General features: G+C 38.8%; 5 protein-coding genes across 6 annotated transcripts; 2 read left to right on the top strand and 3 right to left on the bottom strand.

Annotated features, from left to right (window-relative positions):
- Positions 1-16,435: 16,435 nt before the first annotated feature.
- FGFBP3 (fibroblast growth factor binding protein 3) lies at positions 16,436-16,951 on the bottom strand. The gene has a single exon (XM_086616953.1). It carries the CDS (start codon positions 16,949-16,951, stop codon positions 16,436-16,438), a length of 516 nt encoding a protein of 171 aa, XP_086473079.1.
- A 19,285-nt stretch (positions 16,952-36,236) lies between these two features.
- Positions 36,237-37,610, bottom strand: LOC104370420 (D(1)-like dopamine receptor). The gene has a single exon (XM_009983356.2). It carries the CDS (start codon positions 37,608-37,610, stop codon positions 36,237-36,239), a length of 1,374 nt encoding a protein of 457 aa, XP_009981658.2.
- Positions 37,611-57,029: 19,419 nt separating this feature from the next.
- Positions 57,030-104,858, top strand: TBC1D12 (TBC1 domain family member 12). Its single transcript, XM_086616481.1, has 14 exons — positions 57,030-57,859; positions 75,682-75,805; positions 83,571-83,627; positions 90,955-91,070; positions 93,075-93,157; positions 94,826-94,943; positions 95,284-95,390; positions 96,042-96,122; positions 98,937-99,031; positions 99,786-99,857; positions 101,778-101,906; positions 102,225-102,334; positions 104,088-104,346; positions 104,564-104,858. Exons 1-14 carry the CDS (start codon positions 57,030-57,032, stop codon positions 104,630-104,632), a joined length of 2,250 nt encoding a protein of 749 aa, XP_086472607.1. The 3' UTR covers positions 104,633-104,858.
- A 1,812-nt stretch (positions 104,859-106,670) lies between these two features.
- On the top strand, positions 106,671-126,416 carry NOC3L (NOC3 like DNA replication regulator). 2 transcript variants are annotated; one of them, XM_086616561.1, is made up of 23 exons: positions 106,671-106,697; positions 107,674-107,881; positions 108,299-108,422; positions 110,741-110,898; positions 111,004-111,057; positions 111,780-111,910; positions 112,567-112,728; positions 114,415-114,508; positions 114,714-114,889; positions 115,106-115,234; positions 115,703-115,834; positions 116,220-116,300; positions 116,893-116,993; positions 117,456-117,528; positions 117,606-117,669; positions 117,757-117,828; positions 118,581-118,762; positions 118,970-119,098; positions 119,726-119,823; positions 121,735-121,819; positions 123,532-124,307; positions 124,646-124,693; positions 125,816-126,416. In XM_086616561.1, the coding sequence occupies exons 1-21, from the start codon at positions 106,689-106,691 to the stop codon at positions 123,661-123,663; spliced, it is 2,394 nt and encodes a 797-aa protein (XP_086472687.1). In that variant the 5' UTR covers positions 106,671-106,688; the 3' UTR covers positions 123,664-124,307; positions 124,646-124,693; positions 125,816-126,416. The 2 variants fall into 2 exon arrangements, with proteins under 2 accessions (XP_086472687.1, XP_086472686.1); XM_086616560.1 differs by having other exon boundaries at positions 125,812-125,829.
- Positions 126,417-127,852: 1,436 nt separating this feature from the next.
- Positions 127,853-266,421, bottom strand: PLCE1 (phospholipase C epsilon 1). The gene is given in 36 exon segments (XM_086616447.1): positions 127,853-130,565; positions 131,343-131,561; positions 131,726-131,887; positions 132,669-132,878; positions 133,629-133,757; positions 134,933-135,051; positions 135,995-136,256; positions 137,183-137,346; positions 138,146-138,436; positions 139,588-139,719; positions 143,935-144,052; positions 144,731-144,855; positions 145,606-145,647; positions 147,540-147,663; positions 148,646-148,804; positions 148,887-149,003; positions 149,436-149,543; positions 151,364-151,529; positions 151,644-151,705; positions 152,706-152,944; positions 153,879-154,015; positions 154,101-154,223; positions 159,458-159,617; positions 160,007-160,124; positions 161,031-161,213; positions 161,730-162,396; positions 164,044-164,086; positions 167,297-167,301; positions 168,625-168,833; positions 169,541-169,799; positions 171,634-171,779; positions 187,314-187,630; positions 219,548-219,721; positions 219,724-219,795; positions 219,798-219,834; positions 265,219-266,421. Coding segments are annotated over 36 exon segments (6,966 nt in total). The 5' UTR covers positions 266,407-266,421; the 3' UTR covers positions 127,853-130,385.
- Positions 266,422-278,668: the final 12,247 nt, after the last annotated feature.

The raw sequence follows: 278,668 nt of genomic DNA, 5'->3' as shown, positions 1-278,668 counted from the left end.
AGGAAGAGAAAGTTGCAGCCCATTCAAAACGCTGACATTAGACCTGGGAAATAATGTGTGCAAGAAAAAGAAATAGGATTTAAAATCTGAAGGCAGATGTCCTATACAGTAGTTCTTGGAAACATTGGTTTTGACACATTGATTATCAGAGACAAGCTGAAAAACCAGAGTAGATAGCATAGCAGTACAGGAAAGTATGTCACCTGGATTATTATCTGCCTGGATTCTGTCTAATGGTATGATGTATATGGGGAGGTGAGGGTGTGGATTTTAATGCAGCCAGAAAATTCAAAGAAGGAAATGGAGGTCAGATCCATCTCTCCATCTGTAATCTTGATAAAGCCACTACCTTTATTCAGGCACAACTCGAGTATGTTTCAGCTGGAGTCTTAATGGGTGGCAGCGAAGAGGATTACGGTTTCTTACACGATACAACTGCATGTGCGCAATGCTATTGCACAACATGTGTGCAGTGTCACAGCTAGAGGGACACTTACTTGAAGTTTTTAAGTATGGACCGTTAAGAGTTTTCAGAAGATCGTAGTAGTATTTTGTAAACCTTAATATTTGAAATGGATGCAATTGTTTAAGGAGCAAAACAAAATGCACTAGTACCTAAGAATGTATGATTGAGACTTTTATCGTTGGGAAAGCAGCCTCATGTCAGCTGATAATACTGCTTACTGATCTAGGTTGGTGCATGTGGGAAGGAATTAACCTTGAATGGTGAAGCTAATAGAAATAGCCTGAGAAATGGACTTGCCAGTAGTCACTTATTTCTGGGCTAGTGGTGTATGGTTTTATGTTGTCTAGCTACTCTTCAAAAAGGTAACATTTTTCAGCAATATATTTGGAAGTTTATTTCACAACAAGAAATTTATTCAATTTTGTGAGGCAGTGGGCATCATTGATCAATAGATGGGCATAGAAACAGAACTTACTGGCTTGATAAAGAAGTGGGTACATAAATTAAGCAAGTAAGTAGGATTGACATGTACGTAGAACTGAAATTACATGAACAAAGAAAAAATGGGTTTTGTTGCAAAAATGAGTCACAGTAAGTCAATTAGTGTATATAATAATTATGAATCAGGAGGTTATTTTATCTGATAGTTTTTAATTATTGAAGTAGTCAAAGTGGAAGCTGACAGCAGTTACATTAAGTATTGTTTAAATTCCTGATAGAATGAACTACCAAGCAGTCCAAAAGTGTCATCTTTAAATAGATAAATCTGTATTTGATGACCAATGCCTGATAGATAGCGATTCCCTATTTGGAAGTATTTTACTGAAGCATTGCAAACATGCAATAGAGTGGATTTTGGTTGGTATTAAAGGACTTCACTTTGAATAATAAATATTCATTAGAGCACCTGTTTTTATAAAACAAAGTCCAATTTAGGGAAAGAACTAGGAGAACTTAGCAGTAGGTTACTGAAACCAAAAGATTTAAAAATAATTGAAAAACTGCATAAATAAGGGCAGTTTCACAGATAGCATAGTCCCAGTAATAACGAGGCCCCTGAAGCATGTAGTATGGAAGGTGTTATTTAATGCAAGGATTCTAAAACCAAGAATCAGAGAAAAAAAGTAAATCTGACTTCAAAATAAAGAGGCTAATGGTAAGGCTTATTTCAAAAGATGAGGCATGTGAAAATGCACTAGAAGCTGCAAAACAGAGGTTCTAAGAGAAGAAAAAGTTATTCTATTGAGACTAGAGCTCTATGAATGGAGAACAGGTTAATACATTACTAGTAAGAAGCATTTCTAAATTTGCAGAACAGACAGACCTTGAAGAAAAAAATGGGGTTAAAAAAAGAGGAGTTGGAGATATTGACTGAGAATGGTGGCAGATGTGTTAATGGAGAAAATCTGGTCAGTGGTATACCAGAAGATCTGAAATTGCCTCCACAAAATTAGAATGAAAGGCACGACGTGTTTTGATAAGGAGACAAAAATAGAGAAGAGTGCTGCTCTTAACTGTGATGAAGAGTAAGTCAGATTGCTGAATTTCTGACATAAAACCTTTAAAGTGAATCTTCTATCCATCATCCTATTTATATATGCCATGCAAGTATTTTAAATATCTTTAAAAGCCTCTGAGTATTTGTATAATCGGACTCAAAATGAGACAGTGGCAGAATGATGAGCCGGTGCTGGCACATTTCAAGCAATCCTCAATAGTAGCACAGAGTAGACTAGTCCCAGGGGAAAATTCTAATTGGAATAAACCATTATGGATAGGATTGGCCAAAAAAGTAGGGAAACCTGCTCTTTTTTATGTAATAGTGTATTAGACCACATTCCAAAGCACTTCTGAAACATCACTTGCTATTAAAAGTGTGCTTAATCAATTATAATTGAGGAAATCTAGTAAAAAGAACAGATGTTTGTAAAAGATAAGAAAGAAATAACAGTAATTTCAGACCTGGACCAACTAAAAGGAATATTTCACACTCACTGGAAAGATTTGTTCAGGGACATGCTTTAAAATCAGTTTTGCATTGTATTATATATATAAATACCATGTGTCTGCTGTAGGGAAGTAGTCCAGCAGAAATACTGAAATCACGACAGTAATTTACAAGAGAGATGAGAACCTTGTACATGTGGCAACTCTTAATAGCCAAGGACTCGTACAAAATGGTCCGTAAACAAATAGTTACGGATTTAGGTATGCCTGCTTTCTGTCTTCTGAGACTCCCCTCCCCATTCCCAGAAAACGCCAGCTTTTCAGTAAAGGAGTTTAACAAAATGTATGAGTTAAGTATTTCATACATAATGTTTTGGTTGTGTTTATTTTTTTGCAAAGAAGAAAGAGTAATGATGCAATGTTGTACAATTAATAGCTTAAATATTATTAGTTGTGTAATAGGGTGCATTGCTATGTATTACCGAAGTTTTATTGCAATATCAATAAATAACATATTTTCCTTAAAAAAAAAAAAACTTTAAAAACTAATGCTTAATATGTCTCCTTCACTGGACTGATTTTACAGTACAGATTTTGGGGAGTTTGTGGTTCAGTATCTTTAACCTACTTGAAATACTGTTTAAATAGTGGGTTTAGACTCACTGACCTACTAGTTTTAGCATAATGAATTTTCTCGTATCTGTAAACACAATGAAATTGCATATATTTGCCTCATAATTCTGTTATTTTCAGGAAAAGTAATCATAACTATATTTATACAGACCCTGATTTAGCAATACAGGTATTTTAAGGTTGACTGGAACAGTTGGCTTCTCAGACTCGGACACAATTCTTGTATCTAATTCTGGAGGTAAAACGTAGCCAGAATTTCCCAAGTAAATTCATGAAGTGTGTCCTTTAGTTTTAAAACTTACGTTATTCTCGATTCTTCTTTTTTGTAGCATTTTGTCTCTTTTGACCCAGCGGAATTACTTGCTTTATTTGACTGTGGCTACCTAAAAAACCTCTCACTTCATTATCACTAGCTCTCCCTTACACGGAGATCAGAATGGGGTTTGGCATGTGATACCATGGGCAAAAGGCTGTACACACATTTTATTTGCTTCCTGAACGAAGCTTTGCTTATTGGCACCAGGAGGGCCTTGCGAAGGTTCGGGAGACCGGACTGCCTGCCCCTTCTCCCTGAGCGATATTGAGGGGTCCCTGCCACGTTCCCCATCATTGCTGCTGGCGGTGGCTCCCGAGACACGTGCTGTCAGAGGTGTCACTGAACAGCCGTGCAGCCCGCGTTCACCTGAAAGGCTCGGGCTTTCATCCCTGGCCTTTTGCACCTTCTGCCTCGTTAACAGAGCACAGGGATATGCTGGTGTTAAGGACCTCAGCTTCTTGGCTCAGAGCCTGCCCTGCTACAGACTCTGCACCCGACCTGAAGAAGCCCTTAGAAGCCTGTTCTGTGTGCCTGGAGTGTCATGATCTAAAACATTTGAGTGACGCGGATGGCATGTCACAGGAATACACACGTCCTGAATGAACAGAAATTTCCATTAGGATCTCTGTACCTATAGATAGCAGACAGCCCAGTATCATTTTTATTGCTGGAAGTTTGTGTTTCTCGACAGGTGTTTCAGTACAGCATTCTCTATAATTTTGCCTGGTTTCTTTTTTCAGCTGAACTCTGTAATAAGGCAATTTGACCCAGAGTTCTGTGATAGTCGCAATATCCACTGAGAAGCTGAAAGGCATTTCAGTTTAGATAAAAGGGAGGCTTGTCCAGGTAACTTCACACAAAAGTATCTGCCGTGGCGCTTTAATATACACCCTGTGAAAGCAAATTAGATTAATTTGGGTTGATACTAAAGAACCTAAATTGCAACTGATAATTTTAAACTTTGTATTTGAGAAGGATAAATTTAGTGTCTATTTCTAGAGATCTTTGATTTAGAGAACTTTGCTTGCTTTGAAGTAGGCTATTTCTATTCTCAAATTATAGGGGTATGATCACATCATAATAAGAGCTGTTTGCCATTCTAAGTAGTTTCAAGTAAATAAGGAGTATCTGCCTGAGAGAAAAGGAGCTATGTCCAGCTTGTATTTATAGTTTAGGATTCAAGAAATTGAGGAGCCTATACCACAGATTGTTAAGAACAAGATAGATGAATCTGCATACTAACCATGTAAAACGCATGTGAAATCTATAGCTCCGTATGTGGAAAGCAGCACAAGCGAGACCACCAGTTCTGCCAATGAGTCATTCACATTTCCCACTGGTTTCCTCTATTGTAGCAAAATGTGAGAAGCTGCTCTCGGGCCACGCAAACAATGCTCTTTACTGAGGCGTGATCGGGCGGCTATGCCGAGACTGCCAGCCTCAAAGAACTGCTACTGGGTGACATCTGGCAGCCTGGCTTTGCTGCAGATAGATTTATGAGCTGTGAAAGATGGTCAAATTAACATCTTCTGCATTCTTGATAGGATTAGGGTTTCTGGGACATGCAGCCATTTGCATATTGCCCTGACTTACCACATTAGTATTGTGCTCGTGGCTCATTTTAATAGATTTTTGTGGGAGGCTTTCTTCCTTTACATCCTACCATTTTTCAGTCACTGTTGGCAGTGACACAGCTGTGTTGGCTTAACAGACCTGGCAGAAATTGTACTTTTTGCTCTGACTTCTTCCAGTTAGAATCTTAGTGCAAATCAAGAGCAGCAGCAATTGTAATAAGCTCTTTGACTCGGGGAAGGATGCTTTTCACTAGGGCTGAGCTCACGCACGCACACACACACGAAGTTGAATGACTTAACGCAGTTCTATGAGAGCCCACAAAAATTGTCCGTAAGAGTTAAAGAGAGAAGATCTGAGCCCAGCTATCTTTCTACAGCCTCAAGCAATTATTGAAGTTCTTGGAAAGCTTAATTTCATCAATAAAAGGTTAACTAAAAACCCTGTTAGCATTAAATGCCCGTTCCTTTCCCTTCACCCCTCCTCCCAAACACACACAAGACTCAGACCACTTTTTTTTTTTTTTTCTTTTTTCCCATGCTGGTCATCCAGTGTTGGTAAAATACAGCCTGTACTAGATGAGATGGCTTCAGGTTGTTGCACATACGCTGCATGACAATGGCCACACACCGCTTGGCAGCTCCCCAGTGGCCTGGTGCCTGCCCAGGTGGTGGCACAGGACAAAGCCTCTTCCTGGGAGACAGGGAAGGATCTGAGCTGGGGACATGGAGCCCTAGTCAGTGCCAGGGCAAGGCTGACAGCAGAGGTGGAGAGGAGGCTTGTAGGGCCCCTGTGGGCAAAGGAGGAGAGGGCTGGTGGGGCAAGAGCATGGCCAGTGCTGGAAGATGCTGTATGAGAGCACAAGCCACCGAGGGTGGCCATCGTCCCGTCAAGCCCCTAGGGCTCTTAGCCGTCTGGTGTGGGTAGGAGTGATAGTGGAGGATATAATACGCAGCTTTGATGCGCCGTTATAGCTCCATTAAATGCAAGGCCAAGGACCATGTTTAATTCATCTTCCGATCAAGGTAGTAGCAGAGAACCTATTAGCTTGTGTCAGTGAGGCCATGATTTCTCTCATCATAGGAAAAAACACCCCATTCTCTTCAGTGGTCTAACTGGTTGAACTCTGAGTGCTCAACCCCTTTAAACAGCTATCTTTTCTGCCCTCCAGCTTTGTTTTCCAGACAGAAGTAAGCAGCGTAAGTGAGACACGCTGTGGCAGGACGCTGGAAGGGTGGTTTCAGCTGCGCAGGCAGCTGTGCCTGTGGGGCTTGGAAACAACAGCAAGCGGCTGGCCCAAGCCCACAAAATACAACTCGGAGCATTTACAGATAGAAGGCAAACAGAACTGCAGCTAATTCTGTTTAACCACATAGATTTCAAGTTTTCGGTGATCTTTAGAGCCAGAGATCCATGGCCTTTCCATGCTGCTGCTGGGACAGCCTAGCACCCTCTAGGAGCTCCACCAAATGTGCATAGGGAGTTTGGTGGTTACACTGGGTCATCTGAATTCTGCTGTGTAATTCACTGTACATGACATTAAGTGAAACATTGCTGTTGGCTAGTTTGAAATCACCCTTTCTTCAGACCAGATAAAGGGAAACATAAACAAATGGATCGTTGCGGACTCCTAATTGCGTTCAGTTGCAAGGAACAAACAGCTTATGCTGTAGACTTACAGCCTTTTGAAATGAGATTTCAGCAGTCCTGTCACTGGAAAAGCCAGGCTCACCTGCCTTGGGACACTCACTCAGCTCCTGTGCCATCCCTTCCCTGATGCTGATGTGACCATCTGGAAGAACTGACCCACACGAAACCTCCCTTGCCCCAGAATGTTTCAACTCAGACTCATTCCCTGATCTGGTTTGCAATGTGGCTGTGTAAACGCTTGCATTGACATAAAAACATGGGCAATAGTGAAAAAAGCGGCCAAGGCTGCCTCTTGCAGCTGCAAGGCCAGCTTCTGCCGACTGCAGTCGATGGCGTAAGCAATGTTCCCCAGCCTTGGGGTGCCAGTGCAAGGTAACCGGGTTAACTGCACAAAGCATGTGGTGAATGGGATTTCCAAGGTGCATAGAAAAGAGACGGTATCCAACAAATCACTATTTCAAATTTACAAAGAGTACTTATAGGTACTTAGTCCTTACCTAGACTATGTAATAATAAAAAATAAATGAGCTATTCTTCTGCAGGAAATGATGACTTTTCCAGCCTTATCTTTGGAATTCTCTACACTGACTTCCACTCTGATTTAATGTTAGGTGGTGCCTTCTCTATAGAGCCAATTACTTTTGCTGCAAGTGATGAATGATGGAAATATTCTCATTAGCCTCATTCAGGAGTTGGCACCAAACTTCCAACAAGAAGTCTACTCTGCTCTGGCTTCTTAGTTTAAATAACTTGAAAGTATTTAGCATCTCTGAGAGTTCCACCACACCATCAAGCTGTGGGCAGAGGAACTAGAGGGGCAGAAACATACATGATGATCTGAGTCTAATTTCTTAGGGCAGCAAAGAGCATGACGAAGACAATCATCAGCAAGACCATGGCAGGTGAGGACACACATAACAGGCAGAGCAAGCTGTGACAGGTTATATTTTGGTGGCATTGGGTACGTGCTCCTAATTTTGTAATGTTATTTTGCTCTTAAGCCACATTTGCCACATGGGCACATTAAAAGGAAGAAGCCAGCTGCCTCATTTCCCAGAGATTAAAACAGAAGCCTTTATCTCCCTTAGAGCTATAAGAACTTCTTAAACCAAACTATTTTTTTCTTTCCTGGTACTGTTTTCCTACAGGACTAAGGCACCATAAAGTTCCTGGCTCAGAGACGTCCATTGAAACAAACTGTCATGTTACCGCCGCTATTTATTACAGAATAATAAAGCTTTTAAAAGCTACCAGAAGCTATTAAGATGCTGTTGATGTGTACGTGTGTGGCGGAGCCGGGCGCTCGAGGACGTTCATTGGCCCCGCGCTGGGTGGGATGACATCAGGCACCGCTTTCCATAGGGCCTCCAGCTTGCCCCGACGTCTGCTGAGGGCTGCGAGAGAATAGAGCCGAGGGGGGAAAGCCTTCACACTACACCCTCTCAGCTCCAGTGAGAACACAGGCAGCTTCAGCTGGGGATAAAAGAACTTTGAAAAAAAACCCTACACAAACAAAAAAAAAAATTACAAAAAGAGACTTCTTGGAGCTGCTGTTAATGGGAGATGAATCACAAGAGACCATTTCATGGCGAGGGACTTTAGAGAGCAGCATCTCCAAGAGCAGTTAGCTCTCAGCGAGAGTCGTGCTGAAGCCCTTTGCTGTCAGGACAGAGGCATGCATACAAATTTTATACCATTTGTCTTTGAGCAGAGACAAAAGATCAGCTCTAAATCCTCAACATCTTGTCTTGACTAACATGAAATAATACTTTCTTGTGTGGCTGTCTTGTTACTCTTTTCCCGTCAAACGAATACTAGTGATAAATTTATTCATAATTTTGAAAAGTTTTGCTCTTAAAATTAAGAAGAAAACACATAGGATTGAGGCTGTATTTATTCTTGTTAGTGCAAATTATGCTGCTGCTAAGGATGGCAACTTTGGGAAGCACACAGCACTTTTTTTAACTGAAAAGAAGCACAGCTTTAAAAAGTCAGCCACTAAGTTTTCTTCTCCTGCTTTTCACATTTCGCATATTTTCTACTTACAAGTGCAGTCTGAAAAACAAATTACTGCAGGATTTTTTGCCCTTCTTCAACTCCTATAGATATTTTGGGACCTAAGACCTTCACTTACTCACGCAAGAAAATCTGCTGAATCCAGTATTCAGACTAAATAGGGGCTCTATTTTTTAAATAGGGGCTCTATATTTGCAAAATAAAATAATTTAAGATCTTTTTTATTAAATTAATAATGTGTGCCAAAGTAGATAGTACATACTATTTTACAGTTTAGGATTTGGATCTCTTTTATTGGACCAGATTTTTTTTAATGTATTTTCTTTCTTAAATAAATATATTAACTTCAGTACTTTGTGAACATGTAACAAGAAATTATTAATTCTGTCTTCACCATGACCCTTTCATCAATCTTCTTCTCATTTTATGACAGTTTAAATGGAAATAATGTCATGTTAGAGTCTGAAATGAGTTACAACTTAATCCTAAGAAGCCTTATTTTACAAGGAGCAATTATTCCTAGATTTCTTCTGAGAGATCAACATAAAACTTCTCCAGCTGATCCAACAGGGTGTAAAACGGGTGACTGAGTTACATGACACAGGTACTACCGTGGCCACAGTGCTGTGTGTGTCCAGCACTACCCGAGCAGGCAGCAGAGCCCTCTGCCCAGGGCACGTGCTGGCAGCGAGTGGTTCTTAAATGCATGCATCTGTCCAGGATGCAAGGGCCAGCAGCAGAGGCAGAGATCTGAAATATATACATAAAATATAATTTTTATATATAAATATATAATTTATGTAAATAAATGTAAGTTTTTAATTTTTTTTCCTGTCAGTGAAGCATCCATGTGCTTCCTTGCTGTGCTGAGACCCCACAGGCTGACCTTCAGTGTTTGTCCCTGCCGGCTGGGGCTGCGTGGGAGACCAGAGGAGGCCGAGGCTGCTCGGGGCATCTCTCCCATGGGAAGCCTGCAGCAGACACAGCCCTGCGCTCAGGACATATCGCTCTTCAGCCAGTGGGAATGTGGGCTGAGCCCAGGCTGCCTCTCACTGTGCCGCCCCTCTCCCCCCTCGGAGAAACATGCATCATTAACTCATTCTGAGTGCTTGAAATAAATTGGGCAAAATATTTGCCTTCCAAGATGCCAGTGCAGACTGTATACACTTCCCAAAGCATGGCGTATACTGAACAAGGTCAAGCCCTAGAACACTGAATTATTTCTAAAGCTGCAGGTATTTTATATGTGCTTGTACTGAACAGATCCCTTCCAAGTAAGGAAGGAGTGTGAGGGCTGGGAGAGTTAATCTAAACTCAGTAATACTGTACGGTTAAAAGCCTCTTTCATGTAACTGCATTCATGAACTGAGCTTGGAATTCTTAAAAATCCAAGTTACTACAAAGGAAGGGGTTTGGTGTTTGGCAAAATGACAAAGCCTACCGTTCACTCCCCTCTTGTGTTGCTTGGCTTTACAGTGAGCCTCAGACAGGGCTTGCAGCACAAGCAAGAGCCTAGAATATGTTGGAGGCATTTAAAGAGAAATTCCCAAAGATTTCAGGTTCTGTTATCCAAACAGCTCCCACTTGAATGATTGCTTTTTTTTTTTTTTAATGCCTCCGCCTTATTCTTTTTTGGTAATAGCCTGATGGCTTTTGAGTTGCACCACAAATCCCCAAACACATAGCATCCCTTTGTAGGCTCCCCTAGAACAGATTGATCTTAAACTCAGGTAGCAAACATCAATGTCAAACAATCAGATGTAGAAAATTAAATATGCAAACACGGCCGTGTATAGCTAGTAGAGCTGATAGTTGAACTGAGAGTACCTGACCGGATTTCACTTGTTGAAACTGTGAAGTGTTCAGAGAAATTGTGAAGGCATGAATGAGATGGAAATTCAGCTCTCCTCTTCCTACAGCAGTGCAGGAAAGTGGGTTAAATCCCAATTTGTGTCGAACACCTGACAATTAAGCCCAGTTTGTGCTGGACTGTTTTCAGCTTTTGTTATCTCATAGGAAATTGAACTTTCTTGTTCATCCCATGTGACGTTCAGCCTCAAGGAGGTTGGGGACCCAGGCGAAGTGTAAATCCCAGCAGTTCAAAACACTAGCCACATCCCCTTTACCGAAAAACAATTCCTCACATATATCTATAATAACTGAAGGACTCTCCAGCCTAGCTGAGGGCTTGGTTTAACCAGCTTTTGGAATAAGCGAGATTTACACATGTCCTCACATGTTGTGTAGGGCCCCGAGCACTGGTGCTCAGAGGGAGCACTAAGGGCTCCCACAGCGAGATGGGGGGACACGTGGGTGCCAAAGCCCAGGCTTGGGAGTCCCACAGCACCCATCCCTTGGCCAGGGCATCGGGGTTCTGGGGGCAGTCTGTGGGCTGGCTGGGACCAAATACACTGCAATATATAGTACTAAGTACATTTTTGCACTGCTGCACATGTAAACAAAGATATCTTGCTCAGGTATATCTCTCCCTATTCCATCCTCCTGGGTTTTTTTCTAATATTTGGGAATTTTCCCATTTTTTCACATAGAAGTGCCTAGTGCAGAACCCAGGAAAGTGTAATTTCTGCTGTGAACTAGGACAAAAGACCAAACCACTCTCAGAACTGTCCTGGGAGCAGCCAGCTCGGGGCTGGAAGCTGTGTCAGGGCTGTGTCTGCAATTAGTCGGTCCCCATGCCACATCTCCTGGCAACCTCCTCCGGCAGTCCCCCACTTTGTTTCAGGTTTCATGGCTACTGCTGTTTCTGGGCGAAACTCTCTGCAGCTCAGCCATTTCAAAGGTTGTTTTTTTAAATCGACCTCCATAGACTGCTCCTCACAGTGCTGTGCTGCTTGTGCTGGCACCAACCCAGTGGCACTCATGAGTGTCAGCTTTTACTTATCTGCACTGAGAGACCACAACCTGCTGCCCTCCTACGCTGTGTCTAACCCTGCATGTCTTGAAATGTGTTGGGAAGAGGGAGTAGGAGCAGGAGGAGGAGCTGGAGCAGGAGCAAAGCTCAGCGCTGTTTCTGCAGGTCCTGAGTGTGTAACAAATGAAAAGAGAAAGGATATTGCAGAGTTGGTATTCGTAATGTAGGTGTGTGTGACAGTACTTGTGTGCTCTGCGGCAGTAACCAATCCACTGAGGATGTACAACAGCCAGTACCCGCTAAGCCAAAACTGTAAATTTAAAATATGCTTAGGACAACTCAGTAACACTATGGCACCATAAATTGCAAAAGGTATACTATATGTGGCAGTACATTGGCATGCATTAGCTTATATCAGTTTCAGTTTCCCTTTAGAAACCAAGAATAAATGGACGGACAAGAGCTAGTCTCATCCTGACAGGTCAGAGCTCATGTGATGTCTTTTCTTTTGTGGCTACTGGACTTTCCGCTCTCCTCACTTCAGCATAACTCACAGGCATTAAGCTACCTCACAGACATGAAAATGCTTTCAAGTAAGACGTAGCTGTGTCTGTATAAAGCTGCTGTCACTGTGAGTATCACTCCTATGCTGAACCTTTGGAGATTCCTGTTCTTAGTTCAGCTCTGGTCAGATAGTGAAGCAAGATTTGTTTCATTTATTAATTTTGTGATGTCACTTTATAGGAAGGGATTGTTGCAAGCAGCAAGACAGCAACCTCGCAAATTAGAGTAACATCCTGTAATTGTCCCTTCACATCAGAAAGTGGTGAGAGGTTATTAGTTTGCTATTTAATAAGATCAAGGGTTTTCTGTGTGTAAAAAGAGTAATTAAAGCCAGCTGCACTAAAACATACCCAGATTCAGCATCACTGATTCTTCTCCAAAGGAAAATCAAGAAATGGTATTAGCAGCTCTTGAGATTCTGTTGGAACCTCCAGACGCTGAGATATGGTTTGTATGGTCTCCTGAATACATGATGAACTGGGAATTCAAACCAGCTGCCATCTCGAGCAGAAAACAATGCCAGTTGTGTGCAATATGGCACAAAGCTGTTTTTTTTTTAACCCATGAAAACTTCTGAAGAGTTAGAGCTCCCAGAATTCAAAATCCAGAAGCTAAAAAGTCAATTGATTTTTTTTTTTTTTTTTTTTTTTAAGGTAACTCAGGCTTTTCCTTGAAAGATTCACCTAGTATCCTGATGCAATTAGCTGGCAGCACCCTTGTGGTGATAACGCAACCCACAGCTGCATGTGGGGAAGGTGCCCTCTCGTTAATTCTGTCCAGGATCACCTGTCTCTGGGATGGGAGAGCTTATCAGGCCTGCAGGGCATACAGCTAGGGCTTGCTCCTGACAAGCTAGCTATGCTGGCTCTTCTTGCTGAGGACATTGGGTGGCCGGGAGGATCTGAGGAGGGCAGGATGAGATGACAGGAGTCACCTAAACCAGGAATCAGACCTGCTGCAGTGGGAGAGCAGAGGTAAGGCTGGCTGTGGAGTGGATGTGTGGGCAGATTTGGGTGGCTGAACTAAATCTGGAGGGGGGACAAGTATGTGGTGTGGTGGAGCTGTCATAGGGCTGGAAAGGAGCAAATTCTGTTGGAAGTGATGACGTTGGCTACAAAGTCTCCCTGTGTTTGACTGGCTTAGCTGGTGGTGTCAGCTGTCACCTAACCATGAGAGAGGGTGAAAATACTGAGTTAGGAAGCAAAAGCCAGAGCCTTCCCCCTTAAAAACAAATCTGAAGATCTGACTGTGGTTTTCCAGCTTTTGGGATGTGCAATACTCACCATACAACTGAATATTTGTTGCCATGCAGTTCTAGGTGTTGGTGTTATTAACTACTCTATATGCAGCGAATGCAGTCGGTCGGGTGGTTGTGCTTCATTACTTAGTGGTGCTATAGGAAAGACTTTGAGCTCTTTTTGGAGAGTCAGAGAATAATGTAGTGAAACATGAGCAAAGGATCCTACTCTTTCTTCATCCTCTTGGGTAAAACAATGAATTTGTTCAGAGTTCCTAGTTGGGTTTTTAAACACAGAGGGATGTGGGTAATCAGATCTGTTGCCATGATGTTCCACCTTTGCCTCTGATGCTGTGAAATGCAAGCTCTAACGGCACTGCACAAAGCTGCTGTGCTGGTGCCATGGAAGTAAAACAAAGCTGCATATTATTGCAAGATATTGTGCAACGTATGACCAGCAGCCTGCTGCACAGCTCTTTGTATGACACTCATGTGAAGGAAAGTGAGCTGTAATTAAAAAAAAAAAAGTTGTGCCAGTTACATACATTGATGATGAAGCTTTTGCAGAGCGCTGCTGGGGATTATCCACACTACTCGCTGTAAAGGAGCATTGGCACTACAAGCTGGATGCAACAGTCCAGTTCTTCTCGAGAGTCCCTGGGCAGATCCTTATTGCATCTTAATGGCCTCCTCACAGCCATCCTACAGAAAGAGTCTGCAAGTGCTCCCAGTCACAAGAAGGCACTTAGGGCTGTGTAGCACCCTGGCACCCAAATGTGCCGGGTGACAGTAAGGGGGCAGCTGAGGAGGGCTGGTTTGCAGAGTGGGGCATGCTCGTGGCTGCCCTCTTACCAACCCTCACCTGCACTGTGACCGTACTCAGGTGTATCTGTGGCACTTGGTATGTGAACCAGGTCTGGGGGCTGCAAGCAAGGAGTTCAAGTAGAGTACTCCTTTTCTATTAAACATGGGGATTAATGATGCAAAAGAAGGGCTAAAGGACACATTGTGAAAGTACATGTGCACTTACAGAGGTACACAAGCAACAGTTGTTTTGGTGCTTTTTTAGGCTTTTCCCCTTTCACGTGGCTTTCTTTAAACACATTGATTGTAGGTTAGGTGCACTTAGAGGTTGTCTGAAAGGGACACATTTAGGATTGGCAATAAGCAGCAGCTCACATTGCATAACCTTTCAAAGACTCTAGTTCAGCTTTTAAAAAATAATTTCAAAACTAACACTGAATTTGTCCCTGGCAGTATTTCATCAATCTCAAACAACTGTAACTGAACAATTATATTATGAACTTATGTTAAGGAAAGTGAACACTACTTGCTATATTACCAGATTTTGAGCATCGAAGTTGTAAGGACTGTAAATCAAACTATTTCTCTCTTATCTGGATTAAGTTCAACTTAAAATAGTTTAAGTTCTGGTTTAGCTCAGTCACATCATGTCTGTAGGCTGCTGTGCTTACCTGTGAGGCTAAATAACACTTTGTCTTAGTAAGCTTGCCAAGAGCTTAGCTGTGAAATCCAAACTTGCAATATGTTGTTGAAAAGGCAAAATTCTGTAATCCAGCAAGGTAAATAATGCTGCATAAGCATATATATTACATGGCTAAACACTCGCTCACCTGCAATGCTAGAGCTTTGACAGAGATCTGTTTTCCTGAGTCAGAGAGCTGGTCAGGCAGTGGCTGCTAACCTCTAAAATCTAGTGCTGGTTTCTTCTGCTAACCCAGCTGCTTCCCCAAATGATTCTTCAGGTTAAAATATACCTGGTGCTTCCTGATGTGACTGCTCCTTTAAACACTCTTGTTTGAAGGGGACCAGCTTTTGTTTTTGACACTGCTCTATCTGCTTTATTCTTGGCTTATGTGGTTGTTTTACTGCACCTGTCAGGGATTTGGTGTTTAATGACTAGTCCTGTCTTGAGTGAAGGGACCATGACGGGTACTCTGCTGCTGCTGGGATACTGCTCTATGCTCAGTCTGCTGATGTACCAAAGTGTTCTGATTCAGGAAAAAGGTATGAGAAGCAGCCCTCTGAGTGACTGCAGGGGTAATTTTGAGATATCTCTGTGGAACAATTAATTTAATGCCATCTTTACCCAAACCCTTCTCTGCAGTCAAGTATTGTTCTGAATTCTTCACAGGTGACTCCCCAGGAGTTTGTGGGGATTTTTTTATGAATGAAGGGGCTAGATCCTTCTCACATTTTCCTGTGCCTTGCTTTCTGCACAGCTGCAGTGGGGCAGAGAAGCTGTTAGCGTACAGTCAGGTTTGTGCTGTAGAAGACACCATCACTTCTTTTAGGAGTGGGATGTGTCTGCATGAAAGAAATCAGGACTGAGGAAAAACTGAGCTCTTTACCAAAATGCACCACAGAATTGTATGTTTAATATTTCAAAGCCCTCTTCCTCCTTGGTAAAACAGGTTGCCTACTTCAACAGGACGTCCCTCTAAAAGTGACTGTTGCTTTTCTTAGCTCGTTAGCTAGGTGAAACCATGAACCTCCAAAACAATCTGTACCTAGCTGCTTCTGAGTTTCTCAATCTTTTCATAGCTGATTTCTCACCCAACTCTGTTCATGTTGATGCCTGAAGTCAGTCAGTGATACCTGCTCTGCGGAACAGGACCAGACCGGCTTGTTTAGCTTGTGAAATCTTTGTAAGCAAGAATGTTTTTTCTAGGGTTTGCTGTTCAGTGAAGCCTCAGTTCTTCCTTATTTTGGTATAAACATCGGTTTTTCTTGCTGGGCAGATACTCTGAAACTTTAGGTGTTACAGAAATTGATCTGGCGTAAGGCAATAGCTGCCTCTCGGTGTTTGTGTCCTTTGAGAAACTTTAATGTACTAAACCACATCAAGTGCCCCTAGATGCCCTTGTCTCCTCAGTGAGCTGACAGATGTCACGCACGTTGTTCAGTGGTGTAACGGTGCTCCAGGTATCGCAAGGGCTTTGACGAGAAAAGAGGTACGTGAGCTTCTTGTCATAAAATAGTCACCACTTTATTGGAGAGGCAAAGGGGAAAGCTGACAAGGACGAGGGACGGTGAGGGCAGGCGAGGCTGGGAGGGCGGACCGCGGCGGCCGGCCGGGCAGCGCAAGCCCTGGCCCGGGGGACCGGCGTCCGCGCTCCCTCCCGGCGGGCCGGGAGTGGCTCAGCCCTCCCAGAAGCCGACGAAGAAGCTGCACAGCGAGTGCCACCGCTCGGCGCAGTAGGTCTCGGCCGGGTCCTCGGCGGGCTCCGCCGTGGTGGCCGGCGGGGAGGTGCCGGGGCCGGGGGCGGGCAGCTGTCGGAGCTGCGCCTCGGGCGGCGCCCGGCCCGGGCCGCAGAGGCGGGCGCTGAGCGGGCCACCCTGGGCGCACGGGTGCGGCCGCCGCCGCCGCAGCCGGCCCAGGATCTGCCGCCAGTACTGGCGGCTGCGGGCGCCGTACGCGGGGCAGCGCCGCGGCTCCCCGCGGTAGGCGCAGCTCCGCGCCGCCCCGCCGCCCGCCGGCGGCCGGCAGCTCAGCCGCAGCTCGCTGGCCCCCGCCGCCGAGCGCAGCTCCCAGCGGCAGCGGTGCTGCTCCGGCGTGGAGAACCGCCCCGACTGCGCCTCCGCCTCCCGGCCCGCCCCGCCGGCAGCGGCGGCAGCCAGGGCGGCCAGGGCTAGCAGTGCCAGGGGCAGCCTCATCTCGGCGCCACGGGAGCTTCCTCCGGTGCCTCAGCGACGGAGCGTCCCGGCACGGGGCCCGCCGGCCCGCCGCATCCTCCGCGCCCTGCGGAGATACGGACACTGGCGGGCGGATGCCCTCGCTGCCCGCCCCGGCGGGAGCGCAGCCCTCGGGGTCGCGCCAGGCTGAGCCCGATGGGGTTTGTTTCGGCAGCGGGGCGCAGAGCGGGCTTGGCCCTCCAGGGTCGTAACCCCCGGGGCTTTTAGCATGTTTAACCCCCGGCTCTGCTGACGGGCCGCCGGTGGCGGCGGGGCCCCGGGACTACCCCAGCCGCGAAGCCGTAACCCGGGGGCAGCGTGAGCCGAGAGCCCGCACCCACAGCAGCATCAAAGCAGCCAGCGGCCGTCGCTCGGCAGCCAGACCCGGCTCCCGGCAAACCGCTCCTCTAAAGTCCCGTCGTTTCCCTCTGAACCCAGTTTCCTCCTACCGTCCCCCGGTATTTTCCGCTCTGTCTCGAGGGCACTCACGGTGCGCTGTGGTGTGGGTGGAGGTGCCCGGGGACAAGCGTGCGCGGCGGTCTGCGGTCTCCGGCTGCCGGCGGTGGGACCGGGGCCGGGGGTTATCAATGGCCGGGGGCTGCCCCCGCCGACGCCCCTCCCCGGCCCTCCGCCCGCGGGGGGACAGCGCGGGGACACGGCGGGAGCTCTGTGCTCTGACGGCACCGACTTGCGGGAAGTTACCCAAACGCCCCCACCCCTTTTTTGTTCAAGGAACCCGCACGCCGGTACTGCAAAACCATCCCGGGGCTGCAACGCCCGAGGGAGCGGGGTTTGGGCGTCGAGTCGGGCAGCAGCGGCTGTGCGGAGAGCTTCCCTTGCGGGGGGGGGGAGGGCGGAGGGGTGGGGAAGGGGGATTCTGGCGGATGAGAACCGGTTTATTTGTGCGTGTGTTTTTTTTTTTTCTTCTGAAGTTGACGGAGATCACAAAGGGAATCTCATTTCAGAAGTAAAATACCAGCATGGGTTGTTCTGGGACAGTTATTTCTTTTAATGTGGAGGCAGGCTTCTATGTAGAGCAAGGGGGGTATTTTAAAAAGATGCCCGAAGTCTCAAGAGAATGTAGATGTGATCTCTGTGTTACTGCATGTTTGGGGAGATCAGACACCAGTTTCAGGAATCTCTGGTTGGACATAGACTCTCAAAATCCACATATACTTCAGTTTCACGGCTGATGATGTCCTTTGCACATATGTTCCAAACTACTTATCCCTCTGATGCGCTTATGAAGATTGAAGACAACAAGCCCTCGAGTTCCCAGCAGCTCCCCGCTGTCTCTGCAGCAGCAGATCAGCAGAAGAGCGTGTGCCCACTGAGTACCCCAAGCCCAGTGCCACATGGCAGAGACATGCCTCCCCAGGCACCGGCAAGGGAGGTCCAGTCTGAGCTGCCAGAAGCTTTGGGAGAGACTATTGTGGAACTCTCCATATAGCTACACTCATATTCTCCATGTATGTCCATACCCTGTATTTACATTGCTGTGGAGATGTTACCCAGACCATCAAACCGGTATAATGCAGTGGTTGAACTGCAGCCACCTCACCGCGGGCTGGGCTGAGGTGTCCCCAGCCGCGCGTGGGCGACACCTTGTGTCAGCCACCCCCTGGGCTGGAGCACAGCAGCAAGGACGTTGGGAGAGCAGTGCTAGAATGTAAGTGTCTTTGCACACGAGATAAACGTTGTTGTAATGAAGACTGACTAGGACAGTAACATCTGCTCTAGGCTTTCTTCTTGTGTCGTTCCTCCTGTGCAGCGATGACTGTAACAGCCCCCCATGCTTATCACAGGATATCCATGGGAGAGGTGTTTGCAACTGCAGCCGCAGAGGAAGAAGTGAGCCTAGGTGCCTTTGGAGCCATCTGCACCCAGACATTTAGATGTTGGCTTTAACATGTTTATGTTCTAAATTCTCATGTGGGTGAAGATATGGTTCGATCAACATCTTAGGCTAGTCGAAGTGTGGCTCCCTCCCTGTCTTCCCTAGGCCACCCGTTGCTGTCCAAGTCATTGCAAGACACAAGGTCTGGACTAGTTAGAATCATAGAATCATAGAATGGTTAGGGCTAGAAGGGACCTTCAAAGGTCATCTAGTCCAACCCCCCTGCAAGGAACAGGGACATCTCCAACTAGATCAGGTTGCTCAGGGCCTCGTCCAACCTGGCCTTGAACGTCTCCAGGGATGGAGCATCCACCACCTCTCTGGGCAACCTGTTCCAGTGTTCTACAACTCTCATGGTAAAAAATTTTTTCCTAATATCCAACCTGAATCTACCTCCCTCTATTTTAAAACCATTACCCCTTGTCCTATCACAACAGGCCCTCCTGAACAGCCTCTCTCCATCTTTCTTGTAGGCCCCCTTGAGGTACTGGAAGACCGCTATAAGGTCACCCCAGAGCCTCCTCTTCTCCAGGCTGAAGAGCCCCAACTCTTTCAGCCTGTCCTCATAAGAAAGGTGCTCCAGCCCTCTTATCATCTTCGTGGCCCTCCTCTGGACCCTCTCCAACTGTTTCATATCCTTCTTATGTTGGGGACTCCAGAACTGGATGCAATACTCTGGATGAGGTCTCATGAGGGCAGAGTAGAGGGGGAGAATCACCTCCCTCGACCTGCTGGCCACGCTCCTCTTGATGCAGCCCAGGATGCGGTTGGCCTTCTGGGCCGCAAGAGCACATTGCCGGCTCATATTGAGCTTCTCGTCCACCAGCACTCCCAAGTCCTTCTCCTCAGGGCTGCTCTTGTTCCATTCACCACGCAGTCTGTATTTGTACCTGGGATTGCCACAACCCAGATGTAGGACCTTGCATTTGGCCTGGTTGAACTTCATGAGGTTGGTACGGGCCCACCTCTCCAGCCTGTTGAGGTCCCTCCGGATGGCATCCCTCCCTTCCAGCGTGTCAACGGCACCACACAGCTTGGTGTCATTGGCAAACTTGCTGAGGGTGCACTCCATGCCACTGTCCACGTCACCGACAAATATGTTGAAGAGGGCCGGGCCCAACACGGACCCCTGAGGGACGCCACTCGTGACCGGTCTCCACTTGGACATCGAGCTGTTGACCACCACTCTCTGAGTGCGGCCATTGAGCCAATTCCTTATCCACTGAGTGGTCCATCCATCAAACTCATGCCTCTCTAGTTTAGAGAAGAATGTCGTGCGGGACAGTGTCAAAAGCTTTGCACAAGTCCAGGTAGATGATATCCGTCGGTCGACCCTTATCCACCAATGCTGTCACCCCATCATAAAAGGCCACCAAGTTGGTCAGGCACAATCTGCCTTTGGTGAAGCCATGTTGGCTGTCACCCACCACCTCCTTGCTCTCCATGTGCCTTAGCATGGTTCCCAGGAGAATCTGCTCCATGACCTTGCCAGGCACAGAGGTGAGGCTGACCGGTCTGTAGTTGCCCGGGTCCTCCTTGCTCCCCTTTTTAAATATGGGTGTTATGTTCCCTCTCTTCCAGTCTTCCGGACCTCGCCAGACCGCCATGACTTCTCAAATACAATGGCCAGTGGCTTGGCAACTTCATCCGCCAGTTCCTTCAGGACCCGCGGGTGGATCTCATCAGGTCCCATGGACTTGTGCACCTTCAAGTTCCTCAGATGTTCCTGAACCTGCTTTTCAAGTACAGTGGGCGGTGGTTCATCCTCACAGTCTCTGCTAGTTCTTTTCACAGCTTGGGTGGAAAGACAAGAGGCTTTATCATTGAAGACTGAGGCAAAAAAGTCATTGAGTAACTCAGCCTTCTCTATGTCCTGGGTAACCAGAGCACCAGTATCCTTCTGAAGGGGGCCTACATTCTCCTTGGACTTCCTTTTGTCCCCTACATACCTATAGAAGCTTTTCTTATTGCTTTTTATATCCCTTGCCAAATTCAATTCCTTCAGGGCTTTAGCCTTCCTCACCTGATCCCTGGTCACTCGTACAGCTTCTCTGTATTCCTCCCAGGCTATCTGTCTCTGCTTCCACCCTCTATAGGCTATCCTCTTCATTTTCAGTTGGTCCAGGAGCTCCTTGCTCATCCACGCAGGCTTCCTGGTCTTTTTGCCCGACTTGTTCTTCATCAGGATGCACCTCTGCTGAGCTTGGAGGAGGTGCTCCTTGAATGTGGACCAACTTTCCTGGGCCCGTCATCCCTCCAGGGCCGCCTCCCACGGCACTTTGCCCATCAGGTCCTTGAAGAGGCTGAAGTCCGCCTTCTTGAAGTCTAGGGCACAGAGCTTGCTGTATAGTTTCCTTGCTGCCCCGTGGATCTTGAACTCCACCGTGTCGTGGTCACTGCAGCCAAGGCTATCCTTAAGTGTCACATCGCCCACCAGTCCCTCCCTGTTGGTGAGCACAAGGTCAAGCATGGCACCCGTCCTTGTCGGCTCCTCTGTCACCTGCAGGAGGAAGTTGTCATCCACGCATTCCAGGAACCTCCTGGACTGCCTGTGCCCTGCCATATTGTCTCTCCAACAGATTAATACATAGTTGCAGCAACTAGTCCAACATAGTTGCAGCATGAGCTTTGATTTGCCTCCAACGTTGACTCAACTGGGCAGCTGCCTTGATGGGTCAGAGCATGGATGTGATTTGGAGCAGTGGCTCTGGTAAAGCATCCCAAAGGAGTGTCTTAGTTACTACTGGGTACTTGGGGTACCATACTCCTCTAACGTTTCTTCATGAGGCTTTTCTATTTTGGACAAATAATATTCAGTGGGACTCAATGGAAGAAAGAGAGGCTGATATGGACTCGTTTAACTTTCTGTGCAATAAGTCCTAAAAAGGAAAGACTTCTATAGAGGTTGAGAGAATGCTGGAGAAGAGGTGGGATGCAGAGCCATTTGTCCAACTTGGGAGTGCAAGGAGGATTTTCATATAGATCTCCTATTTCCCTGCTGCATTTCATACTTATAGTATGGGGACGTAGCTCTCCCTAGTTGGTTGGTTGGGGCAGGGAAGAAACAACAGGGGAGAGTGTTATGAGAAAGAAATAAAATGACTTGGGCAACAAATCATAGGAGAGGGTTTACAACCAGGAATCTCAAGTGGAAGCTGGTGTCTCCTCTGTCCTAGAGTTACATACTTAACTACCTCTGAAGGACAAGGCTTAGCTGACCGTTTGCTGTGAGTGGCTTCTTCTCAGCATGCTGGATTGTGTAAATACCTTTCATGGGTGCTGAGGGCTTCCCACAGGCTGTAGGAGGATTTTTGGCATCTAACTTAGGGCTGTGGGTACCATGAGGCATCATAAAGAACTGCATTGTGACTTTTAAGACCCTCTGTGGCTCCAGTGAGCACAAGGCACATCATGTGCCTTAGCTTTACTCCACCAAACTTTGGAGTTGCTTTCAGATTAAGTTCTGACCACCTGTAATTGCTATATATTATTACACTGAGATCCTTGTCCATTTTCCACATTCTTGCTATCGTTTATGCAATGTGAAATGGAGTTCTCCGATATGTTTGAGATCACTTTTATAGCAGGTTAAGTGTATCAGGTTTGGAAGGAAATATTACTGTGTGTTTTAATGAACGTTTTGCTGATTTTGGACAGTTTAAATCTCATACAAGTTATTGCTGTTCAGGAACTAAGGAAAGAAAATGAAACAGAATGAAAACTTGTGTACCCCACCCCCCCCATAGTAATTTTATCCTCCTTAATCTTCTTTGCCATATTCTCCTGGTGCCTACATTTACACACACATTTTCCTCCATGATTGTAACTCATCTTTTGCTGTAAAGCAGATGTTAAGTCTTTGATACTCATTACTTCTAGATTAATTTTCCTGCACATGCTTCAATTTTATCTCTTGGTTTTGATGGGGATACATATGGGGGGGAAGACCATTCTTACATTACCAAAATCGCTCTTTGTTCTGCATTTGCTGTTAAAATAATCTAATTAGTCTTTGTTGCTGCTGTAGCTGGGTTTTGACTTCTTTCCCCACCGTCCCTCTCACCTTAGGCTATAAGCTTTATAGTTCTAAAAGTCAGCTGGTTATGGAGCTAGCTTTGAAAATGTCATCAAAGTGTGCACTGTGGCAGAGACACTTGCCTTGTATCTGCAGAGAGCCTGAAAAATCTGTGAGGAGTGAAGGAGCCTGTTCATCTAATTAAATGAAATAGAGTGTGCTTACTACGTGACTCCTGCAAGGAGACTAAACTGGAAGGAATTACAGATGTGCTGGGCTCGACTGCAGTTTGGACTCTAGTTGAGATTCTAACCCAAATTCAAAGTGAACATGAACACTCACAGGAATAGTCTAAAACATGAGGTTCAGCTCAATGCAGAAAAGTGTAAGATACCGGTCCGAAACACCTGCACAAATCCAGGCTGAGGGGGGATGCTGACTAAACACGTTGGCAGAAATGCATATAAGGCTGCAGTGAATCACAAGCTGGATACGAAACATTTTTCATGTGACTGCAAAAAAGGCAGACACATAAGCAAGGCTATCACCTATAAGACACAGAAGTAACGTGTGGGCTGAAGCCAAGCTTTGACTGGAGCATTGTACCCAGTTTTAAGCATTGCTCTTCAAGAAAAACCCAGATCAACTGGATTGATTCTGCAGAAGAGCAATGAGAATATCACAGGCATAGAGAACTTAATTTATGATGAAACAGTTTAAGCAATGGGCTTATTAACTTAAAGGAGTAAAGAACTAAGAGGGTAGATATGGCAAAAATTCAATTATTGCTTAAAGCTGTCTCCTCCTTACGCATTTTTCCATTTTGACTCACATTGAAGACACTGTACCAGGAACTAGGTTAGGACTTGTACTTCAGAGTTTCGAGCTTTGAGAATTCAGTTGAGTTAACCATTTGTTTTTTATGAAAGTTCCAGTCACGATGAAGAATCAAACTTATTCCTCTTATTTTAACCCCTAGGATTGCAGCAATTACAAGAATACTTTTGCTTTACAAGTGGAAAGTAGCCACAGTCTCCAGCCCTGTAATTGTAAGATCCTTTTCAGAGAAGTGGTAGTGTGAAGAACATTGATTCATAAACTTTAATTGTTCTAAACACACAACATGAGCATAGCTGTGTTTAACCTGCTTGATAAGCATCGTCTACAGGGAGATAGACTGATCTTCTGAATTACCTGGTTTTGTTCAGGGCAAGCGAAGTTCTGCATGGTATAAAAGACAAAAACTGATGGCTGAAGAGCCATGCAGAGACAAAATTCTCAAATTGGTCATGAAGTAGAGTAAAAAGTTACTTCACACTGGGAAGGTGCCCAACAGTCCCATTCATCTCTGCCGGACACTTCAGAAGTTCAGTCCCTAAAGGGTATAATATATGTAGCGGATTTACTTGTGGAGATGTCTGCTTCATGTCCAGTTATGCTGGAGGATCTCCTGAATGCAGATGATTATATGGCCCCTCACTCTGAGCTAGAGCACTGCAAGGCAAAGTCAATAAGTGTTTTTCATCATCTTTCCTCTTTCTAGCCTAAGCTGGCAAATAAGTGTGTTAACTGAAAAGAGCTTTGTAAGATTATTTACCAGTTAATATATTATTAGCACCTTTAACCTGCAGATAGCTAAAATTCTGGGGTTTGCATCCTGTTTGAGAGTGTAGAAGGAACAAAGTGAAACAAGAATTTCCTTGCTCACACTTTGCTTTTAAGTCTCTTCTAGATCCTATTTAAGCACTTCTCCAGGGGCAGACAATGCCTTTGTCAGGGTTTTTGGCATGTTTGTGTGCTGGTTCTTTCCTTTATAAAGGAAAAATGAAGTTTATAAAGGAAAATAAAGTTCCAGTGAAGCTCAACCCAGACTTTCATTCAAAAGGTGGCTTTTTGCAAAATGATAGGAGAGTTAAAGAGAACATGTAGTATTGACCAGATATCAGAAGATGGACAAGTCAATTTCTTATGCTGCAGAATCTGTTTAAAATCATCCACATCCCCATTTCCCTGTCGACAGATGCTGCTGCTGCTGAATGCTCTGTTGGAAGCCAGGCCATTGCAGAGTGCTTCAGAATTATCCCAGAATACAATTTCTCCTCAATTCATTTGCTTTAACAAAAAACGTTCCGTGTATGTTTGCACCATCCTTTCTGTCTCACAGCCCCTGCAGGTTTCTTCACAAGCTGGTCTGAGTCATTCGCCTTGTGTTCTCCAATGTTGTTTTTCACATTGGAGTTCAGGAAATCTTAGTGATTTGAGCTTTCAGTAGCAGTTCCATTGCTCCATAGGAACTGCTTTGTTCCTCGCATCATGTGTATACTCCTTTTTTGCTTTGACTTGTATATTCTCAACTCAGGTTGTTGTATTTCTGATTGGAGATACATGCTTAAAACATTAGCATGTAATTTTTCTTATTTAAAATGCCACCTATTAAACGTTTTCTTCTATGATCTGCCTTCCACTGTGAGGATGCTTCTTTTTCAGTCATGTAAAGGTCACTGTGCTTATTCTTTACCTTCATAAGCAAACTTCTGAAGCTTTTTCGTTTGTTTCTCAAATGTTTGTCAAAGAGTCATTGTTGTCTCCTTTCACAGAGAACCCACATGACCACTATTTCCTACCTTCATTCTTCACTCTATAATTAATAGAGTGACCTCAGCATTGACCATGCTCCTTGTTGAGCTTGGTATGGGAGCAGCTAAAACACCCCTATCACTTTAGGCTTTTCTATCAGCTGATCAAAACTTTAAGTCTTGTGAAATGCTTGAATCTTCAGCTTTGCCTTTCCCTTTATTTAAGCTGGTTCAAAATAAATCAGTCTCTGTCCTCTAATAGTGAAGAAAATCACCAAAAGAAGTGATTTACTGTACTACTAAACAGAAGACTTCATTAGAATACCAAAAAAGACCATTTCCTTTCATAGAACTTACAGCTGGTCATCCTACAGTTGATTTAAAGAAGCAGAAAATATATTCCTCTTTGTTGCAACATGCATACAGACCTACACTATGTAATTCAAAAATGCAAGGGTTGTAGAATGAAAATGAGTTGCCTTTTAAATTGATCTTGGACACTCAGACATAGACAGAAGGAGTGGAGTGAGAAAACATTTAATCTGAACTTTTCTAGAACTGTGAAGTGTTAAAATTCCCTCAACAAACGTATCTTGAGACTATTTCTTTGCAGTCTTCCACAATGTGGTGGAGATAACCAACATGCTATGAAAGTCTTATTTCATCATTTAAGTAAGAAGAGTAGCTTTTTTCCTTTTTTACTCTTTAGCTAAATGATGCAGGAGATCAGTTATTAAAATGTTACCAGAGAATGCTTGTATCAAATGGTGTGAGAGCACATATTGATTCAAGAAGCAGCAGGCATAGTGTGAGGATAGCAGACGGCTGGTAATGTAAAACCTGGTACTGCAGCATGAACCCCCTATTTGCCATGTGTGGGAGGAAACGTGTTATACAGATCACTGAGGAAACTCAGAGGGGTGGGATTGCTTCTTATTTTTCTTCTTTTTGTGAAATCTGAGGAAATTTCACATTCTGAAAGTGTACATTGTGAAGGTTTCATTAACAAAATGTAGTTGTAGAGCTCTTCCAAAATGAAACAAAAATTGTTTGACGACTAAGTTGTAAACACAGGATAGTGTTCTTTAAAATAGATTAAATGTCTTGTAGCTTGAGTACAAAACTTCAAAACCATATATTACAATACAAGTCTTCAAAAATAATAATTTCAATTACAAAAGGTATAATCTACCACGTTAAAATTCCAAAAAACCTAAATGGCAAATGTATTAAACATACAACAAACCAACCTGGTAGTCTTAATTTTGTTTAATAAAACATAATAGAAATAGTCTTTTTCCAAGGAAAAACGTAACATGGATAATGCTTTCTGTATTATATCACAATAAACTGATGATCACCTGAAACTGGAGCAAGTTCAGATATCCAACTTGTTCAGACATTCAGTTTATTCGGAGCTTAATTCTTTCACCAAACTGCTAACAAACTGAAGGCCGGAGATCGGTTTTCCATGATATGAGCTGATATGATATGTAGATGACTACAGGGAAGAGTAAATGTTAAGAGATAATTATGAAATCTATGTCATATGTTTTTTTTCCCTCAAAAAAACCCAAACAACTCAATGATTGTATAGAATAGTGTGTTTATTTTTGTTTATACTGTGATTTTTTTTTTTTTACATAAAGATCTGAGGTAGTGGGGAGAACACTGGTGTACTAGAGATTAGCAAACAATGAAGTTGGCCCTGCCCTATAAATTGAAGTGTTTTTTATGGGGCAGAAAGACACAGGCTATACAAGCCCATGGATTCCCTGACCACGTATGATTCATGGCCCTTCTTAATTACAAAATTCAAACTAGTTTGATATTGTGGTTTTTTAAGTACAGTTATAATGTGCATAAGCATCAAATGAAAAACCCCGTAACAAACATCAAGGAAAGACACCTGATTAAAAGCAGAAGTAAGAACCTAATATTAATAAAAGCAGCTGAGCTGCATGTTCTTGCTGGTGTTGGTTTGCCTTGACACTACACAGGCCACCAAGCTTCCAAAAAGGTGTTTTCTGGTTTGATACAATTGTGCATCCTGTTACCAAGCCTTTGCTGCAAGCACAGTTTTTCAAGTCGTTCTTTGAATGGTGTTTTCTTTTGTGCGTTAGAAAATATGGTATTTTATTCTTGTGGTAGAAGATATGGAATAATCGACCCATAAATCTAATAGAAAACACTGCGCTTGTATGTTTTTACCCACTTGCTTTCTTGTTTTTGTTTTCCATTGCTAGCTTTTTGGTCTGGATCCCTAAAAGCCCAGGTGCACTGCAGCTTCTGTGAGTTGCTCTGCCCGTACTCATAGTCCTAACATGTCTGTGAAAGGCCTCTGGTGTGTGTGGAGAACTTCACGTAGGCAGCTGTGAAAAGTTTAGAAGTGATAACAGAATTTATACTCAAAACATAGTTTTCTCTTCACATTCCATAGTTACCTTTCTTCCCAAAGAGCATAATTGCTTTTCCCCATTGCCTTGCTACTCTCAATATGTACCAAGGGATTAGCAAAGCAGGACAGAATTGGACAGCTGATTAAACTGAAGTTCCTTCTCTTATTTCTTAAGTATGATCAAAATCACTCTAAGATTTTTTTTTTTCCCCTCAATTTAGAAAGATAAGTGAATCACAAAACCGAAGAACCTTTCTGTCATGCATGTGATAGTGCTTCACAGAGTTGTGGAGAAACTAGTTAATTCATCCCTTTTGCTCTACAAGAAAAATGAGTATTATTTTGTGGTACACATAGCACAACTGGAAAGCAGGTAGAATACTTGTTCCCACCCCTAAATCGTGAATCTCAAAAACCCAGACATTCTGACAGACGGCCGGACAAGCCTATCCCACTGGAGATGTGGGCTTGCTCTGGCTGTGTTTTGGTGAGGTCCAAAGGAGAAGAATCGCATAAGTGAAGTCCTGCCCTGATGCTCTGCTGCTGTCCCTGTGCTGCAGCCCACCACCCCTTCTGCTATGCGGCGGACTACATTGCTGGGTGACCACCAAGCTTCCAAGCAGGACCTGGGAAAGGTTAAGCCTGGAAAGGATCATTCTTTGGGATCTACATTTGAATCTCTCTAAAGACCTGATGTTTCTGAAAGAAGCCATCCCATTGTGGACTGAGTGCATCCAAATGAAAGCTGCTTGATGGAGACAGGAGACAAGAGGTGTGCAGAGTGTTAATTCTATCGCTGGACAAAGCACCTCATGCATGCGCTTTGCCTGTTTGTGCAATCACTCTACATCCAACACAGTCAGGTGTGTGTCTCTTCTTCTGTTAGAAGATTATAGTCGCTTTCCCCTTTCTACGTCCTGATCTCTCTGGACCTAAAAGATCCCATTAGAAACAGAAAATATTTTTTCCACATCCTGGCTTATTAGGAGACCATAATGATAGGACCCTTAATAATTACCAGGTCAGGTGATAACAGAATCACAGTGACTACCACAGTGTCAGGCAGGGAAGGAACTGCTTGTAGTGTATGGAGGATGCATGGTAGCAGGCAATATAGACCAGTGGGGTTGCATACAAGCAGGCTGAAATTTAGGAAAAAAATCTATTTTGTGGGTACAAGATTGCATGATGTTAGATGCTCAGCTTAAAGGCTATCAAAATCACAATGACTCCTCCTGCCCAGTATATTCAGTTCTTCCAGGTTAACCCCTTAGGGGTGCTGAAATTCTTTGTATTTTCCATTGTAACATGTATTAGTAAACTGAAGTTATTGAAGTCTCTGTTCCTGGAGCAATATGCCATGCAGAGCTCTTTTCCTTTCTTGCCACCCATGATACATTTGCCAAGAGTGATGGGTCTTTGGCCTCTAAAATCCTATACTCTAAGTCAGAATATAATGCTAATGAGGAAAACTGTCTGTTTAATTGAAAATGCACTATAGCTGAGGCTAAGAGACAGTGATGAGCATTTCCAGTATGGAAATGTATGGGTTTTGGTTGGTTTTTTTTGTTTGTTTGTTTTTAAAGTAATACGGAAGTATTAGTGTCAATACTCAGTGGTATTAAACCACATGAATTTTTTTCCCTGTACTGCTGTTCTGCCTTCAAGAACCTTCAAGGTTGTTTCTTTTTTTTTTATTGTATATAGATTTCCTTCATCTTCTGTCACTGTGTTTCCCAGGAATGACTCTTTTGACTGAACTGCAGGGGAGCAGGCATGTTGTAGCAAAATCTAGGGAGAAAAAAATATATTTGCAAGCATGTGACTTGAGGCATTGTTTGAACTCAGCTTATGCCACCTCAAAATTACACATTTCAGCTTTATAAAGTAAGACATTCTAAAAAACAACTGAAGCTCAAGAAGACATTTACAATTTAAATTTTTTGCCTGTCCAGCTTGCTTGTCTCTGAAAGTTAGGCTTAAATTCACAATAATCACATTCTGATTATTCAGAAGGAAAATAAAATGTTGTTTCTATAAAAAAAAAGTAATGCATATTCAGATAAGCAGCTATTGTGCATTATCTGGAAGCAAAAGTCAAAAGTGATGGTAGTAGTGAGTGCAATGACCCGTGGTTCAAACAAAATCAGTTTATTTGAATTGTCAGATATCAGCGTAGCACAAAAGGCGTTACACTTTATGTCTATTCCCTTGTCCCTGGACTAGCCCCAGATGTGCTAAGATGGTGCCTCTGAGGATCATCATAACAACTTTTTACCCTACCTCAGGGAAATCACTTCCACTACAAACACCTTTAAAGCTACTTTATGCTCCTTCAGTAACATAAATTGTCAGCAGTACAGTGAAAATCTAACCCCTTTTTGAAGGAAGCCTGCAGTCAGCTATCGTGTCCCGAAACCACCCTATCGTTCCCAGTAGTAGTTGCTCTATATGTTATGTTTTCTTGTGCCTTGTATTTGCACATTTTATGAAGTCATTTAGGCAGCTGTCTTGAGAGCTAGCTATCTTAATATCTATTAAAATCCAGCTTTAAAAGGTTCTTGAAATTCATCAGTGGTGCAGAACTTTTGTTGCAGCTCCATCAATAAAAATTGCCTTTGTTTTCAAGAAGAGTCTTCCTGTAAGTAAAATGCTGTTAGGCTGGGTGAAAAAGTAGTTTAGGTGGCTGGACTGGCCCTGGGGTGAACACCGGTGGTCAGTGCTAAAGTGCCAGCACCCTGAGGAAGGGACGGGCTTTTGAGAGCACTGGCAAAGTCTTTTCTTTTTTCTAGAGTCCACCTAACCGAGCAGAAGACGTCTTTGACCATTGCTGTGGGTATGAAAGGCTTAATAGTGGTAGTGACTGTACAGAGGGTTTCCAGGTTATGAGAGTGCAGATGTTTTCTCTTTTAAGCTTGAAAGAGCTTTAGACTGAAGGCTGGCAGCACACCAAGGAGGCATCAGTCTGGTGCTACTGTAATTCATGGCTTGGAAGCACAGAGTAATGTACTACAGGATAAGCGTGCTCAGAGTGAAAATTCTGGTTATTAATTATCACTATCATTTAATTTATTGTCACAATGTAGTTTGGCAGAACTAATATTCTGCTATAGTCCAAAACAATGTCGAAGTAACAGTTTGCTGTCTTGAAACTCAGCTCTGTTACATATTGCCCTCCCTTTGTTAACAAACGTGCACCAAGAATGTTTGCTGTGATGCTGCCTCTGGAGACTATTATTACTGATTTAGGCAGTAGTAAACGCTCTGTGGTCTGTGTTATTTTATGAATTTATTTATTTAAACTACTTTGGAAAATTGAGAGTACTTATTGCTTTCATTTATATCTTTTTATTTCCTGAAATCTAAATGGGATGTTAGACTTTTCAGACTGACCATCAAAAAAAAGAGCAAATCTAGCTCTGCGTACATTGTAAAGATCATTATCTCTTGTCAGTTTTTTAGTATGATCTCTAACTGATTTGACTCTATTACCAACAGCAAAAAATGCAACTAGTTTGCACACTTGATTATGTTATCTCCTGTTTGTTACTATCTCACATTGCTGGTTTTTGGGAGGGTTTATTTTGGTTTTTTTTTTTCCCCCTTCAACTAGTCAGAGTCTACAAAGTCTTTCCTCTCATCCTAAAGTAGGTATCTTCACCTGGTCCAGTAAATCACTCTAGACACATTTGCCTGTTTGACCTAGATCTCCATTGACTGTAACAGAAGCTCAGATCACTTACTTGCATGTAGTGAGTTACTTTTCATGCAAAAGTCATCACAGGATTTGAGCCCATGACATAGCGTATATAAACTGCATTCAGCCAGTTCAGATTTTTAAATATGAAAAGCATAAAATGAAGTGATGTGTTCTCACCAAGGGTGGGTGCAAAGATGAACTGAATTAGTTAAAAATATATGAAAATGTTGAACTGCAGAAAACTCTGTGAAAATGATCTTTAAAGAAATAGGGGAACCTAGCAACGGTTTCTGCACATTTTACAAGTGGAAATGTCTTCTCACTACCTGAACTAAAATAAAACTGGCTCAAGATGAAATTCTGCTCCTCTGGTTGATGAAGATAAACGTGCATTTTCCTCAGCAGCTTCATTCATTTTATGCTATGCACATGTAAAGCTCCTGCATACATGTCCACATTCAATTTATTGCTGTCAGTAGTTCCACTGATAGGCAGTTTTCCTATCATGTAGCTGGTACTTAGAAAAACATGAAATGCAGGCATAAGCCCTGGCTTTTCTAAAAGGTCTTGAATGATTAGACAGGTAGGGATTGGTAAAGGATCACAATCCCAGATCAGGATTACCATGTGTTTTTTTTTTTCAAGCCAAATATGCTAGGAAAATTCATTACTCTAATATCTTTGTGCCTTTCTTTGGTGTAAATGCAAATTGGGTCTTGAGAACCAGAAATCTGAGGAGTTATCCATGTCCAGAGGGTGCATCCTGCTGTATGTCCCTTTGCAGTAGGAAAGAGAGAGGATTCAGGAAAGTGAGTTAAATTATAACAATGAGATAAATTAAGTTAAGAGTTATGAGGTGGGAGCCTGTAACCATGGTGACAAAACCACTTAAGTACATCAGAGTGCAGGGGGACGGGACTGATGGTGCTTAACATCCAGAAAGGCACTTCAACCCCCTAGGTGAGAAAAAAACAGTTTATGAAGAATGGAGAATTTTTCACAAGAGAATTTTTACTGAGAAATACTCAACTGATTGAAATATACTTAATATGGCATGCGTAGGTGCTTCATCTGAAATCCAGCATGAGAAGCATGATTTTGGCAAAAGCAAACAACAGATGCTTATAGCAACTGAGTTTTATAACAGATTTCTCTTTTTGCTACCTAGGTTAGCTGTTTCTCACTGAAAGAAAAGTTTTACTGAAACGTTAGAGCATTAGCTTATCATCAGAGGGATAAGAAAAAATGTATACAGTTGAGGTATGATCTTTGCTTCCTTTACATTGATATTTCCATTGAATTAAGCATTTGTTATAGTTACATCGTAACTATAAACTTGTGGATGAGATTTAATATTTTTATGTTTATCATAGCAACTATATGTAATAGTTGCTAAATCAGAACTACTTCATTAATTTTCCATTAGTACGTATATTTGGATGGATTTTCTAAGAGCAGACACAATGTTATTTAGTCTATATTCAGACTCAGCAAAACAAATTACAACAATTTAGCAAGAAATAAAGGGAGGAGAAGGGAAGACTAATTTTGGAAAAATATCTCCTCTGATGCCTAGGAAATACATTTCGCAATATATAAAAGCTAAAATAACTTCATGGCTGGCCTTTTATGAAGTACCCTTCCTGAAAACATCCAAGTGGAGGAGTCCAAAACTTCATATAAATATAAAGCTGAATATCCATATGACTGTACTAGTTTTCACTCTGAGAAGTGGCTGCTCAGCCTTTGGAATACATACAGTATCAATATTTACAGTATACAAATACATACAGTATCAATATTCATGTGTTATCAAATCAGCAATAGCAGAAGATGTAGTATGAAGGGCTGTGTGGTGTCTCTTTCGTGTGAAGCACCTTCAGTAATATGCCATTTAAAATTAGTATAAACAGTTTATAATACACGATTTCTGAAAATTATCGCAGCCTTAAACATTACACTGCATTTACTACAATGGACCTTACAGCTGTGAACTATTGTAACATGTATCATCTGCACATCAGTATGACCATTATCAATAAGGTACAAACAATTACTTCCAGGATCACTTACAAAAAGCAATTTTAAATTGTCCCTTTGAAAAGCTTCAGTAAACACCAGTCTTTTTCTTCAGGTAAATATCCATTTGTTTTCAAGTACAATCTGACCTATTAATGATTATTTAAACTAGAGCCACAAGCACTGATACAAATAGCTTTCTCTGTTCTTAACACAGATTTAGTTCTATAAATCAAAGCTACCATGCATTTCTGATTATTCTTAAGAGAAAACATTATTCAAATATATTCGTTGCCTAATTTCTGCCACCTGCTCTGTCATACACTAAGTTTTTGTCACTGTATTAAGTCCAGACTATTTCCCAGGCAAGACAGCTTCCATAGGCAGGGCAAACCTTGAGAAGGTAAATTCTTCCCTTCCATTAATTAACAGCTTCTATCACTAATAATGAGACTGCACATACATGGCCTTGACTGCCAGAAGACTACCTGCCTGCCCATGAGAAGGAAAATGCGTGTGGGCAGAGAGAATTAACTCCCTGAGGGATGGAGCAGGCTGAAGCTCTGGCAACAGAATCAGAAGTGCAGCAGGTAGCGAGGGAGCCACGCTTCAGGATTGTATCTTATCAGGTGTGTCAGTATATCCCCAGGATGGGTTTTAGTGTGGAGGGGGTGAGATGAGAAGTCTCTTACAGCTCTAAGGTATAATTTTGTTTCTTTGGAGGAGATAAAAGATGATGACACTCTTACAATAAATATTTCTGGTTTATGTAAGAAGGAAGAAATGTAGCAAGGAAAATCCTCTCACAAATTCGTTGACCCTTTAGCATCTGAATCCCTGTACATTTCACAAATGATGACCTAGAAAATAATCAAAGGGAATCAAAACAAAAAACACAGATGTTATCTCTCTTTTAAGGAAATACTTGGTGTATTTCAGGGTTTCTCTCCAGATGAGACACTAGGCATGCTGAAAGATAGTTGTTAAATGCTAAGAAAATTGGGTAATCACTAAGAAGAAGGGAAATACAGCAATGGGGTCCAAAGTTCTTACCTGTATTTTTTTTACCTTCAGGAAAACAGCTAAGGATCATTGCATGCAAAAAAAAAACCAAACCAAAAACACAAACAAAAAACCCACACAAAAAAACCAAAACCCAAACATCTTAAGTTCAATGCTTAAAGAGACGTGTTGTCATAGTGAAGCAAGTCTAGAAAAGATCTCAAGAGATTGTTACACTACACCTCTGCCTCAAGACAGGATTAACAATGCCAATGTCATTTCTGACAGATGTTCAGCAATGTCATCTTAAAGACTTTTACTGAGACAGATGTCATAACCTCCCTAGGCAATCTGCTCCAGTGCTTAATTATCCTTATTCTTAGAAAGTTTTTCCAAAGTCTTGCCTTGGTCTTTCTTACAGTTAAGCCCGCTACCTCTTGTCCTGCTGGTCTTGGGCACAAAAAACAGATTACATTACGGTCACAACCAAATATCCATCAAGGACACACTCCTGAAAAGAGCAGGATAGCAAAACCAATTTTTTTCCCATAAGAATAATGTGATGGGGGAAATGCGTACAGGGACTTCAGAACTACACACAGTTTAAATTCAAGGGGAGCAGGATCACCAGGAGAGTCTGGCTTTTCAGCATGGATCACTGCTCTAAGGATATCAGCTGTGCCATCTAGAAGACTGAATGTCCAAGAAAACTCTTGCAGTGTAAGCATTCTTGATGTCTCTTTCTGGACAGTTGCACCTGGAGATGACGTGGTCACATTTTATTCTGTGGACTAGCTTGCCTTCTGGAAGGATTGGCTGCCTGAACTAGTAGGAAAAAAGATTGCAGCTGCCTCAGCTGATGGCAGCTTAAATCACACTGGAGTTGTAGTGTTAGTTCTCAAACACCATCCTGCTGTTACTTTAGCCTGATACAATACTACACTTTCTACAATTTGAGGATGAGGAAGATCCTAGCTTAGTATCATTAAGCTTGGATTAAGTTTGGCACCTGAAACTGTTTAGAGTCCTGCATAAAAGGGCGTTTACCGTAATTTTCGAGGGTTTTGAGCAGTCTTTTACTCAACGTAAGACAGTGATGTTTTAATAGATTAATTTTTTTTTAAGAGCCTGACACACATTCAGATGTGTACATCCAGACAGGCAGCTTTGAAATAAACACAGGAGTAAAACCAAACAGAAACCTTTAAGACTTGGGCTATGCACATGTATGATGTGAAACCATGAGAGGGGAGAAAAATGGGTTTTAGCAATGAAGCTAAATCTAAGATTAACTTATCTATATAGCATTATATTATAGAGTCTCAAACTACGAGTTGGTTTTATTTTTATCTAATTATCCCACTATTCTTAAAAAAAAAATCACAAGTTTGACTGAAGTGTGGGGGTGAACAAATGCATGGGAAATGTCTACTGACTGTGAAAGAGAGTAAGAGGTGAAGGTGGCTGTAGGAAGTGGTTAATATGTGGTTGCTACATGGTTTTTGGGTGGAATTCACGCTCTTGTCACCTCTCTGGGATAAGAGCAGCAGGTCCCCATCCCTCTAGGATGGGACTTTGCTGGGGGACAGGCATATCTCATGTGCTGGCAGACTGAACTCTCCCCATGGGATGGCTGTGTGTGTGAGAAATGCACACACACTTATCCCTCTGGAACAGGATGATGGGGTCCCTCACATTGACCAAGTCCCATATAGGGAGTAGTAGTTTTCAAGGATAGCTCTGCCTCGCAATCGAATTGCAAAATGTCTGGTACCTGATGACTCTTGGGGCTGCAGCCAGGGGCAGCCTGTGTCTGAGAAGTCACAGGCCTCTTCTCCATAGACACCTCTTCGCTGCTGTCCTCTGCCTGAAGGCTTATGGCATGGGGTATGGGCTGTACCCATGCAGTGACAGCAGTGTGGCGTACTGACAATGAGGCAGCTCCTTCCTTCTGGCAGGTGGTGTCATGATGATAGGAAACTAGCTCATTGCTGAAGTTGACCCTCTCCACAGCAGATCTTGGTGTGCCACAGCAGAAGCACCGGCAGCCCAGCAGGTTGCTGAAAGCCCGCCTGAAGTCTGCGTTGAAAGCATAGATCACTGGATTCACTGAGGAGTTGGCCCAGCCAAACCACACAAAGATATTGAAGGTGGTTTGGCCAACACAGAGTGATTGTCCTTCATGGTCACTCTCCAGCTTGGGCTGGCAGAAAGGCAGCAGACAGTTGAGCAGGAAGAAGGGCAGCCAGCAGCAAACGAAGACTCCCATTATGATAGAGAGGGTCTGGAGCACCTTGGTCTCCTTGCGCAGGGAACTCCGCAAAGAGGAGGTGGGCTCCTTGCCTTGAGCTGGCCACTGCCCCCCTGCTCGCTCAAGAGTGGAGATGCGGCGGATCTGGGCCTGGGCAATGCGGTAGATCCTGGTATAGGTGATGATCATGATGGCCACAGGGATGTAGAAGCTGATAAGGGAGGAGGTGATGGCATAGGTGCGGTTCAGGCTGACCTCACAGCGAGGCGTCCCAGGCAGCCAGGAGCCTGGATATATCATGTCCTTGGCTTTATGCCAGTGTAGCTGCACTGGGACAAAGGAGATGAGGATGGAGAGGGCCCAGGCCACGGCTATCATGGTGCAGGCAAGGCGCCGTGTCATCCTGCGCTCATAACGAAAGGGGCTGGCGATGGCCCAGTACCGGTCCAGGCTGATGATGCAGAGGTGAAGGATGGAGGCGGTGGAGCACATGATGTCAAAGGCCACCCAGGTGTCACAAAAGCGGCCACCGAAGAGCCAGGAGCCACCAGCCACCTCAGTGACCGCCTTCCAGGGCATCACCAGGAGGGCCACGCAGAGGTCTGAGACAGCCAGCGACAGCACGAACCAGTTGGTGACCTTGGCGCGCAGGTGGCGGAAGCGCAGGACGGCCAGGCACACCAGCGCGTTGCCCACCAGCGTGCTCAGCACCAGGGCGCCCAGCAGGCACCCGGTGAGGGCCCGCAGCGCCCGCGGGCCGTCCCCCGCCGCCGCGCTCCCCATCAGGAGCGCTCCCCCGGCCGCGTCGCACCGCCGACCCCGCTCCCCCGGAGGAAGAGCCGGCCTCGGTCCCCCCGGCCGCTCCTGCCGGCGGGACGCCTCCCGAGGGGGCGGCGGGACCCCTGGCAGCCGGCGCCGTCCGCGGCCGCCCGCGGGAGCATCTCTGTCCGCCGCCCCGCCGCCTGCCTCAGTTTCCCCCGCGGCGGCGGGCGGCGGGGCGGGCTGCCTCGGGGCTACTCACCGCGCCGGCGGCGTGCGGCCGCCCGCCTCTCGCCTGGTCGCGGCTCCTTGCGAGGAAGGCACCGTCCCGCTGCGGCGCGGGTGCGGAGCGGGCGGCGGCGGCAGCGCTCCCCGGGCAGCTGGAGAGAGCAGAGGGGCGAGCCCGCGTTCAGAGGGAGCTTGCTGCCGGGTGGGGAACGGCGTGGAAAGTCCCCAGGATCGAGCGACCTTCGTAACTGCACGGAGAGAGTCTTCCCCACAGCATCTCTCTGGGAAGCCTTTCTGCAGTCTTCAGGTTGTACTTGCGTAAGTGTCAGGGACGAGAAGCTGGCGCTTTCCAAGTATCTCCTGCTTTGGGAGACCACGATCAAATTTCAGGTTTCTTAAAGAGCAGGACAGCACTTCGCGTCTGTTTGCATTGAGAAGGCTAGCAAATCTGGGTATTAGAAGCTGTGTTTTCACCAAAACAGTATTTTGCTGTTTATTTTTTGTTTGTTTCGAATTGAAATCCTGTGTAAAGAAACCAAAAGCATAGAAACCTAAGACATCTGTAGTTTGGATTTGTTGCATTTTGGCAGTAGGTTGTTCATGCATTTCCTCAGACACAAGCACCCAAACCCTGCCACTGTATTTTTCAGCCAAAGGTGTTTTCTGATGTATTTCAATAGTCTTCCGTTTGCTGTTATAATTGTATACATATTGTCACGTAAATGTATTGCATATATTTACAGCATACTTTCAATAAAGTATCCTAATGCAAATAGGGTATAGTCCTTTATTTTGGAAGAATTTATACGGTAATCCTGTCACAAGAAAAAAGGGATTGGGATGTGAATAGGAAATATCAACTCGTAATTAATTAACATGACAAACAGGTATTTATTTTTAGATGAGTTGTTTGTTGTTTTCTTTTTGCCTCTTAAATAAAACTACTAATGCCAATACAAATAATTTTCAAGCCAGTAACTATCTGATTTCCATCATACTCTTACCGATATTCTTGGTAATTAGAAGAGAGACAGGAGATTTTAAAAATACATTTTCAAGAGCAAAGCCAGCAGCTTAGCCTGTAAAAATCAGCATATTTAAGATAAACTAGCTGGATTGTACTAGTTCATAACAGATTGTTAACGTTTGGTTATGTTTTTTAAGATTGTAGTTGCTTTGTGCCTTGGAGACCACAGTCTTTGTAATGCAGCCCACTGTGTTATTCCTGCTGTGACACTGAAAATTGGAATGCATTTCTTGTTAATGTGTTTGTCTATAAGACTAACTCATAAATCAAACAATTTATCTAGAATTTTCTCTGATAAAATATATACTTTGTTAAAACAGTAGTAGCTGTCAAAATAGCAGGCTGCAAGATAAAAGCCAGCTCCACACCTCATCTTATTTGGAACCATTTGTAGTTCCATGTACATGGATTTTGCCAACATCTGCAAACCACACTAGGTCTCTGATTTTCATTCCAATACTAAGAACTAAATCTTAGTTTGTAAGAATTATCTACATACTTGCTAATTTGACTCAATACATTTACTCTTATTTAACAATCAATAAAATGACCTTGAAGAAAAGAATGTATTTGTGGAGAATTGTAAATGAGACAGTAGATGGAATTAAGGCAATAGAGCACTGAAAAAAGAAAGAGCAATACTTTTGCATATTCAGCAGATAGTAGTGCTACAGGGCTCTGTAGCCGAAGGTGGCTAGCATTATCTTTATAAAAACAACTGTTTTCAGCATCTCTGTGCATCTCCAGTTCCCAGGGTCTGTTACGCTCTGCAAATATCTCTAGCTCCTTTTAGCCTGCATTATAAAGGGAAGTGTATGTGAGCATGCTGTTTTGTGTGCATATGTTTTTATGCAAGTGCCCTACTTCAAAATTTTGAGGCTCTTGGCTGAAGTCAAATCTGACTGAGAGGCAGATGTCTCAAAAAATTAACTTCCTACAGGTGTAATTAAAGTAGGCTTCTGGGTAGAAGTCAGAACCCCTACTAATACCCTCACCAATAGGAAAGTTGCAGTGCAGACTCAACCTGTATTAAGCACAAGAGAATCCAGAGGGAGGGAGACATTATGAATGCTCTTATCCTAAAGAAAACATCAGCATACACATTCATCTTCTTAGATACCAGAAGATCCAAGTGCAAGATGCAAATGCTTAAGAAACTATACAGTGAGTCAGTGGCAAAGACAGGAATAGAAACACTGGTCTGCTCTTATTCCTATATTGGGCATGGTGGAGTGACGTGTAAGCTTATTGGAGATGGAGGAAAGAGAGGCAGGGGGGAAAACACAATGCTGTGTGAAAATCAGTGTATGCATTGAGTAGAAAATGCTGTAAACTTTGATTTTAAGGCCTGTAGCTGTTTCTTGAATTAATCTTACTGGGGATAGTATAGGAAGGGTCTGAGCAAAATAATGTAAAAAATACTGATGGACTGGATAACATGGTCTCTGGTGACTCCAGAAAATTTGCAAGCTCGTTCCATCTGTGAAAAAATAACTTATCCAGAGAATATATGTAAACATATTGCAATATATATAACATCTGTATGTTGTACATCTTTTAAATGTGGTCACTGTATTCAAAATCTCTCTCCTTCCAAGAAGAGAAAGAAGGAAGCCTGGTCAGGCAGACCTACATAAGAAACCTAAATCAGTTTCCTCCTCCCTCTCCTTTCCTTCTTCTTGTCTTACTTCTCTGTTGTAAAACTATCTCATCCTAGACTCAGTCCTCACACATTTATAGCACATATTATGATTAAGAGAAGATCTGATTCAGAACTTAAAATTAAGCCTTTAATGGTTTACTGTGATTGTATTTGGAGGTCATGCCTCTGTCTAGATCTCTAACGCGCTAGCTGCCTGGATAGCTGAAACAGGTTAAAATTCCATGTTCAACAGGACACGATGTTTCGACCCAAGCCTCAAGGTGCCTCCTGGAAGGGCACAGCAACTCTCATGTCCTGTGCTCTCATGCTGTGGTTTGCTGGGCAGAATGAGCTTCGAGAAGGTGAATGACAGGGTCCACGCCGTGCCTGCAGACTAATGCCAAATCTCACTGACGTTGCAAGATCTCATAAAGACAGTGACTGTAGATTTCAGCCACGTTTATCCAGTGCCAATTATTACTGCTTTGTCAAAAGAATGTAATACCAACAGTGGTTAATTAGATAGTTCATTTAATTTTGAGATCTTATCCAAACGGAGAAGCACTATTATAACCAACTTCATGAAGCAGTATCATTTAATGGAATATGATCGCACTGTGTAAAGGTGTATCGAGGTACTGGTAAAATGGTGCTCTGCATAAGTTAACTGTCTTGCTTGCAGTCTGAAAAAACATTGATAGTATGTGAATTAGACTAAACTGGGTTTTGTAATTACCTTTAGAGCTACTTTTTGTGGCTGATTTTGTATATATTGGAAGAAAATGTCGTGAAAGGCAATAATGTTACACCTGAAACCAATATGATTATCTGTCCAGGAATCTATCTATCCACCTATCTGTCTCTCTATCTCTGTACAGCTATCTGATCTTGTTCACAGAATCATAGAATCATAGAATTGTTAGGGTTAGAAGGGACCTCAAAGATCATCCAGTTCCAACCCTCCTGCCATGGGCAGGGACACCGTCCACAACACCAGGTTGCTCAAAGCCTCATCCAACCTGGCCTTGAACACTTCCAGGGATGGGGCATCTACAACTTCTCTGGGCAACCTGTTCCAGTGCCTCACCCCCCTCAGAGTGAAAAATTTCTTCCTTATATCTAATGTAAATCTACGCTCTTTCAGTTTAAAGCCATTGCCCCTACACATATATGTGTACGTGTGTGTGTGCTTATCATCTTGTCTTTAAATATTGTATGCATGCTTTCAATGCTATGTGAGTTTTGTGAACTTGATCATATACTGAGACTGATAATCTATTTGTATAGTGAATCCAGCATTTACTGTTGAAAATAAATGACCTTTTTATTACAGAGATATGGATTAGCTGTATGATAGAACTGAAAGTCACTGAATAATTCATTGTTTCAAAAACTGTCTAGGCAAGTTAAAGAAAGAATAACTAAATCAACAGGTAAGTATCATAAGCATGCTTAGTCTGTTTGGACTTAACAGAAATAATTTGAATTTGTGATGTTTAATAGAGTCCACTGTAGCTTGTCATTTGAAGTTACTATGGTCCTTAAAGTGATTTCATTAAGAGTTGTTTAGTAAATCAGATCTTTAATTTGGAATACCTTTAAAGTTAAGTAAGGAAGACTAAAAGTGATGTAATTGCTAACTAAATTACTTTTCTGGGAAAAGTGCCTGGCTTCTCTCCCAGATATAATGGCCAGAGACATCAAATTCACTTTTCGGAAAGGCCCTCCAAGCACCCCTATATGATAGCTTATGAATACCAGTCTGTGGGGATGCTGTGATGCTTTCATGTGATCTAATTTGGAAGACGGTCCCTATTTGCAATTGGGATTTCCTGTGTCAGGGTGCCAGGAGAACAACAACTACAGGTAAATGGCTTTTCCACAATGTTTGCTGGTATCAGTGCAATGGGTACTCAGCAGTGAAATGCTACTTCTTGCATGTTTGACCACTAAGTGGCTAAACAGATTTCGGTGAGAATAAAGAGAGGTTTCTTAATTTCTTTCAGCAATCTTTTTATGAAGGATAACATTTAAGGAATTTTAAATGTCAAAGAATGATTGTCATCAGTTCTCCCCTGTTGCTATTTTGACAAAATCAAGACAGTATTTTATACCAGCTCAGCAAGAGATATCTCTTTGCAGAAACTTTGCCAATCAGATCCTTTCATTCCATAATCAATAAGGTGTTTTATTGTAGTGTGGCTGACAAATTGACTAGATGCAGGGTCTCAGCATTATCTGTGTATTTGTTTTACGTAATCTAAACAGAGTGGTTCTGTGTTCTTCTAGTGAGTGGACCATTCAGGATTTGTCTAAATTGAGCTGTAGGTGTGTATTGCAGCATGCTCCAAAATCCTCATCTGGACCAAGAACTTCTTTAGAGCATGTCCTGGTTCCCTTCCTGATGTTGTACCCGAGTTTCCCTCTCATGGACCGCAGCATGCCCAGGGAGTGAAGAGGTTAGCACACTCTGGAGTCTCTCACTGTGGCTGCATCAGGACATATCTAGGCAGTATACACAAGAATATCTGGACCTTAAAGTTCAGAAGTTTTCAGAGTTTCATCAGTGTAGAGATCATAGGTGTTAGTTAGGGACCTGATACTGGCTTCTAGCAGTCACCGAGGCATTTGGTTGAGACTCCACTGAGCTATCCTTTCCAATCCAGTCTTGAATAAATCCCTAATTGGGAGTGCCTGGAGGAGGCGCTGTAGAGTTATAATTTAAATACAGGTGCACAATTTAGGCCCTTCAAGTCTCACAAAAAAGCTGCATATTTTTGCTAACAACCTAACCACTGCATCTATAAGTGCTTTCAGAGTTCTTGGGTATGCCACCTGGACATGATGACTCTTATGATTTTAAAATGATAGGATTGCTCTGATTTATCTTGTAGCTACTCTCCAGTCTGAGAGAATGCCTTATTTTCACTACTAGAAAAGATCAGGTCAAGGGTAGTCATCTTCCCTTCATATTCACCAGTTTAGAACTGAAGTAGACAAGACAACATTGTCCTTCCTCAGACTGCCTAAATATTCTTTGATTATTCCCTTAAACTTCTGGTGATGCAGGAAATGCACAGATCCATTTAGAGCTGTACCAACCCTTCTAATTCCCTTCTTATCCTGTAGTTTACTATTCCTAAGGCTGTTTTCAGTAGTCAGTTTTGGAGCTGGACTCCAGAATTGGAAAGGACTGCACTTTGGCTTAGGTATTGCTGGATATCCATCATTTAGCCACACTGTTTTTTTTGGCAAATTGCTTTCCTTGTGTTCAGAGGTATGCATCTGTTTGAACATCTCCATGGTTTCCTTTATTTATTTATTCCTTTTATTAGTATTGTCATTTTACGGAACTCTACCAATTCACATATAATTAAAGTGGTTAGCATATGACTACTCTAAATGATAGCTACTGTGAATAACAAAAAAGTACAAAATATATTTAAGTAATAAACTGTTTTTTCTAAATAATAGGTGATTGAAAAATTCTTTTAAAAACTATAAAAATGAATATAGGAAGGCTGAAGCAGTATAGGACGTTCAATCAACTGTCATTTGAATTGCAACTTTAATGTGAACAGCATGAAAGAAAACAACTAATTTGAAAGACTTTGCTTTGCAATGCAACATTTCATACCTTTGCATTTAACCCGAGCTATCTTACTTACAATTTATATTTAATCTTTTCTGTTAGCAATAAATATACATAAAGAAATCTAACATTTCCAGACTTTTTCACTTCAAAAAGTCAAACAGATGAGTTCAGTATTGTTCCAAGAAACAAGTGAATACTTATTGCTAAATAGAAAAATCACACTCTCATTTTACCATAGCTAATGATAAAAGGAATCTTTGTCCTTTATTTTAGTCTGCTGGATAAGGCTTAGTTTAAAGGTAAATTCCATGTTTTGAGCATCCTGCTTTGCATGTTTTCAATAGGTCTCCTTTGTCGATGACCCTTTTCTGATCAACTGCAGTAATTCAGCCTGTTCTCCAGAGAAGTTCTGTGCTGATATCACACTGATAAGGTCATCCTATTGTTTTCTTTTATCAAGATATTATTCTTTCCATTACTCTCCAGATCTGGCATAGGTGAGTCTCTTGGGTTTTTCCCATTTGGTGTTCTCATTGGCTCAGCTTTTATCAGCTGTCTCGGCTCGTCCCTCCCCAGCACATTTCTAGTTAGCTTCTTCCACCAAAGAAGCTCAGATCAGAGACCGGGTCTGGCAATTTATCACCCCTGGTCCCCTGGCTGGGACCTTCCTGGGAGGGTGCCAGTGACTGAACACTATTATTTTTCACTCAACATCTTCAAAGGCAAATACCTTTGAGTGGGTACCCTTCCCAACTTGGGCAGGGGTGAAATTCCCAGTGTGACATTTAGGTACAGTCCAAAATCCAGAAGGTAAAAACCAGAAGCTTTAATGCCCAGGCAGCCCTGGGACAGTGTTCCTGACTATTCTGATCTTGAGCACCGCTCAGTGCCACGAAGCACCCCTACAAGGCAAAGCAGCAGACCAGCTGACTAGAGTAATGTTAGGGTTGAGTTGGCTCCTCACACAGCCCATAATTTAGGAGGTAGAAAGATGGTTTTAATGCAATCTTTGCCCTCTTGCACATGAGCTGCGTTTTTGGGTTGCACAGCACAAAAGCCAGCACTTTCTCTATTGAACAAAGCAACGCGTCCAGCTGCTCGGGTATTTTATAAGTGGTTGACTTTTTCCAGAGAGGCAGGGCACAATAAAAAGCTTTTTCATTTTGCTTTTCAAACAGAAATACAGAATACATTACAATGCTACAGTAATCAGTACCTATGTTATTTGAGCCAGTGTTTAATCTAGATTAAGGTAATCAAGATAATAATAAAGCGTAGATGATTTCAAAATGTACCTCCATATACTTTAGGATACCAATGCTTCATTAACTGTCATCACATTTACAAAACAAGTTTCAAAATTCAAATTAAAAAGTGCAATCCATCCTATGTTTCCAATAGAGGGCACACACAGCACTTCGCAGAATGAAGTCTTTGAAATCTGCTTTAACTAACTGATGTGGCAGAACTACTGCCAAATCATGATCAGATTCCTATAGAAATTAATAATTTGAGTAACCTGCTAAGTTGGGAATGTATCTCTGGTTTGCTTCAGAATATGCAAATTTTAATTATTCAGAAAATCAATGTGAGTTTTCCTTACTTTTTTGCCCATCTTTCTACAATGTGTAAATAGTTTTCTGAGAGAAGATGGGCGATATTTTCAAAGGGTAGACTGCAAATGGATTTTCTGTCTATACAGGACAGTGCTCAGCACTCAGCATTAAGAAGTGCAATTTAATCTCTACTCAAAATGATTTGACTTTAAAGAATTTCAAACAGCCACAGCATCGCTTTTTGTTTTGTTTTGTGTTCACTTATTTTAGAGAGTTAGCGAAACAGAGCCTGCCAGCAAGCTGGAAAGCTTTCTAGCACCGAGCAGATGTGTTACCTGATAGCCACTGAATTCAGTGTTTCACAAGGACCATTTCATCTCATCTTGATAATAGTCTGGATGTAGCTGCTATCAGAACTGATTGAACTACACTGTCAGACAACATAGAGATGATGCGCAATTGTTTCTGTCCTGAAGATATGACCATGCCCACATTCCTATCCAACCTGTATTTTAGAATAATCTTTGCATTCCTCTCAAGCACTCGTTTACAGCACAAACTTTCTATTATCTAAATCTGGTTATTAGCCCATCCTGGCAAGCAACAGCAAGCCTAATTTATGCACTTACTGCAAGCTCATGGTTGACTATAACATTTAAAGTAACTGGGCACAGATGTTCAAGGAAACTTAGAGACATGTGGACACAACAGATAAGGTCTCCACAGCCTACACTGGCCATTTTGGAAATTGATTGAGATTCAAGTTCTTGTTCTTTATCTTCAAGGCTTTCCCAAACTTCATGCTGGTAAAGGCCACATAAAGTGTTCACAGTAAAGATCATGGTTAATAACTACTTGGGAACTGTCCCTGGTCAGAAAAAAATCCATCCTGCAGCAGCCACTTGCTTGCAGTCTTTGCCCCAGAAGTTCCAGCACCTCTCACGCCTTGACACCCAGCGCTCCACGTTTCTTCTCCTGCAACAGCTGAGCAAATTTGTGTTCACATACTAAACAAATAAGCAGAAGTCCTTGCCTGTAGTATGCGCTTCTTTCCCTGTGGTTGAACATGACAAATATTAGTTGCACTGGCTATATCTTGATTGCATGACAGATACTTCCCATGAGACACTCCAGCCATTTAGACCGGGGACCAGGTCCCTTTCAGTCTTTCCTTGGCTTTCCATCTGTGGAAACTGTGGCATGGAGAAGCGGAGGCATGATGTATGATTATCTCTTAACATTAAGTCAGGGTAAAATTAGTTATACCCCTGGAACTGAGAAATGAGAAGTGTTCCACGGTCCCACAGTTCAGACATAGCCATTATCTAATAGCTGCGCTTATAGCCATCGCTTATAGCAGTGCTGGACTGGGACACTGCAGTGATGAGCACAGCGTAAAAAACTGTATAGAATAGCCCAGCAACACAAGCTTCTAGTGCTGTCTGGAAAATAGCTCAGGATATGCGTAGGATGCAACACTGCATAACTAGAAGATGGTATTTCTGCATAGTAAATATACGCCTCATTTTTGTTCTCATTTTCCTCATTCCTGTCCATCCATAGTGCCAAATGTTGTGTGTTGTTTTTTATAAATAGACAAACATTTTTTAGTAAACATACTTAACAAATGGCCTTAATAAATAATACACTTGAGAAGTTTCTCCCCTTTTGCCTTGCCTGTGATTAGCCCCAGTCCTACTGGCTCTGCCTGGCTGCAGCATCTCCTAAGGGACTGTCTCCCAGTTTAGCACAGCTTAAACACAGGGCTGTAAATTGAACCTTACCCTTTCCAACCACTCCCTGTTATTCTGTTTGCCCAAGATAAGGGAGACCTGTTTGTTTAAGGATAAACTGTCGTGTACTGCTATTTAGGACCTGGTTCAGCATTCCCAAGCAGCACTTAGTAAACTGAGGCAGGCAAGTCCTGCTTCCAGCTATTTATTTATGTGTCTGCATCACGCAGCTTCATGTACTGTGAAACTAACAGAACTGCTAGGGCTGTAAAGTAACATGGCAAAAAAAATAGTTATTTCTTGTCCATATAATTTTCTCAGTCTGATTCATTGCATTGCCACACAAACAGCTGAGATGGTGTAACAACACGCAGGATTAGGAAGGTGAATGCATGACCAGGAGCTCGGGCAGAGGAAGGAGGTCTGTTCACACCAACATTGTCACTGAAAACTTGTTCACACTTTCTACCATTTGCTGTCATACACCCTGTGACAATTTCTTCAACTTTCTGTGAAAGGTTTGAAAGCTTCTCTGCTAGTCATATCCCAAGAAAATAATTTATCACAAAATTCAATTAAAATATTTAATCTGCAACAGTCCTATGCCAAATTAAGTTCTCACTGAATTCAGGAGGAAAGACTCTTTCAAGTTCCTCTGTTTTTCTTAGTGGACTTCTCCTGCCACTAAATTTAGTGGACAGGATTCCAGAGTGCCCAGGACCTGATGCTCAGTCTCAGCAACATTTTACAATCATGCTGTATATATATACACCTAGCACCTGTAGGTTCAGGGCAGCAGAAAATCACATCAATTAGATTATTCCTAAATATTTAATATGGACTTAGTTTATGAAGCAAAGAGAGTGTGTTTGGAGAATGCAAAGAGAGTCTTGTTCTCATAGCCCCCAATGTCCATTGCAACACTTTTTTTTTATTATTTATTTTAGGAATACAAATCCAATATGACTTGGCAAAAAATTAAAAGGAAAAATCCTAATCCTTTTTTTCCCCTGCTTATATTTTATCAGCCATAGAAATGATTTTATTAGTACCAGTAACATAGTGAGTAAATAGAGCACAAGACTGAGACAGGAATTTGTGATAAGGTTGTAATCACCATGGGAGAGGACTAACAAATCTTTATCAACTACATATTAACTTTATAAAAGTAAACAAAAACTTATAAAACATCCTCATTGCATGCAACAAAAAATGTTAATAGAAGTGCAAAGTAGAGCCCATGCTCTTTGAATGGGCTCAATTGAACGAGCTCCCACAAAAATATTTACTGCTGTAGGCTAAGGACCATGCTGATACTCTGCCTGAAAAAAGGAATAAGTTGAGGCTGAATATAAGTGATTCAAAATGAATCTAATTAGTGGATGAAATAAGTAAAGGAAGAACTGTAGTTGGTCCTAAAAAAACTCCAAATAAACCCAAAAGGATTAGCTGGAGGATAACTAGTCAAAATATTCTCAGGGAAGGGAGAAAAGGGCTCAGATCTCTGCTCCACTACAGTGACTTTCATTTAATCCCAAAAATATGCCTCCACTAATAACAAAGGGTTACTGCCTGAGCAAGTGAGGATCTCAGGTTGAGAAATGTGAGATCCTGTGTTGTCTGTTTACTCTCATCTCTTCCTTTTCTTCCGCTTCATTTGCATCTGCTCTCTGCCAGCTTGCATCTACTCCTTTGGTGGATCCAGAAGGGTGGATTTGAACAAAAAAGAAAGAGAAAACTCGCAGTCTCAGTGAACACAATCTGAGGCTTCTGGCATCCAAATGGACAGAGCCTGTGAATTAGGTAAGTGCCTAATTGATTGGCTGGGTAGAAAGAGGAAAGTAAAAGCCTTTTGGATCACAGCAGAAGCAGATTTTTTTTTTTTTTTCATTTCTCTCTTCTGTTCTATTAAGAACCAATATAATTACATTTCTGTTTTGGATGTGGTAATAAATACTTCTGTTTGTTTTTATCTTGGTTTCAGATAAGGTTGATTTCTAGGTAACTCTCTGTCCCTGTGAATTTACTGACATTTAAACCAGGAATATTGGGATATGTTAGCAGTCTTTAGATTTTCAGCATCTTGATGGTGATACCCACTGGGTAACAGAAGTCTCTACACAGGCATGTGATCTACCAACCTGGCCACATGTGGCAACACAGAGGTTACATGGAAGGAGAGTCTTCCAGTGACTGTCAATAACCTGGAAAGCTGCCTAGCCCCTAGCAGAGCAATGGCAAATACAGCTTACCCCACTGCAGTGCTCAGGGAGGTTTTGGCACTGTTTGAACCACAGCAAGCGTAAGCATATGCAAGAAAGCACCACAGGCTGAATTATCTTAATACAGATATACTGCTTGTTTGATCCAAAAGCGGTGTAGTTTAATTCTAGGACTGCAACACAACTGGGAGTGTGCTAGGGAGAAGCCTGCAGTGTGCAGGAGTCTGCCAAACATCGTGTCTCTGAACATCTTAATTAATTGTTAGTTGTATTCTGTGATGAGATCTTGTCTGGAAGGCTTTGTATTAAAAGGGCAAACTGCTATTAGTGGGGTTCAAAGATGTTCTTGCCAAAGTGGTGTTTCCAAAGAAACGAGAGCCTCTGGAGTGAACTGCCAAAGAGCACAACTATACTGCAAATAGAACATCTGAGGTTCTTCCTATATATTGATTTGTCCAAGCCATTCTGTATTTTAATTACGGAAGTAATGAAACAGCACAGGGGAACAAACAGCTACATATTGGTTATGTGTGCAACTATTAAATGTGTATTTTGGTTATGAGCATTGGTTGGCACAAGAGGTAAACTAGCATCTGTGGCCTTACTAGTTGTTCTTTTGAAAAGGAGAACCTAGTGATGGGGATTAGCTTAATTTTTTACAGTTTGTTGTTTGGTTTTTTTTTTTTTTTTTTTTTTTTTTACCTCTGTAGTGTTGTTTCTCAGCACTTAGAAACAAATTATAAATTGACTTTTTCCTTGTTCGTAATTTCCAGAACAGCAGAGAGTGTCTGATTTGTGAGCTGCAAATGGGAACTGGAGATAAGCACAGGAACTTACATAAGAATATAAGAAAGGTCATTTCCGTCAGACTAAGAGTCTGTTTAGCCCAGTATCCTGCCTCTAAACCAGGGGCCGGGACTCTCTTACCACTGCTGGGAAAATGCCTGAGTGTCCCCGAGAGCACAAGCAGCTGTACAAGCTCCATCTCTGTGGCCTGAACTTTGAAACGATGGATGAGAGTCCCTGGAACCTCTCTGAGCAGTGGCATGCTCTGACTGACAGTCCCTTGCCAGTTCTCTCAGCCAAGCACTTGCCCAGTTTCCCCTTGAACCCTTGTAAATGTTTTGCATCCATAGCATCTAGCCCTAAAACTTCCTGTCTCACTCCTTCCTAGGAGAATGCCCCTTGCTTCTGTAGATAGCGCAGAAGGGCTTGAGACATTGACTTCAAGTGAGCTAACTTGCCCTTTAGAGAAGTTGTCTCTTGTGGACTTGTAAAAATGTTTAGAAACAGAGAGGATGAGTCTGGGCCTTGCACTTGCCATCTCTTGGCCTCTATACTGGGGTTCCCTGAAGTCCCTGCACAGCAGCCATTCTGTAGAAGTAAGTATATCTAACCACTCTGTAGAAAATTAATGACATAGAAGCAGATCACCTGTCTCCTCAAGTCATTTGCTATTCTTTTCCTTGAAGAAACATAAAAAAAGGAGAGAGGAAGGCTGGCTGGAGCTTAGGCCACTATATCTACCATGGTAGATAGCCCTGGCCCAAGCAGTCTTGTGATGATTTTAGAGTCAATAGGAACATTCTCTTTGCTTTTCACCATCAGACCTGTTATGTACTAGACCTGTAAAGAAAATTATTTTTAAAAATTTCAGGCTTAGCACTTTCAGTAGCCCTTCTGATGTTAAAATTTACTGCTTTATTAGGTTTTGTGTGCTGGCACTCAAAATACAAAGCTGCATCATCTTCTTGATGGCAAAGTGCTAGTGATAAGAAAAGACTTAAGTGTTTACTTTCCTTAGATCAGTTTTCTCAAGTCATATCCAATATCACAGCTGGCTCCCATTTGCATGGGGATGTATTAATGCTAGGGCTAGTCCAGAAAATTGCAGATACCTGGTACTGAAGAGGAAAGATGATTCCTGGTTTATGGCAAAGACATGCTCTTGAAGAGACTCTACCAGCATTTGATGAGCAACCTTGGTAAACATAGAGTGTAATTACTAAGAATGTTTATATTAATATTCGTTTGCAGGCTCTGTGATCTAAATTCACTGTGCTAAAAGGATGCTCAAAAGAATTGTACTCACAGCCCTTTTTTTCGTTTTTTTTTTTTTGTGGTAGAAATCAGTCCTGACACACCTTTGAACTTAATTACTAGATACTTTTGATGAAGGTGTTAAACATCTAAGGTTTTAAAAATTTCATACTAGACCTGAGCCCTCATGGAGATGTCAGTTTGCTGGGGAAATCAGATCACTAGATTCTGCATTTCAGCAGCAGGTTCTCATTCCTGAATGAATGCCTTAAGATTTTCTCAGTACTGCCAGTAGCATTGTGTAAGTTTAGTTCTGTGAGGACCACACACCAAAGTATGCAGAGTTCACAACCAAGTGTTTTTAATGCTGCTCACAGTATACCTTGTCATAAATGTTTGCAAGATTAGATCCTTTGCTTGTGTTCACAGCCTCCTTGAGAAAAATTGCCTGTCCTATGTTATTGCAGGATATTCCTTATGCTTTACACTTGGGAGTAAAAAATGGTCTGTATCACTAAAATCCATAACTAGATGGGGAACGCAGATCAAAATGGAAATCAGAGCTAAAACTAATGACCTAGAATTGTGTTAATTATATGAGAGCTGTGTAACATTTCCTAGGTGTTCAGACATTTGAAAGGGCCCAATTATAGACAGGGGCTATTCCCGATGAGAGACAGTATTGAAAGGTCAGCTGTCAAAAGTGGTCAAGGATGCTGACAGGTCTAGTTCTCTGTTGCTGGTGTATTTAACAACCAAGAAGGTTGCCTCTCTAAGGCATCAAGTCTGGGTCACTGAGGCATACCATAAATCTCTGAAACAAGTGGCAGGGTTGCAATTTGTGAAAACCTTAACTAAGGAGTACTGAAAAGCCTGACTTGTTCCTTGATATTTTAATTGTAAACTCTTTGGAACAAAGTCTACACGCGCTATTTATTTGTAAGCCATCTCAGTGAGAACTTGTTTAGCTGAAAGTTCTATGTGCTGCTTGTAATATAAAATAATGAATCCAGTGAAGATTGCTTCCTTTCTCTTCCAGTGACTAACAGTGCGAACAAACTAGCCAGATTCCTCTCACTTAGCTCGTGTTTCATATGTATTCTCTTGCTGCCACCCCAAAACTGGCGTAACACTCAGAGCTGACAGCCTTCTAAGGTAGAAAAGATACTGTTCTCTTCTTTCTCACATCCAAAATGCGTGGAGTATCTTCTCTGTAGCTGAGATATTTTATAAATTGAGCTAGAGGCTTTGTTACTGCAGAAAAGTTTTCAGCAAAAGAACTCAGCTCCGTGTTTGTGTAACGTGACTCGCTCTTTCTTCACAGAATCTTAGTTGGTGAAGTTGCCTCCTTCGTTAAGAGTCACCTTAGAGAGCCAGGAGTACAAACGATCTTATATGCAAATGGCCCTAATCAGTTTGAGGACAACACAAAATCACAATATCACTAATAAGATATTCACAATATTCAAATAAGCAGCTATTTTATTTTCACTAATAAGTTATGCTGTTTCTCATGTAAATACTTCTAAAATATTGGATACTAAAGATCTCACCACCAGACCACCAGATCAGAACTATAGTATAAATAATGCCATTTTTAACAGTATCAGGCAACAGCACAGCTACTATATGGTGTGGTTAGGGTAGAATCCCATGTTGTAATTTCTTCAATGTCAAAATAAAGATAAGAGCTTGCCACTCTGGCCAGTCATTCCTAACCTCCAGCCACAGCTTAACTCTCCTTCACTTGTGATGATTCAGTTGTTTGGGGAACCTTGCCCTAAAGTGAATCAGTGAAATGATGTGGGATTTTTATTTTCTGAACCAGGTGATTTCACAGATCTGCTGTAATGATTGTAACATGGGACTGCACTCTCGCAAGGCTCTAAACATGCTCCTTCACTCCCAGTCCTTTCAGCAACCCTGCTCTTAAAATTCCTGGACTTTATAACTACCTATCTGCTCCTTAGTCCCCACTTCCTCCCTGTGGATTGCTGATAACCTTCTACAGACTCTGGATCGCCTCCTCATCTTTGCTCATCCAAATCAGAATGACCTTCAAACATGAAACTAGCTGCCCAGGGGAGCATGCACTTTTCTGTGAATTACTGCCTTGACTTTCAGATACTCGGCTCAAAGCTGTTTCATTATCAGCTATGTGCAAACTGTATGACACATATTCTTGCTAATCACATCTTCAGTTCTTTAGTTCATTGAAGTATTCCTCAGGATCAAGCATTTCTGGAAAATACAATACAGAGCTTCAAAATACTCATTCGTTTTGGATTTAAAATCCAAAATATTATTTGGAAATCTGTTGGTGTTTGGGGTTTTTTTAAATAAATTAATCTGCCTGTCTAGCAAGTCCTAGAGGTGGAAATCAATGCAAATGCAGTGAACCAAGTGGTTTTATTTTGTGCAAAACAATCTGCTATCCTTTGGAATCCCTGGCATAATTACCTGCTATCCCAGCTGCACTGACTGAAAGAAGTTCACCGTAAGCCACTCTTGCCACAATCTCAGTGCCAGTCTTCATTTTGCTTAGCTTGTTTAACAGCTGGTACTGTTTTACAGGTTCTGCATTAATTAAATTATAGGAGTGTATTCAAGAGCAACACTGTCATACACCATCCCAGGTAAACAGTGAACACTGTTGAAAATAAGCATACTCTATGGATTTCTGAGTGTTTCCGTAAACTTAAAATCCTCGCTAGTAAAGGCAGATATATCTCTTATTTTGTCCTGGTGCAGAATGAGCTCCTGGATAATTTATACTTTACGGATCCACACTGCATTCACCCCTTCCATACTTGCAAGGCATAAAATGCTGCTGTGTTTCCACAACAATTCACTTCATACCACATTATCCAGCGTAACAATGACTACATAGATGTTAAGTGAAATCACTGTTGATCCCTTCTTACAGTGTATGAAGTCACCAATCTAAGATTCGTTTTAGTCACCAAAATTCATTTAAGTAACCAAGATTCATTTTTTTAACTACTTTTGAAGACACAGTATCTACCCTTCCTGTGGCTGCTGACTACTGAAGTATTCTTTGAGATTTACTGCTTGTTGCATCAGTTTGACTAAAATACAACAGAAGTGCAAGGTGGATGGATGAGCCACCTGCCCAGACTCATAGTCTGAAGGAGGATGCATGGCATGTGCTGCACATAAGTTGCATAGTCTCCTTACACAGAGAGCCTCTATAGCACCCAAGATGTATGTTTGCTCAGCAGGCACGGTGATCAGACCCCACGTGTTTGAGATGACCCAGATCACAGTGGAGAACAGAAAACCTACCATCTTAGTTACAGCCAAAAGCTTAATTAAAAAGCTGTAGTTAACCAAAAAGCTTAATTAGTTCATCTTTGCTAATGGTTTGTTTTGACCGAAGTAGCCTACAAAGTGCTCCCACAAGCAGTTCAGCTGGCATATCCAAAGGATAGGTAATCCCAGCAACCTTTACCAGGCATTTTTGCAAGTAGCTGAAGCCAATGGTCCTTTATCTGGGACAGCTGTAGCTGGGTGAGGCGGCATGCCTGCTATCAAGATAGCAGGCAAAAAAACCCACCAAACAAAATCTAATTTCTTTCTTCCCCAGCCTCTGAGATCCTAAGTATTTGCCAGCTTCTCAAGTCAAAAAGGGTAAGATGAGACTTGTTTGTTATCTGTAAAACACCCAGTGTTGCACATCTGACCTGAGAAGTACAGTTACAAGTTGACAACGGAAAAAAAAAATCACAGACCTCAAAAGGCTTTATATTGCAAAAAGTCCTAACAAGAAGTCATAACAGAATGAAATCAATCAACTTTTTATTTGGCTGATGATTCCCAGTTTAAACCTTTATTTCTAAAATGCCCACAGTTTTTAAGAAAAAAATATTAAAAGAGGATGGCCGTTTCTTCCCCATTTCCATGCAACGCGTGAGGCCGTTCCCTCTGGGCATGCTCCACTTGCCCACCTTTAAAAGCAAGGACCTCCACAGTGCTGTAAGACCTCTGAAGGTGGAGTTGCCAAATGGAGAGCTTCTCCGGCCAAGGATTTCCAAGGGAATGGTACTTCCCTTGTTACCAGCTGTGAGTATTTACTGTAGGAATACAAAAGGAGTTTCTCGGGTCGAGGTGCTACCTTTGGTGCTTGCACAGTTTAAGCGTCAGCCTGCTTGACCTTGCGCGGGGCCTTTGTTGCTAGGGCTGTCCGGTGACCTGAAGCCCCTTTGCCCCAGCGCTCGCCTTCGCGCCGCTGCCCCGCCCTCCTCGGCGACGCGCTGGCGCGGCTCTCGGGTGCCTCACGACACCATTAGGGGCCTCATCCCCCTCTCCGCCGCGGCTGAGCGGGTCGGTCCGCTGCCGCCCGCCCCCGCGGGGAAACTGGTGCCGGGTCTCTGTGGGTCCTCCGCCGTCCGCACAGCCCGGGATCGATCTTCCTCCCCGTCCTGCCTCGCCTCCCGTAGGCACACCTTAGCCTGCGGTACTAGGCGTCCCTCGCAACACCCTCGCCGCTGTTAAGCGTCTTTTCATTATTGTTATTCCTTAAAAAAAAAAAAAAAAGGAAAAAGGGTCAGCTGAACGCTCTGCGGGTCCCCTCCGAAAGACCAGGCGTCCTCTGCCTCCGCCGCCGCCCGCCTGCTGCCCTAGGGCTGCGGGGCGGGTGCGGTGCCCCGTGCCGGGCAGGACGCCGGGGATGTCTGCGGGTGCCCGGGGCGGGGCAGGGGAAGGTGACGGCGGGGCGCGTCTGTGCAGTGCGTCTGCTCGGCTGCCGACCCTCGGCGCAGGTGGAAGGGCCGCGCCCGAAGCCCGCGGGGGTGCTGAGGCAGCCGGAGGGTCCTGCAGGCTTGTTCGGTCCCAACACGAGCGGGCAGGCGGCCAGGCCCGCCGCGCTGGCTCAGGCGGTGGGTGCTCGTTCGGCTCTGGGGGCGGGAGGAGGGTGCTGGCTGCCGGACTGTGTTTTTCCGTGGCGGAGGGGGCGCGGCACGTCGGCGGAATGCGGTAGACGCTGAGTGCGGCGAGCCTTTAGCTGGAATACGGTAGCGGGGGCGGAGCGGCCCCTGAGGCACCTCTGTGGCGGGGTAGATCCTGTCTCGTTGGCATCTCTATGGTCCCGGATGCAGTTGCGCTGGGGAGGGCGGGCGCGCTCTTCCGGCCCTGCCCCTCTATGGTGGCTTTCCGGGGGGAAGGGCCGCCACCGGCGCCGCGCGCCTGCGTGAGCCGGGCCCGCCGCCCCCCCGCCGAGGCCGCTGTCCGACGCGGTGCGCGGCGCCGGCTGCTAGCGCTCGCGGCGCCGCCGGTGCGGAGGAACGCGCGCGCCCCGCCCCCCTCGGCCCCCGCCGCGCCGGGGGGGCCGTGCCCCCACCCCGCTGCGCCGCTGGCATCCCCGGGGCTCCGCGGCGGCAAATGGTGGGGCCGGACGATGGCGGAGCTCCGGGCAGCGCAGCCGTGCTTCCCGCGGGCCGGCAGGAGGCGGCGGCGGAGGAGGCGGAGGAAGAGGAGGACGGGGAGCGGGATGGGAGCCGGGGCTTGAGCCGGAGGAGCGGCGGGTCGGGGCAGGAGCGGCTGCTGCAGCGGTACCTGGCGGCACTCGGCCCCGCCGCGGCGGCGGGTGGGAAGCACTGCCCGGAGAAGCCCGCCAACGGGGCCGCCTACGCCGTGGGCCCCCGAGGGAGGATGACCAACGGCGACGTCGGCTTCCTGCTGCTGCCGCCGCCGGAGCAACCGCCTCCGTCACCGCCGCCTCGGGCAGGACGCGATGAGCCGGGGCCGGGGGAGGAGGAAGCGAAACTGCAGAACGGGGGCTTCCTGCCCTGCCCGCCCGGCCCGGGGGGCGGCGGCGTCCCCGCGGGAGCCGCCTTGGAAGAGCCGCTGAGGAGCTGCCGGCTGCGGAGCGAGGCGGAGCGGCGTGAGGGAGCGGCGGCCGGCAGCTCCCCGCCGCCCCTCGATCCTGGGGGCGACGCCGGCAGCCGGGCTCAGGCCGCCCCCGGCGTGCGGACCCCCCGGGGCCGGGCGGAGCCCGCTGCCCTGTTCCCGGCGTCCCTCGGCTTCACGGACGTGAACCTGAACTGCCGCAACACCTACGAGGTGAGCCGCCGCCGCAGCGCCCCGGAGCACCTGCCCCACGGAGGGACGGCGCCCGCGGCCCCGCCGCCGCCGCCGCAGGAGCCGGCGGAGAGGTCCCGGCGGGCGGGCATCGCCGGCGCCGGCAGCAGCTTTGCCGACTTCTTCACCAGGTAAAGAAGCGGGCTGCGGCGGGGCCGGTGCCGGCGCCCGCGGCCTCGAGCCTGGGGCGGGGGGGTGCCCGCGGGGCGCGGGCGGGCTGGGTGCGCTGGGGTGGGGGTCAAGGTGTGCCCGGCCGGTTCGCGGTGGGGCTGCCCGCAGGGCCAGGTCTCGGCGTCAGCAGTGTCTTGCTGCCGGTCAGATGAGCGATTCCAGCCCCCGCGGGATCTTTTGCCGCCAAGTAAATATTGCTACGGCAAGAAAGAGGCTTTGCGTTGGAAGTGGGGAGAAGACGATAAAGATACTTTTGCTGCGACAAACTACGTGGACTTCAAACTGGAATTTGCTTCCTGTGCCTGCCCGAGCATTTGGCTGAGTGAACGCAGTGGTACTGATTAAACTGCTTGGGGAATAAGGTGAAAATTGTTGGTCTTGGAAGTTGCTTCCATGTGATTCTGAGAATCATCATGGAATTTGCAAAGGCTCATAGAGCTTTTGCTACTTGTTGACACAGCAGATATGTTTTACTTACTTATTCCAAAGCGTAGTGCGGAAAGCTTCAAGGACTAGGCTTTGTCCTCAAATTATTTGGGCTTCTGTTAAGTTTCTAGCACAAAGCCAAAAACTTTAGAACGCCCACCTTCATTACCTGGGGGCTCTGTAGTATCACACACTCCTTAGCATACTACACAGGAGATGCGTCTTGACTACAATAGTCTATAGCGTGTTCTCTATTACTTTTCGTATGTTTAAAGAGGGGAGTTTAATTTCCAGATTTCTAACAGTTTTTATTCTCCATAACCCCTGGGTTATCGTTATTTTATGACAGTCACTCTTATAGCACAGAAGGTCTCTGAGTGTTTTGAGAAGACAGAATAAGAGTAAATATATTAACTGAAGAATTGATATGGAAGACGAGAGGTCTGATGTCAAGACAGGATCCCAAATTCAGAAATAGGCTGCTTCTTCCAACCCTCAGGAAATGGCGAAATGTATTCCTGCCTGAGGGTAAGGATAGTGGCAGTTGCAGGGTGAGTTTGATGCCTCCACTTTGTTTCAAGGATGGGTTGAGAGATGTCCTTCTATTCCTACTGCTTTCTCTTAGTGTTCTTCCCTCTCACCCCTTTATGCCCCCTCCCCCAACATTGCCCCAAAATCTTACATAAACTGCGGTATATTGCCTTCCCTTTGCCTCATTACTTGAATGCTTTGACTGGTAACATTGGTACTTGTTGCTTTTTCCTCCAGAACGATAGCTTAATGAAATTTTGGAGTTTTTCTCATAGAAAAGACACAGCTTGGCGTGTGTGTTAGAAGTTGTTGTCCAATATACACTGATGTTTGCTGTTTTCAGTGAAGGCTTGGGTAATACATGGAAAAATTTAATTGCTTGCATCCTGGCAAAAGCTATAGTGCTGGCACATCTGTGGACAAAAAAAGATTTGCCAGAAAGCCAATTTCATAGCCCCTGACTGGCCCAGTTGGCTGTGCCTCTTGTACTTTTGGCCTGGTGAGCAATATTGGCTTCAGAGACTGTACCTTCAGCTCTACTTATACATTCATAAAAGTACCTTAGTTACAGCTGATTTCATTTGAGGAGCCCAAATGAGATCTACTAATAAAAATCACTTTTACTGATTTTTAAAAACCCAAACTTCTCTTGCTTCATAGATTTGTCTCTAGATACAGTGACACTAGAGTTTGTAGTGTCCATTGCTTACAAGAGTGATAATATAACTTTCTTTTCATCATTTTTTTGAGCAGTTAGTTCTTGTCTTCTGAGCTATTTCTGATACATTAGAAGCTTAGACTTCTCACTTTTTTTTTTAAACTGCTCAAATTGAGTCAAAACATTGTGAGTGGATTTTTCTCCAGCTCTTAGAAAGAGAAGTACCTTGGCTCTCAGTAATGAGGACTCAAATTGTTAAAAACTGTCCTGCGATTGAATGTTGGTAGCAGCTATACCTCCCTGTGAAGCTTCTCAGCAGATGGTTGCTTGTATTTTTGAATGAGCACAGAGCCATAAATGATGTTCCTTCCCAAAGTTGAAGTTGTACCCAGTGGCTGTGTTCTATCAAGAGTACTTGCTAAGAGGGAGCAACTCTGCTCCCACAGTGTGGATGAGCAAACGTACTGGATATGTTAAACACAGGTAGTTTGGCAGTCTGGAGCATCTTATATAGGATGTTTTGCACTTGTAATGGTCTTTGTCTAGTTTACAAACTGTCTGAAATTTGTTAGCTCCCATTGTTTTTCCTAATAGTCATGATTATATGGAACTTCTTTTAAAAAGTGGACGTTTCTTGCACTGTGAGAATGCAAGAGGGAAGTCATCCTGCTTTCAGCGTGAAAGCGTCATTGTTGTAATTGCCCAGTCAGACAAACTGTTCTGTCATGGCAGATCTGGGTTAGGAGGCTGCTGTTTCCAGCTGCTCGTTCCTACCTCTTCAGTTATCAGACTGACCTGCTTGGCAGTTCTTTGAAATGATCTGTGTTAATTGTCTGTCTTCATTTCACTGAACTGAAGGAGGAACCGATGAGGTGATGTAGGGGAAAAAGCGAGCAGCTGCCAACAGCAGCATCTTACCTGAGCTCTGCGACAAGAAATTGTCAGTAGTAATTATTCTAAGATCATGGGAAAGTTTACGTTAATGATGAAAGTTTTTTTTTTTGAGGTAAGTATTAGGAGTAATGTTTGGCCCTGGAATCTTAAGTTGTGTTTGTGCCAAATTATTAAGCCTGTCAAATCGATGCTAACAACTTTTGATTGAAAAATAATAGTTTTTACTGTCTTCTTGTTCTACCTCTTTGTTTCCATCAGCATGTGAAGTGGAATGCCTCAAGTAAATCAGAGGTATGTGGAGCAGAGTGCTGTGGCAAGGAAAGTTACATGATTATGGTCACTTGTCTCCACTGTGCTGCTGTTATGGTCAGAGCATTAAGTGGCTTCTTGAAAGTCACCTGTCAGTGCTTCGCACTCCTGTGTATGATTGGTAATACAGTCACACATAGGCACTGTTCTCGTGATTTGGGGTGTTACATAGCAGCTTACAAGCGCAATGCCCTGCTCTTGGGTTATTGGATCACTTTTGGGTAGCCCCAGTGGATTGCTATTGAGTACAAAATGGTTCAGTGAGCAGGAATGTTGCATGGACAGTTGGATTAAAGCCATGATGATTACCTTGATTGCAGTATACTTTATCCTCCAAAGTAGCACATACAGAGCAGAACAGTAAACCAAAAAGGGCAAGCAGCAGCGAGTATTCCAAGGCTGAGATACAGCTATGGCGATACTGAACCTCTTTTAAAGATTAATTATACTTAATAGTTCTTTGTGTATGTACTAGGAATCCTCTCAGCTTCTGTAGATAGTGTTCCTTTCTGAATTGTGTATTTACTAGATAAATTCAGGTATCTGGTAGTTGGCCACATTTCTCATTCCTGGATTCAAAGCTTTCTGTGGACAACAGCAATGATACTTACTTTGTTGTAGTAAAGCACCATTTTCCCAAATATTTGTTTTCCAGAATTCATTTAACACATTTTCCTGATAAAATTGCAAAGAGCTTATTTCTTAACTGCCACTTCTCATAGGTCTTTAGGATTTGTTGTGAGCAATGGGTTTAAGGGGTTGTAAGCATGTATGGTAGTTGGCACACATGCTTATAAAAAACTATCTTTAGTTGCATTCTTCCTCCCTCACCCAGAGTGGTTGTGCTTATTGTCCAGAAGTTTTGAAAAAAATCTTCTCTTGGGGAGATGACAGAAAGTCGAAGGGAGTAAGGGAGTCAATATATGTAGGAGCAAAGAACTGAGGAATCACTGAAGCCCACATTCTTTTCTCGCTCTTTGTAAACACAGTTCTGTGGTTCAGTAAGTAGGTAGTTCTTCAAAAGCTGCTGATCTTGCTCCTACAAATGTCCTTGACAGAGACTGTGGAGGGTTGCAAAGAGGTTTACTTCCCTGAGTATTGTTACTTGTGTACATAGTAATGTCTCTAGATCTGTAGTTTATATTTCAATTTATTACTAAGTAGCACTCGCAGCTTTTTGCGCTGTATAGACATGTACCCAGCCTACAGTTGCATCTTGTGAATGTTTAATACCAGAATCAATGTTTCTCTTTGTATACAGAGCTTTTCTGTTTCATAAATTAGCATGAAACTTTAGGGGATGTACTGTGCATCTATGGGGAAGAAATCCGTTTTGTGCGGTTTTGGTTAAAAATGAGAGTCAAGTGGGGAATGAGTTATCCTAGTTCCAGCATCTTCTAAACCTCTGTTTGTGTAAAGATCAAAGAACAGATTGATGGGGACACTTCACAATGCTTAATTTATATTCCTGTGTTGCCTGTGCCTATATCTTGGTTGGTTCCTGCTGTCATCCTGAAAGACTTGTGTGTTTGGGTTTGATTTTGGGGTTGCTTTTTACCCTGTCCAGATTTATTTTAAAAAAAAGTACAGAGTGCTTCTAACAGGTCAAGAAAATATACTGACAATATGTTGGAAAGATAATTGGAGAGAAGAGCTAAGGGAATACAACAAAGTTTCCTCTCAGAAATTGTGAGAGCACCCTTCCTGTTTCTGTCTTTGTTGGACCTAGGCTTTTTGCTTTCTCTAAGCAATCTTGTAACTTAAGTGAACAAGCGGATCCTTATAATTGATTTGAATTAAAGCTGACTGGGGAAAGTAGGCAAGAGCACCTGGACCCAAATCTGTGACTAACTTCAGACAGTATTCTTTTTACTGAGTTAGAAACATAATTAACTTGGTATAAATAGGAAAAAGCATTCATATTACCAAAATGAAAAGCTTCTCTGTAGATTCTTCATTCACTGTTTGCTAAGAATGACTTATTTTATAAACTTGTGTTGACTTGTTGGCTAGTTTCTGGCTTTCAGTCATATGAATAACAAATATAATGACAACTTAAGTAAATATAATCTCTGGTGTGAAACAAACTGAAGCAAACTTTTAAGACAAATGCTTAGCTTTTTTTTTTTTCTCCAAACTTTTTTAATAACTGTTTACACAGAAAATTTTACCCAAACTATATAAACCTTTTATGCATAAAAAGGTCAAGGAAATACATCTTTACACCTAAAGTTTCTCTCACAAGTGTGGATCGCACTGTAGCAAATTAAATCTATATGACAGCAGTCTTATTTTTATTATTGAACCAGTTCCAAGCAGTTCATGAAAGCGAGCAACTCTTCAAGGTCTATGAACTGAAAATGCCTGTTTGAGAGTTTCACTCCCAGACCTCATGATACCTAGGTTTTATAGAGTTTTGTGTTTCCGGAAGACATTAGCAATGGGTGTTTCTTGTGAAAGAAACGTAGAAAGGTATGAAAGATGCTGTGCATGCATGTTATCGTTTTGGCTAGGATGTCTTGAGTAGCAAATCAAAGTTAAATTTCAGGTGCGCACGCAGAAGAATCGTATGCTGATTGAACTCTGGGTAGCTGTCATATTGCTGTATTGCTCCAACTGCTTTCTGCAGCCTTTTTTTTTTTTCTTCCCCTGAAAAGCTGATTAAATAGATGTAAATTCTAAGACTTTAGAGCCATACATATAATCTTCATCATTTTGAACGTCCCAAAGTATTATTAGCAATTTGTCTTCTCTCCTTGGTAGACAATGTAGTAACCTACATTGATACAGATATTTGAACTGGTAGTCTTATAATCCGAACAGCATTTTTCCTGAAGCATTTCTCCTTAAACTAATGCAGTTTTCAGGGGATTTTATATGTGGCTTTTTTTCTAGCCAAACAGCTGAAATTGCTGTTTAGTGTGCAACAAACTGTTGCAGTTGTAGCTTGTTTTGCTGAGGAGTGTTTTACAGAGGCATTTGAACTTAACCTGAAAGTATCTTATCTCTCACTTCCTTTTGCAGGAGGCTTTTTCATTCCTGGGTCTCTTCTGCTTATTTTGTGTCACAGAATTTCTTACAGACTCAATATATTGAGGCTAGTGTAACAAAGTGAATGGGACCTCTCTTCTGAATAGGCTATGACTAAAAGGAGAATGTTTTACATGGAAAACAACAACCAAAGGAGGTCACTTTAATCACAGCTGGCCTCTAAGAAAATGATAGTTTTATGCTTTTGCTCTTCTGGCTGTTCAATTATTCATTAGGCTATTTTGTCTTGATTGTTTAAGAATAAAAAAAGGAGTTTACGGATTTTGGTCACATTTCGTTCAGATGGATGCAAAAATTGTTTTTCCTCTCTTTGATTTCTGGGAACTGCTTAGATGTTGATGATATAAAGCCTGTCCTTTTTTTAATCCTTTACTGATCTTATTTGTTGTTCAGTTGGGAAGGGACTAGATTTTTCAGACTGGGTAATAGGCATTGCTTTAAGCTTCTCAGACTGCACTGTGCTTCTCAGCCTTTTTATTATGCTTTCTAAGGAAGTAAAGCTTTGACAGTTACTGCCTGATCTAATACTACAGCCTGTTAGCCAGGTTCAGTCAAACTTCTCTGAGGTTGAGAGGACTTGACTGTAAAAATCCTACAGGTTTTTGAATGAAGGCTGAGCATAAGGAGAGCCTGCAAAAGAGACTCTGCTAATTTGACTCTGTATTTGCAGAAACCAGTTAGCTGTGCAAGCCACCTGCAGAGCATATTGCTTCTGGCCTGGCACTGGAGTAGCAGTGTGAGAGGTGGATAGATGTGTAGATGAACATACAACTTCAGTTAGAAAACTAGTTTTGATGGTCATAGATGAGTTTATTCTTCCAGAACTTCTGAGCGCCAAACACTCAGACTGGTGCTCATGTAAATTCCTTTCCTTCCAACTGAAAATAATGCCTATAGCCTGTGGGAGGAGGGTCTTCGCATTTTTAATTCATCCTTCTCCAAGGGACTCCTTTATTAAGAAGAAATCGTGTTCAATTTCCCTTGTTATATTGGGAACTTTTATTTAATGTGCTCTTGGGTAAGTGAGAGTCTCTCAGGTAGTATAATAAAAGCTGCCTTGCTCGTTCACCTTGCAGCAGGGCAGTTCCGTTGATCTAAACAAACTTCCTGAAGGCCAGCTATAGGCAAATAGGTGATTGTCTAGAAGTAAAGGAGAAAAAGCACCAGAGACAGAGAGCAACAGAACATCTATAGCCCTTCTGCCCCTGCTGGAGCCACAGAAACCCAGGCTTGCTGCTGCCTCTGTCTGGTTTTATGTGCTGAGAAAGATGTTATGGGAGAAGGGTGATTGTACTTCACACATCTTACTCATGCTTCAAGAACAGCAGAGTTGTTGATGGCAGCTCCTCTACTTTATGTAGCAGGGGAATCTTGGCCCCGGCCAGTTCTCCGACCCTGCAAAGCTCAGTCCTATCTGTATTGCTTCAGTTGCCTAATGCATTGATTAATGTAGGATCTTGTCTGTCTTGCCTGCTGGGCGATAATGAAGCCATTTGTATGCTGGATGCTGAAATGCTTTAAAAAAACCCAAACAAACCATGAACTACCAAAGGTATTTGAGTGGTTGGTAGCTGTGAAATGGGACGCAGTGGAGATTCCAGAGAACAAAATATCTCTGCTTTGGGTGGCTGAGGGAACTGAGGTTGCTTAGTCTGGAGAAAAGGAGACTGAGGGGAGACCTTATTGCTCTGTACAACTCCTTGAAAGGAGATTGTAGGGAGGTGGGTGTTGGTCTTTTTTTCCCAGGTCACAAGCAATAGGACGAGAGGAAACAGCCTCAAGTTGCGTCGGGAAGTTTAGGTTGGATATTAGGAAAAATTTCTTCACTGAAAGGATTATCGAACATGGGAACAGGCCACCCAGAGAAGTGGTTGAGTCACTGTCCCTGGAGGTATTTGAAAGATATGTAGACATGGTGCTTAGGGATATGGTTTAGTGGGACTTGGCAGTGCTGGGTTTACAATTGGACTCAATGATTTTAAAGATCTTTTCGACCTTAAATGATTCTGTGACTCTAACTTTTTGTTATTGTAAGCTTTAGATGTCTTGCAAGTTGCTTGCTGTTCCTCAGACTGTAGGCAGCTGAGTGGTAGATTGGGGAATTTCTTCCGCGCTTTGTAAAATGCAAAGCCATCAGACAAAGCTGAAAGGAAGCAGGCTTTTGCATATTAATATCAGCTGTCTAATAGATCAAAAATGGATTCTTGTGTTTTGTAGTATTTCTCACTGAAGCAGTGACATAAAATATATTGTGAATTGCTAACCGCAGCAGAAACCTGATACACTGAGTGGTTACAAAAGTGGTACTTTGTAGCGCTACACTATACAATCAAGTAGTTGACAGACACACTGTCTGGGAGCAGAAGGGAAAAATATTAAATGAGGTTTAACGAGACTGGCTGGAGTAGTGAGCATCGTGAACTCTTGGGAGAGTCTTCAAAATAAAACTCTGCCCCATGTTTGAACTTAGAGTTCACAGACTTGTAGGCAGTGTCAAAAGCTGGAAATATTTCTCACCTTTGTCTTGAAAACATCTCTCGTACAGGAACATTTGGACTAAATGTATAGTGACTGCTCTGATAAAGCCGGTGACTTTTGCCTTAACTGGAAGTGAGTTACTACTAGAACAGTTTTAGGTAGTTTGCTTCATTAGGTTGTACTTTTGTAAGATACCTTAGTGAGCTGATTGAAGAATTTGCTGTTGTCAGGAAACAAAGGGAATATCTCTGCCCTGCTTCTGGTATTTATTTGATCCACTGTAAGCTGCTGTAGCTCATTAAGCTGAGGAGTGAAAAATGTAGATGGTTTTCTGTGAGATTAGTGAGTTGAATTGACTTGCAAGGTATAGAGAGTCTCAGAATTGATGCAGCAGAGAGGAGTGTAGGACATAACTGGTGCAAGGAGGAGAAATGGGCTTACCCTTAGTGGAGCTGAAACATTACAGCTTGGCCACTATGTGCATGTGTGGGATGAAGGGGTCTTATTCTTCCAGCATTGTTTTGCTTAGAGTATGTTGCTGGTTAACCAGCTGTGGCTTTTGCTGAAGTAGATACTCCTGGCCATGCAAGAAATAGCAGAACATCTGTAGCCAACTGGTAGAAATTCTCCACTTCTTGCATCTGTGATCTAGGATTTTGGTTAGATTCTGTGGACAAGTGACATTTGGTTATTATTACAGAATATTGACCATAGTGTTTGGTGTAGCGTCAAAATAGCTACTGAACTACCTGATTTAATATGAAGGTGATAGAATAGTTTGGCATAGAGCTCTGTTTTGCTAGTTCACTCTGAGAAGTAAAAGTGAGACCACACTGATCATCTTCCTTTACTCTTTTTGTACTTGAGCATTCTGAAATTTAACCATGTCTGTCACCTTGCATATGTCTGCTTGTTAACATATGTTTTGGAATGCTTGAGCCTGTTTGTGAAGCTGACCTGTGCAACAGCTCTTTGTTAAGAGTATAACGTAGACTGTTAAAATACTCTTTGCCAGGAAGTGTTCTGTACAGTGGTCTGTGATATTGCATTCAACTCTTAAAACCTCCCAAGTGTTTGTGTACCTGTAGTAAAACTCTTTTGCCAGCAGAGTTTGTAAAGCCACTTTAGGACAGGTGTTAACTAGGAGCTTGAGCAATAGGGTTGATCTAATTTAGTCTCTTCAGTGCAGTTCCATAATAGTCCTTCTTCCCCACTACTCAATCCTCAGCAGCTACTCTGTGACAGTTGATTAGATTTCAGGTGTACCTAATTGTAGCTGAGCAGTAATATAGATGGAAATGTCTGTTTCATTTAAAAAAAAAAACAAAACACACAACCAAAACCTGCAAGCTTGGTCTTGCTGAAGATGTGTATTCTCCTGGTAAGATTGGTTTTTTTTTGTTTCCTTATATTATGTTTTGGGAGGAAGGAGGGGAAAACCAAAAACTAGCTTGTAAAAAATCTGCTTGTATAGCACTTAAGACTGTAGTTTTGGAGTAACGTAGATGCAAACATTGAAGTTCCTTTGGAGAAGGTCATTTGCAATACTCTTTGGGTTGTCTTGATGTGGAGGGAAAGAAGATATCTTTGCTAAAAGGTGCTGAAACTAGAAGCATCCTGTAATAGATCTGTGTTTGAGGGTAACAAATTTGAAGAGAAGCTGGTGTCTACCTTCTCCTTATAGCACGGTATTGAAAGATGTGTACTGTAAACTCGGTTGGGTCACCTCTCCAGGGTAGTGCTTGGAAACTTGTGCTCAAAGCAACTGTATAAATGTATTGAATCAAAATAGGCTGATGTTATTCTAAGTTGTTGAAACTAAAAATGTAAAATGTATGATAAATTCTAATTTATTAGTGATTTGTTTTGAATCTCCATGTTAAGAATTTTAAACTAAACCTAGAAACATTTGCATGTTAAGTTGCAAATTAAGGTTGAAATGTGAGAGTAAAGGATGAGTTGAAAAGTATATTTGTAAAGTAGGGGCTGTTTGCTTTTAATGTTTTTATGTTTATGTCACTTTTCCAGCCACAACTAATAATGTGAGAAAACACTTCTGAGCTTGTGAAAGTGAGCAAATAGCTCCAGGACAATGTCATATAATTCAAATCTAAAATAATGGAAACACCCTATCCATTGGTCTAAGAAGTAGTTACTATGTGCATGCTGAACACACATTGTAACATTTTGTTACAATGTTACATTGTGCACTTTTTTATCAATTCTTACAGATGGTGTACTGTACATAAACAGTTTAAAATGTAGAAATGGAATCCTACTTCTGTTGCTCTGCAAGCTTTGTAAGTGGCTAACCAAAAAGGTGTGTGTGTTTTTTCTTGTAATGATGCATTATTTACGCTTAGAGTTGAGTTACATTTGTTTCTGTATGTAAATTATTGAGAAGTCTTATTTGAAGCAAAGGAGCTAATTGTCTATAATCAAGTAATGTTCTTCTGCTGTTACTTCCAAATTGTTGCACATAAGACCTTGAAAGAATGGACAAGATTTGAGTATGAAGAAAAATTCTCTTGTGCTCTTAAGCAGCTTTAGCATGTTTTTACCATGTGTAAAATGCAAATGTGAATGTAATAATTCTTGTTATGTACTTAGTTATAGTAATGAATGAATATGGAATTGCAGGGGTCTTCAGAATTTGTGCAGACTGTTTTGAAAGAATGGTTTTAAGTCAAAATGCTTAATTTTAATGCTATACCAGTAAAAAAGCGTCTGTAAAATACCTGGAACGTACCTCTTCTAATTCCTCACTGATACAACTCTCTGGATAAAGATGGTTAGATACATAAGCGTCTTACCAGTTTGTCTTCCAGCTAATTCAAATTTCAACCATAGACCTCCTAGGAATCTTCTTTGAAGATTAGCTTAGGGATGGAGTAAGAACAGACTGTGTGAATAAGTAGAACTCTCTTCTTTCTGGAGATGTAAAATCAATTGTATTGTAATACATACACGGTTTTTGAAGAGTTTTGTTACTTCATATTCCTTTTACAAGTTCTGAGGTTTTACTGGAATCAGTGGATTTTTAATGTACTTTAGTTATTACATAGAAATACAACTTCCAGAGTTTTCACTGCATTTTTGTAATGATCTTTAAACCAAACAGAAAACCTGGAATTTTTTTTGTCCAACCTGATGCTCATTTCTAGCATTAATTGCATGCTGGATTCTCCCGTCTAAGCCTTTGTAATTCTGGAAGGAAAAGTTATATAGGATAGTGAGGATGTTCTTGACATGATGCTGATTCCTTCCTGTTTGTGTCTTGCTTGCTGGGATTTAACATGAGACGATTGTCTTATGCAGTGTCTAATAACAAGTACTAGGTGCTTAATAAAAAGGAAAATAGAATAAACCTTCTCTTCCCTTGTCAGTTTTTGTGGTTTTCAAAGCTAATTTTCTCAGTGCTTCCCTGTTATCTTAGATCCTGAAAGGTAGAGGCAAAGAAAAGGAATGATTGTTGATTGGAAATGTCAGTAAGTCAGGTTATGTGTGTAAAGTAAAATTCTAAAAAAGTTTTAACAGTAAGGTTTTATTAAAAAAAAGTAATTTTTACTAGTGTAATGTAACTTAAGAGGTCACTTGTTGGAACTATTTTAATTGTAGATTAGTGAGTAAACATTGTGAGCAAGGGCAAAGTTACCTTGCAAGGAAAATAAATTAGAGAACAGTAGTCTAGATTTCAGCATCAGGATTTAAGCACAGTATTCATTCATTTCTAAGAGAACCCTGAATTCTGAATATTTTATTTGGAAAAACTTTTTTCTTTGGTGCCATGCTTCAAGGCTTCAAGTTTTGCAAGGATTACTTTCCAGGGATGCCCACAGCTTTTTGTTGTCTAACATGGTGCAGCATTTTGAATTGGATGTATTTGTATATTAAAGTGAACTGTAGGGAAGCATGTGTGATTGCTTAGGTGTAACAGTTATGATGATCATGTGTTTAATGCTCTGAGACCACATCTTTGTCTCAATAGCTGATACCACTTGATTTTTGCCATTTTTTTGTAGTGCAGGATTAACAGATTGGAGAAAGGTGGGCTCATTTTGGTATGCTTCATACTGATACGCATCTTAAATGGCTCAGTTTTACGATCCAGCCTTCCTCTGCACTTGAAATTTGTATATAGATAACTAAAAACAGCAGAACTGATGAAGCTTGGGCCTGAAAGTGAAGTTCTAATGATTTGATTCTCTAACACCTGTTAAGAAGTAGAGTGATGCTGTGACCTTTCCTTTGATGTGGAGGAGGCAAATCCCTATTAGGACACCTGACTGCTTTGGCTGACCTAATTATCTTTGAGTTTGCTATGCCTTTTAAAAATTTGATTGAAACTAGACTTACTGGCTAAACAGTCGTGATGGCTTTCCAGGCAGTCTCGTTAGAAGCGGAGTAAGCCATGCACACTGGGACTGCCTTTTAGTTTGCCGTCTTGCAACTTAGTTGCATTTCACAGATTTCTAAACTACTATTTTCTTTTTCCCTTCGTGGTTCTAGCACAAGTCATGCTTCTGCTTCTCTACCAGGTTAGAATAGCTGTGCTACCAAATGACTTTAGTCCTGTAGCATACCAAGCTTGGGCTGGCACTTCACAAGTGTTGTTGAATTTATGGATTTAAGGGCTACAGGTTACAGTTCTGTGGAGAGAGTGGAGAGATGAGTCAGGATCTAGATATTGTTTTAAAGCTAAGGACTAAGGGCAGATATAGGCTTGTGAATGCTGTTTACAAGTGTTATTGTTAAGGAATGCTGGACTCAAATGGGAGTTTTAGAGAAAAATGAGAAGTAAATGAAGTGGATTACTTTCAATATCTCAACGCATCAGAGCTCTGGATCACAGAATCACAGAATGTTAGGGATTGGGATCATCAGAGACGATTCTTCTTGCGGTCTCCTTTGAGGCTCAAAGTTAAGATTAGAAGCCCAAGGATGCGTGTTTGAAGTGGGAAGGAAAATGACTTCAGGTTTTGTTGCGATGCACAAAGCAGCGAAATACTCACAGCTTGTTGTTAGTGGCTCACAGTGGAGCTGTAGAAAGGGAAGATCCATATGTGTGATCTTTGAAAGAACTGTAGCAAAGTGACATCTAGCTTGAAACTAGGTTCGAGTTTGACATTTTCAGTCAAACAGAAGACTACCGCAGGACTGCTTGGGCTTGTGGAGAGGTGAATTGATTACACCTAGAGGCAGAGTGCTGGAATTTTAGCTAGCCTGGTGACTTGCCTAGCTGCTGAAGTTCATGGATGCTGCTATTCAAAGCACTTCAGCTTTGAGTGGCTGTTGTGTAGATATGGCAGCCTAGTTTCTAGTCTGGTGTTGAATGAAATTTAAAGTCAAGCTTGAAATAATTGTCTTTGGTATTTTCCGGTAACTTCCTCTAAAACATGGAAATCTGTCATCCTCTTGGGCTGGCAAAAAGCTAGCTCAAAAAGTGGGGAGAAGTTTTGTGTTGATATTTTATGGTGTGAGGGGGAAAGCCAAAATCCCAAAGTAAACAAAAAAAATCCCATTAAAATATCATGTTCCACCAACCCCTTCTGAGATTTAATTCTAACTGCATTTAGACTTCATCAATTTATCTTAAACAACAACAAAGAAGTGATTTGAAAAGCAAAAGCAGAGTGGAAACAAGCAATTGCATTACTAGAACATCACATTAATGCCATCTGTGGAAATGCTTAACAACTTTGAATTACTGTACCATCAATAGGGTGAAACTCTTGCACAGAGCGCCATGGGCACAGGCAGGAATAGTTGAAGCAATGTTGTTAAATAGGAAGAAAACTGCCAATTGTAGCTGTTACTACAACTGTTGTAGTTGTGTGATCATGGGAGCCCATAGGTTTTTATATAGGGTAGTCCAAGCAATGTTCGGAATAGATGTCTTGGTATGTGCCAGTAATGGCTTCTTATTCTATGTCACTTCAGTTACTTTTCAAGCTCTTCAGTGTGCACCTACTGAAACATTTTTGAGTGTCATTTAAGAATGTTAATATGTGTTCAAGTGTGGTTATGTAAAACTAGCAGGGGAAAAAAACTTGAAACTTTTCCACTGGCTTTTTGTAAACTACAGCTTAATTCAATGAACTAATTTAGTACCTCTATCCCACAGGTCTTTTCAACAGAAAGTGTTATTCAGTTCTAAAGTGTTGGCTAATTTTTTTTTTAAGGAATTTCGAAGTTTTCAAATGGATTTTGAGATTCTATACCAAAATGCTATTGACTTTTCAGTCTACCTCAATGGATGACTTTTCCTTGGATTGGTTGAACTCATGAATACTCTAAGCAGCAACAAATATATCAAATCTAGTACACTTCCTGCAGTTCAGTGAATGCAGCTTGTAAGCGTTCACAGATGCTGTTCCTTAACAGGGCTTTTATAAGGCTTTACTGGTGTCAACAACACATCAGATGTGATGCTGTTAGCTGCCAAAACAATGTATTAAAATTGTCTGTCCATCTTCAGCAAAGCTTATTTGTAAACCTCCCATTAATTTCTCCTGGATTAGAATTCCTATTTGAGGTTTATTCTGACATGATATAAAGTTTTATCAGCTTTTTCTTTCACATGAAACGGACTACAATAAATACCTACTCAATAAAAGTAAAATTCTATGTTTTCATTTGTGCATTCATAAAGCAAAACAAGCCTTTGTTTAATTCAGTACATCAAAGAATATTTAAAAAACCCCTCAAGATTCATTATGGTGGGGACTAGGTCTGGAAGGTTTATTTTAATTTTATACTTATTTAAAAAAATTAACAAATCAAGTCTCAGAAAAGTCATGAGCATGCCTAAATCTTTTCTACAGAATTAATTAAAACCTTCTGTGTGTTTACACATTTTTCCTTTTCTAAATCTACCACCTTCCTGGTTAATCATCTAACAGCTTTGGTACAGTGATAGATTGCCATCAGTGTTAAAGGCATCCATCTTTTCAGCTTCCACAAGTGCTAGAAACAATGGAGCTGAACTGCTAGGTAATCCTGGTGATATTCCATAGGATATGCAGAGACCGGATGGTTATTGGTATCCATGAAGCCAGGATGCATGAGCTATTTCGTATTTCAAGAACGGTGTTCCAGAGTGTGTCTTCCTGCATATCTGCTTTTGAGGGAAAAAAATCTCCTCCAATTAAATTCAAATACAATCACTGCAGCAGTTGCCAATTTAAGGGCAAGGCTGTAGTGTAGTATTCAGTGACATATTGGTCTTTAGAATACTTTTTCTTGTTTTCTTGATGATTCTATGAACACCCCTCCTTCCCTCCTAAAGACAGTGTAAAGCTGTTACTCTGTGAATAGCTGTTACTGTTGTGAAATGAGTCTGTTACTTACGTAACCACACTTTTTACATCTTTTTTGTTTTGTGGATGGACCTGTTCACTAATGGTATACAGTCATGAGATTGACTGAGAACAGTGTCTTTTAAAGATGTTGGTATCATGGCTTGGCTTTTTCATCAGCCCTTCCTTCCAGGTTGTGTGTTAGAAACCACTAGTTTGGTGTTCTGGGTGCTTGCTTTGCTTTCACGGGGATAGACTAAGATTTTTTCAAGTTTCCCTGATGAGTTGCAGGATCCATAGATCACAACCAATGCTTACTAGAACACCTTGTATTAATCAAGGTATTATTAATACCAACAGTTTGATTCCATTACTGGCAAGTAACTATTAATACAGTGCAAGCAGTTATTCCCAAACATGCTTACTCAGTTACTGGGTTGGAACAACAGCTGGGAGACCTCCACAGAAGCGCTGGGGTGTACTAATGCAGTAACAGCTTCTGTGTGGGCATTCAAAAACAAGGTCTCAAGGTGCTCTCTTTCATCAGGTGTATATGCAATCCCACACTTCCTGCCTGCCTCCTATAGCAGCTGCTGCTTTCTTGAATGCAGTCTTTTTCCTCTTTTTAGCAAGCTGTTGTTCACAGTAGTGTGTGCTGGTGGCCTTGGGTAGAGCAAGCAGTCTTGGTGTTACGAGTTTCTCCGTTCTCCTGGATTCCCTAGGGCTGTTACTCTTGAGCTTAGTGGTTCCTGGGAGACTTTCACACTTTTGTCAGTATCTGCTTCTTCCTCTCTCCAGCTTGCTGTTTTCTGATTGCTAGGTCTTCAACTATACACAAGTATCTGTAGTCTGTTCACACAGACTTGCACAGAAGGGATTTTTGTGACAGACGTTTGCTTGTTTCTCAAATAAAAAACTTTCTGCGAACTGAAAAGAGAGTTTATATTTGAAAGCTATACAATGCCTTACAAATGCAAACAGTTCCTAATTGTAAAACTATGTTGCATGGTCAGAAACCCTGACAAGTGCTGGAATTTAAGAGCGACTGCGCTTTTCAGGCAGATTGCAGTTTTTGAAGCATGCTACTTCTATCAGGGCAAAGCCGAGAGACTGTTTCTGTCCAGAAATGTGAATGCATTCTCTTTGAGAAGAACATGTATTTTAAAATAGAGCAAATGCTTTAAGTGAAGAGTAAACCTGAGGATCTTTTTCTAGAGGAAGAGTGTGAAAGTAAAGGTTAGCTAGTTAGCACTGTACAAAAATGTCTTCTGATAAAAGTGCTCTATATTCTGTTCACTCAGAGATCAACTTGTAAGCATCCTGAGAAGTAACCTTACAGACTACTTAACTTTTAATCCCTCTGTGTTATTCCTAAATTTCTGGGAAGTAACTTTCCAGTATTCAGAATAAATGCACTTCTTTCTTTCATTTTCAAAGCACTTGTACATAGCATGCTCTGTGAGAGCTTGTGATTGGAGTCAAATAGTACAGCCGTGTATCTAGACAAGTCGTTGCTAATATGATTTTGTGATGGTTGACTTTCTAAGTAATAATAGAGAAATGCAGTTATCTGCCTGTTTGAGTGTAATTGCCTTAGGCACTAGCAAAGGTTATCTGCTAAACTGAAGCTCTGTCCGTGTTGTGAAAGTTGAAGGTGTGAAGATTGCAGAAAATGTTAGTAGAAGTAATAGTTCACCATTTATTTTTTTTTTAAATCTATAAGTTACACAGTGATTTCCAGCTGTTTTCAGTCTCCAAATAGTTTCAGAAGATACACTAAAACAAACCCCAAACAAAAGTCTGAGAGCTGTTGCATACTGCTAACTTACATTTAAATTTAAGAAAGTGTCTGATATTACTAAAAGAGGTTGATATTTCATAAATTAGCTTGGAATTCAGAGGTAAAACTGAGTGTTAAGTACAAATATGTTAGTATCAAAGCGCCTGTAATGAAAGCTGCTTCACTTCAAGTTAATTATTTTAAAGTATAAGAGAAAGCTAAGATAGCACACTGTGCATTTGCTGAGCAGTAAATCTTTCCAGTGGTGGACTTGGTTTAAAGAAATGTAAGTGGGTACAAATATCATTTGTTTATATGCCTATAATAAACAAAAAGAAAACCCTCTTCTCTTTTCAGAAACTTTTTTGCTAAAAGGACAAAGGAACTCAAACCTGCTGTCCAAAGTGCTCCTGGTTGGAAGTTGTTTGGAAAAGTCCCACCCAGGGAAAACCTTCCGAAAGATTCCAAAATTATTCAGCAGGTAAGTAAACGTCACACAACTCTAGGTACAAAACTTTTGAAAATTCATGCATAGGTATCGCAGTTCTCTACTGTTATCTCCACGTTGTTACTATACAACCATAGAGTGCTCTGGGAAGACTCTTTTGGGGCTTTGTCTAAATAATAGTTACTGAGAAGGAGCGTGAGTTTTATAATCATCTAGTACATCCTTCAGTACATCTCAGTGCTTACAAAAAGGTGATACATGTTCAAAAAGTGTTTAAACTGTTTATGTCAAATCATCAGAACTTGTATTAATTTCCCATAAAATTTTTTGCTGTATTTAACATGATATGCTACAATTTTTTTTAATGGTAAAGTGATTGTGAAATACTCTAGACTTCCTTTATGAAGTTCAGTTCTGAGTTACTTTTGCCTGTTTTTTGCAATAAAACCGTAGTCTTACTTGTATGTTCAATTTTTCTTCAAATTAGATATTACTGTAGTAAAATCTATCCTCTGAAAGCATTCTTGGATATTCTAGTGTTACAAAACTGTTTGGTGTTTTGTTTTGTGGGATATTTTTTTTTTTAATCTAACTCATCTTTCCATAGTCGTCCTTGCCTGGAAGACTTACTATATGGGTAACTTGTGAAAAATTGCGTACAATTCTGAAACATGTTTCACTGAATCTTGTTTCACTTAAAAATACCTTAGGTGAGATTAAAAGTTTGTTTCAAAATAGTACTGTAAGTTGAGCTTGTTTTAGAGTCACTGGGGTACTACGGAAAGGTAGTTCTGACTTCCTTCTCCTGATACCAAGTTGCACTTGCATATATCATTCCTATGGAGTCTGTCTTTAATTTGATAAAATAATAATAAAGTACCATAAAGATGAGCAATTGGTAATGTATCATTAACTTCATGTTAACTTGCAATCCTGAAGTTGAAAGATTTGTTGACATAAGAAATGTGAGTGTCCCTTGTGTTGATGAAAACAGTAAGTTGAATCTCGAGAGCTGCTTTCTTTTTGTCTCCTTTCTTAAATTCCGTATAAGCTGATGTGTTTGGCAGGTGCAAAAGCCTGTGAATGAAATGATGTTCAGCGATATTCTAGAAAGAGCTTCATGGTGAAGAGGACCTTTTGGGAGCAACTAAAGTGAAAAATGAGAGGTTCTTTTTGAAGGACTTGTAATGAGACTGGTCATGCAATGAAATGTTGCAGGAAAACAATGAGATTGCAGCAAGTGCTATTTATTTTGAAGTAAACTGGATACTTTTTCAACATTTTCAAATGCAATTTTCCATATTTAAATGATTTCCCCTTTTTTTGAGAAAGGGCAAATGTTCTTTCTTAGTTTACTTGAAGATAAATGCTGTTGGCCTTGTGCTATGAGAATACTGTCGTATAAATCCAGATGTGTCTTCCATCCTGAGAAATGGTGAATGTGCACAATGCTACCAGTCATCTGCTTCCTGATTCCTAGTAATGATGATGTTTGTTCTGGAGACCCAAGTCATAATCTGCAGAAATAGTCTTATTTTCTTATCCTGTTGCCCTTAAGTGACTGTTTATCTTTTCAACTGTGGCGATCTCATTTTTTTAACTTCTCCAAAGTGGCAGAAAAGCAAATATATTAAACCAATATATTGTCTTTAAACACGAGTTGGTCCTAGCCACTGGTCATGTGGCTTGTGTTACAATGGTTGCCAGATTAGGGTCACTGTTGGATTTATATAATCTTGAGTACAAGTGTCAGTAATAGCTAATATTTTTAGCTTCTAATTTACCTAAAGCATGCATGGTCTTTAGATAAAGCATCACGAGCTAAGATATACAGTTATCAAAGGGGGATCCGGATTGGTGGTATATTCTGCACAGAGTTATATCTACAATACCTGACAAAATTTGATTCTTCAGTTGAGAGGTGACCCTAATGCCTCCATATTTAACGTACGTCAAATGTCTTGCATGTGTGTTTAAAATTTACAATATAGCTCCTTGTGCATATGCCTTTGAAGAAAAGCCAATGGTTTCTTTCTGAGAAATGTTCAAATTTGCTAAGCTGGCAATGGGTTAGAATGAATATAGGCACACTTGGTTATTGAAGATCATTGGAAAATAGTATCTTCACTTTTGAATGGCTGACTGAAGCCCCTAGACTAAATTTCTTACTATTACAGGAGATGAGTTAAAAAAATGTGGGCAAGAATGCAGTTATGAGGCCTTTAAGAAGTCGATAGAAATATGATTAAAGCTTAGTATGTTCTGTTCACAAGTCATCCTGTGAACCTGGCAGAATACTTCATATCCTGCATGGAATGTCTCTACAAACTTCCACATTGATTTTTCTAAATTGAAGTCAAGGGATAAAGTGTGATCTGAAATACAAAACCTGCATTTTTTTTTCCCATTTATTTTTTAGCCATTTGTGGTCAGAACAGTGACTATTCACTGTTTACCAGCTTTTGTAAAATGAGCTTCTAGGTGTAAGACTGTGCAGGTAGAATATGCTTAAACTGTAGGCAAGCTGCCTATTAGGGAGTTTATGGTAGTTATTATTAGCTACAAATCTTGCCATTCCTGAACAGCTGTGACATTCTCCATGGTTGAACACAAAATTCTGTGACTTTACTGATGCTGGTAGCCAGCTTTGGGAGGGTGCAAAAAAACCCTCGATTAAGGAAACTCAGTAACAAGTCAGCATCCTTCCAATGAAGGATAAGACCTTAAGAAGCCTTTTGTAGGAAAAATTAGCTCACAACAGAAAAAACTTTACAATTAATAGAAGGAGGAAGTCTTTTGGGTAAGGGTAAAACTTGTATCAAAGCTTTATGGCAATATTGTGAGGCTTAAAAGACTTTCCTATTAGTAAAACAATAAAAAAATAGCATCATTGTAGATTTATGGTCAAAAGAGTGGTAGAGCTCACATACCCAGTTTCCATCATGACTGATGGAAGCCTCCTGTGTTGTCTTTGTTTTGGTAAGGATGATGTAGTAAATGGATAATTACATTTAAATGAATGCTTGTGGCTCCCAGTCACTGTCTATAAACTAGATGTTGCTATATATGCCTCTACAGAGAAGTCAGGTAGTGATTCTAATGTCTTGAGTAACTTCCAAGAAAAGCTGAAAACGTGATTTGGGATACTGTTTCAGACATTTTTCAGACAACGACGCTAGCCAGCTCTGCCTTCAGAGACTGTCTAATGACTATTGCTGTAAATAACTTCTTTGCAAATTTCTTACCATATGTAGAAGAAGATAAATGTTTTTGTGGAGCAGCAGCCTGCAGGGCTTGGCTGGCTGGGGAGGTGGCAGAGTCCCCTGCAGCTGTGCTGCCATCAGCGTGCTTTGGGCAAGATGCTCCTGCTTGAACTGGGTCAGAGGTTGAAAGTTCTTGGCAGCTGCATCTCCCTGCTCGCAGCTGCTGGCACGCTTGACTCTCCTTGGATTTAGAGCTGCCCAAGCAGGATGTGATCGAGGCCAACTCTTTTGCTGGACATCTCCCTCCTCTGGGCTTCCTTCCTTCACTGTTTTTGGAAAAGGGAAAATAGCAGCTCCTCAGGACTGCAAATGTGAAATGCGTTTGATGGTTTTGGGAAGTGTGCCTTTTTCATGCACTGCAGCTAATATAACTGGCTGTTATAAGAAGTATGTGGTCATTAATGATCAGTCTGGTAAATTCTTTTTGGTCTGTACAGAAATCTGCTTTAAATTATACTGCTGAAATATTTTAATACAGAAGCATTTAAACCAGAAACTGACTTGTGGGCTGATGCATAACATTTTGGTGTGTATTGACTGAAATACAAGTTCTGTTTAAAAATGCAAGCTCAATTTCATTTGGTTTGTTCTTATGACTGAAGAAAAGAGCTTTTAATCTATAATCAAAATGATTCTGAATATCAAGTCATTAAGTTTAGTTCTTATTTTTGTTAAGACACTTTTGAATACTTTGTTTAAAAAAGTATGGTGATTTTTTTTCCCTAATATGCCTAAACTAAAGTGAATTTGAAGTTCACATTGCAAGATAAATAAAATATACACCAAATTCATTTTGTCAGCAGTTTTAACAAAGTACTGTCAGTGACAGCATTAAATGGGGGCGTGGGGAGGGGGGAGCTTCTTTTCTATTTAAATGGGATAAACCATGAAAAGCTTGCAGTGATTTAGAAATGATTGCTTATTCAGAAGTGAAGCTATCTTTTCCAAAAGCTGTCACCTTGTGTACAAAATGGAAGGTATTAATTTTAGACAGTCCATTAAATATGAACTCTGATTTCGATGGCTGGGTCACTGTTCTGCAACTAACCTCTGAAAATATTTTTTTTTGGGTGGCTCAGAAATCTTAAAAAACAAACCAAAACCATCGAAATTGTACTTTAGGGCTGAAAAACTCAGTGTCTTCACTTGCATATTTTTCCAATGTTGTTATCTCCAGTCTGAAATCTAATGGAGAAATTGCGTTCACTGAATGGGCAGAACTCTCATGGTCTCCAAGGGACAAGAGTTGTCAGAGGCCTCTCTTCAGAGGAACAGATGTGTTTTGAATCGGTTTTCATACAATGCAGACCTAACTTGCAATATTAACTCTTCCCTTCAATCTTTGTTTTTTCAGTTTAACAGTGCCTGAAGCTTTTAATGCTTAGAAAGTATATACAGCATGTTTGTCAGCAAATCTAAGGACTGAGTATCTGAAAGAAGTAGGTAAATACAATGCTAGATGTGTTTTCACAGGAGTGGTTCTTAAGCAGATAGTTACATAGGCAGAGGTGACGTTTGCTTGTCTTGCACTACTACTGGAGAGAGGAGAAAGCCCAGAATTCTGTCTGTTTAGCAGATGTAGGTAGAAATACATTGGTAATAAGCTACCTTGAAACCAGTACAGGCAATAGATGGGGGTATTGGGTCTTCCAAGGACCATGTAACACTTGAATAACAATTTGTCTACTAGCAGCAGTGAGAAGGCTGTGATGGTTTTCTTTGTAGACACTGTAGTGGTGAAGTTCTCCAGAAATATCTGTCATCTTTTCAGTCACACATGTAGTTAAGTAAAATGGTATGCTAGAGGTAAAACAAAGTGTTATTTTGAAGTCTCTCAAAGACATTCCCTAGCATTTTAGACTTTTGCAATGATTATCTTGTCAGTAAAATGGTCATGAAACTGTTGAGTCTCAGTGAGAGAAACACCTCTCCTTTTGTTTGCATAAAGGATGTAAAATGCAGTTCAGCTCCTAGTACCAGGGCTTACCCAGCTGCTTTGACAAAGAAAACTTGTCAAAAGAGAACTTCTCATGATGTCAGTGCTGTGTTGGTGGCACAAATGTATCTTCAGGGAAGTACTCTACAGTGAGTATGGGACTAATTCTTTGAAAATACCGCAAAGATGTTGACTCTGCTTTTTTAAAAAAAAAAATTCTCCGAGGTCAGCTACGAACAGAATCCTGGCATGTATCAGAAACGGTGTGGCCAGCAGGAGCAGGGAAGTGATTGTCGCCCTATACTCAGCACTGGTGAGGCCACACCTTGAGTACTGTGTCCAGTTTTGGGCCCCTCAGTTCAAGAAGGACATTGAGGTGCTGGAGCGGGTTCAGAGAAGAGCGACAAAACTAGTGAAGGGTTTAGAGAACTTGTCCTATGAGGAGCGGCTGAGGGGGCTGGGACTGTTCAGTCTGGAGAAGAGGAGGCTCAGGGGGGACCTTATCGCTCTCTCTAGTTACCTGAAAGGAAGTCGTGGAGAGATGGGGGTTGGTCTCTTCTCCCACATTATGAATGACAGGACGAGAGGGAATGGCCTCAAGTTACACCAGGGGAAATTTAGGTTAGATATCAGGAAGAATTTCTTTACAGAGAGGGTTATGAAGTATTGGAACAGGCTGCCCAGGGAGGTGGTGGAGTCTCCATCCCTGGAGGTGTTTAAAAACCGTGTGGATTTGGTGTTGAGCAACATGGTTTAGGGACCCTGACAGTGCAGGGTGAATGGTTGGACTCGATGATCTTGAAGGTCTCTTCCAACCAGACGATTCTATGAAGAGTATTGAAGCAAACTTTATCTTCCTAAAGCTTGAAAAAGAAAGCATAAGCATTGTGCTTACTTTAATTTTGGTCCTTGGAAGTTGGTGGGGTTTGGGGAAACAAAGAATATAGAAACAATCTTGAGGTAACAAAAATGATAGAATTTCTTCTACTTTGATTTGATGGGACACTAGATTTTTTTTTTTTTTTTGGTCTTCTGGATCCTCTCTTTGATGGGATGCCTCCCCCTTTATTGAGCCTTTGAATTTCTTTAGCAAAGGATGACACAGATAAAAATGATTGGGTTTTTTTCCTCTTAAGAAGTGAGCTTTTGCAGGTTAAGCAGACATACTGGTGAGCTTGAGGTGCTGTGATAGCAAAATCATTGTCTAGGCAGACTGTGTCAAATTCCAAAAGGATAGGATTTAGCAAAAAGATTCAGGTATTAAAGATGCCATCTTTTAAAGTGTGGTGTGTGTGTTTTTTTAATATAATCCTTATCCTTATGAGCCCTCACATGGGACTTCAGTACTGGAAAGGAGAAAATAGTATGGCAAGGGAAAAGGAAGCCTTTAAAATGCTCTTTATTAGTCTGGGGTATGCATGATACAAGATCACTGCAGATATGTTCAGAAATAATGTTGAAGGCGTGATAAAAAAGCTTATTTTCCTTCTTCCAGATGCTATAATCCAATTCTTAAAAGCAAAGGCTGTGTCATCTTCCCCCCAACCCCACCTTTAAGCTTGGCTTTTCCATTAGAAAACCAGTTTTGATTTTTGAATGGAAACCTGTAGAGCTGTGATTGTACAGGCTTTTGCCCGATTGCCTTGCTCCGGTGTGGTATGAGGGGTTTCAAACTGCTGCTTAGAATCTAACTTCTTATTTAAGTGACTGTTTCAAAGCCTTACAAATGTATCTTGGTTCTCATCAGCTCACCAGTGAGGTTGAGGTGTAGTCCACTTTTGAGCTTTCAATTTAGAAATACTAATTATAACATGGAAGGAGGGAAGGAGGGGGACTTAAAAGCCTCTAAGTCATTCTGCTGTTTAATGACATTTTCTACCCTCTCATAATACATAGAAAAACCCAAACACTTAATGTGGAGGTTCTATTTTGACAGTTACCCTAGCGTTTTGTTTCTTGTCAAAGGCTTATCCAAGTCCAGTTACATTTCTTTTCCTTTTCTCCACAGTGCAAATGATTTTATTGAGTATTCATTTTAAGCTTTAAAGCCAACTAGCTGATAGGTAAAGATCTAGTTGGGTGTGAGATGCCATCTAAGATGAGCTGAAAGAAAGCAAGGTCTTCAAGATTCATTTTCAGAGCAAACAGTTTCTGTTTTCTTGTGCCAGTCTATAGACAATGTTTTGTTCTTCTAACAGCATATCTTCCAAGCTAATGTTTAAATAAGTATAACTTTTATGGGCGATGTGGACTAGGGAGAGACAGTATGTCAGGGAACACAATTTGTCATGCACTTGAAGTGCCGTGGTAAAAGATCTCCCTTCGGGTAAAGGTGCTGATTGTAGAAAATATAAAACTTCAAATAAGACAGAGAAATAGTCCCATAGACATCCGTATGCATCTTGCACAAGGAGGAAGTCTTTGCATGTGTTTTTGTATATTTCGAGGGCTGGAGAAGGAGCAACAGCCATGTCTATGTTTATTCCAACAGTATAAATATTCTACATGTGAATTTAAACTTTGGCTTGCATGTTGCTATATTGTAATGGTCTTTTCCTTCATTTATTCACTAAGGCTTTGCTTCTGTTTTTTTCATTAGGATGACAGTTCTGGCAGTCTTGCGTCAATATCTGCTCTCAGTCTATTAAACACAGGGGTATGAAATTTAATATATATTTTTTCTAGTTGTATTCAATGCCATGCATGGGACTATATAGCACTCATTAAAATAGAACAAACATCACATTTTCACAGTAGCATGAATATTTTATGGCACTAACCATCAACTCATTATATACCATTAGTAAAATAAACAAACAAATAAACCTCACACATGAATCTCACTAACAACTTAGTGATAGAGTATTATTGTTTATATTGCATGTTCTTGAATAGCAGGAAATAGGTAATGCTAGAGCTTGACAGTAATTTACTTTCTGTGTTTGCTGTGCCTCCTTGCTTAATGATAAAAGTTGTTAAAAGGCTTAATTTGTAATATTTTTAACACCTTGTATTAGCTTTGAAAATTGATACCCTAGAATCTTTTTTTTTTCCTGTTACTAAGTCACACAAGCTATTGACAGTTCAGAACTCCAGATGCTTTTAATCACTATTTCCAATACAAAATTGGAAACCTAGAAAAGTGTAGCTATTGAAACTTTTGTCATACACTGTTATGTCTTCTATTTGCTGCGACTGGTATCCTTCTGAAATTGTTCCAATGCACATGCCTGTTACTTTGAAAACTTTATGTGGTCCCATGCTCTATGTTAAACAGGAATAGTGTAAGTTAGCTTTTTAGTTCTGTGGATCTATTACTCTGGCTTTATGAAATAGAGCAGTAATGTAATTGCTAGTTGATATGTGATGCCTGTGGTTCTTGTTACGTGGTCCAGCCGCTCTCAGCTTTTCTTTATTGAGCCCAGAAGCCCCTGGTTCCATCTGTTTTTTGTAAACAACGAAAGATGAAACTTGATGCAACGTGTTAAATATTCAATTAAGAGAAAAAATGAAGTAAATGAACAATTAAAGATGGATGGCATTACTTTGGAAAGTTGACCTAGAAACTTTTCAGTGTCTGTTTGTTTTTTCTCTTGTACTTTGTTCAGATCAGTATTTTTCCCTCCTTCAGCATAGGTTCTTCCTATATCTCCTGCAAGTTAGGAAAGAATGTATTGTTCTCTCTGTCCTGATAGCACCTGGCATTCTTAGTTATGGGAAAATGTCTAGTTTATGACTCTCAGAATTTTTCAGTGACATCTGCTCTTGCTATAGGCACTTCTTTGTTTTTAACCACCTTGTAACCAGTTCTAGCTCAGCAATTTTAACATTTAACCAGGGAGAAAACACATGATGACATAGACGAGAATCCCTATGTATTAGCAGAAATTCTTACACAAATTTTCTGTTAGTTTTATGAAAGTGACATAGATGGTGCCCTCCTAAGCGATTCTATTAATGCTTCCATTCTTGGATGATTGACTCTGCTTGAAATGAAGGGAAATAATCTTTCTGATTATATTTCTAGTTAGCTGTACAACACTGTGAAAATAAGCATATAGATGTTTGTAGAGGCCCATCTGCTCCACAGTTGCATGTGTGTGTTAAAGGGGAGAGAGGTTTAAAACCACTTGCAGAATATATGGCAATTCCCATTGTTTCCTCAACAGAAGTCATGATTGATTGAATAAAACCTTTTTCAGTATCAGGCTTAGAATTTTGGAGGAGTAAAGCATGTTAAAAGAAACTGTAATAGCCAGGGTGCATGCTTTCTTTAGTTGGAGTATTAGTACGCCTTGACATCCACTTTAAATAGAGGCAATCCTTAAGACAGTGAAAGTTAATTCAGTGTTGCCTATCAGGTCACTTTCTTCTCCAGCATACATAAAACATAATTGGATCTGTGGTGCTTAATCTGTGTAATTGGTACTTTCAGGGCTGTGAGGACTTTCACAATCCTTGTAATCCCAGGCTTTTATCACACATTTCCAGGAGTTCAGCTTTTGTTGTTGGATTCTAGATAGAGCAATACTTATTCCATCAAGATGCATGTTAAATTTCATGGTCAATTCCTTTAAAGCTCTGTGGTTTGGGCACTGTAGATGTAAGTTTATCTTCTAAGATTGAATCATTACGTGCATGTTTAGTTAAATACTTTATCCCCACAAGCATACCCTACTTAGAGTTAACTAATGCTTTTGGAATGCTGTGATGCAGCTGGTTTTCCTTCTGTGAGTTAGTTTGCTTAAATGTTGGAAGAAGCAGCTATGGGCCATTACACATATGTTACACAGTGCAATCCAGTACTGTTTAGAGATATCTAAAATGGCTCTGAGCGGTCTGGCTGTCCTGTATGGTCTTCTGAGGAAGAATGAAAGAAGCTTCAGTTTTGTTATGTCTTCCATGTAGATATCAAAAAAGGTACAGGCAGTAAAGACCTGTACAGGTTTATTATTTTTCTTTTGTTTGAAACACCAGGGTTAGGTGTTTTTGTGGTGATTTTTTTGAGGGTGTTTGGTTGTTGTTGTTGTTGTGGTGGTTTTTTTTTCCCCAAGGAGTTACAATTTGGGATATCTTTATCTTCTTAAGCACAAAGGCAGTTTATAAGCAAAAGACTTCCCCCCCCCCCCCCCCCCACCCCGCTTACCTTTTACCTGTCTGTAGGTTAATGGACTTATCTATATTTCAGTAGGAATAAATACTGGAAATACAAGTCTCTTCACATATCAAAGTGCTCTTAAATATATCGTCGCTGTTTTTCATGAAAAACATGCTTTTAGCCTATTAACAGGTTTGTTATTGGCAGTAGATGATAGGATGTGGTTCCAACCTTGATAAGGAGGTAACTCTTCTTTCTTCCTATTAAAGCTGATTTGCTTTTCTTTGTCCTGTTTGGGATTGCGAAATGTTCCATATCTTTTAACAAGTACCAAATATGCTGCAATAAAGAATTTCAAACAACGTTCCCTAAACTACTGAAATGATACATGTTGACAATTCCAAAATTAATTTTTTTTGCATAAGTGGGTCTTTACATAATCTCGAATCTTAGCTGTCAACTGGTCTATCCTTTGGCATATGCCCTGCGTGTTAAGCATCTGACAAGACTTTTGACTTTAAAATTGTATTTTTACCTTGTTATGGAAGAGTATTAGCTCCCATCTTTTGAAGTGAAATTCTACATCAGCTCAAGCTTTCTATCCTGTGCCAAGAATTTCAGTTTCTGCATGAAATGCATAGTTAAGGCTATTGGATTCTCTGCATCGTCATACAAAATATTCTAGGAAAAAAAGGAGATTTTTAGTTGCACAGACTAATGAGTTCCATGCATGTCTGATTGTTCTGGGATCCAATCTTCAAGTAAGCATCTTCCTTTTGGACGTTCTGATACTTTGGAATATACTTAATCTTGTGCAGCTGTGATAGTTTGAGCTTGAAGCAGTTTTGGTCTCTACTTTGACTTTTTCTAATAACGCTCAGTTTTCACTGTCTGTGTATGTGTTCTTTTTTTGCAAAACCCAACTGTTCGTATTGCATACTTACTTCCAGAAACACAGTTGGATAATGAGTTCTGCCTTTTGTGAAAACTGTGTTGAAGATTTTTTTCTACTTTTTTTCTTTCTCTGTTGCTTTGGAAATAGCATATCAGTTCTTAGCATGTACGATAGCCAGAAGCACAAGCACTAGCACAAGCAAAATATGTTGCTTGTAATAAAAAGTTGAGAGTGGCCTCGTTTCCAGTGTTCATCTTGCAGTGCTTTTTATATTTAACTTGCATACAAATTAGGTATGTAGGAATATTGAAAAGATTTGTACTGTTTGAGCTTCCTCATCTCTGACCACTAAATGAACTTGATTTTGTGGCTCCTGTTAAAAAGTACTGAAAAGTGTGAAAGTAAATCAGAACTTTTACCAAGAATATGAGGGAAGATGGCATTGCTACTGTATTGCAGCCTGAATGCTGACCTCCGGGTGCTACCACAGGATGCATCCCTAATTTAAGAACATGCTGGGGTATCCTGAGGTGTAAAGCCTGGCAGGAGTGCCTATAATGTCTCTATGGTTTTAGATGGAATGAAATAATATTAGGCTTAAGAATGTGTAGATTCATTGATACAGTGAATGTTGGTTTTCCGATTTTTCTTGCGCTTGTGTGAATTACAAGAGAACTCTACCAATCCTATATGTCCAGATGTTCAAGATACTTGTTTGAATGTGCCAAATGATGTTGGATGCATATTTTCAATCAAAAATTGTCTTAGGAGTTATCGCTCAGAAGAGGAATATGTTCTAGAAAACTCGTATAGCCATTGTTCTTGTCCAGAAATATTTAGAACTAAGTTGCATTTAAGAACAGTTGGCTAGTAACTTTTAAGTCATTGTGTTTACAAAGAATTAGTTTTTTAGTGTGAATTTATGTATAAATTACAATAGCAAACAGTTGCTCACTCTCTTACAAGGTGTATACTTGGGCTTTTCTTATAGAGGGAAAAGCAAGAGAGTCTCTCCTCTAGTTGAAATAGCAGGCTGTTTGCTATAGGTTTGTGCCTGTCTTTCCAGAGCACTAACAAAACAAGTTATTTGGTACGCTGCCGTGGGGCACTGTATTTTATACAGTCGTTAAAGGGTGGATGGCTGGAAGGATAGCTGAAGATTTTGGGGGGGAAAAGCCCAAACACTTCAAAAGATATTGAGAATGCTTCAAAACCATTCTTTGGCTTTTGTTTTGTGGAGCTGCAGTCATCTTTTCCCAGCAGTTAAATTATTTTTCTTCCAACTCCCACAAACTAGGAAAAGAGAATGGTAAGAAGTCCAGATAACTCCTCAGGACCTGAAAAGCGTAGTGGCATATAATGCATGTAGCGTTAGCACCGTGAACGCACCTGATCTCCTCTGATCTCTGAAGCTAACAGGTTGACCCTGGCTAGTACTTGGATGAGAAACCACTTGGGAATACTGAGTGCTGTAGCCTCTGTCTAGCAAGAGTGGAGTCTCCATCCTTGGTGATGTTAAAAATCTGGCTGGACAAGGCTCTGTGCAACCTTCTGTAGTTAAACTTGCTTTCAGCAGGGAGGCTGGACTAGTTGATCTCCAGAGGTCCCTTCCAACCTCAATGATTGTGTGATAACTTCCTCTTGAGTTGGGGTTAACATGACTTTATTGAGGTTATACTTTTCAGATCATTTAATGTATTATGCCCCATGTGGAAGAACAGAAATTTTGTTAGAGGTCAGTAAAGTGGATAGGGTAAGTAAGCTGTTGAGCAGCAAGATTTAAGCCACCTTAGTGTTGGGCAAATACTTTTTGTCTTTTCTGGAAATCTGAGACTGCATTGTCGTGTTTGTAAGAGGTCTTTTCCTGCTTAACTGTATGAACTTCAACTGTGTACTGAACTTTTAAGCTATACAATAGCTTTAAAGTTGTCAGCTCTGTTTTGATAATGCTGTCAATGAACACTGAATGTGTAAAGCTCCCTGGGAAAGCTAATGTGTAAAAGCAGCTGTGTATTGGGTGTGAGATTCATTTGGGAGCAGTTTCTAGAGAAGATTGTTACATTTTATTGGGAAGATACATGACCTAATTAGAAATTGATTAATTTTTTCATTTTGGTGATTTAAACATAAGATATTTTGGTTAATATGAGACTGAATTTACTTACACAATCATTAAAGCAACAGATGTACAAGAACAAGCTGTCTTTAGATTAAAAAAAGCTTGTACAAGTTAGAGCTCACGTGGCTGTGCTTTAGAGCTGCGTGATCTGTCAAAGCACGTTACTAAAGTACCTTAAACTTGTTCGCTTCAAAAGATGATTTTTCAGCTCTTAGTATTCTATGTTTGAATTCCAGCATGTGGAAGACTTGAGGAGAAACTAGTATTTAGCCTTCATGCCGAAGGAGAGTGTGAACCCATGAGTTAACTTGGTTTGGGAATAAGTTGAAAGTCTTCGCGCAGATAACCTTTTAAGATTTGCTGGATCATAAGAATGGATTTCTCAGTAACTTGGCAGTAAATTTTTATTTACAGAGGCTGAAAAGAGGGTACATGAGATGTGAGGTTTTCGTCTGGCTCTATCTAGCCTTTTTCCCTAAAGACTATCTCATATTTCTGGTTTTTTTTGAGTTCTGTGGAAAAAGGAATGAGATTCTTTCTTCCTCAGAATCTTCTGTGTATTAAAGACTCTTAGAAATATTTCTAAGTAGATTGCATGTTTTAACCTCTGAGAAAGAAGTGATGTGAAACAGACTTGTAATAATAAAAACTGTTATATTGACACTTAGCATAGTGTAGGTAGTTCTGGAACGTGGGTTTGATAGTCTTGTTAAAGGCTTCAGAAAGGTGAGGGGTACTGGATCTTAAGGGTGGCTAGAATCAAAAGGAAAGAAATGGGAAGAGGTGCACTTTCTTGCTTAGTGGTTTTTGTTGTTGGTTGGTTGGGTTTTTTTGGTCACAGATTACTTAAATATACTGCGCACTATTTAGTTTGGGAAGATTATGCAGATTTCCTAACTGTAGTTGATTGATGTGGTTTAACCTGGCCAGCAAGGAAACACCACGCAGCTGCTTGCTCCCTCTCCCCCTCCCCTGGGAATGGGGAAGAGAATTAAAGGGGAAAAGGGAAGGAGACTCATGGGTTGAGAAAAGAACAATTAATTAATGGAAATAAAATAAAATTTAAAGTAATAATGACAAAATATTATGTTTATATATGTTATTATAGTATATAAAAACAAGTGACGCACAGTATAATTGCTCACCACCCCATGACCAATGCGTATCCCATCCCAGCAAGAGATCCCAAACAGATAAGTCTGAACACAACAATCCCAGGCTAGCGAGAGGCTTGAAAAGAGGGAACTCCAAAAGTCTGAGAGCCCTGAAGAGAATTCCCCAACTTCCCTATCAACTCTCATATACCGGGCATGAAGTTGCATGATATGGAATAGTCCATTGGCCAGTTTGGCCCCCAATTCTAGATCTAAGTTCAAATCATAAGGGGAGTTGCCCTTTGTCCCAGCTGTGCTCCCCTCCAGCCTGTTGTGCTCCTGCACACTGGCAAAACACGGGAAGCTGAAAGGTCCTTGATGTCGCAGCACCAACTATAAACATCAGTGTGCTGTCAATAGTCTGCTCATAACAAATCCCATACTAAATATAAAACGCAGAGCTATGAAAAACTGGCTCTGTCCTAGCCGAAACCACGAAACTGATCCTTGGATGCTCAGTAGTAATACTGAACTAGAATAGATCAAAGATTAATTTGATACAAGAAAGTGTTTCTCATTCATCTTTACTTAGCAGACCTGGAAAGCTGCACTGTCTCACTATAAACAATTTCATCTTGTAATGTTAGCTTCTTGCTGTTTTAAATTATTTAATATTATGGTTTTTAAAAATTATTTAAGAAGTGTTAAGTAATATGCTTACTGATTAGAAGTGAGGCTGAAAGTTGAACTTGAATTTTAATCAATAATGTTGTTCAGGAATATGAAGCACGGACAGGAAGAATATATAAACCTCCACCCTCATCAGCAAGACGTAAAAATATTGAATTTGAACCACTTTCAACTACTGCTTTGATTCTGGAGGATCGACCAGCGTAAGTACAATTCTGCTGTGAAATTGATTATGACTGAATTTGTTAGATATGCTTCTGATGAGCTAAACTGCACAAGTCTTACACGAAAGTATCATGGGATTATTCTGTCCCAGATAATAGCTTAACAAATACCTCCAGAAGAATCTTTAAGTATATTGTAGTCTATATGAGGAATGCTTTCTTGCTGTAATGGGCCACCAGTCTGTTATCTACTGTGTATCACAGCTGCCTGTGACAGTGTTGTGGGCATCCTTGATCAGGAAAATTCCTGAAGACTTCTGTGGATTTCCTCTCTGCCATCTCAGTGCGCACTCCCTTCTTCTTCCCGCATTCTGGAAACTTAATTTCCCAGACCAGTTGGGAAGACTTAACAGTGGCAGTTGTCACTTCAGCAGTCCCGGACTTGACTTTCCAGAAGAGGTTTTTTTAAAAAAGAAAAAGTATTAGGTAGGTAACAGCAGGAGTGGGAAGAATTGCCTTTGAAACACAAGAAATACCTTCCTGTCACAAATGCTGAGTGCTGTTTTTGTGTCTGGCAACTACAGTTAAATGCTTTGTTGGTACCAAGATGATCGTGTTCACAGAAACTGTTCCTTGCCCCTGTACCAATTATATTTTCATGACTCCTAAAAACTACAGGTGAAGGCAAGGCAAGAGCAGATAAAGATGCAACAAAAATGGCATTAAGTACAAATAAGAATAGTAATGAAAAATGAGTCATAAATTGGTCAGTATTTTCAGCTATACAGTCTTCAGCAATTTGAAGGAAAGAGGAAGACCAGCTGACTAGGAACACATGCTGTGAGGGAAATAAATGGAGCAAAGCTTTAAAATTGTACCTTGAGAAAGCTTGTGATGGCACTGTTAAATATTTGCTCTAATCAGTTCCAATTAGGAAATGGAAAATAGAACATAGTGTTTCCTTTAATATTCTCTCTAGTCGTATATAAGCTCATTCAGTGCTAAGACAAATGGAGCTACAGTTTATTTTTTTGTAAATGAATTATTTCTTTTGCTGTATGGTGGAGAGTAAGATACGCAGTAACTGGTTTGCTGATGCTTTTTTTGTACTTTCAAAATACTACAATTCACAAACTAACGTAAGTATGTTTTTACAAACGGCACTTCACTTATCTCAAATTGGAGTTCCATCCCAAGTGTGTAATGTGTTGCCACAATCTCATCCTTGAAATATATTCTACTCTCACTTTCATTGGAAATTTATTAATAAAGTGATCTTTTCTGCTTGTATAAGAGGAGATATAAAACTTTTTTGTTGTTTTTTTCATATTAAAATGACAAAACCATCTTCTGTTTATTTTGAACCAAAGTATACTAGAGATTGGGTAAGAGACTGAGACCAAACTCTGTGTTCTGATTTGTTTTGGAATGAGTCTGCTTAGTGAAAAGGAAGTATGTGTTTGGCAATTAGGGGATCACTATGCAGCCAAAAACCAAACAAATTTTAAGCTGGTGACCTTGTAGCACTGCAGCAAGTTCCTTAGTTTTAGCTCTGGCATAAATGGGGATCTATCCTTTCTTCCTTTGGGGTAAACCAAACTTCGTTTGTGGGAGTTTTAAAGGGCTAACTATAATGAATGAAAACCTTTATCTTTTATTGAAAATACGTCATTGTTGATTTGATAAGAACGAACGGAGTATCAATATGCAGGTACATTTAATAATTAAAATAAGCACATGCAGAAATGCTTTGGAATAAATTAACTATATGGAATATCAGTATTTCCCTTTTGTCACTTGGTGCAAACTTCATTTGAGCATCATTCCAGATGTTGAACAAATCTAATAACCCTGCTTTAGGGGAAGCTATAGGACAACAAATAGAAGCAGTAACCATCTGGTAGTTCTCTACTGCTGTTACTGAAGCACTGGTAGTGTAACAACCCCAAAGCTCACCTTAGAGAGAAGCCAAATTAAAACCTGTTTTGAAATGGTTCAGAATGTCATTTGTATGTATTGAATTCAGGAACAACTTGTTTTCAGAAATCTTCCTGCCAAATCAGTGGAGGAGGCTTTACGTCACCGACAGGAATATGATGAGATGGTGGCAGAGGCAAAAAAACGAGGTATGTTAACTGCCAATAATCACTATAATTCTTTTTGACTGTGCAGCAAAAATAATTTCTGACTTTTAGTCTAGTAGATATAGTAAAGAACAACCTTGTTTAATATCTAGGTTGTTCTCTGGTACATATGTGCACACAGTTTAAAACAAAACTCAATTACCAAATTGTTGTCTTATTCCACCACAGTGAATGTGAGTAGGTTCAGAAGTCAGTTTAAACTTTTCTTTAATTTTTAAGCAGAAACTTGGTGATACTTTTCTTTTTTTAAACTACTTGTGTAATATGATCAGCTAGAAACTTTCTGGGTACTCGGACTCTTTTTTCTCAAGCTATATTGCTGCAGTTGCCACTAAGAGCCAAAGAATAATAAAGCTGATGGCTTAAAGGTCTGTTTTTTCAGGAATTTGAGATCAATCCCATTGTGAAGACAGATGAAAACTTAGGGTTTTTTCCAACCAGCTGTACCCGTGTGAACCTTCCTACTCGCACTAGATATGTTTAATTTAAAAATTAAAATTAAATCAGATCTGTAGCATCTGGTACTGTATCAATCTATGAATAGTTGTTGAAAGGACTTCTGTAGTCTTGTGCCTAGTATTCAGGGAATAAGCTATTTTAAGAGTCTATGCCGCGTGTTTTACTTGGGCTGTTGTCAGAGATAGAAGCTTCTGAACTGATTGAGCCTGTGTGGATCTGTGGCAGCTTACTCTGAAAGATGTAATAAGAAATCCAAGGCATTTGACAACTCATTTCACTCTTCTGTTGTGGTGTGCATCTTGTAAGGTGGGATCTGTGGTCCTTGCTCTCTAACTACGTTTTTGGAGGGTCAGCCATGTGTAGTGTTTCAGTATGTGTGCCCTAGTATTAATTTAACTATTGCTAGACACAAAGATTCAGTAAAAACTTAATGAAGCTGGTCAGCTGTATCAGTTTGCCAGGGATGGCAGATTTACTCCCTTGATGTGTCTAACGCACGCATAAATAGAAAACGTCTTGCTGCAGTTTCACAGTGGTTCTTAGTGATGTCAAGATAGCACTGCTCTGTCCTTCTTTTTAGCCTTTTTAATAAGAAGGATCTACAAGTCATCTTTTTTTAACAGAAGGCAGAATAATATTCTCATGTTCAGCATTGTGACTTTGTCTCAGATCTTTAAATCCTTTTCCCAGAAAAGAAAATACATAATCCTTCTAGGTGGAAGTTTTAGTAAAATCTGAGTAATACTAAAATGGATGTAGAATTGCATTTTTTAATAATAATTTTATCTATAAGTATTGCTGATTTATCTATAAGTATATCTATAAATCTAAGTAATAAGCAAGGTTTTGGTAAAATGTGGTGTGAAATTTGTAACAGGAAAAACAGTGCTAGTGATGTGCTTGCTTTTTAGTTATCGTTGTACTGTAGAAGAGAGTGCCAAAAGTTTTCTAGACAGATTTTTGCTTGTTTAAGTTGCTGTGTCTTTGAATAACTTAAAGATAGCTTAAATTAATAAGTTTTCCTGAGAAACGCACCTACAATCAACAGAAATAGTTGTGCATGAGCTAGCTCGTACTGTAATTTACCCTTGTGCTTTCAGACATCATCTAAATAATTAGATAATAGCCGAATTACTTACCTAATAATTTATATACACTAATAAAGATTTATTAACATGTTGCGCTTAACAGAAATTAAAGAAGCACATAAAAGGAAAAAAATAATGAGAGAGCGTTTCAAGCAAGAAGAGAATATTGCTAGTGCTATGGTGATTTGGGTCAATGAAATACTACCTAACTGGGAAGGCATGTAAGTAAAATCCTGTTGTGTAAATGAGGCAAGGGTGGCTGGTTTCTCCTCTGGAAACAGAGGAACCACATACCTTATTTTCCTGTTCTTTTCTGTTTTGTCAAGAAGTCAATTTTTGTTCTGTGATATAATGAGAGGTCATTGCAGAACAACATGAAATGTGCTTTCTGAGAGCTTAAAGGTTTGGGTTTTTTTAATGAGGCTTTGGCATAAGCAGAGATGCTTGAATATTGATTTGGGAAATAGTGTGTTATATTGCTTGTAAGTTGTCCGACAGTTTTAGAAAACAAGATGTGCAATATATGCCATTTTTTTTCTCTTTCCTGCTTCCATATCTTAGGCGTGCTACCCGAAGAGTTCGAGAGCTGTGGTGGCAGGGATTACCCCCAAGTGTACGTGGGAAGGTTTGGAGCCTAGCTGTGGGAAACGAATTAAATATCACTCCTGGTATGCCTTAACAGATCACATTTTGTTGCAAAATTAAGTTGGTTATTTTCAAAGAAAAACTTTAACTTTTGTTAAAAAAAATATAAATCATGGTATATTTGCTTTTTGAAGAACTGTATTTTACAGTCTTAGGAACAGGTGCTTTTTACAATTAGCCATTGTAGCCTGGTAAATTATGGAAACAAGGTTCAAAACTTCCTTAGAAAACCATTTTAGTCTTATATGAGTTAAGGTGGTGCTCCCCCTCAAAAAAATTTTTTTTGTTTTTCAAATTAAGAATTTGTAGCTTTTCTTTCATTAGAGGATGGAAAAAGGAGTTGCTTTATTTCATAACTAATGATTCTGAACTGGAAGTGTTCTAACCCATTCACAAAAATAAAAATCAGAATTATTTAAGACATCCTTTCCCTCTTGTGATTTGCATGTTCACCACAGAAGAAAGCATAATGCAGTGCACACTGTAAAACTGTGTATAGTGGTACTCCAGTGGTTAGTGGTAACCATCTCATAGATTCTCCCCCACCCCCAGTGGTTAAGATGAAACCAAGCAACAGAACCAAAGCCAAGAACACTTAGTGTGTTTTTATTTTGGATGAGTGCTTCTGTTACTTATTTCTTCCTTTTTTTGTTGTTGTTTTTATTTTCTTGCAGAACTTTATGAAATCTTCTTGTCGAGAGCTAAAGAACGATGGAAAAGCTTCAGTGAGACAAGTTCTGAGAATGATATAGAAGGTGAGGTCTCCTGAATGCTAGACAGCCTCTTACTCACTTTTACAAACTCAGAAAGTTTCATAAGTTCAGCTGCAATTGCAGCATTTGGTCATTCCCTACTTAAATAGTTGTTTTCTTATAACAAGTCAGAGAAGGAGGAGCTTAACAGTGTTTAGCTGTATCAATGAAAGATGCATGGAAATATTGCATGTGCTAGTTCACTTTCAAATGAATGTGTTTTCCACTGAATTCCTGAAATACCAGGACTTAAGCTCTCATGAAAATTTCGGATGAAATACAAAATGAAGAAATGGAAAATGAATTACAGTGTGTGCTGTTGCTTAGCTCTGCTTAGGTGGTTCTTATGTTGGTATCCCTTCCACAATTTTGGTAAAGAAAAAAATTATTCTCTATTTTTTAATTGTGGAACTGAAAGGTAAAAGAATATGTAACGTATGACACGTTTCAGATCGCATTTGGGTTTCCTCGGTTGCCTAGAGATGGCCTTTCCTCCATAATCTATTAAGTAGGGATGTTAGCACACTTGTATGGAGAATTATCACTGGCATATTGCTGTCTCCTGTGGCTATTCTCCCTGTTAAAAATAGCATCGATGATGTTTTTAATGGTGGATATATCCTTGTTATAAAGATTAACTCCTTGTGCTCTTAACAGTTGCTTTATAAAATGCTGTCTTGTGTGATACTGTCAGTACCAGCTGCTATGAAATAAGTTTGGTTTTTTTTTTTGAGCTGGTCTCTTTTTTGGGAAAGAAAATGCCACTGTAATGCAAGAAGTATTTTTTTTTTGCTTGTACTTGCCATAGCCTGTCCTGACTAATTGGCGACTCTGACTGTAAATTATTTGGGTGGTCTTTAGGCTACCTCTGTGAATCATCTGAAACTTGTATTAAAAAAATTGTGTGTGTACATGACTGTAAATATGCTTATCCTTGGAAAGCTCGTTTGCAATGCCCCTTGGTATGTAGGGAGGTGGCTTGTTCTTTTGTTGTGGGGGTGTGGGCTAAGTGTAGGGGAAGGCTTAGGTAATTTGTTTATTTTGGAAAGTTAGTAGGTCTGGATGGCAATGAAAGGGGAAAGGGTTCAATTTGATTGTCAGATGTTCTGGGAAATGTAGTAATAAAGGAAAATTTAAAGTAATAAGATTTTAATCTCTGGTTGAAAAGCAAGCCAGCCCAATGTCCTTATTAGTAATATTTGGTAGCAAAGTCTAGAAGATGAATTATTTTAGCCTCATTTAACATTCTCTAGTAGTTCTGAAGGTTTTTCCTGTTCAAATATCTCTAACAATTTATTTTGGCAGATAAAGATTAAAGCATGAAAAGTATCTTTTTGTGTTTGGAAGACAAGACATCCATCAGAAGTTGTTATCTGTCAGATCTGTTCAAAAGAACCCCAGTGGCTCCTCTTTTGTAGTTGAACTGAGTTTCTTGTATAAATCCAGAGTTTCTTGTGCTCTATACTGTAGATTATAATCTTCCTTTGGAGTAATCTAAATGGATACTGTCCCAAATGAAATGATCCAAAATTAACCAGTATAATACTTGTTCATTTTGAAAGAGGAAGGAGAGATTAATCAGCAGTTCTTGAACTTTTTATTTTAGATTATGTGTGTACTTTCTCTGTAATAACTGCCTTCTGTCTCCCAAATTCCCCTAACACAGCCTGCAGCAGTCCCACTCACTCCTAAATGCAACTATCTTAGCTTTAGGAGGACTGGAAGAAAATGCTGCTTTCTAGGCTTCAGCAGAGCAGTTTCTGTTTAGCCAATTCATCGAATTCTGCAGTCTTCCACTTCCCAGACTGCTCTTCACTGTTTAAAGGCCTCTGAAAGAGCCTTTTCCCCAAGTGCCACATGTATTTTTCTCCTCGCTATCACTAGTATTTGCATGATGTCCCTATGTAGAGAATAACTCAAGGGCCAGCTGAATTTCTTCTGGAGGTTCTTGAGTGAATGCTGCCTTCTTTCCTGACATTTGAGGAATGTCACTCCTAAGGATGAAAAAAAAAATAAAAATATCCAAGTCAAATGAGAGCTAGTGAGAGCTCAGAAGTAATGTAACTTCTGCAGATCGTAACTGTGGTCGGTTCTGGAAACCGGTGAAGTTTCTCTGTGTATTTTAGTTACCTTCAGTAAAAGTGGGACATGAGAAAAGCATGACTTCAAAAGTACTATGCTTGATTTAGCAGGTGAAGAAGTGCTGGCTTCTTGTGATAATGATGCAATGCATTTTTTTCTTCTAGTGCACAAGAATATATTTCAGTGCTGCTGGTTGAGATGAGCCACCAAATGAACCGGTTAGGAATGAAAAATTTGAAAAGTGAGATCCTATTGGATCATGTTTAGATCAAGAGCAGTGCTCTCACTCTGTGCTCTTGCACAGACTCAGTAACTTAAGTCACAGTAGAAGATGAGAAAGAAAACAGGGTTTTGAGGACTTGGCTGGGGACAAAGTTCAAATTCTAGTGAAAGCTGGGCCAGTCTGTGCCTGGATAGTGCGTTATACAGAAGTAAAAGGTAACTGTTGGTTTTAAGTCTGAATGGTGTAAGGGTGTATGACTTAGAAAAGAATGAGTAGACAGCTAGTAATTACTGATTGTTTCCCTCACTTTTTGGGGTTGATGGCATATACCAGGTATCAACGGACAGTTTTGGCTCTTGAAGTGTAGTACTGTGGAAGTGCACTCCAGGAATTAGAACTAGGTAACTTTGTTTTCTTTAGATCCTAAAAGTCTTTGTGTGCTTATGGCAGTTTTATTCTGAAGTCTGTGGAATTTATCTATCAGTTTTAATAAGTGTTGGTTTTGCTTGCAGATGCAGCTGCATCTGTTGCTGATCGTGAGGCCAGCCTGGAGCTAATTAAGTTGGATATATCACGCACATTTCCATCCCTGTATATATTCCAGAAGGTGAGATTTTTGTAACTTTGGTTATGACAACTTTAAACTTCTGAATAGTTAAACAAGAAAAGAAACCTAGCTGGCTAAATATGGAATAGTTTTTAGAAATCATTTGTGTAAGACAACCAAAGTAAAATTAGCGCTTTTCTGCACACAACAGCAAATAGTCATCTCTTCCCTCCCTCCTTTTTTAATGACAATAAAGTAGGGACATTTAATGATGGACTATAAGGCTTTTTCTCCTGGAAAAATTACATGTGGTTCTGGTTAATGTTTATGAAATTACATGCAAAAATAAGAATATTCTCACTGCTTCTACAGAAATCTTGATGCCTTTTAGTACATGTTTTCAGGGTTTATGATTTTTATATGGATATAATATATGCATACACATGTATATAAAATAGCATGCACTGTTGTAATACAGTAACTTGTGTTACTAAGAATTACAACATCCACTGTGTCTGAAAAGAAAACAACCACCCTGGATGTGTACCAGGTATCTTTATTTTCCATTATGTGCTGATTTCCACTGAATTACTTCATAGGATTATTGGTCTGTTACTTTCCCTTTAACATCTCAAAAGCATACATGGTAATGCTTAGAGTAAAAAACGGTATCATTCTAGATGTGAACAAAGCAATAATTCACTGGCTCACTTATATCTTAAAATACTGACTTATTACCTTCCTATATTTATAAAGTGATTTTGAAAAAAACTTTTTTTTTTTCTTTTCTCCCTCCTCTCTCCCCTTATATTAGGGTGGCCCTTATCACGATCTCCTGCATAGTGTTTTAGGAGCATATACATGTTACAGACCGGATGTGGGATATGTAAGTATTTGCTGTAAAGTGTTTATGGCAAATAAACTTAAGATGTCATGTATTAGAGTGTATTAAATAAGGAGGTTATCTAAACTTTATGCTCGTAGCACTCAAAAATAATTCTACTTTAGCACTTACTCATTTCCTAGCAATTACAATGGTGTTAATTCTTAGAGATAATTCAATAGCTGAAAATGCACTGAGTGGCAAGGATGAGTATACTGTCTGGCTTGCATGGAAAATTTTAAATGGATGTGTTCACAACGCATTATAGTTGTGACAGACCTAGAGTATCTACAGGGAAAAAAAAAAAAAATGCTGGCGGACTTCCAGTGAGCACATAGCCTGTTCTGTCCTAGTGTTGCTCCCACTGCTGCCATTTCCATAGTGCTACTCTCTGCTTCACTGCCGCACATCCTAAAATCCAGAAACTCCTTCTTGGTATCTTGTTGTCAAAGATTAATTGCTCCATCTGAGTTCAGTGAAGATAAGATTGTTTGCAGCAAACATTACTATGCTTTAAAAAAACCTGCAAACAAACCAAAACCCTTAAAAAAATCTGCCAAAAAACCCACAAACAAACCAACAAAACCTAACATCTCTCTGAATGGTGTCAGCTTACAGAAGCAGTTAAATAACAAACAGATGCTTTTTTCTTCTTTTTCTTTCTTTGTTCGTCGCAGTAGCTAGGAACACCTTTCACAAGCTCTAATAGCTTCTGGGCTAAAAAGAACTTGAAGAGTTTTAAGTCTGATCCATGCAACAAAGCATTATTTAGAACAGGGTGTGTTTTCCTCTATAAATCAGCCATGCTTGGGACTCTGCATCAATATCTAGTTGATTTCTCGCTTTCAAATGTTTTTTAGCCTTGAATTCTGTCATCTGTGACCTCATTTTTGGAGACCCTCCCATACTCTCAGTGAGATTACAAACTCTGCAGGTTCTGAGACTGCTTGTTCCCAGGGTGGAGTTACATAAGGCAAATAAGTAGTTTTACATGGATAGGTCTTCTTTTTTAGGAACACAGCTAGCCTGGATATTGCTGATCATAGATTTATTTATAGATTTATGTGGCAGAAAATTTAATCTTATTTCCATACCCATCTATCCCACAAAAATGGAAAGCTGTGAGACTGGTTTTTATGTGTATCAATACTTTTTTCCTTATTTCATTAAAATACTGAGTGCATTTTTTTTTCCAATGAGAAGCAGGCAGCATAAATGTCTAGAAACAGCAGAATAATCATCATTGCAGTTGAAATTGGTAAAATTATTTTTTATAATATAATGAGTATTCACTATATTTTATCATAATGAGTATTCAGATCATCAGTTAACAAGAATGCTCTTCACTTCTAGTGCAGGCTACAGTGTTTCTGAGAGAGTAATCATGGAAAAATGTAAACTTGCATTGTAGCCAACCACTTAGAAGTAATTTTATGTATGTGAACAAATACTGTTTGACAAGTGGAAAGATATGTATTGACTGTTCTGAAACAGAATTTTGTCTCAATTCCAAAATATCCGTCTGGGTCTAAACTGTCCCATATGTGAGGTTTTTCTCCATGTCTGCTTTTTCCATAGCTTAACAATGAATTTAAGGCCAAATTTTGTCTCTTATGAGCTGTGCATCCAGCCTGTGTGGTTTTAACTTTCTTGCGTTCCAAGTCCCAAGGACTTGTGGTCATGAGACCTCCCAGAACATCCATCAAGCACTTAAAACCAGCATCTGAAGAAACACTCTGGCTTGCTGAAATCAAATTGACTGCATGCATAAAAATTATTTATTTGTGTTGTTTCTGTTAATCTGGAAATGTTGTGCAATGGTATTTGATATATTGCAGACTGTAAACATTTGCATTTCCAAAGGTATAAGATGTACTGAACCTACTCACCTATTTTTTTGCCTGATGCTTTTCCCACTTGAAGGTACAAGGGATGTCCTTCATTGCTGCTGTGCTCATTCTCAATCTGGAAGAGGCAGATGCTTTCATTGCCTTTGCTAACCTTCTAAACAAGCCATGCCAGCTGGCCTTTTTCCGTGTGGACCACAGCATGGTATGCACAGAGTTTTCTGGTTTTGAACCATAACATTACTTTGACTTTAAGCATAGGTGATTTATTGATGACGTCTTTTTGTCCTATTGCATAATGGAGAACTTTAACCTGTGGTTACAAATGAGAATTCCGGATACTAATCCGTAGAACATATCCTACTGTTTTGATTTTTCCTCTAGAAACACTTAATCATTGTACTTATCCTAAGAAGTCACATTGTGCTGTGTTGACATCCTCAATTCTTGGTGGTGTTTCTGTTATTTTAAAACTAAACATTCTTTTGATGACGGCTTATGAGGTGCTTTACTGTCTCTACAGATGCTGAAATACTTTGCAGCCTTTGAAGTATTCTTTGAAGAAAATCTTCCCAAATTGTTTCTTCATTTCAAATCATACAGTCTTACTCCAGACATATATTTGATAGACTGGTGAGTTCAGAGAACAGAGCAAACCTAACCTTGCAACTGTTGTAACACTTTCCATTTCGCTTAAAGTTTTTCAGCAATAGAAATACAGCATTTAAAAAAAACATTCAGTAGATGTTTGTGTACCTCAGCTTCCTAGACGTTGTGAAATCGTAGTGAACTGTTTTGTGCAACTGCAGTTCCTCTGGCAAGATTCTAATTTTATGAACTGGGATTAGGAGTGACATCTGTTCAGATAGAAAATTTTTCTTGTTGCTGCAGGTAAGAGTCAGCTATGTGTAACCTAAGTACGAGAGAGGAGGCTACTACACTGTAGTTCTCTTATAACTGATTGTAAGTGACTTGATGAAATGAACACAATCAGCTACTGAAGGAAGAATGAATATAGGAGTATAGACTTGAAAGCAGAAGGAGGATAAAACTTAGGACCTGGTTTAGGAAGGGATAAACTTGCAAAAAGAGTGAATGTTTTGAAGTAATGAATGTCCTAAAGCAGAGAGTACCAAACTACATTACGTGCCTGGAACAGAAGGCTGTAATGTAAGCATCCTTGAAGTGTGTGTAGTGATTCCAAATGCAGAATGTCTATTCATAAGTGTGTGTGTGTGGATAAGGATGTGCTTCATATAGGATTATTACATGGATTAGAAGTTTCTAATAAGAGTAAATTGAATTGGGTAGAATTAAATAATAGAAAAACGTCATGTCATTGAGTACTTGGGAGCGAAGAAGTTTGGCTGTAAGGTGCAGCTTATGACTAGGCAGTAAGTCTCGGCAGGAGCAGGTTACGCTGTAGCAGCATTGAGTCAGGAGCATGCTGTAGTCCTGAGAGTTTAGGCAGATGGAGAGAGGTCTGTATGTTGTGGAAATAGCACTGCTGTACCAAGTACTAGAATAGTCTGCTTCAAATTGCCTGTGAGAAATTAAGATTGTTATTCCTGCACATGTTCCAAAGATGGCCTTGAGATAGAAAGGGAAAGTAGAAGAGGTTGTGGTAGTCTGTGGTAAGGAGCATTCAGATGTTCCTGAACCACTTCCCAATAGGAATAATGAGGAAACAGAGAACACTGTGCTTTATATGAAAGGAACCGCTACAAATTTATGAGAAGCGTTCTGCACACATTGTGTACCTCCAAAAAAGAGTACACACAACAGACTGAACTCTCTACCCGTGTATAATGAATGCTTTTTAAAAATTTTGCAAGAAGAAATGCAAGTGGACTCTTCCCAGTAAGAATAGAACAGTGACTGTCTTTAGATTTTGGCTATTTTTAGCATGAATAGAAGTTCAAAATATATCATGGAAATGTAGTTACTAAATTCTCCTTAGTACATTAGTGGGATCTAGCCTTCTATTGAGATCATTTGTGGCTTTAGATTTAGTTTAGAAAACAAGTGACAAACAGAGCTGTTAAAATGTGTAGCTTAAAGAATGGGAAGGGTTAAGTTCTTACTTGTATATTACACCCTGCTTGAGTATAAAGATGCTTGCAACTTCTTTAGCCAGAGCTTCCTAAGACAGATGGCTTCCAAATGGAGGATTTCCTGTGGCATGAAAAGAGATGGCTTTCAGAGTAGGAGTTCTGACTTCAAAAACTGGGGACTTGTGGATCGTTGAAATACGGAAAAAATAAGAACACATGAAATAATTTGTCTGCTCACTCTCAGCTAATGTAACTAAGATTTAAAGGACGTTGTATATCCATCTTTCCTAAATAGGTTAAAGTTATAACTGTACCTTTTTTCTCAATTGTAGGATTTTTACACTCTACAGCAAGTCATTACCACTTGATCTGGCCTGTCGTGTCTGGGACGTTTTCTGTAGAGATGGAGAAGAATTTTTGTTTAGGACAGGGTTAGGAATCCTTCGGTTGTATGAAGATATTCTCTTACAGATGGACTTTATTCATATAGCACAGTTTCTAACAAAACTTCCAGAAGACATTACATCAGAAAAGCTTTTTAGTTGTATTGCAGCTATTCAGATGCAGAATAGTAACAAAAAATGGGCACAGGTGAGTTTCTTGGGCATCAAAAGAGACATGTCAGCACATGAGAGCACTTCTCTTGATGACCACTTTATGATGCATGTCTGACTTTTGAGCAATGGGCACTTCCTTTCTAGTGTCTCATTCTAGAAATTAATCTCCATGCTAATATTGTGGTGGTGAATATTGATCTTTTTTTATAAGACTGGCTTTTTTATATTCATGAAATAATTAACTTTTCCAGGTGTTTGCCTCACTGATGAAGGACAACAAAGAAGGGGACAAGAACCATAGCCCAGCGCTGAAAAGCTAATTGTTGTAATGTTGAGGTCAACTGAAAATGTGGAGAACCACTTGATGACAAAGGAGTTTTCACATCACTTCTATGTGGAAAAGCACTGTAGAAAATGTGAAAATGAAATGGAAAACCAACACAGCTCTCAGTGGAGTAATGAACTGATGAAATCTTCACCCTTTTGCCAGTATTAGCTTTTGTCATGGGAAGATTTATTTTCACACAGAATACTAAAACCTATGAAACTGAGAGGTGGAGGAGTTCATATTTAATACTTTAAAAGAATTAGCTCAATGCAATAAACATTTGTAATAACTTCTGTTGGTACTTTAAAAAAATTTTGAGGCATAACTTTTTTTACAAATACCACAAAGGCACTTTTTTGGGGGGATGAGGGAAATGCTAAATCTTAAGGCCCCAAAACTGCTATCCAAACCAAATGCTTTGGTACAAATATTACCTCCAAAATTAACCATTTGAAAGTAATGAGGACCAAATAAGGTTGTTTGGTATGTTTTTTGTGCAAGATGGTTAAAACTTGGGAAGGGATATTGTCTTATTTACTTGTTTGTTTGTTTTTTTTTTTTTAAGTTGCAGCTTCATTCTTCAGTCTGGGCGAATGTAATTAACTCAGGAACTGTGGAAGTATTGTGCCCAAACCTGTTAACAACAAAAATCATCTGAATTTTGAAAGTGGTAAGATCAGGGCTGCTCTTTTCAGAGTGTACAGCTTTCAAATCAAAGTGGTGTTAAGCATTTGTTTTGGTGTATTGGTTGTGCAGCTTATTAAAAATGGAGTGGGTATTCTGTGAAAGGGTTTTGCCACCAGAAGTTTTATTTTGTCGAGCCATTTCCAACTAAGAAATACTTGTATGTCACGGTGAACACTAGAAACTGACAAAGCTATCTGCAGACTTTGTGTTGTCAAAGGAGCAGCCACATTTAACACCTTGGAATAATGCAGACACAGAATTGTTTTTGAAACTATCTTTTATTAGTGTGCAATACTGAAATCCAAAAAGCATCTGGTTTAGTGATTCTTCACCATCTTTTAACTGTGAGACATAAGGTCTCTGTATATGTCACAGCAGATATTTTCAAACATTTCCTATTCTCAAAGATGCTGTACAACAACTTGTGATTGTAGGGGATGGAAATTTAAAATGGTTAGCACTACAGGTGAGGAACACTTGCACTCTCCTGGTCCATTTTTGCTAATATTTAATGTAAATAAATTCCTTACATGTGGGTTTTTGTAACTGGTCCCTCTGTGGAAATCAAGTCAAAATTGCCATTATGTATTTTGAAGTGCAGGAGGCTTCTGGTCGTCTGGTGTTTAAAAGCAGAGTCTACATAACTGGGCTAAAGATTTAGTGTGGTGTAACTTAACGTTTAAAAACTACATATATGCTACTCATAACATTACGATCTGAAATTTAAATGTCAGATTTTTCTTAACTTATGTATTCACTACTTTAATTGGATCCAATTTGTCTTATATTTTTGTGTTATCTTGTACAGTTTTCCTACTTTTCAACTATAAATCTGTATATAACTGTAAATAGAAGGCTCAAGCCTTCCTTTAAGACCACTGGTAACAACTCCTGTGTAAATAAAACTTAGAGCGGATGTGCGCTGTCCTGCTTTCTCATTCCTCCGCAACTTGCTGCTAAGCAGCACCACAGAGCGCTTTTCAGGGATGCCGGCGTGCTGGCGAGAACCGGGCTGCTTCCCGCACACTGAGCCGCCACGCCCTTGTTCCCTGCGCTTCCCGCCTCCAGCAGCCTCCCGAGGAGCTGCGGTGAGGGGCGGGGCGGTGCGCTCCGCTTCCCGCTTGGCTCTCCTTGAGGCTCGGGGGATGCTCTGCTCCTGGAGGGCGCGTTTGGTGCGGGGCGGAGCATTAACCTGGCAGAGGGATTGACGTACGCGGCGGGAGCCGCCCCCCGCCGCAGCAGCCGCCCCTCTGCGCCGCCAGAGGCCGCTGCGGCCGCGCGGGCAGGCGGAGCGCTCGGCCCCGCCCCCCCGGCGCTTCCGCCGCTCGCCGCCGGCACAGCACGCGCTCGGAGCCGCCGCCATGAAGCCGGTAGGACGCTGTGGCGGGGGGAGGCGGGCGGCGGCGGGCGGCGGGCTGTGGCGCTGGGCGGGACGGGACGGAGGAGCGGTGCCCGGGCGTCCCGCTGAGCCGTGCCGACATGGCGGCTGCCCGGCCGGTGCGGGGGAGCGGGGGGGCGGTCCCGGGCCTCTGTCGCGGGCTCCTCGGGAGGCGGCTGCTTCCCTGTGCTGGTTCCGGCGGGTCCCCGGCGAGGTCGGTCACCTCTCGAAGGTGTTTCTGCCAAAACCACCGCAGCCTTTCCCTTCCCATGCCCCTCAGGAGGTGAGGCGTCCTGCTTCCGTTTCCATCCCGGACGCTCCTGGAAGCGCTTTGCGGTTTTGGCACAGGCTGCCAGTGTCGGTCTGCGCCGCTGGGCTGTCCCTGAGCCCTCTCTCCTGACCGCGGTGGCTCCCGGAGCTCCGGCCCTGTACCGCGTGCGCGACTCACGCATCGCGCTGCCCTGCGCCTTGCAGCCGGCCCGGCCCTTCCGCGCAGCTGCCGGTCATGGAGAGCGGGGCGGGAGGGAGCCAAAGGAAGCAGGGGGAGTGTGCTGCAGGAGGGCGCTGGCCTGAGGCCGTGGCCTTGTACCAGACCCTCCTGGCCTTTCCGTGTGCTGAGGAAGAACGGCATCGTGAAGGGAGGAGACAGTGCTTCAGAGCTCGCAGGGCAAAGAACTGTGCCCGAACAATGCTTATGATGCTTTGAGTGTTCATGTGTCTAGAAGTGATGGACATAGGCTTTAAAAAAAAACCCAACCAACTGTCAAAGAATGTTTCTGTGAAAGTTCTTTGCAGGTCTCTCCTCAGAAATTTAACACGGGTAAATTTGGAGCTAACTGCTAGTACCGTTTGGGAGAAGGATATTCTTCAGCCCTGATAGAAATACCAACTTAATGAGATTTGAAACTGAGAACTTTTACAGAGGCTATGAACATGTCAGTTACTTGTAGTTTTCTGTTATTTCCTAGAGAAAAAACACAAAACGAGTTCCAAGCTTTCGAAAGTTACTGAGAACTAGTAAAATAAAACTTGACAACAAATTAAAGAATAAACAGTACAAGCAGCAGAGTGCTGCTAAGAAGTATCGAAAAGAACAAAAGAAGCTAAGGGAGGCTGTCAGAGATGCTATTGCTAGAAAACCGTTTCCATTGGAAGAATGCAAGAAAAAACAAGTTGGTAAGTGTTTGCTCAGTTATCTTTGTAAGTGAACAGGTATGAGGGTTACTAAATATCCTGCTCCTTCATGTTGTAAAATTATGTATCGAGAAAGCAACGTTTCATTTTCTGCATACAAATAATTGCTCTTCTTGTTTAAAGGAAAGAAAGGGAGAATTATGAAAAATATAAAATGTAGCCATTCTGGCAACAAGATCTGATGGTTGGAGATAGTAGAAATGTGTTTGCTCTAATCATTATTGGATGTCTCAGTAAAGGGGCAGTTTTCTTAGATAACACAAAATACAAGCATGAAGGTTGATGAGGTCAAGGTTGAAGTAAGGTGTAAAATGGTCTCACAAGTGCAGGCAGGGTTAGTTTTTCAAGTTTGAATATATGTGCAGGATCTTAATCTCTACACATCGTCTTCTAAAATAGCTGAAAGAAGGGAAGAAGAGGAAGAAGATGCTCTTCCACTGGACATGATGGATGAAGATGACTTAAAATTAATGGAGGATTTGGCTCAAAAGGCATCCTTTTTAACCAGAGATCTTTCTTCTGAGTGAGTGTTGTTGTGATGTCTACTGTTCATACTAATTCAGCTTTGTGTGGTTAATACATAATTAATATGCAATATAATACACGTATCAGGAGGTCACTTTCAGTCTGATATTTCTTTGCAGTTCCAGTTTAGTGTTTCCTTAGTCTGCCAGTACATTCAGTACTAGTGTATTGATGTGTATTGGTACATTCACCTGCTCTGCCTGACCTTCAGGATACTGTTTCTGCACAGTGGTCCTTCCCATGAGGTCCCTGACTGTGAGATGAGTAGCATTCCTCAAACTGAAAAAAATGCTTTAATCTGTATACAGAGTTGTCTTTCTGTATAGAGTATTCAGGATATTCCCTTGACTTTTCGCCACTATACTTACATATTGCATTGCAGATTGCTTGTTTTTTTAAAAAAAAAAAGGTTGTGGAAGCCATGTCTGTAAAAACATGCAACACCAAAATATTCATACCAAAAAATTCATTACCAGATTTCTGGAGCAAGGCGTTAGGTAGAGTTGACAATGAAATACATAGAAGGATAGTTGCTGTTTTACCTGTTGTACTGTTACTAGCTTTTAGCTCCTTTCATAGTGTTCCCTTAAACTGGTGAATTTTTCTTTTTAATCTGCTTCACTCTGATAAACTATAATCATTCTTAAGAACTTGTCAAATATTACCTCACTTATAAATTACATGTTCATATTAGCACAGACTAAATACTTATGTTCTTGTATACTTACGTGCAGGTTAGGAACACATCCTGTGAAAGGGTGGCACACCACTACATTATTTCTGTTATCCTTGGAGAGTGGGAGGTGACACAGGCTTTCCCAGTAAGCAGAGTAGAAAAGTGATAGTAGTAGTAGTGGTAGTAAAAGTTAACATAGAGTAGGGATGTGCACTGACCCACTCACAATCACATCCTGGTTAAGCGTGGCCTGGGAAGTCAAGGTAGGGTAGGGGAGAGCAAGGCTGTGGGACATCTTAAGGAAGACACTGGACTGTTTGTCTAGTGAGAGGGTCCTTGTCGTGCTTGCTTGCTGGTGGAGTGCTTCATGGCAGGACTGCTCAGGGTTAAGTTTTTGGTGAGCCTCAGCCTTGCCAGGGCACCTGCTCATGCAGTGATGGAGCACAGTGGGGAGGGAGGCAGGTAAAACAGCACTGGCCTAGGTGAGAGGCAGCCTGTACTGAGATCTTAATAGCTGCTGTTTTGCATCTTTGTGTTTTATTTACTCTTTTCCAAAATTTTTAGTGTTTTAGGGCTGAAATCATGTTTCTGAAGGGTGTTTGCCTTTACAAGCTTCGTCTGATTTGTTCACTGTTGCCTTGCTTTAAAGGTTCCCTGAGTCCCTTACTGCCACATGAATGGGAGCAGTGCTGTCTCAAAACCCATCAGCTAGTACTGGTTCCAGATGTCTAGTATGACCCAGAATTCCCCTTGTTCTCACAGCAGCTGTGTTTTCTTCATGCGCAACAGATCAGTCACAGATGTGTAGAATTTCTGAGCTCGTTGAGTAGCATCTGGGTACACAGGAAAGGTTTGGTCTGCACAGGGACAGCGAGGCTGAGGCTAGTGCACTATCCTTACAATGCACACGTAGGGTGCCTGTCGTGTGTGCAGGGAAGCTGGGTGGACTCTGGGATATAAAACTGCTTCTTGTAGAAGTGATTTTTACTTTCTGAAGCCTAGCAGTCTCTGAGCCCTGAGCTTTTAGAGCTTTCAGAGTCCTGCACGGAACTTTCAGAGTCCTTCTGATGTCCATAGTTGAAACTCTGTCCCTTACAAGAACAAAAGCAGTGTTCCTGTTTTAAGACAGACCATGTGGCTTCAACAATGTGATTCTTCATCCCTGGCTTTTAGCTTTTTAATAAGATGAACAGATAACACACTTTACAGTGTGCCTGTAATATAAACTGATACAGGATTTAATTAATTTTTTTGTAAATTCAAAATCAATGCAAGCATTTTGCTTGCATGTGTTTACACTCGTATGCCAACATTTCAAAATTCACGAAGTTGACTGACCTGCCAGATGAAATAAATTTCACTTTGTCTTTGCTTAGTTCACATTTAGTTTCCTATAAAAAGGAGATAGGAACCATTGTATTGTCCTGAATTTAAAGATCCTGTACAGATCCACATTAACATTGTTTGATTGAGTGGTGACGGGTGCCGTCAATGGTGAACACACTCAAACATTCCACTTAATAAGATCAGCCATTATTTATTTTTCTGAGTGCGGACACGTAATCCAGCTAGTATACTGTCATAAATGGTTCATGTCTAATTAGATGGCTAATTCATTTAATTTGTCTTGTATTTTTCAGTGAACCTGTTCACATCAAAAAACGAAAACATGAAAGTGTGATTGACAAATATGAGAAGGTGCCAAGACGTATGCAGACGGAGCCAGAAAAGGAGCTCATCCATCTGCTCCCCATCAAAGACAAAGGTGGCATTATTCCACAAACTATGGAAAAGCCAGGTAAGACACAGATTCCGGAATAGTAGCCAAGATGTATATAATTTATTCTTTTAAAATTCCACAGTGTTTATTACGTGCTTGACACTAGACACTCTATTTTTGCAGTTCTCAATGTTGCACAGGATGAAGAGGATACAGAAGAAATGGAGGAAGGCGAGGGTAATAAAACATCATGTTTGGTTTTTGTTGGTTTTGTGATTTTTTTCCCAAGTCACTGACACATCTGAAGAATACTTTGCTGTTCCCTAAGAAAGTTTGTAATTGAAGTGTATTTTACTTAGGGTATTTTTGAAATCTTTTACTTAAAACGTCAGAATACCAGGAAATTCAGATTTCGATTTGCAGTTTGCTATGCGGCTGAGAGCCATATTCAAGTAACAGTTGCAGCTGTAATTCTGCCACTTCTGGGTCATTATTCTCTAAATATAATATGAAGTTGAGGAAGGACATACTTGTAGCACAATAATACTCAGGAAACGTGAATAAAACAATTGTATTTTTAAAAGAAAAAGTGAATGGTGAATAATTTGCTGCAAATTGCAGAGCACTACAGTTTCTTGGCACAGTTGGGGTCATATGTTGTGTTTATATGTTCCCACTGTACTTAGAGAATACCATTTGCAGATTCAGAACATTTGTTCCATTTCTTTTTGCAAGTGTAAGATTTTGGAGTGGAGCAAAAATTAATCTCTGGGTTTTAATATAAGCCCTAGCACGGTCATTCTTAAAGCTTTTACTGTGGAACTGCATGTGTTACTCTTGTGCAGTGTTATCGAAGTACTCATCTGAAATACAATATCTAAACCTGTAGTTTGCAGTATGGTATTTGTTAAGTGGCTTCACTAGTGACCCTCCTTTCTAACTTTCACACCTTGTGCTAGACTTTAATGAAGAACCTCTGCCTGTACTCACTCCTGAAGAGATGGCTGCTCAAAGGAGACAAAAGCTGCAGGAAAGGAAGACGCACATAGCTGCCTTAGCATCGGCCATTCTCTCTGAGCCAGACAGCAGTGTAGGTAGCATGTACTTAACATGCATATATGTGCGTGCCTGTGTTGTGCAGTAAGTCAGTAAATAAAGATCTGAAGTGACCAAACAATAGCAAAAGCAGAAAAATACGAATAAAACAAGGAAAAAGGTCAGTGTTGTATCACTTCTCTGGGGGTGGCAAACAACGAAACTGCTGCTGTAGGTTGGTACAAAGGATTTGAATCGGGTGAAGATTCAGGTGACTCTGTTTGCTCTGTTCAGTTGTAATTCGTCCCTCTGCATACTTGTGGTTTTAGAAATAATGCGTTCTGTGGTATTTCCTGTCCAAGCTACCTTGTTCCTTAAGCATGACCCTTATTTAAGTTCTGATTTCAGGGTTGTATCTTGTAGTTCTCAGTGTTTCAGGATATGCTAGTAATTTACTGTAATTCTGGGTAAGTTTGTAATAGCAGGGTAATTTCAATGTTCTCAAGATAAAAATTTTGTTGCGATATCTAGCATTTCTTGGCTTGTTATGCAGTGCTAAGTAGAGTCTGAGTAACTGCTGAGTTAATTTTTTTTTTTCCTAGTATTTGAAAATGAGGCACATTATGTGTGGCAAATTTTTGCTGAAATTTACATTGTGCTTGTACATTGGATTGTGGGTGATCTTAGCTGACTTTGCCTCTTCTTAATCAGATTAAAAAGTTGAAGGAGCTGCGTGCCATGCTGATGGAACAGGATCCTAATGTGGCTGTGATTGTTCGGAAGCTGGTCATGGTTTCTTTGATGGAGATATTCAAAGATATTGTGCCTTCTTACAAAATTCGGCCTCTGACTGAAGCAGAAAAGGCTACCAAGGTGAAATACCAAATTTCTTTATAGAGTATTGTGAGTAGTTCTGATTTTTTTAACTTATCCCAAATACTAATAGTGATTTGCTTAATATGAATTTATAGTTTTGAGCAAAGGATGACATATATGCAAGTACCTGTGGAAATTCTGAAACTGTGACACTTTCAGGGGCAGAGGTCTTTGTTTTGAACCTTCAATTCTTAAGTACTTCCTTCAGTAAGTAGATGACATGCTGGTGGTAATGGAGAGAAAAATAGTATATGAAAGTAGCATACCAAACCTGTGTGACTTTCATCATAAACCTCAGCATAAGATGATGTTTTGTGTTGCACTGAAGTGAACTAGAAAGCAAATTATGTGACATTGTCACCTAACTGGCACAGATCTCGGTGTAATGTGTTCAGTAATTCATGAAGTTCAGCAAGGCCAAGTGCAAGGTCCTGCACATGGGTTGGGCCAATCCCAAGCACAAATACAGCCTGAGTAGAGAATGGATTGAGAGCAGCCCAGAGGAGAAGGACTTGAGGGTGTTGGTTGATGAGAAGCTCAGCATGAGCCGGCAATGTGCACTTGCAGCCCAGAAAGCCAACCGTGTCCTGGGCTGCATCAAAAGAAGTGTGGCCAGCAGGTCAAGGGAAGTGATTCTGCCCCTCTACTCTGCTTTTGTGAGACCCCACCTGGAATACTGCGTTCAACTCGGGGGTCCTTAACATAAAAAGGACATGGACCTGTTGGAGCAAGACCAGAGGAGGGCCTGAAGATGACCCGAGGGCTGGAGTACCTCTCCTATGGAGACAGGTTGAGAGAGTTGGGGTTGTTCAGCCTGGAGAAGTCTCTGACGAGACCTTATAGCAGCCTTCCAGTGCCTGAAAGGGGCTTACAGGAAAGCTGGAGAGGGACTTTTTACAAGGGCGTGTAGTGATAAGACAAGTGGTAATGACTTTAAACTGAAAGAGGGGGGATTAGATATAAGAAAGGAATTTTTTACATTGAGGGTGGTGAGGCACTGGAACAGGTTGCCCAGGGAAGTTGTGGATCATAGAATCATTTAGGTTGGAAAAGACTCATCAAGTCAAACCATAAACCTAAGACTGCCAAGTCCACCACTAAACCATGTCCTTAAGCAGCAGAGCTACATCTTTGAAATACCTCCAGGGATGGTGACTCCATCACTTTCCTGGGCAGCCTGATGCCCCATTCCTGGAAGTGTTCAAAATGAGGTTGGATGAGGCTTGGAGCAACCTGATCTAATGGAAGGTGTCCCTGCCCATGGCAGGGGGGTTGGAACTAGATGATCGTTAAGGTTCCTTCCAACCCAAACCATTCTATGAATAATTTCCTGAACAAATGCAGAATAACTTGTTTTCTGGAGCTTTAACCAATTCTTTAGAAAGTTTCTTGAATATAGTTAGTGCATTTTAGAGTCATGGCTTTAAAATAACATCTAGTTACAAATTTCACTTCAGTACCTATAAATGAAATCAGCCTAGCTGGAAAAGGCCCTCTGAGCACAAGAACATGCAGAGAAATATGTAGAAATATTTTATTTTTAATACATTTCTAGGAATGTCTGTCTCGAAAAAAAATACTTAGGTATCTGATAAGTTGTTTTAAAACATCGAGGTTTTTCACCACTGGCTAATTTCAGGATTTAGCACTCCAAATAAAATTCCATGTGTATTATGTTTACAGGTTAAAAAAGAAACTCAGAAACTGAGAGAATTTGAAGAAGGACTTGTGAGCCAGTATAAATTTTACTTGGAGAATCTGGAACAAACAATTAAAGGTACAGTCAACACTTTGCATTTTTTGTAGTAAATGCAGAATCGTTTGCAACATCAGAGTTAACCTCCTCTGATTGAACGCTGCCTGCTGTCTTTCATACACGTGTTTCATACAAGTGTGTAGGAGAACGCCTGCAATAACTAAAAATGTAAGTATTTAGAAGCTTCTTTACATTCTGAACAGTAATGACTAAATATTTTGTGCAGATTGGAAACAAAGGAAGTTGAAGAAAAGCAATGTCATCTCATTAAAAGCCTATAAAGGTCTAGCAGAGATTGCAGTGAAGTGCCTGTGTGAGCTGCTCGTGGCCCTACCCCACTTTAACTTCCACAACAACATTATTGTTCTCATTGTTCCGCTCATGAATGATACATCAAAAATGGTAAGTGATTTTCTGATTAGAGAAGGAGTTTTGTTTTGTTTGAAAAGCAATCTATTTCAGAGCTTTATTCCACAATATCCAGATCTTGTGGCCATATCTTTTCACTATTTTATAGGCTGTGTCCATTTTCTAATTAGTAAATACCATCAGTATTATCAGTTAGCTCTTGTCATAGACTTGACTTTACAGAAGAGTTTCTGTCAATTCACTTTTCAGATTTCTGAAATGTGCTTTGAGGCAGTTAAGAAGCTCTTTAAACAAGACAAGTTGGGCTACGCTTCACTTGGTGTAGTTAAGGTCATTTCTGGTCTTGTAAGGGGTAGAAATTACGTTGTCAGACCTGAGGTAAGTCTTTCTGTTGTACTACACGATTTTCTTCTGTCAGTGGTTTTAAAAAAATCTGAAAGTGAAAGTTAGTGCAGTTGCTGGGTACAGACAAGCAGAATTTCTTCACTCTGTCAGAACACAGGCAGCTTAGGAGTGGGCTGAGCCAGAGGGTTAGAGAGAGAGAGAGATGAGGCAGGGGAACAAGACTCAGAGGAGACAGCTCTCGACAGAGGCATGGGTTAAGTCAGGCAGGGAAACTTGAAGTGGGGGGGGGGTCAAATGGAGGAATGGATAGAAATGGACAGTACTGGGGAAGGAACTGGGAGCAGAGATGAGAGATACAGATATGAAGGAACAAGAGGGGAGTAAACAGAAGAATCTTTGACCTGCAAAACACACCAGCCTGTATGGAATTCAAGATTTCTTACCCTCTCTGTTCCTCTGTTGTGGATCACCTTTCATTGTATTTATTTTGTTTTACAATAGGTGTTAAAAGTATTTCTTCACTTAAGAATTAAGGAAGTAGAATTACAAAAAGATTCCGAAGATATTGCACCAAAGAAAAAGTACATGACTTACAAAGAGAAAAGAAAAAATCTTTCAAGAATGCAAAGAAAGGTACAATGTGTGCTTTCTCATTCTCTACTTCAGTAACTTCATGTAGAAATTTGTTCTAGCAATGACTTCACTTCTCCTGGTTGCCATTATTAACACTCAGCATCAGTGATTAGTGTTTCCGTTCTACTTGAATATTTATGAGGTTTGACAGGGAATTTAATGATCTTAGTAATTTTTTTCTCTTTCTGGTGTTGATAGTGCCTTTGATTGGTTGTTTCTGATAGGAAGGAATATATCCAAGTTGGTTACCTCGTAGCATCACAGGGTGACTTAAGCACCTCACCAAGCATCGAAGATTTGTTCTCTGGGTACCTGCGAAACCTGGTTATCTGGGCTGGTTGGAAACATTTAATCTGTTGTCTTAAAATCTGCTGTATGTTTTTAGTGGAAGAAGGCAGAAGAGAAACTGGAACGAGAACTCTTGGAAGCAGAAGCATCGGAAAGTAAAGAAAAAAAACTGAAGCTCGTATGTAATTTGGAGATTATTTTCGTATTTTTGCAAAGTAACAGCTCCTAACCCTTTTGTAACCAAATGTCTCCCCTCCATCCCAACCTGTCAGCATTCCACCATACTAGATAATGTTGGCAGCTTGCAAACATTTTACCTGTGCCAGAGGTCTAAGTTTTAGTTTTCCCTCTCAGTTTACCCAAGAAAACTAGCTTAGCCATTCCTATTTCCTTCCGTTCTCTGCACAAAAGGTATTTGAATCCATTGACATGTGTCCTCCTGTTGCCCTGTTCCTGTTACATACGACACTATGTAATGGCTGTTTTCAGCCTCTCAGAGTGGCCTTTAGGCAAACGAGGTGTGTGGCTACCATGGGCTGAGGGGAAGAGAGGGTGTTTAGCTAGGAGAGGGTGAGGGGACAGAGTAGGGGACAGGAGAGCAGGAGTTGAGCTTTTCAGCATAAGAAGAGCAGAGATGGCAGTGCCAGGGCTGGTTTGGAAGGCTTGAATGCAGGCTTGGACAGAGAGGAGCATTTTTCAGTTGAGTTTGAGTGAAGTAGAAGTGTCTGTTTTCCATACTTAAGTGTTTTGTTTTGTTTTCTTTCCTTCAGCACACAGAGACCTTGAATATTGTATTTGTAACTTACTTTAGAATCTTGAAGAAAGCTCAGAAGTCTCCACTTTTGCCTGCCGTGCTAGAAGGTCTTGCAAAGTAAGAACTAAGTCCACCTTCTTTTGTGTGTTAGAAAAGACATAAAGCACTAAAGAGATTTTTGATTTGAGAGGGATTTATAAGCAGTGAGAGAAGACTGCCCCTGACAAATTTGTTGAAATATTTTTATTTCTGTACTGAAATTTTCAGCTACATCTAAAACGTTTCATTGTGATGTGAAATTTCCCATGATAGAATTGATGTGATGCAAACCCCGCAGGGTGATGTGATTCCATTATTTTGTCTGATTATTTCCTGAGGAACATGAGCATATCTCTCGTGCTGTAGGGAAGCCGTGATAAGCAGTTGGGGGCTGAATCATCCATCTATGTGAAGATAATAGATGTTCAGCATTTAATTTAGCTCTGTTTTTAAGGTGTGGATTTTGGCAATTCAGAATACTTAGAACTAAGTTTGCCGATAATGTCTATAGCTTAAAAATAAAAATCTCTTTGATTCAAGGTTTGCTCATCTTATAAATGTGGAATTTTTTGATGACCTTTTGATTGTCCTTCATTCTCTTATAGCATCTGGGGTAAGTTGAGCTTACTTTTATTACAGTTTTCTAAAAATTCTGTTCTCCTGGGTACTTAATCAGCTTTGTATTTTTAGGATTTAAGCTATCGTGAGAGCCTTCATTGCATTCTCAGTGCTTTTTATATACTCTCTGGTCAAGGTAAGAGATCTTTAAAAACAAACTTTTGTTTAATATTGTCTGATGAATTAATGGAGTAAATGTGGTTATTTGGGATTATGTTAATAGGTGATGTTCTTAACATTGATCCGATGAAATTCTATACGCATCTTTACAAGACACTGTTCAGCCTACATGCAGGTAACTCCAGATTCTTACTTTCAGTGTTTACTCTGATAATGTTTATTCTGCTTGGATAAGCAATTAGCTTGTCCTCAGCTTAAGTTTTTTTACTTCCTTATAATTGTTTCCTTCAGTGGCAATTTAAAAATTCTCTATTTTTTTCTATAATCCTCTCTCTAACAGAGAAAAATATCTAATTTTTCTAATATAATTTAAAAATAATTTCAATTTAAATTCAGTTTTCTAAAATCTTCTGGTTTATATTCCTGATTTTTATAATTCTAATGTAATTTTCTCATCTAAATGTTATAATTCTGAGAAGCTGAATAGTTTATGAAGAATACTTACAAGGTTTGAGATTTTAATTAACTTCATAAATTTGCATTCACTAAGGAGGAAAGATTAAAAAAACAGCAATTCTGGATGGGTAAAAGACTACATCTTTGCACTGTTTAACAATTTATGAAAGATGATATAATGAATGCACTTAGGGTTAAAACACTAACTACTTGTAATGTTTAGACATTATTGATGGAACAAATATTTTCTTAGAAAGGAGGACAGAAACAATTTACATTTTTTCTATTCAAGTGGGACTATTTTTACGAAAATAGAATGGATGCTTATGTCTGTATTGCATTAGTGCTGTGTTTGAACCTCTTAGCTTTCATGCTGTTTTCCAGGTTCCAGTGCCCAGTCAATAGCAGAGCATTTAACTGTATGTTCCTCGAAATGGTTATTTACTCTTTGTATGAAATTCTGCTTTTGAGGTCGTACCAATGATGATGTAGGGATTGTGCTCCAGTGCCTGGATGTCATGTTTGCCAAACGGAGAAAGCAAGTTTCCCATCAGCGAGCTCTTGCTTTCCTGAAGCGACTTTCCACGCTTGCTCTTCACGTACTTCCAAACTCCAGTGTTGGGATCTTGGCAACAAACAGGGTATTCATGCAAGTAAGTTTTACTTGTTGGAATTTTTAGCTCACTGGTTAAAGCTTATTGAATTTTTTGACAAATCGATTTTATACAAAATATTTTGAAGCATCTTATTGCTTAATATGCTGCTGAGACTGTGTAACATGGAATGAATCCTGAACTTATCCATGCTATAACTGGGCCTGTAATATAAGCAACTCAGTCCTTTTTTTGTGTGTGTTGTAGACATTCCCAAAGATGGACCTCTTACTAGACAACGATTCTCAAGGCAGTGGAGTTTATCTCCCAGAACTAGAAGAACCAGAGCATTGCAATGCTCAGAACACAGCTCTGTGGGAGATGCATTTACTGCAGGTTAGTGAGTAGCTGAGTGATTCGAGAAGTAAAAGTCAGCAGTAAATAGCTGCTAAATGTTTATGTGCTTTACACAAATAGAAGACAGAGGTCTTCAGGCTTATCAGTCACATCTGGACCACATGAGCCTATTCCATACAAAGAGGAACAGCAGCACGGTGGTATAGGGAACGAATGAACCCAAAAGGGGATGTTACACATCCTGTATGTTAGTACCACACTGGATCCTACTGAAGGTTGCCTATTAAGACTCCTTTGGAGGCTTTTCCAGTGTGTTAAGTTCCCTTGCAGTCCAGCCCTTCTCCAGGAACAGCAGACACGTTGATCTGTCATTCCAGCCAGGTTTAGAGTCTGGGGTTTGGGGAGGGCTTCCTCTGTCCTCTCTCCTGCCTTCTGGGAGTCGAGTTTGATTAATGCTTACAGCACGACATACTAGTGAATAAATGTGTGACTGGGTGTTCTCATTCACGTAACCCCAGAAACTGACTGATTTGGGGGTACTCAGTTTCTCTAAAACAAAAGCAGAAACTTCTGTCTTACTGAAATGGAAATAAATTCGAGAATCTGTAGATAAATACAGTATCCCTTATCCTTCAGTCAGCTGCCTTCTTTCTTCCTTCCTTTCAGAGACACTATCATCCAACAGTGCAGAAGTTTGCAGCTCACCTTATTGCTGGGGCTCCAACTGAAGGCTCAGGAGCTCTTTCACTTGATTTGAGCCAAAGGTGAGTTATCAGAGAGTTCTGGTTTTGAAAAATAGTTCCCCAAAAAGTAGCTGTTGCTCATACTTTTTTAAAGGAATCTCTTAAATAAATTATTGTATTAATAATAGTTTAATAGTTATAATTAATACTTCTTAATAATCCCCTAAAGCTTTTAAAAGATTCTGTTCTTCAAACTCACTTTCTTTGTTCTGCCAGCACAGAATGTTGGCTGCCTTTTTCTTTTTTTTTTTTTTTTAACTTTTGAGGCTTGTTGCCAGGCTGTGACAAGGATAAAGATCTCAAAGTCCAGTGTGCTCTCTTCCCACGGGAGCAAAATATCTGCATCAGCAGCCCTGACCTTAATACGGATCAGGATCACTGAACCATGGCTGTCCAGTGTAAACTGGAAACCAAGTTGCAGCGTAGGGTCCATAGGATGTTAAAACATAACAACAGCCATCCTGGTTCAGACTAAGGATCTGGCTCAGCATCCTGTCTTCAGCAGTGGCTGGGAGCAGGTGCCTCAGAAGGAATAAAAACAGGACAAGCATGTAAGACACATGCCCTGCTGAGCAGTGTCCCAGCCTCCGACTGGTTTCAGCCTGGTGGATTTCCTGAACCTGATACTCTTCCCCGTTGAGTACCAGTTCATGGAATTCTTTTCAAAACTCTTCAGTATCCCTTAAACCAAAGCACAGATTTTGCAAGTGCAGCATTGTTTGGTAAGGGTTCCGTGAGTCCACAGCTCGTTACATTCTTTTGTTCTGAAGCTGGTGCCAGCACACATCATTTAACAGTCCCTGGTGAAATGAGCCATCTGCTCTAATAGGCTCCTTCTGTGCCTCGCATCACTTGGTAGGCCTCAGTCATATCGTCCCTCCGTCTACCATCGCTTCTGGCTGAAGGGATCTGGCCCAGACAGGAGCCGTTCCATACTTTTCATCGTCTTTTTTGCCTGTTCCTGAACTTTCACCAATTTGAGTATTTCAAGATGAGCAACCTGAGGCTCAGGTGCAATACTTGAGATATGGGTGATCTGTGGTTTTATACACTGGTGTAACTGTTTCCTATTCTCTGTTTCTTTCCAACTCCAAACAGCATTAAGGCCACAATCCCATGAAAGTACCTATCATAATAACAGCAAGGTTTCTTTCTTAAGTGACAGTGGTCAGCTCAGAGCCTGCTGGTTTTATGTGACGCTGAGATTGCTTTTGTCTGTGGTGTTTTTTTTTTTTTTCCACTAAATTTCATGTGCCGTTTTCCTGACCATCTCTTACAGTCCATCTCTCTGCAGTTCTTCACAGGCAGCTCATTTTTAGTACCGCAGACAACTTGGTACTCTCCAGCTCATCTGCAGCGTGTTGGAAAGTGCTGGTCCTGGCACAGGCCTTGTGGAAATCCGTAGTTTCTTCCTGCCATTGCAAAAACTGATCATAGACTCATGTCCTCTGTTTCCTGTCTTTTAAACAGTTCTTTTCCCATGTGATGGTCTTCCCTGTTCTCCCATGGCTGCTTAGTTTTCATAAAACCCTTTGGTAAGGAACTGTTGGAAATTCAGGCAGATTGTATCAGCTAGGTAACCTTTATCCACCTTTTTTTTTTTTTTTCTCTCCACTTTTTCAAACACACACAGGGCAAACAGTGACTGCTTGGAGCACTGGCAAGCCAACAGAACAGTTTTCTTGTCTCCCATTTCTTCTTCTGTCCTCCAACTGAGTATTTAGACACGTTTTATTAGCTTTTACTTGCATTGTTCCCCAGCTGTTGGCTTCTCATCTTTTCCAGGTGAGACTTATTACTCGAAAGAGTTCTCTTAAAGCATGGTGGACAGCGTGAACGGCAAGCATGAGGAGAAGCTGCTCTTGGTTTGGTGATATGCTGTTCAGAAATGTATCTAATGCCATTTTTCTTCCACTGTGGTTTTTGCTGTAGGCATGCTACTGAACTTTTTGAGGCATACAGTATGAGAGGAATGACCTTTAATCCTCCTGTGGCATCAGTTACACCCAGAAGAAAGGTACTATCTCATCTTTCTGTGTTCTTTTATAAACATGGTATGCCAGTATGACCTGTATCTGCTGACTTACTGTGCAGTGCCCCGGCACCAGCATGCTTAGTTTAGCTTTCTGGTTTCTGTACTTTGTGTGTCAAGTATTTTTTTTAATTGGCATAACGTAGCACTGACTATAAAGAAGGAAGAAAAGCTGTATGAATAGCTCCACCTCCTATAGCATTGGTTAACATATATGGCAAGTTGAATGTAGCAGCTGTTCTTTTACTTATCTTTTGTACTTTGCAGTGGTTCAGTGCAGATTTCTTGTTCCTTTTCTGTAATGATGAACTATTGTTTGTTCAAAAAGCAGTAATAAAAAGCCAGCTCTCTTTCCCCAGTGTGGGTAGTTGGCAGGACAGCTGGATTTCCAGAGCCTTTGATTCAATATGTAGGAGGATACTGATCCCCATTAGCGTCAGTTTATAGCTTTACAGTGTAAATTTGAAGGGAACAAAGAGCTAATGTAGGAGAAATGGATGAACCCTTTTTAGATCTCAGCACTGGATGTGTTCCAGGTGCCAACCTCTATTAAATGTTCATTGAGTGGTGTGTCCTTTAAAAAGTGGTAATTCATTTTCTTTCTTCCTAATGAAAACATTATAAGCTGTTAACCTTGTTAGTGCCTCCAGTTTGTAACTCGGTAATGCCATTTAAAGGCTTGAGAGCACTTTTCTTTGAAAACTTCTGAAAATGTAGTTGTACTTATTTATTCTGTCCTTTTACAGTGACTTCTTGATGTGTCTGTCCTGGTAGGGCGTTACATTAGCAGCTCTGCCAGGACAAGGCTGAGAACAGCAGATAGGAGAGAGGTGGTGTGGTGCTTGAGTAAGAAGTGCACGAGCTCTTTAAGGTAGCAGAAACAAAGGAAGAGGAGGAGAACTGAGAGCATGAACTGTCCATAGGTGGTTATAATGGACATAACTGGGAGAATCACCTTGGGTCTTGCCTATTCTCTGTCTGTTTGGATCATTTTAACAAATTTTGGCAGTTTCTAAGTTTTACCTGCATTTCTCTGTGTGCTGTGCTGCCGTTGTCTGTCAGCACTTCCTCCCTGTTGACAGAAGCTCTGAGTTGTAGTTTTCTTTCCCTGTGCCCCACAAAAGGGAGGATCTTATTTGTCCCTGGGTGCACAAAGTACTCGACTCTGTGAGTGACGAGACTTTAACTGGGAGTTATAAATCATGTGCATGACCTTCCTTATCTGAGCACCAGGAAATAGTGGAGGGCTTCAGGTGAAGGGATCTCGTGAGGCAGAGTCAGGGCATTCCGTTCTGACTCTCAGCAGCTACAGTTAGCGTTACTGCTTTCACTAGCCTTTTGATCAGGGATGCTTGATTTGGTTTTGTAAGGTGAGTTGAACAGGAAGCAGTGTGTAAGCACCGTCAGAGCTGGAAGCTGTGGCTGTCTGCGGTGGGTATTCTTCCAAATCCCAGTTTACAGCAAAGCAAAAAGTCCTCACCAAAACCGTGAGCTTATGAAGGCTGACACATCGCCTTGTTGCTAGCCAAGTGAAACTTGCTGGCAGGCCAGAGATACATCAGCTGCCAGTTCCATAGGTCTGGCCTAAGAGATGACCAGGAGCATGGGAGAGAAACAGGACTGCTCATTTAAGCTGTGCATGGAAAACACGTAATTGGCTTTGTTTAGTAATGCAACTAATGTTTTGTAATTTTCAGGATACCTTCTCACACATGGATTCATTTATAGATGAAGAGCTAAACAAACAGCTTCAACAACACATCAGTGAGACTGTAGTTCACAATCCCTTGGATTTTGCTAAACACTTGAAGGAATCATCCTTGTTGTAAATGGATCTACCAGTCATGTTAGTGGGCTCCTTAATTACAGAGAAAGATTGGCAGAAAGAAATCTCTACTCATCATTAAAGGAATTCAAGTAGGCTTTTGAATATAGAAACACACAAAAAATATAACACAGTTTTTTTCACACAGTTACAAGGTCTCTCCACTTAACCATGGAGCCTGGGTTCTTAGGGCTCCAGAACCACAATGAACAGTCATATCAGTAATTTATAAATACACAAAAGCAGGTAATTTTAAAATTGTTTGCAACCATGCATTATACTATTTTTTTGTTAACAGATTTTCTAATTTTTATAATAGAACATAGACATATGTATTTCTGAGAAATCACTGTGTTCTGTTGATAAATTAATAAATATTTTGGAAGTTTTAACATAATATTGACTTCTTTGATTTTTAAGGTATCTAGAGATTTGGAATATGTATTGCATTTTTATTGTTTTTCTTCTGATGTTTCCTAACCATTTGAAGTGATTTTGCATTTGGTGGGGGTTTTTTTCTTTGATGAAATCGTGGCATTTTCAAGTGGAGATTACTGAATTCCAGTTCTGAACTATCATCGTGATTGAATGCTCTACTACAATGTCTTCAATAAACCATCGCCGTCAAGAATACTGGACAAATTCAAGGTAAGAATTTGATTATTTTTTTTTTTTAATCTTGGAAGTAATTTTCTCCCCATGCCCCAAATATTAGTTGTTGCCTGATTGTTTTAGAATCCATTTTCAGCTGCATGTTGACTTCACAAACAGGAAGTAAAATATATATGAAGTAATTAAAAATGAGTATTCGCTTTATGTGAATCCCATTCTACAGGGGAGTGCGGTGGGCTGACTCTGGCTGGCAGCTAATATATTTTGTAATGTTTCGTCTGTGATGTGATAGTGATACATTGTAATTTTTGCAAAGCTTTTGTTCAAGTTACTAAGCTCTTTACAATAATCAGAAAATATTTCTTTTTCTCTAGGGTATTTAGTCCTTTCTCCTGATTTATGGTTCTTGGTTACTTTTATAAGTAAGTAATTTATTTTTATTTTAATACATGTTTTTAGCATTAATCTATGAGACTACTTCACCAAATTTCAAGTAGTTAAACATATATTGTCAAGTATTTTTGGAATAGATAGCTATCTATTAATGGATTAGAAAACATGTATTTTACTATGTAGATTACAAAACTGCCTACGTAGTACTGATGGCAACACCTGTGTCTGTTCAGGTTGCCATTTGCCACAGCTTTTGAGTAGTTCGTTTTTAGTTGTCAAGTGGCTGCAAATATGGATGTGATTTAAATTCTGAATAATTCCAAGGAGCCTATTTGCCAGTACTTTGTCAGTTCAGGAAGGCAAAACAAAGAGTCAACATCTTAAACCATTTATTTTTTTTTTACAACATATACAAACACAAGTTTATTCTTCAAGTCAGCAGAGAGAAAATAGGCCAGGTGGAAAAGTCGCTTTTAAAATTGTTCATTTTACATAATTTCCTAAAATATAAAGACTGGCACATAGTGATGTTGCGTTGTCAGTATACTTTGATGTGCTTTAAGAGGCAGAGGAAGGCAACTGTACAACTAAGTCATTCTGAAATAGCCTGTATGTGTATTGGAGCGAAATCTATTTACTGCTATTTATTTTTGTGTTTAATTTCCTGACTGCCAAATGTCTATCGCTACTGAAGTTACAAAATATTTATCACAGACAGGAAAAATGCCACTGTTGTTACATTTAGTGGGAGACCCTAAAAGTAAACTGAGTTTTATAGTGGAATAGTTACAGCCAGTGATTAAAACCCAAACGTTAGCTGAAGTGTTCGGAGAGCCAGAGTAGAACAGACAGCTCACTTTCAGAAGCTGCAGACTCAACCTTTCACTGAAATGTAAAGCTACCAACAAGTTCTTTTTTAAAGACAGACTATGAATGTAAGAGAATGTGTTCTTGAAATATTTAGATATTTCTGTGTTAAAGTCTTTCTTTAATTCTCAGAAACGTGACTTCTAGAAGCAGACAGCTTTCTAAAAATGGCTAATGCGATGCTTCGTCTAGTAATGTTTGTAACAATGACGTGACTAGGTTTTAAAAATTAAAACTGACAGTATTTTTTTATTCTTCTGACTGCTAAACTTGGGATCAGTAAGATGGAAACAGGAAGCCCTTCAAGTAGTAGGAAGAACCTCCTGGCATGCCCCAGTTCCTGCAACTGAGTAAGCACTGCAATCGGACCAGGATCCATGGCTGCCCAACTTTTGTCCCATACAGTCACATGGCTGAAAGCAGCACGTGCCACGCAAGGGAAGTGTAAGACATTGGGAGAAAAGTAACAGTGGTTTTAAAATATTGTAGAAAAATACAGAATATTTCTGTATTTTTGCCAGTAGGCAACAGAGTGTGAGATTCCCACCTGTAGACTGTTCAGCGTGAGGCCTGCTACCACTCAGAGACTGCGTGTTTCTACAAGGTGTTGGTTATTTACATGCCTTTCTTCCAGAGGTTATCCTGGAAGCTTTTTCCCGTAAATAGTTTGTAGTGTAAAAATGAATGTGTATTCCTAATTGATGTCCATGCCCAGCCAAAAGCACAGAAAGGGACAAAGTTATTTTGTCAGTCTTGTCGTAGGAATGTGTGGACAGGTACTCCTGCAGAAATAAAATCTGTGCCTAAGCAGAATAAACTTTCCTATTAGAATAACAACTCAGCATGTGAAATCTGTTTAGAGCTTTCACAAAAGTTAACACCCCCCCACCCTTTATGCTTCAAGCGGTGGTGTACTTTCATTATTAGGATATTTGGAACCAACACAAAGGGAAGGATACTGTATTCCTTTCCAGCTTCACCCCAAAATGTATCACATTTCACCAACAAAAATTTGCTCAGATGTTTACCAATACCTAAACTTGAAATTAAGTGATATATGTATGTTAATGAATATACTGGAACAGTGTAATTAGCCTTACACAATTCCAGATGCCTACATGCATATAAAGTTAGGGTTTTTTTAATAGAAGGCCAAGTATTTTGCTGTTCTCTTTCACTATGATAGCAGCAAAAGCAGCTTTAGACTTCAACTGATGAGGAAGATACTTATATTAATACACAATTCCCACAGGAAATTATTGTATTAGCAGAAATAGTACAAAACTACTGTTTTTAAATTGCTGCTAGACTTCAGGCTAGTGTCAGAACTGCATTACACAATGTGACATGGCAGCTGTTGTCCCTTGATTTCCCAGGAGTTTTTTTTTCTTTTTAAATCTATGTGACAGAAAACTATTAATGAATGCTGACATGGGCGTAAGAACTTTCTATGTAGAATCCAATGAGTTAGCAAGCATGTCTTCCAGACTACTGTGAGACTACAGGTGATGTTAAGAAATTTTATTTTCAGTGCTGCTGAATATAACAATACCAAAAAAAAGGCAAACAACTAGGGGCAGACTCTACAGGAAAGTAAGTATTGCTTCTAAAATACCATAAAAACACCAAAAGAAAAAATTCTTAGTGATGTGAAACTGCTACTGTGTTAAAGTAACAGAGTAAACATTAAATTAATGTGTTGTTTTTTTAAAAAAAAAGGTTGCATTAGTCAAATTGTGCAGTAGGTTGATGTAATTATTTCCCAGTAATTCTGAAGTATTCCGAAGCAAACTACACATATAAAACTATGGGCAAGTTCTCACCTGTAACATTTTCCTCAGTGTCAGTCTTGCATTATGCATGTGCCATGGGTGTGGGGTAGGGGGAACATCCCTCATTCTTACAGGGCTGGTAGGTAGCTAGAATTGATTGCACAGGAGTGAAGAGGCTGAGCTAGGAGGTGGCTGGGTTTTTAATTGGATCGTGATTGCTGAATTGCAAAATGCTGGTTTGCTACAAAGATAAGCAGTGGAAAGTGCATGGCCTGTGCAAGGATATGCCACAGGGAAATTTGACTTTTTTGTGTGTGATTGGTTATTTTCCCTGGAAGCTGGAAGTGACCTCAAGAGGGCACTTTTTTGCTTTGGTAATGGCTACTTTATAGGAGTTTTCTGTAGGATATAGTGAAAGACTTCATAGCTTCTGGTGAGAGAATGCAGGTTCTGTCTGTTTATACATGCCAATTAATGACTTTGCTTTCGTTTATTTCATTTTCTAATTACGGGGGGCGGGGGGGGGGGGGGGGGGGGGGGGTGGTCAGGACTGCTGCCTGTCACTTCTTTCCCTTTCGTCCTTGCACTATCAAAAGTAAACCCCATTTTAGTTACACTGCTGTTTTATAATTTGCCTGATGCAGCTTCTCTCTTAGGAGCAGCAGCGTTTTGTGCTCGAGTGCTAAAGTTGATGTGGAATAACTGAGTGCATGAATCACTTCCTCTATTAATGGATTTCTTGATTTAGTCACACCAGGTAGTGGAAATGGTTTGTTTAAGGATTGCTCCAGAGAGACAAAATGCGTGCAGAGCAATTTATTCACCACAGATACACTTGTGGGAAGTCAAAGGGATGACTGATTTCAGCAATTGTTTTGTTTGTGCCCTGTAAGTTGGTATGGATTGTTTTAACTAAGCACATTAAAAACTTCCATGAAGAAAAAAAAAGAGACAACCACAACTAACTTACTTAAATATCAGAAGATGAATTCAGCAAACATAAAACTTTACAACAGTGTTTCTATGTAAACAAAACTGCCAAGAGTTATAGTGTAAGAGTTCTTTATACTCTCTGGCTTTAACAGACAAGTAAAAAGACATGTCCTGACTGTATGGAAAAATGGATTTTGAATTCAAAATTTTGAAATGTTAATTATATTTATCAATGCATTGTTTTGAGTTTGGTCAGTTTTGGGTGTTAAAACACCTTGTGCTGAAAAGAAACAACCAGAAAAGTTCAAACGTTTTTTCCTCTAAATCCAGGAGAGGTAAAAATTCTGCATTTTCTAAAAAGTAAAGTAGTGTATGATAAATATATTATACAATGGCATGTACTTTGGAACATGGTAATAAATATTCTTTCTTTAAACACAAGCCTGGAAAACTAGAATTTGTAAGAAGAAAATGTTGTTCCTTGTCCAAGTATCACTACCAGTTAGGTGTATTTAGCTATTTTACATTATTTTGTTAAAGTAGATAAACCATAAATAATTCAAGCGTTTTGTGTATATTCACGGAAGTTAAACAGATAAGCCAAGGAAGTTACAGTATATTTAAATCTCTTTACAATCACTTAACACAGTGTTTAACAGAAATCTTCAGGTAAAAGTGCATTATGTTAATATAATACACATAAAAACCCACTCTGGTTCTCTGCCTTCAGTTTCCCTAGAGACGACTGGCTAAAATTAGCTTTTGTTTAAAAAGGAGAGGGTGACGACACGTTTGTTTACAACATAGAGTCCAAGAAAACTTCTTCATCCGCCTATCGAGAAACTGCAGATGTGAAGATACGGGAAGAGGAGAATCTTCCAACAGCTGACAGGCATCTTTCCAATCTATGACATCCCACTTAGGATTCCCAGATTCTGAATGTTAATCCAGCAGTGTTGCTTGGATTAAGCATCTGTATAGCACAGGGCACACAATTGCTGACCGGTTCAGACCGCAGCAGGTTCCTTCAAAGGCACTGCAGAAGGATTCAGTGATGTAAATTCCAGTTTTAAAAAAAAAAAAATCAAAGACCAAATGCTGAAGAAGAGGGAATGTGACTGGGATCTTTCCATAATATACTTTGCTTTTCTTGAATTCAGATTGTTTTGATGATTTAAGAGTTTTTATAGTAGCCTAGAAATAAGGTATCAATTTTTTTCGTTCATACTTGAAATTTCATTTTGCAAATTAAAATATTATTTGAATTCTTTTATTTAATGATTTAGCAGTAGTATGTCAATGCATGTCACATAGTGCTTTAATAATTGGGTGTACGTGGAAAGAAAAATGTAATCTTAAATTGGCTGCATGTGAGATGGGATTATCAGCTGAAAGAGACTTCACTTACAAAGAGCTGTAACTTCTCACATGGTACCTTGATGCTGTAGTAGCACTACACCGATAGCTGGTTAGTGTACGGCAGTGGGCAGCTTACATGTACTGTCTTCATATAAACAGGACAGTCTTATGTTGTGTATTTCATTTGTTGTTTTTAAGTCAAGCAAGATGGTAGATATTGAAGAGATATAGAAACGATAGCAAAAATGTTTAAACATTTCTAGCAAAATTTCCAGAGAGAAATTAACACTATAAACTTGTTTCAGCTAAACCCAAGATCATCAATCCTGATGATTTTATTATATGCGTATAATAAAAAAATAACACAACCTCTACCGGATACTTCTGTTCCTTTGGCCCAGAGCAAAAGAGTAACAGGGCATTGTTAACTGACCACAGTGAGTTGACTAAAACACATACTATAAAATCAACCAGGATGCAATATTTTGGTTTTGTTTTTCAAAGGGGCAGAGAAAGTGAGTGAAAAAGTCCAGTCTTCACACCATTCTGCTTTACTGTAGCAAATGCTGTAATAAATAACTGGAGACCTTACCGATCTTATTCTGCCTATGCACACCAACGTCAAAGGCTTTTATGGACCTTTCTGTCAGTTCCTTGTACCTCACTATGGTTTAACCAACTGTAACTTTGAAAAAAATACTCTGTAATACAATCATGTATGAAATGATTGCTCAGAGCCAGAATCAGTATCTCATACCTGAACAGACCGCACTGTAGGCAGTGGTGGTGGTTATTCCACAATGTCACTGAAAGTCAGACTGCACGCAGCCCTTTCATCCTTGCTCTGTGGACTGTCTGGCAAGACCTGCAGAGGTGGCGATATGAATCCCCGATACTGCTTACTCGACTTGGTTAACTTCTTGAGTTCACTGGTAAAGGAAATGCCTTTTCTTTTGTCATCTCTTGCTGCCTGTATAAAAAAAAATAAGTAAGTCAGATCACAGAAGTGTATTAATAGGCTGTTTGTTAGCTGTGAAATAAGGAATTAATATGAAAACACCTAACATGCTTCTAAAGCAGGCCTCCTTTTTGGAATTCAGTGCTGTGCTGTCATAGCCAAGCAGATTCTTCTGATTGTTCTGAATAGATTAATTGAAAATTATGCATTGTCGAAGATATGTTTAGCAAATTTGGTATAAACTTGTATAAAAATCTGTGCTTATGACACAGTTACTTGAAAGCAACAACTGCTGTGGATTGGTAGCATCTGCTGGAAGGAAGAACACAGCTCCTTCTCCCAGCAGGCACGTGCTTCATTCCTGCAATTTTCCAAAGCCCAAGATAAAGCAACAGAACAACTTTTTCACTCACTAGGTAGGAATAAAGGGGACTTTATTCCAGTAGTTTTCAAGTTTTGCCTGTTTGAGTAATCCTGCTTTACTGTGGTGGGGAGCACGGCATGCACAGCCACCAGATTTTGAAAAACAGAAAGCTGGTAGCAGAAGATAAAGGTTGTCACAGAATTTGCAGGCTTGGAGGGAATCGTGGTGCTGGATGTAACTGATGCAGTTTTGCAAAGGAAAAACGTAATGGAGGTGCAGAGAAAAGAGGAATCTGGTTTTTGCTGTGGTGTCTTCTCCCCACCCAGTCTCATGCTGGTTGTGTCTCCCTCCCATTGAAAGTAGGTTGCCATTAAACTGATCATATACCGTCTATAAAACCTCCTGCAAAGTATTTAAGCTTTTACCTGAACCTGTTCTTTGAGTTTAAGGATAAATTTCCCTGCTCCCTTCCACTTGCTTTGGGCCTGAAACACACACTCTTGATCAGAGAGAATCCTCTGAGATGGTTTAGATGTCGAGGACTTTTTGTTTGCTGGCTCTTTTGTCACCTCTTCCAAGAGGACATAATCACTTGGATTTGGATTGCTCAAAATGCTGTAGGAGTATTTAGCTTTGCAAAGAGTCTGTTTAAAAGCAGAAAAAAGACAAAAAAGAAGGCATTCCCTCAGATTCAGGTTACTGAAGTGATTCCTCAGATAGTGCTGAGAACAAACCCCACCTTATCTTGGGTGAAACCAACCTCCACCCTACGTGTTACAGACCTACGAAATGGAAACATGCTGCTTACCTGCTGTATGACATCCTGAGCTGTGCTAAAGCGGGGAGCTTTGATGACGGTCCGTGGTTGCTCTGGGGAGACATCATGGACCTGAACAAAGAAACTGTCATCCTCAGAGCTGATGGCTGCATCTTCTTTTGCTTCCTGAAAGACGTTTCTCTCATTTAAATTCTACAGAAAAAAGGAGGGGCAAATTTATTTCCTTCAGAGAGGTAACTAATAGCTGATGGTCACAAAAGGTTTTTATTACATGAAAATTTGAGACGCTGCTGTTGCCTCAGCTCCGTGTCATTAAATGCAAGTCCTATATAAGAGTTTTGACAAGCCGCTATTGCTAACAATAAATACTTGTTTCTAAAAATCTTTCTGAAATAGCTTGGGAGACATATGCATAGTTCCACATTACACAAAAATGATAACTTAAATCCTTTGTTTCCTCATGTATGCAAAATTATGTTTGGTCATGTAATGGTGGCATTAAGATGGGAGATGGTGGAAGGTGTCCTTTTCTCTCCTTGTCCCTCCACTGAAGCCAGAAGAATTTAGAGAGCAAGAAGTCTGAGTGAACATTTTCCTGTGGAGCATAAGGAAGGCTCCTTCTCTGTCCTTTTTCAGGCTCTATGACTACTGCAGATTTTAGTTCTAATTTAATGCAAATATAGATTTTGATGTCTATCAGTCAAAACAGTAAATTAGTGGCATTGGACTGTTGACTAAGCGAGGATTAAACAGCACATAGCTGATACTAGAGCTGAGTGAAGTCAAGTTACTCTCACACAGGTGTATCAAGTCTAGTTGTGCTCACTCGAATTATGTTTGTTTTTAAATGACACACACAGCATTGACATTACTCACCAAGTAATGAAACAAATACTGCATCCTTTTGTTTCCCGGTCCTAACAGCTATTTTTAGCTACCTTTGTGAGTAACAGTTTATCTAAAACAGACTTACTTCCTCTCGGGTTTTAAAGATAATCCTTCCAACATATCCTTCTTCTGGGAACCAACTGTTCAAAAGCTGCACTAGCCCTTCTTCAGGACCAATCACTCTCTGGAATGGTGGTTTTCTGCATTCACTCTTTTCTTTAGATATAAAACTTTTCTCTTCCATCAGAAAATAGTCTGCAGCACATGACTCGGTGCCTTTTGTGGTAGCCAAGAGCTAAGATAGACCACAATAAACACTCAGCAATTAGGATGCTAAATATAAACACTGTATAATTAGTAGTTATAAATGAGAATGAATAAGGAAGCTTTAAGAATCAATAACTACTCTGATAGTGCAGGCGAGATTTCTGATGTGCTATATTCAGATCTTTTACTCCAGGGTAATGTACTGTTCTCTTTAGCCTAGCCAAGCAGTTCAGCTATTCCAGACAAGGCAGTACTATTTAAGCTTATTTCTGTCCTGTTTGGCTGGCCAGACAATTTATTCATAATCCCAGGACAGTACAGTCTTTTCCCACTGCTAGAATAACAATCCCTGTTGAGTTAACTGGTTTTTCTACTCATGAACTTAGCCCTCTAACTTTTACTCTGTATTCCTATGGTGCTTGAGTTCAAAGAATTGCGCAGAGATGTTTGCCCTTGTTGTAAGGACAGCCCACTGCCTCTGTTGGTCAGAAAGATTGTTTTTCTCATCTGCATATGGCCAAATATTAAAATACTAATAGGGAATATGTTCTAAGATTATAAAACTATTCTCTGAAACCAAGACTGGGAAAATTTCACTAATGATATTCTGTGCTTGCAATGTAATTAATTCCACAGTAATACATTTCTAAAGCACCTCCTTGCTGTGATGAATGAACTACAATGACCCTACCTGTGAGAAATGAAGGGAGATGAATGTCCAGAATGATGTTAGTGTGGATTCTTCCAATGACAGTCTGCAATTCAGCGGGCAGCTTACCTGATGGAGAAGCTGTGCAGCCGTGGTCCCCGCACTTATATTAAAAACTGTGAAAGGCTCCGGGCCTGGAATTCCATGAATTGTCACTTTGTAAGTCACAGCAGCTTTCCTTTCTCCCATGCTAAACAACTGTTCAGACAACATTCAACAGGTTAGTGCATTTCTATTTTTATTTTTTACACAGGCATGTTATTTTTAGGTTCCTTAAAAGAAACTGTACACACAAGTTGTAAGGACCTCGACATAGCAAAGCTATCCAGCTCATACATGGCTCTTACACTACAGATCGAGGCATTAAAAAAACGCCCCCAACAAACCAACCCCCCAAAAGACCCCACCCCATCATACCTTGAAGCTGAAGAGAAAGAAGAAAAAGGCAGTTTTCCAGTGAGAGTACTACCACTGGACAAAGGGTAGACCTCCATCACTCATTATCCATTCTAGCTGAGCTCAGACTATTCAGCGTACAAATTACCAGATGAAAATCTATAGCTTCGTTTTACCCTCAAAACCATTTATGTTCTTCCTTTCTGCCCTAGTAATTCACCAAGATACATGTTCAGCATGTTTTCACAGGAGGATAACATCTGCAACATATCTGCTGCACAGTAGCTCTGGAGGTTTTATCTAACACTTTAGGAATCAGCAAAGTGATAATATAAATGCTTAGAGTTACTAAAACACAAGTAACCCAGGTAACCTAACATTAAGGGCTATTTAATAAAAATTTAAAAAATCACATCGATCCATGCATACATACATATATATTTTTAGATATATTATTATACACAATTGTATGTGCACGTATGCATATTTTTATATATAAACATAGAGATGTGCACACACACATATATAAATAGTTATATATTTATGGCAATACAGACTCCATCTTTTCCTGTAACAGAATTCAATTTTACTCTCATTATCTCGAAGTTGTTGATAATTTGCATCGTTCTTTTTTTTTTGTCCCAAATGCATTGCTTATGATTCATGCATAAAGGAACGCATGAGGCAGCTCTGAACTTTATTGTTCAACCACACTCCTCCTCCAGCACAGGAGTTCTTGTGCTATATACCCAAATATACCAGAAGCCAGACTTTGAAAAGATTTACCCTCCCACAGTGTCAGCCATGTGGGATAATCCTACTACCACCGAAGCCCAAAAGAATTAGGCATCAAGGTATCTCTGAAAAATGTGCAGGTTTAGGGGGCTAACATCTTTGAACAGTCTGGTTCTAGAAGTCTTCAGACCATAGCAGTCATTAAGACAAGAATACATGGCATTCACAAAAAAATAAATTACCATAGACGCAGGTGGAGTGTTTCCAGAGGGACTTTCTTCCATTCTCCGACTGTTTATGAACAAACTAGAAATTTCTAATGCTTCATTGTGCAAGTTACGGAGCTGGACATGTCTATAGCCTAAAGAGAAAAAACCCTTCAGTAAGTACTTTGCCACATCCTAGGGCACAAGTCTCATAAATGGAATGGAAACTCAAATTTATAGCTACATATACTATCTTTATAGCTACACTTCACCACAACTATAGGATTTAAAGCACTGTAATAACACTGCATTAACACTCTTTGTCTGGACAACAGTATAACCCAAATGCTATGAACTGCTGAGTGGCTCATGTAGCTGCCTACCTTTGTTCTGCTGTAATAATCAATATATTCATACAGGAAATAGCTAAATATTAGACTATGAATGAAACACAGACAAATTCCCACTGGGGAAATCCATGTCCATGGCCAGATCTCTTCAAATGCCAAGACAGTTGTGTGGTATTACAGCAGCACGAAGTGAACGTGAAAGTATTTTTACCATTCTGCTGAAGAGCTGCTGGCAATATGGAAACTCCCTCCTGCAGGTGTCACAGAATTAACGATGCTTCCTCCCCCACACTCTCTCACCTTTTTTCACCCTTCCTTCACCTCCCTTCCAGCCACTGCAAGAAGTGCAGTTCCCCTCTGCCCAGCATCACCAGTTAGAGCAGTTTCTTGGGCAGAGGACAAGGCAGGGAGTGAAACCACTCCAAGCTTCCTAAGGAAGCAGCAAGTCTCAAGGCGAACACCACCTCACAACCACAGCTCAGGATCAGAGCAACTGCGTGCTACATGCCCCAGTCTATGCAACAGCACAGGATCTGACTTTTTACAAGTCACTGGGGCAGCCTCCAGGTCCCAAGAAGTCTACTGGATCAGCACCGTACTGCCAGGGCAAAGTATGTTGTCTGATATTTGCTCCCTGTCTCCTCTAGAAAAAAATACAAGCTGATTAAAAATATCCCTCCGGCAGGACTGAGTCCAGGAATCTGCTGGACCACTTTGGCATAGGGTGTCACTACAAACTGTACTGTACCTCTTTTTAAAGCTTTCAGGGGAATGATTCTCTGAGCTGTTACAGCTGAGCTGTTATTTTCAACAACTGCGAACCGAAGAAAGACCAAATCTTCGAAGTGAACCCGGAAAAGGAACTGTTCATTCCACATGGGGTTCAGAGTGTTGCGATGGATGGGCTTCGTCCGGAAATGGCAGCTATCCAGAGGCATCCCCAGCACATCGATCTCAATGCACGGACTGCCCGTGCTATTGCTAGGGCAGACGTTCTGTCCAGACACAATCTGAAGCCGAGGAGTACACAAAGAAACCAATTAGTGGAGTGATTATTTTACTGTCACAATTCTGAGCTAAATATCGTTTAGCACACTCCTAAGCACAGTTTGTTAATATGCTGACTTAATTACAATGCTCCCCTACTTCTGTAATTGCCAGGGCAGTAATTTCAGAAGCAGAGCTGCTTCAACCCCCTTGATGCCGTTGCTATGGTATCTTTCCTCTGAAAAAAATACACTATACATCATGAGTGTAACCATTCGAGGCATCTGAAAGTTAATCCAGAAAGAATGTACCAGTAACATAGTCAAAAAGGATCAAATTTTCTTCTCCATCACTCTGGGGCGATGGCACCGACCTCTGGCTTGCTTTGGCATACACAACACAAGAATTAGGTGTGCAATTACCACAGCTGGGAGGCTTTCAATTCTTACGGATCTCGCTTTTCGGAAACATTTCCTGGAAGGGACTAGCTTCTTAGAATACATTTTTTTTGGCCATAAATCCATGAATTATATATCTTATTATTTAACTTAAAAAAAAAAAAAAGATTCAGTACAGCTTTTCATAATGGCTTTTTCTGTATCTTCTGGAGCGTTCACAAATGTGTGAAACCTCCAGGCACATGTATAATTTTACACAGTTGTGTAGTCCCAGGGAAAATGCTTTCAGGATTGGATTTCGACAAATATTGTGAAGGAAACAGTGAAAGTAACTATGGATACAAACCAGCCAATAAAATAAAATAAAGACAATTATTTGCTCCCTCCTTCTCCAATTTCTTTTAGTTACGCTTGACCTTCAGAAGTACAAGCAACAATTAAAGTTTCAATCTTTTCATACAGAAGCATGACTGTAATGCTGGTTAAAGACTGTAGTTAAAAGTTGTCTTCTATCTGTTTTGCTGTATGAAATACTCTTTTAATGTACTTACTGTTAAGGAATATATAGCTGGCTCCTTATTATCAAGATCTCTTTCTAATGGACAAAACTGCTGGTACATTGAACAATTTTTATCCCACAGAACAGGAGGTTTCAAAACATATCCGCAGCCGCCATTAGCCTCAAACATCGCTGCATTAAGCTGCAGAGGAAGATCTGTGAAAGCAAGGCAGCCAAAACTGACCAAGAGCAATGCTACAATGGAAAAACTGTAACGGTGAAGACGACATGTTTTAAGTATTATTTTTTTTCATTTTAGTTGTGTACTATCAATTCATTTTTGCTTTTCAGAGATAGCTATAATTTATGCATCCAATCTATCCAATACTTAATTATACAAAACTGTAAGAGCAGTTCATTCTTTTCTATCCCTTTCCATTGTCTTTATCCAACTGTAGGGTTTGCCTACACTTACTCTCTGAGAAGTTTCTAGGTATTTGCCCTGAACTGCAGAATGAAAAAGCAATTACTGAGTAGCTTTGTAGATGACCTAATGGATCCCCCACCAAAAAGCTGAAGGAACACAAGACAGGATAGAAAATGGCCAGAAAACGTTCTGATCAACATTAAACCAGCATTGAAGGCAGCACCTCTAAGTTAAAAATAGTTCAGTACCTTTTTATACTTGGAAATTATCAGAAAGGGGTAATAGCTACTTGAATGGGGAAAAAAAAAAACCAACCTCCAGCAATAAAATAAAAATTGAAGGTGTTGCTGTCCAGGAACTTCTGTGCTATCAAGAGATCTGCTGCCTTGGCATAAAGCTCCTGAACTCTGGGATCACTACTCTGAAGGACCAGATTGTCATGGTACGAACCCGCTTGTGCTGGGGCGCACACAGACAGGTACATCCCCTCACGATAGCAGGTAAAAGCAAATGTCAACTACAAATTCACAGTTTAAGGACTTATTTCACATTTAAAATGTTTTAAAATGTGCGTTCGTGTACCCATACCATCTGTTTGGTAGTTAAGAGCCACGAGTTGTACACCATGGAGCCAGAAGATCAGTGGATGGGGGTTTGAGGAGTCGATGCGCGTGGCAGCGGGGTAAGTCCTCAGGAGTTGACAGGTGGTGTGCTGGATCAGCTTCTGAGAGTACCGCCTGCACAGCCGCTTGGCAGCGTTCTCGTTCAGTGAGGAGATATGATAGCACTTGGGTGTCCTTATGATAGCACTGAGAGAAGCTGGAGAGTTGTAAGGAGAGCAGGGATCTTCCCAGGTCTGCCGCATGACATCAAAAGGACCTGGAAAATAAATAGTACCCTAAAGTTACAGTTGCAGATCCAGAGAATCCAAAAATTCAATGTTCTCTAGTAAAGTATGGGTGCATACTTTGGTTATGGTAGAAAAAGGTGATCCTGGAAAATGACACTACTCAGTGTGTCGCATTCCTTCTTATACAGAAAGAACAATCCATGAGAGGAAACATAATGTTTGAAATGATACTGTGATTAGATGTGCTAACAATGATTTTCATAAATATATACTTAATTGGCCTGAATAAAATAAAGGAATAAAATTCCATTCTTCTCATTTATACATTTTTTCAAGGAAGGGAGGCAAGGTTGAAACCATCTGCTAAGTCTCCAAACAGGCAGTCTACAGAGGCTGTTAAGAGTTAGGCGACAAAGCCAGAAAAATACTTATATCCTTTAGAATTAGGCACTACACTTTTTCATTTTTAGGACACCGGCCTCTAGTAGGGAATCTAACCTGTCTGCTGCAGCCGTGCCCTTGGACTGAAGGAAGTGCAATGTTCCTTGAGCTAGAAAATGAGTACGAGAAAAGGTACAACTCTAATTTTCCGTTTATGACATTCACCAGAAAGGCAAGGGATCTGGGTCTCATCCTTGCTCAAGAACTTTTTCTGTACTTTCTTTGCATTTCTTTACATCTGTTCATGCACAGAAGTACAACTTCCAAATTCATGAACTGAATCACCTGTGGAGTCTAAATACCTCCAAGGGGGAACACGGGAGTTTGCATGATTACATTACTTGGCTGAATTTTAGGCAACTAAGTCCTACTTCAGACACTAAAAATCCTTTTCTGGATCCAGTCCTACAGTTCTGCCTTTCATTTGTATTTTGAAAAATACTCATTCATATATTTTAGAATACAAACTTTAAGATACATCACTTAAAATGTATGTTAGTTTTGAATAATTTATGAATTAGGGTTTTCATATTTCTGACCAAGTAATCCTATTTTAACATTCCACACTCAACACTTCAGTTATGATAGTGTTACTGTAATAGCTGTGCTAACAAAGAACCATTCCAGAATTCAACATCTTACACATTGTAAAGTATTTGATCTTTTAACAACTTGGTCTGGTACATGTGTTGGATTACAGTCATTCCACGTGACTGGTGAAAGAAGATGCTAACTTTACCTTTTCCAGATGCTTTGGCAAGAGCAGCTGACTCCCCAGGGCTCAGTCTGCCAGGATTGTTGCCAAAAATGGACTTCCTGCTTTTTCTTTCTTTTCCTCTGCTAGAGCCAGATGGGTTTAGAGTTGACAAGCCTGTTCCCATAAATGTAAAATAAATGAGCCAAAAAACATGACCAAGAGGGCATGACATTTTCCATCATATTTTACATTATTTTTGAAGGCATGAACGCTCCTGTTATATAGTACACAGGGCAAGCAGTGTTTTTTCTCTCCATAATTTTAACATCTTTACACGCCTTTATATATGCATATGTTATGTATGTTTATATATATAAGGTATACAAAAATTTATATGAAGAAATACATTATACAGTTATCTCTCTGTAATGTAACTTTTCTCCATTTTATTTTTTGGCTTGAGGAAGGTAGTGGCTCTGTCTCAAATTACAAACGATCCTAATCGATACTAAAAAAAAAATCTGCAGTAAGAGTCCCAGTGTATTCACCCTTAAAATAACTATTAAAAAAAAATAATCCTTACTACAGAAGTAATAAATCTGTTCAGTAGTGAATATAATGGTATTAATCTAGGACAGGATACCTACATAATTAAGTAAATACAATAATATGATTTAAAGATATAATGTAAAGGAAAAAGCCCAAACGCTGTTGGTTAAACAGTTTAACCTCAATATATTTTCAGAGTTATCTTCTTGTTTAGAATTTGTATTTCAACGATGGGAAATATGGTAGATGTGCAAAATCCATTAAGCATTTAACGGACAATATATACTAGAAGTGGAGCTGGAAAGCTCTAGTATAGCTATTATTCAAATACATGCATTCTAGCAAAATAATCAGTAAAATCATGACCTAAATCCCAGTGAAGTAAACAGACTTAATCTCCCTTAAGGTCAGTTTCTTTCTGTTGACTTGGAGAGAGCGCACGGCAGACCAAAATTCAAGTCAAAATACACAACAGTTACTCTTACACCCGCAGCCGTGAGGTGTGGGATGCTCTCAGAGACCCAAGACGTACTTGTGATTTAAAACATAACAAAGCAAGTACCCTGTCATTTGCCTAACTGTGACTCATGAAACGACCCTCATGAATGACTATCAATTCACATGTGCCTAAAGACGGGTCTGGATTTAATACTAGTATTTCAACTACAAATGTAAATCAAAAAGAGGATATATTGGACTCTCTTCTACTGAAGTCTGTCCACAGCTGTAAATTTTCAGCTCTCAATCTTTACGGCATGCCTGCATGTACTTAATAAAATTATGCTGATAGTCTCAATGGAATTGCTTGGGTTTGTAAAATTTAGAAGATATGTAAATGTTTTCCAACATAAATGTAGGAGATGTACTGTCTCTTTGGGCCAAAGCATACACATAAACCGCAGAAGATGGTAGAAGTTGAGATTAAAGAACATGAACTGACTGGAAGAATGAGGAGTTATGCACTGTGTGATTCCAGCACTATTTAATCCCAGTTTTCAATGGATCAAATGGATTTGGCAAGCAAGATCCAGGTTTCAAAATCCTGTTGTGGAGACAGTCACTGAGGAAACAGACTAACCTCAAAAAACACCAGAGAGTACAATGCAAATCATCAGAGTTAACTGAACACAATGTGATGGCCACAGGGCAAATTGCAGCTGGGAGTTTTCTTTCAGTCTTTCCCATGGCCCTGCTTTGCACGTGATACACCTCCTCACAAAGGAAAGCTCCACTTCTGACTCCCATTTAAACTTGACTCCAAAATACAGCATCACCTACTCATAGAACCATAAATTCATTAAATGATGGAGATTGGCAAGGATCTAGAAGTCATTTGGTCCAACTCTCTGGCCAAACCAGGACCAGCTTAGATCCCACCATACTGCACATAGATCCTATCATGCTACTGCAATGACAGAGTATATGTTTTTGTATTTCCCTACAACCTTTATGCTATATCCTTTGAGTTACAGAATTTAGTACCCATCTCTTGTGTTAGATATAACCACACTACTTTACTGCTTTTAGATTTTTGATGCAGAGGATGGCAAACTTCCCTGCCCTCCTTCTTCTAACCATGCTAAAGTAACAGGTTAAACTGTAATTGTCACCTTCTCACCAAGTGTTTCAGACCAACAGCCAGTTAGTCTTCGGGTTTGCAGACCTTGAAAAAGAATGTACAGTACTTTTCTATGCAGAGTGTCCTTTTTACATTCACTTTAATTTCTTGAAAAGTGACACAACAGGGGCAGATAGTCTGATACAATGGAGATGGTGACCGAGTTTCATGCTGGTTAGCCCAGGTGACTCTCTGCTCTCTGCACTTGATTGTGCAGATCCTGTTTTTGCGTACTCGACTTTCTTTTCTCATTGCATAAGGATTCTCAGCACCAAGGCAATGAGCCATGTGCCAGTTGGTTATAGCAGTACTGTGCTCAAGTATGCTTCACTGCCCTCATCTCAGGTGACCCAAAAGAACAGACCTTCACCCTCTTAGATGATATCCATCAGACTGAAACTGAAGTTAAGCAAGGACTGTAAGGGTCAAAAACCACTGAAACAACAAGAACTGTGGTGAGTTCCTTGTTACCAGAGATTTTATAAACAAGAAATGTTATTTTCTCCACGTGATAAATTCTGTTTTGACCAGGGAGTACTTAGGGAAGTCTATGTTACTCAGTAGGCTGGGGTAAGTGAACATAATAGTCTCTGTTCTTTTTATAGACACAAATCAGTGATTAACATTCAGGGACACAGGCAACTGTAAATGCAGAACAGAAATACATGAAGACAAGAGAAATAAAATATTTTCACCCTCCCTATTTCCAAAACTCTTGCATTTTCTGAGTTGGTTGGTAACCTGGTCAATAGAGCTACATAGTCATGATCTATCAGCCTTGTTCTCATTATTAAGGGACATGGGGTATGGCAGCGCACCATGTCTGTGCCCTCCAGCTGAGCAGAGGAATCCAATCAATAGCATGGTGGCCAGGGTAGTCTACATATCTTGCAGAGAAGGCAGTATTTATCTCAAGGAAGACAAAGTTTGTTCAAAAACTAATTTCCACAGCTTCATGTGTTCATCTGTGAAAGGAAATAATTTTCTTACTTGTTCTGTTCATGTCCCCTTTAAAGCAAGAGGAAGAAATCTGATAAGGAAAGCAGATATTTCTTTTATAACTGAAATCACATTAAAAAACTGAAATATTTTAAAGTTTTCTTAGAACACTGGGACGACTTTGTGTGTCAAAACGCTTGGAACAAATTAAACTCTCTCTGTTTCATCTTCAATATCATTCTTTTAAAAAATATTTTATTTGAAAGATATCTCATTGCAGATTTAATTAAAAAGAGTATCAGATTTGAATTTTTAGAAGTTATTATTTTTACAAGTGACACCTGCAATTCTTGAAGTTATAGAAGATTATAAAAGAATGTCTCTCCATTTTTCACCATGTTTATCTTGCCTATTTGACACTATTTTATGTTTGGTTAACTTCTCTAATCTGATTATAGTTCTATTTGCATAAGATCATGATTTGGCAGAAGTGCTAACTTTTCCACAGAGAACCACTCCATTTAAAAGCAGATTTTTCATTCAAAACATTAAACACACCAATAAACAATAAATTCTCAATTTAAAAGTAATTATGTACACAGGATGAGCCAAAACATACTCAACCTCACGTTTCAGTACTGAACAAGTAACTACCAGTGATCTTCTCTTCAGTGATTCCCTCCTTTTCCTCTGCAAACATTATTCTTCCTACTGTACAAAAGAAGACTCTCCTATTTCCTTAAACCTTCCATAAAGAGTGTGTGTGAGTGTGTAATCAGCTGTCCTCACCCACCCCAAGAAAAGGCTGCTTTACCCCCCAAATGGCTCCCCTCCTATCCACCTAGGAAAGAACAGAAGATGCAGCTGTAGGCAAAGGTGAAACACACTAAACTGAAGTCACTTAAAGAAACGTGATAAGCTCTTCCTGCAAGGTTTTAAGACTATTTTCCTTCCTAATTCAGTAGGTCCTTACATGGAAACTCTGAGCTCTTGAGATACAGCTTTCTGTCATCTGTCATTTGGCAATGAAGCAGTTGTCTAAGTTGTGAAGACTGGCAAATTTCACTTTTGTAAATGTTTTAATATGACAAACATGATGTCTTCACATAATTTATGAATATCACTTCTCAGCCAGGAGCTATTATTACGTAGACTTCCCATCAAGAAAAAAGCTCCTCGACGACTTCAATTTGAAAATGCTTGTACTAACTAATTCAAAACATAAACATAATGTCTCCAAGACGTAGAAAGCTGAAAGGAATAAAACAGGGCAGTGTACTTACCAGGGAACTTGACAGCTTGACAGTAAATGACAAGATCTGATAGCTCTGGGGCTATCTGTCTGCTTTCCTTCTTATTTTGTGGAAGATAGAATTCTTCACCCAGCTCCATGTCGTAAACCTAAGTGACAATTCCAAGAACATATAACAATAAAATTACTGAATGTGAAAGTACTCTTGCATGTCTTAATTATGTCCTTAAAATCCTTTATCTCATTCTTCCTGCATGGTTTAATGTCATCACCTAACACATGTCTGTGTGAAGGTTTATGAGTCACTACCTGTTACTAATACTGTGGTACTGTGCAAAGGCCTCAATCAGAGTCAGTTCTACAAACATTTAGACAAAAAGCATCCACGTTCAGGAGAAACTACAATTTACTAAACAGCAATGCACTGGTTCAGTTGTCAGATGATTTAAGAAAAGGTAGTGTGGCTATCTGATATCACAGTGTGGTATTTCAAAGTTATTTAGATACACAAAGATGCTGAAAATTCAGATAAAATCTTCAGTTCCATTAATGTTACCGGAAATTAGATATCTAAATAAACTTCTGGATCTAGCTTTAATGAGGTCTTTCATTGAGAGCAATGACAGTTAAAATTTTCAGCCAAACAGCCTGTATATACAATAACCTCTGAGGACTTTTCTTGAACAGTTTGTTGAACATTTGTTCTATTCAATCTGTTTTCTCTGGTGTGCTTCCATGCTTTCTACTATTTGTCTCCATTAAAGTGCATTTGCCATCTGATGTATCAAAGTGTGGCTGAGAAGAAAAGGGGGAAAAAGTGGAACTACCTTTCCTTTATTATTGTAAGTAGCACAATCAGCCTTCTTTATTCGTTTGGCAGTCTCTTCAATATATTCAAACTGCAGCTTATCACTTGATAATTTATTCTCAGGTCGGTCTTCAAGAATGTTATCTAAAAATTAATGGGATTTTAATAAACATAAAGCCAAAATTTCAACTGGAAATTTAGTTTGAATTAACAACATCTGTGGACAATTCTGTGAATCTTATCTGAATAACCAGATGCCAAAATAATGCATTTACTGGTCAAAGCATTCTGTTTTAGTAGTAAATTCCAACTTCAAAAATTTAATGCTCAGCTTCGGTTAATATGTTGCACTTTTTTTAAAGCCCATCCTTTTGTGCTCGGAAGATGCTTAAAACAAAATCAACTAATGAATTAAGCTTTGCATCTGAAAAAAACCTGATATTCCTGAACAACAAAGAATTGCTGAAGTCCAAACACAATTAACCGCATTAAACGTACACCTCTCTGTACAGCAAGTTTTTCCTCTTTCCTCTCCTTACATTCACTAGTATTTTTTACGTCTACAGAAGTTCCTCTTCAAAGCTACATATTTATCAGAGAATAACACACCTACTAATTTAGTCTTTCTGGTCCAAAATATCGTAACTGTCACAAAAGGAATGGTTTTATTTCATTCCTGATATTTGTGATGCTTTGACCATATTATTTTTATGCATAACCAGTGTCACACATGCAGCCTTCTAACAGTTCCTGACGAGTTCACAATGCCATATAAAAATATCTGATTGCATTTTTAACATGAAGTAGAAACCATATTCACACTGTCGCATTTAACAGGCTGGAGATGCAGTGCTGATTTCATGCAGTTAAAATGCTCAACCAAATGGCCTTTACCTTCCTGGCTGTTAGGAGCAGGAGAAGTATTAAGGACATCGGCTACAGGGAAACGGAGTCAGAGAGGGAATAAGAGTAAAGGAAATTAAGATTTACAGCCAGAGAAATGAAAATAAGTGTCAGTTGTAAAACTATTAGCCTTATGCAAACCTAATGTATCAGTAAGGAAAATAAAACTGAGTATCTTTTAGAAAGTTTACAGACCATTATTTAGATTAGTTTTGCCAAAATATTAACGTAATTAAAGATCTCAAAGAATAATCATTGTAATAAAGCAGTAAACCATGCCACAGATTCCTTCATATATTGGAAGGTGTGAATGTTTCTTGCTAGCTTCAGATATCTCAAACCTTCTCTTAACTACAACATTGCTCAAAAATCACGTACTGCCGTTAGCTTGCAATATTTTCCCAGTAAGTGTGTTAACAAAGATCAAAGTTTTCCACAGCAGTTTACAGCTGCATTGTCTCCACCCTGTCGCATACAAGGAGTACTCTCAAGGAGCCAGTTAGGTCAACTTTCTAGCAAAATGCAGCTGAAGGCACCACCAGCACCAAATTCATAAATTTCCATATTAGTATAAATAATACTGCTATCTCACAAGCAGTGTCAGGTCCTGAACTGCATTCATTAATTTCATGACTATTTTTTAAATCACTAACACAGAAGCAAGTAATGTAAATAAGACACCAACTGGAAGCAAGTCCTGTGCTGCAGGGCATGCTCGAGCCTTACATCTTCTCTGAACATGGTACTTAGAACTTAAACAGGTACCTACTAGACTTAATTAGATTTAAAGGTTCAATGAGTGAAGTACTTTACTGTTTACCTAGGAGGACATGCCCAGCTGCATCAGACCAATGGCCCACCTAGTTCGGCACTTTCTTTCTGAGAGAGGCAATGGGAGATGCTGTTTAAAGAGAGGATCCAGCCACTAGTCGTGGTCCACTTCCCTTGTACCATCCCAACACCCAAAACTGCTGACTATTAGGGATGTTGGACCATACATTTCTACCTATAACATTTGCTTATAAACCTATAATTTTATAGGTTTACTCAGCCACCTCAGTCTGGTACATTCTGTTCTTCATCTGGAGTTTAATCAAACGTGTCTGAATCGGTGAGCTAAGGAAGTAGTGGGAGTTACTAACTGCAGTGGTTTTTATCACCTCTGGCATGCCAATCATTATATCCAACTCACAAACTGCCCCTAAAGGTGGATTTATGCTAAACTGCCAGCTCCTGAAGGCTAAAGTAGCTGAAGCATAGACAGCACATGAACTTCCAAAGGCAAGCCAGTAAGGCATGTCTTGCCATTTTTTCACTGAGCAGCTAAAACTTTAATAAAGCCATTTTTATTAAACAAGCCAGGGACTCAGTGGCTTCTCTATCTTTATGCATGAAGCTAATAGCTGATGCTGAAAGTGTAACTAAAATAGGTACCTCAGGGATTTCTGGGATTAGACAGTAATGAAAGAGGACTTTGAAGAATCTGCATCTTAGGTCAATTTAATGGCAGTCATGCAGATGCATGGGCTAAGCCTGTTGTGAACCTTGAGCCTTCAAGTGTCTAAACTCCTTAGGAAAGACAATACAGGCAAAGGTAGACAGAGTACACTATGAACACAATCAGTTTGGCATAATATAAACAATATAAAATACATATAAAGACTGCAGTTTAGCATACACTGCAGAGTTAAAACATCTAATGGTTGGAGTTAAAAGTCAGACTCAAGTTCTCTACACAGTCAAGTCATTTTCACAGTGTTACAGACTACTGCACCAAAGCGCCACCGAGGACATTTAGTACACCTTCACAAGGTAAGATCAACTTAACACATCATTCCTGAACTAGAATATTTAAATGCCTTATTGCTATAGTTCTAACAGCAGCACTGTAATAAATAAATAAATAAATAAATATATATTGTTACCATCAGAGAGAGATTCATAGTCATAGTCATATTCATCCTCTTCATCTTCTTCCTCTTCATTGGCAGGCGTGGGGTTGCTAGCACCATTGCTAGCCTGTGCTTGCATATGTGCCAGCTGGTGAGCCTACAGCAACAGAACCACTTGTTACATTATTGGTAAGTACTTTTAAAAAGCAAAACAGTTTTCATCACTCTTTGCTTCTTATTTTACTTATATGAAAGCACTGAGTAGATATGAGAAGTAAGAAAGATTGTTAAGATCAAACTAAAATCTCATGTTAAGGTTTGAATATAAAGAAAACTTGTATCAGAAAAACACTCTATAAGATAAGAAACCTGATTAATTATGGGACAATGTCCACTTTGCACATTATTCAGAGCAAGACTGCCTTTTTCCTGTCTGAGGTATGCTGTTTTGGAAACAGTTTAAAAGTTTTTTTAAAGATTAAATGATCAGTGTGATATACTTATTCTGATACAAGAATTCAATTCTAATTCAATTCTGTTCACATTTTTGTTAAAAGTAATTAGTTTTCAAGGATTCAATCTAATTGCTGACTAACTATAGACACGGTTAAATTGCAGCTACCAGAGATGCAGCCCTAATTCTTTAGAAATCAAAAAACTCTCATATAGGTGTAAGCACTACTTGAATAGCAGTCTCCCCAAAAAGGGACTAAGAGAGTATTTGCCTGGCTTGAATAGAAAAAAAAAGAAACAGCAGAATTCTACATATATTCTACAGATTATACATACTGTATATATACACACATACTCAATGCCTATCACTATTTCTCAACAAACATGAATAGCAAGCGTTATAGCCTCAGAGTGAAACTTCATTTATATTTATCACATAGGGCATGTGGTGCTAATCGTAATATTATAAAACTAATACTCTACAATTTTGTTATACTGTATCTATACTTTCTTATATGTCTCGTCTACTTATTTGAAGGTGTTGCAATCCATTGTGAGTCTTCCAAGCAAGAACATGCATTAGACTATTCTGCTGTACACATTGGAATGGCAAAAACTTCAAACACAAATGAGTTATTTCTAACAAATGTTAAGTCTCACTGCTTGCTATTCAGGAAGGACTTTACCTTTTGTTTCAATATATCCACTGGTGTTTGATGGGCTTTAAGCTTCTTGTTTTTAAGCAGGATTTTTCTTTTCAGTTGGCCAGGTGAAGGAAGCATGGGATCATCAGAAAAGTCACTCTCAAATAAAAACTTTGTTACCAGCTTATCTCCAAATACATTCTGAAATATCAAGAATATGCAATATATTATGGAAAATCGCAAGGTACATGCTTAGAATAATTTACCACAATTGATAGCTTACCTTGAAAATTTCAGCCATCTTACGTTGTTGAGGCAATGAACAGTGGTTTTCTATTGATATGATAATTGGCATGTCAGATGTGATAAACGCATTTCGATCAATAGCTTCAACTACCTCCTGTTGAGAAAGAAAGGCCATTGAAAGAACACGTGATTATTTTGCAGCATTCAGTGAACTTACTGTTAGTTGAAAGCAGAGAAAGGAAGGCATCTGTTTTTTCCCCTCTAGGAAGAAAGAATCCACAATTTGCTTTCAAAACAAGCTCCTACAGATCAACCTACCATCTTGTTACAACAGAACTGGTAACAGCTACTTGGGTTGACAATAAAAAGACAGAAAATTATAGTACATATGCTACCAAAACAAATTTGAAAATCATAATGTTTACAATTGAGCAGCTCATGTCTAACTTAGTACATAGTTCATATTCTGTAAGAATTTAGTCCATTGGGATTTACACTTTTCTAGTAGGCTAATTTTTCCTTCATTAGAGAGAAAGCTACCAATTTTCTTTTCACTTTTTGTTTCTGTGTGCAATTAATAGCATACCTTAAAAGAGATCTTAGTAGTAAGAGTGTGCCCGTGATAAATGATAGGCATCCCATCATCTCCATCCCAGCAGTCTAATTCCACACTTCTGCAGCCTTGCAAAAGAACCTACAACGCAGTTGAACAGTGTAAGCACATATAAGCCACAGTCTCACGCCATCAAAGCAGAAGACAGTGCAGAGCGAAACGAAAGCCCAGAGATTCAGCAAAAGTGCTGGAATGAGCAATCGCTGTGGAGCAAACACAGCCCACAGAAACTACAGTCCCCAGCTAACTGCATTCCCTAGGTCGGGAAAGAGTGGGAAAATTAAGAGAGCATTTATGTTCTTAGTAGGAGTACCACAAAGCTTTGAAATTCATGGTATCTTACAGGACACATGGAATCTGTTTGCAGAAAGTAGTTCTTAATGTATAGCTTAATGTTCTAAGGGAGAGAAACGTTTCTGTATTTCTACCTGCAAAAGCAGCTATAAAGCAACATAACAATTTATTCCAGGTTGCTACCCTGACAGCTTATGGGCACAGTATCTGCAGTTTGTTTGCCGATTCTTTTCATTGTTGTTGTTAATTTTTTAAATAGAAGAAAGTCTGAAAATAATGTCTTCTGGATAATTTCCATAAGGACAGACAGAATGGAAATGTGCCAGGTCATCTTATTTAATGATATTAAGCTAATTTACAGCCATCTATCCATCCATCCATCCATTCTTTATTTATTCATTTATTTATTTTAGAAAGCTCTATTTGCTAGAAAACCACTAAAGAAAGCAAAAGGAAGGACAGAGGGAAAGATAAGCTAACCCATCTGTTGGCAGCTCAGCTTATGATTGCTATCAATATTTAGCATGCCTATCATTGGAAGAGTTATCTGTATTACAATTAAATATTTTACTGAAAACAAAGATCTCTACAACAAAAATAATTTCCAGCAAAAACATTCATGAACAAAGAAAAAATTACTTCTATTCAAAACCTGAATAATTGGATTTCAGGCACTTGTGTCCGTAGCTGGCACATCAGCACTTCTGCGAGAGCCAGACGCACCGAGCCAGAACAAAGTGCCTCTTCTCTTCTGATGACAACTACTTGAGGGACAGGAAGAAGCTTTCCCGCATCGTGCAAATTCTGGAGCCAGCTGACCTCTGTCTCACTTCTCATCTCTTTTCAATATGGTACTCACACCGCTCTGTGCAGTGCTACTACAGGAACCTCCTTTGCAATTGCATTTTTCAATGTAATGATGTTATTTGGGCTTTCCTAACACAGCCTCACCCTCTGTCTTGTAACTCCAGGCGAAGCAGCACATGAGACGCCAGAGGAGCCCTTCTCAATGGTGAGTCATTAACATTTAGAGTAACGAAAACACTACTCACAGGAAGTTTGATGCTTTCTCTAGCGTTTGGTAAATACACAGACACACAAATATATATACATACACAAACAAACACAGAGCTAAAAGCCCTAGGGAGAAATCTTTCTTTTCCTATTCACCAGCAATCAGGCATAAAGGCTAAAATACTGTAAAACATTCCTAGAAGTAATGTTTTTAGAAGTTATAGTTCCATTTGAAATTTGTCTTTGCAGTGCAATGTACAGTATTTGAGTAGTGTTTTTAACATCTGAATGAACTAAAATATTAGATCAGTGTCTTTCCTGTGGGAAAGTCTAATTTTAGTAGGTTGGGTCAGACTGACTGGTGTCTGAATGCTATGAATCTCAAACTAAAATCATTTTTTTTGCCTTAGAAAAGGCATTTGAGCACAACTGTGCTTACAGGCAGCTTTCCCACACATCATGTTTTCCAACATTCTGCAAGCAGGGGTTTAGGACATTTAGATTTTCAAAGCAAAAAGGTCATGCTTCTGTGACTTGCCAGTTAAACAAACAAGTTCATGTTGAAAACTACACAATGATCCAATCCTGCATACCTGGCTGTAGAGCTCTACTGAGGACTCCCCTTTAAGCTGATGGCCAGTAAGGTAAGTATTGTGTGAAGACTCGATGTAGTAATATGATAGTGGAAAGTGCAAGTCCTCAGTATTCTCTTGTGACTCATCGTTTTTGGAGGCAAAGTTGTCTTTATCCATCAAAAATCTAGAGGTGAGAAGATGTGAGGAAATTTTATGCTGAGCTGAGTATTTTGTGACTTTCATACATACAAAACATCTTTATACATACATATATATAAATTAACACATAATTAATTACCTTGCAAATCCTTCAAAAGATAGCAGCCCCTGCTGGCACATATTCACACTAGGTTCAAATTTCTAGAAGGAGAAAGAAGTTTGAGAGACACATAATAATGGCTTTTTCGTATTTTCATAGTGTAGTTTGCTCATTGAACTAACTAAAACCAGTCTTTTTGGGGATAAAGTAGTTACATGTCTGAAGTATGCTCATGCTTGTTTTACAAATCACTGAATAACTATATTAACCTCATAACTAAATCACAGAAACATTCAGGTTGAAAACGATGTTGGGAGGTCATCCAATCCAGCCCCCTGTTCAAAGCAGAGTCAGCACTTAAACTGGAATTAAAAAGAATCTATAATCAGGCACCCTTCTCCTATCTATTGTGCTTAAACACACCACATCACCATCTTGAATTATAGAGACTTATGGTGTGCTAACTTGATGTTTCTTTAGAATGCCTGCCTTTTAAATTTTGCAATTCTATATTATAAATCGACAGCTGAAATACACAAATTTTAACCTTTGTTAACTGCTAAGTGGGGGCTTAATTTTGGAGTATATTATGCATGTTTGGAGGAATTCAAATTTTTATACATACTTTCCAATCACTTCAGCCATTGTATATAAGGGAATAAGATGTCCATGTTTGCTCTGCAAAATTTTTAATAATAAAATAAACATACATGGAAATGGTGGTTTTTTAAGTTCCAAATCAGGGTTAAGCTCTATCCAAGGTAGTCACAGACAAGGAGAAAACAACGCATTGTCATGAATTCTTTTCCCAAGAGGTAATGTCCCTTTCCACGGAAAGCACACATAGCCAAAGAAACTTTAGTTGCATGAATTTTTTTTTCTTTTTACGGACATATTTATGGGCATCTGCACAATTTTATAGCCCGCAATAAAGATTGTATTAAATTTTAAATTCAAATAAACTGTAGTGACAACATTGGTGTGAAGGGAGATATCCACACAGATATGCTATTCTGAATATAAGGCAGACAAGGTTGGCACGGAAAACAGAAGTAAGAAGAGTTTGAGTAGAAGGAATTGCAAGATGTTTGTATTACAGACCTGGATAATACTGAGGATTTCATCATAGGTGCAGTGTTCTCCTTGGCAATTCACCAGGAAATCATTTAGCTGCTGTATTCCCACTCCGAATATTCCCAACGATGCGCTTTCAACTCCAGTACCATTGGTTACGATACTGGCAGCAGCAATAGCATCAGATATTTGCCTCTGGTTATCTGATAGCTGCTGCCTGCTCTTAATGAACAAACCAAGGTCTGAAACGTTCCTAGTCAACAAATCTTAAAAGCAAAAAAAAAAGCTATATAATTTGTGTATTCTATACACTGTATAGAATATAATACACATCAATATCTGACCATTTTAGCACTGACATAGTAAATTAGAAGAAAACCATCTTGTTTCTATTCACTAACAGAAAAAAGAGTGTTAAGTGTGCAGGAAAGCAGCAGGAGCGGACTGTAAGTGTTCAATTACTATACAGAAAATCCTGGAATCCTTTAACATGGATTCACAGCCCCTCACACACTGTCACCCAGGACCCTCCTGCTTCCTCTCACCGGCACGTACCTCCTCAAAGCCTCTCATAGCCTCTCGTGATGCACAACCCCATTCCCTTCCTATGCAGTCACGGTTTATCTTCTTCCAGTCCTATATGTCAGTTGTACTGTACCCTCCCCACAGGTTGCTTGGCAGAAAGACTGTTTTCTTTAAATGGGGGCAAAGCTCCAGCCTTTGATTATGGTAACTGGGGAATGTAAAGGTGGACAGAGGTTTCCTACTCCCCGACCCATGTAAAGCAGATCTACTAGGAAACCAGATAGGAAAACCACAACCAAATGAGACACCAGGCACAGCCTCCTCATTTCTCCTCCCTGCACTTGCTTAGTGTTTTACCCTTCCAGAGCTCCTGCAAGCAGATACAGATCCCCATGTTGGGCCCAGCAGCTCAGCAACAAGTTTTATGCCTCTGCTATACCCATTACAAATATATCTGGCTAATGTAAAGCAGGAATACTTTTCCTCCCCTTCATTTCTGAACAAAGAACCTGTCTTACATTCTGCTAACTAGGTATTAGCGGAGATACGGCAGCAATCCTCTACTTTAACTTACAATTGAGAGTTCTTTATAAGACTGACTGAGATACTTTTTCTTAAGGCCAATAACTGAAGCTGTTCAGCAGTCTAACAGCTATATTTTCCTCTTTAACAAACCTAAATCAGGCTGGAATCCACTGCTATTTTCATCAATCTTCAAATTAGTGTAAAGTGGAGTAGGCTCTAAACCGGATCGATTGCAAGGCACAGCGTAGATATCGAAAAGGTCTTTCAGATCCTTGCGGCTACGGACACTGCAAAAACAGTTGAAAAGTTCAATTTTTGCTCTTTTATAAACTTAGATAAATGAGATGAGTACAGAATAAAAATATATTTTACCTGAAAGATTTGAAGAGCTCTACAAATTCCACAAAAGTCATGTTACTGTCAGACACCATGAAGTTCTGAAACCCCTTCATTCCTCCTTTAACGCGGCCATGCCAGCTACTGCTGCTCCATGTGCTAAATCAGAAAGAGACTGCTGTAATTTGGTTATGTTAAATTTCCACTTATTGAAATATTATGCATTACTGCATTAATACTTTATTTGTGCTCTCCTTAATGCATTTATTACCAACATCTGGAAGCAGTAAATAAAGAAGTATCTTGTAAGATGCATAATGACAGTTTATACCTTCTTGTTTCATAACAGCTATTCTTTTCCCTCAAGACAACTGCAGACTTTGCCAGAATTAATAATGTATACACACGCTATTTAAAACTCTTCCATGTGCAAAACAGTCTGATGCAAATGGCACAAATGAAAGCAATTTCATTTTCCATTTAAAGAAAACAATGCCAGTATTCTTGTAGTGCAGGCTGTTTATGAAGTTCATTGAAGATTTGCTAATGGAAAAATAAAACGGATGTAGAATTCTTTAAAGCTCTGCACTGGCAAAATATAATAGTAATATTCTGACTGGATATGCAAGGAAAAGAAGTATTTTCTTTTTGCACCTGGAAGCATTAAAGGTGCAGATTTTAAGAAGGATAACCCTTCCCTTTTCCTGGCACTCAACCCTCATTGTTTCCTAGCCCATAGGTTTCCTGGATACTTCCCAAGAACAGTCAGGATTATCATCAGATACCACAAAGACAGATCAAGCTACTGTCCTCCTCTTCTTTTAGGCTTGGACAGTAGCCTCTGGAGGCCATTTCCTCCTAGAAATGAGGTTCTAATGATTTCCTCCTTTCAGCTTCATGGGCTGAAGGAAAGAAAGGAAAACTGGAGTTTCTTGAGAGCAAAGGCAGAAAATGATGACAGAAACAAATAGCTGTTTGCTGCTAATTATTTAGTTGACTTCAGTAATACCAAGCCCAGTCAAATTCTTTATAACTGCAATTGCTAACCTAAGTTGTGTAGCTGAACAAAGTTTTTTAAACAGAACCAGTACATTTCCAAAAGCCACATCTCAAAACCTTTAGGCTACTACAGGATTTAAGTGTAGTTAGGCCCCGACTTGAATTATTCCTTGAGCAGTATGAGCAAGTCCTTAGTGAATTTCATGTACTAATTTCCAATGATGACAGCAGGATGGGCTGAGCTCTTGAGCCTCTTCCTGGGCCTAAACACCAATGAACACACACTGCAGGAATGGGATCCGCCAGCACCAGCATCCTGAAAAGGGAGGGACCAAAGCAGCCAGCACAAATATCAAGAATTGTCCACTTCAAACCATAACTAACTCCAGAAGCTAGAAAATTTGTTTCAAAGTATCAGACTGAGTGACTGTGTGTCAGACTTAATTGCTCTGTAACATTCAAATCTACAAATTCATAAATGTAGGAATTCTGCCATCAGGTTCAGCACAAATAGTTCCAACAGCTGTGACAGAAAAACAGGACCAGCTTCTTGTCCTGTCCACTTGCTGCAAGCAGTCTGTTTTTACATAACTATGCTAGATCAGATTCCTCAATTCACTCCTGGCCTGGAATGGATGCATGCAAATGAAAACAGTATGTGATCTAAAAGTATTAAAAAATACCATCTACTTTAGCTGATAATGTTCAACTTGCTTGGCATCACTCTGGCAAGTACTGACATACTGTATATAACCTTTTGGCTAAAATAATTCCTAACATTTTTATCAGACAAGAAAAATAAACCATGACAAGGAAAGTATCTTGACTCCAGAAAATGGACTGGAACTGTAGAGTAACAAATGGAAGACCAGCAGGAGATGGTACTGCTCAGCATTTCACAGATCTGATCAATAAAGAGTACCTTCCATAGCCATTCCATCAGTAGGAAATATAGGTTGTTAAAAAAAAGCCAAAACACCCAAGAAAACCCCACTACCACCAACAACCAAAACTGTAACTAGTAACAGTCTGGATTATACCTGTATACAACTAATGAGAGGCAGTTCACTCTCTCTTCATAAAAAGGCCCCCATCCCTAATTTTCCATATCCTGTTACCTGTTTCCCAATGGAGTTACCACCCTTTCCCTTGTGTTCTCCACCTTACAGGTGGCACTAGATTTCCAAAGAACTTGGGAATCTGATGGATGCACATCTGCTTTGAAAGAATGACAGAAGACAGCTGCAGGCTACCTGCATTTGGAAATTATTTGGACATCTGGATTGTACAAGGATTTATTCTCAATGTAAGTTATTTGTAAGGAGGTCAGGAATATCAAAGTTGTGAGTTATGTATGTAAAAACACCATTTTTCATTCTCTACCTTTAAGAATTATTATTATTTAAAATGTACAACAAAGATAATCAGGTCATCCTCTTTTTAAATGGCGATCATTATATTTAGACTTTTTTTTTTCACTTCAAGAAATTTTATTTTATTTAGCATTTGTCACTTGGTGGAGACACTGACCTAAGTGACTGCTCAGGGAAAATTGATGCACATATTATATTGCAAGAGAAAGAGAAAAAAACTAGAGATCTCTCTTGCTGTCCTCCTCCTAGCTGCTACACTGCAGCTAACAGTCATTTGTTATCAGCTAAGCTTTCCGTGCTGCAATGGCTTCTGCGCAGTCCAGTGGGACCCTTCTGCTCTCCGCTCTCCTAAGCTCTAAGTTTTGTACGGGATCACACACTCACCTAACATGCACGACCAGCTCATGCATAACACTGCCTCCAACCATTAAGTCTTGTCAGTGTTTTAGTCTAAACTCTGATGCTAATCGAATTAATAAACTCTGTTGGCTCTGATCTGCGCAGAGCCATACAAATGCATACAAGCACTCCTAGCGGATCCTGTATTTCCTAGCTTATTTCATTATCTAAGTCGTTCCAACTTTCTGTTACTTTGGAAAACGGATGCTTCATTTTATCTTAATTTATGATGCTACTGACAAAACTGGTTAGATATAAGTATATAACTTGATTTCTATGAAACTTCAGAATTAACAACAAAAATGAGGCAAAAAGAAACAAAAGATGTCAGTGTTCAGTCTGTATGGCTTCCCAAACTTACTTTGCTTGTGTATTACCACTTTTAAGGGAAGCAGCTTCCAGGAAGAACATCACACTGCTCGCAGTCTATATGTACCACAGGTTGTGGACCACTGTCCCAGTCTGCTCCTCTGTTGGTTATATCTATACTGCTAAAGGCATTCAACCTGTCACTTTTCCTTAGTGGAGCAGAAAGGCTTACGTTCACATTGCTCTGCACTGCCCAGCAATTGGTTCAGGTCTGTTTGGTGCCCCATGGTGCTTGCCTGTTTATTTTCAGTGTGTATTCTACCTGAAGGGGCTGAAATAAGCTGTGGCATATGTTATTGCCTGACATAAGCCATTTATTTAATGTAACACAAAGCAATAGGACACGCCATGCCTGTGGGCAGATTGCCTGAAGGTACAATCCTTGCTGGGAGTGTGTCCTGTAGATGGTTTGAGACCGAGTAAGCTCTCCATCCATACTATCTAAGCACAGAAGAGCAAGTATTCCCAGAACTGCATCTAAAACTCCATCTTGGAGTAAACCAGCTGGTTTACTGCTTAAGAGATCCCAGGAGTAAATTAATATACATACAAGGCAGATGATCACAGGACTTTGCAGCAAAGCAGGGAGCCTACCATTTGATAGCTTAGATATCGATCGCAGCTGAGGCACTACAGATATTTAGTTCTTTTAGCACATATGAAGTGTCCACATACATGAAAACTGGCAAGCACATTTCAGGCTTATCAAGGGTCCAAAGGGTAAATACCAAGACTAAAACTCTCTCCAGTGCTCCAAGTCTCCTAACGGCTCATGAAAACTGGGTCAAGTACTGGATAAAACATGTAATTCTGTTCTGAGGAATATTTCCTCAGGATAGATGAAACAGCCACACAGCTGTAGCCTGAGCAAATTCTAGCAAGAAGGGCTGTATCAACTTGGAGAGTGCTCTACTAAGCGATGCTGTGGAGTTTCCAGACAATTTTGCCAGGGAAAACCTGTCATAATTCAGGGAGGCCCACAGAGCTAAGCTGTGCAGGGATCTGTACAGGAACCCAGGACTGAGAGGATTTAAAGGAACATTAGCTGTCCTCCCCAGGAATGCGAGTTCTCCATTGAGCCTTTTAATCTCATTTAGAGAACAGCAATTATTTTGGCATAAAAGCAAAAAGCAGATTTGCAAAACAGAGAAGCACTTTCCCAAGGCAGTAAAGCAGCATTTCTTCAGTGTAATGTAAAAGAAAGCTGTTTCAATCCTTAAATCTGAATGACAGTGAAGAACAAAAAGAACAGAACATAGTAAGACTCTCAGAAGGCAGTGTTAAAAGGAGTAGTCAACCACAGACGTCCACAGGTGGCTCTACTAGTCAGATCTACTGCCAAACCCAACTGTTTTAAGTGTAAAAAAATCCCCAAGAAACACACAACATAAACATTACATAAGACATGTTGCTTCAAAAAAAAATGTTCTACCAGCAACAATAATCTCTTCCACTGTTTACAACCGCTTTCCTGGAAACCCCAAGGTTCATACCGTAACCATACCTCAGTATTCATTCTGTTACAAGGCACTGGAAGGCCTCTGTTGAGATTGTCTTCTTGTATGTCATAAAGTACCATCCACATCCCTGACATATTATCATTGTTATATTATTATTACTACAACTACTACCAGCACCACCATTATTACCGTTCATAGAATCAATATATTAGTGCACTACATCACTGCACAATCACAGCATGACCTTTTGCACTGCCTAAGGGATACAAAAAAGAATGAACGTTTAAGGAGGAGAGGCCTGTAAGAGAAAGATTTCAAATATGTTCCTCCTATTCCCTGAGACATCACTGCAATCATCACCAGGAATGTCAGCAAAAGTTAATACTCCCCCAGGTAGAAATGACTTGTGCTGAGAAACCTCAGAACTTCGGTTGATTTTTATTATACAGAAAACATCTATAACTATGTTTTGAAGAAGATCTGGAGAAAAGAATTAAACTCCATATTTGTGTAGTTTTGGAACAGCATTCCAATCTGCTTCTGTAACAGACATAATCTGAAGCATGCTGCTTGGGGACTTGCTAGAAAGCCATCCCCAGATTCATTGTATTTCAGCTTAAATGTCCTATGTTGTTCTACAATGTTTTTTTAGATGTCTGTCCAAAAGGTAATAACATTATTGGCATTGTTTTTGTCAGATTTCATCAGTTTGGCAAGAAAACGAGATTTGATGATAATTAACGTAACAGTAACTTTTTTTCTTTTTAAATCAAAGAATTGATTTTGTCCTTACCTAGACTGACTCTTACTTGAAGACATTACAGGAGAGGAAACTGGTCTTGCTGGTGAAGATGATGTAGCTCCTATAGTAGGTGATCCAGATGCTGTCAGAGAGTGAGCTCGTCTTGATGGCAGGTTGTTAGATGGAGAAGCATTAATAATAATATTTTGATCTATGGAGAAAACAAAAGTTTGTAGCACAATTACAACATCTGGCCCAATAAAAATGCTTTTGTCCAAGAGACCTATACCATAATTCATTAACGTGTAGTAAGACACTAAAGGGATTCTAGATTTGTCCCAAGGCAGTCAAAAAGATACATTCTGAACAACACATATACCCATCTCATCTGAATGGAAAGGAAGTTCTAATGAAACTAAATGAAAGAACAATCATGAACAACTACAGAAATTAATTTAAAAGTTTATAGCATTTGGAGTTTCAACTGCAAAAGTAGTTTCGTACCATAAAAGTATTTTTAACACCATAAAAAATGTCTATATAAAAAGACTCTGAGCAACACCCTGAGGGACTTTTAAGTACCGAAGCTATATTATCTACCTGGTTCTTCTTGTTCGTCAATATCTTGAGGATCCGAACCACTTCTATTACGATATTCTTTACAGTTTTTTGCCTTCCGAGTTGCCATTTCATCATCAGTAGCCTCTCCACTTTCACCCTAGAAATGATGAGCATCATAATAAACATCCTGAAAACAGTACTTTTCCCGTTCTTTATCAGTGCAATCTGAAACAAAACCATGAGACAAATCAGCTATTCCTTATGAAACAAACTCCTGTAAGGCCAACACCGGCACTGTCAGTGAAATCATCTAAGTAGGAAAAAAGACAACTTAAACAGGATACATAGTGAAGTATGAGACTATTAGGTGTTACCCAAGTTTGACATCACACAGAGACAACAATGATTGCGCCTCTCAAGTGGTGCAGCTGGTTTTACATTATTCTGCTGTTGCATAGGAGCCCTAAAGAGGATGGATCTTGTAATCTGAGGATCCCCCGTACCCACCCACTAGAACCTGTGGATAGCATAGAGTTGCTGATCCCTGTATTTTCCTCTCTCCTGGCTATTGCTGAAAGTGATTGAGTCCAGGAAAAGAGAGGAGTCTGCCAGACAAAGTTCAGTGTTCCTGCAGCCACGTAAGATAAAAACTGCTTGCTAACCTGAGGTGGAGTAACTGTGGTGATGTTTTTGGGAATATAACAACAAAAAGGAGCAAAGAAACTGACACCAGCCTCCAAACATCACTTTGCATGTTAATATTTTTATTATTACCAATATTTTACCTTTATACTGAGGTAGCACCTAAAGGTCTCAACAAGATTCTGTCCCCTTCTGCTAGCCCCAGCACCCAAATGTCCTGAGAATGCTTCAAGCATGAGAAAAGAAACCCAAATTAATGGCAAACAATAAGCCCAAAACCTGAAACTGCAATAAACAGTTTTAAAATTATCATATAACTTTTTTCTTCTGGTTCAGAATACAGTTAGTTGCACAGTAACTGTAGGAAGGAAACAAATCAGCCAGATAAACAGCAAAATACACAAATAACAAAATATTCTACCCTCATGAGTACTTTCTTCTTTTTCTTAGCTGTGCTTATTCCCAGAGTGTTGTTTCTTTGTACACTAGGTTTCTCGGTGCTTTTTGTGAGAGTTCCTGTGCTTGTGTTTCTTGCACTCCATCGTCTGCCTCCAAACAGTTCAACAGCCTGAGCCAAGGTTGGGCCTTCAAATCTTCCATCCTCCTACAAAAATACTCAGCGTTAACAAAACAAGGGGAATAAGAACAGACATGTTTTCTTAAGCAATAATACAGACAACTCTAAGGAACCAATGAAAGACAAAGCATCAAGAGGAGGCAATTTTTAATTACTGCATGAATACCAAAAGCTTATTTTATTTGCTATTTTGTTGTGGTTTTTTTTTTTCTTTTTTGGCCCTAACTCTCATCACTCAGTATTTCAGCACCCTTTTCAAGCACAGTCATTGCTTCTTCTTTAATAAAACACTTATTCCAAAACTCTAAACATATGAAGAGCTTCATAAAAAAAATAAGATTTAACTTCAGTGTATTGAAAACATGCAAGGTTTGACAGAACATTATGTGGAGAATCAGAACTTATTGACTTCAGCTGTGTTACAAAATTGGAGATTTGGAGCTCATCTTTACTCCCAGCTTACTTATCATAGAAATTAATTGCGTTACATTAAGTTGTTAACATCTTCAGACTTTTCTTATACACAATCACAGTATCTTTTACCTGGTAAAGGCTGACATACTGTTTCCGTAGCCACTGTAGTCTTTGATCAGGGAATCTTCTCATTTTCCTTACAGCTTTAGTCAATTCCAGCAATCCATCATACAGCATTCTGGCAGTGTATTTTGGAGCAACAAAGTGCAGCAACTTATTATCAGTAGTCTGAAGTCCATAAAGCAGTGTTATACCATTTTCTTCAGGGGACATATTACAAAGTTTATTTTGAACACACACAGTGTGCATATCAATGCCAGAGTGTCCCATATATACAGCCTTGGCTGAAAACAAGTCCAAAAAACCTTCCACCAGTCCAGTATTACCAAGAAACTGGTATCTACCAAGCTCAGCAGTATTACCCAGCATGCTCAGTTTTGCTTTAGCATTTGCAGGGCAAACTGTTGTGGGTTTTGTCCAAGTCAAAGTACTATTGTCAGGCTGAAGCTGGAGAAAGCAACGCGCCGAGAGGTGTGTCTCCTGGTCATAATGAATGACAGTTGCCCCTTGTTGCATGAACTGATGGACATCAGCCCTGATAGATAACACGTACCAGGGAATGAGTTCTATCCCATGGCAGAAAGCCTTTTGTTGCTCTTCTGTTGAATTTGTGTCCCACTCCTTCGACTGCTCAAATATATCACTTTCAGAATCCGAAAGATCTCCAATTATAAATCTGTATGTGAACAAAGATGAGAAACTTCTATTTAGTGATAGATGTGCTGATTTATACTATGACTGATGAATATTTTTTCTACTGTAGTTTAAATAAAAATATTATTGTCTCTGTATAATTTGGACTTACAGGAACATCTGTAGTTTATACAGTATTACAATTTATGTAATTGCAATTTTGAATTAATTAATAGATGCTGCTACAATTAATCATATCTCCTGTAACAACATAATTATATTCTCTCAGAACTTTCCAAACTTTACATTGAAATAAAAAATGTCTGTTTGAATCTTAAAACGAAGTGATTCCAGTTTCTAAATCCACATCATAAGATTGCTTCAGTTGAAATATCAAGTACCACATGTGGAAACTCTTACCAGGATGTAGTGGATTGAAGACAGGACTTCTAACGTCTGCTCTATTATTGATTTAATGTGCAGATCTTTCACATTATATAATTTTCTGATTAACACTTGTAAAATACAAGCCTTCCTCATAAGAATGCAGCAACAATTTTATCAGATACTTTCCATTAGAAAATTTAATTTAAAGTAAAATATTTTCATGAAACTTGTACGCAGCAATGAAAAGTTTTGAAATATTTTACTATAATTAGAAACAGTAGATACAGAGCAATAATACCCAACTAATAAATGAGGTAGTTTAAATAAATTTTTTTCCCTACAGAAGCTTCTGACATGTATGAATGAACAAATGTTTTAATGAACATAAAAAAGAGCGAACTGTTCTGTGTACAGCAGAACTAATGAAAGACATTTTCCTAAGGATATCTGGCCAATAAAACGCAAACCAGTTTCCTCTGCATATTCTTCAAGGCATCTTGTCCTAATACCCTCAGTGCTTCCCTTTCATATCACCACCGTACTCTCAGCTCCTGCCCACGTCCTAGCAGCTAAGCAGAAGACAATTCATGCTGTGATTTGTTCCAAATCACATATACTATCTCCCTAAGCTAAACAGCATGGATAATTGTTAGCTCTTCCTCAAACTCTCCTCTCCCCAGGGCACTAATTAATTTGAATTTTTCCGTTTATCAATTCTAATGATTCCTTTACAAATTTATTAATCAGTGAGACCTCTACCTCTCCACCAAATTCAGGTAAAAGTGGCCAACAGACTGAGGATTTATTGCTTGTGGTGAGTTTTCGACTAACAAACAAAGGCAGAACAACTGTATTGGCCTTAAATGTAGCTCTATTTCCTTAAGAAATCTTCCTAAAAATACAGGTAATGCATTATAACTGAGCTGGTATAAACTGTCTTACCAGACACATGTACATTGAAATATTTACTCATATTATGCAAGATTAAGATTTTCAAATTAAACAAAAAACTAAAGCAGCTCTTCCTCCCCCATGCTCTCAAAACAATCAAGTAAGTCTCTGCAAGAATGGTAGAAAATATATTATGAGACTAGATGTGCATGGCTGGAGGAGTCTAATCCAGTGGAGACAGAAATGGCAGAGCTTCGTTTACACCTTATTTCATGGTCGATAGCACTGGCATGCTGCAGATTAAAGTGTACCAGAAGCAGGTGAGCCAAGAACACACACGTAACCACACACAGAAACCTAACCTCTGACATGAGCTGCCAAAAGCAACACAGCTATCAATTACTGAGAACACATCTAGAGAGCCTGGTTTGGATCAGAAGCTTTCTTTACATGTGCTGCAGTGAGATGGAAGGAAATGAAAAGAATAGGTAAGGGAAACATTAGAACAGACTGCAGGTTTAGAGGGGAAAATTGCATGGGATACAAAAAGGAAAAAAACTTGAGTTTCCCCTATTATTTTAAAAGGTATTTACTGTAATTAGGAAAGCTTAAAAGTTAAGATGAGATCAGGCTAACGAAGCAATGCATCAAAGTTTAGAGTATCTTAATATGCTATTTGATTAACAATTCTATAAAAACTGTATTGCAAGCTTGAAATTTTTTGTCTTCTTCTCCCTACCTTTATTCATTTGAGAACTGTCAGACAGAATTCTAATAAACATCAAAGTTTTATATTTATGGCATGTACAGAAATTCAGGGTGATTAGACAGATCACTGATTACAGGGTGACACAGTTTATTTGCTGACACAACTAGGAAGTACTTCTAGCCACTGCCCACTGATTTTATTAAATGCCTTTCATTTTCTTCAAATCAAACTAACCTATCGGCTTCAACGGGTTCATCTTCACATTACTAATCCAAACAAGCAAAAGGCAAACTAATTGAAAATCTTCCTTGCAATTTTAAAGTAACAAGAAACATGTTATACAGTGTATTTTTCTGCCTCTATGACCACAATACTACAATTACCAGGTCATACATAATTACTATATAATTTGAATTGCATAATACTGTACACAAACATGACTTAGGTCTCAGAAGAAAGAGACCTAAGTTTCTTCCTTAGAACTCTTTAGGTGTTCATAGCATTAAAAATAAATCAAACATTGTAGCCTCCATACAACAGGGACAATGGGGTATGGCCCTTCTGCCCCTGCAGCAATTTGCTCCTGTGCCTCACCCAGCTCTCCGAATGCCCAGGAAAGAGACAGCAGGTAAGTAAGAAATTTCCAAAGTTCATGATTTACTTGAGCTAAATTAACACTTTCAGAACTATTTTTCTACAAGTCATTACGCTGTTAAAATCAGTACTAACTGCACCAGAACTACAGATACTAATAACTGAGTAGTTAGTACACTGAATCAGGAAAAAACTTTAATTACCTACCTGCAGTTTTGTTCATTTAAATTTTAAACTTTCATTTCAGTGTCATAGTAGCTTTTTTTTTTTTGCATGTAATTCCTACTTGAATTAGAATGGAATTTACTAGACTATATTTAAATATAAAACATAAATAACTAATTTACCAAGAACTGAGTTCATAAACACTTAAAAAAGACAACTTAATTTTCTCTATATTGTTCTTTTATATTTAAATTTTACTGTGTTCATCCAAGTGAAATGTTGATTGCAACTGTGAGTTGCAAGCTGCTTTTAAAGCATATTAATTATAGAATCGTAGAATGGTTAGGGTTGGAAGGGACCTTAAAGATCATCTAGTTCCAACCCCCCTGCCATGGGCAGAGAAATCCTCCACTACACCAGGTTGCCCAAAGCCTCATCCAACCTGGCCTTGAACACTTCCAGGGATGGGGCATCCACAACTTCTCTGGGCAACCTGTTCCACTGCCTCACTGCCCTCAGAGTGAAGAATTTTTTGCTTAGATCTAATCTAAATCTCCCCTCTTTGAGTTTGAATCCACTGCCCCTTGTCCTATCACCACACACCCTTGTAAAAAATCCCTCTCCAGCTTTCCTGTAGGCCCCCTTTAGTACCTAAGTACTGGAAAGCTGCTGTAAGATCACCCCGGAGCCTTCTCTTCTCCAGGCTGAACAGCCCCAACTCTCTCAGCCTGTCTTCATAGGAGAGGTGCTCCAGCCCTCGGATCATCTTCGTGGCCCTCCTCTGGACTCACTCCAGTAGCTCCATGTCCTTCTTGTGTTGGGGACTCCAGACCTGAACGCAGTATTCTAGGTGGGGTCTCATGAGAGCTGAGTAGAGGGGCAGAATCACTTCCCTTGACCTGCTGGCCACACTTCTTTTGATACAGCCCAGGATACGATTTGCTTTCTGGGCTGCCAGTGCACATTGTCGGCTCATGTTGAGCTTCTCATCCATCAGCACTCCCAAGTCCTTTTCCTCAGGGCTGCTCTCAATCCATTCTCCACCCAGCCTGTACATGTGCTTGGGATTGCCCCGACCCACGTGCAGGACCTTGCACTTGGCCTTGTTGAACTTCATGAGGTTCTCACAGGCCCACCTCTCCAGCCTGTCAAGGTCCCTCTGGATGGCATCCCTTCCCTCCAGCGTGTCCACAACACCACACAACTTGGTGTCATCTGCAAACTTGCTGAGGGTGCACTCGATCCCACTGTCCATGTCTCCAACAAAGATGTTAAATAGCACTGGTCCCAGTACCGACCCCTGAGGAACACCACTCATCACAGGCCTCCACGTGGACACTGAACTGTTGACCCCAACTCTTTGAGTGCGACCATCCAGCCAATTCTTTATCCACCGAGTAGTCCATCCATCAAAACGATGTCTTTCCAGTTTACAGACGAGGACGTCGTGTGGGACAGTATCAAATGCTTTGGACAAGTCCAGGTAGATGATGTTTGTTGCTCTTCCCCTATCCATCAATGCTGTAACCTCATCATAGAAGGCCACCAAGTTAGTCAGGCAGGATTTGCCCTTAGTGAAGCCATGTTGGCTGTCACCAATCACCTCCTTGTTTTCTATGTGCCTTAGCATAGTCGCCAGGAGGATCTGCTCCATGATCTTGCCAGGCACAGAGGTGAGACTGACTGGCCTGTAGTTCCCTGGGTCTTCTTTTTTCCCCTTTTTAAAGATGGGGGCTATGTTTCCCCTTTTCCAGTCACTGGGAACGTCACCAGATTGCCACGACTTCTGAAATATGATGGATAGTGGCTTAGCAACTTCATCCGCCAGTTCCCTCAGGACCCGCGGATGCACCTCGTCTGGTCCCATGGACTTGTCCACCTTCAGGTTCTTAAGATGGTCTCGGACCTGATCTTCTCCTACAGTGGGCGGTTCTTCATTCTCACAGTTCCTGCCTTTGCCTTCTGTGACTTGGGCTGTGCCGCTGGAGCTCTTGCCAGTGAAGACTGAGGCAAAGAAGTCATTGAGAACCTCAGCCTTCTCCATATCCCAGGTAGCCAGGTCCCCCGTTTCCTTCCGGAGAGGGCCTACATTTTCCCTAGATCTCCTTTTATCACTGACATATCTATAGAAGTTTTTCTTGTTGCCCTTGATGTCCCTGGCCAGATTTAACTCTATCAGGGCTTTAGCTTTTCTAACCTGATCTCTGGTTGCTCGGACAATCGCTCTGTATTCTTCCCAGGCTACTTGTCCTTGCTTCCACCCCCTATAGGCCGTCTTTTTGTGTTTGAGTTGGTCCAGGATTAATGAAAGTAATTAATGAAAGAATTCCTGGAAGAAAGCATTTGAACTGAAATAAGTCAAGAGACAACATAAATTGACAGAGAAGTGAGACTGTCTGTCTTGGTTTAATCTCCTGCTCCACTTTCCAGAAGCAACTAAAGCCAGATGTGAATAATTCTATTACAAATCATTCTTTCAGGAAAATAATGATTATTTATTTGAAATGAAATTTAGAAATGCATGTTAATGAAATAAATGCATTTAAAACAGGAAGATGGTAGTTCTTTGTCAGGCAGTCACTTATTAGATTTTAAGTGTAAGTAGCTGAAATATGTTGGATACTTCTGAACATACAGATATTTCTAATAGACATTATCAATAAAATACCTCAAGCAGTAACCTAAGCATGATCTTTTATCCAAGCCCTCATGTAATTTTACAGCACTTCACCTCTGAACAGTACAGTTCTGTTACTTAATTTGAAGTTACTCTAACACGGTTACTTAGTTTGAAGCAGACGCCTATGTCTATATGGGCTGCAACTTCACTGAAAAGCAACACTCTAGGAGATCAAGCAATGTCTTAAACTTCACATTTACCGTATTTCTTTCTGGTGAACAGTACAGAATAAATCAAGTCTTTAAAGTGAAAATCTGAGATTACTGAACACCAGACTTTTACATGGGGCACAATGAAGTAAACATCTATGCAAAATAGCAGAACTACAGCAATGTGAAAATCCAAAATATGTACTGACTTACAAATGTTTTCTTGACATAATTCAAAAGTCGCAAAAGAACATGTCCTTAAATGAAGAGGTCTTTTGAAGGATAATAAATAACCTTTATTTTGAAGGGGGCAGAACGCTGCCTGAGCATGCAGAATATAATGTTCTGAACTCTGATAACAGATATGTCCTGGTGCTATTCCTGTCACCACAGATCAGAACTGTAATTGTAACTATGGATTTTTAAAGCTCTATGTGTAAGACAAAAAGGATTTACCCTTATCGTGAGAGGAAGTAATTACATCATGAGGGAAAATATAACTATGCAGAGAGTTTACAAGCATTTGAGTATCAGATACTTAGCATAACCCCAGGGGGGAAAAGTTCTGAACTGGAACAGGATAAATACAAGGGAAGATGTTAAAGTTGCCCTTATTTCTAAAAACAAGCCTTGGGAAAAGGAAATTAAAGATTAAAACCATGAAATTTACAGGTGATGATAGAAAATGACACCTACTGGTACCGGGTTTTGTCCTTCAAAGAGTTTTTTCTCGAATTGCTCCCTTCACTAAAATTATCTTCACTCTCTTCAGATTCCAAACTGCGATTACAGCTCCGAATAGTTTGAAAGATATTGTTTGCTGTTGATTCTTTTTCTGGATTATTTAAACCATCTTGGCCTACTCGTTGCAAGAAATTATCTTGTCCACTGTAATCTGAAACAAACTAGAGATATCTAGAAGATTAGTATAATAATAAATAGAATATGGTGTCATCTGCTTCTCACTGGAGACATTTTTACAAGAATTAAGAACATTTGGCATGTATTTCCTACTAGCTTCTAATGGGATTTTGCATCTAATTCCAATCCTAAACAGACCAAATCACTAAATAAATCAAGTAACATAAGTTAACAATAACTCTTGCAAGCTTTTTAAAAGCCTCATGTCTTAATCTTTTCATGTAAGAGGCATTTTTCTTTTAAAACCAAAATGATAAAACTCAAAGGAATTGCTTCCTTTCATAGAGGAAAAGCTTGATCCACTGAGCTTCTGAATTCCATTTTTAAGGAACTGAAAAGCTTCCAATTCCCCATGAGTTAAGTGGAAAGCCAGAGCATTTAACAGAAAACAGTTACATCTTTAAGGATTTACATACTTACTTTACCCAAAGTATAAACATGATCCTTCGGTACTAACTTTAATTTCTCAGTACTACAATACCGAACCAGGTATAAAGAACCCAATCTAAATTGCTACAGTAACTACGGGAATTAAATTGAGGTCCTGAACAGTCTAGCAACAGTCTGGTTTAGAAAACTTTAATTAGATGATGCCTTTGTATAAAATAATAAAAAATATAAAGTAAAATAATATAAAATAAAGCACTGGATAGCTATGAACATAACCTCTTAGAATATCAATCTGATTTACCTCTAATGTTTCATCCTGGGAGTTATATCGTGGACAGAGTCTGATGAGGCTTGATGCTCCATCCAAAACTTCACAAAGCTCTTTTAAAAATACACCACAGAAAGGAACAACTTTACAGCCTGGAATATTGAGTGCCCGGTTGACCACTTTCCTGTATTCAGATGATGATTCATGTTGTGCCATAGCATCTTTCAGACTTCGCATGGTTTCAATATCAGACTGGTCCATAAATTGCCACATTTTTAAAACTTTTCTTGACCTATCACAAAAGAGATCGCAACATTTATTAAAAAAAAATTGAAAACTATTCACATTCAAGTTCAACATTCACAGCACATATGTAACAGAGGAATTATCATCATTACTCAGAAATGAATTAATTGAATCAAGGTAATTATTTTTATGAAATTTCTGGTTGGTGGACCATTTCCCCCCTTTGAATTATTAAAGAACAAAACTAAAAAGGAGAAACGAGCAATCTGATCTACTGGAGTAACATTTGACATTTTAATAAAGCTGACATACAAGCAGGTTTTATAACGTTTTCATTGTGTCATTGCCTTAAATTTATAAGGGCCTAGGAAGAAATAAGAAAAGATTAAGGAAATGACATAAAGATAAACCGGGCAGTTCATTACATATTCCTTTAGTTATATAATGAACAATTCACAAACTTAGCAAAAGGTTCTTTTTAAAAATACATTTCTTTAAAATAATTTACATTGATTTTTTTTTCCTCTTTCACTCACAAAGTAAATTATTTATTGTCATGGAAATAAATAAATCAGGACAATGTTCCAGCTCTCAGGCACCAATGCAATGCCATAGATGAAAAGAATCTTTGATTTCAAACAGAAACAGCTCCTGATGCTCCCAGAGGGCTGCGAGCACCACTGGGAGGTCTCTCACCTTCTGAGCTGTATGTCTATGCAACGGTACAGACTTTTTATCCATCCCTGGCCCCAGACATACCAAAAGGTCTGTAGCAATGCTAACAGTAGAACACCCTTAACTCCGCTTTCTGACCCTGTCTTGGAAACACTGCTAATCAGCACTAGCCTTCCTCTCCTCTCTCTCCATTGTGCTGTGCAGATGCATTACAGATAAAATTTAGCCCTTAATTTTGTTTTACATCTTCCCTCCTGACTTACACAGCTTGGAGACTGTGGATGCATTCTGCCCAAAAGGACTCCCCATGTCTACGACTGTTTCAAATATGTTTTATATGCTAAAAACGTAAACAAATAGCTCAATGAGAATCCTTACAAAACCACAAAGAGCAACAATACAAACACTTTAAAGCTTCATTACATAAACACGATATTCAAAGAGGGTCAGAGCTAAGAGGTGGGAAACCTGATCTTAACTCTTCTCTATTCCATCTAATTTGCTGCCCTCCGAACTGCCTGTGCAAAGGCACTGGTATTCTGCTCCCTCAGTCCTGTACGAAAATGCAATTCTGTAGGAAAGTTGGCAACAGTCTTTAACCCAATGCTCTGCCCTTCTCCTGGAGACACTGCAGGTCTGGGTATGTAAGATCATGACAGCGTGAGATCCCAACATCAGTCAGTGTAAGTAAACTGAAGGGGTTAAAAAACCAGGTTTAGCTGTTTGTTTCATTTTGTGGGGGTTTTTGTGGGTTTGGTGGGGTTTGGGGTTTGTTTGTTTGTTTGTTTGTTTTATTTTAAGACTGACTCTTTTAGAATGTTACCATGATTACATCTCACTCATGTTCTGGAAACTCTAACCCCAAGTTACACTAGTTTTAGCTGATTACAGAGAAAGAACAACTGCTCTCCCATCTTCTTTTCACATTTTAAAAATTTCTGTTTAAAAAAAATCGGCATGTTTTTTAATGCAACATATTCAGCATGTACCAAGAAAACCAATGGTGTCTCCAAAGCATTTTGAAACAAACAGCTGTTAGCATGCTTCATTTTTCCAAAAGGGAATACTAGAAAGTCACAGGGTGAGATGATGTGATTTAGCCATGGATTCCTGTTCAGTCCATTGTTCTCCAGAGACATCTGCTTAACAGAAGCTGCAGTGTAATCTATCACTGAAAACCCATTTAAAAAAAGAGTTGCCAGTACCTTAGTCCTGCCAAAAATTCCATTACAGCATTATAGTTGCCCATATTCCAGCAGCATTTTGCTACATGGACTAAATATGAGAAGACTTCTCGTTTCTCCTCCATAGAACCTGCAGTCAGGATCAGCCAGGTAACCCACAAGCTCACCTTGTAAAATAAAACAGACAGTGCAGTCAGCCAAAGTAACGTCACTTGAAGTATTCATGCATAGATACGCAGGGTTTTTTGGTTTTCTTTCATCAAGAGGGTATCGGTCAAAATTCTACTTAGATGCTCACGGCCAAATCACACATGCATTGCAATCACACCTTACACACAGACGTACTCACATTACAACAGTTAAATCACTAACTACTCCAGAAATACTTATACTAAACAAAACCCTACCGTATCTTAATACAAGATATTCTGAACGTGCATTCAGGCCACAGAAGAAAACAGACAGCTTAAGGTAGCGCTGATTTCTAAAGCTGCCAGAGAGATTTGCAGTGTAAATTCTCATTAACAGAGCTTACAAATCTCAGCCTCACACTGAATAACTCTTACATGTTGTTCTTACAACATGGACAGTGAAAGTTTATAAATTGCAATTTATATTTCTGCTTAATTTCACGAATCTGGTAGTTGTATTTAATGTACAAATTTGCTAACTCCTATACGCACTAAACATTCAAAATAATTCACATGATCTATTTGCAAGGCCACAAATGAAGTAAACAAAAAAAATTCCACCTTCCTAAGTGTGACCATACTATCAACTTCTGTTCCGTGATTAATTAATGCCAGAATAAGAATTTAACTTAATACATGATTCTGTTTGTATTTAAACAAATAAAAATCAAACTTTTATTTTATCAGTGTGCAGATTTTCTTTCCGGTTTATGTTCCCAGAACATCCATAAAAAGTAGCTATATTTCACATGGAAACCTAATTTAAACCAACTGTTCCTTTTTACAATGTGATTCCCTGGGGGCTTGATTTTTGTCATTGTGTAAACACTTAGGAAGCAATAAATGTGATTTGTTTACTGACACAGAGTTCCATTCTTTGGTCCTGAAGGATTCAAGTGTTTACACACAATATCAGTGTGAGGAGAGGCTTATAAAAACTAGAAAATGTTACTTCACCCTTCAAAAGGTATAGACTTTTATTTTAAAAAAAACAAGCATGAGAATTAAAATGTAGATGCATTAGTACTAACAGGAAAAAATCCACTTAAAATACATAAGGCTTCCATTTATTCAAGTCTATAAGCCTCTCACTCCTGAGGGAGAACAGTCAAAGAACATGAAAAATCTGGAGTTACTTTTCAATCTTTCTGATGCCCAAATCAATCAAGAACAAAAAAAGAGAAATGTCTGATGAGAAGACGAGCCATAGGTCCAATATAAGTAAAGTATATCTGTGTACAAATAATCCACGTTTTTAAGACTGAAGAAATGAGGTTATAAAATCATTCTGTCTTTCATATGGTGAGGACATACTCAGAAGTGTGTACCACAGGTACAGGGATGCTCAAATGGGATGTGAGGATCAGGGGACAACAGACCCGTTAAGAAACAGCAGTCCACCTGTTCTAGCCCTCATCAAAGAGCTTGGGTATGGAAGGCAGGAGCTGGAAGAAACCTGCTTCAAGTCTAGTAACAATCAAAAGAAAACAGGTTAACTACCGTCTCAGTAATTACTGTATGTTTTTGTAACTACCATATAAGAATAGCAAAGAGCAGGAGCTTTCAACAAAAGTGGAATGAGTACCAGAGTCTAATGCTGTACGTGTAAACATGCTCAAGAAGCTTTCCCAAACACAGCCTTAATGCACTGTCACTGTAGCAGCCACCATACAAAAGTAAATAAATAAATAAAAACTATTCATATTAGATGTCCTATACAAAATATATCTAGTCCCTGTGCCAGCTCTGAATGAAAATTTGAATTTAGTTGAAATTTTATTTGAAGTGCTCCATTGGTTATTCCTAAAATGCAAAAACTGAATCAGCAAAGAAGTGCATACCTAAAGAGCATGAAGGTACGGAAATATTAAAAAAAAAAAAAAAGGGGGGTGGGTCAAATGAGGGCAAAACCATAATTAAAGGTAATAAGTAAAATGCTTAAAAATATCAGAAATCATGAAACAAAACAGTTAAATCTGCAATTCAAGATTGGCATAGATTTGTTTGCGTATGCTGGAATAAAATTACATATTGTTTTTGGATATTATTCCCATTGTCCAGAAATGGCTCCGTTAGGGAATGAAAATGCTAAACATGCAACCTCACAAAAAAAATTAGTATTTGTTTGGTATGAAATACCGAGTGTGGTAATGACAGTTTGATTAATATGTGTTTAAACATATTAAAGAATAATATAATTTTGAACAGATGCGTTCTAGTCTAAGGTAGTAAAGATGTAACAGACAGGATAAAACAGTATCAAAATTGATAAAGACAGTCTAAAAAGGCAATTGAATTCAGACTTCCCACTAAGAAGTAACCTTGAAACTAGGACAGTCACTTGTTGAAATTTTATTTAATAGAGAGTTTAGGACTGCTATAAACAGTTATGATGAACTCTTACAAACACTATGTAAAAGCAAACAAAAAACGGTAAAGGTCAGCATGAACAAGCTTTTGCAGCCTCAAGATGTCGTATGTATACGCAACAGCAAAATAAGGGTGCAAAAGGCAGTAGTCTCCCTTGAAGTTTATGCTCACTCCTCTTGCAGGACAAGAATAGACTTATAGGAAGAGTAGAAAACATTTAAAAAATCTTTCACTAAACAAGAAGGAAAAATAAATTATCTGAATCTCTAAATCTTACAACAGAATGAGCAAAGGCAGATATAATGGATTGGGCAGAATCAGGGGACAGAACTGAGCATCTAAAGATACAACCCACTCCTGAACAATAATTAAAACGCCTGTTTTAGAAGCTTCCGTCTTTTCAGATTTCCTAGAGATCAGGAAAAGTGTGAGGAGCAGGCTGCACCTTCAGTCAGATGCAGATATTGGAAAATTTCATTCATATCATTTTACGTGTTGATGAACTAGAATGAATGAAATAGAACTGTTCCTCTGCATATGCTACAGACTGTTTCGACTTCTGGTTCTCTTTATGTCATACCTAGCAGTAGGAAGGAGTACAAGTAGACCTTTCTGGTGGTTCTGAATAGCATCAAGTCTCCATGAAGTTTTTCTATTAATCATTCAGAGATGTTTGTTGATTAATCTGAATGCATCATACAGGCCCCAGAAAGGGGAATTATGGGCTTCTGTAAAAGCACAGTAGCCTGGTACCCCAAAACTGATTTCTTGGAAAGTTTAATCAGTCGAATGGGGATGACTAAAATGCAACAATACTGTCAGAAAGGAGGGAGGCAGAGGAAAGGAGCTGTGAACAAAGGCTGTCTCCTTTCATTCAGTGAGGTTACTGCTGAGTGCTGTGTCTAACATCTGCAAAAGTTTTCTACTTCTAGCTTTTTTAGTGAAGAGAGCTGGAAAGGGAGGAGAATTCAGTCAAAATTAAATGTGGTCCTAGAGCCCAGTTAGGAAACAAACACGGAATTAATAAGCAGAAAGATCAGTTATCCACTTAAAATGCCATAGAAGATTTTTCTCACAGGAGTTTTGAAGATGGGAGATCTGGTTGAATCAGTAGGCTTTAAAGGAGCAGAAAATTGAAGCTGAACTTCTGCTGACTTAAGGTCACTTCCCAGCTCTGAACTCCCTGAAGATTTTATTCTGCCTAGGCAGACTGAACCGATCATGAAGAACTTTATCATGAAGAACAATATTCTAAATAAACACATACTGAAATACCTTGGGTATGGCATTAACTTGACATGATTATTCACAACGGCCATAGGTAAAACAAGCAATGTACAAACAACACTGAAATGCAGGTAAGCTGAAAGGACTGTGATTTTCAGGAAACATCGTGTTTGACAACTTAGAGGAAACAAGTTTATTAATTAAAACACTCATTAAACAATACTCAGTAAACATACTCATGAATTTTGTTATTATTATCACATTATTATGATTATGATTTTGCTCATAAATATATGAACATTCCAGAGTACATCCTCAAAGAAATGTCTTCATAGAAATTACTGACATTCTCAAATGACTAGATCCTCAAAATACCTCATAATGCATATACTATATTTTTGCTGCCTGGAATGCATAAAGCTTCCTCTGCACAGATGGTGTACAAGAAATAATAAACTTTTCAAGATTTTCATTCAAATGAAAGTTCAGAATTGGGATTCCCCACATGTTGTCTGTGTACATCTGAGCTAGATACACCTCACACAAAAGAAAAGCAGAGAACAATTCTGTATACGTATGTATTTCTTGGTGACTATGGAAATCACCTGGACGTTGAATTGAAAACCCTTGAGTTTGCACTTTGGCAAGCGAGCAGCACAGACAGTATTCTGGAGGGGGACAATTTCTCTGTCACTAAAACCAGGTGCAATCTGTACCCCAAAGAGGGGGTTTCCAGGAGGCTGAACAGAGCAAAGGGATGCTCCATCCATCCTGGCCAGAAGCAGGCCCTAACTTCTGGACACTTCAGCCAGTTGGATACAGAATGGCACCTCCTCTTCCAGCACTTCATTCGTGGATGACTTGCAGAGCTTCGCAACTCTGGCAAGGCCTGCACCAGCTAGCTCTGGGAGCGGAGACAGCACACCCCAGCCAAACGAGTGCGCAGTCAGTGACTTGCCAAGGAGATCAAAATACATCAGGAGTATTTGTCAGCATGAGCAGTAGCGCTTTTTGCACCAAGTTTTTGTGTTGGGTATCACTAATTTAACATCAGATCGCAATCTACATATTGACATATTAATCGTTATTTCCTTAGATCACTTTTTTTCACACTTGACTTAGTGCTGTTTACGTAACTCATTTTAAACTCCCTTCAGAACAGAAATCTTCATCACAAACCTATAATTAGATTTCCGCTGCACCGCCTGAGTCTGAAAAGTATGAGAAAAAGTATCCTGGCTTCATTACGATAATCCACATGATTGCGAGACACAAGAAAAGTAGTAAATTGAAACACAATCCACTCGAGATGACAATAACATCCTTCTTTTCATTCAGATGGATAAAAGTGAGTGTTTTTCACAATTACTGTGTACTAATATTAAGCTGTAAACAAACAAAATCAAATAGATACTTAGTTAAGATTTCCATATTTGCTGGTGACTTAATACAGAGAAGCACTGACAACATTGTGCCAAATTAATTTCTGATATATTGTAAAGTAGCCTTATTTGGAAATTTTCAGAGGTACAGAAGCCTCCTCCAAATCTTAATCTGAGCGCACAGGATCTGCATCAAATCTCCGGGCAACGCAGTTTGTAACTGAGCAACGATCTGTATAGTTCTAAGTTTTTTGAAATTGTATCACCTCTTACTATGTTAACTGCACTAAAATCTATTACTTTCAATAAATGTGTTTTTTTTAACGTTTTTAGGCTTCTCTTGCTTTGATCAAAGTTTTCAAATAAATTCAAGTTAAATACTGCTAACGCATTTGGGAAATTATAATATTACAATATAATTATTATAACTCAGTTTTAATCTTCAACATATTGTGAATATTTTTAAGTCAGTGACTGAGTCTCATTAAATGTTCCAACTTACTTAGCTTGGAATTTTTCACAACTGTAGCAGTGATAGACCTTTATTTAGGATAGACAAACCTTCTTTTGCAGAACATCACATTCCCAGAAAGCACCAAAGATTTCTGTTCTGATTTTCAGAATTCCCTTGCCATTTGTATTTTTTTTACAAGGCAATTAAATAGACAGAAAAGTTCCTATAACTCAACTGTCAGAATTAATAGTAGGAATACACTTTCTTATAGTATTTTATTAATGGAAAATAAATAAACCTATCTTAAACTTTTAAACATGGGAAATCTACATCAATCATTCAAAAAATAACATGAGACTATGTTTTTGACTGCCTGATCACTGAACTACCACTGATTTGAAGTCATGCCTATTTGCAGGCAAAAATCTCCCAATTTGTCAGGGGCAGGATATCGCTTATTACTGATGCTCAGTAGCTTTTACCAATATAACATGAACGATGTAAAAGAGACACTCATGATGGAACTTGATCCTCAAGGGATGGCACATGACCTTAAAACCCTCACAAGTTTAAACTACAGGATTGTTTACCATTTACTCTACAAGAATCTTGCTCCATGCCGTACACAGGATGGAACAGCACTTAATGCATGTTGAATTATTAACTACATCCCTAAATTTGTCATGGATTTACTTTATTTCTTGTAGTCTTCTAATACTCAAGATTATAATAACTCATACATATATAATTATTTACCATCCTTTATAGAGCTGCTAGAGAATGTATTCTGTAATTTTTTTAACAGAAACTAATTTATTCTTTATCTTTTATTAGAATGCAAATGCAGAAATGGTATTGAGAGAGGAAAATATTAAGAATCTCCACCTGCAAAGCTCAGTGTTTTGTCGTTTGTACTGTTTTACACTCATTTCCCCAGCTCTGAAGTTTATGAGGCCTTTACAGCAATTCCCAAGCTATGTACTTCAGTGGGTGATGCTGCATTGAAGAAATGATTGTCTTCTATTTTTATGTTACATTTTTCAGGAACTTCATAATACTCAAGAGATGCAGCTTTCGGAGGTGAAATTAGCAAAAACAGCTGTCTACCTGAAGTTAAACACTTACCGTTGCTAGCAAGTAAAATAAAATCTTTTGTCTTACCACAAAGTAAGATTACGGTACCTACCTTCTCTGACACCTAACATATAAAAATTAGCCATGGATATATTTCTATAATAAATTGCAGCTGATTTAACCACTGCCTACACAGGGGCAAGAAAGCAAGCCGTTTAAATACTGACAAAATAAAGCACGTGTAGGAGAGGTCTCTAAGTACAAAACAAGAAGTTCTTTTCAGACATTCAAAGGATAAGCATGACAATCTGTAAGTCATTGATCAAGCCATTCTGGTTTTAATCATTTTGTTTGATAAAATCAATAAATTTAAGTAAAATCTGAAGAACCTGAATAATCCATGTAAAACAATAACCCTCATCAGATATCATATAGTATTTATGGCAAGAGGAAAAAACATACATTATCTTGTTTAAAAGCAGAATTTTTAGTATATCAGCATACTCTGATTTCTCCCTCTTTAAAAAAAAATTAAATCCATCTTTCACAACATTACAAAGTTTTTCCACAAAGCAGAAATGTTGTTGAGGGTTACTATACTTCTAAAACTAGAAGGAGCACATTCATATTTACGAGGCCTTTAAAGACACTAACAGTGTCTTTAAAACAGATGCAGCACTAGCACTAATAGCTGGCTGCCACAAGTTCCTTTGCATTGCTCACTGTGCACAAACCCATCAGTGCATACTGATGATTATAAGGATCACAGTATATAATACAGCACTGGTTTATTTTACATGGGTTTCACTAAAGTCTCATTATTAAAATTTTTGGGCTTTTGCAATAATACGAAACATAATTTTTTAATCTGAGTTTTTTAAATTGCGTATCTCATGAGCAGATGGTTCACCTTACATGCTTGAGTGAAATTATATAACCTTACAAAGAACATTTACCATTTTAAATCTGATTAAACACTACTCCAAACAAGGACTGGAAACAGTTCGATATTTGTACAAACACAATCTTTTAAAAAGTATTATGCAAACCCATCTAGGCACTGAAAAAAAATGCTGAACTAAGAGACAGAGTGCAATATTTATTTACATTCCATTATTTCAGTAAAATTATATGTCTCTGTTTTGCTAGCGAGAGTTTAAACTTGTGTTTTGAAGGAACAATGAAGAAAACTTACAAATTTAAACCATTAAAAATAAAACCATCATTATCATTTAGTGTCCTAAATAGCCATATTTTTAATTATTTTTACTGAATATAAGAATGACTTAGTGAATGACGAAACCATCCCAGTGGCAATTCAAACACTTTTACCTTCTTAGCTTATTTTTTGGCAATTCGCATCTTTCAAAAAAATCACCTTATGTATTGAGCTTCTTATTTTGCATTTTCAGTTCCATAGGGGGGACTACTTTTAGACTGTTTGAATGATCTTTCAATCTGGTGCAATTTTCAATCCAGGACATCATAATTGCTTTGCACAGATATCTCAGTGTGGAAAATTAAATGCTTCATTTTGTTTTAAGTTTTTATTGCTTTTCTTTTACTTGAAGCTGTGGCCAGAAAGATCAAGTTACAAGAGACCCTTTTCATGTCTATATAAAGCAATGCTTGAAATTATTTAAAATGTTTACATAAATGTTTACCACATGAACACTGAACTTGCGTTTCTGTGGTTGCTTTGCTGGCAAGAGGCAGAAGAGTGGCTGGGAGTAAAAAGCATAAACGTGTAAGAGTCTGGGAGGGTAAAGATACAGAAAAAGAAGCAGGTGCCCAGGAAGACTGTGGCATACCATAAAGGTGTGTTACTGAGTAAGGACCACATGGCACTTGAGGTAAAGCAGCCAGGTGAACTCATAATAGCATATAGGAATTGGAGAAAAGGACTACATGGAGAAAGGCACAGTAGACCAACAAAATGGAGAGATGGAAAAAAGTATGTTATTACAGTTGTCAGGGTCCTAAAACACACTTAGGTATCACTCGTCTAATCTCTTCACAGATACCAGGGCTCTGCTTAACTCTGCAAAATCTCCTTAATAGTTTCCTCCCACAGTTTTTATACACCCATGAAAACTAAACTCTGGCCGTCAGTGCTCTATCAGAGCAGAAAAATATATTACTACTATTAGCACTACTACTACTATTACTGTTATGTGCACAGCCTTAGAGAATCCAAAAGCCAATTGTTTTGCAAAGCTAGATATTACTACATTTCACTCTTCTCTTCCCACTAATTCAGAATCAGCTTTTAATTACATTTAGTAACAGGAAAGAATGTCTGTCTTTAGCTTTATCCACTGCCTTGCTCTGACAAGACTCTATGATCAATTTTATATTATTAGAAGCAAATGAAATATCATCTGTGTCTCGCTGATGAGTACATGTTGTGCCCAAGTCTCCACTATCATATAACTACAGTTTTAATCAAACTTCTAAAGCCTACAAGGTCTATTTATAGAAGGTGATAGTTTTATTTATATATGATTTTATTTATTTATAGTTGGTGATACTGAATGTGTGTAGCCCAAAATCTTCATGAAAAATAAAAACGAAATCGCAAAAAATACCTTCTAATTATCTGTGTACATGTGGCAATTACTGAATCAAAATTATGTGCTATAAACTGACACATCTAACAGACATTTTTTTCTCAAATACGCCTGGCTTATAAATACATTTATCCTTATTTTTATAGGGATACTAAGCATCCTGAAAACATACAGAAAGATTCTTCTCTACCTGAAAAAGATTTATAGATATGTTAATTGCTTTATTGCAATACTTCCCAGTTTGGAGCTATACACTTTCTAAAAATACAGGAAAGTCATAATTTCAAATAAGGCTCCCCTTACTGTCTTCTGGCAATAAAAGCTGAATTGGAACAAACCTAGAATATTCTACCAAACTTATTTCATAAAAATCTTATTTAGTCACTTGCTGTTGAAAATTTGAACCAAATGCATTTGGAGTATCTGAAACAATGAACAATTCAATGAACAATGAACAATTCAAAAGATTTCTAAAGAAGTAGCAGAACTACTAACAGGTAAGGAAACAAACAAACCATAGGAACAAGATGTATAACAAAGAATTTCAGGTCAAATAGGTTGAAGAGACAGAAATGTCATTCCCTTTCTCTAAGACCATTGGAAACTTTAGGCTGCTGCAAGAAGTAAATGAGAGAAAACACAACAGGATTCATTCATTCTAGTGCCCAATTTTCTTACAATACTGTGGAAATTACTTTCCATATTTTCAATTTCTCCTATAAAAGTCTTGTGAAATATTACAAAGAATTTTTGTTAAGTTTTCTATACAGTACAGAGACAAGAGGTCAAAATACAGCAGCTTTATGACAGCTTAGACTGCAAACTGACATCCTAGAAAATCAGGATGACCACTTCGTCAATGGAAGTTTACAAATATATCTGGGGTCTAAAAGCATATCAGTTAAACTTTTTCTGTTTAGTAATTTAACTTCTCCTTGGGCTTTGTATAGTCATTAAATCTGATCTAAACTTCAGGATTAAGGAACACATCTGAAAAAAGCTGCATTTTAATCATAGTATTGTAAAAGAACATTTCCTAAATAAGATTTCAATTTCAGCCACATTTAGTGTCTAAAATAGTGCACGCGCTGCCTAGAAAAGCTGTAGATGCAGGTGAACACAATATAACTTTCTCTTCTTTTTTATAAATCCAACAAAATTCCTGGTTTGGATTTCAGTGTTTGATGCCACATTACATTACTCCAACAAAGTGAATGATTGGATCTGCTCTTTAGGTGGGAATTAGCACCTTGCTAATTTCAGAACATCAGGATGTGTTTCTTCTTAAGCAAACCTATCTATTTATTTTCATTAATTCTGAAATACGTGTATTTGAAATCCTGTAGGAGCATGGTATCATTTCTCTCAGTTCTGTTCTCCTCCTCATTAAATAACTGCTAATTATTACATAGTAATCCATATTCCTTCTGCAGCATGGTATATAATCATAGTGATTCAGTAATACCTCTCTCCACCTCTCATCCTCATCTCCACCTTGCATTCTTCAGTGGTTATTCACTATTTTTAACTTTTCCTTTTTCAAGTCTACTGCATCTACCCCACATGTTGAAAAGTTCTCTAATTCTTTCATTATTTTTATATTTACTTTAGTTTTATGAACTATTTCTTAAACAGTAGAGACCAGGCTTTCTATAGCAGCATTATGGAAGGTATTTAAACTTTAGTGGCAATCTCCACCATGACTATCATCTTTCTACAAAAACTCTAGGGAAATGAAGCCTGAAAAAACATGTCTATATATGTAAACATTACAAATCTTTAGTGACTGGGCTGTATGTCCAGTCGAACTTCTATCTATCTGAAAAATTCATTAGAGACATTAAATCTTGCAGACAAACTGCCACATTAGCAGATTATAAGATTCTTATTTTCCTGTGAGCATTTTATTTCCCTCTGAATTTCTGTACAGACTTGAGAGCTGGAATGACCCAAAATTTTTTAAATACAAATGAAATACACATTGAGAATGTATTCCATCCCATTTCGTGGGATTCAAGCAGATCATTCATGACTGAGCTTTCTCACAACATATTTTTGAAACAAGTCACTGGGTGTTCAAGCTCCATGTCATGGCAGCCACCTTGATTAACACAGTAGGGAATAAACTGATACTTGGAAACTCCCGACAAGAAAAGACACAGGTAAGACATAATGCCTGAATCCCCACTAGTAACTGTACATCAGGTCGAAGCCATAACCATGCTTTCTAAAACAAAGGTAGTTTCTGTTTCCCAGCCTCAGCAGCACGGGATTTGCCAGTTGTATATTTCTGCTACTATTTGTGGAGTGCTTGACAATACCTTTAACCCATGCTATCCATCTTTCATGTCTCTACACTACTTACACTGCTACTATTTTTTCCCTATCATCTTTGACAGTGAAAAGAAGAAATGTATACATGAAGTGGATCTAGAGTGCTAAAATTTCCATCCTTTGTGAATAATACTAAAGGTAATTTATTTCTTCAGTCTTCATTGTTTATTTTTTGAAGGTCTTCATATATCGGAAACAAAAGCCACTTGGTTTCATCCAGAATCTGTGAGAAATAAAGGCATGTCCAGCTGCAGTAGAGCTCCTTGCTGTACTCGTGAATTTAAAGTCAAAGCACTCACTAAAGCCACACAAAACAGGGCAAGGTGAGTGGTTATCACAGCTCCCAAAGGTAAACGAATTGTGCCTTTTCTGTAATATAGAGGAGACTGTCCACTGACGCCCTGAGCAGACACTGATATTAGGACAGCTATGTCCAGATTGTTGCAGGTTAAAAACAAATTATGTGGTTTTTCAGGCAAAGCGTAAGCAGGCTGCAGAAACTTTGCCACAAAGCACTAACAAAGGAGCTCTCCTAAACATTTAAGTTGGTTACCTTGCCTTTAAAGCAGGAATAGAACTCCCATTAAAAAAAAAAAAAATAAAGCAATAATCAGGCAGGACTCACAAACTAAATTTATACCACCAATCACTACTTATTTTTGGCATTGCCACTCGGTAACACTAAGATACTGGTTAATGTCTGGCTGGCCAAAAGCCTATTCAACCTTTGTCAGGGAACAGACTCACACATCCCACCTCAACACAAAGTCCTTCCGGCCCAAGGCACAACCACAACTTTTCTCCTTGCATGTTAAGTTACTTGTGATACAGATTTCTCACTATGTGCTCCTAAACTTGGTTTCTGATTTTTTTTTAAATCCTTTTTTACACTTTTCTGATCCTCTCATCAGGCTCACAATGCTGTGATCTCAGAGCAAGAGTATCTGACAAAAATGTGTTTCCACTGTCATACTAAGATATCCAGTAATTTTCAGAAATCTTGAAAGACTCTCAAGATATTAAAACAAGCTACAGATACAATGAAACACAGGAGTTGGCAACAGCTCCAGCTATTATCATCCTGCCTTTTCACAGAAAAAAAATTTTAGGAAGTGTTTGTGATGGATCATCAGCATTAATGTGATCACTGAATCACTTCCAGTACTTTAAGTCGAAACATCTTTCCCAAGTAATGCAGCAAAAGAAAATGCACATTACAGGCTTCACCCAATGTTAGACAGTATGCCCTCCATTACACTTTTCCACAAATAAGAACTGAGTAGGAAAAATAACAGCAGTTATTTATTGCACGTTCAGCCATGTTAATTGTCTTCAAGTATCAATTTTACCTACTGCAGAGGGCAACTGGTTTCTTATTCAGTTCTGCATTCTTCATAGACCAGTTCCATGTACTGTGCAAGTCCACTTCTGTTTAAGTCTTTCCTATGCTTTTTAGACCCCAGTGAGGTCTAAATATGGTAATTCATATTAAGCAACACTAATCAAGAGTAAATAGAAAAGTTTAAATAAATTATTAGAAGATATTCATATTCTATGTATCTCACCAGCAAAATATTTAAATCATTCACATCTAGAAAACAATGGTTTTGTAACAGAGAACACACTTAAGTATAAGGGAACCATGTGGTGTTTCCCAATATCTACTGCTTGATCTTGCACTCTGCAGTCAATGGAAGTTTGCGACCTCAGTCACGAACAAAGGTATCTGGGAGTTACTGGAATTTAAACAGTAAATAACACTAGTAAAATTTACCTCAATAAGATCAATTTTTCCCCCTACTTTTCACTTAAACACACTTTTTAAAAGACATTTTAATCTCCATTATTTTTAATTATTATTTTATAATACTACTGCAGCCCTCATTCATTCTAAGCTTCCATGAAAATGTCAGTATTTTTCTATTAAAGAAGTTCCTTTATGTAACAAAACAGCAATTATTGACTGTCATTTTAAACAAGTATTAGAAAGTGTTCCTCACTAGTATGCAGTGTCAGAAAAATTACTAAAAAGCATATTGCTTTGTGAAAACCCTCTATATACTATAATTGCTCATTTAACAGAACAACGGCATGAAATTATTTTTTTCCCATTATGTATCAGAAGCCTGTCATCCTAAAAGTCATTCTGGCTCCCACATTATAAATACACTTCAGTATTTCTATAGGCAATGCCAAAAAAAATCAGCAAGCGCTCACTGACTTTTTGCCAACAAAAGCATGACTCTTTGCACAAGAATTTTCTTGCCATTTATAAACAAAGACATTTTGAAAGCGCGCGCTTGTGATTGGCTATGGCAATTGATATAATCCACCATAAAATAAAGCAGATAGCAAAACACTGATTTATTACAAGCAGAAAATATTGTATAACAACTCCATTTAAACATATAACATCTATGTTAAAAAAAACAAGTTATTCCAGTTTATACTTAAAATAATCAACTGCACTGAATATTATATAATCTACGGACGAGATATTCAGGAATTAATTCAAATGTTATTAAATATTATCCTGTAGCATTACCAAACAAGTAATGCCAGACTACAAAATTGCAATCACAATTCTCTAACACAAAAAGATAATGTTGACTATTTTACCAAAAGACAACTCTAATATTAAAATCCTCATTGATATGGAACAGTGTCATTTCTGACAGGACTTCTTCACCACCGACTTGCTTTTCAATCCCGTGACTGTGCAGTGTTAGAACACATGACAGTCAATCTAATTTGTACAGATAAATGCAAAACGTCCCAACGAACTGCTCTGGCACTGTGCCACCAGGTCACAGCAGAGCTTGACCACTTCACCTTTTTCCCAGGGTCCTCACTATGGTGATCTCCCGAACAGAAACACACAGGAAGGAGGACCCTAGCTGCAGCAGGAGCTAGATTCCTCTCCAGCTATGGACCAGACATAATGCTTTCCTAAATACAGTAACTAGAGCTAATTTAAACAATTGTTGGGCTCTGTCTAAAGCCTGAATATTGTAGTTGCAACTTTTATTTATTTTCCCATAATAGAATTTGGTGAGAGAAGCCATCACCTTTACACTGTTTTAGTTCCTAAATCTCAATAACACGCAAGAAACAGCAACACTTCGAAACACGCTAAATATTCAGTCACTGATTCTTACTTGCCTGGGAAGCAGGAAGTTCACTGGGGATTAATACATATTCCACTCTATTTAATTGTGTGTTGTCTTTTTGACATTTGCACAATTTTCATCTCTTATTAAAGCATAAGAATGTAGTAGATAAAAAAACTGAGAGAGCCTAAGTCAAGACTATCTTAATTTTATTCCACTCCTATGAGTCTAGAAACTGCTAACATTGCGTATGGTTTACACGAAAAAGGAAGAATGATATTGTTCTGTTTTTCTGCAGCTAAAATCTGACGTTTTATATAGAGGTTTGTCTGGTTTGTTTTGAGGCGGATTGTTTTTACAGTTTTCTCAATACTTAAAACAATTTTCTATTAAACTCATCAGACGATCACCTTACTAAAAACAAAGTAAAATCTTAGTACAGAACTCATGATTTGGCTTATGGAAATATGTAGTGCCAAATGACGCTTCTTTGTGTAACAACATTCAAGACACACAGTGATTAATTAAATAAACAGTGCAGATTACTGTAGTTATATTATACTGAATACAGAAACTTCTAGTTTACAATAGTTCTGTGCTGACTCCTAAGATCATGCTTAGTCTACCGAAATCCAAAACAAATAAATAAAACTCCAGCTCCTGAACACAATAATATACTGACTTAAAGTATACCACATACTGTCAGTATAAATACAAAGAAGCACAAGTTTGTAATTTTTTTCTTCCTGTTTACTTTACAATGTGCAAGAAAAACTTAGGTTGCAGTTTTCCAAACTCACTGAGCAGATCGGTCACATAACTTCCACTGAATTTAATAGGAGTTATTTAGCTAAATCCCCTGGTCATCTTAACTTGTGTTTTAAAAACTTGTCATTACAGCTAAATTTAGCTCTGAGAGATAAAGGAAATAGCTAACCTACAAATCAGGTAATAACCCTTATGAAAAGTAATTTAAATGTTTGTCTTACCTCATTAAACCTGGTCACAAGATCTTCTATAGCATTATGTTGACCATCGGGGGAAGAAAGAATAGTAGCAGATATGGTTGCTTTAATAGACGGCAGCTTGCTTTGACATTCAGCATTACCCAAATCCCTGGTTAAAAAGCAGAGGTAGTCAATGGGTAAGACTTTCCGGTAGAGCTCCTGCTCTTGCTCGGTCAGGATGCTGGCAACCTCCTCCGGGAACTGGATGAGATGCTGCAGTTCGATCAGCTCTTTGCTGATACCAGCCACGTTGGAGGGAAGGACGCTGGAGCCAGCCATAGATGTACACACTTGACGTTCTAAAACAAAAGAAATAAAAAATTCATTAGGTTTTGCCTTTAACTCTTGGACTGGGCTGTATAAAAGCAAGACAATTTGTTCTTTTTGTGCTGTTAAACTGTTCATTCATTTATTCAGTAGTACACTATATCCTAACTACTTTAAACAACATCATGTTTTCTTTTAGTTGAGGTGTCTCTGCATATGTCTGTAAAACTACATGCGGCATTAGCTAGCCAGCTGGTAACCAGGGCTTCTGAGATTGCAAGCTACCCCTGCCAAAACATGCCTGCTTCCTGACTTATCCAAACGTCTGCTCCAGTCACTTGCTGTCTTGTCAAAACTTCAAATAAAGGATCATCTGGGCAGGGTGTGGCTCTATTTCACCTCCATATGAGTCCGCAGTACAGAGGGGTTGGAGGCCTTGACTGGGGCATCGGGACTCTACTGCCACAAGAAATAACGTGTAATGATCACGCAAAACCCATGTGGTCAGCATTTTGCTTCATATTTCTCTTGCTATAACATACAATTTATCTCAGCTCGCTCCATAGTTAAACTAAATATCCGAAGTTACAAAACATTTTTAATTCCTCTGGGAAAATGCATATATTTTGGAGTATGCATGTTTTATCCATTATCACAAAAGATTCATGGCAGTTTTATAATATCTTAGCAGTGATGTCCTTTGAAAAATAAAACTTTTCCTAAGAAGGAAGAAGCCAAGCTTTGTAAGACCGTGTGGGAAGCCTGAAACATCAACACAATGATTCCAAAACAGTGAGTATGAGTCTTCCAACTAGGTAAGTTTAGAATGAGTTCTCTGAACAATAATTTTTCAATAATTACTTCAATGTATAAACAGTTATAGTAGTATGTTCTGTACTCTTCTTCCTTCTCAGGAAAAGGAGCTTTTTTTTTTTGCACTGCTTCACAAAATATCTTCAGAGTTTTTTTTGCACACATAACGCAGGTACACTCCAGATCTATCTTTTACTTCCACTTTTTAATATCAATAAACTCTCATTTCACGAGAGGGCAAACATCCTTTCTGTTCACTAAAATAATCCCAATATTACAATTCATCCTCTTATAATAAACAAAAAATATGCTACATGAAGTTTCCCTTGTTATATTCATTTTATGCAAACTCAGTTATCAATTGGTGGGAAGTTAAAAAGACACAAAATTGCCTTAATATATTCTACTAATAGTCAAAAGATAAATTATAGTAGCCTTAAAAAAATCCTTTGCACTAACAGAACCTGCTGAGAAATTGTCAAATACATAAAAGTCTTCCGAAAGAGCCAAAAATTAATTTTTTCTGTATCTAGACTGGCAAGGAAAAAGTAATGGACTTAATTTGCAACAATCAATATCCTCGCTCCCTAGTGGGGAACAGGTGTAACTTCAAGGATAGTGAAGCGGTGCAACACAGTATCTGGCAGATACCAAGATATCAGTGTCACTGAAACTCCTGCAAGAAAAAAGACAGTTAAGAACACCATGTTGACCCTGTTTTGGGCAGCAGGTGAAGCGCAGGGAGCTTCTGTACTGCCTTTCAGTCTTGTTTGCTTTGATTCTACATGAGACTCCAATTTTGTTTTCTACTTCAATCTGCATGGAACAATTCTGAAAAGTTTCATAAGAAAAAGCTCTTAGAGCTCATTTGCACTGTTTGTCACTTTGCAAAAGAGCATAAGCTTATGCCAAAATAAAAACAATGCACAATATATCATCATTTTCTATTACAGGGATTGTATATTTGCATAGTACTTTGCATATACGGACCGAACTGTCTCTGTCACAACCAGCGTTATCTCGGAAAAAGGAGGACATGGAAGTCGCGACCTAAACATCTGCTACCACCCACTTGCTCCCTAGAAGTCATAGTGCCTTGCTGACTCCCCAGTGCATGACAGCTCTTCTCACTCAAGCGCTTTCCTGGGAAACACGAGGTGCCCTGTCAGCCAGGAGAAGGCAGACAAAATACAGCCTGTACCAGTGTCCAGTGCCTCACTGTTGAAACTGAGGGTGTACAGGTTGTGTTTATGGTGCCAATTTATTTTAGATCACAAATGCACTTTTGAAGCGAACCTCCAAACATCCTCACTTACTGTGCTTTTTAGTCTTGGAGCACATAAACTGGATCCTTTTCAGATGAAACTGCCCCAGAGGATGCGCTCTCAGAAGGCAACTAACACATCCCAATTGCTAACAAGCTGTAGCTGTCAGCAGCATCCCAGCTCTGGAGGGGAAATCGAGCTCAGAGAAGGACAGATGGACCAGACAGCTCAGATCATGGCTCGGCTGCAGGTGATCACATAATGCAGGAGACAGGACAGCAAGCAGCATGAACAATGCAATGCCACAGAAATACTAGTGCTTTGCAAATTCAACCTGGTTTGGTAGCTGGAGTTATAAACACCTATCAACATAGTGGGAAAGGAAGGTGTAATGGAAGGAGAGAGAACACACGAGACGAGCTGTTCCCCACCGCACTGCTTACTGGTGAGATTTAGGGGCACATTCTCAAGAATTCACCCTCTCCATTATATCAACTACAAAAATCGCCCACATTCACGCTTTCAACAGATCTACATTCCATATTGTCTCAGAACTTCAGCTTTGCTCAAAGATCTCAAAACTGGCAAAGGTTGACACTGAATTTGCAACAGGCTACGGCACCGTTGATGATTCTATTGCACACTACCTTGCCTAAGTATAACCACCCTTCAGGCTCCACATATTACAACCTCTCATATCTAAGAACGAGCCTCAACACACTGAAGTGGCAGAGGTAAGAAGGTGGCTCCACTGTCTATCTCTGGACTGCCAGAAACTACTAGGAATACCTTATTAGATTGACTGCCCATTGATCAACTCCAGTAGAAAGCTAACACAGGGGTTTTGAAAGCCTTTAATGAAAATACCTGAAAGATAGCACCATCTTCCGTAACGACGGCTTCACAAGCCCACTTCATTCTAACAGAACAATGAAGCTGTCAAAATCTTTTCGTGAAAGCTAAGCCAAACCGATTCAAGTCACAGGCTAAACAAGATCAGCCACTGGCATTGCTGGATTTGGAAGAAGATAGAAAATAAATAAAACTCCTCCTGATTCAAAAAAAAAAAAAAAAAATTCAAAGGGCGGAATTCTCCATTAAACTGGAAGAACCACGCAAGTGGTGTGTCTTTAATATAAGAGTCCATGGAACAAGCTGCTGCAGCAAGAGCACAGCTGATATCCAAGGAGAGGCGCACAGGCAAACAGAAATATAAAGGCTCACAGCTCATGGCTAAAGTACGGATATAAATACTGAAGAAATATAGAAATCTAACTTATTTCTGCTGACTATTTCTACACCTATAAATATTTCTTTCATCCATAATTCACATCTTTGCAAGTCTTAGTTGTTGACATATTTCACTGCTCCAGATTCTTTTCAATCTTTCCTCATTCCAGTCTTCTGTGTTTTATCAGAGAAAATCCAGGATCTCATTCATAGCTTCACCACCCTCCATGATTTACACTCTGCAGAAAAGTCAACTCCTATTTCTTTTTCTTTCTCTCTTTTTATTTACCTGTACTAAACTTGTCTTTTTTCTGGACATTTTTTTGGGTTTCTTTTTTTTTTTTGTGTCTAAGACTTTTACCATTTTTTCACACAAGAAACTGATATGCACTTCTTTATTTCTGATATAAAACTCCCTAACCAGCCTCCTCCACAAGTCCTGTAGCTTTGTGTTGTCAGTTTATGTTCTTCAGGAAATAGATCGTTATCTTTCTGTGCTTCAAAGAAAGGCCATGTCCTTAGATTAACTTGCAGAATGGAACCTCTTTCAGGCCAAAATCACAGCAGATTTTCTTGTTAGAGTTAAGACAGGATACAATTCTCACTAAAATTAGTGCTGCAGCTGCTGCTTACCATTGCTGCTGCAGCAAATGGTATTATTCTTTGTGCTCTACCACATCAAGGTAATGGTAAAACTAGTAGAAGAAAATGAAGACCCTGACTATTCATTTGCAAGTTGTCTAAAGCTGGAATTGATAACTTTGCTTATCCTTCTGATAAGCAGTTGAAGCAGATAATCTTTGAAATAGCAAGCACTGCTTTTATTAATCAAACAAGATAACCTCTGCCTAGGTTTAAAAAAAGGACTCATGGGTTGACTTAATCATTGCTGATATACATGGGAACAAAAAGGGATCATCATCTCTAACAAAAGAACAATCTAATTAAGAATGGGAGAAAAATACAGAATGCCTGCTTTAGGATATTACTCAGTCCAGGCTCATCATAAACTCTAAAATTGCTGTCTCAAGAATTACTCACTTATATTTTTTTAAAAACTTTCCAAAACTTTTAATAACGAGCTCTTCTATCAACAGATTAACTACAAATTAACTCCACCTTTATTACTATAAAACTTAGAGTTTCCATACCTCTCATACATGTATAGGATCTATAAAAGTCATACTGAAAAAAATAAATTTCATTTTATATAAAAATGTTTCAAGATCATCTTGAAAACTGTGGGTTTTTTTTTTTTCTGGTGTTCTTCTCTATTGAACCATATTACGTTTCAATTTGCTATATTAGCAAGAGGTTGATTCAGTAGTTTTTTAATACAAAAACCAGGAATTTCACTTTCAAGAAAAATACAGAGAAACTTTTATAAATAGAATCATGAAAATACTGCTAAAAGGCTAGTGTTAATTATCTGTATGTTCTACTAAACACAGTAGTCATGTGACACATGATACATTCTAACAATAAAAGCAAAATTATATGTAACTTTACCATATTTCTTCTAAAGCTAAAATTAAAAGATGTTTATCTATTAGATTTTACTTCATCATGCACACAGATAATTTCTTAATACACAGTATGACATAAATGCTGGGCTGCTGCCATCAATTTTCTCTAAGCAGAAATTCAGGATTGAGTTTGAGCAAAGTGGAATTCATACAAAGAAAGAAGGAAAATAAATACAGCCGTGACTGCAATCACACCAATGTCAAAAGTACTAATCCTGCATAAATTACAGTTGCCAACCATGCAATTTGTACTTTCATAAAATCACATCACTTTCCATGTGAATTGTGACCAATTAAGGTCAGTGGAACAGATACACGTTCATCTAAACTCACACACAGAAACTCTTAGATTTGATACCTGAAGGAATGTGCTATGCTCATGAGGGGGGAAACATTCAGGGAAACGCTACCGTATTTTTTAAATAAGCACAATATGAAAAGAGTAAACCTGCCAAAAAGATGAGTACTTGATGAATTGACAAATGAGATGTCTGGATTTGTATCCTAGCTTTATTCTAGGTTGCTTTTCTTTCTATGCTTACTCTGAGGAAAAAAAAGTATTCTCTCTATACATTCAAAAAACAGCAGTTTGAAAGCAGTAAAGTGAAAATTACAATCACCAAAAGTGCCCATTCTCTAGAAGGCTACTGGGAGAATATCCCATGATTATGACAACTACGTGTTCTAAAGCAGTAAACAGATTTCAATAACTGTAAGAATAAAAGTAATTATTCAACCTATTACAACACTTTATAACTCAGATGCTTTTTTTGATAACAGACGGCTTACATGAAATTATACTGCTGTGACTGAAATTACAAAAAATTTTAGGGGATTATTTTTCTCATCTGATGTTAAAAGGTGATGCAATAAATGACTTATAATAAAAGCCTTTTACAAGCCATGCTACAGACATCATCCAAACTGTTGATATGAAAAAATAAAAGGAGACCATGGAAAAAAAAACTGAAAAAGAAGCCACAGGTGAACAACTGTCAATATATATAACACAGAAGTGTTCTGTTCAAAAAGAAGGAAAAACTACAACAAAAAACTCCCCCACACAGAAGATACTTACGTATGTAATATATGACAGTTTAATTGACCACGGATTAGCGCAACCGGTATAGCATTGTTCTGCTGTCCCTTGGATGCGACATACGTCAGTACCGCAATAACCAAATCAAGCTTTTGTTAATTTCCTGTTCCTCTTCTGTATAATTAAAAACATCTCTCTCTCTTTTAATGAACATTACTTCACCGTTATCAATTTTGACTGCAAACAACTCACTTCAGTATCAAAGGGCCTGATACTAAACTCAGTGGGAAGCTTGCCACAGAACACGATCAAGTCAAAGTTTAATTTCACTGTAGGAACCACTGAAATTAATAGATTCCATTTCTTCAAATTTACTTATGAGTCAAGTAATCAAAGAATCCAAAGACACACATGCTGTCTCTCCATATCTTTAAATCTAGCAATATGAGCTACCTCTTAAAAACAGCGTATCAGTGTGCATTATAAATTATTAGCAAGGGAGCTCTGGAGCTACAGGGTACTCGCACTAAATAAAATTGGAGTTCACTATGACCTGAGCATCAGTAAGCAGAAGATAATGCTCTGAGCAAAGGAAGATTCCCAGGTGACGACCTGAAGAAAAGATTAATTTAGCCAGGGTCTGTATGGTAAATTATCTTTTATTAGACCAAGTAATATTACAGACAAACTCTGGGTGCACAAGATCTTTTTCAGGTTTGGAATAGAAACAGCAAACTTCACAGCTAGTTTCAGAATGCCTGCTTGAGTTTAATTTTATCATGGTAATGGCAAGACCTTGGAGAAGGTGATCTTCTCTGGCAGAGCAGTGGCAAGTCATCACTGCCAGGCTGGATGAGGCTTTGAGCAACATGGTGTAGTGGAGGGTGTCCCTGCCCATGGCAGGGGGGTTGGAATTAGATGATCTTTGAGTTCCCTTCCAACCCTAACCATTCTATGATTCTATGACTGATCATAATGGCCAGGTGAAAAGAATAATAGTTTCTACAGTATAGAAGAAAAAAGAAAAAGGTAGAAATCACATATAGAATAGAATTTTTCTGGAAATAGATCACTATGAAACTATAACCATACATTTCTATCAAGGCTGAGATTTTGCTGTTGAATAGAGTTATGAAACCTCTGGGGAGGATTTTTAAAAAAAGGCAGCAATCATGTTGAGGTATAATTGAATTAAATTACAATTATGTACCACAAAATCCTGACTTATGAACTGACGAACAGAATGGAATTCAGCAAACAGAAAGATATGCAGTGCTTGTAATAACAATCACTTACTCCTAAAATGATGTCTTGCTTTAGGAAATGGAAAGGGTTCAGTTTTGAAAACCAGACTCTGAACTGTGCTCTTTTTATCTTTTGCAATTACAGCATCAGTCAAATGAAATCTCAGAAAAAATGGAAAGTATGGTGTAGTTAAGAGATACAACCTGCCTATATCACTTCTGACTTGAAACAAATTTAAGTTGACTGAACAAATGACACACTTATCAGGACATTTGAGATGTACAGGCATGGGAAAGAATTATTTAATATTTTTTACTACAAAGTTGTGGATAAATGCTCTCACAGGGTATAACCTATGCATAGAGAAAACATTCACTCAAATTTTACAGTTGAGATTAAAGTCAACATGAAGGACTTTAAACTAACAGTTACATAGCAAATCCTTAAGTATTTCAGAAGTTCCTACCCATAAGAATGAACCTGAAAACCCATTTAAACTCTGTTTGTGGTTGGATTCAAAAGATCCCGGTTGTAAATCACATATATGAGCACTGACATAATATTTATGATCATGATATTTTAAGTATCACCATGAGTTCACCACACTTAGACTGCCATGCCTGCCTCCCATCATCCACAGCTAAACACTGCCCCTGTGCAATTACATCTGCATTGCTGCTCAGATTGCTGGCAGTGTATCCCAGGGCTTTTACCACTCCACTAGCCTGAGTCATTCATGGAAAGATTTTGCAGCGTACAAAAGAAGAATTGGCTGCTCGTCTCTGAATTACCACACACTGTCAACACATTTAACCAACCATTTCCTGCTCTGTATGCAGTTTGGCTGGTACTGGGTACAGCTGATAGAAACAAATCACAGACCTGTCCATAATAAATGGATCCGTTGGTTTTGCTTCTGGCTGTATTCTCACTGGAAAAGAAAGATGTAGATAGTAGCATCTGTAACAGTAATTTCAACTCTGCAAAAACAGTAGTAGATCTAGAACAAAATTTGTCCCGATTTATCCTAATTTCCCAATTCTTTCCCATTCAGGGCAACTAGCAAAGAACTGGGACTGCATACTCATGCAGACGCGTGATGACTAGCAATGCCTCCATAATAGCTGCACAGGAATCACTGTGATATTGTGGGTTAATCCCAGCCAGCAAACATTTCTTCTGTGCCTGAAATATCCGGCTTTGAAGGCAGTGCCCTAACAAAACGATCCTGAGGCTGCCACGGCAGCAATGGATACCTCAGCTGTGAAGGGCACCTAGTGTTATGCAAGGTTTTGGCTGAACATAGACGTGTTCATAGTACATTAAGAGAGATGAATCAGCAGTGTGTATTGCCAAAGGTCGGAAAAGATTCACCGGCTATACGTTTAGTCAGAAAGCAGTCTTATTGCTTCGAGTCCACATGTTTGGCAATGGACCACCTGCTATTTTAGGGGACCTTCACCCACTGCTATAGCTCACAAACCTATATCCTGAATTTCAGGAACACTCACTTGCCAGAAGCTTTAATTATAAATGTGGTAGATAGACAGTGAACATCCGATGAACTGGTTGAAAATCAGATCTCAAAAGCTGTTTGATACCAATGCCGCCTGTCTTGCTGTGGCACACTGCAGGCCTGCACTGTGCAAGAGCAGAAACAAGATTTTATTGCTTCAGAGGCAACTATTATCATGCAGGCGGGGAGAAGGAATTAAGAGATGTAACAGCTGCAGTTTGTAAATCTACACCTTTATGTCCACAAGGTAACAGATGTGTGGATAGGCTGTAGAGGGTTAATACGACACCGGCATGCTTGCTGTTCAACTGCTTCATGTTTGTCATTATTTTCCTGCAATGAAATTTCATGTAATGAATCTCCTCCTCTACCAATCTCCTGAAGATGTTTTCAAAAATATTCCACTTTCAGATACATTTCACAAACCCTTCTCCTAAAGCCTGCCACAGCAGTAGTCTACCAGAATCTTGACTTGAGCAACATACCAGCACGGAGGATTCTCTATGCAACTCTGTAGTCAAGACCTTTTAAAATACTGGATATAAATACAGCATAGCACATGGAATGTTAAGTTCAAATACTAAATAAACGCATATATAAATTACCAGATAATGTCAGTACATAAGAAAGAAATGGTCAAAAAGGAAGATTTATGAGTTGACTTTGGAAGAAAAGAGTGTGCTAGAACAAAGAACTGTACAATTTACACTGCAAATGAGCAAGTTACTGCCTGAGCTAAAGCAGAACCCACGCTCTAACCTCATCCACAAAAACTGATACAAAGTACTTCCAAATCAAAGCAGGAGTTTCTGTGCACTGACAAAACAAAATGAAATTAAAACGCATACAACTTTGAGTTAACTCTGCATCTTGTCCAGCTACTCAAATACTGCAGAGAATATGGAATTACTAAATTCAAAGAACTATTTCAATGAAAAATGTTTCACTGTGGAAAACAATCATTAAATACAGTACTTTAAGGTAAAACCAGTAAGAATATTCACTATGGCTTCAGTGTCATACTGAGTGAAGCAAATACTAAAACTGCCGTTGACATTAGCGACACAAGACAAAGACTAGATGCTAATTTAGGAAATTAATTTTAAGTATAATTATGGCAAGGAATAACATGAGAATCAAGTAAGATCTGATAAGTGGACAGTCTTTATGATTAATGATTCTTGCCTTTTGAATCTTCATATAAAAGACAATCCTGTGCATGAAAGATGCTACCAGATTTTCCACATAAACCAAAGGAGGCAAATCTGCTGCATAAGGTATTTTGGTTGTTATTCTTATGGATTATTGGAACAAAATTAACCCAAGCCACATCCAGTAAAAACAACAACACTTGATTAAGTGTACCTGATTTAAACCCTGAGGCTTAGCAGTGAAAGAATTTTAAAGGAATGTAATACATTTGAAAAATGTTTGACCAATTCAGAGGTTTCATCATTCTGGTCTGCTTTCAGCAGTTACCTAAACGGAATCCGATCATAACACCAGTGTGTTTGAGATCTGTCCTCTACATAATTATTTCACAGAAAAAGGACAGATAATAGAACCACTAACAGTAAATACTGTTGACTATGCACTTGTGTTCAAAATATCTTTGTGTGATCTGCTAAGGAACTTTGTTCACTTTTTTTGTATTACACTTGGAATAATACAAATTCAACTTCTTAACTGCATAGCTATAGCAGAAGCCCTTCAATCCACACCTTCACCACTCAGCTTTGGTGAGGGTTCTATTACTCACTCTACTGCGTGCTCTGAACGTTCCCTGATAATGAGAACATTTTGTGAATGGGAGAACTATTGAATCAGCTATCAGCTATAACTGAATTTGATACCCAAGATTTTTAGATTTCAAACAAAAATAAAACCCAGGAAATACATCTGTATTTAAACAAAAATGTAAATTGACATATACAAAGAAATGCCCTAAAACATAATGGAGAAGTTAGCATGATGTCCTAAGGCATCAGTAAAAAAAAAAGTATTGGAACATCACAAAACTATTGTGATAATATTTTGATATTATTCATGTCAGCAGTGTACAGCAGGAGGAACCTACCAAGAACAACATGGCCTTTCAAAGTGCTGTTACAGAAAATACTCAAATTTATAAAGATACCTCACAAAGAGTTACAAGAATAGTGAATTCTATACTGCTATAAAGAAATAGCTACTACAATGCAGTAATTCTCCCTCTGACTTCAAAATTCACTACGTAGAGGAAAACATGAAAATGCTCTCTCACACAAGAATAAATGAATGAACCAAGGACACATATGCTTAAAAAATATGCCAAAAATTGAGAAGAATGATGAACTGGAAATAAATTGATGGGTTTTACAACAGTATGAAGGGCAAAGATAACACTCATAAATCACAACCATTTAGCACTTGCGCTTCATTATTAAAGAAACGGCATACGAGTATTTAAGACATACTAAAAGAATATTCACTGGAACCAGTCAAAAAGAGAGGGAGATGTTCAAGATTTGAAAATGAATACATGATTAACAGACAATGACCCAAATCAGTAACCTGGCTGCAGCCACAATATCCAGTGGGAACGCTGTGCAGCAGACGCATGGCTCTTCTCACATGTCCTACAGTGCACTGCCACAGCGCTCAGCTACCACCGCCCCCACACATCTGGAGCTGTGCTAGTATTAATACAGTCACATTTATGAACGACCATAAAAGCAATCTTGGCCTGTACAGTCTCGAACTAAGCATGTACATTTTAAAGGACTACACTTGGAGGCAGTATAAAAGGTACATTGGCTTAAAAATTATTTTAACAACTGATAAATGTCTTCAGCGTTTAATGACTCTGATGGAGAGGCATAGTAAAAAGAATAAAAAAAGGACATGAAGTGAAGACAAAGGAAATTCTTTGCTATGAGGGTGGGGAGGCAGTAGAACAGGTTGCCCAGAGAAGTTGTGGATGCCTGGAAGTGTTTAAGGCCAGGTTGGATGAGGCTTTGAGCAACCTGACCTAGTGGAAGGTGTCCCTGCTCATGCCAGGGAGGTTGGAACTAGATGATCTTTGAGGTCCCTTCCAACCCAAACCATTCTATGATTCTATAAACATGTTTTACTCTTTCTCTGAGAAACATGGTATCATGTGCTAAGTTCTACAAGTGCACACAGGTCAAAAAGTTTGTTACTTAATGAATACTTTGAACGAAAAATTTAAAACTATCATAGTAACACAACACATTTCTTCCACATACATTCTGCAATATCAAAGAAACAAGCTGCTGGAGATGCACACTAGCCAAAAGCTGTGGGAACCAGTAAGGGAGTCTGCCAATGCAGGTAGCCCAAAGACAGCTGGAGAATATCTCATGTATAAAACTACAATATACAACATGCAAAGAGATCAGTGCAGGAAAAGCACAGGCAGCTTTTCTACTACATGTTTATTCTTTATTTTGGGATGGATTAGTGTATGTTCTTTTTTTCTTCCCACAGACATAGTCTTTTCTCCAAGCTCATTGGTGAATATGTAGTATGCATAAAAATTAGATTACTGTAAATGTGCAAAAAATGTCAAATTATTTTTTTTCATGTAGGGTTAAACTATAACCCAGGAACTCAGCCTGAGAAAAGGGAAGTCTGTAACTACAGAGGACTAAAATCTAATTTTGCCATAGTGTTGTTTCAGAAGGGAAGTAATTCAGCTCTTTCCTTGTGTGGACTACTTCCTCCTCTAACTTGGGAAAAGTAAAACCAATCTCTGTCTAGAAGAGCAACAATCCTCTTAGTCACCCCTAGTCTCACATTTTTTCCCAAGCTGCAATTTGAAGGCAAGTCTCCAGTGTAGTACAACATGTATTTGGTAAAGACCAATTATTATAGCTAAATTTACTGAGTAAAAGAAAATATTGCATAATGAGTTTACAAAATTAAATGAAAGAAGCTCTTCCTCATTTCAAAATGCAATTTCAAAATTTAAAAGGTAATTTTAAAAGTATCTTTCAATGCAAACATCTAATTACACTAATTACCAGAAAACTTTCAAAAGGGTTGTATGAGCAGACATCCTTAATCAGCTCATTCTTCCCATGAAGAGTATGCTGGGAAGCTAAGGAAATTCATATACTATTTTCATAAAGGATTAACATTGATTTTCCAACTTCCCATCATAGTAAGTCATGTTTGTGATGTTACATAAGTATTATAGCACGTCAATACTCTTTTAAGAGAGTATTGCTACTAGCCAGCTATTCTTAGCAAAGTTTCAGAAATTGCAAAGACATGCCAGGTGCCCAGTTTAAAGGATGCTGGGAGGTATTTTAAGAGGAAAAAGTGAAACAAAATTCAGCAAAATCCAGGTCAATATGATCAAAGTCCTTCCACTGACATACAGAACACATTAAATGCAAGGTCATTTAATTTCAGTGGCTGTACCAATGACTGAAGGATCCAGCCATCTAGTGCTACCTCACCACTGCAGCGAGAGCCGCAACTACTGTGCAGTATAGACACGGCCAGGTGAGCTAACAGGTTTCCATGGAATTTACTGAGGGCAACTGAGAATTTAGCGTAAATCGTAAAATTACACATAAGAAGCAGTTTAGCTGGGTTAACATGTAACTCAATGAGCTGGTTACTTGCCAGGCCAATGGCAAAATTTACATACATGTTTTAGCAACAGATTCTCATTTTCAACATGTCCAACTACAACAGAAAGAGTTATTCATCAAATCAAATACTTTTCTTGACAGTACAGTCGATTAGTCCAGAAATAGAAACACAGCAAATATTAAGAACCATAGAATGGTTTGGGTTGGAAGGGACCTCAAAGATCATCCAGATCCAACCTCCCTGCCGTAGGCAGAGACATCCTCCACTACACCAGGTTGCTCGAAGCCTCATCCAACTTACTATTCTTTGTGATTATATAACTGGTCAAGAGAATTTCTCTATTTGTGAAATTACCTGCATTCAGTAAAATATTAAAGCTCTTAGCATAGATTTAAAATTATTTTCTCGGATCAATAATTAGTATTTCAAAGAAGTATCTGAAAAAAATGTTTTGCCTAGTAAAGAGTTTCTATAAAACTAATATTTTACTTCATAATACCATTTGGTTTGAAGGTCCACGTCATATATAATGCAATGTCTGACACGCTTTAAAAAATCTTTCTATACATCTTTCTTGATGAGGTAGTAAACCAGCTTTTTCTGCTACATTTTCAGAAAAAAAGTTAGCAAACATGCACTTTTGTATGCAGGCAAATCTTCATAAATAGAAATATAATATTACTACAGTCAAGAGGAAAATTCACCTGTACAAGTCTGCCAATGCTAGGGCATCTTTTAACTTCCATGGAATACCGTGGTATGACCTAAAATTAAGCTTATTAGAAATTCCTTAAAATTTTTGCCACTCCTGTACAAAAAGGTAAATCTCACTAAGTGAAAAATCTCACAGCTGTATGAACAAAATAGAACATTCAAAAATGTACCAGAAAGCACAGAATTTATTGACAGAAGAAATGTACAATTGTATATAAATTTATAAAATTTCCATTTAAATAAATCCTCAAATTCTGTAGATTATAGCAATCAACAAAACAAGCATAAGATTCTCAGCTGCTCCAAATGAACTTAAGTACATGCATTCACTCATATAAAGCACTCATTTGTGAGCAGAACACAAACCACAAATTAACTCTTCCAGATACTGCTTCTTTGATTACTTAACATTTAGATCCAATAAATTTAAGTAATTTATTTGGATAAATTATTTCTAGAGCTATGCATGTAGTAAGTAGATCGATTCAGTATGCAAGAATTGGTCTGCAAATTTATTAGGAGAATCTGCAAAAACGTATTTCAAGCTTAACTATTTGTTGAACAGTAGAGTCCTATAGTAAATGGCATGGGCATGGTCTCACAGATTTCCTGAAAAACTACAGCAAATATCTTAATCTCTCAACTTATTCTAAAATTGAAGAAATAACAAGATTAGTAACAATTTCTTAATATGATCTAGCAGTTAGACACATCTCCCTTTTTTCTTACCATTTCTTAGTAGTCTATTTGTCTTATGAAATTTCCATTCTGTTTCTACTAGCTCTCTTAATTCAGTTTATTCCAATTGTCAGGATTAATCAGGCCAACAGACACAAAACAAATTAACTAGTAAATTGCCTGCTAAAATTCACTGATGCCCTCAAAAGCTGTTCTAAAGCATGCATCTATCTCAGTGGAAATGCTGGTGTGCTACTGTGAAGTCCAAGAAAGAATCTATAGTCCTGAGACAGCAAAAATATTACGTAGCTTAAAGAAAAGCACTCAGCACAATAACAAGAACTGCTGAGAAATCAAAGCTGGTACGATTTTGTTTCTTCCCTTCAGATGTATTTAAATTACAGAGTAGAGGAGCCTGTGTGATTTAGCCTTAGAACTGAAACCAGTTCAATGACTCAAGGGTTTAAGCAATAGAGGGATTAGTGGAATACAGCAAACTACAGAGAACAGGGCAGGCACATGTCTAGAAGCCAAAAGTAGTGAAACAATAGACTAACCAAACTATTAAATCAATCTTAACTTCATAATAGAGATTTCAACATCTATCACTTGCCTGAATATCACTTCTTCCTACCTCAAATATAAATGCTTTAAATACTTAGCAATGCAAGCTTTTTACAGCTAGTAACTGTAGTTAGTTACAGCTACTGAACTGCTATAGTTCTGCTAGATTAAATCCTGCTATAAGCAATTATTTTCTGTAATTGGTTTGTTTAGTTCATGTTATTTGGGAATTAGCACAAGCTAATTAACCAAGATACAGCTATACAAGATTGTGTTCAAGCAAACACAGCATAGCTGTATGTATTATACTGTTTTAACTAGTTATCTTGTGGTAAAAATAGAAGTATTTATTCCATTTGGTTTTCACAGGATTAATACACTTACTACACAAAAGACCTTCTAAACACTCACAAGACTTTTTAATGAATTGTGTCTTTGTCAACAGTTTCGGCAGATTATACTGGAAAAGATGTTTGCAGTCCTTTTCTAACATGAAAACTTCCAAAATGAATGATTTTTCTGTCCAAAACCAAACTCAAAATCAGTACCTTCTGAGATCACTTCCTCGGATTTTAAGATATCTCACTTAATCTGAAGACTTCAAATGCAACTAATTCCTTCTCTAAAAGTACATAGCAAAAATTAACAGTTCTCTTTCTTTCCCTTCCCTGTGGTGCCCCTGCTACCTGAACTGGGGGTTAAGGTTTAAAATTGAATTACAGCCAACTTTGTCTACAATATTATTCATGTAGTAAGAAAACAAAACAATTAGGAGAATAAAACACGTCAGCCTTGCTTTAAGCAGAGTTGGACTAAATGACCAGCATGGTCCCTTCCAACCCAAATGATTCCAGGACTGTTACATGGCAGTCTAGCATTTACCATTATGTCAGTTTTTAAAGACTTTAATCCAGCATAAAAAAGGCATAACAAGAACAAAGAGTTGGTCCTTGATGACAGACAAACTCAAACTACAAATAAGTCACCCCTGCTTTGTGAGTGTCACTGACCACTGGGAAAAGCTATGCACATGGATGATTGTTCTAAGGCACCCTCCGAAGGCTGTACATGAATACTGCTACCTTTCAACTACTGAGTTTAAATAGGGATGACTGGATTTAAGTAAATGACAGCTTAAAGGATGCCAGACTATAGCTAGAGGTCTTCATTGACATTAGGCTTTGCAACTCTATGAGCTGCCTGACTTTCCCAAACAAAATGCTCGTACTGCCCTCCTGTCTTAAAATTTGATGTGCCATCATCCATGCAATCACTGAACTTTTCTTTTGCCTCTCAAGCTTTCCCTTTCCTGTAAGATTCTTTCTGAAATTGGTCCCTCTTATTCAGTCACATGTGTTTCTTTTCTCACCACCTTTGCTGCTTTTGTCCTGCTAGTTATGCCAGCCAACACCACCTGTGTCCGTTTTCTTCAAGCAACACTTAAAAGAAGTCCTTCAATTTGACTGGACCCCTCCTCTGTCAGATCTTCCCGAGATCACAATACCTACGGTGAGTTGTTTGCTGTTCAGATCCATTTTTTGTCTCACTCCTGGTAGACATAAAGGACATCTGCTTTCTTCAGACAGTCAGAAATGACCAGACTGAGAGGAGCACTGCATGTCTTTGACATATGACCGATTTATTTTTGCCTCCCAGTAAAACAGCCAACACACTACTGCAACACGGCATACTTAACCAACGGACAGCTTGGGATGCAACATAACCAACAAGTGCTTTTTTGCAGGCTGTTTCTAACTAGTCCTCTCACACTGAAACAAAAAGTGACAGTTTTCTGTCCAGTAGAACCAGAAAAATGTTAATTTCATGACTCCATCAATTTTTTATTCTAAAATATTATAATATTAAGCTTATTCTACCATCAAATAAGTGGCTGTAACTTCCATTCATTGTGGCAGCCAAAAGTAATGGAACAAGAGCGAATTTGTTTCCCTTTTTAAAAAATGTAGTGAATTTCTGAACTATACAATATTTGGTTTTGTTTTGTTTGTGACATCCAACACACTTGCAGTTGTTTAACTCTCAATCATATGAGAGAGAGAGAGAGAGATCAAATATGCAGGAACATAGTCTGCAAGAGTCTGCTGTAAGTCAAATAAAATGTACACGTAAAACTACCATTTTCAGGCTTTTTATGTGGCTTATGGAAAACTGAAATAAAGCGATTATGTTTTTTAAAAGATATAACATTTTATACATAAAATTAAGTATTTTTAAAAGAACGTATTTTTGCAAAAGTCAGCATGTTAAACGATGAATCTCTGCACAAAATTTTGGATAAAATTATTTCATATTTGTGTAACTAAAACATTTATTAATTTATATTGAGTTTATCCAAATGTTTTGGCCAATCAGTTGATAGCTTTTGCAAAAATTATATTCTCAAAATAAAAAGTACGAACTTTTCATTCTGAAGTTGATCTGTATTTGTTCTTTTTAAATCATGTAATTCTACATAGATAAAACAAGATTATTTTTTCCTCTTGATGTTCAAAAGAAGTTTTGGGTTTTGGGGGGTTTGGCTGTTTCTTTTGCACAAGAATAAAAGTCTAGTATTTATTGTTTTGGGAGCAAATAGAAATCCTAGTTATATCTCTGCATACAGGAATTTAAAATATGATTTAGTTTTTCCCTTTTGTCCTTTTCAAAGCAATTTACTGTATACAGGGTTATAGAAAATTCCTTACATTTTTTCCTCCCAAACCCTAAGCTTATATGTAAAATATCCTACCATCATCTTCAAGACAAGCAGTACCTGAAGCCAGCACCTCTTTCTCTTTGTGTTCCATGCATGTATTTGAATGGTTTGTTGACAGCTTTTAGGATGCTGCACATTCACAAACCCTCCACCTATGAGGTAGACAAGAACTATGTGATTTAATTTGATCTCTTCTACTCCATGGCAGTTAGAAACAGCATATTATGAAGATGTGAAAAACCTAGAAGAAAATTCTACTTTTAATGTTCATTTTCTTTCTCAAACTGAACACACTATTAAGCTTAAATAATAACAAAACTATTTCATGGTGCTTTAATGTATGACACTACAAATAAGTTCATAAAATATTAATTACACTTTCTCAGTCAAGAAAGTGCCTACACTGATGCAAAACCAGAACTAATTACTATGATGTAAGTCTTCTCAGCAAATATGGCAAAAGAATTCTTTTCTGACCACAGCAACCATTTTTTCATCTTTTTAAGTTCAAATTAGTTACTATACTGGTTTCTTAGATTTAATACTAAAGCCATAATGGTTTACCGTGGTTTTGTTAACATATTTTTGTTTAATTTATTTCCCGATAAAAATTACATTTTAAAGATCTCTAAAAATATCTATCAAGTCTTTTAACATACAACTTCTAGCATGACCTTGTGCAGTTCAGGATGGTTGAGCACAATGAAAATAAACTTGGACATTTGTCACATTATGCCCTTCTGAGATTTTCAGAAGTCTCAATATAGTTCCAGTGGGTCCAGTTCCACACCTGGAGGTAACAGGAAAGAGTAGCAACTTGGGAAAAATCTTATAAGAATTTTTAGAAAAGGTCATACATATTTATGACACCTTAATAACTACTTCACCTTTATAAGGAAATACCCATGTTAAAGAAATCTTTGTTCAACTTCTTTGCAGAGCTTTGCGATTTAATTCTGAACAAGTAAATACAGGTGAACAACTTCAGATGAAATCTTCTCCAAATCTAACACTAACATATTAAAAGGCTTTTAAAAACTACAGTTTTTCCAGACTGAGATTACTTTCCTCCACCCCCAAAGAAAATACTCTCAGAAGATACCACTTCTGGCTGTGGCAATATGGTTCAGTCAGAAGTTATGTATCTGTGCTTTACTCCAAAATATCAGAGAAAAGAGAAATTGAAATGATGATTGAGGGGGAAAGAGAGGAGACCTAATGCAACAGCATTCGATTTATCCTCTTTCTAGAAAATCTAAACACTTTCTTTATAAAGTTGAAAATGTGCATGAAATCTGTTTGTACCGAGTCCATGGGAAAGGAAGGATAAAAATATTTAATTACCATAATTTTGCAAAGCCCTTAAAATTAATCGCAAGAAGCAATTAAAGGTACTTTTAGCATCAAGTTTTACTTCTAGTTCTTTTATTGTTGTTTTGATATTTGGTAGGCAAAATATTTTGAATTTGCACTTGATAAATCTCACTGGTAATTTACTTATTTCAGAATTATTAAAATGTGTAGTAATGCATTTTTATACATAACAACTATTTCCAAAGCAAATACTGAAACATGAGAAACCTATGTCAATACGAAGTCCCTTAAATAATAACTAAACAAATCATGTACTAACAAAAATTCTCCTATCAGCTTATTTTCTAGAAAATGCTTGCATCATTCTACCTCAAATCAAAGCTAAAACCATCACAAATCAGTCTGAGCTGAATTTATAACATTCCTGAAACTAACATCATTTTCGCTCTGTTTATTGTAATCTTACTAGGAATCTCAGATTGGTTATCACTGACTGAATAAAGGGATTAAAACCACCATTATTTTGCAATTAATAAAGATATACATGATATCTGGGCTTTTTTTTCTGTGCTGTCTAAATCACTGAGGTGAAAATAAAGGTGTTGTCAAGCAATATAATCTTTCTATTGCAATGAGATACTATCTGTTTGAGTTGTGAATGTCTGTCGTAACCTTTAGCTAACAGCCAGAGTAGGGAAACTAGGAGGGTTAGCACATAAAAGACGGTACTTTCAGAGAGTAAATTTTATGAACATTCATTCAAGTTACACATGCCAGTTTAAAATAAAATGTAATATAGGTGTTTCTTTATGACCAATTAGCAGCAAAACATTTCTTTGACACGCTGCTATGCACTCATGCTGTTTAGAAAGAGGAAAAAAAACCCAACTGACTAAAGCATCCACAAAACGCAAGTTGGTTAAAAGTTATAAACTTGTATACTGAAGATCCAAGAACAAAAGCATGCTAAAGAAAAAAGCAGAAGTGGATTTACATTCAAAAATATATTACTAACTGGTAATATGAGGTATTTTATAAACTTTAAGGAAGAAAATAATTACCTGGTTCTAGTACTTTTTAAAACTTTTATTATATCTGACATTCATATTTTGTCCAACATTTTTCGTAACAGTCACTTATTTTTGTATAGTACGGAACAAAGGAGAGTCCCACACATAATTTTATATCAAATAGTTGCAATGTGAACTGAATAGATGCAAAGTATACCTAAATTACTTAGAAATACTTCTATTGCATTCCATTTCAACAAGTTAATATACAAATCACACTTAAGACTGAGAGAGGACTTATATTCCTATTGTTTACATTAATCCCTACTTCATTTTCCACATAGCAACAGCTTTCAGTGTCCTTAAAGCACTGTTATTAAATGCAGGACATTATAGATCCAGCATTAGATAGAAACCCCCTACCATTCTACTTCTAACTCTGGAATAAAACTACTACTTTGTTTTAACTACTTACTATATCACGAACTGTGTACTATGGGCTATAGAAATGCACATTTACCATGTGAACGTGTCTTCCATTGAATCTTAGATTCCTCCCAAAATGCCAGAAGAGCAGGTACTTGCAACACCACAGAAAGTCTGCACGCTGCACTTGTCCCAACTAACAGTCAGGCAACAGCTGCTCAGTTTAAAGCTCCAACTGTGGCAAAATGCATAACTGACATGCCTTGTGTAAGCCATGAAGAAGACATGCATTTGGCTGGCTCCCTGAAGGTCAGGTTACCCACCTCCTCAGATAAAAGCTGAAACACTGGGATTCGAATGGAAGGAAGTTTAGAAATTAAGGACAAGCATACATCCTGCTAAGAATAAAGCATTTGATTTTGACAGCCAGAGTTATAAACAAGAGCGATTTAAGTTCTGCTGGATTTTTGTCTTTAAACATATAAGAAATAAGTTAGCCTACACCCAAGCTTTTGAACAAGTTATATTTATATCAGTGTTGTTTAAACAGGCCAAAAGCAATAAACGGAGCTCGTTTTGTTTTAGGAAACTTCAGCTGAAGCATTACCAGAACGCGACATGGGTTGCTTTATTACAGATGCCCTACCTTCACAGCTATATGCACTAGAGTCTCCAACAAAATGGCAACAGCGTTAGCTTTAACAGCACAAAGGGCTATGACTTCGGCAACGATCCAAAAAGGTTTTCTTTGGGAGGCAAAGAAGAAAACCTCCTCAAGGCTTCCAGAAGTGTGATTAACTGTAAAGAAAACTACAACTAGAGGGACTTAAAAAGAGAGCATAACCTTTTGGGCTGCATATCTAGGGTAGTTAAACTAAATAGACACCAAAACTCTGCCTTGATCCCAGCAGCCGGTAGTATCAGCTCTGGCATTTTATCACTTCTTTTCTTCATTCTAACTGTAGCCTTTTGTCTACGCACAGTTTACATCACTTTTTAAAAGCAGCAAGGACAACCATCAGTGAAGAGCTAGTTATGAAATTTGCTAGAGTACGCAAGACTGAAAAACAATACGCTGCCACAAGAAACCTTTCTTCCATTTCCCAGGAAGTGTGAGAGAGCAATCCGTGCATAACCTGGAATGTGAGCAGTACACTTAGAGTCACTTTGTTTACATGGTGAATGTACGTCTTGTCTGAAAAGCCTCTACTGGAAGGACGATTGTGGAACCCCGCCAACACACCATTATTTTTTCATGGACAATATCCACATATTCTTTCTTAATTGCAAGAATGACAATTTAGTGTTGTTTCCAACTTCCTGCTGAAAACTAGCACGCTTAAATTTCTGAAGAATTCATGTTAAATATCATAACATAAGGACCGCCAAGGGGAATACAGTATAGAATTTTAAAACCAATTTTATAAGTATCAACTTTTTAAATGCTATCTCCCTACATAAATACAAAATAATCCATCAAACTAAATATTTCTCATTAGTATAGGGTCCATATTAAAGAATTTTCCAATAATATAAAAGCAAATATCAGAAAATCTAAAGAAAAAATTCAGAACATTTTTAGTTCTATGAAGAAAATTGTACAGTATATCTTAAAATTTAATTAAAAAAAAATTGTGTCTGGTTATAAATAATACAGCATTATCCTATAACAGTTGATTTTCTTCTAATTTGTTTCCTAGAAACAAAACTTCAAGGGAATCTTTAACGATGACTTGAGTCATCTTGAGGCTTGAGGTTTTTTTTGCTTCTGATAGACATGCTAACATAAACATACCAAAAAAATTCCATTCTACACTTTAAAAGTTCCCATGGACATTAATTTTACAAGGTCCATTCAAACAAATGTTCAGACTTTTAAAACAAAAACAATAATAAGCATTTTAGAGATTAACTATCTGCACTTAGAGTCTCATTTCTTCTTTCCTGAAGACTAATCACTCTTCATAAAAAAAAAAAGAAGTTTGATTTTAAAACTAACATGACTTTGAACAAACTTCTGATCTCTCAACCTTCATCTACGGACATTAGTATGCCCTTCATTCTCTTCCTCACAACAAAGGTCTAAAAGCACAGACTCATTCTATGAATTTAAACTCTTTTTTCTGCTGGTGAAAACAACGGCAATAGACTACCAATAAAATACCACTGTAAGCAGAGAGACAGCTACAAAAGCCAGAGGGTCATCAGTGTACTAAACTGCCAAATATAATAGGAACTAAAATATATACAAAACCATCCCAAACTCAGTTCTGTGTCTTAATTGCTTATCTCTATATATTAGTTAGGATATCCAGATTCATAAAACCTGTACCTTCCTGTACCATGAGTATGACACCTGTAGCGTCCAAAGGAGCAATTTCACAGATGAAAATTGCAGTAATACACCTTACTGCACTCAGAAAGAGAACTATAAGGATGAGACAAGCTACGTTGGCAGAGCTTAATTCTTTGTGCCTACAATGTAGTAAACATGTCAGATTGAAGGATGTTTTTGCTAAATTAATGTGGCTTGGATCCTCCTTAAGTCCTTCTCCTCTTGCCCTTGTATGCCCAACCTGGCTGCAACTAGGCCTGACCAGATATTCACGGGTTTGGGAGGCTTGGGAGACTGCAACGATCTGTCCCTTCTGCCAGTGCATGGAAACAACCATCATAGCCACCTCCAGACTGTCCATCCCATGTGCCTCTTGGCTACAGCTGTCCTCCCAAATCTTTTTCCTCCTTTCTGTCATCTCAGCCTTGGTCAATGCTTCCTGCCATGTCACACTTAATCCTGCCCCTGACCAGGTGACCTGCACTTGTTCCTCATCTTCTTGACCTATGTCCTGGAGCCAACCAAGTAGCATGAAATCCTTGGTTTCCGGACGCACGCCCTTGCCTCAGGCCACATTATCTACTTACTGTCCGACACACCTTCTGGATTTTATTTCCTCTCCTACAGTGCGTTGCCTGATCCATATTCTTACCTTAGATTTTAAGACATGTTTTGTCTTTTCAGGTCTTAATCTCAGCTCATTTGGCTTTATCACTCACTCTAGCTGGTCTTAATCTTTGGGCCCAAACACACAGACACCAGATAAATCATGTTGGTCTTCCTAAACCTGCGTACATAAAGCTTGTTACTGCCCATGACTCTGCCATACAGCTGTCAGACAACTGCCCCAGCTTCAGGAATCCTGGAATTTCCCCAGTATTTTAAGAATAAGTCTTGGGCAAAGGGTACAAGAAACAGCAGTGGGAAAAGCCAGAGCCTTGAGTCCTGTTTGCTGCCCATTCTTTGCTGATGGCAAAGTCTGATTACAGAAAAAGCAGAGTCTCTGAATACCGAGGGATGAATGAAGTAGGTTTTCGTAAGATCAATGCAGTCTGCCTCCATCTTCATGACAAATGAGTTTTCTTCTGTTCTTGGTCAAAAATTGCTGTTGTCTATTTAACAAGTCCTGAGTGAGCTCTCTCTGGAAGACGAACAACAGTGATCAAGGATGTAGTCTGATTTACATCACTTAAGAAAATGGCATCAGACTTAAACACCTTTGAAAGACGCTAAAGTGAAAAGAATAATGATACAAAATGTTTGCAGTCTGCTCCATCCTCAGGCACTTCTTTTTACTTTCCTTTTGTTTTTCTTAGATTACGAAGCTACAGAAGTTATCCTTGTTAAGGGATCCTTGTTAGGGTACAAGTTTCTTTCCAACGATTACTCTGGATACAGGTATCAAATACAAAGAAAACCTTTTTTTCATTAAAATGCAATTAAAATGTCAACACCATATGAACTGTGACAATGACTGAGTTTTCAAATATGATTCCAGTGAAAGTTCTAGCCTGTTCACAACTATGAACAAACTTCTACAACAATCAATTTGTAAGAAACAGAACAGGCTGAGAAGCAGGATTTCCTTTTTACAGGAAGAAATCTGGTTTCAATCCAAATCCCATTGAAAGACATTCTCAAAACATCTTACTAACCAGAAATTCTGATTTACATACACAGAGGTGCTAAAACAGTGCAGTGAAACGTCTTCATACATGCAAATTATGTTCTCTGTACCAACAAAGATGCTGACAAGGATGTGAATGTTACTGACCAGCTGTGGGAACTCCAGGCATCTGTGGTTCCCGGGAGTACACTCTTAGACTGTCCCTGTGCTACTGGGACCTGAGTCACAGCTCCTCAGTCAGGAGCCTGACAGCTCTCTGAGCCATCTGAGAGCAGAGCTCGCAGGCTCACTGCTCCAGACCCAAAAGATGAGTCTCCTACAGAGCAGGCCCTACATGAGTTTTAAAGACTCTCAGTCCCAGATTCACATGACTGGAAATTCTGGGTCTTCAGAGGTCTGCTGTGTTTGGAAGCCTTCTCTGGAACTAACAAAACTGGCAGTTGATCTGCCCGCAAGACCATCCTAGCCCTGGGGACTAGGAACATTACGGGTCCTTAGCTACCAAACAAAGCCTTAGAACAGTATTTCCTGGAGTTGGACTACTTGTCACTATACGGTTCATTGCTCAGGTCACTAAATAACTCCTGAAGGACTGAACACAAAGAACTCACGATGTGCTTAGTGCAAGGGAAACATAAAACCAGGCGCCTATCCAAGCATTAGGGACTCTGTGTTTGCAGGATCCCTATTTCTAGGGCAAATACTACATAAAATCCCTAACTACAGAGCATATAAAGGTTTTGAGAAGTCTTCCTTTTAAATCATAAAGGACACTCCCCATTAAGGTAATGGGCTCCTCTTTAAACACATTATGCAAGACAATGCTGAACTTTATCTCCAAGAATTGCAAACATTTTGAAAGAAAAGTAGTGGAATGTCATCTGGTCCAGAAGAGGTCCTCCAAACACAAATCCGACAGCCCTTGAGATCTTTTCGAGACTTGCTAATACAGACTGGATTAATAAACAAATTCACTTCCACTTTTGAAGTTTTTTAAGAACTGTCTCGAAAATCATTCCAAGTGCAGAAATAATTACTGTGGTCTTGACAACCATCTAAATTGTGTCCGTAGTTTCATGTCTGTACTGAAGCTTAGCTTGTTGCAAAGCTGAAGAATGGTTTTACCTGGTGGAAGATATGCATCTACTTCACACGGACCTTGATATCATGTTACATGTCTCTGGCAAAATACTGGATATACTGCAACACAATTTGTACCTGGGCTGCCCCTCAGAGCAATTCAGAAATCATGAAGTATGGAATTCAGTAGTCCACCCACTCTATGTTCCCTGTGCATCAGCTTTCTACTGCTTTCAGACTGAACTTACTGGCCTGAGCTGCAACTTTAAATGGCTTATGACTTTCTTACCGGAAGAACTTCATTGTCCCTCATACTGGGGTACTAGTGATCAGCACAGGTGCACAAACTGTATTTTTTTTTTATTGGTAAGAGAAAAAGATGAGTTTGAGCACTTTCCTCGAGAGCCTCTCACCTCTGTAAAAAGGATCTATTTCCAGTCTGAATAGTAAAGGTCTATATACCATGTTGCATGTGCTACTGTGAGGGCTTCAGTGACTAGATGGGTATGAGAAGAGCTTTGTGCTCTGCTGGCTGCTTTAACTGTTTTAGATAAGGTATGACTGTAAGCCAATATGCTACAGACAAAAATAGGGAAACTTTCATGTATTTTCACAATTTCAGAAAAAAATAAGTAAAAAGCTTGTATGAATGAAGCACTTCGGTGCAATTCTGAATCCTACTGAGTTTAAAAAAAAAAAAAAAAAAGCAGGGAGGGCAATAAATATGAAAATGCAATTCCTGCAGAGTTGAAAGGCATGAGAGGAAGGAACTAGGCTCTATGCCTGCTGCCCAGCCACATGCCCATTATGCAATATTCTACAGTTTACAGTCATACATTTAACAACATGGCTACATTGAGCCCCTAAATGCACTCCATGATAAAACACTCAAGACTAGCTAACTTTATTAATTATTTTTACAAGTAGAATAAAATCCCTACATTTCAGGTTTAGCTGGAAAACTTTTTCTCAAAAGAGCTGCCACTCTCACTGAAAAAACTGCCTAAGTGTGTTAGTCAACTCTTCCTTTCAGTACAGTCACACATTTGTTAGTTTCTACTTCCTCCAGCATGTCATCTTTCTGTGACGGCAAAAGAACAGAATTTCCAAAAGAACACAGTTGGTAGAAAACATTCCCCAGCCCTGAAAAGCTGCTTCCTAATTTGGAACAGAAAGAACTAAACTTATTTTTTTCAAAAAAAAAGTTTTATAAGTCAGTAAACTGAAGCCTACAATCTTACGTTTACTTGCAAGATAATCCATTTAAACTAAATCTTGTTTCATATACATTATTAAAAGACCTTTTTCTTCAAAATCATTTGTCACTGATAATTTTAGAGTAAGACGCATATACAACTTTCCTACTCCCAAACGTTTTACAAAATAAAACTAGAATTACTCAGATAATCCATATTTTCAATTAAACAAAAATAGAATCCTCTTACACTTAAGAATATATTTGTATAATGCCTGCACAAAGGTAATGATACATTTAAATAAAATACATGACAATGTATACAGGCATTAAAAACTGAAATATTAAACACAGCATGTTTTAAAAACAATTGTGTTTTCTCTATGTTAGAGGTAAACATTTTGATGAAGACCTATTAATTCATTGAGCTGAAACGCACAACACACACAAATATCTAAGGCAATTTAGAGATCTCTAACTCAGGAAGCAATTTGACAAAACAAACCATTCAGAGGCAATGCTAAGACAATGTGACTTTGCCCCTTATTGTTCCCCTCTTTTACAGGATTTTTTTTAACTGAAATCAGTTTCTAGGAACAAGAACAAGAACCCAGGAAGGAGAGGGAGGTGATAAAAGTTGATGCTGGCATTGCCACTTTGACCACCAACTCAGAGTCTCAGTGAAACTTTCACTCTAATATGCAACAGTTAATCATTGTCTAACACTAAGTAGTAACATGCAATACAGCAAATCTCCAATAGCACCTTTATATAACACATCTTCACAAGGTAAAGAACTGGATATGCCACGAAAATATTTTACTATAATTACTTCATAATAATTCATCGCTTCTTTCAGCTTTTATTTATAATGTTTTTAGGCATTATAACATTTATAGGGCACAAAGGAAGCTTGAGTTCAAATTTGAGTGGCAGAACAGTAACTAGATAGATCAAGAATTCTTTTATTTATGCTTATATAACATTGCAAATTACTTTTGAAGATATTTTAAAATAAATTTTTATAATATTTTGTTTTCATAATGCTTTCTAGTTCCACCCATTGTCAGTCCTATTGGTGTTCACATGTTCATTTGCTAGTGATTCCTTTTATTTCTTTCAAGTAATGGATATAATTTCTCCCTTAGGACATGCCTACCTCTGTATAGTGAGGGATGGTGCAATGATGCTCAAACTACCACCATCTCAGCTAATGCCACCACCAGAAAGGGTCATATTTTGAAGGATTATTAACTAGGGCTGCCTATATTGTTTTCAAACCAATCACTATAAGGGATTTCCCTGCATCATGAGAATACTCCAGTTCAGGTCTGAATAAGCCAGCAACAGGTCAAGTGTCTTACACTGCACTATCCTGCACAAACCAGACGTCTATGATTCTTTCTTTCATCACAGCAGTGGTCTACTGCACTTCCATCAGGATCTTTATGTTTGGACCTTACATTTTACTATGATTTTTTCATACATTGCAAATCCTTTTTCAAGTACGATTTGAAAGGAAAAACTGTAAGACATATTTACTACAAAAAAAAAACCAAAAAAACCTTAAATACAAAGACCTGAGAACCTATGCTTTAAGGTTTTATGGAAGCAAGCGAACACTTGAAAAAATCTGTCCTGTCATAATTTGTGACACACGAGAAACATTGCTACTCTTGATCAAAACAGTAAAAACAAAATCAGAAAAGGGGTCTTCCATCCATTCTTCAACAGGCTGAGCAACATGAGGAAAACCAACCTTAAAAGATACAATGCTAATTTCCTGTTACTGATACTAACTCAGGGCAGTGCACAGCACTGAAATTAATAGCTATATGGGCACTGACAGTCAAAGCAAATATTTATTTTCATCTCCCTGGTCTCTCTGCAACCTATGACACTCTGAACTTAGATATACTGCTCTCTCGTCTGAGAAAGGTTGGTAAGGCCCTGATGAAACCCACAACAGTTTGAACTGTTTCTGGAGCGTTACAGACCGCAGCACTGATGGAAATATCACCTTCACTACTGTACCGGTTTTGGCTGGGTCTGAGCTAATTCTCTTCATAGTAGCTCACACAGGGCTATGTTTTGGATTTGCGACCAAAACAGTATTGATAACACAGGGATGTCTTAGTTGTCGCTGAGCAGTGCTTACACAGAGTCAGGCCTTTTCTGTGTCTCAAGCTGCCTCACCAGCAAGTAGGCTGAGTGTGCACAGCAGCTGGGAGGGGACACAGACAGGACGGCTGGCATCAACTGACCAAAGGGATAGCCCATACCATATGACATCATGGTCAGCAAGTTAGGGGAAAGAGGAGTAAAGATGTACGTTTGGAGTGATGGTATTTGTCTTCCCAAACAACTGTTACACGTGGTTGGAGCCCTGCTTTCCTGGAAAGGGCTGACCATCTGCCTGCCGATGGAAAGTTGAGAATGAATTCTTTGCTTTGTTTGTGCACATGGCTTTTGCTTTATCTATTAAACTCTCTTCATCTCAACTGATGAATTTTCACGCTTTTACCCTTCCAATTCTCTCCTCCTTCCCACTTCGAGGGGAGTAAGTGAGGATTAAGTGAGTGGCAGTGCAGTGCTTAGCTGCCTACACCAGGGTTAAACCACAACAACTATTAAACCACACCTGCATCAATCTATTTTCTTTTCAACACCTCCAACAACTACTAAGTGAAATGTTCCAGTAACACACTGTATCCTGTGGGAAATCCTCCACTGCATTTGACAACAGAGTTGTAATCAATGTCAATTAAAAGTTCTCAGGTTTAGATGAGATTAGCTTATGGTTGAAGTTAAATCCAGCATTAAGAGGGGATGTTGGACATATGAAAATAACCTTCATACCAATCTGCATGGACAGGACGATTTTCTTTCTTAAAAAGTACACACTCATTAATGATAACCACAGCTCTGAATTCAGAAAGCTGTTGGGTTCCTTGCTAATGCTAATGTCTCATTTAATAGCAATGCCACATAACACTCCGTAAATGTTTTTACAGAGGACTCTGTTACTGATCACAGAATCACAGAATGTTAGGGACTGGAAGGGACCTCAAAAGATCATCTAGTCCAATCCCCCTGCCTGAGCAGGATCACCTAGATCAGATCACACAAGAACACGTCCAGGCAGGTTTTGAACATCTCCAGAGAAGGAGACTCCACAACCTCTCTGGGCAGCCTGTTCCAGTGTTCTGTTACCCTTACTGTGAATAAGATAACTGATAATGTTGTCATTTCTCAGATGTATGAAACCACCATGATATATCTGAAGATGAACCTTGCACATCCAAAAACCTTCAATATCCTAAAGCTGCAACATCTCTTCCTCTACAGAGACCACTACAGCAAATCATTCCTAGACCACTACAGTAAATCAAATCTCTACACAAGCTGTCTGTGGAATTGTAAACCCAGTTCAAGATCTTTGACTTTTTTTAAGGTCTCACTTGCTTGGCTCAGAATACAACAGAAGCATACATCATACAGTATGGGCACTGCAGAGATCCCCAAACTAGTGCAAAGTGTGCTGGTACACAGAGCTCACATGTGCAGCCACTAGCTTAGGCTCTATAAAAAGGTACAGCCATATTAGCATGTCAGTGAGCCTGAGCTAATTACTCCTGCTGCTTCCAGTTTCAGAACTCAGTCAGAGCCTGCAGCTCTATGGTGACAGTTGCCAGCTGGCCTTTTCGGGCACTGCAGCAACATGCCCCATGGGAGGCTGACATTTATACTCAGGGGACAGAGCGTCTTAAGGACAGAGCTCCTTAGAGTCTCGATCAGGGTCTGGGGCATCAAAACCCTGTGCTCTCTTCTTCCACTCTACAGGAAGAAGGTTCACCACTCTGCACCATCAAGTACACAATTCAGTTCTTTTAACCTTGCTTTCCAGAGCTGTCGCAGGAACCTACACATTTATTTTCCTAAAGCACTCATCTCCCCAGAACAAATAAAAAGCAAACAAAAAGACTAAGAGAGAGACTAAGTAAAACTAGAACAGGCCACTCTCTGGGATAAAAATAAGATAACCTGATCTGAGCACAAACTGTACTGTTATTTGTCTGTAAAATGAGGTCAGTACCTGAACTAGTTAAGGAACTGCACTGAGAATGCTGTACTGATTCTGTCATACTCCTGTAAAATTTTGGGCAAACTGTAATATCCACATGCTTCAATTCTACAATTGTACAACTGAGATATTACATCCTTTTGTTACAGTGCATCAAATGATGATAATTCCCCAAATGCTTGAGCACCTTAGGAAATATTCTAGACATAATTAAAAATTATTTTAAAATGCAGTTACTGTTCTGTACAAAACCCTGTTTTAATGCAATGAATTTGTACTAAGAACCCCTTTGTCTTGTTTAGCTTCCAAAACTGACCAAACTAAATCACATAATGGTATTCTTATTGAATACTAAGATGATCAGCATGGAAAGTTAGTATGTAATATCCATCCTCCAATAGGCATTTTCCACATAGGCAATACCCACGTTATTTGAAATGATCCAGTACTAGAAAGAAAATGGATCTGGGAGAAGAACAACAATAAATCAGTCATGAATTGTACATATTTACCACAGTGCTATGCTGACAGTTAGTTGAATAATGACAACAATAATAACTGAACAGAGTATATACTCCTTTCTTAAGCCCTGAACCAAGTCAGCCCATGAGCAGGAGCGCGCGGTAAATGAGAAACACTACACAAAGGAACACCCTAACAACAATGGCTTAGGCACGAACTTTGGATGCAGACAGGAATACTTCTAAAAAAACCAAAAACACAACAAAGAATCTGAAAAGGTATCTGTTAGTAAGAATCTTTTCAGTTTTGTATGCATTTTTACTTTATTAAGCTAACATAGCTAGTCACTATGACACATAATGATTGTGAAGGAAAATCTCTGAAAGCATGAAAACCTTTATCTGTTAACTTCATATATGAGTATATAAACTACAGAATATTATATATTTTTCAATACACCCTATACTTACAGTGGATAGGGTTCAAAAAATTAAATCTTCATTACCTTTAAGCATTGTTCTTCCAGTTGATCCTCCAAAGATATTTAGAAGACCGCTTCTTGCTCCTAACGATATAGTTGCTTCTAGTAAAGCACCAGTTATATAGTTAGAGAGTGCAGTCCTCTGTAAAGTGGCACGATAGTGGCAGTAAGCACCTGTTATACATGGTTTTACACAAACCCATCACTTTTGCATACACAATCTGTATCAAACGTTGGGAGTTTTCTCAGAAGACGAGGAAAATATTCAAAATATCTTCTGCTCCTTCTTCTTCTCTCACTGTATTGAAGATCTGTGAAAAATGCAGAACTGTTAGTTCATCTGCTTAAGATAATAAACTGAACATCAAAAAACTCCAACTAGCATGACTTCTTGTAAAGTTCAACAGCCTCTGCAAGAACACACTGTGTTAAAACACTGCATTCATGCATTAAAACTGAAATATCTATGAATTCAAAATGGATTTGTGAAGATTTTTGAGCTGGGTTCCCAAATAGGCTATTTAAATAAGATGGCATTCTGGCTTTCAACTTATGGTTAAAAGCATTCTAATTAAAACCAAAAGCATTCTAATGAAAACCATTTTTAAAAATCACCATTAGACAAAGAAACACTCCATCAATATATCTGGTCAACATTTGAAATCAAGAATATACACAATTTATAAGATTATTAAATCTATTGTCTTACAGGTATCAGTAGCAGAAAAACAGATCTACTCAGGGTTTGCAATTTTTCTCGCCGACTGGGGTGGGTTTTTGCAAACAGAAATGGTTTTAATCACTGTAAGCAATCTTTCAAAACATTCTGGTGTCACGTTCATTGCATTACTTCCAGCCTACGCACAGGTTCTCTATCTAATATTGGTTTAGTACTCTTTTTCCAATATTTGTGCTAACACACTAATGAACTTCAGCCTGTGGCTTAGCAACTAAGTAATGTTTGCTTATTTAAAAGAGTCTAATGATCAAAGCAAGAATCTGGAAGAAATCTTTTCATTTAGTATACCATGAGAGACTACTTGATTCTTTGCATTCTTGTATGCTGACTTACTGATTAACATTAATAATTTGTTTCAATGCTCTGTGCTTTGTAATTACAAAGTGTAAACTACCAAACTAAAAATTACCATAGGGAAAGGTCATTATAACTAATACCAGGACAGGTGCTAACACAATTTTTTCGAGGTGCTGAGACAATTTTCACAAGAAATAAGCTGATGGCTTAATGACTGTTTTTTGTGATTTAATGGCTTGGTTCTTGTTACCATCCTTCCCCACATTCGAACAAATTATAGCTATCCACAACATGGCAGAAATTGCATCCAGTCCTATGAGCAAGCACACGTGCTCAGTCAAATGATAAGAACCTGTTTGCACAGTCTGTGCACGCCACGTGTCAGAGGCACCGGCAACCTCACCACAGGACACGCACGGGCCCAGCCACGTAACCACGGAAGGAAGCGGCTGCCGGCATGGAGCTCTGCACACACGTCCACTTCTGCCCTAAGACCTGCATCCACCCTGCCATGTAAGTGAGGAGGGTTGGAATGCCCTGCTCCCACGAGGTACCTCACCCCTACAAACAAAAGTTGTGAACAATGATGTAATTCTTTCATCCGGATAAAGAAACTGAGAATAGCAGAAGCTTTGATTCACCTACTAAATTCAAGATTTGACAAAATGTTTACTACTTATCTATTTTTTGCCATAAACCAGAGAACACAGTACAATGCAGTATTTATTAAAGTACATATTTCTTAGCTTTGATTTTTTTATTAACAATTTTTGTGGGGAAATAATAAAATTTTATTCAAAATAGTAATGTATTAACTACTAATGTAATTCAGTGATTTGAAAAAGAGCACTGACATATTTATTAACAGAAAATAATTTTAAAAATCACGTTGACTATGACTTTATGACTCAACTCCACCAGAACCATGGCGCCTGTGAAATGCTGCAGTATCTATCTTTTTTTTTTCCTCCTCCCTGCAAATTTTCCAAAATTTATTTAATCTGAGGTTTCCAGAAATATTTAGCTTTTACTTGAGCCTCTTTAACTTCTTTCTTTTCTTTGGTATACAACAGTTTTATGGACTAGTAGACTCTGCGTAAGAACACTGCTCACCTCCACCTCTATCAAGAAGGCAATGCACTCAGAGTGCACGTTACATGGACAGGATAGTGCAGACCTCTTATCAGTGTCTGCAAGGAACAGTGGGATTGTATATGACACACCCTTCCAAAAAGGTGTACTGTAAAATAGTGAACCTGCCTTATGCACGCCTTATGAGTGTGTCACATGTAGGAGACATAATTAGTCCTTTTTAGCTTGTTTAAAAAATATGTAGTTAATGAAAAATATTTAACTTCTCAAAACTGCAGTTACCTTCCAAAATATTTTTAAAATTGGGTTCTGCAACTTATAAAGGCATGTTCTGTTGCCTACACAATTAAAATTTCTTTCAGCTGCCAAAGCAAAGAAACCATTTGTTGACAGAAATAGGCGACAGTGTTTTGCTGGAGAGGTTATACATAGAATAATGGTATTAATCTCTTTTGTATAAAGCGACTTCAGGGCACTAGCTGTCTCCAAAGACTCTGCGCTTCATGTAATGTTTTCAAATACTGTTTGGTTTGATGTGTTAAAGCTCTGAATGTGTTACTTTTGCTGCACACAGATGACATTACGAAAAAATACAGACTTACAATGTGTATACTTACCAGCTACTGAAAAGAATCAAAACAATCACAAGAGGAAATATCCCTCAGGTAACTGATAGGGAAAATCACCTTTCAGTCAGTTTGCACCAGACAATTGGGGATTACTTAATCTTGCCTGGAAGACAAAAAAGTTGATTCCAAGCCAGGGCTTACAGTTCATCCTGGCAGATGTAGTTACATTGATCTATATCACTACCAAAGAATGATTACTGTAATTAAGATGACATCAACCAAAAAGAGTGAAACACAGCACTAAACTGACAGCTACCTGTTGAAAAACAATGATTCACAAGGGCGTATAGCTCTTGATTCACTTTTGCCTTCCACAGCAAATTAAAGATTTCACAGCCACCTGCAGACTGATGCTGTGCAATTTCACAATATGTATCGAGCAGTAGTTCACAAGAACTGAAGACAGTATCTGGAATCTACAAGTGTTACGATATTAAATGTGCTTCAAATTTCTTTTTAAGCAGTGCAAAGTACTGACGCTTACAGGAAGGATTTAAGAGGCGCACTTTCTCATCTATAGCACTGTAATGAGCACATATGTAAATGGTAGAATTTATATGAAACTACAATACCTCAAGATTTACTTTAGACAATAATAGCATATATTCTAATACTTTTCCTTCTCTCTTTTTTTTACTCCCAATACTTTTAAAATAGGAATAAGCTGAAACAGGTCACTCCATATACTAACACAGCATTATTCCAATGAAAATATACTATGACTTTGATTGATTCTTACTTTCTTCTATTTTTTTAAAACAGATTTTAATGGTGAGTAAGAAGAATATAAAATTACTTGCAACATAAAATTTTCAGAAGACTACAGAAGGAAAAACATGACCTAAAACTTAATAATGAAAATTAGCATTAAAATAATTATTAAATTCAGGCAGAATTCCATCCTCATAGTTTACAGCCAAGTCCATATTTGGAAATTAAACGGAAACAAATAGATCTTTCAGCTCTTAATAACATATGCAATAAATCCCCCAAACTTGACTTTTAAAAAAACCTCAGTTCTGCTTCTAGTAACTTAGAATGGTATCACAAGTTAACTTATTGATAACCTGAGGCAATAAAACTTCCTTACAGTGACAACAGACATATTTTGTTAAGATATCCTTTAAAATAACTATAAGAACAAGTAACTCATGCTGGGCTTTGAATTACCCTGCATTTTCTCTTACAATCTTTTCTTCTGTTTAATCATCACTACAATTGCAAATTGCATTATGTCCTTTCTCTACACACATTACTGTACGTTTACTACATAAAAGTGGCAGACAGCTAAACATCACTGCCATTCTTAGCCCTGCAGTTTATGACAGACATTCCCCCAAAATGAAGCTGGAGTTCATGGGTGCTGCTGTACTAGAAATATTGGACATAGAAGTTCATAAAAATATTCTTCCAATTTCTTACTTTAACTTATAGGTACTTCTTCCTGTTTACTGTAATCTCTTACCTGTTTCTCTTTTCATGTTTTTTCTGCCTCAGGTATTAAGCTTAGAACCTGAGGGCATGTTATCATTTATGTTATCATATCATGTTATCAAACATCTAGCAGCTGCTCGGCGTGTATGAACCCAGAAACTGGAATTAAGACTGACTAAAGATTGCTGTTACTAGGAAGAACGCTTAATTTCTCTAACATTTATTATAATAAGTGTACCCAAAAAGTTCATTGTAAAGAAAAGCCACAAAAAATTATGCTTATTGCTACTACGCTATAAAATTACAGAAAACAGGCTCTACTGGGGCTTGGATAATTCATTGCATTGCATTGTTTCTGCCAAACTCTTTCTAAAAACCTCCACTGATATATATCAAAATGAAACACTGAAATGTAGGACACGTGTCTATAATATATGCACCAATTTGAGGGAGAGGGAGAGGGAGAGGGAGAGGGAGAGGGAGAGGGAGAGGGGAGGGAGAGGGAGAGGGAGAGGGAGAGGGAGAGGAGAGGGAGAGGGAGAGGGAGAGGAGAGGGAGAGGGAGAGGGAGAGGAGAGGGAGAGGGAAGAGGGAGAGGGAGAGGGAGAGGGAGAGGGGAGGGAGAGGAGAGGGAGAGGAGAGGTTGTTACTAACGCATTCCAGTATGATTTCTGGCCTGTTTTACCTACAGAGCATTTCTATTACAGAGGGCTGCCAATAGCCCATGTGCAGCATTCCCACGACACAAAGTCTTCATTTGTCACGTTTTAAGCAATTTTAAATGCCTGTAAACCAGGACAGTATATTAAACAGTAATAACTCTCAGGACCGTATGTCTTCAAGATCGCTTAAATATCTCCTTTGAAAACCCGAGAGTATACAAGCCTAAAACACAATTAATAACAACACAGGAAATGCTGCTCTTTCCAAATTCTGGCCTGTTCCAATATAAATTCATTAAAATGAGTAAATTCTGATGGTGATTTTTCATTTTGGCACTGCAGGTTTTTCAGAAGAAAACCCTCATTAATATCAACCAAATGAAACCAACAGTGATCTCTTGTAAGTCATGACCAAGGACCGATCCAATTGCTTTTACATATATTTATTCCACAACAGTGTAATTCAAACACAGCATGGAACATGACCGCAGTCTGCTATGAAAAAAGCACTTTGGGCAGACAGAAATGAATATAAAAAGTGAACTTGGGTGGAGGGAAGGGGGGCTGAACGAGGAAACACTTTCCAGAATGTGAATTTGCTCAGAACAAAAGAATCAGGTGTTAATGCACAGTTAGTCAATACTTCAGTTTTATGTCTTCCAAAATGGCACTCCAACATCACACTTTGGAGAATTTATTTAATAAAACCAAAAAAGAGATGATGCTGATAGTCACATCATTTCTAAAGGGTCTCAGATTTATCTCATTCCAGTTATGACTATAGCCACACTAATCAGCCTTTGACATTTCAAAATCACTGCTATAGTATAAATGCAGAAAAGATTAAGTAACATTTTTTGGTAAGGACGTTGCCTATGTTAAGCCAGCACTTGTCACTGGCTAGTTTCTTCAAAAGGATGTTGTGAAGTCGGAGGTTTTTTTAAACAAGAAGGAAAGAATATTCTCCTATCGCTCCTCACTACTATCACCTTTGAAAGAAATGTATTTTAAAAGTGGAAATAAACAAATTTCCTAATGAAATTTCTATTAATAAATTACTTTTTCCAATATTCTTATCTGAAAAATCATTCACCTAATTAATCTCAAAATACCATCCAACATTGCTCTGTTTAAACAGGAGTGAGACCACAGTCCGAGGAATGTTTTTTTTTTAACTACAAACGCAAAGCCATTTTGGACATAACTATTTTTAACATTTATCCTTTGATCTAGTTCAGTGTGAGAGAACCAGTCACTTAATTAGTCTCCGAACAATGCTAAGTTGCTAAGCACTTGCTTTTCATAGATGTTGGAACAAACAACTGCCAATTAGGATCTGCAGAAATGCTGAAAATCGGACCAATCTATGAAAAAAAGGTCTGCTACTGATCTGGGATTTAAAGTCGGGTCATGTGAACTCATACACATTTCTAAGCCAACACAGAATAATTACTGACCTTGTTTTTAATCTAGCTCATACTTTCAAACTAATTCCTGCTGTGCATAAATAGAAATGAATCGTGCTATTTTATACTGTCAATTCCCCACTTTTCATTCAGAATTATCTAGCCTGAGTAAACACTACAGGTACAGAGACACTTGGATAGTGCTCTGAAGGCCAGCTCCGGAAAAGCACTGCAGCTTTCCGACCTAAGCTAGCTCCAAACAAACTATCTGTTTCTCAGCACTGTGTTTGCCAGAGATCCCATTTCTGAGGCGGCTTACTTGCTTGTGCATGCTTATTGCTTACAGCATTACAGAATCTAGTTACTGTGCTTCCTTCATCAACTTCCTCTCTGTGCTCTCATAAAGCTCAGGCACCTCTGCAGAGCAATTCACTATAAACTCTTGAGACAGCCAGAAATCAGATTCTGTACAGATGGATGTTTGCAACGCGAAGGAAAAGAAACTCTTTTATTAAAAGAAAACTTTAAAAACTACAGCAAAAACGGTTGCATTGTATTTTCTGTCATTACTGCTAAAGTCACTAATTTAAATTTTGGAAAATATTTTACTTAAATTGCAAGAAAATGCAGATGAAACACATGCCTAAAAAAAAAAATATTTAATATTGAACAGTAAGTTAACAAACATTTGTATGCAACTTCATTACAACTCAAACTTCTCCTGCAAAAGTCAAATCTTTGGCAAAACTGCAAATATATATACTTGGGTTTTTAACAAATTGATCAATCTACCATATTTTGGAGAATTTTACACCATCAGTCTGTTTCAGGACAGTTAACCTGTTTCAGGACAGAAGCTTCAAATCACTGTGCATTAAGTATGGACTCCAAGGGTTCCAGCTACAAATTACAATTTAATAAAAAGAAAACAACAGCAGGACTGGAGGTGATTAAGTATTGGGTTCAAATATGTATCACTGCAAATGTTCTGCACTCAAAAAGATCAAAGATTGACCATCCCTACATGACTTTCTTGGAAGAAAAAGAATGCAGTGCCACAAGTTTAGTGTGTACACTTTTCTGATTTTCAGGAAGACGCAAAACTTTAATTCATGGACTTTCTAAAACATGAATCTGTGGTAACATTTTTTGATTAACATATCAATGATGAGAACTGAGACACATTAAACACTGAATGCACTGTCCCAGAGCCCCATATCTCAAACAGTTAAGCAGGTTGTTCCAAGCTAGAGGATGTTACTGTGTTTGACAGAGATGATACTGCAAACAGCCGAAAGGTACTGCTCTCTTAGGACTATTTCTTAGCTCTGTTCACTGACATGTCCTGTTCACATTAACAATCAAATAGTCAAGGCATTCAGAAACCCTTTTGGGAAACTGAACTAAATTGAGCTTTTTTGTAAATATTTTTCAGCGATAGAAAGTTAGATAGAAACATTATCTTGGTGGCACTTGGTGGCCTGTGACCAAATAAGCACACACCAGAACAGCCAATGAAATTTTTGGCTACGTGTTTTACTAAGTTCTAGTATTTACAAGACAAGTAGGGCAAGGGGTAAAATCTGTGGCCAACGAAATTCCATTCCTAACATACTATTCAAGATGAAGTGAATGATGACCAATAGTCATCCACAAGCTTTAGTAAATTTACTGCCACACAAATTTGCGTGATATTTGCTACCTACCCCAAGCTTCTCTGATTTCTTATCATGACACTCCGTTGCAGAGTTTCTCCCTAGGCGCACTGTGGCAAATGCAGAAACAGCAATCTGGAAGTAACAGCAGTTTCACAAGTTGGGGTCAAACTCAAAAATTCCCATCTCATGATCCATCTTTTTTGGCTAACAGGCAACATTCTTAAAGTATTAACAACCATCCCAGATTAAAATAAAATAAAAAAGTGTTACATATCATAATGCCCTTCTTCATACTCGACAGTTTTTGGAGATGTATTTCAATTTCACTCTTCAGTTGGCTCTGAAAGCCAATGACTGCCCTGCAAAGCAGAACCGATCGGAGTTTCAGCAATGGCACTTGCCATCTGGCCTGCCTGCAGCTTTATCAACAGGAGAAAAAGAATTGTCATCACTTGAAGGAAATTTTGCTGAAATAGAGCCATTTGGCGCAGGTATGCGTTTGTGCTCATGAAATAGCAGTGAAGGACTGTTTTGGCACAACGTGACATGGCCACCATCCACTAAGGCATGTCAGGATGACAAAGAATAAATAGCCTTAGGAGATCTGTCTGCAGGTAACTGCAGAGCTGCAGCAGCAACTCATTAGCAAGAAAACTGGAGCTATAAACACACATTTGCATTGACATCTATGCAATTGTGCAAAGACTGTTCAGAACATCAGGGGTTAACAGGGTTCTCTACATCTTAATTTGCTCATCTCTTGCTCTCTCTATGTATTTTCACATAGTGCTTAAACGGAATATCTTTACTGCTGAGATGCTAATTTTCGTAATGGAAAAATTCCTTAAAATATCTCTAGACTGCTGAAATGCTGTTTGTATTTGAAAAAAACGCCTACAAAATATGAGAATACAGTGCCATGGTACAATCTGAAGTGCACCACATAACTTACTAGGAACACTGCTGTCTTGGGAGGAGTGGGAGCAGGGAGAAAACCTTACTTAAAATATATAGCCACAGTAATCAATACTGCCACAATTTTGCCCAGCACTTGACAAATGCATTATGTACTACAGCGTGGATCAGGCATGTTCAGGGTGGTGTATTCGTCTTTTGTCTGGGACAGTATGAAGAAGAAAACCAGGAACTGCTTTGAGAATGCAAGAAATGGAAAGGCTTCGTTACTGCAGCATCAGACCAGCATAGAAGCATCAGGAAAGACAAGGATAAGATTTCTAAGTAGATCCCTGAAGGAGAAGGACCTTACGTGTCACTGCATGGAGGATGCTTTGAATGCAGTCAACAGAAGGAGCAGGTAAAAGAAGAAAGGAAATACAGTAAAATGAAGTAAAGAGGGTTTTTTTTTTTTTTGCTTTGTGTGCATTTTTTCAAAGCATTTAACAAGATCATGATTTTCAAAAAAGATCTCTGCTTGTATAATTTGCAATTGCAAGCAGTGAGTAAAAGCAAACACTGTGTTATGCCCTCACCGCCCAGAAACCGCGAGAAGTATGATGCCGTGATACAGTCTAGCATATATTATCACTCTCTCCTTGCAATAGGAACAAATATACTGAGTCAAAAGGAAGTTGCCCTTCCCGGTGGAGGCTGTCTATGACTGGCAGATGAGGTGCGTGCAGCAGTCTGCCCTGCCCTCTTACACATGTGAAGGAAAGAAAACATCACAGGAAAGAAATAGTGGTCTTCAGGCACCCCTTCATCAGAGGATTCAATGCTCGTTCCGTATACTCACAACAAACTCAAATTCACTCATGGCTTTTCTAATAACAATGAGCATTACAGTCACTGTGAGAGGCCCAGATGTTTTCCTTTGCTTTTCTGTAAATGAGCTTCACGTTCTAACACTTTAAAACACTGCAGTGACCTGTCCCCTTTGGCCACCCTTCCAACAATTGTCTTGTCAAGATCCTTGTTGCAATGCCTGTTCTCAAAGGCTTTTCAAACTTTCACGCTCTCTTCAATGATTAGGAGGACATGGATCTTCAGTGCCAGGACAGAGCGCAAGTCACAGTACTATGCTACAGAGCAATAATGCCCACTTATTCAACACCAATTTTTGCTGCATATCAAATTTTAGACAGTAAGTTGTAACCAGGCAACATGGATCACAGCAGCAAAGGACACACAGGAAAACAAATGAGTTCACCCTGGTAACACGGGGAGCAGTATCGATGGCAGCTGGAAAGTTTCCAAAAGAGTGAACAAGCACAGATGTGCTCAAATATTAATATTCATTAACTGATGTTCTGTGAACTCTCTACAGCTCCAATTGCAATGACAGAATATGCATTACCTCACCAGCCAATATTTCTTATGAATTGCATCCTGTTAAGGATGAGATCATTTCAAGGAGCAGAAACTGAATTTAATGAGGATCAAAGCGTCTTGAGGAGGCAATCCTTAAATGTAACTCAACATTCTTCAGAAATTATATCAGCCATCCCCGTTCAGTTCTGGTGTATCACCAATGTCTTTTGTAGGGAAATCTTTTCATTCCTGAACACAAAAAAATTATTATACAATTTTTAAAAAACAAATACATTTGAGAGTTGGATTTACTTATGACCAGAAATTTTAACAGCATGTCCAAACTACTAACAAGTCATTGTTTTCACTTTTGATAGAACTTGCTATTACTTACTAATTTTCCATTTCTGTAAGGCAACAGTGCTAATTATTTAAAAGTCATTTTCAAAGGAAAGACGGACTTCAAGGACTTGGAAAACAGAAAAAGTAGTGTGATGGAAATGGGGCACAGATTTACCACAGCATCTCCAACCGCAGAAAGTCCTAATCTTAAAGAATCGTCAGTCCAGAGGAGATAGAACAGTAAAATAGTGGTTGTTACTTCTTATGGCAGGTAGTACACTTTAGATCCAAGTAGCTATTAAAAAGAATCACCTTAAGATATAAACCAGAGGCTGACCAAAGACATCAATTAACTGTCATTTGAAAGACTGTTTGTAAGTACTGGTAATTTCACTTTGATTAAGGAGTAAAGGAAAGGATGACACCAAACAACACAGGAGCTCTTACACCGCTTTTCAGCAACATGAAACAATGCCCTTGCCCGTGAGAGAGACTTCTGTAATCTTACCCAGAAAAGACCAAAAATACCACTTTCTGGTCAGTCAGGTCAGCTATTTATATTTCTGTTGGCATAAAAGTTTATGTGAAAAATATTTTTCTTAATAGTTATTAATTATTTCACAGATTCATAGATTTCTAGGTTGGAAAAGACCTTAGAGATCATCAAGTCCAACTAACTTTGATTACTAAGTTCTCTCACTAACTTCTTGAGTTTAAATCACAATTTTTATACTTTTCTAGTACTTCTCAACTTAGTATTCTGAGCTAAATTTCTGTTAACTGTTCTATTCTTTATGTAGCCAGTATTCTTTTTATTTTCTAAATGAGTGCTTATTTACTTCCTCCAAACTTTTATCAACAAATTCACTTGCAAATAACATGTTGTCTTAGTAACCAAATAAATTAAACATACTTTATTCAAATATCTGTGTTATTTCAACTTTATTCTAAAAGTAACTACCTTTTCTAAACATAACTACTAAGTTAACGTACACCTTTATTTATTTAATGAGAAAATGATAGTTTTACTAGTCTGATGTGGGTCACATCTTTGAACATCTGATCACATGGATTAGAGTATCTTGAGTTATCAGCTTTCAAAATAGTCTGCTGATTTTTTGAGATAAGTGTAAGCACTGCATACACTTTTGTTATGAAACTGTATTACTTTTTGAAAATATATTTTTATAATGACTTTCAATTATCTCTTGCTAATGAAAACCAATTCCATTCCCATAAAAATGTGCTATAAAAAGTATCTAAAACAAGAAAAAGACTATCAGGTTGACTTTTCAATAGAGAATAGAAGTTTTACTGTAGCTAAGTACATTATCTAAAATAGACAGTAAGTTAAGATTAAAACTCCATGTCAGAAAACAGAAGACTGAAATAATTCACAAACCACTTAGATATTAGAATATTAAATGTGCCATCATTGAATAATCTCAACTCAACAGAGGTGCATATTTTCATTGTACATTTCACCTTTCATTGTATGTCTTTGGAATATCAAGCTGTAATGAGATAGCACTACTAAAATAGGATCTCTGAGCTTTCCAAACACAAATAAAAATAGTACGACATACTAACAGAAGCCATCACAAATTCTATTCAATACATCCTTAATAGCTTACTTTCTTCAAAGGTAGACAGAAATTCATTATTTTAATCAGGTCATTAAAGGTTTCAAACAGGCATCATGTTCATCTTTTTCACTTTCAAAATACTAACAGTGTGATGGGCACATTCCCAACAGGTGAATGCCAAGCGTTCAATACATTCAGTGTAACTCATCATCTGGCCCATCAAGGGAGTTAAACAGCCCCCTTCCCACAGGGCTCTTTTTGATAGAATCATAGAATGGCATAGGCTGGAAGCGACCTTAGAGATCATCTAATCCAACCTCCTGTCTGTTGTTCTATACATGGAGCGACAGTGAGTCTAGATTTTCCTCTAAGAAACAAACAAACGAACAAAAAAACCCACACATCAGATACAGGTAGAAATCTGTATGGTTTTGTACCTTACTGTAATCTTCCCATCTGAGGAAAGGCTCACACATTTAAAAATAACTGCATCCCCACACTTGTGATCTGATTATTTAAGCAACTTCGAAAGATGAGCTTAGTTGCATATTGCTGAGCTACAAATTGACACTAAGTTTGAGGGGCAAATCACAGTACAGAAGAAAACCTGAGATCTCCAGTCAACAAGATCATCTTTAAAACACAGAATCAAACAGAAAATTTAAAATTTACAGCTGTTGAAGACCATGTCTCGCCAGCCATTAAATGTTCGGATTGTCCTCTTTCTGCAATCTAACTTGTTTGCCAAAGAAAGCTATAACTACTCCTGCAAAACTCTGTCTTTACCTGTTCTTTTCAAATATTATTTCAATACATCCACTTACATAAATGATTTGGAAAGCATATAGTCTATTCCATTCCTGTGTCTCTGATATTAAAAGTCAAAAGAAAATCAATGGCACGGGTTAAAGTTCACAGCACTGGCTAATTCAGCTTTTACATAGTACGACGTTGCATCCCTGCGACTAAAGAACTGCTTAGAATTTCTCATGAAGGTCTCAAGCTCAGAGTAAATGTGCCAAAGCTCAAAGACAAAGTACATGTAGTAACACTTGTGTTTATGCAATCACTATCATTATTTGTATCAAAGAAAGACTCATATTGGGATTTTATTGTACTATACCTTGTGGAATTATATTGAAAGGTAGAACTTCCCAAATATATCAGAAACAGTCTACAGTTTAGCTCTACATATAAACATAAAATACAACAGAACCTTGCTGTATCTCTAAATATTTTCATTCCTAATCAATTATAATCGTAATTGATATCGTTGTAAAAGATCAGTAGGTATATTACTACAGCTGTAAAATTTATGCATTCTACACAGGCTAATAAAAGAGCAACTTGGAGCATTTTCCTTAGCACAGGAAATCAAGTTCTCATTTTCTAATTTTGTAGACACTGAATCCATGCCTATTTGTTTGCTTGTACTTCAGCTGTTGGGTTCATAGGGTCACATGAATAATTATAAGATTATTTTGGATAGTACTTAGAGGCCAGGAAATTCTCAGAGTTTTCATGACTGAATTGTTTAGTAGACTTTTAGGTCAGGCTACAGAACATGATTTCATGAAACAAAATAACTTTGTTCTATAAAGAGGCATTTTCCACTTTAAGGTCTTTTTTCATTACCTAGAAATAGAAAAGGCACCATTCCTTGCCCAAAGTAACAACAGAATATTGGTACTCTGAACTTAATTTTTAAGTGACATATTTAATCTTAATTTACTGATAAAAAGTGAGTCTTCATTCATCACTGCTCACAATGAACATCTAATAACAATCCTAAAAATAAAATAAAGGGGGGGGCTATCTTGTTAATTTTTCAAAGAAAATATTTGACTGAAACTAAGCTATCGCAATAATCCAGTATGGTACAAGGAAGGAATTTCACTGATGTTGGTATCTTGAATCAGTAACACAGTACCTTTAATACTATTCATCTTCCCTCGTCATCAGTCGCTAAGGAAGATCATGCTGTATCTATAGAAAGTATCTGAAGTTTAGGAAAGTTTAAGATAAGAAGACAGCGTGAACAGGTAAAACACAATGCAATGACCTAAAGAAATAATTTCCTCTTTTCCTTGTGTTCAGCTGGTGTGTTCAAATGCCGCCTAAAGCTAAATAACTGTCCTGGAAAAAATGTACATTCAATTTTCACATCATATTTTTATTTTGTGATACTACTTTGATGATGGATACCTAATAAACACTAACAGCCATACTATATTAAGGCAACTGTATACTAGAATAAACTTATTTACAGAAGTAATTGTCACTGGAAGACTTCGAGTTTCATCCTCTGCTAAAATATCTGCTAAAAAGATGAAATTATGGTAACACTATAATAACATTAAAATTGATGAGTTTATTTTGCTGCCTCCAAATGGAGTTTCGGAAGCCAATTCCAAGATCTAAAACTGGACAATGATTCATTAATTGTATTTCCAGTTCAGCTCTACTTGCCCGAAATGCATAAAATAGTTAATCTAATGTTCTGCAATTTTCAAAAGTTCTAATTCCTTCATCACAGCTAAAAGATGTTTTTTAAATTAAATATGCTTGTTTTAAGAAAGAGAGAATGAGATTGAGTGAGTAAGAGAAAGTGATGGAACAAGGGAATGGGAATGAAAGTGCATTAGTTCAGTATTTAAATTACACTTTTTAATTGTTAATTAAGTAAATACGACTCTGCAGGAGCAGGGTATACGTTCTCCTTTCTTTTCCCACTGGAGTGGAATGTCACTTGAGGCTTGATTTTCAGAATTTAAGGCACCTGGCTTAGGATCAGAAGAAAAAAAATATTTTAAATTAACTTTCCTTATTCTCTGGGGATTGTTACAGACCCAGAGACTACAGTTTAGCCATCCATGAGATTTATTTTGCTTTAGCGTTAGGTTCAACTAAACTTTGTATATATAACAGCTTCCTTACCAAAACTAATAGCCACTCTGCTCAGTGCAATCGTTTTTATAAACTGCAATTATATTACACTGAATTACGTGCGTAAGTGACCTATGTATATGTTTAACCTCTCAAAATGAAGGATAAAACTTAAGATTCCTATTATAAGCTTCTCTTTCACACCATCACACTAGTTTTGAAAAAACTTTGACTCATTTATCTCTAATTACACATGCCCAATGTAGGATTTTTTTTAAATTTTTCAAAAGCTTCACCTTAGTGAGAAATAGTGCCCCCCTTTTATAGCTTTAGGAGAGCTGAGCACAGATTTGTTCTGAATTAACTGCACCGCACCAAGTTTTCACGTACATAATAAAGTATTCGTGTACTTGAGGGAGGAAAATTTGTAGTGGATGTTTCAGTTAACTCCCAAGCAAAAATGGATGCTTGCTCTCTCATTTTAAATATCTGTAACAGAAGGACAGAAAAACCTTGAAAACACTGTATGTTTCCATGAAACCAGTAGTAGCATAATATTTTACTGAAGTCTCAAATACACTAAAATTGACAAGTACACTGATCAATGCCCTCACTTTAGAGGGCATTTTTGTCACAGGAGCATCATCCTGAGAATAAGCAGGAAGCCTTTTTGTTCAAATAGTGCTATTTAAGCACTATTTTGCTTTATAAGCAAAGATAACTTGAGGCGAAATCAGTGACAAAAACCAGGAAAAAGTACTTTATAAAGGTTACATAGATCTAATGGATCTTTACTGTAGCACAGAATAAACAAGCAAAAATAATTTCCAGACCCTTATTTTCTCAGTAGTGAATCAAGGACAAACTATTCCCATGGAAGGTAAAGTTTTCATATGCTTTTAACAAAAGAGGTCTCATCAAACCCTAAATCCACACAAAATATATAAACCTATGATAATACTAGCATAGAAAAAGGCAAAGCTGTGGTGAAAAAAATGTTATATTCATCTGATACATGTACTTCTAATATCTATTTTTAATTGAGTCTTTATACTACAAAAGTAATTCTACAACTGTATCAATGTATTCTTCTACAATGAAACCTGTGTACAAAGATTTATCTATCAAAGATCATATGAAAACAGAAAATAAAGCAATGATGGAAGTCTAGTTGCTTATCGAAACTTAAGATTGAAAGCTTGGGCACTAGTTTAGTATTACTAAAATAATTGATACAAAAATGACACTTCTTAAGAGTCACAGCCTCTCAAAATTAATAGAGAAGTAAGAAGGAGCAAAGATGGAAACAAATACTATTCCATAAACTAAGTTTAGATGGTTTTGATAACTCTGCACCCTCAGTATGTACTTCACAAGCTTACGTGACTATAATTTAACATTTTAGTCTGTCTTTTTTTTTTTTAATCTTCTGACTGGCTACCTGTGTATTTACTTTCTTCACTGGGTGTCACTCCTCTGGACTTACTAATACATCAACAAAAGTCCATATTCACAAACATGCTACTTATCAATATGGTCATTTAATAATTTTTATATCTGTATATCCCATAGTTCACCTTTTTTATCACTGTGTACACACTTTAAAATGGGAATTTTATCTTCCTATGCATTTATTCGGCTCCTTGGAAAATAAGTCCCTCAGCCTAATGCTGCCAGACATTATCATAGTATACGTGACTTGTAACACTATTCATAATGCACCAACCTTCAGTTACTTTTTTTTACCAATTCATAGCAGCACAAAGGAAAAAGTAGATATTTGGGCCCTTTACTGAAGACCAGCTTTGTCATAATGTTCCCAGCATATTTGCTTTTACGTAGTAAAGCTACAACACTAAACTACAAAAGCATCAGAGAGGTAAAACTCCTCACACTATATAAGGGAAATAAGACAAGTTGTCACAGAGATAGAGTTTGTGTTCATTAAGTATAACCATCATAATTTACTCCTACTAATCATCAGAGCTTACATACAAAAAAGAATATTAATATGCTATTTTTAAAAGTAGGTACTTGGATTCCTCATTAACCAATCAACACAATAAATTGCTAGGGCCAAGTCGAAAGCACTGTTCACAGTTTAAATTCCTGAAACATAGTAATTTACTGAAAGATTAGCCCAGTATACGTGAATGTTACACAATTTTCAAGGTTTTTTTACTGTTTAAAAGTACAACATATGTTTGAGAAAAGGGAACAATTCTCTCACTATCATCACTAGTGTATAGTGAGCTGCCTGTAATTTTAGTTTCACGTGTATATGACGGAGAGTTAAGACAAAACAAAATTTTTAGTATTTATAAAAACATACCTCTTAATCAAATGTCATCCTGACTGTATTTGTACCGAACATTTTTCTATTGATTACACTAGGTAAAGTGACAGGTGTAGAATTTGCTTTCACGTATATTCTTACTGAATATTCAAAAACCCAAATCTTGTACATTCACTTTAGGATTTCAATATACTTTACTAAAAAATAGTAAGCATGTTCTATAAATCCTTGCTGTATATGCAGTATTTCTTCAACAATTTACAGTTACAGTGAGTTATTCACTGGAGGTTTTAATGCCGACTTCATTCACTGTGTCTAAGTATTTTATCAAAACAATAAATTAAGAAAAGCCTGCAATTATATTACTTTATTTACAGAGTTAGAACCCAATACTAAGCAAACAAGTAAAAAGAAGTTCATGCAAGTTTTATAACTTTAAGTACTAAAGTTCTGTAAGTGGCTTTACAATCAATTACACACAATAAGTTAGTAAACATTCACATTCAGTATGCCTAATTTAAACAAAAAGGAAACAACACAGACTTTTAGAAATTACTAATTGTTTACATCTGCACGGTAAGTACTGACTGAAAAAGCAGCATGTTCCAATAAGAAACATCCTGCTTAATATACCAAGAATGTATTTTTCTGCAGCACTACATTCTTCTTTCTAAAGAAGGAAAGCCTTCCTGTTATTCCTGTAGTAAGAAAAACTTTTTTATATTACATGAACCATACCTTTTCCCCTTCTGTTTCACCATATCCATATCATATCAACTGGTAGGAAAAATGAAAAAATTGTATAAAAATTTAAACAAGCATACACAAGCAAGAACTGGAAGTTAGCTTTCAGCAATACAAGATGACAGTCTGTTCTCCTCTACAGGGACTACTTAAGAGCCTGGAGAGAAAAGAAGTACATTGCCAAATCTTAATCCTGTCGCTGCATTTCACATGGTGCTGCCTCACCTCTGCAGCTCCTACGAGTCTCCTTTTCCAACAGTCAGTGGAAATCTGTTCATTGTAAAAACTCTGTAAGCATTTTGGTTTAACCACAGACACACAGATAATAAAATGTGAAATATTTAATTTTGCTGACATACTGGAGCTTGTGTTTACATTACTGCAAATGAAACGATGCAATGCTAAATTTATCTGAAAGCACTGCCTTAGACTCCTGGCATTGTATGAATTTATAGAAAAAAAAATTTACAATGTTAGCAATTAAATAAATTCTAAAATGTATTATAAATACAGAAAATAACGTCATTGGCATGATGTAAACTCATTCTAAGTAAAAGTAAAATAATTCTTCCCACATTAGATTTCTCATCTCTAAGCTACTAATACAATTATAGTATTGCAGAAAAACATACAGATTAATAGGAAAAAAACTTTAAGCCAAATTATATAAACACAAGAAGATTATTTCTAATTACTGTCCTCTTGAAACAGTTCCCAAGCATACTGCTGAGGTTGCTGCCCACTGCTCTGCTGCAATGCTGCAGATGTCCTTTTCTATTGACTCACCATATTTCTTCACAAGGGGGCACAATTTAGAAAGCAAGGGCCTGTTTCACCAGTAATTTTTGCAAACCTATAAATTTGAAGGGTGACCATATGCTACTTTAAGAGGGTCGCAGAGGAACACAAAGCAGATGAAAGGGATTTTTTCGTACTGCAGGAACTGAAATAAGCAGCCTTACCAATCCATTCTGGTTTAGATTAAAGTACAGATGAAGGAACCAACATGGAAGTACTACAGCGCAATGGATATTTTGTGGCTTCATGGCCTTACACTCCTCAGTGAGACCCCTTAAACTGGGTCACACTTCAAACAAACTTGAATAAATCCGTATCTCGTAACCTGGGTTAACTCTATCTCAGAAGTGGGCCTTGTTACTATTTAGTTTACCCTCAAATACTGCTCTTGAATAACTTCTTCTGTGGACAAACACAGATTGAAAAGCAATGATAGGTGAGAATAGCGAGTCATGGAAGAAAAAAAGTGTGACAAAGGTAATGATGATGAAGGTAAAATTAGGAAAGCCACTGAGTAGCAGAAACTGCGCAGTAAACGTGACAGTTGCGTATCTGATGAAAACGTATTTTAAATAACACGACTCACCCCTTACTGTCTTTAAAATACCTTCACTTACAGTTAGGGAAAAACTGACACAGAAGAAGAATTGTAAAAAGATATGCTGCACTTTCATGCTACAGTGTCGGGAAAGTAAACAACATGCAAAACGTCCATCAGTAAAACCTGATAGCTTCCTTCAGTGTCCTCTTCTAATAATTAACAGACAGTAACAAATATAGAAAAAGAGTACATGGCAGAGACCATTGTTCATGACTTCTCCTATCCACAGGAAACTGATACAATGAATTCCAAAAAATCTGTAATAAACATTTCAATATTATCGTAATAACAGTACTTATCAGGACTATCACTATTAAATATAACATTTCATCAAGCAAGTAGTGTAAAAATAGCAGGAAATAGCTGAGTTCTATAAAAAACTTTACCAAAATCACAAAACCTTGTCATTAAACGCTCTGAAGATCAGTATATTACAGTCATTTTAAGTACTGTAGGCTCTGGTATTACAATACAGTTTCCTCCCTGCTCCAGAACTGAAGCAAAGGCAATTTCACATGCATGTTTTTGTTGAGTTAGACTGTCTGGAATATATTGTATCTATTTTTCTACAGAATCTTTACTTTAACTAAAAATAACTAGATATCTTACAACTACTACATGTGGAGAACTATTCTTTAGAAAAAAATAATTTGTCTATCTCTAATTACTGATTTTTGGATATTGCCTTGACATTATAACACCTGCTTTTCTACCCTAAATTCCCTCATACAAATTTGTGATTTGTTTCCTCAAATGCTGGAAGACAGAAGAAATTTCTTACCTTTTACTGTCAGCGAAAATGTACTTTTGCTTGACAAGGCATGACTACAGGATATTCTAAAATTTGGCTCTTTTTCCTGTAAGGATCTGTGTCTAGAAGACAATCCCTTTTCATGGTATCAATACTGACCAAAGTATACGGAATTTCCAAGCATGAAGAGACAGGGAAAACATCTCTTCCATAAACTCCAATTTCATTACATTATTTGGAAACAGGGATCGATCAAGGACATTTGAGCAAAAAGGCAACAGAAAAAGTACACTGGAAGGAGAGTCCATGTGGATAACCAGTGAGAGGGATAGTTGTAGTGTCTTCTTCGCCTACTTCATGTCCAATAATGAGTGTGTTTCTAGGTAGAACAACAATGTAGTAGGTACAGACACTCTGCTTTCTGTTTTCTAGCTACTGATAAACTCTGTTGAAGAGCATCTGTGAAATTCAAGAATCTTTGATAGAGGCATATCGTATAAATATTTAAAGATATCTCTCTCACAGAAAACATGTTGAAAACACTTCTAACAAGGCTGAGGTTTTCAGCACAGATTGACTCCTCAAAGAAATTCCATATCATTATACATGTCTTGCAACTAGTTACAAAAAACAGCTATTCTTAGCTGGCCTGCCAAATATTTTACTGGAAAGAAACAAACATCTACAGATGTTCTATCTGCTAATGTTTCAAAAACAGACATCTTGCATGACAAACCTGTTCCTTCATTTCACTGAAACCACCTTCTTTGTAACAGGTAGCCCCACTTTTATATGGTAAATATTAATGAAAAGATGCCCATCTTTACTATAATCATTCCAGTCCCAGTGGCAGCTTCTATTTCCACTGTAAAGCAGGCAAACAACAATCATTCTGAATTAAACAAACTAAGGAATGTAATAAAGTTTGGATATGTAATTTTAATTGCTTTTCTTAGCTACAAGAGTCTTTATTCTAAGATAAATTTGAAGTTCACAGGCAAACATCTATGGGCATAATGTATTATGTTTTCCAGTCTATAGACATTTTAAAGGACACGTTAATGATTTATTAGCAAAATGGTTTTGAAAAAAGGTAATTGTTAGGAAACATGACTAAAGTGAAATATAATGGCTTAAAAATATGCAATGGATTTAGTTAAGCAACTCTAAAATTTGTAGCTTTACCTATATATTATACGCTGCTAAGGTTCACATTCTTTCGTAGCTACTACTCTACAATCACTGCAAAAGCATTATTTGAAAATTTCAAACGAAGCACCTGAACAAAAGATATAATTTGAACTGAAAATTCCTAACTCCTGGAGTCCATAATAAAACCTTCGCTTTAAGTGCCTATGACCATGTCATTATCCAAATAACGTGAACCCTGATACCATCTAGTACAGAAACTGCTTTACTCTTTTAAGCTTCTTTAATGTGCAGCATGATCCACTATGCAAACAAATACTTCAAGGTAGCCAATCTGTTCTTGGCAGTTCCAACAAAACAAAAATCTAAGACTTTTTCAAATACTATTTAAGTGCACTTCTGGCAGATAAACAATGAAATTCTCTGTCCTTTGTGGGCACTTAGGGTTTGTGCAAAAGAACAAAACACTATCTGAATTCCATGTATAGTTTGGTAACGCTCTATCAGTTGAATTTAAGATCATCATGTCCCCATGGTCTTGAACATATTCTTTTCTACACAAACAGGCTTGTTGAACTAACTAAATTCATAGCACCTTAAAGTGCCTCCTTTCACAAAAAAAAAAACCAAAACAAAACAAACAAAAAAAAACCCACACAAAACCAAAACCACACCACAACAACAAAAGACTGGGAAAAGAAGGCTGACAACTCCCCATCCATTTAAGTTTTCAGGTCTGAGCTGTTTCTAAGATCTCATCAGGAACTCCAAGTATTGCATGCAGGACACGAGGTGCTGACATGCCTAAATCAGTCAGAAGTCAGGCACCAATAAGACATCCTTGCTCTCTTTGTCAGCACAGAGTTAGCAAGAAAACCAAATACTTTTCCTGTCAAATACACTTTTTGTGTACTTTTAAGTGCCACCACATATGGACCTAATAGCATGAGAAGATTTACAAGAGATTTCACTCATCTGTGGAATCCAACAAATGAACAACACTGTTCCCTCCAACCCACATCAACAGCTTTTTTTGTTATTTGTTGTTCTTCCAGTCCAAGGAAGAAAAGCTACGACTTCTCAATAACGTCAAGGAATTTTAGGTAAACAAAACACTGCAAAATGCCTGAGGGATGACAGTTTAGAGCTGATTGTGCCAGCACACAAGGTGCAACCTGCTTTAGCAGAAGATGACATTATTGCCAGCTGCAGGATTTTAATGACAAAAAGATGAAGGTGCACTATTACTCAGCTTTGTTCTCCTTCCAAAGAGAATAAACCATTTCTGCATAAGACGGATTATATGACCTCTTAATTAAGAGCCTGTCAATTCTAAACCAGCTTTAATTTCACAGTGACCTTGTCTGACATTGCAAAGAGTAGAAAATTTGTGCTACAGCATGGAAGCAAACTCTGTATTTCCTACAAATCATTAAATACATATCTCTTAGCTTTCTCCTTCTCTGTATGAATGGAACTGGACAGAGCATATATCTGCAAGGAATGGTATTACTGTATACAGCTCGGGGCAGGAGGGGCAGGGTGAGGGGAAGAAAGGAGAAGGAAAAAAAAAGGAAGAAAATGAAGACAACATACAACGCACCCTCTTTGGTCTGCTTGCTAAGTCTGTCCCAAAGTAGAAAAACTCATACAGAACCCTGGTATTACAAAGTTCTCCCACATGCCTTTCACGAAATCTGTATGTGTAGGTTTGTCCCAAATGGCTTCAGTTTCTTAGACATTTTGGAACCCGCATCTGTACCAAGACATGCATTTGCAATACGTTAAGTTCTCCAGTCCTTTCACTGAGAAAGTGTGAGCTATGTTTTGAGCTCCAGCAACTCATGCTTTTCATCAGAAATATTCTGTATGATTTGATCCAAACCATCTCTGGAAAGCTTCTCCTCAGTGAAAGGAGAAAAACATTCCCATGAAAAATTATTTCCTCCAAGAACATAAAAGGGAACTCTCCAGCTCATAAAATTACTGGTAAGAAGGAAGGAAGACAAAAATTCAGGAGACCATTTTAGAGGAATTTAGAAAAACAGACTGAAGCCTAGCTTGTACTTTTTATACCTGACAAAGACCAACTGGAAAATCTGTGTTAAAATCTTGCCAGATACGTTGATCACTGAAGACTTTAATATTTTCTTTTTTGCATATTTCCTAATTTCTAAAGTTTATTGTGAAGTTTTACTAGTACTAGGGTATATAGCTGGGAAACCTTCATTCCCTTTTCCTTTCTTTTTTTCTTATGAACATTTCAGAGACGTATAAATAAAAGAAATTATAGTGCAAACTTTCTTCATAAGAGGTCTGAAAATAAATCTAATTCTAAAAAATTAGAAAGATGATCAGAATTAATTTTCTAAAATAGTGTCTACAAAGCTAACATGTTCCTAAGTTTTTGGCACCTTCTCTTTTGCATCATATAGGTCAGTATTCATAGTTTGAAGATTTTAATTCTAAATTTCTATGAAAAAAAAATGTTGCCCAGAAGAAACTGTCTACTGGACAGCTATGAACATTAACAAATAACAGGATTTTATTTCACTCAGACAATGCAAAAATACCAGAACACATCTATATGATGACATCCAGGAGAAAATTTTACAGTCTGACAGTGTTAAACATCACATAAAAAAAGAACATTAACACATCCCGGAGTGCTCTCCAAAAGCACACATAGAGAACCAGTATCAAAGCCATACTATTCTTAAATATAAATGCTAATTTTCTATCAACCTAATTTGTATTCTTTTGAGCTAAATGGTTTTTAGAAAGCTGCTATTATTTGCGAACGTTAAAACTGGAGCTACTCGGATTATTTCCTACGGCCAGATCAGAAAACACAGCTACATGGCTGTGTTTAACAGTTAAGATTTTCATCTGATTCCACCTACTGGTAGGAAAACTGTTTCCTATAGCCATGAGAATGGCACGAACAAGCAAAAAAGCTTTGCCCACAATCTTACTCAACTAGTAGAAACTAAAATGGGCAATCAGGTTTTTCCAGCAAGGAATCTGATACACAACATTTAATAATCTGCTAGTGAAGACTTTAAGGAGTGACAGTCCAATGTTTTTTGACATTCACAAGCTGTATTAAGGCTTGACTAACTTTTTGGAAACATTTTGACTTTAAAGTCTAAACTTGTTTGAAACGCATAGCAATGAAGATTGAAAAAAATAATTTAATTTTAATTTTTTCTTTTATACAACCTGATTCAGTGTTTGCACAGTTCTTTACATGTTTCTTTTCATTATTTTGCCAAGAGCAACATTTTCATAAATAGAGATTTTTAAATGTTTTTCAAATATCTATGTGAACACAGAGGACATTTTAAGCAACAAAACAAACTGAATAAATCTTTTATATATTGAGATAATTTGCCCAGAATACATCTTCTTTTTGTTTATATTCATATAAACATAACTGTCATGACATAAGACTATCCAAAAGAAAATATCATCCCTGTTCAAGCCATATAAGCACAAAAAGCCAGGGAGGCTGACTACAAAACGGGCAAATTCACTTCAGGGAAAGATTATTTTGTCTGGTTTGTAGAAAAAAGTCAGCAAAACACCAAATCCCAACTTTAAAATATTTTATGAGAATTCCCAAGCTGGTAAAGAGAGGGAAAAAATCTCAGAAAATTAAGGTTTGATATTTGCATCACGGACCTTACTATTCTACAAAAAAGTGGGATCTAGACTAATTGACCTATATGACATCATAAAGCCTGTGAAAAGACATAACTTTTCTGCTTGGTCCAATAGGGTGGAAAAAAACCTGTCCCCTTAACTGTGCTCTTAAGTTGGAAATGAAAACAAGATAATTTCTGCCCAGCTACCCAATGACAGTGAAGGAGGGCTTCACCACAAATTGCCTGAAGGAATGCCTTTTAAATACCATAAAAACACTTCCCTCTCTCCACCAAACATGGGGAAAACATATCTACCCCCTCTTTTTTTTTTTTTTTTTTTTTAAATCTCTTGGCCTGTTTTGGGCCAGAATTCACTTACATTTCTCCTTTGGCTGACTATCACTCAATCAGATTGGGAAAAATAATTTATTTTTTTTAATATAATATTGTAGGAGTCATTAAGCATTTCACTGGAAGACAACAGTAGCATGTGCAAAATGCTTTAAAAATTGATGGGAAAGGATCTTTTCAAAGCAACTTTAGACATCAGTGTTTGCTGAACCTTTTGAAGTGCTCTGGGCTTTTTGAGTCTAAAAAATCATATAAAACATTTTAGACACAGTAAGATTCATAGCACAACACCAGGTAATTTACTCCCAATGTAGCATACACATTTCTGAAGGAATACAGGACCATGTGAAGAAGTATAAACCTGTAGCCATTTTAGCAATGCTCTACTGAACATGTGCTTCCTGATCAATGAACAGCTAAAAGGCGGGTGAGCTCGTACACGCTGTTCCTTCATGAAACATTTGACACAGAAAAGTGCCAAAGAAGCTTGATTCAGAACGAAGCTCTGTTATACTACGGTGCAAGAACATTTCAACTGTAATTTTTGCAAATAATGTGAACACTTATTCTTCCGCATTTTTAAATGTTATTTATCTTTGGATGTTGAGAAATAAATTAATTACAAGAAGAATAACAGAGCCAAGAAGTTGAGAGTCACATATAATAAGCCTGTAAGTAAATTTACTGTCAAAAAGAATCTGAAGTAGCTAGTTACTTCCAGTAATAAAACAAACCAGGAACATTCCCATGTGCAATTAAATCTCCATCTTGCTTGTGCACCATGGCTGAACTAATAAACCTGCAGAGCTGGGAATACGGTTCAGCACAGCGCAGACACCTGAACTAGCTCTGTGCATTCGGGAGCATGTGGAAGCAATAGCATCACCTGTTTTTTCCACTGTGTTGTATTTCAGCTCTCTCCTCACCATTTACCATGAGAGTTGTAGAACACTGGAACAAGTTGCCCAGAGAGGTGGTGGATGCTCCATCCCTGGAGACGTTCAAGGCCCGGTTGGATGAGGCCCTGAGCAACCTGATCTAGTTGGAGATATCCCTGTTCCTTGCAGGGGGGTTGGACTAGATGACCTTTGAAGGTCCCTTCCAGCCCTAACGATTCTATGATTCTATGATTACATTAGCTAACGGAACGATGATATAACATGGTGATGACAAATCCATTTCACGCATGCTTTGATTACAACGTATTTAAATAATTCATTCCTTTTCAGACTATAAGCACAAACTTGCTTTTACTTGATACGATCTGTAGTAAATCACAGTATGAAAGACATTATAAAATACTTTTTCAACTACTTTCTAATATGCTAAGTTTAGAAAAAATAAATATATTAGGTTTGATCAGTCTGAAATAAAATGAGAGCTGCAATATCAGTCTTCCAGTAGGTAACAGGACGTTACATTCCTCTATGTCCACTAAAAGAGCAAAGAATAAAAGCTATCCACCAAATTAACAGAAATTATCAGAATCAACATACAGCAACTGCTCTACTTGTTATCCCTGCTATGTCTACTCTGTAACGTATCCTGAAATGTATATCCTGAAGTCATGCACCATTGTGTGAAATGAACAATACTTAATACTGGCCACCCTCTTTACTGTATATGCCTAATTAAGGTTTTTGAAATAGCCAAGTCATGTCTACATTTACATCTACTAGCACACTAACATTTTTAAAAGCATAGCTTTCTGTACAAAACGGTACTTGATGAAACTGTAATCCAAATGGCTGAAAAAAAAGCAATTCTGACCTGCATGCAAAGGAACCCAAAAGCTGCTGTATGATGTGAGTCCATGGGCTCTGAAAGGCTACTCCAGCCTCCCTGCCACGTCAGCGCAGCCATAGAGCAATATGCAGCCTTTTGCAAAGACCACATCAAACGGATCATGATTTGCACTAAGGCAGGGGCTTGACAAAGGTGTATCAGAGATCATCTCTGACTAATTGGCGCACATTTTTAAACCTTTAGGAATAATATTTGAAGTGGAGGGAAAATGGTTACTTTTCCATCTGGGTTTTGAGGTTTTTCTTCCAAGCATCCAGTTCATTAACTGTACAATAAAGCCAAGTTTGCCATTCCATTTGGTCTTTGAAATAACACAGGAATTCAGTTTTCAGATTTTTTTTCCCTTTACTTCTGACTGAAGAAATATCCACCAATGCAAATTAAAAGTGCCAACGCAGTACAGAACAGAAATGGACTTAAAACATTAATAGAAGCTGCTTGTTAAACATATCAAGATTACCAATAAAACTGTATGAATAACTCTATCCACCAGATGGCAAACGCCTCACATTTTGCTTCAAATACAGTCAAACTTCAATGACATGGCTGAAGGTCAGACTTTTCCTGTTTCTTTTTCTTCTCATGTACAAATTTCAATAATAGTTTAGAATTTATACAGTTGCAACAAACAGGTATGCCTTGTAATCAAGGCACAGAAAAATAAATTAATTTCCACACTTAGAATACATATAGTCATCTATGAGCTGTTTTCTCTCCTGGCAAGGAGATGCTAACACAGTTCTACCAGGGAAGTTACACCTGTTAAACTATCCTTGCAGAGACTTGGTTCAGGACAAACACAGCATAAGATTCTTCTACCACTATAGTTTGTCCAGGTTCTCTAATGAAGTTGTATTGTTAAAAGGATTGCAGCAAGATAAAGATTTTATTATTATAGGTATCCTGTCAGATATTCAGTTACTTATGATCTGAACATCTATGGATATGTGTAAGTGTATACGTATATATATACACACATACACACAAACCAGGTCTAAGTGGAAATCAGTGATGATAGTTATGTAGATATTGAAGTCAAACACAAAGCAACCTTCTCAACACTTTCAGAGAGTGTTTCAGTGGAATTTCGGCCCAAATTTTCAAATTGGACTCCTAAAATTAAACCTGTAAATCTCTAAGACTTCTAAATGTTGCTGGTCTGATTATGAGAAATATAAGCCATTCAGCACCTCTAAAGTCATGACAGTTTTATCCAGTAAGCTAATCATGAATTTTTGGTGTCAAATTTAAATGCCCATATTTAAAAATGTTAGCCATAACTTTTTTTGAATAGTATTACAGTGTGAACTCTACCTTCAAAAAAGTATGATGAGGATTACTGTAGAAACAAAGCTTTCTCAAATCATCCTGTTTTGAGGGATCAGCTCTGATAAAGAATAGTTCAAATCTCCATGCTTTCTTTGACTGATGTCGGTCAGATAATTTGCATCTGTCCATGGTATTCAACTAAGGCAAAGGCACCATGTCAGATGTCATGTTAACAGCTGGTTGAACAGTAGCAACTTCCAACAATTAGCAAACAGGCCAGTCTTTGAACCAGGGATCTACAAAGTCTCGGTCCTAGAGTCAATTGATCCAAGCAAGTCCTGTGATCAAACTTGACTCAGGCAGGAAATACAAAATACAATTTCTTTTATGCCCTTGTTTCTTACCTAGACCTTGTGTTAATAAATGCGGAGGATCAACAGCTGGACCACTTGTGTTAACAGACATACTAATACAGACATTCTCTAACTACAAAAGACCAGATGAAAGAGAAAATCAGATGTTCTTCAATAAGCAGATGTCCTGTGCTAGAGAAAAACTGGTCTTTGGGCAACCTGGTGTAGTGGAGGGTTTCCCTGCCCATGGCAGGGGGGCTGGAACTAGATGATCTTTAAGGTCCCTTCCAACCCGAACCATTCTATGATTCTATGGTATCAGTGACTTGCTTGTAGTGCTTGCTTGCTTATATAAGTTAAAAATCAGAAAATTTCCAGTTAATAACTTGTCAGTGCTTAATTTATTTTTAATTTCATGGGTCTTTCTTCTTGGAAAAATGAGGTAAATATCTAGAAGAAAAAATAATAGGCTTTCAATGTTACAGAATAATGATTAATCTATTCTAGACAAACACACTCCAAACTACTTATTTTTCCGACAACAGTAACCTCGACAATTCATTAAGATGTTGTTTCCCAGTCTTAAGGGGTCCTGAAGACCTGAATGTCTTAACATTTTGGCCTAACAACATGGCAAGGGTTTTTTCAAAAATAAATATCTAGAAAACTTGAATGTGTTTAATAACCTGCAGGAATACTGTGCCATTCAGCCCCTGCTCTCCTTAGCAGCTGCTTCACATCCCTGCTAGAGCTGTGAGATTCCCTCTCAAGCAGTTGGAGCTGTCACAGGCACAAACAGCACAGACAGAAGCTCTAGTATGCGATTCAGGACAAGCTTAGAGATAAGTAGATCAGGTATGCTAACGGCAGGAACAGAGCTTCCTTCCCTCCATCCCCTCTTTAAATCTGGACATAAAACAGTGGATATGGAGAACGTGTGAGCTCCTGCAATAACTCTGCCCAGGTCAGCAACTTTTAAGCAAACCATAATTTCGGTGGGGTTGGACCCTGGGCTTAAATACCCTCAGCCTACTCACAGTGTTGAAAGAAATCAGCGTGCCTGACAAGAAGACCATAGTGAAGAAGGCAGCAGTTTAAAATACAAAGTTGAAAGTTACCTACGCTGCAGCTTGTAGGGCAGAGGAAACGGAGGCAATGAAACAGGACAATATGAACACAGCTGGGGCAGAGGCATGAGTTATACTACAGGATGATGTTACAGTGCTTATGAGGTTTTTCATTTTGATTTCTTTTTTTAAAATTACATTTAATGTCAACTTTTTCTTCTGTTGTCCAAAAAACAAAATCAACTTATGGTCTAGATTGTCTTAGACTTGGGACAAGATAGTATTGATCAACAGAACATGAAGCAGAAATCTCATCTCAGTCAGAAACTACAAAATTTGATCCAGCCAAATCATGGACTCAGTCTTGGGTTTTCAAGCTGTGGTACACATATTATTAATGATATACAAATGTCACCTAAGCAACAAAACAACTCTTCTTGCATGTGCACATGCTTAGTACTGCTGCTACAATGATGATGGTGATACATGAGCAAGATAAATTTGGGAGCTCTGTCCCTCCTCTCTGGGACAGAGGTAGAAGTCTTTGACTCTCTGGAAAGCAGAGAGTCTCAAGCAGTGTTGAATTTTCTGGTATGTCTCATCTTAGTCTTCCAGTTGTCTTCTCTTCTTACCAGTACAAGCTGGGGACTGAACTGTTGGGGAACAGCACAGGGGAAAGGGATCTGGGGGTCCTGGTGGACAGCAGGATGACCATGAGCCAGCGATGTGCCCTTGTGGCCAAGAAGGCCAATGGCATCGTGGGGTGTATTAGAAGGGGTGTGGTTAGTAGGTCAAGAGAGGTTCTCCTCCCCCTCTACTCTGCCCTGGTGAGGCCGCATCTGGAATATTGTGTCCAGTTCTGGGCCCCTCAGTTCAAGAAGGACAAGGAACTGCTTGAGAGAGGCCAGCGCAGGGCCACAAAGATGATGAAGGGAGTAGAGCATCTCCCTTATGAGGAAAGGCTGAGGGAGCTGGGTCTCTTTATCTTGGAGAAGAGAAGACTGAGGGGGGACCTCATTAATGTTTATAAATATGTAAAGGGTGACTGTCATGAGGATGGAGCCAGGCTCTTCTCGGTGGCATCCAATGATACGACAAGGGGAAATGGACATAAGCTGGAACATAGGAGGTTCCGCTTAAACATGAGGAAGAACTTCTTCCCAGTAAGGGTAACAGAACACTGGAACAGGCTGCCCAGAGAGGTTGTGGAGTCTCCTTCTCTGGAGATGTTCAAAACCTGCCTGGACGTGTTCTTGTGTAATCTGATCTAGGTGGTCCTGCTCCAGCAGGGGGACTGGACTAGATGATTCTTTGAGGTCCCTTCCAATCCCTAACATTCTGTGATTCTAAGAAACTTTGTTATTCTAAGCTTTCCAAAATTAAGTTTCATTCTATTTCATTATTTAATTTCATTTGTTGCCCAGATAAGAATGCGAAACTGGTTTTTATCAAACCTGAGACTCAGTAACTCCACCTGCAGATGTGAATTATTTTAACCAACAACCATATTAAAAAAGCATGTTATTTTCATCAGATATTTTCCACAGCAGAAAATATTCCTGGAAAATAATATAAAACTTCATCTAATTAAAAACCCAAGAAGCTAGCAAAAGAGGCCAACTAGTGAGCCTTGCCACACGTTTGGCTTTGTCACACCAAGCCTTGCCAGAGTGCCTCAATTCACAGTCGTTTAGAAATCAAACAATGACTAACAATCTCTCTCCAAATTCTTTTCATTTTCTTTATATTTCTACTTGAAAGTACAACCTTTGTACATAACCATCATGATAGTACTATGACTGGTTTACATACGTCTTAGTTCCACAGAAAAACAGCAAAACCTTTAGTTCTGCTAGTTAGGTTTGGAAATAAGATTTTATTGTTGTTTTTTGCTCTCTACATTTTTTGAAGTCCCAAAACTCAAAGAACTCTTTGTCAATCTCTATTATTTTCCTTCCCAGTTTTTCATAGAACACTGGCTCCTCTTCACTAGTTCTTTCAGTTAACTACCTTTCATATCTCATTAGCAAATTCTGCCCAGTACTGCTAAATGAATTTCCACTTCTTCTACTTAATGAAAAAGGTCTTTTTCATTTTTTATTCTCTTGGATCCACTGAGTCACAACCACACGGGCATTTCCTGTGAATCTGCTTTCATCTTGGCTGTTGTTTTTCTTGTGTTTCTTTGCAGACTGGAGAAATTTCAATTAAGGAAGGATCAATGGAATCTGGTCATTAATGCCTAAAATGAATACTAATTTGCAAATATCTCATTTTCCTGATGAGTATAATGGGAAAAAAGTTACAAACATGCTATTCTCTATGATAAGTTTGATGAAAGGGACATTTAACTTCAGCTCTTTTGAGAAGCTCTTTTGGAAAACCAGCTCTCTTAAAATACCAGCTCTTTTGGAAAACTAATTTCAGTCTAAGAGTGTAATACTACAACCATGTGCATGTCAATCATCCAACGTGAAGTTTAAATGCTGTTTGCTAACCTTCACTAGAAAAAAGTTCCCAGAAAGGAAGCGGACCAAAAAAAAAAAAGCTAAAACCAAAATACAATAGCTATAAATGATACAGATTCCACATGTAAATTTGTATGAGCTCAACAAAGCTGGACGTAAGGCTAATAGAAGGAGGAGTGCCCATTAAGAACACACAATTGCATGAAGAAAGAAATTCAGCCTTAACTATTAGACTAAGATGATGAATAGATTGTGAATACTGTGAAAAAGTACTATCTAATAGTAGAGAACTAAAGGGAAATATATTGGGAAGTCTTTTCTCTATATAAAAGACTGAAGGATAAAGGAGGATCCATGAAGACCACCAGCCTAGGGAATAGTAAGCAAGCTGAAAGTAAGTTCAAGAATAGCATTAGAGAACAACAACAGACAGCTATTGATAGGCATGAAATACAGAGTATAAAACTAGTTAGGAGGAGTTATAAAAAACTAGAGTTTTCAAGGTGGGGAGAGGAACACTCCCCACTTCCCCTAACAGAATTTAATGAGAACCCCACGGAGACTTCAAAGGTCAGGAAGCCTAGAAAGACAGAGCAGATCTTGGAGTCATCCACCAAAAAGAACATAGGAGAAGGAGCCTGGAAAAGCCATAGGGAAATGAACACAGTGGAAGCTGTAGGGGTGAGTCTTTTTCAAATGGCAAGGGCTGGACAACACTCCGAGGTAAATGCTATTAAGGCTGGCATTTGTAGAGGTCCGCAGGGCCCTAAAAATGGTATGGGATAAGGCCTATGAATGGGTAAAGATAAAAACAGTTGAGGGATACAGCACCTTGTCCAGGGGAGCAAATGTGTGCCAAGGGGTGCAGACTAAATAAGATCTAATCACCCAGATCACAGGGAGGACTAAAGCAGAGCAAGGAACAGGTGATGCTGGATGTCACAGAACAGCCTGCTACACTAGGACAATAAAAGAAGGGGCAAGAAGTGATCCTACATAGTAACAAACTCAATTCTGAAAACAGGGCAGTATTTTCATCACTATCTACATAAACAACTTTTGGGTTAGTAAATCAGTCATTTAAAGGTCCTGAAGAAAGATTTCTGAAGCCAGGACAAAACTCAGCTGCTATCTGTGCGGCTGTGGAGTAAGTTCACCATGAACAAAAAGAAACAAAGTGTACTGCATAAGCCAGTCCTAACAGAAAGCTAATACACCAACTCTTCGTCATCTTCCCTGCTAAACCTGCCCTGCTTTATTCTGCAAAAATACATGCACAAACTCAGTTCTAAAATTCCAAAATAGTTCACATGATTACAAAAATGAACATACCCTCTATCCAAATCAGTCCAAAAACTGGGGGGGGAGGTTTAACAGGACAAATATGATGTAATAGTCAGATCATAGATCAGATAAATCAAAATATTCCCATATGAACACAAAAACTTGGAACTGCTTGAAAAATTCCGTCACACATACCCAAATTCCCCACACAAGGCTTTACCCTGGAGTTTCCGATGCTGGACTGGTTTTCCTGTATCAAATGAGCTCCCTGTGTAGCAAAAACTTTGTAATCTATGAAAGATCTATGTGTCGCGGACTGCCTGTGTCTTCTTCCAATGGGTCGCAACCAACCGACTGTTGCGACCACAAGGTATCTCACAATCAGAAGGCTCTTCTAAACTCACTGCTATCTTAGTCCAACAGAGAGCTCCAACTCTCACTCTCTAGGGGGCTCCTGCCACTCCAAACTCCAGGAGAGAAATGCCCCACTCCCTCTTGGGAGTGCCCCACCTTTAAGCCTCCATGGGTCACGTGATCTCCAGCCAATCAACGTGACTCAGCACCTGTCTTGATGAGGCACAGGTGCTTCCCATGTAGCAGCCAGGAAACTTCCCCGACAATTCCCCCTTTCCTTTTAAAAAAAAAATGCCTCGCAGCCTTTAGGGGTTTCCAACGTTTCAATTCCATTTTCCGTCGCCGTTTGTCAAACACCTTGGGACCAGGTCATGGGGAAGTCGTTCTCATTTTTTGTCGTAACGTGACAGCGGGTATATCCATTGATCCGGCGACGACGGATACATCCACCTCGGCTGCTGTGGCTGCTTTTTCTGTTGATCAACCTGTGGCTGCCATAATGCTCCCGCAAAAGTTTTGTCCAAACCATTATGCATCTGCATACACTTTCTCATTCTTTTATTTCTCAGCCAGCCGTTAGTGTAAACCTCTGATTCACATTGCCTAGCAATATGGCCTATTTTCCCACACCTGTAACATCTCTGTTTTCCATATTTATGGCAATTAACCAAGCCATTAACTTTTCCAGCATTTATTGTCCGCCTTTGACCCTTTCGTCCTGGGCATTCCGATTTTATATGTCCCAGGTTTCCACATCTATAACACTTCTGCTTCCTAACACGCAGGGAACCCGGAAGGGCTAGTGCCACGGGGAACGCACTAGGCCCTCCCCTCATTTCTGTTATAGATGATTCTTTATTGTTAACTGGTACCCCCAGAGCTTTAGCCAGGTCCCAGTCCCTGGCCTCTATTGCTTTTGTTCTAACCTCGTCCCAGAAGCGAACTGGGTCATGAGGCTGAACTGTTACTGTAGTCGCTCCCAAGGGGTCTGATTCCAATAAACAGGCGGATTCTGGCGACTTTCTCCTTGGTCTAGGTGCGGTTGGTAACTTCCCAGCAGAACTATCACTTGCTTCAAAGGTTTCTCCTGCAGTCTCTCTTGCTGCAGGGTGGGTCATGGCCTGCTGAGAGGTTTCTCCTGCAGTCTCTCTTGCTGCAGGATGGGTCATGGCCTGCTGAGAGGTTTCTCCTGCAGTCTCTCTTGCTGCAGGATGGGTCATGGCCTGCTGCAGCGTTTCCACTACAGCTGCTAACTGCTGGGATATACCTTGCAGTATTGTCATAACTTGCTGTAGTATTATTGGCTGCGCCAAACGTACCTGGGCCGGATAACCAGATACCGCGGGATATGAAGTTGCCAAGGGTGGGGCCAATTGCTCAAATGGCGGAGCCGTAGGCATAATAATGGGGGAAGGGGGGGCTGTTGGGGCAAAGGGTGGGGGATGTTTTAACACCTCCTGCAGGGTGGGGCAAAGTCCCTGCACAGTCCCCGCAACTTCCTTGATCTCCTTGAACAGTGAAGATAAACCCAATTCACTGTCCGTGCTGTCTGAGGCCAGTCCTCCCTCAGACAGTTCGTCGTCTTCCTCAAAACCTTTGCCCATTGATACATAATCTGTTGCTTGAATTATATTATCCAACGCCCCCCATATACGCAACAGGTCGGTTTTGGTCGAGTCCTTATTCTCAAAGACTACTTCACAAAGCAACTTATCCCCCAACTTCTTCCATAGCTCAAGGCTAAAGGACGTATTGAGACTCACTAGGTCTTCATGCTCCGCCACCCAGTTAAGTAAATTATATAGATCCTTGCTTCTTATATTGGCCCCCGCAGCCATTATCGCAGATTCAAGAAATGCAAAAGTCTGGCCTTCCTTTACAGAGTTCTGTCTCATGTCCATTCCCAGCGGCTCACCTTGTTCCAGGTGTCTAGGTCAAAACTGGTCAATCCGCAGCTCCTGCTGCTCTCAAGCTTCGCTGGGTTTTATCTTCACCGCAGTTCACCCTGCGGTCCAAGCAGTTCGCGTTTCGACGAATCACGTCGGGGTCACCAGATGTCGCGGACTGCCTGTGTCTTCTTCCAATGGGTCGCAACCAACCGACTGTTGCGACCACAAGGTATCTCACAATCAGAAGGCTCTTCTAAACTCACTGCTATCTTAGTCCAACAGAGAGCTCCAACTCTCACTCTCTAGGGGGCTCCTGCCACTCCAAACTCCAGGAGAGAAATGCCCCACTCCCTCTTGGGAGTGCCCCACCTTTAAGCCTCCATGGGTCACGTGATCTCCAGCCAATCAACGTGACTCAGCACCTGTCTTGATGAGGCACAGGTGCTTCCCATGTAGCAGCCAGGAAACTTCCCCGACATCTATGTACAGCAAACAATACTGCATCTTCTGAATTTCACCCTAATTTTACTTGTAATGGTGTCCAACTTACTTGTTATAATCTTTCATCATTTTATAAAGGCAATTTTAATTCTGAAACAAATCATTGATTTATCTATCTCCTCAGCAGCTGAGCCACTGGGAGGAAAAACAGGAAACAGCTGGTCAAAGCTAAAGTGTGACGAGAAATGTGATAAAAAAAAAGAAATTACTCAAAACTCATCATCCTTTACAAAGGCTGGATTTGCAGTTTTTCCAAACCAATGGCAAAGAAACACTGTGCAAGCTAAACTAAATATGCAATGATTCACAAATGCCTGCTAAAGATGAAAGCCTAAAGAACTTTATTGCTCAAAGGAAACATTCGAATTATTATGAAAGTTCACCTCCAACCTGTTGGTTAAAGGAAAGAAATAAGAATGTTAATACACGGATGTTTTAAATATGAACCATGTTATATTTCCTCCTTATTGATAACTTCTACCCATCTTTTCTACAGCCTCAATGTGTCGAGTGACTTGGTGTGAGTAGACCAAAGCCTACTTTATGCTGATGGCAAATCGCTAGATGACAATGAAATCTTCACGTAGCAAAAGATTTTGCACTCCTATAGTTCTCCCTGACTGGATTTTAGGTAAGGCAAGTTCCAAAAGGACACACAGGTGAGCTAGAATAAAAGTTAATTTCATAAAAGGGAAATATTCTGAATGTTTATTAAATAATATTTTTTCCCTTTAAAATACACATATTTGCATTTACATGCACAAGCCATTTAGCGCAATCCTAAGACTGGAAACTTCAGACAGGAAGTCCAATGTTATGGTTCCCATGGCAACCATAATATGCTTATAGGAAGTAAAATATCTTACATACCCACAAGGTTAGAACTGTAACGACCTTATATTTGTAGCATGATGTTTTAAGTCTGTGAAGTTACTCAAGATAAATTCCTAACTTGAAACAGAGGAGACTACTGACAGTTTTCTCTCAGGGGTCTTTTTTTTTTTCTTTAATCCAACTCACAATCACATTTAGAACAACTCTCCATGGCTCAGATATGTTCTTGTATTTTTGCTGAGAATTCCGAATTATCATTCAGACCTTTAATTCAGCCTGGAAGTATTTTTCAGTGTTGATTGGTTACACACATTAAAAAACAGCCAACTTGTTTTTCCTTTGCTCTTACGCATATAACTCTCAAATCACCAAAAGTTAACAGCTGGAACTGGTGGGAAAACATTTTTCTTTTTTTTTTTTTCTGCACTGGAAACTTAGGATATGTCTCTTCTGCAGACTACAGTGCAGCACACAGCTACTAAGCCTGCTGAGATAAAAGAAAATTTAGCCACAGCATATGGAGAGTGTTTGGGATAAGTTTATCTTCTCCAAAACCTGAGTGAGCTCACTAAAAACTAACTGCCTCTAAGTCTACAGAACAGATGAGATCATCGCTCCTTTGTAAAACAGAGAAGACAACAGATTTGAGTCCAGAAGCAGGGCTTCCAAGCAGTGTGGCAATATGAACAGTATATACTAACATATGCAACTGAAGAGTACTGAAGGAAGTTTTATACATGAAGTTAATGATGCCACCTGAATTATTTTACAATGTATTACACATATTTATATAGACAGTATTTTTAGTTTAAAACGATAGTTTTAAAACTGCATAATATAAGTTTGGCATATGTCTGTCTATTAAAAAGTTTTGACATAAAACTATGGTTCCCATGAAGCCAATAGCTCCACTTTGCACATACTTTTTCTCCCTCCAAGTAACATTATCCCACCAGGAGATTTTAAATGGATTACAATACGACCAGGATTTCATCCATTCTCTAATACTTGAAGGGAATTCCTAAACACTGAAAGAACTAAGATTGCTGTAACATGAAGCTAGAGCAGCTAATAATACATCCTTTGTTTTGCCCAGACTGTACTAATGAAGGTCTGTGTCTGTTGTGATTTCTTGAAAACAATTTTCACAGTGTCAGGAGAAGAAAATAAAAATAATCATGAGGAGTACATAACAATCACTTTGAATCATCTTAAAAGAAGCTCACATTATTTTACTGTGGATTCGAAGTTCAAATGGTGACAACAGTCAACAGACATTACGGATACTGGCAAAGCTAAGGAAAAAAAAAAAGGAAAAATCTTCTATTTTCACAGGAGCTAATAAGATTATTCGGAGTCCTGCAACAAGTGCATGTGCTGATTTCAAGATAAAATCAAACTTTTTCATTACTGTTGCACGATTCCATACTACAACAGCAAACTTACCTGCAGGTATCTGTCTTTGAGTATTTGCTATACTAAGGAAATCTTAGTTTTAACAATGTGTTACAACTCCAGAGATAAAAGGACTCTTCTGAACTTCATACAAATGGGAAGATAAGATTATTATTTCTAAGTAGAATGATCACAAACCAATCCAACATATTTTTCTCTCTCATACTCAGCATCTCAAAATTGAGTCTTCAATCTCAGTTCAAAAATTATCATATCTCGTTACAGTTCAAAACATTAAAAAAAAATGAATACTTTCACACAATGTGCCGGACAATACAAGCACTGTCCGATACATGTGTTTTGCAGGTAAGGAATAGTTTCTCATTGTACAGCTTTCTAGTGAAATTATTAAGAGAATGAAAAGAAAAAAAAGAGAAAGTGGTGACAAATGCCAGGGCTGAATGTTTATGTTTCCAGCACTGCCCCATTTCCGACATTCCTGATGAAAGCTGTATGCTGTCACACTGCCCTGAGTCATGCTGGTTCCAACTGCTGCACTGATGTAATTAACTTTGGTTGGTGTAGGAGCACCCTCAGTGCTCTCTTATCCCTTGGTACTCCAGCTCATATGTACTCGGGCAGTACCTAACAGCTGTATTATGTTCAACTGTTATTCCTTTTTTTAAGCTGTCACCACTCTGTATTTTCAAGCAAAGTTCTTCGTAACCAGAGGCTCATAATCATATTATATCAAATCACTTTTCATAAATAGAGAAACTAAATAGCCTCATATCTCATGGAGGATGCGTTAGATACTGTGGCAAGTATAATTTCACAGTAGTTTTTTCCCTGTAAGTCCTTCTTGAAATTTCATATCAATAAGATGTATGCCTTCCAATTATTGTCAACCCAAGCTTATTCCATTTTAGAAAACCTTCTTTTTAAAAGGTCCTGAAAGACTGTAGAAAAGCAAGATAAATTAAAATGTATATGAAACCTCATAAATTCAGATTTTAATTATTCACTTATCAACAGTGCGATCTTTTTATGGCATAGTTTTCATTCACTCATATCAGAGTAAACAACCCAAACTTTTCAATAGTTAATATAGGTAGAGGAGATAAATTCTTTCTCAGTTGAAACGAAGTTAGAAGAGTGTCCAACTGTAACACTCTAAAATGAACTCTTTAATGTGCTGCAGGGAGATTTTCTAAAACAGATCTTCATGCTTCTTTACAGTTAATGAACAGTCACTAGAAGGAAAGTCAGAAAAATGTGGAAAAACTGAAGGCATAATATACTGCTCTTGCCAAGACTCCCACACTATTGGCTCTGAACACCTAAGTGTGCTCACAGCTAAAACTTATTGTTCATAATTTGGCCCAAATTTGTTAAAGCTATAAGGCAACTACAAAATAATACAAAGTATTAAGAGATTTATCTCTAACTGTATCACACATTATAGTAATAAAACTGACTACTTCTACAGACAGGGGATAAATTTTCTGTTTTTAAAGCTAGCCTTTAAAACTGGAGTAACTCAACCCAAAGCAAATATAAGTATAGGGCTTCATTTAACCAAGTTTCATTTATTTTTACAGCATTTACTGAAGGCAAAGCATAATTTCATGCCTATTTGGCTTCTCTTTTGCTTCTCTGATTTTTTTCCAAATAGTCAATTTCACTCATGAACTCTTTTCTTTAAACAAGACAATGCAACTCTTATACAAAAAAAAACAAGAAACACAGGGCCCAGGTAGAACAAAAACCAGCTCATCCATACCTACCTAACTACTTTAACATATGAATATAGACCTTTATGTCTAAAAGCATTATAACATTAGTAACAGGCAAAATACTCAAGCACAGTCAGACAAAAAAAGATTACTGTTCGAGTAGACGTAAAGCCCAACCACTCACAGATTACTTGCTTTATATCATTTTTTTTCTTGTAAATTCCTTCCAGCATGTTGGACTAGAAATTTTATTTCGAAGTGGAAAACCAAAAACTCTCAAGACACAAATCTGTCTGTAATCTACAATATTGAATGGCAAACTATCATTTTTATTTTTTTTTAAATAAAAGTGTAAGTATAGCATAAACTTCAGCATAAAGACCAATGTTGCATTTCAGATATGCATGCAAAACTGGGAGGGAAGAGATTAAAGGTCCAATTAAAGAATTCCATCTTTTTAAATATGGAGCAAGAAGGAAAAACCTGCAGGAAAACCACATAATCCTAACAGCAAGATGATATCACAGCAAATCTAGACCTGAAATTCCTACAGAAACAATTAACAAGAATCAAGAAGTGAAGGCTTCTAAGATTTTACTTTTTTAGGCTGCTTCATGGGTTGTGAGTCTCAGAGTTTGGCAGACACTAAGACGACTCCTATTGCCAGGTGAACTTCATGTGGCCACTCCAAGCAGCTTTGTGTCTGTTCTATCAAATCAGATCAGTCATCTGAGTGAAACACAGCACACACACAAGGACTCTCATGCTTCTTATTATTGTCATTAGTAGAGAGAGTAAGTGAGATGCTTTCAAGTTTTTACCTCACTTAAGAATCAACACAGGCCTCTTCATTATATAAATTATGTTTTGAATACACTGGAAAAGTGTATCTTCCAAGACATTACTAGATAAAAACCAGGGCTAAACTACTCATTCTGACAAAATATTGACAATAAAAGGTTACAATTAACCTGACACCTGAGAAAAGCAACCAAAAAATTTCCTTTGTTCATAAACGTATGTTAGTGCTTGATGTAAAGTGTTTCTGTATTAAGTCAGTGCAACTGGCTGTCAAAACAGTCAGAGCTGATGTTATTTCCATGACTGATAGTGAAATACTTGATCTACCTAAATTTTCAGAAATGCCAGAAAAGTATCCAACATAAAAATAGACTGACTACAGTTGCTCATCTAGCAGCAGGGGGACTGTAGAGAGAGGAAATAGAGCTCTCTGTAGGTTCAGAATTAAAATTAGCATTTATATTATTTGCAAAATATGAATTTTAATTCTGAATGTGTTCAGAATTAATAATCAATTTTAAACAACAAAAAAAGATTCAGACAAATACTATCTATTAAACAGAAAACTACTTGCGCCTGGCTCTGTTTCTTTAAAAATATTATCCAGGATGACAACTTTAGATATCGCATTAATAAAACAGGATAGTAAAAAGTTTGTACTTCCAAATCTTTTTTCTCTCCTTAACTCTTTGTTAACAGATGCCATCAACTGATTATAGCTCAACTTTATGGAAATAAAGAAATCTTATTACAAAGCTGCTTAACATTAGCCATGCATAATCAAAAATCCTTGCATTACATTGATTTTACACATGAATCATAAAAACAGTACAGACTACATGGAAAAAATATGTGATGCTAACAGATGTTGAACTATCTTACCAAATCATTAAATTAGCTATGAAACACTCCTACAATAGAAATCTATAATAAAATCATTATTCTCTTTGTGGGGGCAATTAAGGTGGGGTTTTTTTCATTTGTTGCTTTATTAGTATTTGGCATTTCAGTGGTGCCTTAGCAGCTATGAAAAGCAGAAGATCTATTAGTGTGCTAACCTCTATCTGAGCAGAGTTAAGCAAGCCAGTAGAACTCTTGTTTCTTAAAGCTCTAACTACTGGCATCAGGAATGTAATGACACAGCAAGGATGGTACCGATGCCTACAAAATAAGCTTAACTAAAGAATTCAGCTATTATTATGCATTGCAACTATGATGTTGCAGCTGTCCTCCGGAGATCTTGAGGTCACTCACTTGGTTTGAGAGAATCACCTTGCAATAGTCTAGTGAGCTGCTCAAATTCAGCATCTTAGTCAATGGTGGGCCTGGCTACTTTTGTCATATTACATTACCACTACTGCAGAAACACCATCATATCAAGAAAAAAAGTTTACTTCAGCACTAGGAATCTAACATCCCACAGACACAGATGGTTCAATGATTCCAGAAACTCCTGACTTTTGTAACTAGTCAGATTGCTAATATGAGGGAGTTGAACAGAACCCAAGTGGTGGATACATTGTGCCACACCAAGCAAAGCCAACACCAAAGCTTGCACTCTTATTATATAATTTGTTTCTGTGGCAAACTCTTTGCTTTGCTACAGCTTTAACATGTACCAATGTGAGGGGCTTGCACTGTTCCAACACGGACAAGTGAATTTCTCACGGATACAAGAGCCATGTTACACACATCCATCTGATAAGGGCAAGTACTGCACTGTATCTAGCAGCAAAACTACATATAAAATTAGAAAAAATATTCGACATTAAAATCTTCTGTCTTCATACAACACATTCATTAAATCCAGAGCAGAGGAGTCTAAATCCGCATACAAAATATCTATAAACAGTAATCATATGCTACATTAATATATATATATAATTTCATGTATTTTATATATAATTTCATGTATTTTCTATATAATCCAAAGTCTCAGTCTCACCTTCCTATGTAGAGAAATAAAATAGAAAAAAGTATTCAGCAAGTTCAGTGCCTTTCCTTCATTAGCACTAGAATTTTTATGCAAGGGATATTCACAAATAAGACTCACATTTTCCTACTTAAAACATAAAGGTCTCTATTGTTCCGTGTTACACCAGTACTGCTATGAAAACTTCATTTCTCCAACTTTTTTTTCCCTTGAAGAACAGAACTACTGTTCGCTTAGCTGTTCCAAACAGAATGCATGCTCAAAGGGTGAGATAAGGGGAAAGAACGAACAAATTACACATTCACTTACTACTTTCTCCTTCTTCCTTTGATCATTAGCATGAAAGCTTCCTACAAATGCTAATAATTCATTAAATTATTGTAACCCAGTGCATATGTTCAACAGGTCCATATATTTGTCACATCCACTGAGTTACTTTATATGTTTGTGTAAAAACTATCTATAAAACTAATAATATAAGCCATAAACACATAGAAGTATTATTGCAGAAATATTTGACATTAAGATAACAGAAAAATAATGCTAAGAATGCTTGATGAATAGTACACATAAAGAGATTAAATACAGAGGTTGATAAGAAGAGAAATATTTGTAGTTACCATTTGGAAGAAGAAAGACTTAAAAACATGTGGTTTAAAGCTTTTTCTGACCGTGAGAAAACATTCTGTGCATTGCAATTACGCAGAGTCTTTTACTATGCCTGTTAATATTTTGTTCATTTGTAGACAGAACTTTTCCTATTTAAATAATTATTCAATGAGCATTTATTGTATTTATTTCTGAGTTTCTATATGTACTACAAAAAAAAAAAAAATCTTCAAATTAAAGCCCTCACACCCCAAAATGCTAAACATAGAGTATTCTGCAGCACTGGTGGAAAGTGGTGAAATAGACATGCATGTCAAAAGCTAAGGAGCTCAAGTCAAATTGAAAACATCCAATGAAGAAACCTAAACGCATCCTTCCCTTTTCATACGTATATAAATGAAAATTATGCTAGATCTCCGCTACAAAACATTCTCCCTATTCTCCCCTAAAAAAGCTTATAATGATCATGCAAACATACAAAGCAGGCATCATGTTAGGTAAAGCCATGGCTCACATTCATACCTCCATGGGAACATGAACATGCATCACCAGGGCATGTACTGTATCAGCAAGTTTGTACTTCCACTGACTAGGACAGTGAGTATCACAATAATAAATAGCATGACAAAGCTTTGCAACCTAGTATAAAAGCCTGACATACATAGATTCACAGAACTCTTCAATTAACTATTTGAACATAAAAAATACTTGTTTCTGTAAGGATATTAGGATATTACTGGATGGCACAATTGTCATGTAGCGTCTGAACCACCAAGTCCACTCTGTTATCACTGACAAAATTTCATATAATCTATCTCATCAATTTTACAGTTGGACTCTATGATCTTAAAGGTCTTTTCCAACCTAAATGATTCTATACACCTAAGTTTTCCACCACTTCAGTCCTACTGAAAGCTGTCGCAGAGTCTGCACTCTAAGTGCTAGAAATTTCTCCCAGTTTTCAACCTACCTTTATTCAGGCTCAGCTCATAAGCATAGCTTACTTGACCTTGGTTATTTCCCCTTCCCTAGAACTTATTCATCCATTTTAACAGGGGAAAAAAAAAAAAAACAAAAAAAAAAACACCAAAACAAACCACCACACTTCTTTTATTAAGCTCAATAAACCTCTCCTCTTCTCCTACTCTTCTTGAAAGAGTTTCTCTTGCTATGATCATCCTGCTGGTCTTTCTCAGTAGTACATTTCAGACAAATCCTTGAAAATCAGTGGTCAGAATCTCTTTTATAGATTTCATAGACAACTAATTCCTACCATCACAGAAAATCTTTTACTAGTTAAAATAATTTATTAAAGATGTGCTATTTAATTTCTACAATAATAATTTATGCATTCATTATATCATTCTAAACTCAGAATTTTTTGTATTATCTAATTTAAGAGAACACAAATCAAGGCAATATCAGCACATTAATATATGTTATTCTACTACTACATATTTTTTTTAATTATTTGCAAGTGTAGAAGCATTATAAATATCAGTAACTTGGGGAAAATACTATGTTTGTCTTCTGGAGCAACAAAATTTTTCACTGTGATCTAATACCATCACTTACCATTTTATACCATTTATTCTATGGAATCATTATATCATTACTATATCCATCAAATGTTTATGTACATACATATGCCATATATATGTACATGTAAATACATATGTATGAATATAAATGCATGTTATATACATTTTCTACTCAAAATATAAATATCTGTAAAATTACTAAATATTTTTGTATCTAGGTATAAATATGTACCTATATACATTTTTATATATATATGTGTATACATACATATGTATGTATGTTTTATACAGATATAAAATTATACATTTTTACCCCATGTCTATTTTAAACAAAAAATGAATTCTAAAGGATAAGAATACATTCTTCTAAAAAGCAGTGTTCAACATAAGGTTCAATGTGGTTAAATGAAATACCCTATTCAGTGTCACTATGCGTTTACTAGTTGAAGGTATTTCTTTTAAATGAAACGGATCAATGTCTCAAAATTTAAAAAAAAAAATACCACTATGAAAAGCTTACCTGATACCATAAAGACTTCTCAAGAAAGGAATTAAATTCCCATTTCATTAAGGACTGAATTATAGTTAGCTGTTCTGTTGTAATCCTAGAAAGCTTCAAGCCACTGTTGTTTCTCCTTTGCTCAACATAATTCCAAGCAATGGTTCCTATGTGTCCTGAAGGTAAAGTCCTAACAATTGCTCTCGTTCCAGTATAAACTGATTTTTTAACCTCTTTATCATTTTTACAGAAACGTCTTATCAATAAAGTAGAACGTTCCTTTTTGTTTCTAAAAAAATCCTCTTCCATCTCTTCTTCACAGTTATCATTACAGTCTTCGAAATGGCTCAGAAAGGGCTTTGAGGGCATTCTTCCAGTAAAGTTATTTCCACAGAGGTTGTGACCTGAGCACGTCACTTTAACCTTTCGTGGTGCTCTTTCCAGACATAAATACTTATCCCTTAAAGTGTCTTCATACAACTGCTGCCCATTTTCATTCTCACAATTATTTGTCAACTCCACCAACCTGCAAGAGCAGGCCGGGGAACCAGCGGTGTTACCACCGCCAACACTCACCGGCTGCAAGCAGTCATCCAAAATGAAGCCATTGTGTAAACTGCACAAAGCCTTTGATATATTCCTTTCACTAGCACAATGAAAGTGAAAAAAGGCTACTTTATCAGTATCATTGCTGTCATTCTTATTTACTGCTGTCTGGCTTCTTAACGAAGGTCCATTCATTTTCAACTGAATTTCAGCAAGCATGGCTCTTTCCAGTGAAACAGGAATTCCAGTTTCCAGGCATGCCTGTCTCTCTGCTAAAGGATCACAAGATTTATACAGCTGGCTGCACGGGACGTTGCTCTTGTAGTTTTTCTGCACAATGTTACAGTTAATGTTAAGAAATTCCACTGAATCAGGGATGGAGCTGCTTCTCTCCCAGAAGTTTTCATTGCTATTGTCATTAGTCAGTTGTTCTTTCGCCAGGGAGAATATTTTGGGCACTGAGCCCTGAAGACTTTCTTCTTCAAGTCTGTGTAAGCACGAGAGAGTGCGTGTGGTTTGCCTTTCCAGACTGGCAGTATGTCTTTTTATAACACTGGTGTCCAAAGCATTTTCAGTATTTTCATCTCCAGCTGACTGAGCAGGTATCACTTTACCCTGTACCACAGAGACGAGAACAGACGCTGTCATCTCCTCAGAGGTCATCTTGACACAGTCTTTAGTTGCTAGAAGTGTGTGAGGGATGGGGGGTGGCATCGTCTACCAATCCTCACACCATGATTTCAGTGTAACAAAAGATTCAGTGCTAAATAATCAGGGAATACATGGTAAAATATACATTGGCTACTTGTTCTTTTTGAACTGGGTTTTAAAAAAAAGTAATTTTTTTGACTCTTGGGCTACTAGGCTTTCCCAGCCTTGGATTACTGGCATGAAATACAAACATTTTTAAATCAGTTTCTTATTATGACACAGCCATTTGGCTCGTCTCTTCCCACAATTAATTCTTCTATAATATGCAGCGCTCACACAGTTTCCTCAGGTTGTAGAAGACGACCAAACACACAATCCATGACACATCTCCCCACAGGGCATGCAAAAATCTGATTTTCTGTAAAGAAAAGAAAAAAAATATATATTGAACAGAATCCATGGCACAAAATCCACCATTACAACTACAAGAGAAAGAAATTTGTTTTTATATAAAGAGAAGGAACACAAAACAACAGAAGTTAATTATACTAAGACCTAGAGGATTCCAAAATACACATGTAAATTTGTCTTAAAGCCTCACTTTAAAATACGGGAGAATCAAAGTCTTCTTTTATGTATTCAAATAGCTGTCTTCACTAAGGAAAGCTACATGACTACAGAAAATTAATTTTATTGAAGCTGAAACACCAAAATTGAACATACAAGATACATACAAAGAGAAAAAAGGAAATGTATTTTTTATATTTTTTCTGATTTATAGCCAGGATAAGTTAAAACATTTTGAAGCACAAATAGTTTTTAATCCTACAGTGTCTTTTAAAACTAATTCTTTTCCTGTTCGGAACTGAACTTATCACAACTACAATTGTTTTGATATTACGTGGTTTTTGTTTTCACTAAACTTTCTGTTGTTACCATGCAAGCATGAAGAAAACACCACAGTTCTGCCAGAAGTTTATGACTAAAAAAGCATGAAGGCAGAGTAGGGTAAAAGACCAAAATATTATCAATAATCTTTCTGCCCCCTTTACTTATATGCCTTTAGCTAAAAAGTTGACCTGCCCTTCCACTTTGCCATTAATTCTCAGATTCTTTCCTGCAAATAGCATGGTAGAAGTAAATCTTGGAATCAGAAAATAAGTGGTTACAGTTAGATCAACAAAGGAAACAGAAGAATAAAAGAGACAGACCCAGATAAAGCATGGTACATTAAATATGACACATTTATACATAAGTATATATTTGTTGAATTTTAATGTGTACAAACATTAAGTGTATTATTAAAAATGTGGAAAATGCAGAAAGTTATATTGAGGCCTAAGTTTACTAAAACAGTCTAAATTCAGTAGAAACAAACAAAAACAATGACTTTGAAATTTCAGTAGCAAAACATATCACCAAACTGAAGCAAATCACTGGCTAGGTACAATAACTAGAGACTACTGAACGGATCAACCAAACGTTGACCCAGGCACTATCGACATAAGCAGAAAGGACTAGTTTCTCCAATTTTGTTCATGCAGTTCAGCTAAGCATAAAAATTAAATTATCTGTAGTTGAGAAAACAACTAGGAACGATGGGAGAAATAAAATCAGGAAAGCTTAATAATGAAAGTAATTTGAAGTATAAAATCTATTTTGATACTCTTCTCAAGTAACTATAGTTAATTTTATTTCAAATCATTTTAGAGTGTCAGCTTTCATTTTTATTGATTACTAATCTTCATCCAAAAGTAGTTTGGCACAAATCAAAACACACTCTTTAGTTAATAGGATATTTGATACGCTATTTTCTCACAAAATGAAATACAGAAATGTAAGAAAATATATCATTCTTCCTGCAGGCTCATCAAAAAGGGAAAACAAATTGAAGAAAAGTTACATTTCACTACAAATCCATGGCTAAAAAGTTTGCTAGCCAATAAACACCATTCTTTCTTCGGACAGTAAATGCATGAAAAACAGAATTGTAATTTAATATTTCAATCAAGATTTCAATTTTATTGGTTTAACAACAGAAGGGAGAACAGGAAGGGTCACAAAGGAAAGGGACAGAGACAGAACAAAGAGCCACAAGTTTTACATTCTCCATGCATTACAAAATACATGTGCATGCCAGAACAGCCAGAAGAGACCGAAGATAGGAAACTCAGATCCTGTACATGAGAGAGATTTAGCACCAGAAAGGAAAACAAAAGCTACAGTTCACTGAAAAGTCGTGTAGAAGGAGATAGTAGCAGTTGGATAGAGTGGCAGAGACTGGACTTAAACCGAGGTCATGTTCCCAACAGTTCACAGAGCTCCCTGCAAATACTGCAACAGCACAACTGTAGAGGAGATAGAATGAGAAACCAACACCCAAGCAATTCTTTACGTCTGTATTCCCTGATAGTCCCTATATCATTAAGTTGTACCCTGAAATTCATTTTAGTTCACTTTCTTCAATCTTAACTATTATAAAAAAAAAAAAAAACCACCACAACTCGAAGCAATACACTTAGGCACACACACAAAAAAGAAGAAAGTACCTCAGCAATTATCTTACTCTACCATTTCCTCTCTTCCCTTCCTCCTTTCTCTTCAAATCCCCAGGTAACAGCTTACATAATTTTTTGTCACTACACACACAAAGAAAACTGCAAGCAATCCATCTAGAAATGCTCCCATCTCATTTCTTCTGGCAACCATTCTGTGTCTTCGAGTCCAAATCTACATACAATTACGCTGATCAAATGAGAAAGATCTAGGAGGAGCTAGAAGGAGAAGCAGGGTTTTTTTCTTGTTTTCTTACTCTTAAGTGTATCAACCTTGTAAATAGTATAAAACATGTACCTTTACTAGTAATAGTCTTCAGTACCAATTTTTGAAGGACTTCTCTCATCGATCAAAACATCTCAGTCTACTGATTCATCTTTTCTATTTGCATCAGAAAAATTCCAGGTAATCCAATGAAAATACAAGCTCCCAAAATATATTCACAAGTGCATTCCCTGTAATATTGCTAAGCCAGGAATAAAAATTATTGGAATGGACTGTCACTGCAAAGAATATACTGTTTATTACATTGGTCGCCAAATGAAATTCTTCCAAAACAACGTCATCCCACAAGGCAAAAAGACATCATTAAGCAACTTTAACATCACACAATGAATTTGAGATCACAAAACTGATCATGCCTGTTAACTTGAATTTTTTTACATTGCTCACTATGGTGAAACTTTAAAAAAAAAAAAAAAAATTACTGATTTGCTTCTGCAAACAGAACCAGATGTCTATTTATATCCAAGACTCTGCCACAAAACTGATTCCGAGGCCAGGACTGTTCTTCCATAGTCCTCCTTCATTCAACATAATTCTCCCACTTCTCTCTTAAGCCAAAGTGTCTCCACACGTCCTCCCCAAACTGCTCCTCTCTCATCTTTTTCTTCTCTCTAGAAACTTTATCTTAAATCTTTCCCATCATAGGTTTTGGTGGTCACCTCTGCCCCCAACTCCAGAGGATACGGGCCTGTCTATTTCTCTCCATGAGCATCAATCTTCTGTCTATCCATGCCTATGTTTGAAATCCATCTCATCAAGAGTAACGTCTGCTTAAGAAGCTCCCTGTCTATGTCCAGCTGTTCCCATCTTCTCATGACCACTGCAACGCGATAGGGAACTGATCCATCTCAAGAATTTTATGCTCAAGTTACTTCACAGCTAGATCATTTTCCCAATCCAGTTCATATATCGTCGTACTAACACATGTGCTACAATAGAACAAGGGAGAAAATGAGCAGCACGGGAATGGAGGAAAGCTGGTTTAAACATTTCTGCAATCTGCAAAAGTAGTTTGATATTTCAGCTACGTCAATCTAACAGGTAGCTGCCACCAAAGCGGGCAGACTCTCTTGCCCTTCAGTCCCCATTTCCCCCACCTCATGCATCTAGAGATCATAAGTCCACAGAGGTAAGTTGATTCAGCTGGCTAATTTGTCAGGAAACTATTCTTTTCATCCAAATGAATTGACTCACCTTGTGACCACATGATCACTATATTCCACAAAAAGGAAATATTAGGAATGTCTGGTAGAGACCACATGTCTCAGTAGTGGCTTCAGTTTAGACCGTGTTCACTACGATGTCTAAATGCACCCTGAACATAACAGACTAAGAGAAAAGTTATCTAGTGTACGAGCATGCTAAAATCTCATTAAATAGCAAGTAAAACCCATGATGGTAAAGCCTCTGATCTATGAACAAGTGCAAAAATATCTGAAGCTGTGGCTCTGCTGAACAGATGACAAGGGTTTCATGTGTCCCCCATTATACTCTTCTCAGTCTCTGCTTTCCACTGTAATCAACAGATTTCAATTCACTGTGCCCAGCAAATTCCTTAAACTGTTGGAATTCATCAGACATGTTATGAAGTGCATTAACAGTGTTATAAATGCTATCAACTGCAATACTCACTAGCTCAACCAATAAATCAGTAACTTACTGTAAAATTGCAGAATTATCACTCCCTGTGGCTTACCTTACTCACCTACCTGCACATGGGTGGCCAAAGCTTACAGCCTCATAAAAAGCCACAAACACATACATGCATTTGCATATAAGAACAATGTTGAAATTATTCAAAGTCTATTCTTCCAGTTGCACATTCAACTCTGAAGAAACTGATTCACAGTTAAATCTGAATATAAAAGCACATGAAGTAGCCAACTAAGACTGCACTGTACTCAACACATGCTGACATTTCACAAGGCCACTAGGTTAGCTGATGAAATCCATTAATAACTACACTGGTTCGTTTTACAAGGCTTAAGTTATGTTGGAAATGTAATGTACTCCTTCTATCAGTAAAGGAAAGTAAAAATATAATAAACTAGATTCAATGTTAGCGAATCATCCTGGATGTAGAGGTCAGCAACAAAGACAAATGAATAATGAAATAAAAAATCTGGCAACCTTTCAGCACACACATTCAAAAAATGTAGTAAGTCTGAAAACATGTGACACAAAACAAACTTGTCTATTTTTTTTTTTACGCTGCTGCATGTACTTTAAGATTTGGAGTGCAAGTTGGTATTAATAATAATGTTTAATAATTCCTTATTCCTCAGCCACCTGGGTTTAAAGTCTGCAACAGTCTAGGTGAAACATTCAACATAATAAAAAAACATAAAACTGTACTAATTTCGCATCAGTTTAACCTATAATTCATTACTCAAGCAGGAATTCTGCTTTAGAGAAAAAAAATGGAGTATGTTAAAACACTATTATTTAGTTTAAGGAAAGGCATATGAAGGATCAGAACCGTGAGATGATGTGGTAAGTTAGCCTTTCAACTCTAGGCTGTCAAGGAAAAGATTAGATAAACATTTGAGGATGCTAGTTGGACTGTGGGAAGAAGCAACAACTGTATGAGCAGCAAGTAGGGGACCGGTCTCATAGTAAAGATGAGGATTATACAGAGAAGTTGCGTGCTGCCAGAGATGCCAAATGCAATTCAGTATGTGGGATGCTGTGGGAGCTTCACAGGGAACTCACTGAATGCCTGGTAGGGGTCAAAATTATGAGTGCAAAGAATGAGGGGGACTGACAAACAGATATGTGACATTACAAAACACATACTGGTGGTTTCCATGGGTAAAATGTTATTGGACTGCAACAGAAGGTAATTCAAGACAGCTAAGGGGCAAATGAAGGCAGCCTGACAAGCCTCCCTTCTTCCCTGGCTACGCTGGGACATCTATAGCTATTTCTCCAACTGTCGTCCTACATGCTACAAATACATGGTGACTATTCTAAACAAAAAACATTTCAGCACACAAGCCTCAACAATCAAATAATTATATTAATTAATAGAATATTAATTAATAAATATTTACACAGCACCTAAGGCATAAGCAATCAACGAGTAAGAGATTCTTGGGAAACAATAAACTAGATCAATAATTTGGCACAGCACATGGTTACAAAACTATTGATCATCTCACGTCACCCCAACAACTGTTTTCAAACAATATAATCCAGTTCAAGATCTTAAGGAAACAACTGATTCACAAGGAAAGTTGTTTGTATACTACGATTATCCATTTACAATAAAAAAAAAAAAAAGCGCACGTTTTTTCAGCAAATAAACTACAGTTTGTTCCAGACCAATTCCTTGAAGAGAATAAGAAATCCACATTTATTAACTCCTCTTCAATTTACCCTATATCATACACACTCTCAGTTTTCATTGCAGTGCCTTATTTCAGAAACAAGCAGAAGATACCAGTACAAGAACAGGGCACCAATGACGAAACTTTTCTTCTGCCCAGGGAACCACAGGCAAACAGTAAAAAGGAAATGGCCAGACTCTTAAGAATCATTGAAGATGTGCATAAACCCTACTTGAACAGTTGGAAGCAAGTTGTAACAACATTTTATTTGGCACAGAGCATCATGCGGAACCTCAGATTTACCACTGTGTCTGTGTTTCAACAAGAAAAAAATCTCGAAGAACTACAGTATTTATATATCCTGTCAAGTTAGAGAGTCTTTTTTCTAATTTCCAGAATACTTATCTAAACACAATCAAGTATTAGATGTCTCAAACTACGCAAATGGTTGCCAGATGGTGAACCCTCTCAGTTGCCTCATCATTCATCACTGCATCAGGCAGAATCTGAAGCTATTGTCAGATACCAGCTCCACTCTTCATTTCTTTACAGAAATTCCTTTTCTGTTCAAGGAGATGCACTGAGAAAACCCAAGACTGAATTTATCTTACTGTCAGGGTCATTTCTTTATTTCTTTTTAGATCTGATCTGCAAGAAGCTGTTTAAATAAACTTTCTGTTTGGTGGTTACTTGAATTTCTTGCTAAGTGACCTTATCTGAAAGCTGTAATTTTATCAGCGACATTCAGATGAATGAGTCCTATCTGAAATGCATGACAATTCTAACTACTAAAAGTGGGACCATCCTTCTCCATCTTTGAACAAGTACTTCTGGAGTAATTTCCTCAACTTTTTGAAGAACTGTGAAAAACAGTCTCAAATGGCTGAAAAAGATTTTGGAGCTCTGAGTCTCACTCTCATAGGAAAAGAGACTGCAGCACAATTTAAAACAAAAATCTTCAAGATGTAGAATTCAACAAACTTGACACTGATAAGTAGAATGTCTTGGAAAGATTAGATAAACTATAAAGGAACACAAAATAACTGACAATTAATAAAAGATACTATATAAAACACCAGGACAATTAATGTTTACAGAGAAGAAAAACAGGAAATATACTAAGAAATAAACATTAGAAAAAAAAGCAGGTAAAAGACAAATGGACCAGTGCATCAGGATTTATTTTAAGATCTGAGAATTCAAAAAGAAATCATACAAACCATGCAAAAAAGGACAAGATTAAAAATGAGGTTTAAGGTTTAAGCCAACCTAGTGGCAGGCTCCAGCCAAAGCAGCTGATCCCTCATTCCCTGTCTCCTTCAGTGAGGTATATCCACTGTCTTCCCGAACAGGAACTCCTGCAAGGAGGGGAATCAACTAATCCAAAGGAAAACTAACCCAGGAAAAAGGAAAGACTAGTCCTCAGGCAAGATGGTCTGATGCCACTCACAACATGATCATACAAGTTGACAAAGATGGCGCAAGCACAAAGCAGGATGGAGAAGAGGGAAAATCCAAGACCAGAGTGGAAACGCATCTGCAGCATCCCACATTGAGACAGCTTTAATGACTCATCAAAATACATCCTAAAAATTAATCTATAGGAACACAGACACGTAAATCTAAAAATCTGAGAGGTTAAAAGCAACACAAGTTACAACTCAGATAAAACACAACAAAGCAAAGACTATAAGGAAAGTGCTATTACTTAAACTTAATCAGAAGCAGTAAGATTGGTACTAACTGAAATGTTGAACAATTTTTCAGAATTCAGATGTTATCCTCTGCTTCACTGGAGTTACTCATATAATGCATTATATATAGTTTCAACAGTTAGAAAACCATCTTGCTCTGAAGGAGATTTGAAAACTTCTCTACCAAAACCAAGTATACCATTGTGATCTTGAGAACCAGGAGCATCAACTCCATTCTCTAGGGTTATATTCTTCAGAGTTAATAACTACAGTTACTAAATAAATCAATTCTTTCTCTTCCCCTTATCAGATCATCATCAAATTAGAGCTAAATCTGTTTAAAGCTAACAGAAAGAATTACACATCTTAACCATGCTCTCTCAATTTTTAATCATCAAAATCTCTTCAGCGCAACTGCTGCACAGATTTAAGACTGCCTGATTATCTAAACAAAGAGAATGTGTCCTCAAAAGGAAGAGTGTCATTCTAACTTTCTTACAAGGTTGCATTTTCACTACAGGAAATTCAGCTGAAAACAACAGAGAAGACAACATCGTAAGCCAGGCAAAACTTTAAAAATTAAAATGCAAATAATTCCTGTTTGAAGAAACAAAACCGTGACTGTAAACATCTCCAACAAATAAAAACAGGAAGTGCCATTCAGCAAAGCAAAATGAACAAAGTAACCTTCTTGATCAACAGTGAGAATTATGAAGATAAAATAAAAATGTCTTGTAAAAACAAAGGATAAAAAAGGCAGAAAGGAATCCTAGCTGAGAGCTGACTTCTTTAACAGCTTAAGTAGTATCAGCTGAGAAGAACCACTTTGCTATTACAAACATATTTTCATTTAGACAACTTGCAAGACTTGTTCAGAAAAGCTTTGGTCAACTCCGCTACGCCACCCTCAATATCTTATGTTCACTATATCTGTCAGAATAAAAGATCACTGTATTAAAAATATGTATTTTTTCCATCCATGTAGTCTACTGAAAATTTTTCACCTTGAAGTTGAATGTGAGATCAAGCTTCTGAAGAGCAGCTGAAACCTGTCTCAGACAGAGAATAAAAATTTTATCAGTGACATTCAGATGCAAGAAATAAAAAACAAGATGCAAGGGACATGGTTTAATCAGGCAGCAAGTTCATTAACCTTTTCACCTGGCAAGGACTGGCAATAACTCGCAGCATGCAGATGGTGATTTGTCCTTCATCAGTTTCACATGGTAGAGGTGTGCCATCAGTTCTCCACAGCTGATCCCAACACCAATTAGAGGGTCCTCACTGCCCTCCTTATTTGTATGATTACCAGTCTAACGAAAGGGAGGTGTCTTTTTCAACGGGAAAACACCAGAAACCCCAACACTCCTTTCCAGCTTCTGTACAAACTCCTTTTTCAAATTTCATTCTAACTTTGGCTTGGCCCTGAAATGCACTGCTATGCAGGAACACACACACTGGACACAACATGAAAAGACGAGGGCAAGTGACAGGTTTGTCTCTTTCAACCCCAAGCAAGTGTCCGCCTAGTTAGCTCAGTATTCACTACTCAGATTAACTGAGCCTAGTAATATATCACTCTTGTCACAAGGTCCGAACTGCTTCACTCAGGCCCACCGAGGATCTTGTACAGTTCTGCAGTGAACAGCAAGTAGCATATTCACAGCATTGCCCATGTGTTCTGTGCGTATTTGAGTACCAACAATCCATCATTCAGATCCTTTGAAACACCTGCAACTTCAGCCTGAGAAATAATTTAGCCATCATCCCATTCCAAGGCTTTGTCCACCTTTGAAGGTTTTGCAGTTCCGCTGGACTCAACGCCATCATTCACACCTTCATTTTATCCTTTAAACATGCACATCTTCATTCATGTGGTTTCTCCTTAGTCAATTTACGTCATTTCTCCTCAGTCAATAAAGCACTAAGTTCTTTCACTAAGGCCGCTCAGTGTTAAATATGCTGGAAAATAATGGGAGAATCTTCTACTGATCAGGACTCTAAGTCCCACAAACAGAAGCAAAGAAGCAGAAGTGGAGGGGTTTTGCACAGAATTAATCTCAACTACAAATTATTTTTAAAATATTGCAAATGATGTTTCTGTTAAAATATTAATTAAAAAGTCAGTAAAATACAAGCAATAAATACAGAAGAAATGGTTGAGTGCATTTTCTGTCATTTGCTAATCACTTCTGTGGCCTTAAAATGTTAACACAAAATTGAATGCTAATATACAAACATTACTGTTCCAAGAACTTGGTTATCACATCCCAAATCCGCCACTTTAAAACAAACTGCTTACGACTAAAAAGTCAACAGTAACCTGGCACTACATACTAATGTCATCTGTAAACATGGCATACTCCCTCTGTTCTAGTTTCTATCAGACTCTCTCTTCAAAGAATCATTATCACATATAAACTCAGTATGTGAGGAAAAATTACATTATTTGAAAGCCAGATGAGTTCCTGAATGCAAAGGGAAAGTAAGTAGGAAATTGACTGCAGACCTTCACTTGCAAAAAAACCATCCAAACACAGATTCATAATGGCACACCAGTGACCGAATCAGCCAACAGCCCAGCCCTACAGCAGGTTGAGTCTTTTAGACTAGTGGGCAGGGTTCAGACAGCACAGCACACCAACCACACTCCATGCCCTTCCTGGAGCACCATCTATACCTCCCAGTGACACTTCTCTCCCTGCACTAGGATCCAAGCTTCAGCAGTGATAGAAACCAGCACATCAGTTTCTACAAGAGTAGGTTTATTTACCTGGACGCTGCAATAACAAGTACTAATTCGGAGGATCTACAAGCCTTAGCTCAGCGGCTTGTAACTGACTGACAGGTCAGCCTCGAGGTAAAGAACCATTTCCCATATAGCCTAACACCCTTAACTCGCCTCTTTCCTTTTTCTGAAGTAATACCAGAGAGGTTAGCATCACAAGGCAGAAACCCCTGCCCCTCCAGCAGGAATCTCCAGCCCTGGCAATCGCCTTTCTTACCAAGTCCCAGTTAACAACAAAGCACCACTGGTAGGCAGCCTTCCCATCCGAACTCATCTATCCTTTCTGCCCAGTGTGAAACCATGCCTTTAAGGGACTGCAAGTTGCACACTGACGTATATTTCAATAAACTGCAATTGCACCTTGCCATGAAAAACTGTCATCTTGCCAAGTTTTAAAATTACTCTGAACCAGGTCACATAATCAGCAAGAACACCACCTCAGGTTCCCTGTCTTGTTCATTCTTCTTCACAGCATTTCTCTTGTGTGAGCACCCAAGTCTCCTCTCATTTCCCTCTCTCTCTCACTGTCCTGCATTAGCTGTAATTCTAGTCAAAATGGTGGAGAAGAACAAAAACCTGTAATAAAAATATTTGACTACTAAAATGTCTGATGGTATATTAGAGGTGCATACATCACTACAGTTTATCTTCTGTAAACCCAAGCTAACACTTTTATTCACATTATGCTAAGTCACAGTATTACTAGTAAAAACATTACTTGAGTAATAACTTATATACTATTGCTCAGCTGCCATAACCGCAACAAGAATAAGTCTGGAACCCCAGTATACGTTTCAAATAAAAATGAAAAGCTAGTCTGTACATGAACAAGAGTTCAGTCATTTGTCAATCAATTCATTTACACTTTAGTTCTAGAACAGCAAAGAAAAATATTTTGAATGCTGAAGACTAACATCATTAAATTACTGCACCACTCTTGCATTTTCTCAAAATACATTTTCTTTGTATACAGTTCCTGACCCATTCATACCATTCACTCGGGAATCATAAATTCAGTCTCAAAATAAATATAAAAATATTTATTATTTTTACTTTCTCTTTTGAACATCTGCTATTTCATCTGTATATTGTTATCATGCCTAATAGAGAATGCAAGAAAAAAAAAACACAACAGGGTTTTTTTGCTTAGAAGGTAATTCATTACCTGCTTGAAAAATGTCATTTCCAGAAGGCTATTGGTCAAGCACTCCTGAAAACACATGAAACAATTTCTACACTACTACTACTGTTCTAACATTTCTAGATTTTAAGCATTGTGACACTGAAACAGCACTACTCATACCACAAACAACATTTGCTCAGCAAATCAACACTACATTAATGGCTTTATACATGGCTTTATAAACCCCATCATTCTCCAGGAGACATCCGACTCATCATGCCATGAACTAATCTCTAAGATGTTGGCTCTTGACAGAATTAAATGTGCAAGCAGCAGGTCACTACACAACTGCAAATTATTTTTTCACGACGTTGCAAGATATTTACCACGTTAACATATGAGGTCATTATCAAACATAATCAATTTTAAGTGATTATTTTAAATTAAACGTTTTAATATTTTAAAAACTCTTGTAGACATCATTGTAATTCACATTATA

This window comes from Tauraco erythrolophus, chromosome 9 (genome assembly GCF_009769465.1).
Source record: "Tauraco erythrolophus isolate bTauEry1 chromosome 9, bTauEry1.pri, whole genome shotgun sequence".
NCBI lineage: Eukaryota > Metazoa > Chordata > Aves > Musophagiformes > Musophagidae > Tauraco > Tauraco erythrolophus.
The sequence above is the reverse complement of the archived record's forward strand: the minus strand, read 5'-3'. Positions and strand labels throughout refer to the sequence as shown.

Coding starts and splice junctions, on each gene's coding strand:
- TBC1D12 (XM_086616481.1), top strand. CDS start 57,030: ATGGTGGGGCCGGACGATGGCGGAGCTCCGGGCAGCGCAGCCGTGCTT. Junction 83,628..90,954: donor TCAGTCTATTAAACACAGGG/GTATGAAATTTA, acceptor AATGTTGTTCAG/GAATATGAAGCACGGACAGG. Junction 96,123..98,936: donor TTCTGAGAATGATATAGAAG/GTGAGGTCTCCT, acceptor TTTTGCTTGCAG/ATGCAGCTGCATCTGTTGCT.
- FGFBP3 (XM_086616953.1), bottom strand. CDS start 16,951: ATGAGGCTGCCCCTGGCACTGCTAGCCCTGGCCGCCCTGGCTGCCGCC.
- NOC3L (XM_086616561.1), top strand. Junction 111,058..111,779: donor AGAAATGGAGGAAGGCGAGG/GTAATAAAACAT, acceptor ACCTTGTGCTAG/ACTTTAATGAAGAACCTCTG. Junction 115,835..116,219: donor TTTCAAGAATGCAAAGAAAG/GTACAATGTGTG, acceptor GTATGTTTTTAG/TGGAAGAAGGCAGAAGAGAA.
- LOC104370420 (XM_009983356.2), bottom strand. CDS start 37,610: ATGGGGAGCGCGGCGGCGGGGGACGGCCCGCGGGCGCTGCGGGCCCTC.